A 265,127-nucleotide genomic window follows, 5' to 3' on the forward strand; every position below is an offset into this window, starting at 1 on the left:
AAACTGATGGAATAATCTTTCCTCTTCTGTTTTTCAGTCCATTCATGATTCCAACAAAAGACTTGAGAGGGGAGACTTAAGGCTTTTTAACGGTGCCTGACCTCTTATTTTGATCCTGTGTTTGTCTGTATGTCTGTGGGTGAGTGATGCATTCGTCCCACTTTTTGGATTTGTGCATTTATCTTTCGCTCCTCGCTGTCCTGTAAAGCTGTCCAAAAATAGAAATAGACATTCAATCACATTTTGTACAAAAATGCTCACTAACAAACACAGATATAGTGAAATCTACAATATATTTTTTTAAAGCACATTCAATATTTTTAGACTGATTTTAATTTAAGAAATATTTTTCTCAAATAGTGCATTATATTATGTGAGACCTTGTATAATATGTATGCAGATGGCTGTAGAGTGTCTGCTCGAGGCAAGCCGAGAGGTGCTATCAGGGGACAGCAGCCACGTGACCATGGTTGCAGGGATTGGTTTAGTGCAGATGTGACATCAGCGAGCCTCCCACTCCCTCCCTCCTCCCCTCTCTCTCCCAGTCTTTCTCTGCGTCTCTCTACCTCTCTCTCTCTCTCTGAACCGCTCTGCTTTTTTTTCTCCTCTGCCTTTCCTCAGCATCCCCCCTCTCAGAGATGGCGTGTGTCGGTGCTGCTCGGGCGGCCGGGGCCTAACGTGCACACGGAGAGGAGGACCCCCTCCATCCCCCGATTTGCTGCATATTCCTCGGGTGTCTCTTCTCACTGTGTCCTCCACTGCTGCTGCTGCCTTTAAGCTCTTTCCCCCCATCCCACCTCCCTGTGCGGGTGTCTGGGAGTCGGGCCCTTGGGGGTGGAGGGAATCAACATCGTGCTTCGCTGGGGAGCTGTGCAGAATTAGCTATGCCCTGCCCAGGCATCCTTTGACCGGCTGGATTTCTCAGTTTCTGTCCGCCTGCAACATAGGATGAACATCTGCAGTCATGATGCAAGGTGAATGATCTTTATTTCCCATGTTTCCCCCCCTCTGCGTCCTCCTCCTGCCCTCTTGTGTCCTGCTGGGCCATTAAAGCTATAGTGAATCCAAGTGATGTGATCTGTCGTACCGTGAGGACCACTGAGCTGAGCTACATGCATGACCAGTGTGATAATGTCGTTTGTGAGTGTGTGTGACGTTGTTTGTGACAGATTGAGAGGAAATCTATGTGAAAGCTGAGAGGTAAGTGAGGTGTGGATTTGGGAAGGAAGAGCAGTGTAGCTTTGCACTTGCTAATGTCCTGTTGTTTGTGTGTGTTTACACGTGTGTGTGTGTGTGTGTGCATGTCTCTGTGTGCATGGGCACATTATAGATCTGTCTTCAGTAACACACTCACTTGTATCATATAAATATGTATTTCAGGTGTCCAGGAAGCTGCACTCATTCACACCCCTGCTGCTATCAGTGCATACTATAATATCATGCCGATAGGACATGTGATGCTTAATCCATGCATTATTGCATAAAGTGAAGTACAGGATGCTGTAACCAAAGTTAACAGTGGTGGAATGAGGTAATCATAATTTATGATGGAGGAGCTGAATCATAGATCTAACCCTCTATGACAGAGGCTGGGCCTTTACCATCCATTAATGCCAACGTGGTAATGGAAGTTGGCTATTATTAGCAAAAGGCCTGCAGTCAGCCTACCATGATGTTGTACTCTCAGTTCATGAGCTACACAACACAACGCAGATGTCACATGCTCATCATAGCTCTTCCTTAGCTACACGTGCATTGCTAATCACACAGTGTAAGCTGTCAGGTGTAGTTAGTGACATTCAGTACGTGGACTCAAACAGACTGCAGTACATGTGCTGCAATGACAGCCTTTCTGTTTATGTAGCATGTGGGTTTTATCATATCTGTAACAACATTATTTAGTGTAATATCTCCAGAACATGGCTTATAATGCTAGACTACTTACACCAATGGTGCCCAAACCTTTTCTCTTGGAGGGCCACTACTGGAACTTATTGGGAGGCCACAGGCCAAAAGCGAACACCTACTGTGTTGTATTGTTAAGATGCAAAATGGTACAAGTTCCCCTAATTAAATATTCTTTTAGCTTTTACATAGTAAACCCCTTAAAACCCACCTGCTGAATACAACTGGGCTCATTCCAGTGATACCCAATTTATGCAATTCTTAGACAGTTTAGGGACCCCAGCATGCAGAAATATTCAAATACACCATTTTTAGAATAGGCGTAAATAACACATTTATAATGCATTCAAATAAGCCACATGTTTTTGCCCAGAACTGCATGTGATCATCATAAAGTGTGCATGTCTGTAAAGGGGAGACTCGTTTGAACCCATAGAGCCCATTTTCATTCACATCTCTTGAGGTCAGAGGTCAAGGGACCCCTTTGAAAATGGCCATGGCAGTTTTTCCTCGCCAAAATTTAGCCTAACGTTGGAGCGTTTTTTTGCCTCCTTCCCGACAAGCTAACATGACACGTACCAATGGATTCCTTAGGTTTGCTAGTTTCATATGATACCAGTATCTTCACTCTAGCTCTAAAAGAGCTGCAGCCTCCGAAAGACAGTAAAGTTGGTCGGGATCGCCGACGAACCTCGCCTACAATTCGCTAACATCTGGCAGGCCAAATCGAACCTTATGGCGGGCCAACTTTGGCCTGCGGGCCCCACTTTGGGCAGCCCTGACTTAGACAGTGTGAAATAATCATCTTAGTCTTTGAAATTTGTGCAAACGACCCCTTTAAGAACTGTAAATTTATATGACTGTGGATTGACATTGACTCCATACTGGTGTTTTTGCATGTTTCAGTCCCGTAACTACAAATAATACATACTTTACATTAAAGCAACACCATTTACCAGAGCATGGCATACGGTGTTGCATTAATGTCCTTCTTTCCAGTCAGCCTCTTGATGCCGTTAATGGCAGAACTGTATTAAAATCAACTCGTCAACACTTGAAACCTCCCTGAGATAAGCAATGCATTGCAGGGAACACTTAAAAAGACAAAAGGATGCACAATGCATCATCCGACCACATCGTAAAGCCAATTAGAAGGTGGGCTGAGAAGCTAGACATCATAGAAAAGGGTGAAATTACAGTATAATATGAATTATAAGTATGAATCAGCAGGTGGTGGTAATGTGCCATTTTGTTTGTTTGCCAGCTGCCAAAGCTGAGGTTTAGTTGGTAGATGCTTATTATGGGGAGCTAACACACACAATGCTATTCTACAGTTTCAAACTATCAAATTAAAAATAGAATAAAGGTCATATCAACAATACAGAAAATAAAATACTGTACTTACAGGTACCTCTACGGGTAGTTGCACTGGAGTGCATGCAACGTGTATCAGCACTGAGCAAAGCATTGTTCGGAACTAGTTGGTCCCAGCCTTGGTTGCATTGCTTTTGTCTTTCTTCTTTGATTTAAACCACCTCTCTATCGCTGGCAACGGAGGCATGGTGTTGTTAAGCAGGCAGTGTTGCTGTGGCAGAGGTAGGTGTGTAAAGACTTTTCACACCTATGCACAACTGACAACCAGCATGGATAACTGACAGCTTAACTGAGGGACACAGTCTTCTGAAGCAGTGACAGAATGGACTGTTTTAAGACGTCTTCTCGCTGGTTTGTTCAGATATGTGTTCGATGCTACATCATCAGATATTTGAGAGTCTGCTGCTAAAAAAGAGTGATGTTAATGAGCTTTTCAGAAAACCAAACCTAGAGGACAAACAGTCAGAAAGTTGAATTTTAAGGTTCTTTTTGACCTTAGTAATAAAAGTTTAAAAAAAAGGTCCACTTGCAATATTTCTTCTGGAGCTTTCAGTTGCATCTGGTAGCCTTCATCTGCATGTGCTGTTTGCTCAGTTGTAAACTCCATCCACTGATGAAGGCCACCAGATGCCGCTGAAAACTCTGGAAGAAATCTAACATCAGTTACCAGATTTCTTCTGAAGCTTTCTGCTAATTAAGACTACAAGATGCAGCTGAAAGAAATCTACCAAGTGGACCTTGAGTTAAGAATTTTTCTCAAAGTAAGAAAGTTGGATGTCATGAAAAAGTTTGGAGTCAGTGTGCAGGCACAACCTTTTTTTGGGATGGGGATTTAAAAAGTTTCCTGTTCGGTTTCCCAGAAACATTTGAACATTCAGTACAAAAGACTACTTCTTATCTTGGTCGAGTGTTAAGGTGAATTTCATACCACAGTGAAATGGATGGGGACAAATGGCTTTCTAGAAATGTGGGACTCGGTCTAAACAACTGTTTCACCAACATTTTTTTGCATATGTCTGAAAGCCTGAGGATATGCATTTGAAAGTGTAATGATGCTGCTGTAGTAAAGAGCGATGGTACATCACGTTATGCTCTACTGATACTGATGGTCAGCAGTAACGTAAAGTATATGCCATTTGTAGTTAGCAGGGTAACACGCGACATCACCCTATGGTAATGTGTCCAAACATCGTTTCTATTAAAGTGGCAGTAGGCAGTATATTTTTGGCATCATTGGGCAAAAATGCCATAATAACCTTTGACATATTGTAATTCAAGTGTTCTGAAAGATAACTAGACTTCTCCTCATGGCTCTGTCTTCAGTCTTTAAAAAATCTAGCCCGTGACAGGAGACTTTGACCAATGACAGGTCAGGTCATTGACAGAGAGCGTTCCTATTGGCTGTGCACCGATCATGTAAGCGGTACTTGACGTTCCTTCACCAGATTTCACAATGGCGGCGTCACAAACGTTCTCATTTTACAGCTAAACCGTGCACTACAAGATGATTCTGAAGACATTTGAGGTGAGAAATAGGCATTACCGTAACATAATATTGATTCATATTTGATCAGCGTTGCCTAGTTTGACCGTTTGATCGCGAGTGATTGACAGCCGGCTCTCATAGACGGCAGCTGGACAGCAGACCAGACTCAGATCAGCTCTTACTGCTTGTTTTCCTCCGGTCTGTGAAATCTTGCAGATGCCGTTAGGAGCACCGGAGGACACAGAGGAACATGATTTTTTTGTATGTACTACTGTCACGATATAGCAACCGTTTTATAAGAATATATATACATTTGCTCCAATCTCGCCTACTACAGCTTGAACTATTTTACAGCTTATATCATTAATTACACCGTTTAATGAGTGTTGCACTGCAGGGCTCTCCTCAGGCAAACTTTGTAAATGGGTTACAAAAGCAGCAATCTGACCGGTCTGCTTGTGCTCCCTCACTATGTATCAGATTGTTCAGCAAGTTTGTCACGTAGTAATAACAGAACAGGATTGAGTCTCTATTTTTTCTCCTTATCACACAAGACACGTGCAGGTTAGGAGTGGACAGAGGGCTCGCTGTTCAGAGCTGTCTGCACTGATAAAGAGCTGTGATGCAGGAATAATCTGTGCTATTGAGCAGCCCAGCTAGCTGCTAATACATCACAGGCCCTGACATGCCCTTCACTACCCAGGAGAGCTTCGCCCCAACTGAGCACCAGTCCAGCGTCCTTCACATTTATAGTATTCATCAGTCTTATTATCAGGATTTCAATGTGAGCGTGATGATTCACTAAATCAATGAGTCGATATTTATTTTTATTACGAAGTCAGTTTGATTTACTTTTCCTCTCAACAGACTCTCAAAACACAACAGGACGCTGTATTGAAATATATGAGCCATCAACAATGCAAAATGTCTGCAGGGCATGTTCAGCGTGTTCGTGTATTTAAACACAGCCCACAAATTACAGAAAGAGATGATGAATAATGAAGAACACAAACTGAGCTGCCTCTGAAGAGCACAAAATGTTCATCCACCCAACTGTCCATCACGTGATCCCTGTTGCTCTCGCATGGATGTGAGAATTAACTGTGCTCTCTCGTCTTCTATAACACTGTTATGCAAACCCAATACTCGTCTCTTTTGAAAAAAGCAAAACAAAAAAGATGTTTTACATCTAAAATTCAACTTTAGTGATTTAGCTGTTGGTTATTTTATCGCAGTATCTTGTGTTCTACGAATCTGTTCTTTCTTCTATCACTTTAAGCTGAAGGAACCAGGAGGATTGTCAATGTCAATTAACTCATTAAGCTTCATTAAGTCTCCAAAAAGTTCATCATTTTCTGTTGTTAGCTACGCTAGCGGCATGAGTCAATGGTTGGAAATGTTCGTCTGTCTGTGGTCAGTTGATCTGTCGGCCCAACACTTTGGTCCAGACTGAAATATCTCAACGATTATTGGAAAGATTGACATTAAATTTTGTACCGACATTCACAATCTCCAGAGGATGAAGACTTCCGACTTCGGTGGTCTTTTGACTTTTCATCTAGCGACACGAGCTGGACGAATTTTGTATCCAAAGAAATGTCTCTAAACTAATAGTGCCTTCAAATGGGTTTGTGTTCACCGCGTTCACGAGTTGAGCCCATATGAACCCCGCCCTCATGTCGTATTCACGACCTCGTAAGTTGTGGTACAACTTGAACGTCAAGCATATCGTGTACACGACTTCTCATGTTGTAAACAAGAGTTCACGAGTTTCATTTGAAGGCACCATAATACCACAACCATACATGGTAAACATCAGTACTTTAGCATACTAACACGCTAAACTAATAGATAGCCAAAGTAATTATGTCACATCCGTGCTAGCCTTTGTTCCACTAGTTTCTGCTACTCATCAATGCAATCTCTTATTCAGCATTTCTCTCATTAGTCTTTCTGACTTAAAAGACTAAATCAGCATCCACTACAGCAACCGCTATCAGAAATTAATTTTAATATAAAAAAAGCTTAAAGAATGTACCACCAGATGAAATACAGAAAATCAAGCAAATATGTGGGAGGCCATAAACAGCTTTGGGATTTTTACTTTAAAAATGACTTAAACAATCAGTAAAAATAAATATGTATTCATGTATCTTTGTAAGCATTGAACGATGTCCTTTTTGTCTGTCGTCCCAGTCGTCCTGATTCGAGCCCTGCACGGTGCCAACCGTCAGTGCTGCAGGGGTCTTGGCACCCGGTCTGGCTGACGCTTTGCTGCCGTATAGTAGATCTCTCCCCGCTCTCCCTTGAATCTCACTAATGAAGTGGACACATTGATCAACCTTTGCTCGTGTTTTCTCTCCATTTTATACAGTCAGGGAGGGGACACTTAAGGGGATTGCGTCTGTGCTGCTTCATTTCATGTGGAGGCTTTCTCCAGATGGCAGCAGGATGTTTTTGTCCCCAATCAATACGTTAATTGATATCAACTGATTGGGGCTCACTGTATTTCCTGTGAATCCACTCGGACAGGTTCATCCTCAAGTCACTGTCCATCAGCCTGTTACTCTTTTGTGTTATTTGCTTTTAAGTGCATTTTAATGACAAGACAGTTAACTTTATATTAGCCTCTAAAGCATTGAATTAATTCTTCATGATGTTGTTCTCCCTCTCTCTCTCTCTCTCTCTCTCTCTCTCTCTCTCTCTGCTCTAGGACTGAAAAAACGAACCAGGAGAGCCCTGGGCTTAGGAAAGAGAGACAAGGAAACAGATGCAGCGTGAGTTTGCTCAGACGCGTAACACAATTAACATGTAGAGTTTTGCAAACCACCCAACTCTGAAAACAGCCTGAAAAGGCATCAGTTTGATAATGTGAATTGTGTCTCTTGCATTGAGTATCAAAAACTGTAAAATGTTGAATGTTTGGTCAGATATGTAATCTGTTTTGACTCTTTCTCTGATGAGAATTTTGCTTATTTTAGACTATTTTATTGAGGGGAAGGATCTTGTACTGCTGTTTGTGTTTTGACAGCATTTCACATTTGAGTGTTTTGACATATTTTGTTAAATGAAAGAAAGGGTTATTGTAGAAAATAACGTTTATATTTGTCAAAGTAAGATTGAATCAGTACCAAACCTCAGATATTGTATTGGCATCAGTCTCATGATATAATTATTTTTTTCTTCCTTGTTGCTTCAAACAGGAGTTCACCTGACAAAGAAGGAGCTGGAAGCGGAAAGAAAGGAAATGTATGTACATTTAAAATTTGCAGTGAAGATGTGTGAAGTTTCCTCTCTGTTCTCTCTCTTCTGCTCAGAATGTGTAAAGATAAAGTGCTGTTTAACGAATGAAATCATTCTTTACTTTGGACATTGTTACGTACTACCGCCATATTCCGCTATGATAACTTTGTACTCACCGCAGTAATTGCTCAGATCTGGAAACGCGGCAACGTCACGACAACAAAGTCTGACGAGGCAAGAAACACAAGAAGTCAGACAATCTGACAACATTTGATCTAAATCACTTTATTTGGAGGCAAAACCTAAAGTGAGTCCGTCTGAAATATCGGTAATAATCCCTCATTGCACACAACTACGTCATCTATGATAGGTCAACCGATTTATCGGTCACGCGATTCAATAACAATGTTTGGGTAGCACATTAAAGGCCGGGTTGACGATGTTCTCCAGTATACACTATTTGTTATATTGGTTGAAATGGTCTTTACACCCCGACAGCGATCCATTACTGATGAGCTCTGAAAAAGGACCGGAAAAGAGCCGTCATCTGTAGCTGCTGTAATCCTGTAAAAACGTCTACCAATCACTGCCTTGCGGTCCGCTTGGAAAGAACCAATCAGATGCCTCCCTGCCTCCCTCCGCGTAATCTAGCCTTGGCGTGCACCAGCCAGAACTCAAAGCGGTTTAGATGGAGCTCCTGAGGCAATGCTACTTTCAAATTATGCTAGCTTTCCAACTTTGTCGACCCTATCTTTAATATTGTTATCTTGAAGTTTTTGCCAGTAGTGTATTTCTCAGCACACTGGGGCTTGAAGCTTCAAAAGAAACTACCAACAACATCAACTCTATGTAATACAACGCAGACGACAAGCCCATTAACTTACTTGCAAAATACAGCTGGTGTCAATAAATGTAACAGCCACCTCACTAAAACTTATAACTATAAACTAGCTTAAAAATCACCAACATAAGCCACCATGTTCTGAACAGACACATTACATTACAAAAGCAACATTTTCATTTTGGAACATAAAACTGCAAATTTAAACTACTCAGTCCAGCACTCTGGACTAAGCAGGCACGATGGGAAATGTGGGCCTTGCCTCTCGGTACAATACTCCGCTGGCAGAGTGCATCTCAGCTGAGCAGACAGTGGGTGAGGAGTCTTCACGGCTTAGGCCCACCGTGTGTCTTGCTAATGCCCTGACTGTGCACAGATCGCTGACGCACATTATGACCCGATATAGTATTGATATCTGAGTTTTTTTACTCCCTGATATCGGAATCGGCATCGGCCCCAAAAATCCTGTATCGGTCGGGCTCTGTAATGGATGATTACAACCGACAGTTTGGGTACTGATTTTACTGTTTGGATTTTCTTCCAAATATGTTAGAATAACATGGGCTTTTAAGCAAAACTGTCACTTAGTTCGAATGCTCATATTTCTTGCCCTGTCCTACATATTTTTAGCAATTTTACCACAATTCACTTTTACCGATACGAATAATGACCAAAACTACAACATTAAAACCCAAGTTGTAACAAACCAGACTCTCCTTTAAGAAAATTCTGTTATTTGTTCCTCATTTATTTATACAAATTGATAATGACCTTTTAATACTGACTTTACTTGTCGTAGGCTTTATGATGTTCTCCTTTCATTATTCTGTCTTTTCTCCCTTTCGTTGCTAGAAAAAGGCCAATGGAGCCCCGAATGGTTTCTATGGGGAGATTGACTGGGACAGATATGTAAGTATGCGCAGCCTACTCCATCTTTTACTCACTACTACTCCTTCTTCCTCCATGTTTCTAACCAAGCAGCGACTTTGCAGCTTTGCCGTGATGAAATACTTGCACTGTGCTGTGTGCAATCAACGCTATAAGTTTAAAATTACTGAGTAAATGGTGCGAATAGAGTGATGGCTGCAATATTCTGTGAGTCAGCAGAAGAGCTTCTGGCCAGGAAGCTGACCGTCTCTGGCAAGACATCTGTGAAATCTGATCCACATTTATATGCAGAGTTGTTCACGGGGAAGAGTTGTGGCGATGTTACTGTACAGTGTGACTGTCACCTTTACTCCTCTCTCTCTTTTCCAGGCCACTCCTGACGTGGACGAGGAGGGCTTCAGCCTCCGGCCCGGCGAGGAGGGCGATGATATCCTTTCAGTGAAGAGAGGAAGCCGTCGTGGGACTCTTATCCTGCAAAACTATTGACCTGTTTGGCTGAGTGACTGATTGGACGAGAGCTTCTCTGCATTAAATAGGCCAAATCAATAGTCTCTCCCTCTCTTGCCTCATCACATGTGTATGTCCCTGCAGGAAGGAGCAGGAGGGCAGCCGGACAGACACATTACATTCAGATTGGCTTTCCAGTTGTCACTGAGCCACAGTTCTCATTAACAGCTGACCCCCAGCTCACTGGTATTTTGAGTTTTTGCTCCCGCAGGTGTCAGCGGCTATAGGTTTGAAATGAATTCATAGAGAGACTTCCCCTGAGCCGGATGATTTAGCCAGAGACGGAGCAGGAGTGTCAGTTACAGCAGGTGTAATGCAGTTAACTGGGACACAGCAGACAGAGATTTAAAAAGAATATGTTATGTTTAAATGCTGTAGAAGATTGAATTAGCCTCCATGTTTCACATTATTCCACTTTGTCCTTGACAAGCATTCACCAGCTTCCAAAGCAAAGCACTTTTTCTCCTCCAGCGACTCCGAGGACGACGAGGACAGCAAGAAGAAATTCAAAATCAAGATCAAGCCGCTGGTGGCGGACAGTGCCAAGTGTGTCCCTCCATCTATGGACGAGCTGAAAGCCTCAGTGGGCGGCCTGGCACTCTCTCCATCTCTGGTGAGCGCTCTGCTGATCACCACTCTTGTTCTGTTACACAGTACTAAAGGCAACAACACACGCTGCTAGTTTATATATATTGTAACAGCCGTTGAACTCTGTCTTACACCCTCTTTGTGTTTGTGTTTCTTCTCACTTATCTGCTGTCATCTCGTAGAAGAGAAGTCCGGTAAGTCTGTCATTCATTTTCACATCTGTATCACCACCAACACGGATCGCATGGCATGAATTCACTTGGAAATGCTTGAGAAAGTTTCCCTCTCTGTGATAGTTCACCTTTAAATTGCCTTCATGGCTGCATGCAGTTTCTGTCTCACCCTCAGCGTCCTTTCTGTCCTTTCTAGGCCGTAAAAAAAACTCACTTCTTTTTGTTGACTTTTTTGTTTAGCTACATCTTTACTTGAACCTGTATGGCAAAGTGTTACATAATGCACAGTAAACATAACACACTCACAAATCTATTGATTTGGTCTCAGTGGAGAACTTAACATGCCAAAGCGACCTGCTTCATTAAACGTGTTGGTCGTAGGTGATGCTGGTATTGTCCTCATGAGGTGTTATGGCTCATGTTGCATTATGAAGGCTTTGTGGTGCAAGTAAAGAGGTGCAATGTGTGCTGTTTTAGTTGGTGTCCATTTGACTGATTTGTGTCACTCACTCTCTGACCCAGGTCTGTTCTCTCTTCCTTTTTGCTGGTCTCAGAGACGCAGCCCGGTGAGTTTCTTACACCATCTGCTGGCTGTTTCAACAGCCGGCAGCCTGAAAACACAACTTCCTAATCTCTGCTGTCTGATCTGTTATTTAAGAAAAATGCAGTGCAGAAAGTAAAATGATACACAGCATAATAAGAATAATCCATCGAAGGCAATCCTGATGTAGTTTGAACTCTCAAAATTAAGATAAGTTAAAAATATGATACTGTATGATACTGTAAAATGTATGCATTTCAATTTGTTTACATGTATATATATTCTTGACATGACAAAAGTGATCTTTTCTAAGATATTATATTAGTGCCTCAGAAGTTAAAACATCCATTTTTAAAAAAAGAAACATCTCAAAATTGAATGGAACAATGATTTAAGACGGTGTACACTTTCACAAGATGTTGTCTGTATCCTCATTTTATATTTTGTTTTGGATTCTATCTTTTACAGGGGCTGATAAAAAGGAATTTGTCCTGTAAGTACACCTATTGCTAACAAGTTTTGCTCACAAAAAAATGCCAACATGTTTACAATGACAATGCATTGTCATTGTAAACATGTTAGCATTGTTGCAATGAAAAAAAAAATACAATGACAATGCAAACATATTAATGCTTAGCATGTAAAATGTATATCGTGTTCACCATTTTAGTTTAGCGTGTTAGCATGCTATCTTTTGCCAAATAGCACTATTTAGATAGCACCAACAAACACAACATTCGGTACAATCAGCTGTTCGTTCGTGTCCCGTTTTCACAACGTTCAGTCATTTTCACTGTACAAATGCAGTAGTTTTAAGTCCAACCATGTAGTTCTTTCCTAAACCTAACTATAGTGGTTTAATGACAAAAATAAAGTGATGCCAAGTGGCGTGCAAAGCGGCAGTATGTTTTTTTGGAAGAGAACGTGTTAGATATTTCAGTCTGGACCAACTGACACACCACGCCACTAGATATATATAAATATTATATATTATAAATAAGCTTTTTGTGATAGTATAAATAAATACAAGTGCAATAGAGCAACAGTTGAGTTTGTGTCATGTTTTTCTCGTAGGTGAAGAGATTGCCAGACCGAGACGCTCCACCCCCACACCAAGTCCTGCCCCTGATACGCCAAGGTCTGTCATACTTTTAGCAATAATGACCACTGACTGACCTGAACACCCCTCTTATTCAGTCTGTATGTTAATGCTGCTTCTACAGATGTTCCTTGAATAACCTTGTTTTTGATTGTTTGTCTCTTCTTGCAGTGACAGGCTGTCGCAGAACGTTCCTGCCTTTTTTGGGCTGCCTTCAGAGACCAAATACGCCAGATATGATGGTCTGTCCCCTATTCATGTTACATCACATGAATCGATACTGAGCACGTCATGTAGAAAGTGCAGTTTACAGAGGTGACGTTTAACGTTTCTTTGTCGTTATCCAATCACAGTGGTCCCTGCTGATGTGTGGGGAGACTCGAGACCACGCTCAGAATCACCGCTGAGCAGAAGTTTCCCAACAGGAGGTGGGTGAGCTGGCATGAATGAACCTCAGTGACATATTTGAAATGTTGTGCTGAACTGGCCTGAACTGTCACCCTTGTTGTTGCAGCTCCTCCTCCACTTCCTCCAAAAAACATTCCATCAAGAAGTCATTACGGCTATTCTTCAGACTCTGGAGGTAAGTTTAAATATTTCAGGAGAGACTCGTATGAATTGAATGGTAATTTATTACAAAGTGCACAAATTTATGAATAGTAACAGTCTTTGGCGATTTAGACCCAATGTGACATAGTAAGGGGGAAGTGATGCCGTAGTTGGATTAGGATTATTCCCCCGGGTCTAGACACTGGTGATGGTGGTAGTGAAAAGATTGATGCAGATCCGAATCTGAAGGTGATGGGGTGGTGGAGGGTCGCATCAGTTTGTGCTGATGAGGAGAACAGTTTTAAACTTTTGACAGCAACGATGTGATTGGTTTAGGGAGATATGGCAAGATCTGATTGGTCACTGAAAAGAGAGACGCCCATAATCATAAGACATAGTAATAGCCCATGAGAGAGAAACCCAGAATGAATGAGATTGCACCCCTAGTCTTCCTGACAGAATTTACGCATAAGCTTCATAAAAACACTGTTGTACATCAACCACACAGTTAAATCCCACATTGATCTAATGCTACCTCAAACTCTTTGCAGCTGATCTCCCCAATGGAAGGGCAGCTCGCAGGTCTGCCCCCATCTACCTGAACGTCCTGTCCCCCGCCTCCTACCGAGGCTCCCCGACCCCTGACCTGGACGACGTGTTCGGCCCCGCGGATGGCACCCGCGCCAGCGAGGAAACATTGTCTCCCAGATGGGTTACTTTCACCAGCGACAGACCCCCGCCGCCTGATGAGCCCGCTCCCCCTCCGCCACCGGACTCTCCTCCTCCAGACACGCCATCGTCCACGCCCTCCACCCCCTGCCTCTCTCCAGGACCGCCGCCAAACGAGCCCCCGCCTTCGCCTCCGCCGTTTTCTCCCGGGTCTCCTCCTCCTTTCACGCCGCCAGAATCACCCCCTTCCATCGTGCTCGGACCTCCTCCTCCGGACGAACCGGCCCCTCCCCTGCCTCCTAACTTCTCCCCCTCTATTTCGCCGCCTATGTGCTTCGACGACGAGGCCATCGATGAGGAGGTGCTGCAGTTTGCGGCGTACTGTCCGTCCCCTGCCCCCATGAGCCCCGTGCCCCCTCTGCCAGCGGAGCGGAGGTCCCCTCGGGTAGGAGTCACGTCCCCTCGGGTAGGAGTCACGTCTCCCCTGGTCTTGGGGGGCGTGGGGGGAAAGAGGACTCCAGAGGGAGCATACCTGAGAGATGATATCCCAGACTTTGTGGGTTCACCCAGAGAGCTGACCCCGAGCTTCAGGGGCACGCCACCTCCTCTCCCTCCGACCACCTACAGGTCTATCATGTCTTCCCCAGGGCCCTGCCCAGGCAGCAGTGAGTACTCTGCTCTCTGTCCCTCTAAATGTTTACATGCTGCATGAACACAAAGTATGATTGGAATATTGTGTTTAAACTTTGGAGCGTCCTTTAGCTTGAAGAAGTGAGAATGACGCTGCCATCAGTTCCACCAAAAGATCACACAGAGATGCTTGAAATGCAGGTCGTCTTGCCACTCAGCCATTTGTTTACGTTGTCTTACTGTAGATGTTGGGATGTGATCTGAACCAGCTACAGAGCACTCATCACCATCTCATTAACTGCAGTCACTTTTTATGTTTGCTGTTTGTTTTTCAGTAAACATTATTTATATTTTTATGATTTTGTTTTTGGTATTTTGACTAGCTGACTCATTTTTTATGTAGCAAGCTTTCTTCAAAGCAGTTTCACAAGCAACTAATAGAGTGCTAAAATGAGTTAAATTCTAATATAATATAGCCTGCTACTTCGTCTTGATTCTGAATAGCTTAACAACATTATATTAATACCAGTGAATCACCAGAAATAATGATTTCACAAGTGATGTAACACTTAATTAACTGATAACGTAATAAAAAATGCCAACTACTATTATTGTAACTTATAAGAATGGAAAGAATACCATAATTTCATCATCAAATCATGGGTATTGTAACACCTCTTTTGAGGTAAGAGTTGCTGGTTAATGTAACTGTTCAGAGTACTTTATTACATTACAAAATTATAATTATCTTCCATTTTAAGATAAACTTTTATTATTAGTTAGGGCCACACAAGAAAATAAAAGCTCTTATTCTAGAAAGAGTTCTTACAATAACGCTGCCCTAAAAGAAATATACATAATGTTTGCGACGTAATGTAATTAATACTGTTTTGTAAACACGGATCAAAGCTTTATTTGTAATGTAATATAAAAATCACATGACTACGAAAACACTAATTATGATGCTAACACAAGTTGTGTATTTATTTTAAATACAATATTAGGAGTTATAGTTGTATGCTTATTTTAGCTACAATCTAATTTCTTGTACCTGCAGACGGCAACTATGGACGTAAGCACAAACCGTAGAAACCTACTGTTTCCCTCAAAGATGGAGGTGCAGTAAATACTACCATGTAAAGTAACACCTGTCTCCTACAGTTTCACCAAAACACTATAGAAATCCAAAGTAACCCAACCAACAGTTAAGTAAATGGGTTTCTTACTGACATCTAGTGGTATGATTGTAAGGTAACAGCCTCTGTGTTCCTAATCCTTAACAATGTAATTCTGTAAGATCACATACTTCTTTATTATCCGTCCTATAACTTTATTATAGGGACAGATGCAAAATTATATATATATATATATATTTCTGATTTAAGAAACACAGGACATGTTGTTGTTTCTCTTGCATATTACAAGGTGACTACTGACAAAGAAACTCCAGTTATACAAAAAAGATGTACTAACCTACAATTAGTAATTATAGATAGCGGACGTCACATGTTAAACCTTTATTGAATTATAGGACTCTCAGCAGCAGCATTCAGTGACCACCTACGTTAAAGGGTCAAGTGTGTGGCCATGTCAATGGAGTTAGAGTTAGACGTAAGAGGTGAATGTTTTTAATTAATTGTAGGAGTGAATTATGGTAAAATATCACAAACAGCTCTTCAAATTCTTCTTGAATTTTGGTCACAGGTTACGGTCTAAAGCACGATTCCGGTGAGGGCATACAGTACCGGCTCTGTGAAAGAGTGGAAATGTTGGAGCTGATGTTGAATGATAATCTCTCTCGCTGTGATCTGAAGGCAGTGCTAACCACAGACACTGGTATGTGCCGTAGGCCCCTCGTCCCCAGCTCGTCCCGCTACGCCTCAGTCTCGAGGCAGTCCGGTCCCTCCGCCTCCTCCTCCTCGACCGTCCTCGCGACCAAAGCTGCCCCCGGGGAAACCAATCACAGACCTGGTACGTGTGAAGTGTCCTCTGTCTCGGTTCGCCCTCCTCTCCTTTGTTTATTCTGTTGTTTAAATAAAATGTGCTGTCTCCAGAATCGGCCCTTCAGTCCGCCGGTTTCAGGCAGCCCCCCACCTTTCGCTCCCTTGGCCCGAGCAGAGAGCTCTTCCTCCATCTCCTCCATCACCTTACATAGTGCAGCGTCCACTCCAACCTTAGGAAGGGACCTCAACATTTCCACAGGTACACAACCAGCAAGTCATCTTCCTGTTTTTCTTTTAGCCTCACATCTCAGTCTGTGTCCACGTTGTCTGTTGCTCATCATCGTTGTCCTTGCCTCACAGTCTTGTCCCTCTCCATGACTCTCTCCTCCTCATGTCTCTGCTCACTCAGAGGCCTCACAGCCTCTGGTATGGTTTGACCACGGCAGGTTTTATTTAGCTTTTGAAGGTGAGTCGAGCCAGAACGCTGCTGTAGTCCCACCAGTGCATGGGCTGAAAGTGCCTGCCCTCCTTTTACCTGCAGTCCTCTCCACGTTCATGTTCACTGAGCCAGAATATTGCTGCCCATCCCGTCCCATGTCCTGCTCACTAACCTACAATCTGGTCTCTAGATGGATTGTTGTTTTGCTTTCTTTTGCTTTATACTCCTCTATCCTTTGCGTATAACCCAAAGCTGGACATTTGAGCATATAGGGTAGGAGCCAAGATAATAGACATACTCTAAGTGTATTTTGTGTGTGTATGTGTTTTCAACAGGATGCTCCAGAGGACCCAGTCCGCTCACCATGGGACCCCAGGACACTCTGCCAGTGGCCGCTGCCTTCACAGAAACCATCAATGCCTACTTCAAAGGCGCAGACCCCAGCAAGTAGGCCCACATTTTCCTGTTTTGGACACTGTGACCATTACCGATCTAATGACCAATATGCATTGATTGAAATTTTGTTTTGAGCAAGATGAAGGGTCTCTTTGGGCGCTTTCACAAGCCAACATTTAGTCCTTTTTTATCAAACTCTGGTGCGGTTCATTTGGGCAGTTGAGATGAGTTGTGGGCAAAGTAATCGTACTCTGGCACGGATCAAAACAACCGGTCCGAGAACGCTTGTGAGAAGTGGACCATTTCCAAGTGGACCAAAAACGCAGGCTGCCTGTGCGGGCTTGTGTTGAGATGGAAACAGGTAAAGGACAGGTTAACATGAGTTGGAGAGGACTGACCTCGACTTCTATAGAAAGTCCGATGTTTGCATGACATTTGGGCCGAAGAGAACATACAGAATACGCTAAACAAAAATAGTGACGTTTAAAAAGTCATTAGAGATAAACTGAAGGAGAAGGGCTTTGTGCGCAAAGTAGATCAGTGCTGAGTCAAAGTGAAAAAACTTTGACAGCAACTCAAAGTCCGCGATTCCCTGCATAGAAGTGGCAGCTCTCGCGACAAAAAAGATCAATTCGCTCCGTCGTACACGCCCCTCAGCAACTTAATTGTTTAATTTGGTCCGATCGTTAGAAAACAAACCCAAACTATCAATTTCACTCTGATTCACAACCAGCCAAACGGACTATGGCTTGTGAAACCGCCTTTTATGGACTAATAAAGTGAATACATTCCTGGCAGCTACAAACCGACTTTGCACTTCAGTTTTGACACTAAACTGGATTCTTGGAGTGTGTGTTTTTGTTTGGCGTGATCTCTGAGATCTGCATCTTCACTCCCTCTGTCCCAGATGTGTTGTGAAGATCACAGGGGAGATGGTGCTGTCCTTCCCCGCCGGCATAACCAGGCATTTTGCCAGCCACCCAACTCAACCCATCCTCACCTTTTGCATCAGCAACTACAGCCGACTGGAGCAGGTCCTCCCCAACCCACAGCTGTTGTGCTGGTAAGAATAACAGTTTGTTACAGGCAAACACACACACACACACACAATATACTGTAAGTATCTCATTACTATGTACCTCTCATTCCTCAGTGATTCCACACCAGACAGTGCAGACACCAGGGAGTTCTGGGTAAATATGCCAAACTTGATGAGCCATTTAAAAAAAGTGGCTGAACAGAAGCCTCAGGCGACGTACTACAACGTGGACATGATCAAATATCAGGTATCAAACATCCATCTGTCTATGTATCTAGTCGATGTAACTATAGTATCTATCCATCCATATATCTCACCGTCTTGTGTTTCCTGTGTGTCTCAGGTGTCGGCAGACGGGATCCAGTCCACTCCTTTGAACCTGGCGGTGAGCTGGCGAGGCGACGCCATCAACACCGACCTTAGAATAGACTACAAATACAACACAGAGGCCATGGCTGCACCCGTGCCACTGCACAACATCAACTTCCTGGTTCCTGTGGATGGAGGCATGGCCAAACTCCAGGCCATGATCCCCCCCGGCACCTGGTAAGGACTCCTTACATTCAGAACCGGCTCTAGGGGCCTTCTGCCAAAATCATGGGATGTTTAAATGCTATGTTGCAAATTTGAAATGTATGTTTTTCATTTTAAAAAATGCAACAGTGGAGAGATAACTTCATCTGTCTAACCACTATCTTCAAGTTTTTCTGTATTAACGTTGACATGGACTTCATGCATATCAGACAGCAACATGTCCTCTATAATATGGAATTACTTTCTCATAAAGGAACCCAGAGCAGCAGACGATACAGTGGAAAATCCCCAGTCTCTCTCATAGATCTGAAAATGGTGGTGAGTGTTTTTTTGTGTTCATTTATGTTCTTAGATAATCTTCTAGTTAGGGTTACGTCAGTATTTTTCAACCTGGAGCATATTTTCCCATGTTTTTGTGTCTAAGAGGCTAATGGGGACAAAACTTTTTTTAATTGGTCCAGTATTGAGGGATAAGATCTTGTTGTTGCTACTGACAGGCTCAGATTGTTATTATAAGTGTCTGACAACATTATGGAAAGGACCCTACAGAGAAATAGAACACTTTTCTTACCTTTCTCTTGATCCGGTCTGTTTGTTATTGTGTCCAAGTCCCGCTCAAGGAGAAGTATCGCTGTGAAATCTGGACATATCCGTATACTCGGGCTCAAATAAATACGGGCGGCCATCGAATTCAAACACCTCATCCACATTGTTGAAATCATCTAAATATTCAGCCATGACATTGAACATCTTTTAGATAACACTAAGCTACGCTTTCTCTACTCCAACACAACAAACTCTGCCCGGCTGTCGCTCGTGTTTCCACCATGGATGTGTTCCACTATTCCACAGCTGTCTTCTGGCAACACATCACCTCACCAGATTTCAGAACGAGACCTCTCCTTGAGCGAGACTCTTTCCATAAAGTCAGACACTCATAATAGAGCCTGTCATGGCATAAACAAGCACTTTTAGTGGACATAAATGATGGTGCCGGCTTGCCCCAATAGCACCATGTTGCAGCCTGTGAGCAGCGGCTGTCTACAGCGTTCTCCCTCAATACTGTACCAGTTTCAGAAATTGTTGTCGCCATTAGTCATTTAGACACAAATACATGGCAAAATAGGGTCCAGAGGCCTATACTACGAAGCAGGATTTGTGGTTAGCGAGGTAACTTCAGAGTTAACCCTGGGTTTTCCGTCCTACAACGGTGGTTCACTTCTTACCGGGATACATCGCCATGGTAACTTATGCTGAACTCCTAACCTGCTCCGGAGCAGGTCATGTTAACCGTACAGATACAGATCGTATGATAATATTACACAAATACGAAGAAGTTTAAGTCATAATTCAGGCTAAAAGCAACACAGTATAAACTAACAAATACAGGAAGGACAGCTGGCTGTGTAATGTGGGTGCGTAACGCTTTGAATTATGTTTTTATATTTATTCTTTTACTTGCTCCCGAGTCTGTTTCGCACACGCCGGAGTCGGGGACGCAGCTGAAAGAAGGCTGAAATAGTCACACACGCCACATCAATGCCAAAGGTCATAATGAAGTGTAATCCATTCATCAATTCTATTTTGAAAGCTATTTATAATATCACTGCCCCATTTAGACCACTATAAATGACTTTTGAATATTTCCGTTAAATTAATAAATCTGTTAATTTACACACTCACACATCAGCAGTGTTTTCTTTTGCCAGCTGTCCTTCCTGCATTTGGCAGCTTCAACTGTGTTCATTTTAGTCTGGATTATGTGTTTAACTTCTTCATTTGTCTAATATTAGTCTAATAGTTTGCTCTTGGTTTGTAAATCATGCCTCTCTGCCGACAGTAGACTTGTCCATGTTTGTGATTGGTCACATGCTGCAAACACCGCCCCGTTCATGTGAACACGCTCATATCATAGATTTGAGGAACCCTGGGTTGATTTACCGAGTCGATAACCACCGTCGTAGGACCGTTTAGCGGGATCGCGGTTCTTAGGGTTAGTGAAACCAGATAACTACAAGATACCCTGGGTATGTTGAACTTGCTTCGTAGTACAGGCCCCTGGTTGAAAAATACCAAATAGCAAAGAATCAGTCTCATTATATTCCCCTTATGTCACTGGACTGAACTGAAATCTCAGTTACATGTTAGAAGTTTAGTTTTGGATTGATTTATATACTATGTTTCATTCTTTTACTACACCATGTAACATACTATCTCAATAGTGTATCTGTATCCCCCAGGAGTAGGGGCTCTTCTGGGCCGGTTCCAGATGAAAGAAGGTCCCTGTAAACCCTCACAGCTGGCAGTCCAGTTCAGCAGTGAGGGATGCACTCTGTCGGGGTGCGACATCCAGCTGGTTGGGACCGGCTACCGGCTATCGCTCATCAAGAAGAGATTTGCTGCAGGTCAGTTTGAGTACCAGGATTGTGTGTGTGACACTCCGGTCCGAACCTCTCCGCTTCTCTGACATGTTTCGTTTTTGCTTCACAGGGAAATATTTGGCGGATAATTAGTGGACCTGTTTGTGAACGGAACCAAAAGAATCAATGGCTTTTGACTGTGAAGACTATGGATCCATCCCATGTTTAGTGCATTTGAAACTTCATCTTTAGCAACCATCAGAAATAATGGTTGAGGTTTAACAGAATAACAGATGATATCTGACTTCATAACATCATATTCAGTAGACCGACTGCTGCTGAGTTTATGCAAGTAAATACAAACGATTAGTTTTGTGCACTTGGAACACTTATGGGCTTACATGGAGTAAAACATAGGGAAACCCTGATTCTTTGTTCTTGTTGACATAATTGTGGATTCATACGGTGATCCAGCCTTATTCATTGCAGTTCCTTTTGTCTAACTGGTCGTCATTGCAAATGCACTGTAAAAGATAATGTGAATAGATTCTATAATATTAAAACAATCTTAAACAAGGTGGAAAAGGCTGGAAAATGTAAAAAAAAGAAAAGTGTAGTATAGAGTTGCTTTGCAGTTGTATTCCAATAAGTTATAGGTTCCATGGTATTATCTGATTTACACTGCCACCTCAAATCAGATTTCTTTCCCACCATGTGTGACCGATCTTTATCGTTGTCTAAGCAGAATTTATGTTTCTGTGTAGACAGCCGTTGAAATGTCACAGCCCACTCTATCAGTCTTGTGATTGAAGGCGACTGGTCAGTTCACAGTTCAAAAATGACCCGCAGCGCTGGACTAACATCAGCACTCTTAATCTGAAGGTGCTTTTTATATGGAATTATAATTGTGCTTCAATCCGGATGGCATGATGGGGAACTTTGAGCACATTCAAAACTTTTGTTTGCAAGAACATGAATTATTTTTATTAGAGAAAGAATCATAAAGTTTTTAATTTAAATTTAAAATGGCTATAATTCATATTTTGTATTAACACATAATTACTTTTATGTGAACGAGGTTGCTCATAGTGACAAACCTACAGAGAATTATCACCCGAATAGTTTAGTTAATTGTTTTACTCTTTTTTAGACAGCAACTTTACTGTTTCGGTTGACTCTCACTGCTCATAGCATCGCTTTTTTTTGCTGCAACAGGCAGCTGTTTTCAGCAAAATACCTCAGATAAACCCACTGTCAAAGTTAGCAACTAGCTGGCGAATATTGTGGAACATTTAGCAGCTATAAAGCCCGATCTTTCCTTCAGGAGTTGGTAGAAAGGTGAGAGGTGGCCAGAAACAGGACTCCAAATGAATGCTAACATGTTCACCATATCAACTTAAAGGATGATATCGGTGTTGTGTTCACAGCTGGTTTCCGTTGCCAACAAGCGGCCAATAAATATATTATAATAACATAATATATAACATAATTTCATAAAATCGGGTAAATGGACCCAAAATGTTATAAAGTATACTTTATGTGTGGCCGTGGTGTGTCTGCATACCATTCTACTACCTACTTACCTGACAGGTGAGGTTTATTATTCTGCGTTTATTCCGGCTGAACGGTTTTGAAAAAATATCTAATTGCAATTATTTTGACTGATATTGCAATTGCAATATAATTTCTGATATTAGACGGAATGATAATTTTTATTATCACATAATTTTCATTGAACATTCAAATGATTATAGTGTGATTTTTGCGGGGATCTGTACCAAACAAAGATGTTTTCTTAAGTCTGTGGAATATGATGTGCAGACCAGGACAACTCAGCAGCACCACAATATTTAATTTAAAATGGTATTTTGACACACATTTCATCTTTAACAAATATTGCTCCTCCTGCGTTTTGAAAATTGCAGTCGGCAATATTGCGATTTTGATGCAATTTAGATTACTTATGCAGCTCTAGCGCTTATGTGGTTAATAGAAGAATAGATTTTCTTTAGCTCGAATGAAATTACTTTTTCATTGATATATAATATATTGATGCTTTGGCAACATTGTTTTTTGAAACTTTCATGCCAATAAAGCCACTGTGAATTGAATTGATAATTTCTCTACAAAATATCATTCATGCGTTTGCAAAAAAAAAATCATATTTTGTCCCATCTGGCGATCAGGATCGAAGCACATATATGTAATGCTATACTTTTACACATGCAGTCTTTACCACTACTTCGATGGCATTTTTGCCGTCAACGGGTCATGTGAACAGAGTCAGTAAATCAGTTACAGCGGTTTGACTTGCTGAAAAAACAAAAGCATTTCATTTACCACTTTGGGCGCGTGCAATGCTCAGATACATCGACTTTCCCACATCACAGGGCTTTAGTGGTATTTGTGGTTGGTGTGTGAACGGTCAAATTTTGTAACAAAAAAGGTGTGAATAACAGAAGCTGCTACTTTCGCTGGAAGAGTTTGGTTCATTTATTCTGTTAATGTTACAGATATTATTTCTGAAAGGGCCTTAAGACGCATACAGAGCCAGACGCGAGTGCCATACGGTGGTTGAGAAGGAGCTTTAATGAGTTTATAGAGGGGGACCTGGGCTGACTGATTGTAGGAGTTGCCTTTGATGCTGCTTAAAAACTTGGCCAATTCCTTTGACCGTGATCTTTGATAGAGGTCTTGACGAGGATTACTGGGGACATCACGGAGTAATGAAAAGAAATGTCTATCAAGAAGACAGCACTATTCATGTCCCCGTTTTATTTTTCTTCCTTTTCCACCATGTTGAATAAATGTTTTATCATTTTCTAATAGCAATATTTAAGTGTAAAAAGTGTACATAAAAAGCTATGTTTCAAATATTTCTCTGGGCATATGGATGTGTCTGTGGTTGTCTCTTGGTTTATTGATGTCAGCACTCATGATGAATTAGGTCCTATATGTAACGACACCACCGCTCTTCATCTCTTGTTTTACATGTGGGTTTCTTGTACCAAAAAAAAAAAAAGAAGTGTTACTGTTGATGAATATCTCCAAACGGTGCCGCATGAAATCTGCATTTGTCCATTCCAGTCTTATCAATGCAATACCAATTTATCCATCTCAATAAGGTCATGATACGTGTGTTATTGTATAATCGTGCTACGAGAGGAGACTTTTTTGCCTTCACTTAAACCTCCACTCTCTGTTTTGCTGTTGTTGCACCTTCAGAAAACTCATTGTCAATAAATTTGGCATGTATTCATTGATATTCCCATTCCATGCATCTGATATAGGTGTTTGACATTCTCCTGTGTTTGACTTGCACACAAAACACACCTTAAATTTCCATTAATAAAACAATTCATGGGCTCATGTCACATGTTCACATGTCGATATGTGTTTTGAACATCTCATCTTATAGAATGTTTTAATGTGTTGACTCACAGTTTGGGCCTGGGTGTAATATTTCATTTAGTTCTTAGAAGAAGAAAAATCATACGGTCCTTTCAGTTATTTAAGAAGAACAATATTTCTGTTAATTATGCTTATGTTTTTCTTTGCCTTATTTCTGAGCATACACGTAAGTCCTCCGATACGGGAGGGTTTTCTGTGACTTTATTTTTTCTACAACTTGTTTTGGCTGTATTCCTTTCACTGCATTAGACACAGAATATGCAAACATGTCATGTAAATTTCCCATCCAAAGATTTTGAAAGTAAATATATGGAAAAAAATCAATATAATGTAATACCTGTTTTACTTGGTAATAAAGAAGAGGAAATACGAGACATTTATCTCCCTCTCATTTGTTCAAAGACAGAAAAGTATCATTTGGGCCAGATTGTAAAAAAGGATGAATGTTCCTGTAAAAAGTGAATCTCTCAACCTGACTTCCACTGTTAAACTGAGAATATTAGTATTCTTCATGATTTATTTAATGTGGGCCATCAGACAGGAGAGGGTATGGGGACATAATGTTATTAGGCTAGTTGAGAAAACAATGGCACCACAAGGTCCATTTTCTTCAGGGCACTTGCATGTCCATGTTGGCTTAAGGTTCACGGTTCATTCCTGATCTTGGTATAGTAGCACAGGCTTTCTCAAACTTATTTGGACCAGGGACCCCTTAAGGTCATAATCGTAACACAGATTTGTACAATTTGTACTGTTAAATGCCATTGAAACTATTTGTATTCTAAAACTTTACAACCTAAATACTTCAAATCTGTTTCATAATGATAAACAGAAACACATTTCGATTTGAATCATGTTAAGATAAGATGAGAGGATCCTTTAAGAGTCCCACAGTGGGGAAATTTGCAATGTTATTGAATGTTAATACCATTTATTTACCTTTTAAAAAGAGGTTGATTTTATTCAACATGTATTTTGGACTCAACTTGACAGCATTTATGAAGCCTACATTTCAAGTAATTGATCTTAAAAGCTTTCAGAAAATGAACAGTAGCAAGACTGGCATTGTCCTAACAGATCCAGATATTTAAATTTACCATTACCAAGTGCTTCAACTTACAAATAATAAAGTTATTGCTGTGTGTCACAATCTTATCTTAGAGTTTCTATTGGCCCAAAGTTAATGTGGGTGGGAGTAATAGACACAATATGCTTGTTTTATTAACCCAAATGGTCCCCTTCTGTAGATATGGACTTTTTAATGACACAGCACAATTTTATAGTTAATAGCAAATTATTTTGTGCTACAGACCCCTTTGAGAATCACTGCTGAATTACATATAGTATAGTAGTAACAATATGACGAGAAGTGCTCGGAGAAAAAAAAGGAAATGTGAACTTCTATAAATCCATGACAACCGGGCAAACTCCATGTTGATGAATATCATGTGGTGTGATCAAAAGCTCCAGAGCAGCTCCTAAATAGACTGTTTCAAGGTCAAGAATAATCTGAATTTAGGTCCACTGTGAGTAGCTTTTTTTCAGGAGCTTTCAACCACATCTCACAGTCTTCATCAGCAGATGGGGTTATGAATAATGTATCAGTAAAATATTCATTGTAATGTCATTCCAAACAAACAAACAACACTATGCTTTAGAGCAGTTACAGTAGGACCATAGAGGAGGACTCGCGGTCATCTAGACCAGGGGTCAGCAACCTTTACTATCAAAAGAGACATTTTAGGCACAAAAAAAAATAAATCTGTCTGGAGCCGAAAAACATTTGAGCATTGTGATGAAGGTAACACAATTTATAGTCTAAGTATATAATATATAGGTCTAATGCAGTGAGGGCCAAAGTGCAAGTGTACAACGGAGTATTAGAGCCACATTGAAGGAAAAAAAATCTGAGATTTCCAGAATAAAGTCATAATTTTACGAGAAAAAAGACATGACTTTACGAGAAATAAAGTCGTAATATTACGAGAATAAAGTCAAATATTCATTGACTTTATTGTCATAATACGACTTTTTTTCTCGTAAAGATATGAATTTATTCTCATAATATTATGATGTTATTCTCATAATATTATTACTTTATTCTCATAATATTATGACTTCATTCTCATAATATTATGACTTTATTCTCATAATATTATGACTTTATTCTCGAAATCTCCGATTTATTTATTTTCCTCAATGTGGCCCTAATACTCCGTCGTACCGTCGTACCATAGACCTACAACAATGATAAATAAAAATGAAAATATACACAAAAAAACAGTTATTCATTTACACTCATGTTTTTTAATAAAAATCCACAGGGAGCCACTGGAGAGGAGCTAAAGAGCCGCATGTGGCTCCGGAGTTGGGGAAACTCTCGCGAGATGATTAGGGGTTGGACAGCGAGTCTCGCGAGAGTTTTGCAAGTTTGCGGGTTACCTTCTAGAACTCCCTCTCTGCACGGAAGCCCCTCCCACTGACTGATGGTTCACTGTTGCCATGACAACACCAAGCTCCACGGTGCTGACTACTGTTGTTTCTGTTCGGTTCAAGACGTCCTGAAAACGGTAAAAAAAACGTGTTAAATTTACCCTCAGTAATATGGACATAAGACATAATCTGTAAAACTATACTGTAGCCAAAATAATAATAATAATGGGTTTAAAAACGAGCTAACTAACTCCTAACAGTTAAGCCTGGCTGTTTACATCAGAAGCGCATCTCTCTGCTTCTTCTGATCCTCTGCTGTTTACTATCCATCTCTCTCTGTCTGTCTCTCTGTCTGTCTCTCTGTCTGTCTCTCTGTCTGTCTGCCAGGGGCGGGGCCAAAGTGGGGGCCTGGGCTGCCCCCCCCCTCTGAGTGTGATAGGTCCGATAAGACTCAGTGATTAAGACTTAATGATGATCTAAAGAAAGGGTGCCCAAACTTTTCCCTTGGAGGGCCAAAACTGGACCTCAATGATGGGCCACAGGCCAAAATTAAACACCTATTGTATTGTATTATTAAGATGCAAAATGGTACTAGGATCCCAAGTTCCCTTAATTGAATATGTTTTACATAGTTAGCCCCTTAAAACCCACCTGCTGAATACAATTTGGGCTCATTTATGCAATTTATGCATTTCCAAGACTGTTTAGTATGTAGAAATATTAAAATACACTATTTTTAGAATATGCAAAAATGTATACTGTATTCAAAGAACTGCATGTTTTCCCAAAACTGCATAGGATTATTATAAAGTGAGCATGTCTGTAAAGGGGAGACTTGTGGGTACCCATAGAACCCATTTTCAGTCACATATCTTGAGATCAGAGGTCAAGGGACACCTTGACAAATGGCCATGCCAGTTTTTCCCCACCAACATTTAGCCCAACTTTAGAGTGTCAGCCTCCTTCCTGACAAGCTAATATGACATGAAATGGTACTAATGGAGTCCTTAGGTTTTCTAGTTTCATATGATGCCACTATCTTCTAACCATAAACCCAAGCCTGATACGGCCTCCCAAAGACTGTAAAGTCGGTTGGGTCTTTTAATAAAAAAAAATAATGTGCTAACATCGGGCGGGCCAAATCAAACCTGATGGCGGGCTAACTTTGGACAGCCCTGATTTAAATAGCTCATATTTTGTTACACTGTGTTTAGCTCTTTTTTTACTGTGTTAGCTGATGCATCTTGTTTTTTGCACTATCCCCTTTGCTGCTGTACACTGCCAATTTCCCCACTGCGGGACTAATAAAGGAATATCTTATCTTATCTTAACTAGGTAATAATTGAGCTAACGTCAATATATTTAGGTTGTCCGGTAAAGCAAAGAGGGAAGCTGTAATGTCTGACCTGCACCTGCTTAAAGACAAATCCCAAAGAAGTGAGAGGAGGACAAGCACGCTCTCAGAGGAAAGCTATGGAGTCAAAGGCATAGAAACAACTGGCAGGACTAGGGAGTGAGTAGATTGTGCAGTTAATATGGGCCAGTATTCACCTTTCATGGAATAGGTCGTGACTGATAATCAGAAAGCATTCCTAATACATGTGTTTGGTTAACAAGTCAACCAGAGTGTGGACATACCCCCATGGCTCTTTTCCTGACAGTTTCTTCAATCTGATCATGTCTTTCAGCTCTATAAGTAGTGACCTGCTTAAAGACAAATCCCAAAGAATTGAGAGGAAGCAAAGCAAGGTGCCCTCAGAGGGAAGCCATGGAGTCAGAGGCATAGAAACAACTGGCAGGACTAGGGAGTGAGTAGATTGTGCAGTTAATACGGGCTAGTATTCACCTTTTATGGCATAGGTCATGACTAATATTCAGAAAGCATTCCTAATACATGTGTTTGGTTGAGAAGTCAACCACAGTGTGGACATACCCCCATGGCTCTTTTCCTGACAGTTTCTTCAATCTGATCATGTCTTTCAGCTCTATAAGTAGTGACCTGCTTAAAGACAAATCCCAAAGAATTGAGAGGAAGCAAAGCAAGGTGCCCTCAGAGGGAAGCCATGGAGTCAGAGGCATAGAAACAACTGGCAGGACTAGGGAGTGAGTAGATTGTGCAGTTAATACGGGCTAGTATTCACCTTTTATGGCATAGGTCATGACTAATATTCAGAAAGCATTCCTAATACATGTGTTTGGTTGAGAAGTCAACCACAGTGTGGACATACCCCCATGGCTCTTTTCCTGACAGTTTCTTCAATCTGATCATGTCTTTCAGCTCTATAAGTAGTGACCTGCTTAAAGACAAATCCCAAAGAATTGAGAGGAAGCAAAGCAAGGTGCCCTCAGAGGGAAGCCATGGAGTCAAAGGCATAGAAACAACTGGCAGGACTAGGGAGTGAGTAGATTGTGCAGTTAATACGGGCTAGTATTCACCTTTTATGGCATAGGTCATGACTAATATTCAGAAAGCATTCCTAATACATGTGTTTGGTTGAGAAGTCAACCACAGTGTGTACATACCCATGGCTCTTTTCCTGACAGTTTCTTCAATCTGATCATGTCTTTCAGCTCTATAAGTAGTGACCTGCTTAAAGACAAATTCCAAAGAAAAGAGAGGAGGTCAAGCAAGATGCCCTCAGACGGAAGCTATGGAGTCAGAGGCAAAGAAACAACTGGCAGGACTAGGGAGTGAGTAGATTGTGCAGTTAATATGGGCCAGTATTCACCTTTTATGGCATAGGTCGTGACTGATATTCAGAAAGCATTCCTAATACATGTGTTTGGTTGAGAAGTCAACCACAGTGTGTACATACCCATGGCTCTTTTCCTGACAGTTTTTATTCAATCTGATCATGTCTTTCAGCTCTGTAAGTACTGGGATGTACATGGATGAACTAGCACACCATGATGACAACGCTCGGATGGCCATAACAATGGAGAACACCTACCAGATGGGTGAGATAATATTCACCTGTATGGCAGACAGACATGCTGCGCCACAGCATCATCACCAACTACAGATGTACTGTAACAGTTTAATACAACAGTGATTTGATTTTAAATTTGATTTGATTAATTCAGTACTTCAGCCTCATCACAACCTTACACCAAGGCACTTAAATAATGATATAAAGATTAAATGATCGACAATCCAGTATCATCGATGCAAAGTGAAAACAATGATCACATGCCATCACCTTATTTTGAGATACACCTTTATGTTGAAATTCCCATGTCACGTCTGTGTCGTAGGATGGCAAACTTTGTGATGTCAGCAAATATCGTACCGATGTCCAAAGTATAATATTGTATTGCGATGAAACTTGTGATTTACACCCATACTAATCAAAGTAAGTGCAACATGAAGTAAAACTTATTTGCCATGGTATTGTTGTCTTTGGTTTTTTTTTACCACAGAACCTTACAAACGCATCCCTGTTCCTGCTGTCACAGACATACTGAAGGATGTACTCACCAATTACCTCCAAGAGGAGAAATATGAAGTAGAATGGTCTCAACAAATGACAAAAACAATATGTGAGGTAAGTAAAACTGAAAAAGCTCATTCATGCAGCACCTTTTGAATAACCTTGAATTTCTTTCTTATCAGTTTATTTTTTTGGATTTCCCCTCCCAGGTGATAAGAGCCCGTGTGAAGGACCTCATGATTCCCCGATATAAGATTGTCGTCCTGGTCCACATCGGCCAGCTCACCGGGCAGAGCATGCAAATCAGCAGCCGCTGTCTGTGGGATGCGTCTAATGACACCTCCGCCACCTACTCCTTCAAGAACAGCTCTCTGTATGGTGTGGCAACCGTCTACGCTGTTTACTTTGAGTGAACCACGAAGACATTGAATAGACTCACACAAGAATCACTTTAGTTCTGCATTTCTCACAGAGTTCTGTATCCATGTTGTATATTTTGCCACGTATGAAATGATAAAACAAGAATTTATAAGCAAAATTCATGGTGTTTTTGTTTTTTTTATTTTTTGTAGCATGGAAAATGAAATCACATTATCTTAACAATGTTCTGAAGCGTTTATTTTAAACGAACGAATGACAGCTGATGATGATGACCCCCTTGGGATGTTCCCCTCTAGCAGAGCATGGAGAGGTCAGTCCTTCGACAGCCTTGTTGACAACACGCTGATATTACTGCCTGGCTCTCGTCCCGCAAATGACGATACGTTGCTGGCACATCTGTCGTCTTCAGTTTTGGCTCCCTGCTACCTGCCAAGAGATATCAGCCTAATTTATTTTACAGTTGTGAAACTAACCCCAAAGCTACAAAGACAAATTCAAGTGACTACTCACCGTCTTGTAAAGTCTCCTCTTCTCCCATCAGTCTTCTCCACCTGGATCCTCCGCAGGTGTACACCACCGCTCGCACAAACGCCCGGCCACACAGCTTCAGTGTGTTATCCTGTGTCTGAACCTGTGCTACACACAACAAGCACAGCAGCATCGCAACCAGGATTAGGGATCTCATGTTGTTTATTCTCAGAAAACATCTGTCCCGACCAACCCCTTTTATGTAGAGTCTCCAGTGATGACACACACAAGTCTTCTTCAGGTCATAACTGTATTATCTCTTGTAACCATCATGTGCTTTTAACAACGGATGTTATTCGGGATATGTGTGGGAATCTAAGTCACCGTGATGACCACTGATTGACTACATTTTCGTAAATGTTAAAGAGAAATAATTGCTCTTTTATGTCTGAGCTGCAGGGTTTTTATTGCCATGGATTTAACAAAGTGTTGCCTAATGGATCGCTTGAGATATCCATCCTACAACAAACTGAGGTGATGGCTCTCTACATAGCAACGTAGTGGAGTGTGTGCCCACTATCATGGACATAAATCAGTGATTATGAGAAGAGACAGTTGCATTAACCGGTTCACTTGTTGTCAAATTGAACAGTGTCATGGAATAGAGTTGAAATAGTCATTACCAGATCATTTTTAGATATCAATGTTGGGGTGGGAGGAGGGCTAACCATTATCAAAATCAAAATATAGTTTGTATTATAAATGTATTTTGAATTAACCTTTTCAGTGCAGCTGCTTTTATTAAAGCACAAATAGACCTTTTTAATAGCAGGGATGGAGTTTAATTTGTCATTGCAGGAAATCCATAGGTGCAGTCAACAACATTAATTATATAATTGTCAAGGCCAGTTCAAAAGTTTCATAATATGTTAGATGTTTGAATTGTTTTACATGATGTTATATGTTCATACTAGGGCTGTCAATCGATTAAAATATTTAATTACGATTAACTGCATGACTGTCCACAGTTAATTGCGATTAATCACACATCTTTTGTCTGTCCAAAATGTACCTTAAAGGGAGATTTGTCAAGTATTCAATACACTTATTAACATGGTAGTGGGCAAATGTGCTGCTTTATGCAAATGCATGTATATATTTATTATTGGAAATCAATTAACAACACAAAACAATGTCAAATATTGTCCAGAAACCCTCACAGGTACTGCATTTAGCATAAAAATATGCTCCAATCATAACATGGCAAACTGCAGCTCAACAGAAAACAACAGCTGTCAGTTTGCTGACTTGACTATGACCTGCCCCAAACTGAGACAAATCATGTAACTGCTTTCAGAACTAAATACATCATTCCTGATGACTATGAATATCATAGTAAAAAAACAATAGTTAAACAATATTTGATTTACCTTTCCTCTTTCCATGACATGTGCTATCACCTATGACGTCCATATTAGATGACAAGAAAGAGGAAGTTCCCTACGTCCCAGCCTATCACATGACACATCACTGTAAAGCCAAGGATGTCCTTTTTACAATACACCAGGGGTCTGATAGAGATGCTTGTGGAAAAAAATGTCCACTAAAGAGGACACAAGTCAATGGGCTGGGTGGGTCTCAGGAGGATACATCTATTCCTTACTGATGTTTTTTCATTTTAGAGCATATATCAGTACATTGCATTTAAATTACAGCTTTATTTTATTTTAATTTTTTTCCAGAGCAAAATATTCTGTTTTATAAGAATGTTATTTAAATAACAGACCTTTCCATAAGATTAAACATGGCAGTAGGTACACAATCATTTGACTTCAGTGACAAAATACACTCAGTTACCAACATTGCAAGGTAATTTGATAAACAAAAATAAAATTCCTTCAGTGTAACACAACATCCCTGCAATAAATCCTACCACCATGAAGATTAGACTTTTTTTTTGTTTTTGTTAAGAAGTGTTTTAAAGAGGTGTTGAATCAACTTTATGGCCATTTTAGTTTAGATGACATTAAGAGAAGAGGGAAATGAAATCACTGCTGTATAAAGTCAAGGATTAGACTTGTTATGGTCCTTAAAGAGAGTAAAGATAAATGAGTTCAGGTGATCAGGTGACATCATTGCCAACACAAATTTTGATTTGAAATTACAGCTTTATTAACACAGTGTAAACAATTTAGACCTATAAGTATATGTTTGCTAATTGTTTGCCCCCTGGCATCTGTTATTTTGTCTTGTTCCTTTTACAGTTTTGCACATGTCTTTGTCATTAAACCTGTATGACCGGTTTGTGAAATAAAGGCAATAAAAAAAAAAAAAAGGGTAGCTCAAAAGAGTAAAAGGGGATGCATGCACTAAAGAGGACACAAGTCAATGGCATGGGTCTCAGGAGGATAAATCTATTCCTTACTAATGATTTTCTCATTTTAGAGCATATATCAGTACATTGCATTTAAATTACAGCTTTATTAACACAGTGTAAACAATTTAGACCTATACGTATATGTTTGCTAATTGTTTGTCCCCTGGCATCTGTTATTTTGTCTTGTTCCTTTTACAGTTTTGCACACGTCTTTTTGTAATTAAACCTGTATGACCGGTTTGTGAAATAAAGGCAATAAAAAAAAATAAAAATAAAAAAAAAGAGTAGCTCAAAAGAGTAAAAGGGGATGCATGCACTAAAGAGGACACAAGTCAATGGCATGGGTCTCAGGAGGATAAATCTATTCCTTACTAATGATTTTCTCATTTTAGAGCATATATCAGTACATTGCATTTAAATTACAGCTTTATTAACACAGTGTAAACAATTTAGACCTATATGTATGCTAATTGTTGTTATGAATATAAACCATTACATAATGAACATAATAACACATTAGGTCACTGCATCATCATCATCATCATCATCATCATCATCCATGCTTCATGTTCTTCATATACTGCAGGTGGGCGGGGCTTTACATCCGGGGAACAGCCGCAACCCCTGACGTCACGTGACCCCTGCAAGGATTGCAAACATGGCGGAGGTAAGAAAGTGAAATAAATATTCTGGGAAAGATAAATGTCTCTCCTGCTTAATAAGTCAGCCCAGCTGAACTCATACGTCGCTTGTGTGTTGTAGCTTTAATTCACGGAATTAAGAATCAAGTGTTTGTGCTGCTAGATCACAGTTATTTCATGACAACAGGCTTGTTTGAGTAAACTTCGGGGGTTTAGCTAACGTTAGCTTGAAGCTAGCTCAGTTAGCTGCTCAGTTAGCTTCTCAGTTAGCTTCTCAGTTAGCGACGCTACTTATTACAGAATACTCAACTACACGTTTCATTAGATACGCAGCGGTGGTTTCATGGTTTACAGCAGGGCTCAGCAACCTTTACTAGCAAAAGAGATGTTTTAGATCTGTCTGGAGATGCAAAACATTATATCATTGTGATGAAGGTAACAGTTTATAGTCTAAGTATATAGAATATAAGTCTAATGCAGTGAGGCCAAAGAGACAATGTGTGATGCAGTATTAGGGCCACATTGAGGGGACAGAGATGAGATTTACAGAATAAAGTCATTATATTATTAGAAAAAAAGTCGTAATATTAGCAGAATAAAGTCAGAACTTTATGAGAAAAAATGAAAATAACATAAAATTACTACTATTTATAATGTTATGACTTTATTATCATAATATTACAACTTTTTTTTCTCGTAAACTTCTGACTTTATTCTCGTAATATAAAAACTATTTTCTCATAAACTTCTGACTTTATTATCATAACATTACGACTTTTTCTCGTAAACCTATGACTTTATTCTCGTAGTGTTACAACTTTTTTGTTGTAAACCTATGACTTTATTATTGTAATATTACGACTTTTTTTTCTCATAAACTTCTGACTTTATTTTCATAATATTACGACTTTTTTCTCGTAAACCTATGACTTTATTCTCTTAATAATATGACTTTATTCTCTTAATAATATGACTTTATTCTCTTAATAATATGACTTTATTCTCTTAATAATATGACTTTATTCTCTTAATAATGACTTTATTCTCGTAATCTCAGATTATTTTTTTTCCCATCAATGTGGCCCTAATACTCCATCGTACCGTCATACCATAGACCTACAACAATGATAAAACGGTTATTCATTTCCATTTTTATAAATCCACAGTTCCTGTTCACAGGTTGCTGACCCCTGGTTTAGAGCTATGTTGTTTTTAGGTTATTATTCGCAGGCAGTTTGATACCAACTTGCATTAGCTAACATATATAAAGGTAGATTTAGCTTTGTGTTTGTGTGTAAGTTAGCTCAGTTGAGTAGCTTAAATCAACCAGTTAACTGTGGTTGAATGCAGGCGGTAAAGTCTTTCCTACCAGTGGCCCTCAGACTTTATAACTCCTCCCCCTTCTGCAGGAAGGACACTGAGTACAAATACAATATCAATATCATGTGCAACACTACTTTTTACATTCTCATGTGCAATATCACTGTTCATTGTGTGCAATGTTAATGTCCAACATGTGAAATATTACTTTTTTTTTTAGCTTACTTTACCTTTTTTATTTACTTATTGTGGTGAAAATTGACCAAATAAGGGAGACCAACAAAGACAAAATTTATCTTTGTATATTTATTAAGCTTTTGCGCAAAAGGACCGAAACCTCTAAAGTGACAGTCAGCGACCGCCGAGGAATCGATGCCGAGTGCATCCTCACCAGGGTTTTTATATGCATAAGAACAAAGAGTCAATGGTTACTTTGGTTGCATTTGATTTGATGACATACTATAAATGAAGGCACACTTTCAAGCAGGGAATTTCCATAAATGAAGGCACACTTTGTCTCAGACATGAAAGAGAAGAGTTAATGTGCAGGCTAGACTATATTTCATCCTTACATCATTTATACAGATCAGGCATTGTATAGAAAAGGACAGTTCATTTACAGTATCAGGGGTTCGAGTATAGTTCAGCGGAAAGGGAGCCAGTCATGAACAGTATAAAACAGAGAATACAAAGCTTATACACTAAATGATAATTTTTTCCCTCTATACTTATCTTATTTACTCATTTTACTAAATGTATCTTACTTAATTGTTATTCTATTAGGCCCTGGTGCTAGAAATAGTCCTTTTTTTTATACACTTGAACTTGTTGTATTTTTGAGCAATCTCTGGCACAAGAATTTCCTTCGGGATTAATAAAGTTCTATATTAACTTATCTTTTCTTAAACAGTGAACACCACTGTAAGCTCTATGGTTGCTGTATTGAGAGGCTACTGAACATTTTCCCCCACAGGAAGTGGTGTCAGTCTTCTTTGTTTCTTTTCTTATTGAACTGCAGTTAGGAGGACCACAGGGTCGAGCGCGCTTTTTTCCCCCTCACCTCTCACCTCTCATCTCTGCCCCCTCAGCCAGTTGCATTATGTCAAGTTAACATACAACAGTTTCTAATTGTGTACATCTAAAATTAGATATTTGCATATTTCTGCAGCTTCTGTGCTTTAACTTTATTTATGTTTTGCAGCCCTCCGTCGGGAATTCGAGCCCAGGTACTTAAAGTTGGAGCCTCTGTTTTGTTGTTGTTGTTGTTGTTTGGGTGCATGCTATAGGTTTCTAATCCACTTACATTTAATAATTCAATTTGATGCTTAAAGGAATAATTGAAATCAAATCATAACCATTATCAAAATAAAAAAATATAGTTTATATTATAAATGTATCTTAATTAAATTAATAAACCATTGTGGGAAATGCTGTAAATCAATGAATATGATTACTTTATGGAAATGTTAGTTTTAAAAGAATTTTGCATCCGTATGATGAAGTACTTTATTATTGCTTTTATTCATTATTATTGGTAATAATTATATAAATATTATTGGTAATCAGCTCCCTGACATTCCTATCTGGATATTTCATCTGTAAGATGTTGGATTTATCAGCTCTGAAGCATTAGGCTACTGAAGTAAATAACCAAACAAGGTTTAATTGGATTTTGATAAATCTTTATATATATAATAGAGCTTCAATGATTAATCGATTAGTTGTCAACTATTAAATTAATCGCCAAATATTTTGATAATTGTTTAATCGGTTTGAGTAATTTTTTATGAAAAAAAGTCTAAATTCTCTGATTCCAGCTTCTTAAATGTGAATATTTTCTGGTTTCTTTACTCCTCTGTGACAGTAAACTGAATATCTTTGAGTTGCGGACAAAACAAGACATTTGAGGACGTCATCTTGGGCTTTGGGAAACACTGATCAACGTTTTTCACCATTTTCTGAAATTTTATAGACAAAACAACTAATCGATTAATTAAGAAAATAATCAACAGATTAATCGTCAGTGAAAATAGTCTTTAGTTGCCGCCTTATATTGATATTGCAGATATAAAATTACATATTTCGGGATAGAAGATTTGATCAATATTGCCCACCCCTATGCCTGAATGTGTCTGCAGTCTACATATATATATTCAAACAAAAATACTGGTTGGACCTTTGTTGGATTTGTTCATAATTTCCATAAGTAAATGTTTCAGTCAAATTTTATATCGTCGCTTTAATTGTTCGTTACTTTTCCAGGAGGTTCAGCAGCTGCCGATGACCATGATTTCGACCCATCAGCAGACATGCTTGTTCATGACTTTGATGACGAACGCACCCTGGAGGAAGAAGAAATGTTGGAGGCATCAGATGAGACCAACGCCAACGAGATTGAAGATCTTGCACGGGTGAGTTTCAGGCTTAGTTTATATTTGCTTTTGTCTGTTGAAAAAAAAATGCTGTGTAGCTCAACATTTAGACAATCAATTTGGGAATAATGGCGGGCAGCGCTTGAAACCTGGGACACAAAGGTACAGTGTCTGGGACAGTAGAGAAACTTATCATTACAAATGAAATGATTTCTATTATTTATGCGTCATGGTTATTAGTTTACTAACATTAGAGAGTGAAGCCACGGGCTAGTCAGAAGAAAAACCCAGAGGAAAAAGCCATGTGAAAGTTGTTCAAGTTAAAAAAAAAGAAAAAGATTAAAAGTTGTAAAGGCTTCCGGAGAGTAATAATGTCCATTACTTTGGTGGATGCAAAGTTTTACCAACGGGTAACGGACATATAGCAACCTGCAGAAGATAAATATGTGGTAAATGTGAATTTGTTTTGTACTGCTTCATCAAGATGTAGTGTGTTAAAGTCAGGAAACAACAAGCAGAACTTCCATGGCGGACCAGAGTGAGTCATGGAAGTGATGCTAGTTGGTATAGTTTCTAATAAATAGTATATAACAAAACTTTATTTATTGTGTAGAATGGAAAAAGAACTTCAATTTGGGACACTGGTTGTTAAATCTGGAACAATTGAAATTAAAACTTGGGACAGTTGCGGAACAAAAAAAAAGTAAATTTCGAGCCCTGTTGGCGAGTCCTAATCCTGAGTTTTGAATCTACATTTAGACCAAACTGAGGCAGGAAACTGTTGTAAGTTTATTTTATTTTACGGTTTAGAAAATAATGTCGCTTTTCTTTCAACAGGAGGGAGAGATGCCCATTCATGAGCTGCTGAGTCTGTACGGTTATGGGGGCAATTCACCAGCAGATGAAGATGAAGAGGAGGAGGAGGAAGAACCAGAGGAAGAAGAAGATGATGAGGAAGAGGACGAGGAAGAGGACCTAGACAATGACGAAAGCAGTAGAAGCACTGAGGAGTTAAAAAGAAATGAGGTAGATCTGCGTCTCTTGAGTCTCTTGACAGTGATATGGTTTCCATGAACTTAATATATTTTGTTGTGTCAACTGTTCTGTGTAATTTCATCGTTGTTTGTGTGTTTTCAGGTTGAGGGTGTTAAGATCTCACCAGGACAGGAGGATGAGGCCCAGGTAACCTCTGAGGTCCGCACACGCTCAGTCAGGTCGCTCGGCACAGTAGAACTCATTCGCCCTCAGAAACTCAAGTACTTTGAAAGTATGCACCATCTTACCTCATTTTCTTCCTTTTGTTGTTCCTTCTTGTTGCAACTAAATGCAGATTTCTTTTGGGAGATTTAGCCGGTTAAATGGATATCATATTGTTCCTCAGGTAATAATGATGCAGAGGAGGAGTCAGATGAAGATGAGGACTATGTTCCATCTGAAGACTGGAAAAAGGTGTGTAAGAACTTTATTTATCAGAGTGTCACTTGTACTGCCAGATTACATATTGATTAATAATACACTGCCAAAAAACATTTGTCAGAACCAAAACGGCATGGTTTCTTTTGAATGAACACATTGTTCAGATGAATTTGCATACAGACTACCTCTTATTTATGTCAGGGATTTGCAACATGTGCAGTGTCACTTCACATTTATCCAATCCTTTTGACTTTTAGAAATACACAGCTATCTACGTTGGCTGTCACAATGATGGATTAATGTTATTTTAATAAAAAACATACACTGAGCCCACTGCAGAAATAATATACTGAACTTCTCAAACAGAGGAAGCTTTTCTCAAGGGAACAATCAGAAATATTTACCAGTGGAAGAATATATTCACAAAAACCTAACCGTGTGCTGAAAAGTTGGGAAGAAATGACTTCCTGTGAAAGGAAAAGAGTCAAAATTGCAAGCAGGTTTCATATTTGTAATAAATTATGAAGTAATTGTCTAAAACTGTGTTTATTCCCAACAGGAAATCATGGTGGGTTCAATGTATCAGGCAGAAACTCCTGTCGGCCTGTGTAAATATAAAGACAACGAAAAAGGTGAGCTGGCTGTTTCGTTGTCTCACTGTCAACATCTGCAGATTATAAGGTGTAACTCTGTGGCTCCTTTCTGGGTCCAAAAGAGCTAAAGTTGATTCAGTAGACTAAAGGTTTGACATCGCATTGCCTGTTTTCTCTGAATTTGTCCTTTAGTTTATGAAAATGATGACCAGTTGTTGTGGAACCCCGAGTGTCTTCCTGAAGGCAAAGTGGTGGAGTTCTTGACGGAGGCATCGAGGCGGACGGGAGAGGAGAAGGGAGTGGATGCAATCCCAGAGGGATCCCATATCAAAGACAACGAACAGGTGACAGCAACATACAACCCTGAAGAAGGCTATGTTTTATCTTACTGTGAACAAATCCCATGAAAAACGGTACATATTTTAGTGTACTGTTGAGCTGTAAAATAAGAAAGTTTGTGACTCGCCGGCCGCAACCATGTTGAAAACAGTCAAAGCCAGAACCAGCCACCACCCACCGGCTGGAGCAAACTGGACCGCTTTGGGATCCGTCACATTTTTCCGCCTGTTGCCCGGACTAGGTGTATCTCCACCATTACACGTTGTCTGTCATTTCATGGGTTTGTTGACAATAAGAAAAATGTTGAATAACGCCAGCATTATGCTTTAAATCAAATGAGTTGTGATCATACTGCATTACATGTTAATAGCTTTTCACTATTGAACTTGTTTGATCTTTTTGTTTCCCTGTAGGCGTTGTATGAACTAGTGAAGTGTGACTTTGACACAGAGGAAGCTTTAAGAAGACTTAAGTTTAATGTAAAAGCAGCGAGAGGTGAGTAGACAATCAAGCACATATTGACCTTCAGTTGTCTGTGATGCAGCATGTTTGGAGGGTGATATGGCGTCCTGTACTTGGATCATCTTAAGAAGATTAACACTTATTTTTCTCTAACAGAGGAGCTTTCTGTCTGGACTGAAGAGGAATGTAGAAATTTTGAACAAGGACTAAAAGCTTATGGGAAAGACTTTCATTTAATACAGGCCAACAAGGTAAGAGAAGTGTTTTAAAAGCCACCATTTCTGATTAATGTGTCATGACCATATGTTGATTAAAATCATTTTGGATAACATTAATTTGATGTTGATGGGTTTTGCTGTGCCTGCGTTGATGCTCAGGGTTGGAATCAACCTTGTTGCATTTTGAGACAAATCAAATTTCTTTTTCTTTTCTGTAGATCACATTGACCTTTGTCAGAGTCCCAAAACAAAAAATTTGATTTGTCTCTTATTTGACATTGTACTGAATCTATCTCTTCAGACGACGGTAATAATGGTTATTTCATGTCTGCTGAATTAAATCTTTCAGGTGAGAACTAGGTCTGTAGGAGAATGTGTGGCCTTTTATTACATGTGGAAGAAGTCTGAGCGTTATGATTTCTTTGCACAGCAAACCAGACTTGGGAAAAGGAAATACAACCTTCACCCCGGCGTCACGTAAGTTTATAAAAAATATATATAGTTGTGTGTACAATTATTAAAAGAAGAAATGTACTCCTGTTTCACGTTGATGTGTTTGGTAATTTTGTCTCTCGCTACAATTTCTGGGTGTAATATAACATAAATGCACTGCCGGGGTCGAACAGTAAAGAAAAGACCTTCTGTTATTACAGCCAAAGGAATGTAACCGCAGTGAAGCCAGAATTAAATAAAAAAGACTATTCTAGTCAGTGAATTCATTAAATGAGCTTGGCTTAACTGATACCACATGCACTTGTATTTTAGTGGGGGTCGGTTGAGTGTAACTGGTTGTGTGCTGTTGTGTTTCATCAGGGACTACATGGACAGATTACTGGACGAGACGGAGAGCGCGACGTCCAGCAGGGCTGCGTCGCCTCCTCCCACCACCTCCAGCAGCAGCGCCAGCCACTCGGAGAGGGAAGATGGCAGCAGTCAGAACGGTGAGCTGATGAATATACACGGTACTGAGCACACATACAAGCAGTTGATGTTTATAATTTTTAATATATCTCTTACCATAAACGGTCCTCGTTGTGTGGATATCCCATGTTGTCATCTCCTTCAATGGGAGCTATTTCTTAGGTATAAAGGGCCTTAGTCCCGCCCCTTCCGGTGGACCCCATGGTACCTTATTTCGGAAAAAATCTAAACAGTAGTCAACGGAAAGAGATAAATATTTTTTGGATCCTGTTTGAATTGCTACATGAATCACACAATAACTAGCTGGCTAGTGTTGGTGACGTATATTGTGCGAGATGAGAGAAGTAGTTCACTGTAGACACAAAACTTTATGATACTACGACGACAAATTCAGACTTTCTTGACTTGAAAAATTATGTTTTAAATTGACAAACATCATATGTGTGATTCGCGCCGCAGTTCAAACGGGATCAAAAAAATATTTGTCTCCGAAATAAAGTAGAAAACTGTGAGCAGCACAGATGAAATCCCATTCACCTCTTTTGTATTCAGATGAAGGCAGAAATCTGAGACACTAATATCTCAGAAGCTGGTGATACTACTATAGTGTTTTGTAATTTGGGTGATTCAACATTTTAATTGTCTCAAACCACACTCATTCATTCTCTCACATTCTCTCATTGTCAGGAATCGCAAGCCACATTTCAAGCCATCCAGCAGATGGCGCTCAGCTGCTTCCAGTAAATCAAGTCAAACCTGAGCCCGTTCAGTCTGTTCAGTCCAACGGGCCTTCCCATCCGCTAGTGGAAGCTCCTCCTCCTCCTCCTCCTCCTCCCATTTCAGACAACAACTCCAACGGCTGCAGCCAACCCGGTGCGCCCAGCCACGACCAAAACGGTTCTCTGGAGCCTCCGCTGGACCACCGAGACGCGGCGACGGCACATGAGAGGCCTGCCAAGAGATGCAGGACGGAGGCAGAGCCGATGGGCCAAAGTGAGGTGGAACCATCCAGAACACAGGAGAACTGAAGGACACAGTGATGTAGACTAATAGACGCTGAATTTAGGAGGGGGGGGTTATCCCTACTTCCCTATTTATGGGCAGAGGTAAGGGGGTGAAGAGGATGAGGAACGATGAGCCCCGCGTGGCCCACAAGCGCAGTATCTCCTGAGAGCAAAGACTCTTTGATAAGGTCAAAGGTCACTGAAAATCACACCTTGATGAACACAGCCAACCGAACTGCAGCTGTCCTCCAGGAGGGGGACGCCACGGCCGCCTCCGTCTCCACGTCCCTCCGAACCCATCCGTGTACTGACTGCCTGCAGAGCTCATCCCAAAGTACCACAGCGCTCCTTCATCTCCAACAAAACCATCTTCTAACCATCGTCTTTATTCCCTTTTTGGAGACTTGACTGACAAAATTTTGCCAAGAATTTCCATTTTTTTCCTATTTGTACTCAAAGAAAACAAAATCACCTGTGATATTTTTTTACACAAGATATATTTATATTTTTTAACAAAAAGAAAACTATGATAGGTAACTGCTGTTCAAGCTGTTAGAACATTTGATGAAAACACGGGACACGTTTTAAATGATTTACATGCTCAAGTTGTCAAAAAAAGAGGCAAAAACACAAGACGAGTAAGTGCCGGCGCTGCCGCTGGCTCTCTTTAGTTGCACTTTGATTGTATGTTCCTCATCTTTACGGACGAGGAGTGGCGTCGAAACCCAGCAGAATAACATTTTCACTCCTCTTCTGAACCCGCTCCGGCCTCTTATCAACGGCTGTTTGTTTGATTCTGATAAATAAACCGACGGGTTGGTCCCCCCGCAGGTTTGTTTGTGTAAAGCAGCTGACATCAGTGATGTCCTGTATTATAATTCATCATGTAGAAGATCGCTGTATTTTTGGATTTTCATAGTCAGTGCTTTGCTCAACGCTTTGTTTTTACTAGACAGAATGTCCGTGATTTTTAATGTAAAGTTTGTATAGATTTCTTACCTTGAGCAGTTGGTACATTTTTTTATAACTGTCTGTTCATCTCCGTCTGTTCTGGTCTTCCTCGTAGGCTGCTGTGCTTTTTTGTTGAGAAATCTTTTCGCCCGTGTTGCTCTGAGATGGATGTAATAAATAAAAAAAAGTAGCCATTCCTCTTTCCCTCTCTGTTTCACTTTACACTTCGCATTCCCGTGTGACCTTGCACAATCTAAAATGTTTGTTGCATATTTTGTGCATAGAAAAAGCCCCACCTTGTGGTTGAGCGTGCCGCTTGCCTTTGGTTTAAAACCTCTTGCTTAAAGTGCTTAGTTTCAACCGATATCCTCCCCGTCTTTCTACAGAGCAGTGGATTTCCAGCAGTGAAACAGACCAGGTTAATTTGTTTTGGTACATTAGCTGTTCAGCTTGACGTGTTTTACTTTGTACTCCAGCTTTTGAACTTACATTCACAAATTAAGATAAGTTTGTCTCGAATAATGTTGATCCATGTAGTCTTTTCTTTCCCTTTGTTGACAATGATGTCTTCGTTTTGTTTTTGTTTTTTTTCTCTGTAAATGACGACATGAATAAAAATGAAGTGTATTCCAAGACTGGCTATGAATGGAATAACATTGGCTATATTTAATAAATGTATTAATGAGTCTGAGTTGTGTTGTGAGTTTTCAAACTGTTCACACTTGTACACTGTAAGAAATGGAGGACAAAATCTACAGTCCAAGTTCAACTGAAGCCGATATGAGACTTAAGCAGTTCTGTATTTTTTAAGGAACATTTCAGGGGATCTGTTAGCAGAAATGGAATATACTATTCATAACTATGTTTTCATCAGTGTATAATCACCTGAAACTCAGAATTGTTTGTTACCACGGTTTTGCACACGACGGCTCACGTTACTGCAGTCTTGGACAGAGAGGAGTAAGCTGAGGGGTACTCGGTTGTATTCTGAACTTGGGAATGTACAGTATGTTCGTAATCAGCGAGGATCAATTAAAAGCCAGCATGGAGAAAACAGAATGATTGGAGTGGCCAATAACTCAACATGGCATGTGAGGATTGTATTAAAATAGAATTACAAAAATTCAAATCTATCTTAATTTTATTGATTTGTCAAATATAAAAAAATAATCATGACTTTGTATTTAATCAGTGAAATATAATTATAAAAAAATAGTGAAGGCACTTTGTCTTAATTAAAAGATATAAAATGTGATTATAGTGTCTTTTAAAATTACTTTCCATGATTGCAGCAAAAATGTGTGCTTACAAAATACAGAAAATACATAATAAATGTTTTGACAGTACACAGACAACATGAAATGTGTCCTGGACGGACGCAGATCTTCAGTGTCGGGTCGGGACTCCGTGGTTTACGCCTTTTCTGTCAAATTTGATGCAATTACAATAAATTTCAGAAACGTGCAGCATGTTCAAATTGTAAATACAGCTAAATATAGCTTTTTAAAGAGGACCTATTATGCCTTTTGCCTTTCTTTTATTGTGTTACATAGTATTAATGTGCAAAGTTACAAAGTCCACGCCAAAGGACAAAGAAACACTGCTCCTGAACTGCCTGAAACGCCTTGATTGAAGTCCTGCCTTTTCTTCCGTAACGTGGTGATGTCACCAAGTAACACATTTGGATAATACTTGCCTAGTGGCTAGTTTGGCTCGCCCTCAAAAAAAGCTAGTTAGAGCGGAGCTTGAGGTTGGTTCGGTTGACTGATCACAACAGACTAGGGCTTTTTTTAAAACATTAAAGTATGTTAACATGTTCTAGTAGAAACCCAAAATACAAGTATGCACCTGAAAATAAGCGTAATAGGTCCTCTTTAAATGTAGGGAGGTTTTGATGCACATTATTTGAACAGTTCTTACTTGCTTGCTCCTGTGTGAAGGTGATATAGGAGTACACCAGGCTGCCAGCGATGCTGTGAGAAACAAAGATAAAAAAAATCTGTCCCCAGACTGAAAACAGCGGCACAGTTTAAATTGTGTGTGTGTCTTACCTAATGTTTAGACCCATGAAGTTAGTCCAGGAGAATATGTAGTCTCCTCCAAACACCATCCCGAGGTAGGTCACGAGGATATTCTGCAGGAGTCAAAGACAGAGTCACCGCACACATCTGCATTCATGCATCTAATCGGCCCGCAGAGGGCAGCGGCAGCGTGACATGACGTACCTTAATACAGCCCACGATGGAGGTAGTGAGTGCTGAGTTGTACTGCGTGCTCAGCATGATGGAGTACATTAAAATGAAGCTGTGCAACACAACGTAGAGGAATTAGACAAGAGCAGCAATGTGGGATATTCTCTGTTAACAAACGATGGATCTGTAGAGTTTACCCCATGACACATGAGAGCACAAACTGCAGAACAAACAGCTGATCAGACCATCCATCATAGTCCAGCGCCTGTATGCAAACACACACAGACAGACAGGGGAGAGTCTCAACTCCAGTTGTCAGACACTAAATTATAAACACAGATTACCTGTCTCATGCACTACTGTCAGGATATAGTGACCGTTTTCATCATATTAGCTTAAAGTTACCGACTGCAGCTTTAACATACACATATAATATAAGCATGAATATATTTGTGTTAAAAAAAAGGCATTCCTTACCACTTGCAGGTCCCCTGTGTAGTAGGCGTATGCCGTAGTGGGGAAAATCATGATTAAAGCGTTGTAGTAGAGAAGCCCATATTTGCCCAGCTCCTATGGGAACAGCAGCATACAGTACAATCCTTTATTAAGAAACGATGCAGCGAGGAAGCATCACACACACACAGTGAGGTAGTACGATCAAGCAGCTCCGCTCACCTTGGAATCAAGTTTCTGCTTCACAAACGCCCCGCTGGCCGCCGTCAGAACATTGTTCAGCATTATGAAGACGTATCCTTCAAAGTCGAAGGCTAAATCGGTGCTACAAAACATGTCATATGAGTGTACTTGTATGTGGTCGTTTTACCCATAGACTGTATATAAAGATGGACAACATAACAGCTCCCCAAAAGTGAAGCCAAAACATCTCTATCACCCCCTGGTGGCTGGCTGCAGTATAGGTCATAAGGCCCGCCCCCTCCATGTTAGTGGATGGGGCATGGGTCAAACTAAAAAGTCAAATGTACACGTCAAATAAATTTTTCCCAAAGATGGTTTTTGTCATCTTAGGTAGTTCTTATTACGATGATGTACGTTCAAGTGTTAATTTTTTGATTAAGTTTGGTTTTAATGATGCTATAAAAAAGGGGTGCGACGTCATGATTGACAGCTGTGAGTCTCTCTTGCTGACAAGCTGCGGCCGTGCTCGGCTCGCGATCACCTCGGGCGGGTGACCGCGATGCTGCGACTCCACCGCCTGATCACTACCGCTCAGACTCTGGCTCCAAATGACGTCAAAATCTCAAGATGTCAGCGCCCGTATCCGTGATATTTTGGCTTCACTTCTGCACAGTGGGAGGAAGTGGAGACGAGTCGTCCATCTATATATACAGTCTGTATACGGTCTCACCTGGCAGCAATAAAAGCACCAAAGATCATGGTGAACACTGTGATCTTAACCGACGTAGAGTAAGTCTTCCTGTGAGGAGAGGAATGAAAAGCGATTAAAATCTTTAAATTCATCTGCAGGTGCAAGAACATTCTTGTTAAATAGTGCTGAGGAGGAAACTTACTTCAGCAAGAGTCCCTCAAACACCATGGTGAGAACAATAGTGAACCTCCTCAAAACTGTAAACATGGGCAAACTAGGAAAAAAAAAACATGGTAAGCTATACAGTATTTTTGCGGTTTCATATTAAAGAGGACCTATTATGCTTATTTTCAGGTGCATACTTGTATTTTGGGTTTCCACTAGAACAAACCAAACTTTACGACTCCATTCTAACTCGCTTTGTTTGAGGGTGTGCCAAACTAGCTGCTAGGCAGGTATTATGCAAAAGTGTTACTTGGTGACATCACCACGTTACGGAAGAAAAGGCGGAAGTTTCAGGCAGTTCAGGAGTAGTGTTTCTGTGGGGGAGAGTAACTCCCTTTGGGCTTTGTAACTTTACAGACCTTTTACATGCACAAAAACTATATAACACACTAAAGGAAAAAAGCACAAAAACATAATAGGTCCTCTTTAAAAGAAGTTGTGTTTCATATCATATAATAATATGCCAAGTAATAGAAGATCTAACTTGAGTCGCTGTGTCCCAAACAGCCCTGATATTTGATTCCCGACATACAGAAGAGGCAGTGGAAACATCTGGAAAGAACACATTAAATGTTAAAAGCAGTATTTTGGATCATTAATATGAGGCTCTTCTTATTATCTTGTATTACAGTCTCACCTTGCCCGGTATACTCAAATCCATGTCTGGAAACGAGATCACACCCAACAGCTTCCCGGTCCTCAGAACTACAACTGTAGCCAACATCTGCACAGAGGACACACACAGTGTATCAGGCTCTGTTTAGGTAGAAACGAGGCTTATTGAAAGAGGCTGGGACGCGCGGTCTTGAGCTACGGGGGTATGACACATGCGCAGTGTAACTGGAGCTACGTTGCTATTGGCTCAATTTCGGCAACTGCAGACCAGATTTTACCCCCGATGATAATTCACCCTCCTTGGGTAGGAACAGGAAGTATCTGTGACTCAACTTAATGCAAACTTACCTGGCCAATTCCGACACATGTCGACGATGGAAATCTGTAAAACATGTAGAGAATGGTGTGAATGAGGAAAATCACAAAAAAATGAAAATATGGCTGTTTTTAGGCAAAAAAAAATATAAAGTAGAACCAGTGATGGAAAGTAAATTATTTAAAGGTCCCATATCGTGCTCATTTTCAGGTACATACTTGTATTTTGTGTTTCTACTAGAACATGTTTACATGATTTAATGTTAAAAAAAACCTTAATTTTCCTCATACTGTCCGCCTGAATATACCTGTATTTACCCTCTGTCTGAAACACTCCGTTTTAGTGCATTTCAACGGAATTGCAACAGAATTGCGTTGCTGGGCAACAGCTTGGGTCCATGTTTACTTCCTGTCAGCTGATGTTATTTACATACACTGCAACAGGAAATAAACTGGGACACGTTTAGAATGTTTATGTTCAAAACCGTGTAATGGTCTAAAATATTGTATATTTGTGACATCACAAATGGACAGAAATCCTGACAGCTTGTTTCAAACGCACAATTTCTAAATACCGGCTGTGTATATTTCTCCATTTATTGAGCGTTTTGATAGTTTAACAGTATTTATAAAGCACTTAAACCGGCTGTATAATATAAAAGACATGAAAATCGCACTTTTTACAATATGGGACCTTTAAATTCCTGGCTCTGTTCTCAGAGGGATCAAAGTTTTCTGCCCACAACAGATTAAGGAAGACAATTTTCTATCTAAAAACTGCCCAGTTTGTCTCCTCCATGCTTCATGCTTCATATCCTCATCACTCCTCCTGCTGTCACTGCTCACAAACAGCTGGTCAAGTGTCCGAAGAGAAGCTTCCTGTAACAGTCGCGTGTACTTTGCACCTTGTTACCTTGTTACCTGTAGCTGCTGAGGACGCTTTTGTTGACAACAACGATGAGGAACGAGCTGACTCCGTAAAACCCCGCAGCCAACAGTTTCACATGAACCGTGGACCCGTCACCGGATGAGGAGGATGCTCCGTCGGGTGACAGTTTTCTGTCGCCGAGCTCACGTCGACGTTTGTGGAGCTCTGCCATCGTTATAGATGAAGTTCAGACGGAAGACTGCGAGTTCTACTGCGCATGCGTAGAACGATCTCGGCGATGACGGAAACGGAAAGAAGTGAATCATCTTGACTCAAATTATATACTTTGAGCATTCAGGACAGGAGTCAGCATCCTGCGGCTCAGGAGCCTCATGAGGCTCTTCAGCTCCTCTCCAGGGGCTCCTTGTGGGTTTATAAACATGGAAATGAATAACTGTTTTTTGTTTACATTTTCATTTATCATTGTTGTAGGTCGACGGTAAGACGGAGTATTAGGGCCACATTGAGGAATAAAAATAAATCAGAGATTTCAACATTAAAGTCATAATATTACGAGAATAAAGTCAAAAGTTCATGAGAAAAAAGTTGTGATATGAGAATAAAGTCAAAGGTTCATGAGAAAAAAAGTTGTGATATGAGAATAAAGTCACAAGTTTATGAGAAAAAAGTCAATATTATAAAGTAGTAATTTTACGAGTTATTTTTCCTGTTTTCTCGTAAAATTATGACTTTATTCTCGTAATAGTACGACTTTTTTCTCGTAAAGTTATGACTTTATTCTTGTAATATTACAATTTCTTTTCTCGTAAAGTTATGACTATTCTCTTAATATTACGACTTTTTTCCTGTAAAGTTATGACTTTATTCTCGTAATATTCCGACTTTTTTTCTCGTAATATTTTGACTTTACTCTGGAAATCTCAGATGTTTTTCCCCTCAAAGTGGCCCTAATACTCCGTCGCACATTTGCACTTTGGCCCTCACTGCATTAGACTTATATACTATATACTTAGACTATAAACTGTGTTACCTTCATCACAATGCTCAAATGTTTTGCGGCTCCAGACAGTTTTTTTTTTATTATTTTGCCTAAAATAGCTCTTTTGATAGTGAAGGTTGCCGACCCCTGATTCAGGAGTATTTCGCTAACAAGTTAACGTTAATTTCATAAACTACGGCTGACATCTCGAAATACACATAACGTGTATTTTAAATTGTACTTTACATAAAAAAACAATTAATGGAGCACTACTTCTGAGTTATTTTACTATGTTTGCTGTTCGAAAAGTTCTTAACTCAGCAGTCCGGACAAATTATTTGTTGCACATTATCAGGTTAAGCTAGGTAGCTACTAAAAAAGCTAAAGACTGACCAAACATAGTGAAACATAAGAACATAAAACTGTACACAAAATTGTGTTATTTTTTTTTACAGATAATACACATTATACACGAATGACTTGACAGTTGGTTTAAGACTCAAAATTGCAACTTTATTATGTACAGCTAGCTAAAACTAGTGATTCTAAAAGCCGTGTAGTAACATAAATACCACCTTCATGAAGTTTATTATGTTGTAAGAGAGGGGTTGACTCAACTTTAGAGTAATTTAGGAGGCTATAATTTGTGGTGCTGTTGAGTTCAAGTCATATCCAACCAATTTAAATATAGACCATTTCACAGTTGTGAATGTAAACATTCCTAATGTGTCCCACTTTACTTCCTGTTGCAAGCTAACAGGAAGTAAACATGGACCCAAGCTGTTGCCTAGCAACTCCTTTAATGAGGGTAGCCTAAATATTATAAACATCTTCTCAGTACAATTTGAACTGCATTAATCTTAGTTACTAGTACAACTAAGTGTAAATCAAACCCTTCTGGACTGTTTACGTCCCTCTCGAGTTTATAATTCACTGACATGACACCACCACAGCTTCATTACGCTTCAAGCAATGATGAGTCCACAGCACGTTTGTTTACACTTCGAACAAAATCGCAAGTACTGATTTTAAACAACCCAACAGCCATTGGCAGAATACATGTAACACCTCTAAAGCAATTTATTAGAACAGGGATGTTTGCAGAGAAAGTTTCACCGTCATGTGGCTCAAACAGTCCTACAGGAAAACCGCTCCAGCCGTCTGTATCAGTGCATCGCCAGCAAGTCTTTGCAGAACAACAGCATGTAAAGCTTTAAATTCACTCCATCATGTTTCATAACCCCCGCCCACCCTCTACCCTCCCCACCCCAAACCCCAATGTGAAATATACCCGCTTCAATAAAAGAAAAAAAAAACGCTCACTGGAAATGCTGACACAGGTGGCTAAAAGCACCGATCGCTTACGTTACATTCTGTAGCTCAAAGATTGTTGACAATGACAGCCGACATTTCTTTCAGACAAATTATGCATTGGTGCTGCTGCACTGATAAAATGGAAATAAAACAACAGCAAATATGGTTTACAGAAGAGGGATGGGGGGGTGGGGAAACAATCTTCAGAGGATTGGTGCCGATAAAACCAAGTGCTTTGAAATCTAAAAGACATTAGAGATACTCTTAAGAGCAAAGATATGTCCACGGTCTATGCCTCATTCTCACCGAGATTTCAACAATCACTTCTCAAAAGACAGTATGCACTACTTCAGGTGAGAACTTGCAGTCTACTGTTTTTTAGAGTGGCGAGTTCAGAGCAATTAGAGGAATACTTAAATTCTAAGTAACTAGCTGTCAAATCCACACATTCAGTCTCAACGCTCGCACACACACACACACACACACACACATACGCACACGCACACATTTCCTTAACAAAAAAATACAATATTTGCTTAGTGGTCCTGAAGTAACAAGAAACACAGTCTGTATGACCTACGAGGACCAGCCTAAAGATATACACATTGGGCCCTGGGACACCCTGAAAACACAGGTAGCACATCTGGATCAGGGGATACAAAGCATCACTAACCACTGGTCCACCAAAAAAAAAGGCAAGCTATCCCAAAAAAAAAAAAAAAAAAAAAAAGGAATAGAGGCATTTACTTTCACTGCACAACAAGCAGAAAAATACCAAGCTTTAGTAGGAAGTCACTTTGCCTGGTTACCCATCCGGAATTTGTGCCTCGCAAAAGGATGGGTAGTCAGGATCAGAGTAATTACACTTTAAATACATGTTAAGCCATACTTCAGATATCTAGTACAAGTATCCTATGTAGTGTAGTGCTACCACATCAGTGTGTGTTACTGGGAGGAAAGTTCCAGTAGAAAGTATTTTCTAAGATGACCTCATAATACTGAGCTGAAGTCATGAGGGGGAAAGAAAGCACAAAAGCTTCAGGGGGAGAGATACACACACTTCAACCTAATCGCAGAAATGCATTAATTCAAGCAGCACAAACAAAAAAAATATCAATGAAGTATGCATAATCTCTGAAAAAAAAGTATGAAAACATCCCTGCTTTCATGTTTCCTAAATACAAAACTTCAGTGTAACAAGAGGTCCTTTTCTCGCCGTTTTTTTTTTTTGTCTTTTGTTCTCCTTTTAAAACAGGTAAAATTTTTAGTCCTCTGGTGGTGTGAGTGGGAATGGGATGACAGTCTTTTTTTGTCATTTAAAATCTTTTTTTTTTTTCTCTGTTTTCTTATATACTTGAAGATGTGGTAAGCATGCAAGCCTCGTAGAGGAGGGGCCCCGGAAGGGCTGATGGGGGTGGGCTGGTGGTGGAAAAGGAGCCTTTAGGCCAGGGCTGGGAAGGCCTCAGGATCGTCCACGTTGGGGACTGACACTCCACTAGCCTGGGGGAACAAAACACACACAAACCAGGACAAGGTTAAGAGGGCTAGAATCAATAACTTTATATTGACAACGCATCACATTACTACTTGTATATGAAAGGTGACACTCGGTGACAAACCCACAGATAATAATCAGTCAACCTACAGTCCCTCTAAGCTCTACTAGAGCTGGGTATTGTTTAAAATAAACGCTTGCGGTGATTGGCTGCGAGCAAATCAGCCATCTTTTTCTGGAGCTTGGCACAAAAAGGATCGATTGCAAGTATCCTTTGACTGTAGAAGTTCTGATACTACTTGGTACTGGTTTATTCCTGTCAATAACTTAAAGGTCCCATATTATAAAAAGTGAGATTTCCATGTCTTTTGTATTATAAAGCAGGTTTAAGTGCTTTATAAATACTGTTAAACTATCAAAACGCTCAATACACGGAGAAATACACACAGCCCGTATTCAGAAATTGTGCGTTTGAAACAAGCTGTCAGGATTTCTCTCCCTTTGTGATGTCACAAATATACAATATTTAGACCATTACACGGTTTTAAACATAAACATTCTAAATGTGTCCCAGTTTATTTTCCGTTGAAGTGTATGTTAATGACATCAGCTGACAGGAAGTAAACATGGACCCAAACTGTTGCATAGCAACGCAATTCCGTTGAAATGCACTAAAACGGAGCGTTTCAGACAGAGGGTGAATACAGGTATATTCAGGCAGTATGAGGAAAATAAAGTTTTTTTTTTACCTTACAGCATGTAAACATGTTCTAGTAGAAACATAAAATACAAGTATGAACCTGAAAATGAGCACGATATGGGACCTTTAAAAGGTTTAGAGTACCGTTACCCAGCCCTAAGCTCTGCGAAGTGCTTTCGCATCTTTCAGCTCACTTTATACGCTCTCGTTGCGTCAATTTCAGTGAAAATCTCTGAAAACCCATAATCTGGCACAAGTTAGCAACTAGTTAGTGAACGTTCTTTATACTAATGCTTATATGGTACCTAGATTTATTTCTTATAATACTTAGATTATTTATATTCTCATTAACTGATTACTTACTTTCCGGAATATAAACATGCTTTCCTACTAAGTCCTTTTTTAATGTAGTGTCAAAACAGAAAAGGTGCCTAAATAAAACAATAGAACAAATTCTTATTTAAATCAGTAAATATAGTATAGCTGAGATTATAACTTGATTAATGTAATTACAGAAATTTGATGGTTCCAGCTTCCCAAATGTGAATTTCATCTAATAAACCACATACTTAAATCGATTAATTCAGAAAATAACTGTCATATTAATTGATAATGAATATAATTGTTAGTTGCAGCCCTAGATTAAAAAATATTAAAAAGGAGTATGAATTTGATGCCAGCTTTTGGTAACTGCCAGTTAAATACTATAAATTAAACTCAGCACTATTACTACACCAATCCACCTGACCACTGACATGAGGTCAGTCATCGTGGGCATGCGGTCACTGGTCTGTTATTTCAGGGCCTTAGTGGTTCCACAGCACGTTTTCCAAGTCAGTGGTTTTACAGCCTGTTCACAGTCAGTGAGCTAAATCCTTTGTGAGGGACACTAAACCTTTGTCGTTGCCAGCGACAACAGCTTTTATTGTTACCTTTTCGGACCGTCCTCCTCCTCCTCCTCCTCCACCTCCACCTCCTCCTCCTCCTCCTCCTCCTGCTCCTGCTCCTCCTCCTCCTCCTCCTCCTCCACCTCCTCCTCCTCCTCCTCCCCCACGTGCCGTCCTGCTGCCTCCCCCGCCGCCTCCGCCGCGGCCTCCCCTGCCGCCGCGAGCTCCCCCGCGCCCGCGGCCGGGGCGGCCCAGGTCTCCAAAGTTGATCTCCAGCTGAGATGTGATGTCGTTGGCTGGTTTGCGGAAGTGGTGGTCGCTGGAGTCGTCAGGGGCGCCTGCCTGCTGCTGCTAAAAACAGACGATGAAAGCACGTTAGACATTAACTCTGCTGAGAGGTTTGTTTTTAAACCAGTAATGAAGTGAGTGAACACGTGTGTTCATTTAGTGTTGCTTAGCTGCAGAGCACCAACACCGTCTTTAGATTCTCAAAAATAAAAACGATAAACCATTTTCAAAATTTGAAGGTATATTAAACTAAGCGGTTTTATACGGACTGTTAACACTGAATGTCTTCATGGACTGTGTGGATGAAAGAGCAGTGTGAGAGCTGCAGGCACCTTGGTGAACACAGGGTTCGGCTCTGCTTCCGTCTCTGCGGCGTCAATCAAAGCACCAACAGGCCTCTGAAAGACAAAGACAACAGAAGGGGTTTTCATTAATATCATATCAGATGAGCTGGTGAGACTCACGATGAGCATCTGGAACCAAGTTTGTGCATGCTACACAGAAGTCCATGTACTAAATACATCAATCAGCAGAGCAAGGTACCCAGGCTGTCAGCTTTGTAATAGTGTCAGACGGCAGTACTTAGGCAACAGTGTCCAGTTTTAGTTTCTCGTAAGGCCCCGACACACCAGGCTGACGGTCGGCCTTCAGCCAATTTTGGGCCATCGTTGAGCATCTTGTCGCCCTAGTTTGTGTGTGTCCCACTTGTGTGTGTCCCGCTACGTTGGCTCTAATCTGCCCGTGTTGGCTGCTTTTTGGCAGCTTCAGCATGTTGAATCTCATCCGATCATTCTAATACACGGATATTTTCACAACGACATGGCCATCAAGAATGAAGCTGAGCGGTGAGTGAGAGTGGTGTGAAAATGGTCAGCAAACGCTGCTTTAATTCATGTATGTATCATTACAACGGCTTGTATATCCGCCTTCCGGTTTCCCTTTTTTCAATAACGAATACAGACTACCGCCGCCTGCTGGTGTGGAGTTATTTAATCTCACGCCAAGCAGAACGCACGTGCTAGTTGGCCATTGGCTGTTGGCTTTGTGGTGTGTTCGAGCGCAACTTTTTGGCCAAGACACAGGCGACGTGAGACAACGCAACAGTCGGTCTTCGTTGCTTCTAGTTCTTTGATGTCGGTTTGGTGTGTCTGAGCTTTTTACACTCAAAAGCGTCTAACTGAGTTAGCAGCCTCAAAATACACAATTTAAAAAAGAATCAATCAATGACTCAATTGACAGAAAATTAATCTATAACTACTTTGATATTATTGAGTTTTAGACTTTAAAACAATTAATGGAGAAAATAATCAGCACACTAATCAATAATAAAATGGTTTGTTGCAGCCTTAAACCTTTTAAGTTTCTTATGTTTTCTAATTCTATATTTCCTGTTGTCTTTTTGCTCTGTGTTAGAATATTGAAAAACACAAATGAATTCATTTTTAACCTGTCAAATCATTATGCTTACAATTTATTATTTTGTACTGGTTAAAATGTTACACACCAAAAAACAAAGATCCCTTTCAGAACAAAAGGACGTCTGAGGTCACTGTGACGTGTGTGTGACGGAGCTGAAACAGGAGCCTGATCAGAGCTGCTGTTAACGGCTGCAGGGGTGAAAAGGTTCCAAAAAATCCTCACACTTACATCTTCACTCTTGGACTTGTGCAGCACGTATCCTTTCTTCCACTGGCTGTCGGCTCCTTCGTTGGGCTTACGGATGTTGAACTCCACCTTGGTGCGCTCCTTGTCCTGCATGGCCTTCCACTCGTCAAGGGTCATCTCTTTGGGGCCTTCGTTTTTAACTTCTTCCACCTCGTTCTCCCTGGAAAGCCAGCGCACAACAATGTAGGACCTTAAACCTCAAACTGCCAATCCTCTTAGCTCTATACATGCACTCTAATCCCGGAGCCAAAAGGTCAGAGACAATGTTTATCCCATTTGCGCGAAAGCTTTGTGATGAAAACGCACATGCAGGGATACTGTTTGTGACGCAGAACTTCCGGATGCCGAAGGAAAATGTCACAACGTGATGACGTATGCAACTCTGTCGCTTCAAAACGACTTATTGTTAAACAGAAGAGGTCCGTTAACTGAGCATCCCGACACCAACCTGAAACCTGAACATCTGACAGGAAATGGATACTCACTTGTTCTCAGAGCCGGCAGGTGCGTTTTCCTCTCCCTCTGGGGTCGTCTCTGGAGCAGCGGTCTGTTCAGCCTCACTGGGAACAAAGACACACGACCAGCCTGTCAATACTGATCTATCGCCTCCAGCTGAAACATTATCTCTTAGTGCTACCTTTCCAAGCCAGCTCACATATACACTCTATACAGTGTGCTGCATCCATTTGATTCAATGTTATTACACACTTACTAGAATAATAAAAAGCTTAAACTGATTGTAAACAACCTGTTTAAATCAATCTAAAGTAAAAACCATAATAGCTAGAGCAATAATTCTTTTTGCAGCAGAAAGCTAAGGCTTCCGTCTTTTGCGTCATTGATCTCTTGTAAGGATGACATTACATTACGTGCAGTACAAAACGTTGTGACAACATGCTGTGGCGCCAGAGTATTGCCTCGTAAGGTCCGCGGGAGATTGTCGTTAACATGATCCCGTTTAAATTGATCTAAAATAAAAACAATACTATAGCTAGAGCATTCATTCAGAAAGCTAAGGCGTCTGTCTTTCACGTCATCACATTTAAGTTTGTGATGACATCATTATGTTACATTACGTGCTAACGCAACAATCAAAATGCTTATGTGTATAGTTCAAATTACTTATGGAGCATTAAAAAATGTTGTTTCATGTTTCTACATTTAGAAATCTCCTGGACCAATATGTTATGTGTTTATTTAGTAACATTTATGAAAAAGATTTTTGTATTTTTTATTTTATTTTATTTCATTTTATTTTAATTTATTTTTAATTTATGACAATCTCAATACTTTTATCAATTATTATAGTTTACTGACTGACATAACCTTGTAGCTTAGGTTGTACAGATTTTAGGGATGTGAAGCATTTGAAGATACTCCAAGAAATGACATCACAATAAGCTAAAAAATACAAATGTGTAGACACCGGCGGAGCATTTCTATTGCAGAGTTCTGAGGGTTAAACACAAAAATAGAACCACCTCATATATAGACCACACGCGGTAAGCAAAGTCTGTACAGCTATCAGATGTGCATCATTATCCTGCAGACAGTAACGCTCAGATAAACAGGCCATGTGTCTGTTCTTGAGAAACTCACCTCGCTTCATCCTTCACGGTGCCCCAGTTGTGTGAGCCGCTGCCGCTGCGCTTCTCCTCGCTTTTCTGATTGCTGGAGCAAACAGAAACAACGCACACTGATGCATGCAGCCTAAAAGATTACTTACATGCCGGCAACAAATGAACAACAACCCCTTGACCTCAAATCTGTTGATAAAATTAGCTTAACTGAGATGCCGTTTGAGTCGGACTGTTATTCAATGTAAAGTTTAACTGCCAAAAACTTTTTTAGGTCGGTATAGTTTGAAATAAACACAAACATTAACAGAGCCAACTGGTCCTGACAACCTTTGGCAGTTAAAGAGCTTGATAAAGGTTCAAGAACGGGATGCTTTGGCAAAGTAGTCATTTCTATTTATACATCCACTGGTCAGCCAAGGTCTCAGTCGAGGACTGACTCACGATTTGTCATTGCCGCTGTGTCTGTCGAAGTCTCGTTTCCCACGGGAGTCGAAGCCCTCTCCTCCTCTGCCCATGCCCCGTCCTCTTCCACCACGCCCACCCCGTCCGCCACCACGCCCTCTCGGGGGCCTGTCTCCAGAAGGCCTGATGGGACACAAACACACACTCAATTTTAGGACTGTCCAGGGGGCTTCGAAGCTTCGGCCCAGCAGGCTGACATGTTCTTCTAACTGTCTGTCTCCATCTCCCCGTTTCAGTGCCATTGCTGCACTACTGTACACACATGCACCTCTACCTCTAATAATAATTAATGTTTAATATGAATAATTCATGATATTGTTGGATTATTCCTTATTTCATGGGCTACTTTGGGATTTATACATTATTATTACATACTTATATAATAAAATAAAACAAAAAAGAAGCATTTGAATACTGGTTTGCAGGTCGATTACCATGGCAACAGTCAAAGCTTCGAAGCATTCGGGTCAGCCCTACTAAATTTAAATAAACATGACTTTATCAGAGGAGTGATCAGCACTAATCTTTAAATCTAACACACATGGATCTGCTCTTAATGTCAGTGGCAGTAGAAGGCTTCAAAAAGTGAGCTCAGATTATATCAAAACACTTCATCTATGCACACACCCCCACACCGGTGCTGTGATCACCAGACAGCCTTGAGCTTATCAGCATGTTTTAAATATGCTCTTCGTCACTCATCGCAGCTACCCACTTGTCTACGGAGAAATCTCCACCTCCCTCAGGCTTGTCCTCGGCCGGCTTCTCGAAGCGGCGCTCGCGGGGAGGTCTCCGGTCCGGCCTCTTGTCTCCAGGTCGCCCTTCGCCCTGCCCACCCTGGTTCTGGGAACCGGGCTGGCCCTGCTGGTCTGGTCTTCGGCCAACTCGCCTGATACCTGACAATCACAGGAGCATATGAATATATCAGACCTCGCAGAAGGCAGTCATTTCTATTAATGTAATACCTCCTTAAAGTGGCAGTAGGCAGTATATTTTTGTCATCATTGGGGAAAACTTCCTTAATACCCTTTCAGCATATTGTAATTCAAGTGTTCTGAGAGAAAACTAGACTTCTGCACCTCCTCATGGCTCTGTTTTCAGGTTTTAAAAAATCTAGCCCGTGACGGGAGACTTTGACCAATCACAGGTCATTTCAGAGAGAGAGAGCGTTCCTATTGGCTGTACTCCAGCCGGTGGGCGGTGCTTGGTATTTCCTCAACAGATCTCAGCATGGCTGCCGCGTCTCAAACTTTCTCATTTTACATCTAAACAGTAGTAGGGATGCTCATTTTGAAAAATGTTCTTAACCGATAACCGACCCTCGTTAACCGATGATTAACCGTTAACCGACAAGATTTGTGCCTCGTACCAGCCGCAGGAGCACAACAGATATTCGTTGACGGGAGTCCCCAGTTCAAACGTCCGGGAGCGTTAACTTAGCAGCTACGATGCTGCGTGTAGTGTTGCGGATATTTCCCAGTAAAAGTCTCCACCGCACATTTAGTTTAGTTTAGCAGGTTGTCAGCTGTGTGTCTGCCCGGCATAACTTTAGCGAATGGCCAACAGTGTGTGTGTTTGTGCTACGTTAGCAGCTCTAGCATTGCCGGAGGCTTTGTGCTCGCCGCTGCACACGTAGTCTGCGTAACTTTAACGAGATTCCAACAGACCGTGTGTGTGTCTTGGCGGTGAGTGTGAGGTTGTTGGTGGTGTTCTAGCTGTGATCGTAGGTGTAGCAGTGTGTGAACAGTTTATTTGTCGGTGAATAAATGCTACAAAACTACAACTCCTCCGCTCCGCTCGAGCGAGCCAGAGACCGGAGCCGACTTCCTGTATCCTGCAACTCCGGCTCTGCCTCTTAAGGTGGGCTGTTAAGGTGGACAAGCTTTTCTATTTAAAGAGACAAGCCACTCCTCTGAGCCGCTCAGCTTTTGAGTTCATTATTAACATTTCTTTTAACCGTTTTTAACCGATAGCGTTAATCGGTTAAAATGCTTAATGTCGGTTAACGGTTAATTATGGACATCCCTAAACAGTACACTACAAGATGTTCCTGAAAACATTTGAGACGAGAAATAGGCATTACAGTAACAAACTATTGATTCATATTTAATCAGCGCTGCCTAGTTTGACCGTTTGATCGGAGTTTGCGGGTGATTGACAGCTGCTAAGAGACGGCAGGCTCCAGCTCGGCTCTGATTGGTTGTTGTCCTCCACACTGTCAAATCTCCATAAGCACCGGAGGACACAGAAGGCACATGATTTTTTTTATTTCTGTCTCATGCATTACTGTCAGGATATAGTGACCATTTTATAAAAATAAACTTTTTTTTAAAATCATATTTTCTCCATTTCTACCCACTGCTGCTTTAAAGCTGAAGAAGGCGAGATTGGAGCAAATATGATTAAAGAAAGTTATTTTTATAAAACGGTCACTATATCGTGACAGTAGTACATGAAACAGGTAACCTGAAAAAAAAAAAAAATCATGTGCCTCTGTGTCGTCCGGTGCTCATAACGGCATCTGCAAGATTTCACAGACCGGAGTCACAATTAAAATCATATCTGCTCCATTTCTACCCACTGCTTCTTTAAATGTAAAAAAAATAAAATAAAAACATTTATATACATACACAAGAACAAGAATTTAAATTGCTGATAAGATATCTAGATAACTTTTAATGCACTCATTTGGGATATTTCAATCAAAAGGATGTGACTTACAGAGTAATATAGATTCATATTATCCAGGTGCAATGTAAGAATTTTAACTTGTTAGAAGTTGATACTGCATATCATCATATCATATATGATTGCGTACACATCATTGTGTACTTTATGATCTGGTCTCCTGGTCTTCATTAAGCTTAAGGAGACAGCAGCATGGGTATATTTTTTATTTACAAAGCCATACTGGGCAAACTCCCTTCATATCTGTGTAATCTCCTCTCACTCACAAACAGCTATTATAACTTTCGCTCCACTAGATGGCTGATCTACCGGGTATCGAGGATTTGCTCGGCTTGGTAGAGCAGCTTTCTCCTATTTTGCGCCCTGGTCATGGAATAACCTTCAGAGCACACTACAGCTTCATGATTTTGCCTCCCTGGGAGAGTTCAATGCTCTGATAAAAAACTGTAACTGAAGAGTGCAATTGTTATTCCTAAACTGGATTTTGTATTATGTATCTGTTGTCTTTTGTCTGTTTTAACATGCTCCACTGTATAATTGTTGTAACTTTGTAATGGTGTGCCATCTTGGCCAGGTCTCCCTCGAAAAAGAGATTTTAATCTCGAGGGACCTCCTGGTTAAATAAAGGTTAAAGGTCCCATATCATGCTCATTTTCAGGTTCATACTTGTATTTTGTGTTTCTACTAGAACATGTTGTAATGATAAAAAAACACACGTTATTTTGCTCATACTGTCTGCTTCAATATACCTATATTTACCCTCTGTCTGAAATGCTCCGTTTTAGTGCATTTCAATGGAATTGCAACAGAATTGCGTTGCCTGGCAACAGTTTGGGTCCATGTTTACTTCCTGTCAGCTGATGTCATTAACATACACTGCAACCAGGAATAAACTGGTACACATTTAGAATGTTTACGTTTAAAACCGCGTAATGGTCTAAATATTGTATATTTGTGACATCACAAATGGACAGAAATCCTAACGGCTTGTTTCAAACGCACAATTTCTGAATACGGGGCCGTGTGTGTTTCTCCGTGGATTGAGCGTTTCGGTAGTTTCACAGTATTTATAAAGCACTTAAACCTGCTTTATAATATAAAAGACATGAAAATCTTACTTTTTTACAATATGGGACCTTTAAAATAAAAAATAAATATATCATATTTGCTCCATTTCTACCCACTGCTGCTTTAATGTCTGTCTGACAGTCAACACTTAACTGTTTTAAACCATTTGAGTGCAGCAGAACTGTTATGCAAAGCTGCTGCTGATCTCTCTCTCTCCCTCGCGCTCTCTCTCGCGCTCTCTCTCCTGTCAGCAGCTTAACAACAGCACTTCACTGTTTCACTGCACACTATTATTAACAACACAGTGAGGGCCTCTCTTCGTCTTCATTAGCTCCGTGCTGTTGTGTTTGTGCATTTTTTAGACGACTAGAAAGTATTCCCTCACACATCACCACCAATGCAAACAAAGAGTCCACCAGTGTGCGCAGGTGAATATCTATCTGTGCGCATTTTGCTTCAGCTATAACGGAGCTGCGTAGCCAGCCAAGTGCACGAAGCATCCTCCTCCTCTTCCTCCAGCAGACACACAGACAGTAACCCAACACTACAGCCTCTCTGCAGGATGCTGCTGCTGGAAACCATGGCTGCGACACACAGCTCTCTTTACACAGGTGGAGAGCTTCTTTATATATTACAGCCATGTCTTGTTGCTAAGCTACCTATCCTCCGTGTGTCAGTTGACCTCCCGCTGTGTTCAGCTACCAGGAGAAGATGCAACATGACATTTGGTACCCAAAAAAAAAAGATGGAAAATCAACATAAAACAGCGAAATAAAAAGCCAGAGAGCAAGGTTGAATATCTCACCTTCTTTCTTCAGAGGAACAGGAGCCTGGGACTCCTCCTTCTTGTTGTCCAGCAGCGGGTTCTTCCTGTCCTTCTGGGACTCCTTCTTCGGCTGCTTGGCTGCCTGCGCCGCCGCGGAGGAGGAGGACGACTTGTTGGATCCGCCAGAAGCAGCAGCAGCGGCGGCCGCCTCCTTCTTCTTGTTCTCGGCCGCTTTCAGGATCTCGAACGGGTCGGACTCGTCGTCCAATAACTGGTCGAACCGGTTGGTCACGACGCAGCCGAAGCCTTCTTGCAGGTGTCCGGGCATGATGGCGCCCCTTCGACCGGGATTCACCTCCGATTCTACGAGGCTTGCGATGCGAAAAACACAATTCGCTTGTGTGCTTGTGTGTGATGTGATGCTGCCCACAAGATGGCTGGGAGAGCTGCTCCTTCTCTTCCGGTGCGAGCACCATCCGGGTTACATCGAGCAGCAGAGGACACCGAGCACCAATCTGAGCAGCGCACGGTGGCTGCAATGTTGTTATTTACATTATGTAACGACGTGCTCTCTCTCATGTATGTGTCTGTATTCTCTGTCATGTCCTGCTGGAATAATCCGGCTTTTAATTTCTGAGAGGAAGTCAACATGTTAGTGAAGCTTTAATAGTCTCACATCAGGCTGCTAATATGTGGATACAGTGAACCAGGATCTGCTGCGTAAAAACCACATGATGCATGGATGCATGCAGCATGCATGGATGGATGGATGGATGAATGGATGGATGGATAGATGGCTGCATGGATGGATGGATAGATGGATGCATGGATGGATGATGGGTGGATGGATGGATAGATGGATGGATGGATGAATGGGTGGATGGATGGATGGATGGATATTTAGATTGATGGATGCATGATGCATGGATGGATGGATGCATGAATGGGTGGATGGATGGATGGATACATAGATGCATGGATAGATGGATGCATGGATAGATGGATGGATGATGGATAGATGGATGGATACATAAATACATGGATGAATGCATGGATGGATGGATACATAGATGCATGGATAGATGGATGGATGGATGGATAGATGGATGGCATGATGGCGCCCCTTCGACCGGGATTCATCTCCGATTCTACAAGGCTTGCGATGCGAAAAACAAAATTTGCTTGTGTGCTTGTGTGTGATGTGATGCTGCCCACAAGATGGCTGGGAGAGCTGCTCCTTCTCTTCCGGTGCGAGCACCATCCGGGTTACATCCAGCAGCAGCGGCCAACGAGCACCAATCTGAGCAGCGCACGGTGGCTGCAATGTTGTTATTTACATTATGTAACGACGTGCTCTCTCTCATAGAGAGACATATATACAGTATATATGCTCTCTCTGTCATGTCCTCATGGAATAATCCGGCTTTTAATTTCCGAGAGGAAGTCAACATGTTAGTGAAGCTTTAATAGTCTCACATCAGGCTGCTAATATGTGGATATAGTGAACCAGGATCTGCTGTGTAAAAAGCTGGATGGATAGATGGATAGAAGGATGCATGGATGGATGGATACATGGATGCATGGATGGATAGATGGATGGATGGATAGATGCATGGATTGATGCATGGATGGATGGATGCATGGATGATGGATACATAGATGGATGGATGGATGCAGTATGGATGCATGCATAGATGGATGGATGGATGCATAAATACATGGATGGATAGATGGATACATGGATGTATGTATGGATAGATAGATAGATAGATAGATAGATAGATAGATAGATAGATAGATAGATAGATAGACTGATGTACTTTATTGATTCCAAATTGGGAAACTCTTGTGTTACAGCAGCAGGTTATCCAGATAATGCACAGGAACAATGCATATACATATCAACACTAGAGATAATATCTATAGTATACACAATATAAATGATATAATATAATACACTATAAAAAATACCAGCTTACTACAACTAGCTCAGAAACTCTAAAATATGAACATAGAATAACAATAACATACTGTACTATATACAATAGCAAAGTGGGCAATGATATTCTATATACTTGAAAAGTGTGCAAATTACAATTTTTCTTTAAAATAAAAATGAAATGAGGTAGTGAACCAATGTGCAAGATTATTACAGGACTAAAACAGACGCTGTCTGTCCAGTAGGTGGTGGAGAGGGTGGTCAGGATACTACACAGTTATTGCTATTAAAACTCAGTGTATGTGCAGCTGTGAGTCTGTGCTGATACAGACACATATCATGAGATTAAGTGGGATTTGTCGGTTTATAAAAAGCAGCAAATGCTGTGGTGAGGGCCGGCCGGGGCATGCTAAGCAACAGCTGGTGGTAACATATCTGACAAAGTCTGCGCTCTGAACAGGCAGCTCTCTGCACACTGAGGAAGCTGTCACACTGGATGGATTCAGGCACTTTTCCATGTGATTTAAAGCTGGTCTTTCCAGTCATGGATGCCATTGATTTAAAAAAAAAAAAGAATGAAACCCTATCCAGGCCCAGGGCACGCGTGGATGTTTATGACCGCAGCTCATTTATTTTCACTGCAAGATCCAATGCTAAGGTGCAATTAAACCATTTAATAAAAAATGCCAAGCTTGGGTAGATTTCCCTGATTTCCGTTCAGTTATTTGGCTGTATTATTTTCCTTATAAAGGGCTTCGGATGCATACTTCTTTCCCTTTTCTTTAATAATACAATAACAGATGTTTCTAATTTTTCAGATAAGGAAATGCAGGAGTCAACCTCATACAGAGGAGGCAAAAAGGCAAATATCTTGCAAATCAGAGAGTGGCAGCAGCAGAGCATGTCTGTCAGGAACAGCTAAAGCCACACACAACTCATGCAATAAGCAGTTTAGCCAGCAAAAGCCTTTTGCTATGCCAAAGTAAAATTTCAGTGAGAGGATATCAGTAAAACAAAGCTTGTGCATGAGAGATTGTGAGAGGACGAGTTGTATTACACTATGCCGTTTCAAAAATTTGATTTATTCATACATTTTGTCTATTATAGGGCTGCAAGTCATGATTATTTTCACTGTCAATTTAATATGTAATTATTTTCTCGATTGATCGATTAGTTGTTTGGTCTATAAAATGTCAGAAAATGGTGAAAAATGTCGATCAAAGCTCAAGATGACGTCCTCAAATGTCTTGTTTTGTCCACAACTCAAATTTATTCAGTTTACTGTCATATAGGAGTAAAGAAACCAGGAAATATTCACATTTAAGAAGCTGGAATCAGAGAATTTTTAGTTTCTTTTCTTAAAAAACGACTCAAACCGATTATCGAAGCAGTGGGCGATTAATTTAATAGTTGACAATTAGTCGATTAATCGTTGCAACTCTAGTTTAATACAGACCTCAGCAGTAAAGCACGTCGTTCTTCTCGGCTAACTGTGCATCATAATTTATGATTTTGTGGTAAAAGAAGCCTCTGATGACGGCTGATGGTAGTGTTGTTGGTGGTCGGTTGATGGCCTCAGTAAACCAGACCATACATACATACATACATAAACAGCTAATTAAAGTTTGTAAGGTAAGACGCCTGTTGTAGAAGAAACATGATACAGATATCAGGTGAAGATGCCGCCGGCGGTAGTTTCTACATTACAACTAAGAAAGCAGCAGCAACAGATGAGCTGGTTTTTGATCTCACATGATGCAAATGCACAAAATAAAAAAATATATATTTTGAGGTACATTTGTGAATGACCAAACTTTCAAGAGATAACACATATTTCTGATATTAATATATAAAAATATGAAAAAGGCCCATTAAAGGTGAGGAAGAACAGTGTGTAGCATTTAGGGGTGGTCTATTGACAGGAATGGAATAAAATATTAAGTATGTTTTCTTCTAATCACCTGAAAATAAGAATTGTGTTTTTGTTACCTTAGAACAAGCCATTTATATCTACATACGGAGTGGATCCTCTTCACAAAGACGGCTGTCATGTTTCTACAGTAGCCCAGAACGGACAAACCAATGGCGATTTGCATTTTTGCGTCGGCCACCGTAGTTCTCCCACACGCTTAGCACACGGGAGAATTTTCAGTTGGTTGCAATCTGCAACCACAGCACTATATGCCATCAAATCCTACACACTGCACCTTTAAAGGTCCCATATCATGCTCATTTTCAGGTTCAGACTTGTATATTGTGTTTCTGCTAGAACATGTTTACATGCTGTAATGTTAAAAAAAAACTTTATTTTCCTCATACTGACTGTCTGAATATACCTGTATTTACTCTCTGTTTGAAACACACTGTTTTGGTGCATTTCAATGGAATTGCGTTGCTAGGCTACAGCTTGGGTCCATGTTTATTTCCTGTCAGCTGATGTTATTTACATAGACTGCAGCAGGAAATAAACTGGGACATATTTAGAATGTTTAGGTTTAAAACCATGTAATGGTCTAAATATTGTATATTTGTGACATCACAAATGGACAGAAATCCTAACGGCTTGTTTCAAAAGCTCAGTTTCTGAATACGGGCTGTGTGTATTTCTCTGTGGATTAATACACAGAAACATAGTTAACAGTATTTATACAGCACTTAAACCTACTTTATGATATAAAAGACATGAAAATCTCACTTTTTACAATATAGGACCTTTTAAGTCACGTGCATAGTTATGTAGAAAAGACACAATGGTACAACTAGCAAGAATGAAAAGAATAAGAGCACTTTTATTGTTCTTTGTCACAAATTGTACATGGTCCACTTCCCCCAAGAGCAAAACGCTCACTGCTACTCTATCTCACCGAGGCACCGTCCATGAGCCTCCTCGTCTGCACCTCCCTCACTCTGTTTCCTTCTGACTTCTTTCTCAAGTTCCACAAGTTTTGAATAGAGGACCTCAGACATTTCTTCGTCGATGTCCATCTGAAACGAGAACAAAAACACGCAGGAAATCTGAATTCATTACATGTTACGCAGATCACATTAATCACATTTTCCAGTTCAAAGATTTCCTGCTCAGTATTCTATAAAAAGTCTCAACTGATCCCCGGTCTCTCTCATGAATGTTTTAATAGCTGCTATACCAAGATTCAGGTTATCAGAGGTTCACATAGAGCAGACTTGAGCAGTGTAATGTCTCTCTGGTTACTCACCTGTCGAGGTTGAGTGTAGTTTGTTCCGAGTCCTGATGTTAAACTGTGATACTTTGCTCTTGGATCCAGAGACTCAGGGGTTTGAATAAATAACCAGTACTGTGAAAAAAAGCCAGAGCAGGATTTTACGTGTTTATAGGGCGTTCATTGAAGAGATGTGAAGTATTTTCAGCAACAGGACAGGTCGACCACATACCAGCGCCTCTGCTCCGTTGTATGGGGTGAGCGTGAATGTGTTGGTGAAGATCCTGATCTGTTCAACAACAATATGAGACAATTCATATGCAGCTCTAATCGTGTTTAACAGAGAGGAGTAGAATATAAACGTCACTCACCAGCCACATGATGGGCATGATGAGGGTCCAGAAGAAGGAGGGGAGGATACCGTAGGTCAGATTAGTCATCACCAGTCCTGGACAGATTACAGAGGAGAACAGCCCCTGTCACAAACAGAGAAGGAAAATATTTATTTCACATAACTGATGAATGCTTAAGTTCCTCCTGATGTACGGTATATTTTACTTTCTGAAAAACTAAATCAAATTAAATAGATAATACTGTAGGAGTGGCGTGAGTTTGTAGAGATGTTGTTATGATTTTCTCACGCTGTGAAAATTGGTTGACAACTGACTAATAACCTATCCTTAAAAGCACTTTAGTTTGGATCAAAATTGTACCTACAGTTCCACAACAATTATGCAAGTCTTATTTACTCTTCTCCCCAATACAGTCTTCTATGACCAATTTAAAAACATCAACTGCATACTGACTAAATACCAAACATCATTTTAGACTCTTTTTAGGGGTGCTCAAGCACACGTATATTACATCTCAGCACCCCTAAAAAAAGTTATCAAACCTCCTGAGACATGTGGGATTTCCTGCGATCACAGCCGTGCAGCAGTGCTGTAGCAGGCTCACTCTTAAAGCTAGTGATCATATTGGCATTTTATGAAACTAGAAAACGTCAGGAATCTCTAGGTATCAATGTCATGTTATTTTAGTTTGTTGCGAAGGAGGCTAAATAATGTTCCAAACTTAGGCTAAATTTTGGCGAGGAAACACTGGCATGGTGATTATCAAAAGGGGTCCCTTGACCTCTGACCTCAAGATATGTGAATGAAAATGGGTTCTATGGGTACCCACGAGTCTCCCCTTCACAGACATGCCCACTTTATGATAATCACATGCAGTTTGGGGCAAAAACCAGGCAGTGTTTTTCATGCGGTATAAATGTTATTTCCGCCTATTCTAAAAATGGTGTATTTGAATATTTCTACATACTGGGGTCCCTAAACAGTGTTGGAATTACATAAATCAGGTATCACTGTATGCTGAGACTCTTGTGGATCCAATGAATTGAATGGTCACTTGCCGCCTGAATTTTGTGTTTTCCGTTACATAAATAAAGACATTTCCACCATATCTTGATGCAGAAAAGGCAGAAATTGGATCCCCCACTGAAGACACGGTTGTGGAGGATCCTCTACACTGAGAGGAATGAAGTACTGATGAGCAGGCTCAGTAAAATACATGGTATAATCAAGTTTTTCCTTTTTGATTTGCTTCTGATTAAGCTCTTGTGACCTGGCAGACGAGTGTATCTCTTCTACTATGGATGATTACTCGTCATTGTCGCTGTTCATTATGTGTTTTATATACGCAGTCACACAGTTACTATGTTCACTAATGTGCTGCGTATATTATCATTAGATTGTCTGCACTGATGTGTAATTTTATATGATGGATCTATCCAATATGTATTCATCCAATATATTGTATGTATTCAATCCAAGGGAGCCAATTAGGAGATGAAAGTGAGTCTCTGTATTATATTCTTTGTCTGAAGAAGAGCTTGATGCTCTAAACGTCTCTTGGTGGTAATTAAATAAATGTTCACGGGAGAATCATCTAGTGTGCAGACTCTATTCTTTCCATCTTTATGTTCTTCTGTCCAGCACCTAGTGTTTATCGTCTGGATGTGCATGCTTTTGTAAACCTTTTTTTTTTTTACCTCTGCTAAATATTCTGTGATCTTGAATTGTTGAATGTAGGTAGATGTCAACAGTCTCTCCTGTACTGTAATCTGTAGATTTTGTGACTGACTCACCTGGCTGTTCTTGTGTCTGTTGAGTGCCAGGCTGAGCGTGTCCGACGCATACTTGGAGGAGCTGTAGGACTCCGTCCCATTTCTGTGCTGCATGTCCTCGATGCTGAAGGCAGAGCGACGGGCGTTACTCGAGGAGGTCCACACTATCCTAGACGTTTGATCCAACGAACACAGCAGAGGCTCCAGTTCCCGGATCTACACCACAGACACGAGGACATCAGGTTCATGAGGTTTGTATCAATGTCATTTGTTTAGTTTACTTATTTTATCAAAGTATTTCCATAACATATACTATACCACAATATTTCTTTCTTTCACAATACAACATTACATAAACAGTGATAGCAGATTTTATCCACATCATCCATCCCAACAGTTTTATTTTTAACAAATCTATCTACTTGCAGAGGTGCATGTCATATGCACAAACTAAATCCATCTGCAATGCCATACTACATGCATATACTATACACTATAACACTGAGGACTATATATATATTATGTCAAATTTAGGGATTTATTATCATCTTTTTAATGTCATGTGTGTGTGCAGTCTTTGGTGTACCAGGAGAAAATGGCCGAAGAGGTTGGTGGCGAAAACTTCCTGCAGACCGTCCGAGTTGAGGCGGTCCTGTTGAGTCAAGATACCCTCCGCTGTCGCAAACATGTTGACGACATTCCTGCAAGGAGACGGTACGCTATTCCATAACAACACTGTGGTGGAATATAGACAGGTTGCACTGATACAGCCATCAAGCTTTAAACCAATATGAGGAATTGTCTTTGGGATCTTACCTGGAGAACAGACCCCTGAAAAAAGCTCCGACATCAATTTGTGGATTCGGCATAATCCCTGCATTTAGATACATAAAGTCAATTCTGTTGTACCTGTGGAAAAACACAAATATGCATCAATAAATTATAGTGAGGACAGTTGTGTCAACAGCGTCATGATGTCACTGTATCTTGGTATCTTACCTGGCCTTGACCTCCTGAGCGGCGGTGAGCACTGACCGCACAGAGCCCACATCGAGGTGCAGCAGGTCGACGTGTGCGTCGGTGTGAGAGGTCAGGAGGGCGGAGCGGGCGGCCTCGGCTCGCTGCATGTTCCTGCAGGCCAGACACAGCCGGAGCCGGCTGTCCTCAGTCAGCAGCCTTTCACACAGGGCCAGGCCGATGCCGCTGGATAAAGTGACAGGTGGCAGACGACAAACACAGGCATGTGAACAGACTTCCCTGAGGAACTGTGTGATCACACAGATTTACTGAGTAAATCAGCCGGTAAACATAGAAGTAACAAGTGAAGAAGAAATAATAAAGGCAGATTAGAAACATTTGTTTGCAGTATCAACTGCAGAAAGTTTGTGACCCGGCAGCCATGTTGAGATCAGTTGAGGAAATACCAAGCACCAGGCACCAGCCGGAGCTAACTTTCTCATTTTACAGCTAAACAGTACACTACAAGATGTTTCTGAAAACATTTGAGGTGAGAAATAGTCATTACAGTAAAAGAATATTGATTAAAATTTGATCAGCGCTGCCTGGTTTGACCGTTTGATCGGAGTTCGAGAGTGATTGACAGCTGCCTCCGTTGAATAAACAGCCAATAGGAACGCTCTCTCTCTCTGAAATGACCTGTGATTGGCCAAAGTCTCCCGTCACTGGCTAGATTTTTTAAAGGTCCCATATTGTAAAAAGTGACATTTTCATGGCTTTTATATTATAAAGCAGGTTTAAGTTCTATATAAATACTGTGAAAGTATTGAAACACTTAATCCATGGAGAAATACACACAGCCCGTATTCAGAAACTGAACTTTTGAAACAAGCCGTTAGGATTTCTGTCCATTTGTGATATCACAAATCTACAATATTTAGACCATTTCAAAGTTTTAAACGTAAACATTATAAATGTGTCCCAGCTTATTTCCTGGTTGCAGTGTATGTTAATGACATCAGCTGACAGGAAGTAAACATGGACCCAAGCTGTTGCCTAACAACACAATTCTGTTGCAATTCCATTGAAATGTACTAAAACGGAGCATTTCAGACAGAGGGTGAATACGAGGTATATTCAAGCAGAAAGCATGAGAAAAATAAAGTTGTTTTTAAACATTAAAGTATGTAAACATGTTCTAGTAGAAGCACAAAATACAAGTATGAACCTGAAAATGAGCACAATATGGGACCTTTAAAGCCTGAAAACAAGAGCCATAAGGAGGTGCAGAAGTCTCTCAGAACACTTGAATTACAATATGCTGAAAAGGTTATTATAGAAGTTTTGCCAAATGATGCCAAAATATTCTGCTTACTGCAGGTTTAATAGACCTATTTTTTTGTTCTATGTGTTGCTTTTGGCTTTCCTGTAATGTCTAATGTGTGTGTTTTGTTTTCTTGTGTGTATGTCTGATGCACAATTGAATGGTTTATTAGGCTGCAGAACATCCAGCTGCTGGTCAGCATTATTACAGCTCGGACGCATTACAGAGTTTGAAGCAGTTAATCTCTCAACAGGAGGGATGCTCTCCTCCCTCACTGACGCTTCAATGTGTCTGTAGCTCATGAGGAGTGTCACTTTTGTAACAACGTGACAAACCCGAGTTCATCGTTATAATAACACAGTTTTAATTGACCTACCTGTTGGCGCCGGTTACCAGAACAACTCTCTCCATCATGTGAACCAGCAGCGTCTGTCTGTCTGTCGGTGTAAACCAGAACTATAAGTCTGTAAACCAGTTATGAGTACTATCTAACCTGGAGCAGCCTCTCGTCCGATCCAGCTGAAACACAGCAGCCTATGTAAACGAGCAGAGACGTGGTGTGATTGGATGTCAACAAACAACCGACCAATCAGCGCTCAGTACGGAGAGCCGAGAGGACCAACACGGTCAAAACGCGCAACGACTGAAAGGGTTTAGTGCTTAGTGGTTCTCAAACTTCCTGCTTGGAAAAACGTCATATAAACCGACACAGATCTGAATTTGCTAAGTCATTCCCCCGTTTAATAAAAGATACAAATATTAAAAAAAAAAAAAACATTTTAATGCAGTCTCTGAAACATGTAAATAATAAGAAAAGTGTGTGTACTATACATCATTAGAACCAATTATTTGGGGATTTGTGTAGTATATCATTTTAAAATGCTGTTTATTTTTCTCTCTCTAATGTTTATTTTAGTCTGTCTTTTGTTTTTTCTTGACAATACCTTAAGTCTAGGAAATCTATGGAAGCCCATTTCCGCCATGGTGAAAAAACAAACAGATCCTGTAAGTCATTATAATGAGATACTATATCAAAATATTGAGATAGCAGGTCAAAATATTGAGATAGCAGGTCAAAATACTGATAGTAAGTCAAAATACTTAGAAAGTAAGTCAAAATACTTAGAAAGTAAGTCAAAATACTGAGATAGGAAGTAAAACTTTTTTATATATACAGTATATATAATATATTTTTCTTAATAATCTAAAGCTGCATGGTAAACAGTAACTTAAGCGATCAAATAAATGTAGCGTAGTAGATGTAGTCTAAAAATAAAGTGGAATTACTCAAGTAAAGTATAAGTACCTCAAAATTGTACTTAAGTACAATAGTAATCAAGTAGTAACTTGTAATTTCCACCACTGCTAATAACTCCAGTCCATGAAGAAAACAACAAGGAAAGTGTGACAAACAGTAGTGAATATTTATTTTTCTTTATTTACAGGAATCTTTGGTTTGTTCTATTCAACAATATACACTTAATTTATTTCTTCAAAAGATCATGAGCATGTTTTATAAAACGGAGTAAAAACATCTGTCTCATTTAGACGAGCTTAAAATAAAATTAAAAAGCAAAAATATAAAACATTCATAAAAAAAAGGTCACACAACTGTATTGACATCCTCTAATAAATGTGCAATAGAATTAGATGCATGTATGGAAAAGAATTAAAAAAAATATTCACAATTGTGTTTCCAAACCTAAGATTACTATAAAGTACTCTATAAATAGACATAGCATAGGAAATAAAAAGAAAATTAATAAATACACAGAGGAGTGTGAATAGTGCTAATTCTGTATGATATCTACAATATAAGGCTCTGTTCAAGTGTATACCTTCTTCTCTTATATCCTGTTATTTACAGCACCGTTGTGGAAAGACAGCTAAAAACAAACAGAAAACATTTGATGTGTTAATTCTAAATAAATCCAGACTGAAGGCAGTGAAGTGCATGGCGGAGAGAAACGATCCGTTCCATCTGCTACGCCAGGCTCTCCATCAGCTGAGTGTGTATCTCCTGAAAGCTCGGCCTCTGCTTGGCGTTCCTCCTCCAGCAGCTCAGCATGAGGTCGTTGTAGACGCCATCAGGGCAACACAGAGGCTTTGGCAGGTACACCTGGGAGCACCAGACAATATATTAATGTAGGGTTAAAATTGAAAAGGGCTGTGAGTAGTATATTTTTATTTGAAAACATAGCACTGTGAGAAACAGATGCAGTAAAAATATGGGATACTTTGTATGTTTGCCACAAGCAAAACCTGTGTGAAGCTCACCTGCTTGCCCTGGTCCCTGAAGAACTCGCCTGTGTTTTCGATGACCTGCTCGTCGGAGAGCAGCGAGTACGGCTGCTTCTTACACAGAGTCAGAATCTCCCACAGAGTCACACCGAAGGCCCACACGTCACTGGCCATGGTGAACTTACCCTGAGAGAACAGACTACTTCAATCCAAACACACAATCATAGCATAGACTTCATGTGGATAGACTTAATGAGCCAGTGTGTAACATTTCGGGGGATCTATTATCAGAAAAGGAATATAATATTCATAACTATGTTTTCATTAGTGTATTATCACCTGAAACTGTTTAAAATCGTTGTGTTTTCGTTAGCTTAGAATGAGCCATTCATATCTACATAGGGATCGGGTCCTCTTCACGGAGTCCACCATGTTGCTCCGCCATGTTTCTACAGTAGCCCAGAACGGACAAACCAAACACTGGCTCTAGAGAGAGCCTTTCAGAGATTGTGAAACTGTGGTAACGTGAGCCACAGAGTGTAAAACAGTGGTACCGCCTGCCGCCGTCTAACATCTGTTCCTCCTAAAGTAGTGTTATTATGGTAAGGACGGCCTCTGAGCGAGACGAATGGTGTTACCACGGTTTTGCACTCAGCGGCTAACGTTTTCACAGTTTTGGAAAGGGAGGAGGGAGTGGACGGGTACTCAGTTGGTTGTAATCTGCAACCACACCACTAGATGTTGCCAAATCCTACACACTCTACCTTTAAGTGGATGATGGTTTGCACACACGGAATAATTATCACAGCTGTAATATTATTAGCTGTCAAATCATGTGGACTTGTACACACTATTCCTCAGGGAAGCCTTACTGACCTTTTGTTGTCTTTATATTTCTGAATCCTTTGAGTAAAAAGTCCCAATATTACAGTTAAGATCTACTTTCATTTCCCTACAAAACTTTTATTGAACTCTTTTATTTTATATGGCGTCTGGATTATGAATACAAATCAGGCAAAATAACCTATAATTAATTGAATGCAGTCCAGTATAAGATTTATATAGTACACAGCCAGTTCCTTAAAGGTGCAGTGTGTAGGATTTGGCAACATCTAGTGGTGTGGTTGCAAATTGCAACCAACTGAGTACCCGTCCGCTCACTCCTCCCTTTACAAGACTGCGGTAACGTGAGCTGCTTAGTGCAAAACTGTCGTAATGCTGTTAGGAGCAACGGAAGTCAGACGGCGGCTGGCGGGACCACGGTTTTGCACTCTGCAGCTCACGTTACAAGCGTGTCAGAAAACTATGGTGGCCTTCAGGAAACGTAAAAACGTGAAAGTCTCTCTCTAGAGTCGGTGTTTGGTTTGTCCGTTCTAGTCTACTGTAGAAACATGGTAGACTGTGAAGAAGATCCATTCCCTATATATGAAGGCCTCATTCTAAGCTAACGAAAACACAATGATTCTTAGTTTCAGGTGATAAGAAACACTAATGAAAACACAGTTATGAATATTATATTCCATTTTTTGCTAATAGATCCTCTGAAATGTTACACACTGTTCCTTTTTAAAATGAAAACAATAAGACTTAAAATCACAGCTGGACTAACGGGCTACTTGTGTTGTCTTCCAGCACTCACCAGCAGGATGCTCTCCCAGGACATCCAGCGAATGGGCAGCACGGCCCGGCCCTGGATCCTGTAGTAGTCCCCTCTGTACAGGTTCCGACTCATGCCGAAATCAGCGATCTTTATGGTGTAGTTCTTACCCACCAGGCAGTTGCGGGTGGCCAGATCCCGGTGGACAAAGTTGAGAGAGGACAAGTACTTCATACCAGATGCAATCTGCACAGCCATGCCAATGAGTTTACTGTAGCTGAAGAGACCATAAAGTAAAGAGAATACAAGTCATAAATTGGCTATATATAATGATCCAAGATAATCATTCCAATGTAATGTCAACATATGAGCCTACCTGACCATACTCTCCCCCTCTTTTCCCTCCTGCTCTGTCTTGTCCTCATCAGCGGCCTCTTTCAGTCTGAGATCACAGAGGAACTGGTTCAGGTCTCCATTCTCCATGTACTCCGTGATCATGCACAACGGGTCCGTGTCCACACACACCGCCAGCAGACGGACGATGTTGGGGTCCCTCAGGCGAGACATGATCCGGATCTCCTTCAGGAAGTCGTTTCTGCAGCACACCCACAGCAGGAACAAAGAATTTGTAATTTACCGCTTGATTGACGCCCGGCTGAATAATAACAACCAGCTGGAGGACGATGCACTAAAAAAAGTAACCACCTGAAAAAAAATTGTTTTACCTTGCATTCTTGTTGGCGTCTTCCCGCAGTGTTTTCACAGCAACCAGCAGAGGTGACTCATTGTTCCCCTCTATAGACAAATCCTCATCCAAAAAGTCCTGCATGCCCTCTGCCTCGCACAAGTGCACCTGTTTTAAAAGAGCACTTTGTTACTCCATCATCCACTTGGCACCACTTGAAACCATCCGTTTAACTCTGTTTAATACCACTAAGTGTTGCCTACTTGTCAGCATGTACTGTATGGCCATTGCATTTCACACTCGTGCTTTTACCCCACAGCAATAACTATCACTCAGTGTTAAAATGAGAGCTATAAAGATACAGCAGCATCATTTTGGTAAAGAGGCAGAGAGCAGCCTGATGACTCTAATAGATTTAAAATACCAAATCAATGCCAACAAACATTAGAGCTATACGTATATACTATACTTCTCCAAACTGGCCCTCTCCCAGCTTCTCCTTGAAGGTGAGCTTGTGTCTGGGGAACTCTCTCATGGATGAGTCGGTGCCAGCGAACAGATTCATGTTGACAGCAGTGATGGAGTAGCTGTCTGAAGACTCCTGGAGGCTGATGATGTCTGCCTCCGCGTAGTGGGGGGCCCCGTCTAAACCGCTGGTTGCCAGGGCTCTAGAGGAGGTGCTCGGTCCTGATGGTGGTGCACACACAAATACACACACACTACAGCAGCTATGGAGCTTTATCTGCAGTGTTTATTGCGTTCATTGCATCTTACCGAGGTGTTCGGTGGACTGAGCGAACTCGGGTAGTTTCCGGATGAGGCGGGAAGGCTCCTGGTAGTCAGCACAGAGGGGGAAGATTCTCTCGTAGGTGGAGTTGGAGGTTGAGCCGCTCTCGCTGGACAGAGAGGAGTGGTGGGAGGAGAAGGCCTGGGTCTGGACCGCCAGACGGGCTGTGAGTTCATCATCCAGCAGGCGACGGGATGCCTACGGAGATAAATGTGTGAGAGTTGAGATCTGTTTGTTGTTTACATCAAATGATCTGCGTGAATTTTCCTCTTGCATGGTTGTTATAGGAGATGGATGTCAGATTTGTCAAATAGAAAGAAGACACACTTGGATACAAGCAGTGATAATTTGTAGAGCTGCAACGATTAATCAATTAGTTGTCAACTAATAAATTAATCGCCAACTATTTTGATAATCGATTTATCGGTTTGAGTCATTTTTAAAGAAAAAAATTCAAAATTCTTTGATTCCAGCTTCTTAAATGTGAATATTTTCTGGTTTCTTTACTCCTCTATGACAGTAAACTGAATATCTTTGAGTTGTGGACAAAACAAGACATTTGAGGACGTCATCTTGGGCTTTGGGAAACACTGATTGACATTTTTCACCATTTTTTTTTTACATTTTATAGGATTATTCAACAATGGAAATAATTGTTTTTTGCAGCCCTAATAATTTATGACTGAGGAAAAGGAAATGTGCAACTCCCAGGTGAACATAAAGCAGGCTGTACACACAGACAAAAACATAACAGCTGCACCTACGATTAGGAGATCACATGATGTGCACATAAAAAAACAATGTCGTACAGGGTTTTATGACGAATCCCTCGTTTAAACCATGGGGTGATTAATGCATAAACCCAAAATGTGTCATGTTTTTTCTCTCCAGATCACCACCTGAGACTTTTATTGTTGTTGTTTTTTAATTCCAATAGGTTGCTGATTGCATTGGCAATGGACTGCCATGGGACTGCAGTCCATCTCAGCTCATAAAGCTGTCTAATAAACACAATAAGAAACAAAACCTAGACCCACTTACTGATTTGTTTTGTCTCATTCAAACCGAGTGAATAAAATATTCTCTTCTCACCTTCTCCAGCATCTTTTGCCACACCTGCCTCCACAGGATGATGACAATGATGGCCAATAGGATGGCGATGATAGCCACCAAGCAGCCAATCAGGATCCTGGTGTTGCTGTCGTCCACTTTGTGAGTGGGATCCTCTCCTATAAGGAACCAGATGAGAGTTGTGAGTTGAGGCGGATTTGACTTAATCCATCACAGCTCAAGCTGCTATTACAGTATATCCCATAATAATTATAGTCTCATTGCATAATCCCCCTCATGTCTCCTTACAACTACAGTGACATTTATTTCAATGATCGGTCATTTCTGATGCTGACAGCAGGGGGCACTGTGTCACCACAAAACATTTACCTTTGAAGCTGAGCAATTACCTACTTACCTTTTAGACTGAAATGAATCACTATACCTCATAGTAAGATGTATGACACCAATCCAGGCTTGATTAAAAAAAATCATAAATGACTGATCTTCTAAATATAAATAGTTTTTTATTTGCTGTTGACTGAATATTATACTCAGCCTGTGTTTTGTTTACCACCACATCGCTTCCCAGCAGCCGTATATCAAACCAGCCTGCTCTCCCTCTTGCCAGCATTTTTCTCCACTGCCCGACGGTCACTTCACTAAAATTACAACCAATACTTAAACTCATAAAGGGTTTAGCTACTGACCTGGCAGCGTGTTTGTAGGGTGTCCGTGTTTGCGAGGAGTCAGAGATGTGTTGTACACTGCTGAGCCTGTGAGAGAAAGAAAAAGACAAAGCTGAAGGATATAAGGCCAGAGAGGAGGAAGCTTTGATGTTAGTAGTTAAAGAGGACCTATTATGCTTTTTTTTGGTGCATACTTGTATTTTGGGTTTCTACGAGAACATGATTACATGCTTTCATGTTCAAAAAAATCTTTACTTTTCTCATACCGGCTGTGCTGCAGCACCTCTTTTCACCCTCTGTCTGAAACGCTCTGTTTGAGCTCCTCCCAGTCTACTCTGATTGGTCAGCTGACCCACTCTGTTAAGATTGGTCAACCGAACCAAACTCTTCGAACTCCGCTCCAGCTCCGCTCTAACTAGCTTTGTTCGAGGGTGTGCCAAACTAGCCGCTAGGTAGGTATTATGCAAATGTGTTACTTGGTGACATCACCACGTTACAGAAGAAAAGGCGGGCCTTCAAGCGAGGCGTTTCAGGCAGTTCAGAAGCAGTGTTTCTGTTGGGGTAGAGTAACTCCCTTTGGCGTGAGCTTTGGGCTTTGTAACTTTGCAGACCTTTTACATGCACAAAAAACTATATAACACACTAAAGGAAAGAGAAAAAGCACAAAAGCATAATAGGTCCTCTTTAAAGAGTCAACATTTACATTGTATGGTGGACAAATCAAATGGGATAAATATTCAAACTGATGTCTCTATCAAGGCACTGACTGGAACCATCTTACCTGACTGGAAGGCCACCTCGCTGAACAGCATCCAGGTGTCACTGAAGTGGAAACGGCATTTGATGGCGCTGGCTGTGCGGTCGCCGAGGGACACGGTGACGAAACGGGCGCTTTGGCTCACGCGGTCGACGGTGGGCCTGAAAGTCACCGGGTCGGCCTCCCAGTCTGATCCCGACCGGAAGTAACAGGTGGCCTGTCTGAACATCCTCACCCCTCGGTTAAACATGTTGTTACAGTGAACCTGTGGAGGAGGAGGAGGAGGAGGAGGAGGAGGAGGAGGAGGTGGGATATATGTAACTAAAAACTGCATCTCTCAAATAGTTATCCTGATAATATCTACAAGGGAATATGCGTTTCTTCCTCTACCTATGACCATGATGACTAAACGGGTGCAGAACTGCTCCAAACAGTCAGAATCGAAGGGAAAAATGACGGAGGAGCAGGTGCAGCGATGACTAATCTGTCTTGCTGTGCTGTAGCTGAAAAAAACATTATCGCTGATCTCCGGCCGCATCACGTACCAGTGACAAATATGCTAATTATACAGAGAAAGTGATTTTCACACTGAGAGGCTATTTTGCATCATTCTATGCATTTTACGTCTTAATAAAGGCGATAGAAGATGGGAACTGGCACGGTGTAGTTCAGCGTAGTGTTGGCTCAGCAGTTTTAAATATATTCCACTTTTCCACTATTAAGCTGTTCAGGGAAGTTCTCCCCCCCCCGTACTGCACCGACTCCTCACCTTCATGGAGGTGAAGTTTCGGACGTGGTCGAACTCAAAGATCATCTCCACGTAACCTTTAGGGAGGGTCTTGTTGTTCCAGCCCACATAGTCGTACCCGGGCCACATGCCGTATATGTGGCTGTGGAGGAAATCGTCCAGACCCCAAGTGCCATCTGTCAGCTGGCCGAGGCCCTTCGTCAGTCTGGTGGAGGGATGGATGGAAGAAGAAGAGTTTTTTTTAACTGCTATTTCAGCTATAAAAACACACATCTTAAATCTGTTTTGTAAAAAACACACAGGGTAAGCAAAATTATGCTAAAGATGGAAATAAAATCCAGACCTTTCAGCTGATGCTCCATCATACACAGAGTCATTAAAGTAGACATCCAGGCCTCTGTAGATCATTTGGTGCCCATCTGGAATGCTATAAGACATCAGGCCATCTACAGGGGGGCAGGTCAAAGGTCACAGATCATGATTGATTTACTCACTGTGCATGCTTATAGGATATTATGATAATAAAGTCATAATGGAACTGGTAAAAATGAGTACAGGCTTTGGTAATTATTTAAGAAAAGGTTAGGCTAGACGTTGCACTCTGTATAATGGAAAGCAATGACTGACCCAGCCACTCGCAGCCGTAGAGCTCCACTCTCATGCACACGATCATGGAGTGGTCCGTCACGGGCATGAAGCGGACAAAACGAGCTATGATGGGAGGCTCCAGATCCTTCAGCACCACATCGTACGCATTCCTGTTCCCCTCAATGACCTGGCAGAGGAGAGGAATAAGACGTGTCAGCAGCATAATACTGTGTGCGATTGTGAAATCATTCGCGAAATCTTGACAAATCTGTAAAAGAAGTGGTTCCCTTTCATCTCATGCCAGCGCTGCTACTAGTTCTGCTGTTTCTTAGTTTCCCACGAACTCTGCTGCTGAAGATGTTCTCTTCTTGACATCTCTCACCAGCGGCGGAGGAAGTATTCAGATTAGATCCTTTATTTCAGTAAAAGTAGCAGTACTTTGATATAAAAATACTAATTTACAAGTAAATGCCCTGCACTGAAAATGGTGCTTGAGTAAAATTATGTAAGGCTTAATAGCAAAATATACTTAAAGTGTTATTCTGTCATATTTCAGAAAAAAATATCCCTGTGAGTGTTATACTATTGATTTTTTTAGCTTGTTTTGTTTTTGTATTGTAAGTAGTATTTTACTGCTGTAGCTGGTGGAGCTGGGGCTAATTTGAAATATTTCATATATTGTTGGGTTTAATCTATAATTTTGCATCAAATGTGATAAGATCATATGTCTCATATGTTAAATTTAAGTAACTAATGAGTAAAGTTGTTAAATAAATATAGTGGAGTAAACAATAAACAATAGTATAGTAATATAATAATAGTAATTAATAGTAAATAGTAAACAATATTTCCCTCTGAAATGTAGTAGTAAGTCACAGAAAATGATATACTCAATTAAAGTACAGTATTTGAGCAAATGTACTTAGTTACATTCCACCACTACCTTTCACTTTGTTGTAATTGCTGTGACACAATCTGTAAAGTATTATGAATGAATTATGCTCATAGTTTTGTCTAATTTAAATTCACAGATCCAAAGTAACTTCCTGTTTCCTGTCATAAACAATACTGTGATGTACAAAGTCAACTAGTCTCTAAGGCCTTCCTGTCATGGCGCCTGCACCTGCTGCAATTAAGATGTCCTGATAATGTGCATGCCTAAATTGAATTATACATGGAATGAGAAGCGCTGACACACAGTCATATCTAGAGACACGCTCACCTGCCTTCCCTTCCTATCGTGCCATCCCACCCAGTTGCTGCCGTCGCGGCTGTACTTGATCCTGTATCTCTGGGCGAACTCATTACCCATGCCGTCGGCGTGGCGACCTTGGGTGCCCACCAGTGTGATGAAGTGCAGCGAACGCAGGTCCACCTGGAGGTACTCTTTGAGGCCGTCCGGCTCTGACATGATGTCAGGACACCAGGCCCCGTCACCGTCTCCGTTGTCCAAGTCAAGTCTGAAGAGGAGGAAGAAATAAAAGAAGAGACAGTGAAGGAAAGGGGGGCGAAGACGAGTTCAGGTGGAGACGAGAGGAGCATGACAATGAAGAGGAAGAGATAAAAAGGGGAGAGAAATGTTTCATGACATGCATAAAGGAAGAAGAAGAAAATTGAGAGTGAGTTATCTACTATGCATAATTCATATTTGCATGAGAACATCTTTGACTGCACTATATTGCGGCTGGACAACAGCTGGTAAATCAGCAAGATAATTATTCAACATGGAGCCACTTCATGAAACTTTCACATATGCTGAGCTAGAAACTACAGTCTTGACCTCGGAGACAGCAAACAATCTCACCTCAAGGTCACTTTAGTGGCTGTTTCTGAAAAAAAATCCATCTGCTGATGAAGATCACGTGATTTGATGAAAAGCTTCAGAACAACTACTACATGGTCCTTGAGATAAAATTGTTTTTTTGTCAATTTTCACACATGCTGTTTGCAACATCAAGTCCAAGGCAGTTTGAAATAATAATAATATTGGAACTAAAGTTGAGTTAAAGGGATAGTTTGGGTGTTTTGAAGTGGAGTTGTATGAGGTACTAATCCATAGTAGGTGTTTTACTTATAGTAGATGACGTGCCCCCAGCTTGGAGAAACAGGCACCGGAGCAAAGCAATGTACTGCTATGGACGGGGACGGCAGAAAAACTTATTTTAGCCACCTAAAAGAAAGGCTCACCTAAAAAAATCAATATCAGTTTAAGTGTACGCTATATTTCACCGCTTTATCTTGCCATCAGACAGTCCTTTCCTTCTCCTTTCCGACGGGGAACTGAACTGACAGTGAAACATATCTATGCTCTCTCCAAAGCCAGCAGGCTCAGATGACAAAAACAGTATAGATACGTTTCACTTTCAGTACAGTTCACAGTCGGGAAACATTCTAAATATGGCGTACACTTAAACAGATATTGATTTTTTTTAGTTGAGCCTTTCTTTTAAGTGGCTAAAATATGTTTTTCTGCTGTACACAGCACTGTACTGCTTTGCTCTGGTGCCGGTGCTCTTGTCTGTTTCTCGTTGCTGGGGGCATGGCCGACCGTCATCTACTGTAAGTTATACATCTACTATGGACCTCATACAACCTCACTTCAAAACACCCAAACTCTCCCTTTAACAACCTGCATGCTGTCTAACTTACTTATAACACATTTTAAATATGTAGCCCAAAGCAAATGAAATTAAGATATAGGAAAAGAAATGTATCATCAAACGTGCCTTCCGAATCTTGCAGCCGTCGACTCGGACCACTTGCTGGAGGCAGAGATGTCCTCGTCCTGAATCTGTCCACCGGTCATACCAAGAGGATACCGACACATCTCTACAAAGACATGAAGCATCACTGATACACATGCTGCTCACAATATGAATATTCTTTCACATACAGTTTTTATCTTTTTTGTGTATTTTTACAGGTTGTTGAGTGTAAAGCAATCAGGTTGGTCCCTTCCTCCCTCCCAAGTCCCCTTCCTGCAGCCCTGCAAGGCCTGTAAAGCCACACAGAGGCATCACTGTGTAGGTGCCAGTCTAAGCAAAATGAGTCGGGAGTGGCCTCTGAGCCGCCTGCTCTTCATTTTTCATCCTTTTTTCATAATCTACACCAGAGCCACGTGAGAGACATTTTTGACTTTTTAAAAGCCCCTGACATCTGGCGTCAACCCTTATGTAATAAAAATAAGTTTGGCAGCAACAGATGCTACATTGTCGTGTTAATATGATTCAGTGACCGTACTGTAAGGCTACATCTGCTTGCTGCATCTACCAGAGTGTCCCTGTTTATTCTCACCATCTCTACCTGGTAATTAAGGGGGCGTCTGTGTTTTATTCACCTTCCCACTGCACCCAACGCCTGACATGTGGGAGAGCAGCAGAACAAATAAGCCTTTTACTGTGAAAATATTCTCAAATGAGTGCATGTGTGAGAGTGTGTGTGTACGTATGTGTGTTACCTACAAATTTTCGAACTTTTTTTTTTCCACGAATGCCCCCTGCTTGTGAAAGGTCTGCCTGTTCTGAGGATATTTGCTGTCTGACCATTAGGTAAACCACACACACACACACACACACACACACACACACACACACACACACACACACACACACACACGCACACACATTCTTGTGTTCTAAGCCCACCCACCGAAAATTGCTTCCCTTCTCCATCTTGTCAACATGCGTCTCCCTCAGGAATATAAGGAGGTTATTTTGAGCTTATATGTGACATTATCCACAATGACTGGCTCATGCTTCACTAACACAGTAAAAACTAAACCCAAGAAAAATTCATTTAAATAAATTAATTAATCAAAATAATTATTATCATTATATCGTTGATTGTCTGACTGGGTCATGCATTTAAACATTGAGGTGTGATCCCTGCACCAAAGTGTCCTTCATCAAGATATCTAACCTCCTACCTGCTCTGAGAAAGAACGACTTGGAGGAAAAATACAAATATCTACTATATACCTGGGTTGACTTGAGATTGTACAGCGGCAGCCAGCAGGATAAAGAAGACATGGTGTGAGATCTGTTGAACCTTCATGACCTTCATCTCTTCTCAAGAAGCTGCACGCCTACAAGGCTGTAGATCAGTGGATGAGAGAATAGAAGCACAATTTAAGAACATCAGGCTAATCCAATGTAAGATATTATTTAGGTTTCCATGCATCATGTCACAGCAAATCTTACACTTTATATTATATTTTGGATGACTTGAAGGTTTTATTAGATTAGATTAGAATAGATTAGATTAAACTTTAATGTACAAGTACAACGAAATGCAGTTTTGCATCTAACCAGAGTGCAAGCTAGTAAAGTGCTGATTAAGACAATAATACAAATGAGGATATATGTGGTGTATGTACATAGGCATATCCTGTATACAGGTTGTAGTTAAAGTGCAAGGGATTGACGTGTTATATTCTGATGAATAAGAGCTTAACTATAAGTTGCTTACTGATGAGATATTGTATAAAAAAATTGTATTGTAAATAATAAATGGCATATACAGGTGGAGTTGCCACATACACAAACACTGACATGCAGGGTGGCATGCTCTTAAATCAGTGCTAAAAGACTATATGCAGTAAATAATACAAATTAGATTAATAGAGCAAAAATGGGATAAAGATAAAACATTGAAAATATATGTAATAGGCTATAACAGTTACATTTCAGGAGAGTAGGATGTTACTGTAGAGTTGAACGGCGCTAAAAGCCACAGTGGTAAATGCACACACAGTCCTCCTTGTATCCCTGAGGCTTGCTCTCTCTCCCAACACACTACCTGCATTTTATTTACCTTGTAAAAAGGTCTCAGTGACTTATGCCTCTAACACACTCTGCTGTATAACTTAGCCCACAAACTGCACTTATACAGTCACGTTCACGTGGTGGGTTCACCAAAGATCTGGAAGCACAATGTCGTCCTGTGTCAGTGTGATGTGTAGAGAATGTCGTTTTTACTGTAGTATGGTGCTTTATAAGTGAAAACCCATGTTTGTAATGTATTATTCAGAAGAGTTTCCATTTCTGGAGTGCTGACATGAGGATCGCTGACTAACTTTCTAGTGGAATAAACTTTTTCCTGTATATTTTTGAGGTAAAATAATACAAATAAAGCACAAATATTGTGCCTTTCTTCACTTAAATGTTGCAGATAGATCCTTTTCTTGTCATTAAGGCTATTTTAAACCTGTATAATGTATTTTCCTGTGTGAGGTCACTCTCTATACTGAGCTGAACTGACTTCCCTCCCAAGTCAACGTGGACGCTGGGGTTAATAACTACATATGAGGAAAAATATGGATTTGACTTACTTTTGCAAGTTCTTCTCTTGTTATTATGAAACCATCTGTCTTGGAATATTCCACATCTACTGTGACTTGATGCGTTCAGCAGTGCAAGTCGCTGACCTCTTCTTCCTCGGAAGGACTTTCTGGGAATGGAAAAGAGAGAGAGAGAGAGAGAGAGGGAGAGAGAGAGAGAGGAAACGTAGGCTGATGTAACAGTCTCTCTGTCTGGAGGAAAGAAACAGAGAAAATAACACGCTTTGGGATTTTGAGGTGAAGCCAAAAATCCCAGAATTCCACCTGATCCACAAATGGTTTCAATTATGGCCCACAGAGGCAGCTGAGAGCAGCTTCCACACAGAGCTACTGACAAAAACAGACTGGAGTTCATTTTCCTGCAGAGGAGAACCTGCTAATTAGTGAAGGAGAACACACAATGTTCTAGAAAAAAAAAAATAACTCTGCATACAAACAAGATGAGTCACAGCACGGATTGAAATGGTAAGTAAAATGGACACAGCAGCTACTGAATAGCAGAAAGGAGGCAGAAGCTTGTTCTGATTAACATAAATCAATATGTGATTCAGTGTGGTGCGGTAGATGTTTCCTAACATTTCCTTTCTCATACAACACTCACAATACAAAGAGTTTTACAGACACTTGGAGGTCATGTTAATGTTTTTTGTGCAAGTAAATATAGTATTATGTGTAGTGTTTGTGAACGCAGCCACAGACCTGACTCCTCCACCAATCAATTTCCTAATCAGGGCCAGATTATATAAAGCCGCCTGTTGGACTATGATCACTCTTTTGGCCTTGGTCCTATGTTGTTGGTGTTACAGGTATGTAGTTAAAGTGATCACTTAGCATGCACAAATCAGCCTTTTCACACTACTAGTTCACTCCTTTTGTTCCAGCTGATCTGATTGGCTGAGCACATTGTGTGTTGAACCCCATTATTTTCCTGCCTACCTTTCTGAGTGATCCCTATGTGTTAATGCCCCAAACCAGAGGTGGTGAGGAGGCACTATCAGTTTAGTATGCAGCATGGTGAGCCCTGTTAATCCCTGTTTTCCCTTTGTAGGTTCACCTGGGTGGCTGTAGCTCCGTGGGTTGAGCAAGTCGTCCTTTAAAGGTCCCATATTGTAAAAAGTGAGATTTTCAGGTCTTTTATATTATAAAGCAGGTTTAAGTGCTTCATAAATACTGTTAAACTATCAAAACGCTCAATATACGGAGAAATACACACAGCCCGTATTCAGAAATTGTGTGTTTGAAACAAGCCGTTTGGATTTCTGTCCATTTATGATGTCACAAATATACAATATTTAGACCATTACACGGTTTTAAACATAAACATTTTAAATGTGTCCCAGTTTATTTCCTGTTGCAGTGTAGGTAAATAACATCAGCTGACAGGAAGTAAACATGGATCCAAGCTGTTGCCTAGCAACACAATTCCATTGAAATTCACTAAAACGGAGCATTTTAGACAGAGGGTAAATACAGGTATATTCAGGCAGACTGTATGAGGAAAATAAAGTTTTTTTTTAACATTAAAGCATGTAAACATGTTCTAGTGCAACATAAAAAACAAGTATGAACCTGAAAATGAGCAGGATATGGGACCTTTAAGGTTGGTGGTTTGATCCCCGGCTCCACCTGTCCGCACGTCGAAGTGACCTTGAGCAAGACCCTGAAACCCAACTTGCTCCCCGGACGCTTTACAGCAGCCCACTGCTCCTAGAATGCTTAGGATGGGTTAAATGTAGAGGTCAAATTTCATGTATGTATATGATGATTATAATAAAGTTTAAGTTTTGCTCCTCATTGTTTAACTGGGTTGTTTGTTTTATGCTTTTTGCATTAGTTTCCTTTCTTTCAGTGAAGCAGAGCCATATTGTTAGGCGCTGGTGAGGTCTCTACACTTTAATGCATGCAAGTAAAAGCACTGGGACATGAATGAAGACTGCACTATTTTTGCTGTGAGGATTGCTGTGTTGCACCTGAGGTGAGTAAGCGGTAGCACCCTTGAGTCTGCCTCTCCACCAGTGACCTCTGCTCAGTTTCCCCAGTTTTGCTTAGTCAGTTTTAGATGAAGGGTTGTCTTATGGGTTTAGATTTTGTATCGAGGCCTTTTTAAGCAAAAATTGTTAAAGCTTTATTCCCTTTATTCATTTGATTATTAATATAATTTCCTCCCAGCAGCTCCACTCCCTGCCTATTTGAATATTTTGACTATTTCAATAGGACATGGTCCATTCTGAAAACGTGTCTTTGTCTGTGTGCCTTATCAATATTCATAACACTATTTAAGGTTCTTGAGATGGTATTTCCTGTGGTGCAATTCCCCAGGTGGTGGTTTGTTGTTTTTCCTTCCATTCTCCCCTCATTGCCCTTGTGACATTCTCAATACTTTAAGTAGGCCTAACCAAAACTGGCATGAAGTGCTGAATATTTTATTTTCTCATCATCATGAAACTGGTGCAGCAGCACAAGAAAAGAAAATAATCCTTTAGTAGGATGTTGTGTGAAAACAAAACAATGTGACCTAAATATAATGGCAACAGAAAAGAAAAGACTAACTATATCCAAAGCAACACATTTCCTTTTTCAACACACATGCTCTTATTTATCTTGAAACCATGATGCTTAAACAGTTCAGTACATCTGATCTCTGGTTGCTGGCTCCACCTACAAATGTCATGACAAATTACTGTCTCGCTATTAACGTTGACCATGATTGACTAGCAGAGTAGACTATTTAAACTATTCTTCAGGAAGTGAGTGAGAAGATTCACAAGTTATAACGTATCTGTATGTTGCTGCCTGCCTCAGATTCATGGATATGTGACATAGAAACTGTCTCCCAGATTTGCTCTCATCTGTAGGAGTTTGATTGGAATAATGACTTAATATAATGATGCACTGGGAAAGCAGCTGGATTAATTTAGCTAATTGTTGACAAGAGTGAAGCCGTGCCTGGGCACAGTGGTGCTTTGAGCTAAATGTCAACATGCTCCCATTGACAATGCTGATGTTTAGCAGGTATACTGTACTATGGTAACAGCCTTAGTTTTGTGTGTCAGCTTGCTATCATTAGCTAATTAGGATTAAACAAAGTTCAGCTGAGGCTGATGGGGATGTCATTAGTGTTGCAGGTATCTGGTCATAAACCAAAGTATTGGACAAAATGAACATTTTGACCTACAGTAATGATGGTGCTACAGGGAAAGTCAGAGCCTCACCAAAGCTATCACAATTCATCCTGAGGGGAACATGACTGTCAGTACAGTCGTAAAGTCCCAATAGTTGCTGAGAAATTTTACTCAAAACCACAAATGTCACCTCATGCTGGCGCTAGAGGGGAAAAATGGGGATCACCAAAGTCATTAGGATTCGTCATCTGGGAACCATGAATGTCTGTGTTCCAATTCATTCTTCATATGTTTTATATTATACTATATTAGTGAAAATGTTGACCACACACACTTTAATGGGCTACTCTATCAAAAAGTAAGCACAACTACAAGCCAAGTATACCTTTCTGTAGGCCTATAAGCCAAGTATACTTAGACTTTTCTGTATACTTGTGGGTGTAAGTCAAGTATACTTAGATTTTACTGTATACTTATGGGTGTAAGCCAAGTATATTAAGCCTTTTCTGTATACTTGTCGGTGTAAGCCAAGTATACTTAGACTTTTCTGTATACTCGTCAGTATGAGCCAAGTATACTTATGTATACTTTTGTTAAGTATATCTTTGAAAAGTACATAAAAAGGAAATTGAAAGTATACTCTTTTATTTTAAGTTTAAAAGAACTATACTACTAGCACACTTGAATAAACTTCTTATTGGTAAGGGATGACAAACCATCCAACAGTAGTTGAGATATTTCAATCTGGATCGACTGACATTGCCATCCCTAGAGCCACGGTGCTAGTCTGCTAACAAGACCCAACCAAGGGATAAACCTTACACTGCATGTACACTTAAACGATGTGTTTTGAATTCACTTTACCTGAAGAATACAAGAGGGGGCGAGTAGAATGACACTACAGACCATTTTTCATTCTAATCAAGCAAACGAAAGTACAGGCCACGTCCTGGAGGCCGCCCACTATCTGTGTCAGCAGCAGCGGCAGCACTAGTGGAGCTGCAGGGTGTCGTGGCTGGATGTGGGTGGGTAATGGCTGATATTCTTCATATTTTCCAGCTTATATCTGCAGCATTACATCAAGCCGCCGCTGCTGTCTGCGCACACAGTGAGCCTAATGAGAGATGTCCCCGTTTCACCACCACAGCTGGTGTATCTCTAACAATAACAGAGAGAGAGAGCCATCATCCTCACAAAAGACCTTCCGCGTGCCCACGTCTCATTTTCTCAACCGGTTATAAATACTAATGAGAAAAACAGTTTGAAAAGGTCAGACCAGGAGCTGGTGCTGTTCATCATTATGTTAGAGACATATGTCTGGTTATATCACCTGTGAATGTATTTCAGCAATTAGTAACTCACACCAAATGCACTGAACACACCGTGACACCGTTTGAGAAAGGGCATGAAATTCCACATGGAGAAACATCGATATAAGTGCACTTTAATTTTTAGTACACTTCATGTGAACAGACATAACCTTGGAGAGGAATGGCAGGGATCAACGGAGACGTATGGATACAGCAGACAGATTGTGAGAGCGGGGAAGAGGTGATGAGCTTCAGGAAAAAGAGGGAGAGAGGAGGGCCAGGAAAAGATTAATCGATTTTGGAAAGAGCTCAAAGACATGTCCCCCAATACAATGATTCAGAGATCTGGCTCTCAGTCAGCGAGGTGGAGCTGGTGCGACAGCTGGCCAGAACAATATGAAGGTAGTCCAGGAGTCGCGTACGCCTCCATCTTTCTCTGAAATACTTCAGGACTTTCCGAGCAATTCCTCTGAAGGGTGGAGCAACAGTGACCGAGCAGTTTACGGTTGCCGCAGTACGGCATTAACAAATAATACCTAGGGGACAAGGTTGTAGCAGCACCTGCACACAGTGACATGTTTCCATCTGAGACACAGCGTTACCCAATCAGAAAGTGTTCTTCAGTAATATAAAACAGGATGAATAAAATCATGCTATGTGTTTTATGCATATGCAAATTATATACAATGTATTGAAAAGAGAAATCAGACTATGAGAGAAACATGCTCATTTTTAAACCCATGTGTAATTAATTACAGATTACGTGTCATAGCAAGCACAGTAATTTTCACACTCCAAAAAATGTGTTAGCATAACCAGACAGACTTGACAAAGGGGTCTTTTCTTCACAGATCTTCATCAGAAAAACAGCAAAAAATGACCACCACGTCAATGTCGGATGCGTCACAACTCCATAAACACAGAAAAGACCACAGTGTGACAAGCCCAGCAGCGAGTCAGGGGACCAAACGGATGTAAGGTACGACAATCATCATCATCATCATGTAACGCACATACTAACAGACAGCAGAGATGTTCAGAGAGACGGAGCCTGAAACACAATCTGACAGTCCAAGGTTTGAATGAAGCTGCACTGTGCCAAACTCCTATCTAGAAGTACACCGTTTTTGTTTTGGAGCTGCAATGGAGTGAACTTAGACATTAGGATCAAATTAATCAGTTCAATTATACTTAATATCCCACCACTCATACATAGTGGTATATTTTCTCAGTGCACAGGAAATCAAAACAGAACAGTGTTGCATGAGAGCTGCAGTTTACTGATGTCACAATACATGATTTCTGTGTAATGAAGTCCTTCAGATTCTGAATTTCAGCTGTTTCCCATCAGTTTGGTGCATAAGTGCAATGTTGCCTTGTGCAGCTTTAAGAGCACCACTACACAGCCATCTCATCCCCCAAGCTGTCCGAAAGACTCTCTGCGTTCAGCACGTTTAAGAGTCGAGCGGCACCGTCAGCCCCCACCACTCCCTCTCCGTGACCCCAGCTGTCCCGGTCGTCGCTCTCATCCGTATTCGATTCGTACTCGGACCCGATCCCCGACTCCCTGAACCGGAGCAGCTCAAGGGCTCCCAGGACCTGCTCCCCCAGCAGCGAGCTTTCATCGCTGGGAGTCTCCCCCGTGTCGTGGCCCTGCTCCTGGCTGTCCGCCGGCCCGCGGGACGAGAAGCGGAAACACTCGAGGCGAACCCCGCTGCCGCTGAGCCCCAGGGGGCTGACGTCGGCGCCCACGGTGCCTGGAGAGCAGGGCCCGGGGAGGGCGGAGACCCAGGGATTGTCGCTAATCTGGACCTGGGATTGAGCTGCAAAATGGCCTGTAGATGAAGAAAAGCTGGGGGGCTTGGCGCGGAAAGTAATCTCCAGAAGACTGTCCTGGGAGCCCACTGAGGACACAGAGAAAAAATATCAAAAGATGTGTAAGCACAGGGAGAATTGTTAGTTATCACATGTATACAGAGATACAAGACATGAGAGGAGAGGTTTGAGCAAAACCGAAGAGATTATATGGAGAGGTCTCTGCTGACAGGATTGGATAATTCATGACTACACGGTAGCATATTGCCACTGGCTAAATGCAGGGAGGGTAGAGCAGGGAGCACTACTGAATCCTCTGAGCGGGCTGCCACGGGATAATTAATTGTGTGCCAGAAGTGGATGAGAAAAGGAGCCTTAACGACAGGAAGGGGAAAAGAGAGGAAGGGAGAAGAGGATGATTTTATGACAGAAATTAGTTGAGGATAAAACACAGAAATAGAGGAGAGGCAACCAGACAAACAAAATAAAATATATACTGTGAATGAAAAATACAGCGGGGGATTTCCACTCACTGGATGTTAAGTGGCCAGCAGCTTTGAGCTCCAACTCCTGGATCTGTTTAACCAGCAGGGAAATGTGCTGCAGCAGGTCGGTGTTCTGCTGCAGCAGCCTCTGCACTCTGGACTGGGTCTCAGTCCGCGCACACACCTCCACTGACAGCTGCTCCTGGAGTACATGGACCTGGAGACCAACACACACACATCATTAAGAGGCAACCTACTAATTCAATTCCACAGTGGTTCCTAAATTTGGAGTTTGCTCGGGCAAAAGTTTCACTCTTTAGACAGCGCTGACTTTAAAGAGAGTCTTTCGTTTCTGAAGAGGCCGATCCAACACATCAGCACTTATGGATCAACTTCTGTCGATGAGATTGGTCAATGAAAGCTGTAAACTCTAAAACTTGCTTCACATCTTCAAAGGCCTTGAAAACCACGGCTCGGGCATATTTAATGTGATGCTGAAACTTTTCAGAAGTCTATGTAGTGTTTTTAGAATGGAAGAGGTGAGAATTTAATAAGCCAAAATGCCTCGCCACATCCCATTTAACACAGCACTGATTGAAAATGGAAACAGCGCATCACTCTATTATGTGCTCGGTACGTTTTGTGTCAAGCATCACAAAGTTTTCCAGTAATCTTAATTAAAGGATTTTGATGTGCATCTTAATACCGCCGAAGTTATAATTGTTCCTTTGGTTATCAGGCGCTCATCAAACAAACGTGCTCTAAAATTCTGTCAATTTAAAATTGAGTCTGGCTCTACGGATGGCAATGTAGGTCTGACGGTCGTGGGTTGGTCCACCACTTTGGTCCAGACTGAAATATCTCAGCATCTACTGGATGGATTGCCATGAAATTATGTACAGAGATGTATGATTCCCAGAGGATAAATACCTCTGACTTTGGCGATCCCCTGACTTTTCCTCTACCATCAACAGCAGGTTAACTCTGGTAGTTTTTGGTGAAATGTTTCAACAACTGTCGGATGGATTGCCATGAAATTTCATACAAAAATAAGAACTTTGGTGATCCCTGACTTTTCATGTAGCGCCATCATGAAGTCAAAATTTCACTTTGTTCAATAATGAACGTGCCTGACTTTTTGCTGCTGACGGCAGCAATTAATGATGGCTCAACTTTTTCATTATGGCAACCACAGAAACGATACAGGAGTTGATTTTATTGGTTTCTAACATGCCTGAATTTTACTCCTCTTCACCAGCAGGGAACAGGCAGATCAATGAGGAGAAACAGTCTGTGACCATCAGCTTCAAAGTTTGATTATCCAGTCTAGTCTAGGACAATAAACAACGTTGGCAGGTGGCAGCCGCTCGCTGCCTGAAAGCACCTTTAGTCTTGTTGATGTATATTAGGTGTACATTATGATCTATGCAGATATATTTGTGGTCTATTTAGGACGTGTGACTTGTGTTGTAGTCTTTTAATTTTGATACAAGGCTTTGAACTTCAATAACACTGTATGCCATCAGGAGTTTCATCAAGAACAACAACAAAATAGAAGAATATGTGTCCTAGATGTGGTTCCAACAGGAAACAATAATCATAATCAGTACCTGCTCTGAAGCTGCCAGTGCCTGTTGTTCCTGCTGCTGCAGTTGCTTCTGGAGGAGCTGGACCTGGTGCTCTGGAGCCTCTTCTGCTGACTGACCCGACACAGAGGCTCCGATGATAGGGGAGCTCAGCAGCAGAGATGGGTCGCCAGATTCCTACAACAGAGATGACAGTAAATTGCTCTACTACTTATATAACTGTGATATTTTCATTCTTTGAAATATGTGTGTTTTGCTGGAGGGATCATAACCAACATGAACAACACATAGAAACATAAGCACCACCCACAGGTATTCAACTCATACAACAATATATCACAGCAAGAGTACATAATATGGCTGTGGAAGGGCTGTACAGTAGATGGGGGGAAAAAAGGAAATTTAAGTATAGGGTAGGTTAGCCAACAATCCTAAATAATGGAGTAACAGTGGAAAGTCAAACATCACATGAAAGTGTGTGTGTAGTAACACATCTAAAGAAGTGGTTTGAAAGAGGACAGTCTCGCTCTGCCAGTCTGAGCTCCTCGGGGAGGGGGAAGAGTTGGTGAGGATCCGCTGCACCGGCAGCAGCTAGACTGTCTCCTTTCATTATGATGGAAAAATCCACAGATGGACCAAGAAGATATCATCATTACTGCTTGGGGCCTTCCAGGAGGCATTTTGTGATAAAGCTTTAAAACCTGCCTAGTCCCAGCTACTTCAGTTAGTGATTTGATTTTCTAACATTTTCCAAAAATAACTTCCAACAACACTTAAAACACACAACACTTTCTTTGTGCTGTATGTGCTTCAGAGAGAGATGGGGAGAGATCAATGCTATATATCTACCTTGTCAAGTTGTATAAATAAAGAATAAATAAAGAGGGAGTTGTATTTCACACCAAAGGACGATCAATAAAGACACTTCTCTATTGAGGCAGCTGTTGATGGAGGATTTTGTGTTGCTGTCTGCTTCGGTGATGGATTTCTACTTGAATAACAGGTGAGGAAGAAGAGCTTGGTCTTCACATAGGGGTTTAAAAAGTATAGGATTACATTTACTACTTGTACTTTTTTGAGTAGGCTTATTTTAAAATATTGCCAGTAGGCTAGTATTACTTTTAGCATACTAGTAGTAGGATACTTTCTTTCTTAAGTAGGCTATTTCACTTTGCTACATTTGAAGTACAGAGTAAAAACAAAAGTCCCATGAAAGAAATCTTGATAAACATGTGAAAATAGAAGGAGGATAATTTTTTTTTAACATTTTTTGTTTTATTGAAGATAATTAATTTACAAACATTAAAGCATTGTAATCTAAACTCAATACCTTCTAACATACAAGGAACAATTGGATATGAAAGATAACTTAAATTATAAAAAATAACATAATAACAAAAATATAAAAGAGGGTAGAAAATAATTAAAGGAACAAAAAAAAAAGAAATGCATAAATAAATAAATAATAATAAGACTGCCCTCTTCCATAGTAGCTCTAATGCATGGATGGATGGATAAGGGATAAACTGTAATTTACGACGTCACTTCCTGAGAGCCTCCTTGAGTCTCCTTGGAGACGTGTAACCATGGTAACCCGTGAAAACGTCATGTGACGGAAAACGTAGTGTCTAGCGTTGCGTAGTGGAATTTAGCATGCAATTCGCGTATTATTGGTTTCATACTAAGGTTTCGGACACACTAAATATCTCATATACTGTTTTAGCTTACTAAATAGCATGTTAGTATGGAATTTCGGACGTAATTACTCTGGAAAAGATATGTTTTATATGTTACCTCCACCGGCTGGGTGTCATGGGGGTGTGGTCGCACCGGGACCGTTGGCCAGTTTGTGAACAGTAGGCTACCAAAATGTAATATAATACATCATTACTATGGGTTACGGTTATGACTATTGTACCTTGGCACAGGTAAAAAGGCTGGTCTTAATTGGTGATGTGATGCTCGCGAACGAGCCGGTTCATTGAGCTGGCTCTTTTATGTGAACGTTAATAGCCGGCTCGCGTCCGAGAGCCGTTTTTCTTTTTTCTTTAATTAATACAAGGCAGAATGATAGGATGATGCACTGACTGTGACTGAATGTTGTGTTAAAGACGTCCGTGCGACCAATCAGGTGATGACAGACAAGCATCATACCATCAAGCAGGGCGGGGCGGAGGTGCGTGGCGCGCTGACGGTCTACAGGTACAGAGCAGGAGGGAGAGGAGGAGAGAAAGAGAGAGGAGTGCGGTGCGTTGCGCTGAGGTGTGGTGCGCGAATAGCAGACGAGATGAGTGACAGTCGGAAACGAAGCAGCATGTAAGATTATCATATTTTGGAAATTATAAGGTTTAGTATAATTATATTAAATAATTTAAGTGATATATTTGCACATACTAATCATAGGTCAAACAGCTCTAAATTTGGCTGAATTATAAAAGGCAGAAGTGGTAAAATGAAGAGCCGTTTGAGGAGCCGAAAGAGCCGGCTCTTCTTCTTGGTGAGCTGAGCCAAATGATATGGCTCACTAAAAAGAGCCGGAAATCCCATCATTACAATTAATCATCGGCACCAACTGACCAGCCCGCTAAGTGGTCCAAATCAAACACACCCAACAGAACAGGCATGCTGGGTCTGGCTAACATGCTAAGATGCTAAAATGCTTGCAGTGGATTCTCCAGCGAGCAACTTTTACCTTCCTGTGTGAGGACTTATCTGTCTACCCCATTCAGCTCAACGTGTTTGAGGACTTTTGGACGCGCAGTGGGACAGAGAGGACGAGTGGACTGGTTATACTGGGACACTGGACAGAGAAGACGAGCTGTTATATTATGGATTGAGAATGAACGAGCAGAGAAGTTAAACCTGAGGACTTCAAGTTCAGACAGGTGAGTACAACCAACTCCCATATTTATATGGTTGTAACTTAGGAGAAAGTCAACGTTGCTATGGTAACGTAGCGTTCTGTGTGCTCTATGCAGTGTGTACAATCTGTGCAATCTCTCCATTGCTTTCACATGTGTGTGTGTGTGTGGTTTTATCTGTAGCCTAGGTTGGTCTGATGCTCTATTCTGCTGTTGATTCAAATAGGAAGTGTCAGGCTATTTAATTTATGTTAGTGGCTAATGAATACTGCTTTTTGCACCTGGGTTTCTACTAGAACATGTTTACATACTTTAATGTTTTAAAAAAAAACTTTATTTTCCCTCTGTCTGAAACGCTCCATTTTATTACATTTCAATGGAATTGCAACGGAATGGCAACAGAATTGCGTTGATAGGCAACAGCTTGGGTCCATGTTTACTTCCTGTCAGCTGATGTCATTCACATACACTGCATCACGAAATAAACTGTGACACATTTAGAATGTTTACGTGTAAAACTTTGAAATGCTCTAAATATTGTAGATTTGTGACATCACAAATGGACAGAAATCCTGACAGCTTGTTTCAAACGCACAGTTTCTGAATACGGGCTGTGTGTATTTCTCTGTGGATTGAGCGTTTCGATACTTTCAAAGTATTGATATAGGACTTAAGCCTGCTTTATAATATAAAAGCCATGAAAATGTCACTTATTACAATATGGGACCTTTAATTGTTCAAAAGAGTTTTGTCTCTTTTCCGGTTAAGACTCTGAGGAAGGTGGTTGTATGATTGATAATCAGTTGTGTGCACAGGCTGCAAGTGTCTAATATAGACTATAGAAACAGAATATATATTGTTGGTTTCGAGGTAAAGATTATGGTGTGATGTGGTTGAAATGTCAATTAATATGTACATCATATTACATAGCTACAGTAGCCTATATTCTTACCCCCCATTACCTTTTAAAATGTAATGCACTAATGTTAACTCAGAGTACATTTTAACTCACCTACTTTTTTTATTTTTATCTGAGCACATTTTCACACAAGTAATTTTAATTTTACTCGAGTAAAATGTCCTCTTAAAGGCCCAGATACACCAAGCCGACATCAAAGTACTAGTGGCGATGAAGGCCGACTGTTGTGCCGCCATTGACTTGGCCAAAAAGTTGCACTTGAACACACTGCAAAGACTACAACCGAAGGCCAACTACCACGCATGTTCTGCGCTTGCGCGAGGAAATTACTCTCCACACCAGCAGGCGTGTATCCGTCATTCAAAAAGGGAATGATTCGCTTAAGCTGAACATCCAATCAGTGTGATTTCTCTCACTGACGAGCTCCACCGCCGATTCAACATGCTGAATCACCCGAAAAAACTCTGACACGGACAGACTAGAGCAGACGGTGCGGGACACACTAAAAAAACTAGGCTGACAGACGCTCACCAACGACCCCAAACTGTACAACGGACGACCATCGGCTTGGTGTGTCAGGGCCTTTTAAGGAACGTTACTTTAACTTGATTATTCTGGCAGCCTTCTCTTTCCATCCCTGCTGACACAAAGCATGACATTTACTTTTGTTTCTGACCTATAAATCATTTCCTTGCACAAGCTGCAAGTATCAGTCAGGAATGCCAACAGCCACAGTAGGGCTACATGGGGGCAGTGGAGACGAGCTGTAAACAAAACTAACATATTATCACACTTTTTAAGTTGATATGCCTAACGTGTTAACTAACCATTGCCTTATTTCATGTTTGAGGCAATCTGTTGTAATATAAATCCAAAATTATAATATTTACTTACTATTTATTTACTCCTTTTCACTCTGTTTTGGTCTCTCCAACTTCTCAGGATAAAAATAACTGTCTCTTTAGCTGCTAAATGCTCCACTATGTTCACCAGCTACTCGCTAACAATGTCTGTCTGCTGTTTGGTGCTGATTGCGTTTTTTTGTTGTTGCTGGAAAACAACATCCTGCCAAAAACTATGCTATAAGAGTGGTGAGAGTGAACCAAAACAATAAAATTTGGGCCCATAAAACCAAAACAATGAGCTTCGTGGCACCAAGAGGAACCGCAGAGGGTCGGTATGGCTTTGTCATTACTAGCGACTCCTTTCACATGTCGTCGTCACATGTTGATATTGACTATAGCAGCTTTAAGTTGAGAGTTACATTTCATTTAAAGAGGTGGACACTTTGATTGAGGAGCCACAACACAAGCATGACAAATCAGTCACACTGAACATTTTACTCTAAACATCTCTGGTCTAAAATACAGAGTAGCATCTTTTAATCTAATTGTGAAGTTAGCGTTTTAATGGGGATTGAATCTATAAATAGATCTACAGATTGACTGGTTGGGCTGCTGTCCATACAGGAATTATGACTCACACAATTATGTTAGAGTGCTGCTGTGAGAGGAGCGGCCCTGAAGGACACGACTTATAGGCTATGTGTTATATCTGAGATGAGAGATCAATACGGTGGACTTTCTTGTCAGTAATGCTCGACCGTGAAGGACACTTGACCTTCAGATTACACACAGGAGAGGGAGAAATTGCTTGTGAGATCTGGACATATGAAATACTGCTGTTTGATTGTGGCAGAATTGTATGAAATAATGAAATAATAAAACTCATTTTCTTCTCAGGTAACAATTTAATTAGAGGTAATATCCATTCAATTCAATTAACTCCTCGGCAGCACAACACTGTGAAGCTCACAGTGCCACAGAGACTTGGGTTGGAAAATGAGCTGACAAATATCAGAGAGCAGATAGCCGCTTACTTGACATCTCAGGATTAGCGGAGCGACGCTGGAAAGCCTTGCTATGTTTTAATTAATAAACCATCTCTCATCAATATTGAAGAGCTTCATGGAGCGTTTCTCCACAAACAAGCCTTAAAGACGCCGTTGCTCGCTGTACATCCCTTCGTGACATTTTCTGATCTTCATACGGCTCCTTTTGAGGCCAGATTTCATCATGACTTTTTAGATCAGATATATGCTCTGCCAAAATACACCCTGATTCTCCTCAGATGTTTCTTCTGAAGGAATGAATGTATGTAAAAGAGACAGATTTAATAGCTTGTTTGTGTCATATCTGGGTGCAAGGGGGGACTTAAATAAAACAGTTCAGTAGCATGACTTATGGGCATTAGAGCTGAAACGATTAGTCGATTAATTAATTTGTCGATCCACAGAAATGTTATTGATTAATTGTTTAAAAGGAGACTCCAGTGATTTTACACATATATATATATATATATATATATATATATATATATATATATATATATATATATTTACAAAATAAGGTGCTAACAAAGGAAACTGTATATACGGAATACATATATGGAAATAAAATTGATTATATTATGTTCACCAGAAATATAAAACATTGCATGTACCTTATAAATTAAAAAGAAAATACCACTAATTTGTGAGGGATATGTCTTTATTCTGTCATTTTTGGGTTGCTGGAAAAAAATGTAATAAATAATTCCTGACAATGACTGATATATTTGACTTTAGGACATCTCTGACTACATACATGCTGAAAATCAAACATTTTAATGTATTCATTTAGATAATTTTCAAATTAAAAGTCCCTAGAAGTGTATGATTCAACTTTTAATCAAAAGCAATAAATAATATTATCACTCGGCTTTGTTGAATACTCGATTCTGATTGGTCAATCATGGCGTTCTACGGTCTGTTTTTTCTTTTCGGTCTTTTCAGTCTGTTATGCCGTTGCGGCATCGCCTTGTCGGGGTTTATTTCACAATAATGACTGGCTCGCTGTACATTATCCCTTACATATCAAATCGGGCTGTGATAGCATCAAATTGGGAGATAGGTGTATCTTCCCAGCCCTAAAGTAAATAGAAGATTTTTGTCCTTTGGTCCGTTGGTCACACAAAACAAGTGATTTAAAAAGGTTAAGATTTCTTTCCACAATTTTTAGACTGAACGATTAAATGATTCATTGACATAATAAATGGCAGATAATTAGTAATGAAAATGTGTTAGTTGCAGCCCTGCATTTTAGCAGCTGTGGAGCCATAAAGCATCAATAAATCACACACTGCAGGGCTGTTTTCATCTCTGCAAGGTTTACGAAACCTCCTGAGTGAGAAAATAGCAGTTCTTTTTGTATGAGCGACACTGAAATGATTTGAAGGACTTCTGTACTCTTACCTTCTCATTGTTATCGGGGGCCTCGTCCTTTTTACTCTTCTCCAGGTCTGACGAGGAGACGCACTCAATGCTCTCCTCTGTAGTGGCTTCAAGGTCGGTCTCCTCTGACAATGCAAACCTCTTCTTTGCTGCAGAGAGACCAGATGCACATAAAGGGGGGACTCTTGCATGCAGCTTTTACTCTGAGCTTTATAGTTTGCAACATATCTAGAGGCAGTGACAGCAGTGACGGCAGCAGCAGCAGCCCACACACAAGCAAGGCCTTTGATCAATGGTTCGCCCGACTCACCAAAACACATCTGCAGCCGGGCAAGCTGCTGAAAAAAATACACCTATCGACAGTGGTGTATAATGACAGATTTTCTAAGAGTGTTGTGCCACTCTGTGTTTCTGCAGGCGCTCAGGGCTTTTGTTTGTGAGAGAGAGAGAAAGCAAGTTTGTGAGTGTTGCTGTGTGAGGAGAAGAAAAGAGATTGTGTGTGAGACAGAATGAGAGCGGGAAGGAAGGAGAGAGACGGCGATTTGTGGATGGAATTTTGTGAGTCACCTGGCACTGCCTCCGATTCCTCCGCCTTCCCCTCCTCGTCCTCCTGGTCATCGCTTTTCTGCTGCAGGGTCAGCTGGTGACACACATCGAACGCCTGACCCACCGTCCGCACGATCCTCATGGCCTGAGACTGCAAGGGAGGACACAGAGGAAAAAGTGTGTGTGTGTGTGTGTTGGGCTGTTTAGATCATGGGTGGGGGAAGCAGCAGCAGGAGCACAGTAAAGGAGGATGTAAAAATGAAGGGCCACAGTAGGGGAGAAAATGAGGTGCCAGAAGAGTTGCGCGTGGAAGTGGATAGATGAACATGTGTGTGTGTGTGTGTGTGTGTGTTTGTGTTTGTGCACAGCGTACAGTGACAGAAGATGAAAAATAGCAGCAGGAAGAAAATGGGGAATGTGGGGGCAGAACGGGAGTTGAAAAATGAAGACGGAGGGAAACAGGAGGAGAGATCAAATTAAAGTCAGGAGATATTACGAGCACAGAGACCTGCTTGTCCTTGTCTATCTGCTCTGCATACATTCTGCTGTCGTAGTGATGGATCGGTCTATTTCAGGGGCGACTAACTTTGAATGCAGAGGGAGTGAAGATAAAGTTTGTTGTTATTGCAGGTGGCTCAATAGGTGTGTCAGCATCATCAGGTCATCGATAGGTGACTTGAAATAACTAAAAAATTAGCACACTATTCCTTTCAAATTACACAAAAGCCACATTTTCCCACCAAACTGTATTGCTCACTTAAACTGTATCTTTGTCTGTCTAGGTATGGCTTTCTTATAAGTTATTGTGTTTTGATGATTGATTAATTGTGTCATTTTTCAAGCTTACTGTATACCAAACATACAGCTTCTCAATTGTGAATATTTGCTGCTTTTCTTTGTAGTAAACTGAATGTCTCTGGGCTGTTGGACAGAACAAGTGATTTGAAGACGTCACCACTAATTTGTTAGTTACAGCCATAGACTGTATATAAAAAGTGGACGTAGTCACCATGATGTTTGTGCACTGCGGTTTTGAAGCTTCGACTTTGGCATTTTGGCCGTCGTGATATTGTTTTTTGCAACCAGAAGTGACACGAGAGGGTGGAGCTAAGTACAACCGAACGCTGAATAAGACAGTTGTCAGCAACCAAAATGTTACAATTAACTTTTATGAACTGAAAACACATTGCGAAAGGGTTAAAGCTATAAGACAAAAGCACGGACAACTACCAGACTGAAAAACGCCGTGGTAGCGACCTGTCAATCACAAGGTAGCCACGCCTTAAAGCATACCCTTCTTTATGGTCTATTTGACTCTAAATGGGACCATAATTTACTAAATGAACATCATGCTGTATTGAAGAAGACTTGAAACTAGCAATTGAGACCATAAACTCATGTTTACAATGTTTACTCAGGTAATAAATCAAGAGAGAAGTGGGGTAATTTTCTCATACACTTCTAAACAATCAGACTTCTTTTTGCAACCAAAGGAGTCGCCCCTAACGTGTTTAAAAGTTTCTATTTTCTATCGAGGCTTTTAAAAGTTCTGCACAAATCAGATCATCAATATTGTTATTACATCGAATTCTTCTTATTTTTTGTTGTACTGGCTTAAATGAGGTTATCAGTGTGCTGAACACACAGGCGAGAAAACTGAATGTGTCCTTTGAGACAGCAGCACTTCTAAAGCCCTAATATGCAGTCCAACGGCAGCATCCTAAACCCACTGGAATCAATCTTTATCCACCACGTCCTTCCTCAATCTCACTAAAGGTGAGTTTTTGTGTTTTCTATATTGAATAGTGCCAGAAGCGAGAGGTTGAAATAAATGTATTGTCATCTGCCTCTGGAGGATGATCCTGCCTCGAGGCATTCAGTCAATACCTCAAGGTAACTCAAGCCTGAAAGCAGTTCAATCAAGTGAAATAGCAAAACAAGAATAAAGTCATGAAATTGATTATTTTTGCTCCATTGATACATTTAATTTTGTTTTAAAATTGTCAGGTCAAACTACCAGCCCTCCCAAGGCCAAACACAATAGGCTCTGCTGGTGCACTGAGCAGACATCTAAGCCCTGTTGGGCCGCAACGAGCCGTGATGAGAGTAAATCAAATCTCCTCTTATCTGCTCGTCCATCTCCTCCTACTCAGCACACATGCTTGGTCTGCAACACCCAGATAAGGCTCTGCGGCCCCGGGGAGGTAGTCAGGCACCACTCGCCGTGTCTGGGTGGGTGTTGGTTCGGCAGTGGTGAAAATGTCTTTGAGCGCTGAGTGAAAAAAGCCCCTCTTCTTTTCTCTTCCCACCAGCATGATTAGTATTCAGCTTCACTAAGTCACTGTCAGTCTGGTATCCATGGTGAAGGGATGGGAGTCAACCTCATGCTCCGTCTTTGTCATGGAGGAAGTAAAAAATGTCTCTGCTTCATATGCAGATATGTGGAGATTCATAAGCATTTAAGCACACGAGGGGTCTGACTCTCAGATTAATTGGCCATATGTGAGGTCCATCAGGACAATACATCACCCAGACAACGGGCGTGATATCATCATTAAAGGCTATGTGAAGAGCATGGAGCTGTAAACAAAATGCAATGATTGACTTGCTGTGATTACTGGAAGGATAATGCTGGAGATATTCTGCACTTTTGTTAATGTCTACAAAATCCATGACAATACCGAAACCAACTCTTATTGGTTTGTAACTTCCCCAAGCACATTCATTCCCACTGAAGACTATAGGGCTGCACAATTAATCTAAATTTTATCGCAACATGGCTCTCTGCAATTTTCAAATCACAGGATGAGGAGGAAATCGCAATATGTACTGCTGAGTTGTCCTGGCCTACACATCATATTTTACAAACTTAAGAAAACATCTCCCCGCAAAAATCACACCATAATCCATTCAATGTGTTTTTCAATGAAAATGAGAATAAGGATGTAAAAATGATTATACCCTCTAATATCGCAGATCATATCGCAATTGCATTATCAGTCAAAATAATCGCAATTAGATATTTTTTCAAAATCGTGCAGCCCTATTGAAGACGTACATTTTTATAGGTATAGTTTGACATTTTGGGAAACATGCTTGTGATTTCTTGCCGAAAGTTAGATGACAAGATCGTGTCTCTACTGTAAATATAAAGCAACTGTCAGCAGCTGGTTAGCTTAGCTTAGCACTATGGAAACAGTGGGAAACGGCTAGCCTGTCCAAAAGGTCCTCCTACAAGCACGTCTAAGGGGCCGTTCACATGTTGCGTCTAAAAACGCCTGGAAAACGCCAGCCATGCCGCTTTTATCCTTTTTATCCAAAGTGCAGGGAGGTGACGATGAAGTTGCGGTAATTTAGCAGTAAGCCTCACTGACTAAACTAAATAAAGTCAAAACAAAGATAAATGTATTTCCAGCATCAAAAATCCCTCACAGTAATTTAACTGCTTGATTTGTTTGTCAGTCTGTCTGACCTTTCAACCGGATTTTGTGACGTCCTCGGACGTAAATGGAGAACCTAGTAAAATATCCGTGTGACAGATCGTGAAGCTCTGGGTAGCCCTACACTTAATTGATTAACTTCTCCTCTACATATTTACCGTAGACTGATATTTACGGAAGAAAGAAAAGATATATCTCCCGGCTGTGATTGGTTGTTCCTTGTCAGATGACATGTGGTGCGTGCTGCAGCATTCCAAAATTTGAACTATTTTTATCTCGGGGTGCAGCCGTTGTGACCTGAAAAATAGGCGCATGGGAGCGCTTGTGCACCACGACGGCATCGTTCTCGTTTTAAAGCGCACCTTCCGCGCGTCTACATTGAAAATAATGAATTTGAAGGCGCAAAAAACGGCCCCTAAAAGCTCGCTAATTATAATTTTGATATAATTTCCTAAAACTGCTGGGCACTGTAGTTTTAAGAAGACATTACTCAAACAATAAAGGACTATAGTGGTGGATTTGGTGCTTTAGTGAGTCGTGAGTCTTGGTGCTGCTGGGATTGATTCACAATAGACTACAGCACCCATATTTATCATAATGACAGAACATGTCACCCAGTGCATCACTGTGGCTCATTGATGTGTGTTTAAAAGATTTTGGACAACAATGGAGCTGTATGGCACAGAGGAGCAAGATATATCAGGCTTTAGCTACACAGGCACATGCTTATTAGTAGCATCATTTCATTGTTGGTTTTGGTCTTTTCATTTGTTGACAATAAGAGAACTATAGAATATCATCAGACTTATCGTTTAAGCATTACGCAATTAAACCTACTTTCCTCTTCGACTTGAACACGTTGCAGCGGAAGACGTTGCTCTGTCCATCTCTCGCTATGTAACTGAAGATCTTCAGGTCTTGGGCGTCATGTGAGACGTAGAAGATCCTGTTAAAAGGAAGACAATACACGATATTTCATCCGAGTTGGTTACAAGCTGCCTGGTTATTTGGTTTTGTTGTTGTTGTTTTGGATTTACCTGTAGATGGGATCCTGTGTCACCATGATGGTATTGTCATCCCATGACCACCCTTTTCTCTGTTTCAACACAAAAAAACACACATGGGTTGACGGTGACAAATTGAAAAGATAAAAAGATATGATTCAATTAAAGTCACATTTTACAGGACTGACCTTCCTCTTTTTGCGCAAAAGCACTTTGACAAAATCGGTGGATACGACAATGTTGACCTTCTTTTTCTTTATATTCTTCAGTTTGAATTCATACTGTGAAGGAAAAAAATTATATTTAAATGAACGTTAAAGGTTGGCAAAAAAAAATCCAAATCCAAATTGATGATTATGCTATGAGGTGTGACTAGCATTAAATATCACTGGAGCCCGCTGAGAAGGAGCTCTTTACACAAGATAAATGACATATTGGAACAGAGGGAATGGATCAAACAGACAGGAGGATATTTTTGACAATCTTCCTCTTAGGGGTAAATGTGAGATTGAGTAAACACTGTCAGTTTCTGTTTCTCGGAGCTGTTTAAGCTTTCAAAGGCAGACTTCCCAGAGGGAGGCAGACATGTGTGGGACACTTTCATCCCTCTCCGTGATTAATGCCGGAGCCCGTACCCTCTGCCTCCACTGCAGACTCCGACTCCAAATATCAGGGCCCCGAGATCTAAGAACAACCAGGATTTATGTGAAATAACGTGCCTCGCTTTGAAAAAACAACATCCAACATCAGATGATTAATTGATCAGACGGAGTTCTGTGAAATCGTCTTATGCGAACGAACCCGCTCTGCGTAACAGACTCGGATATTCTCAGTCATCTTTTCTTTGGTTTGTGCAAAAATAACAACCTGACAGCGTCTTTTTTTAATTTCAGAACTGTCTTCTCACTCTGTATATTGACATTTCAGAATAAACGAAATCTCACAGGAAGTAAAGTAAAGGGCTCGTTGTTACTGACATGGCAAGTTGTATTTGGTGGTTTTAGCCCTGATGAATCTGGAGCAGTAAGCCTGCGTGACCTGTGTCACATCCAGCAGAAAAGCACCTCATTAGAAGATTCAGTGGGCCCTTATTCCTCGTCATACGCTCTTATCTAGTTCATCCATGTCATTGTTGTGTGGGAGGCTTCCTCCGTTGATGCTCAGGTGAAGGGCACAACTCTCACAATATGTATGTGTTATCCAGGCTAATGCAACCACATGTAAACTGGGACAAGAAGAGGACCATCCATCTCCACACACACACACACACACACACACACACACACACACACCGCTATCAGAGGGCGATGAAGTGGAACACAGGTTCATGCTACATTTTCATGCACATTAGCCGCCGCCCCCGAGCACTACTACTATAACCCTCTACAGGTTGTGTCAACTCACCTCTCTCCTTATCTCTAATAAGCCACTGTGAGTGCTTTAAGGACAAGTCAGCTCTTGAATATTCAGCGTCCGTCTCCTCAGAAGCCGAGGCTTTTAATTACCGCGCCATCACAGCACTCACAGAGCCCACCGACTCTTTTACACACTTGCTTTCATGCTATCGACTGTAATCTCGCCCACGTTTTAATATCACACTGTTTATTCGCATTTATTCCTCTCTTAATGCATTTTCTTTTCTTCTATTTCTTTTTTTTTCTTTTTTTTTTTAAAATCTCCTTTTATTATTTTTGCTTCGACGCCCTGCAGAAAAGCAATTTCAAAACTCTGCTTTTAGATAAGAGCTATAAAAGACATTTAATTAAAATTTGTTTCAAGACACATTTAAAAAAAAGGTACATTACATAGATTTGGACATCAAGGTCTTCAACAGCCCTTGGACTACCTTGTGCATTGTGTGTGAAATATATTTTTTCCATTTGAGCTGCTGTATGAAAAGCTTTTTATGATGCGTTATGAGAAAAAATGTAAAAAAATTTAATCTTTGAGATTCCCGAATGATGAAACTCAAACTCAACACTAAATCTTTGCCAGTATCAAATGGTCATTATATTGCGCCGTGCTTGAGGGATCAGGATTAAGTGCTTCCTGGGTGTAACTGGGGATGTGGCCGACCTCCGACTGACTCAACAACTTGGTTGTTAGATTAGATCCAACAGCTGACAAGCAGCTAAATCCTCTCCTCCCTGTGCTCCTCTAACACTGCATTGATGTGTAATGACAAGACATCACAGTGTTCCCAGTGGCCTTGTCTGGTCTAAAGGGGGCCTGTTGGTCTTTCGGATGGTGTCACATATAAACCTGCGCGCCGTACCTCTACTCAGCCATAAAATCCGAGCTGCCTTATGAATCCTGCAGTGATTTAAAGCGCTCCTGACAGCCCACTGAATCTGCCGTGTAGTTATACGCAGACTAGTGATTTGTGTGTAAAGAGGATGTTGAGGGATCCGCTGAGCACAAGGTGAGAGAGAGACTCAATGTGTATGCACCAGCATCGATCGCTGGGTCATTATTAATGCATTCAGACTGCTGTTGTCAAAAGGGTCAAGTTCAGCGGTCGGGTTCAGGGATGTCACATATTTTAAGTCTCTTACTCTGATTCTCCTCATCGCCGCGACTATCTCCATCCGGCTGCCGGGGCGACCCACCTCCAGACTGCCAATGTACTGAAAAAATGTAAGAGAAAGGTTTAAAGATTGGCAGCTCGAGGGAATGAATGCCACTGATTACTTGGAGAGCGCTGGGCCGGCAGATTGTTGATTGCCATTGTAGTTTTGACAGCTTTTTTCAGAAATATGGAAATATTCCTCCTTTTGTGAGGAAATCATTACACGCTAGAGCTGCAAGGATTAGTCAATCAGACGATCCTAGGAACGCACCGATCCCACTTTTTCAGTCCCGATAACGATACCTGGGCTTTTGGTATCGGCCGATACCGAGTACCGATCTGATACCAGTGTTGAATTAATAAACTGTATGCCTCAATGTGTGGAAGTGACTGGGTTCATTCTTTTATGTGCAAGGCAACATCAGGCTGGACTCAAACATTGCTTTGTTAAACATAAAAATACATAGATATAAATTTACTGAATTGTTATTTATTATTAGAATAATAAATTGTGCACCAGCAACTTGGTAAGAAATCTTCAAAATTAACATGAATTACAATACAAGTGTAAACCTTTTTAATGCAGCAACAAATTGGTCAAAACTTAAACAGGAATTCAAATTCCAGTATATAATGTATATAGTATATACATATAGAATTGAATTGAATGGATCGGCCCCTTTGTCACCGATACACAAACCAGCTAATTTGAGTCAGCATCGGCCCGATGTCTGATATCGATATCGATGCATCCCTAGTCGAACCACAGAAAATGAATTGATCAATTTTCAATGGCCCCTCAAAAGTATCAAATATGTGATGGTTCCAGTATCTCAAATTTGAGAATTTGCTGCTTTTCCTTGTCTTGCATTATAGTGAATTGAGTTTTGGACTGTCGGTCGGACAAAACGAGACATTTGATGCCATCATTTTGGGCTTGAGCAAATTGTGATAGGCATTTTTCACAGTATTCTCATGTTTTTATAGACCAAATGATTTCTATTAATTAAATGATTAGGGCTGCAACTAACGATTATTTTCATTATTGATTGATCTGAATTTTCTAGATTAATCGATTAATCGACTGGTCTATAAAATGTCAGAAAACAGTGAAAAATGTACATCCCAGTTTCTCAAAGTCCAAAGTGATGTCTTTAAATATTGTGTTTTGTCAGTACAAAACCCAAAGATATTCAGTTTAATATTATATAAACCAGAGAAGAGCAGGAAATCTCCACATTTGAGAGACTGAAATCAGCATTTTCTGCCATTTTTGCATGAAAAATTACTTCAGAGATGAATCGACTATCAAAACAGTTAGCTATTACTTTTCTGCTGATTAGTCGACTAATCTTTGCAGCTCTAAAAATGATCAATAATGAAAATAATGCACACACACATTACCTATTACTACACAGAAGACAAAACATGTAAAAACTGCCCTATAGGATTCTTCTGCACTTATCAAAGGGTTGTCAAAATGCATATAAGGGAAATAAATGATGTCAGCATTCATCAAGTTAAAGCAACACTTCTCCCTGCATGTATGAGATCTACACATGATTCAATCACAAACATTTCAAAGTCAAAGTGGGCAAAAAAATCTATTAGTAAAGTATTATATAAGGTCAATAAAACACCATCAACATCACATAAACGCCCATGGATGAATATGGTTGTTATTATTCCAGTATAGCAGTGACATGAATAGCCCTCACTGTTAACAATTGCTGTTAATTTACAGCAGGATTTCAACAGTATTAACCTGTTATTGCTAAAAACAGTGCTTTACTGTTAATACAAAAGAAAACCTGTTAAATTACGCTCATAGGCTGTTTTTTAACTGAACTATAATGCATTCTTAAAAAACAGCACTTTACTGCTGACCAACTGTCTAAAGTATCATCAGTAACAGTTTCATGCAGTATTTTTTTTAATTCTGGGACCTGATCTGCACATGTGAGGCTTGTACATTGTACATGATTAGAAAATCAGTGAATTAGCTTTATTGTTCTTCACTCACATGTTGTTATGGTTTGCATTCTGTGCTTGTAGCCAGCTAGAGACACACATTTTGGGAAGTGTATTATAGCCTTTTTCCTAACAAGTTCCTTTAATTGTATTTAGTGTGACTATTCCTATGTCTGTAACCTGCTAAGTCTATTCATCTAGGCAAAAAATAATGTTTATTATAATGTATGTAAAAAATACAACCTAAATAGTGCATTAAAACAAATCAGTAAGATAATGTAAAAGAAAGGTGAAAAACAGCTATATAATGTATCTTTAAACAGTAAATGAACTGTAAAATACTGTGAAATTAATAAAGTTCAAACTGTGTTTTTCATTAACAGTACAAAGCTGTACATTTCAGTGACAGTTTAATAATGTTAATTTTACAGTAACATAAAGGCAACCCTGCTGCCAGGGGAAATTCTTAACAGTGCTCATTTCAATGATTGTCACATCCAGTGTATAATGAAAGTATATCTGTTGCAGACAGACAGACAGACTGGAGGGTCCTTTCTTACCTTTGCCTCGAAGCAGACCCCATGCTTAAACACCTCGTCGTTGTGCATGGGGATCCTCAGATCGTGCGCGTCATCCACTAGATTGTACTTGGTTACCCCTGGCATCGCTTTAACGATAGCTGTGACTCCGGACTCCCGTTTTTAAGACAGCGCTAGAGTACCTGCAGATAATGCGCATCTCCTCCTCCTCCCGTCACTCCGGAGGTCATCCGGGTTCAGGAGGCGCTCCTGCCAATCAATCCGCTAATCAATGAACTGCTGCTGATCGGTGATCGCTGATCGGTGTGTGTGTGTGCACTGACTGACCCTCTCACTCCGGTCTGAGACTCGACGGAGAAGCAGCAGCAGTACACACCACCACCTCCACACACCACCACCAGCCGGGGTCCCGATGACGCACAGATCTCAGCACATGATTGTTTTCTCCTCTGAGCACCGCGGCATCAATAAGCACTAATACACCAGAGTGAGCGATCAATATTCATGAGGCGGTGGCCGCTTATTAGCCCATTAAACTGGGTGTAACATGTAACAGAGGGGGATGGACTCTGCCAGTAAAGACTCTATCAGCAGCAGCAGCAGCAGCTACAGCTGGTGTTTGCTTGTAGGACATCTAGTGGCATCACAGGGAACAAACAATTCCCCAAATCACAGACTCCCAGTGGATTCCTGGAGCCCCCATAGGGGTCCCTGAAGGGCTCCGGGTTCATCCTGCAATATGAGGATTAAAGCTGAAGTATAGGTGAGATTGGAGCAAATATGATCTAAAAAAAAGTTATTTTTATAAAACCGCCGCTCTGCTTCCTTTATGCTTCAGCTGCTGCAGTGACTCACAGGTAAAACTTTAAACTTTCTGTTTGTTAAAAAAGGGATCCGTTATCAAACTGACTAAAATAATGGAAAAAAGACATATCCCAGATGCCAAAAAAATGACTCAACACAGATTAAAGGACGCCAGCTAAACAGTTAACGTGTGAAAAATGCACACACCTATTCCATGATACATACACTAGTGTAACCAGCACTTTAACCCTTAAAGCTGAAGTAGGCGAGATTGGAGCAAATATGATAAAAAAAAGTTATTTTTTATAAAACGGTTGCTATATCGTGACAGTAGTACATGAAACGGGTAACCTGACAAAAATCGTGTGCCTCTGTGTCCTCCGGTGCTCCTAACGGCATCTGCAAGATTTCACAGACCGGAGGAAAACAAGCAGTAAGAGCTGATCTGAGGTCCGCTGTCCAGCCGCCGTCTATGAGAGCCGGCTGTCAATCACTCGCAAACTCCGACCAAACAGTCAAATATGAATCAATATTATGTTACATTAATGCCTATTTCTTTCCTCAAATGTTTTCAGAATCATCTTGTAGTGCACGGTTTAGCTGTAAAATGAGAAAGTTTGTGACGCGGCCGCCATTGTAAAATCTGGTGAAGGAACACCAAGTTCTGGTCACATGACCGGAGCCACAGCCAATAGGAACGCTCTCTCAATGAAATGACCTGTCATTGGTCAAAGTCTCCCGTCACGGGCTAGATTTTTTAAAGACTGTAAATAGAGCCATGAGGAGGTGCAGAAGTCTAGTTTTCTCTCAGAACACTTGAATTACAATATACTGAAAGGTTATTATGGAATTTTTGCCCAATGATGCCATAGATATTCTGCCTACTGCCACTTTAATGTTGACATTAATTTAAGAGAAACTTGGCAGATGTTTCTCAAACTAAATAAATAATGAAAGGACCATCAATGCTTCTGTAATTATCTGGTTAAAACATGCTTTTAACCCGGTGAACCGTCACCATATAAAGACACTCTGAGGTGTTAGATTCTTCTCTAAGTGCTGACAGTTTTGACCTTTATTATTCTTCTGGTTGCCACGTGCAGTTTGCTTCTGTAGATCTATTATTAAGGGCTGAAATGATAAAGACAATGCAGCAGCTTCTTTCAGGTTAAATGATGTGAAAACTGCCCCAAGGTAGCTTTGCAATATAGATAAAGATAAGATCAAATTTGCTGAATGGGCATAGATTTGGGGGAAGGATGAATTTTTGAACCCCTGATTTTTATACCTCTATTTTCACTTGCTCTGCACTTTTAGAGGCAGATGCAGGTTTGGTGTTATTGCTGTCTTTTACTGGATTTGGTGCCTGGCTTTTGTCGCAGGAAAACGCAGCCCTTTCTCTGTTGGATTTCTTCTGTCTGTCTGTGTGCTTTTAAAGGCATTTTGATAAGTGAGATAAGATTTTAATCAATGTTTGAATTTAAATTGAGTCACATGGAGGCAGCGGGAATAAGCTCTAAACACGACACTGACATGTTATCACGTTTTAAAGCAACCATAGGCATTATTAATGTTTTTCTAATAAACTTATCAAAAGACAATATCCCCGTTCACACAGCCTGTTCAAAGCACGGTTGCTGATATTGATTTTTTTTTTAGGTGAACCTTTCTTTTATGTGGCTAAAATGCGTTTTGCTGCTGGGGTTAAAATCCATCCCGTCCACAGCCGTATATTGCTTTGCGTCCGTGCAATAACTCCTGTCTGTTTCTCCAAGCTGGGGGCGTGCTGACCGTCATCTACTGTAGGCAGGGCCGGCTCTAACCCTTTTGGTGGCCTCGGTGAAATTTGGATTTGGAGCCTCTCGCGCGGCTGGTGGCGGTGACTTTCTAGGGTTAGGGTTAACCCCCATAGAACCCTAACCCTAGCCCCGTAAACCGCATCACACATCAGACATCACAATGGTTTTAAGACAAAAATTAAAATTAAAATTTTCTTAAATAACTGTATTTATTGTAATATAAATAAACAATTGGTCCCTGATATTGTTGGTTTAAAAGAGTTTATTCAGTTTCACTACAACGAGAGTTACAGGGGTGAAAAGTTTCTTTCTTTCTTTCTTTCTTTCTTTCTTTCTTTATTTGTTACCTCAATACAGAAAATGAGGAAGGGCGCCCACCAGCATTTTTTCCCCCTTTTTTTCTAAAGGGCGACCGGCAGCCCCCAGAAGGTGGCGCCCTAGGCGACAGCCTATATGGCCTATGCCTTAAGTCGACCCTGACTGTAGGTAATACACTAACTACTGTCCCTCATACAACCCCACTTCAAAATACCCCAACTATCCCTTTAAATGTACAGTTTTGGTTCACTCTCACTGCTTTCATAGTGTTATTTTCAGGCACAGCAGGCAGTTGTTTTCAGTGAAAACAACCTAAAAACCCAGTGTGCACGACCTGCTCAGCACCAAACAGCAGACAGACACAGGTAGAGACTCACATAGTGGAGCATTTAGCAGCTAAGGAGCCACATATTTCCCTCAGGAGTTTCCGCTGCCCCCAAGTGGCCAAAAAAAAAGAAAAGAAAGAAAAATCAGTTACTGCAGGGTTTAAATCGACATGGTGAACTATTTAACAAACAGTTGCCTGCCCTATTAACACATCTAACGATAATGGAACAACATTGGCATTCATTTGAAGTCGTGCACCTTAGGGCTGTCCCGATTACCATGTTTTTTGGGCTTCCAAGCTTCATGAGTAATATTCAAAGGTATTCAAAGCGCGGCACAGTGCAGCAGACTGACATGTTCTTCTGTCTGTCTATCTCCATCTACCCTGTTTCAGTGCCCGGGACAGCGCCACTGATGCTCTACTGTACTCAGACGCACCTCTACACACAACAAACAGCAATATCCATCTGAGAATAACTAATAATTAATGTTGAATATGAATAATGAATAATGTTTAGGGGTTATTCATTATGCTACTTTGGGATTTATACATTATTATTACATACTTATATAAAAACAAAACAACAACAAAATACCCCCAAAGCATTCGAATACTGATATGGAGGTTGAATACCATGGCAACGGTCGAAGCTTCGAATCATTTGGGTCAGCCCTAATGCACCTGATGAATGTAAGTCCAATATTCACTCTCCTTGCAGCTCTTAGTCAAATCCTGAGGGAAATATCTGTCTCTTTCGCTGCTAAATGTTCCACTATATTCACCAGCTAGTCTCTAACTTTGTTTGTCTGCTGCTGAGCAGGCAGTGAACTGTGAGGTTTGAGGTCGTTTTTGGTGAACACAGCTGCTTGCTGTGGTTAGAAACAGAGCTGATGAGAGCAGTGAGGCTGGACCAGAACAGTAAAACTGAAGTGAAAGATGCTAAAAAGCCCCGTAGAGCTGAGGGGAACCGCAGAGATTTGGGTGATGACGATCCATGGGTTTGTCACTATGAGCGACGCGACACTCTTCACATTCAGTCATTTGATCCAGTGTTGTTGTTATGAACATTTTGATTATAGCAGTCTAACAAAGTCTTACACATTTACACCAGTATTTTCTTTAATAAACATATACTTGGCATGTACATTTCATTCTAGTCTCCCTGCTGAGGTAAATAAAGGAAAATAGGTGATATAAATATGTGGCTCAATGTATTTCACCCACATACTGTAGAACATCAGTTTTGTTTGTGAAGCCTACACCTCTGTTCCCCTCCCACCTGTCAGGATAATGACACATTTTGTTGAGTTTTCTGATCAATCTTGAGTCATGCCTCATCTCTCCAGCAGGTGGCGACAAAGCTCTTTGCATTTTACAGGAAGTAACTCTCGCAGCAGCAGCAAAGAGACAAAGAGACTCCTTTTTTGATTCTCTGAGTCCCTCTTTATCGTTTTGAGCAGCGTGTCTTTCGTTGACCTATGTCAGGAACCACTCAGCGTGATTGTTGCGCTCTCCGCCTCAGTGTAAAGCACAGAGAGACTCACTTCAGAAAATCACCTCATCACTTTTTATTTTTTGGGATACAAGCGTCTGGTTGCTTTTCTTTCTTCGGGACAAAGTGTACTCTTGAGTTCACACGTGGACAGAACAGAAATACTGTGCTCGGTGCTCAAGACCTTTTTTTCTGTAAATGGTGTCCTTTCAAGTAGTTGACGTCTGGCTCGGTGCATCCAGTTCCTGCAGCCTGGATGACGTTCTTTCTTGTACAAGCCCCGCTACAATAGCTGGTGACACGGCCATCACGTGTTGACACTTTATTGGTTCGCTTCCACCGACAAGAATCGAAGCTTCCTGTATCTAAGTGAGTTTTATTAGTTGATGAGTAGGAACTGACGCATGTGCTTCTGATGCTGCAGTTATTTTAACACTCGGCATCCGATAAATCGCTCATTTAGCTGGTTGTGAGCGCGCAATGAGGGTCAAGTGTGGCTGCAGGGCATCTTCTTATCTCTCTCAGAGCTTCCCACTCACCACGTGAGGAAAGAGCTGTGTGTTTTTCTTTTAAATCGTTGATGCTGTTTTTATAATTACAGTAGATACACAGTGGGTTTGCATTCATGCTGTCCTTTACTCCATGCTTAATTATAGTTTCTGAAGTGAACAAATCATAATTTTTTCCGCTTTCAGTTTCTATTAGGGCTGTCAAAGTTATTGCGATAATAACGCGTTAAAGAAATTAGTGGCGTTAAAACAAATTTGCCTTAACGCAATCAGTCTTTCAGAGGTTGGGCTCAGTTTTAAAGCTAGAGAGTGAAGATACTGGCATCATATGAAACTAGAAAACCTAAAGAATCCATTGGTACGATCTCATACTAGCTTATTGGGAAGGAGGTTAAATAACGCTCCGAACTTATGCTAAATTTTGGTGAGGAAAAACTGGCATGGCCATTTTCAAAGGGTTCCCTTGACCTCTGACCTCCAGATATGTGAATGTAAATGGGTTCTATGGGTACCCACGAGTCTCCCCTTTACAGACATGCCCACTTTATGATAATAACGTGCAGTTTTGGGGCAAGTCATAGTCAAGTCAGCACACTGACACACTGACAGCTTGAGTTATGATTGGAGCATATTTTTTATGCTAAATGCAGTACCTGTGAGGGTTTCTGGACAATATTTGTCATTGTTTTGTGTTGTTAATAGATTTCCAATATTAGATGTATACATACTTTTGCATAAAGCAAGCATATTTGCCCACTCCCATGATGATAAGAGTATTAAATACTTGACAAATCTTCATTTAGGGTACATTTTTTACAGATAAAAAAATGTGTGATTAATGTGGGATTAATCTCAATTAACTCTGGACAATTATGCGATTAAGTAATTGTGATTAAATATCTAAATCGATTGACAGCTCTATTGTTTACTGAATTAGCTCAGTTTAAAATTTGTTGATTTTATTTTAGAGACTTTTAAAGGACTTTTAAAAAGAGTCTACAGCAACACTACTGACTCTATGAGGCTGTAGTTCTTCAACTCTGGAGAGTTATCATGGCGACTGAGTAGAAATAGAGAGTAGAAATACGCCCTTAATGTTACAAAGTAATCTACCAGGAGTGTGTGCTTGCATGTACAGTATTTGATTGGCCATCACAGCACCTTGCTGGATGACATTGTGTTGCAGCAAAAAATTTAACCAGACTCAACTTTTGCTGGACAACAACGCAAAATACTTTTAGTGAAATACTCTGAATGAATTTGCTCCTGTAAACAATTACGCAGTGTATATATCTAGGGCTTTTATTGTGAAAGGTAAGAACGGACGGAGTGGATCTGGTCTGCGCTTCCTTTGTCAAGGTTGAAAGGAGTAATAAAGTTTGCTGTCTTGGTTCGGTCTATAGAGCCTTTGTGTTGTTGGGTTAGAGTTAGGCACTAGTACACTATTGTACGTTTTGAATATGTTCGTTCCGCACAACATGATTGGTTGATGCGTTTATTTGTGGTGCAAAAGCTCAGAAAAATCTACCTTGTTCCAAAAAAATTATTCCACTTTTTTGCCGTGTAATATTTGCATTCTGTGTAACAGCACTCATAACTTAAGTTATTGTTTACCCTCTTCACTATCTTAGTTTAGCGTGTTGGGATCTAACATTTGCTTACTAGCACTAAACAAAGTACAACTGAGGCTGAAGGGAATGTCATTCGTTTTGTAGGTACAGCAGAAAACAAAGTGTTTTTTTACCTGATGATGGCACTAGATGAAAAATCAGACGATCACCAGAGTTATTACAATTCATCCAGAGGGGAACATGAATTTGCGTACCAAATCTCATGTCAGTCCATCTAATAGTTGTTGAGATATTTCAGTCTGGACCAAAGTGGTGCACCAACTGACCGACGTTGCCAATCATAGAATCTGACATAGCAAACAGGAGTCAGGTGTTGTTTTGATATCTACATACTGGAACATGACCGTCGGCAGACCGGCACGAGATCGGCTGCTCTGCTCCTCATAGGTCAGTGAACATGCTGTCTTTGTCACTGCGGCCGAGTACAAAGCTGACCTTCCCTCAAACCCAATTACCTTGTCAATGTGGAAGCCGCACAGTTATTGTCTCACACACTCCCCATTATTTCTCACTTAGACATTTGGATGCGTTAAACCTACGTCACACTACTTTCTGTGTCTTCTTTGTGCTTCACATAGAAAACGGACTTGAAGGAAGGTTATATGCATCAATTAACCTCATAACTGCCAGTTGAGTTTATGAAAAGCTGCACCAATCGGTGTAGCATTGAAGTAAAAAAATGCTGGTGGAGCACCCATGGCTCATCACTGCTCTTCCCAGAATTCTTCACGGTGAACTTTGACCTCAAAAACTTCGTTAATAGTATATGTGTCTGCTGTATTGGGAGAGAAATCCACTCTTGTAAAAAAAAAAAAAAAGAGATCAGTGACGGGGAGAGGGCGTTAGGTGACATTGGAGATATTTCCATCCTAAACTGACAACTGTCACTGGTTGTGACATTTCCAAGGCTTCCCACTCACCTGGATTCTCTGCTTGGTGCCGGCTTCTGTACGGATCAAACAAATTAGAAAAAAATATGTTAATTATTGAACTGTACAGGTGCTGGTAGGTGGATTTTGTTACCTTTGGACAGAGCCAGGCTAGCCGTTTCCCCCTGTTTCCAGTCTTTATGCTAAGCTAAGTAGGGCTGCCCCCTGAAAGATGATGGGTCGAATCATACATCAGTGAGCCCTTATAGTCGACTTTAAGAAGCTAGATCTATGAAGAACTTTGTGGCAGAGGGCGCAGCGAGCACTAAGTCTACGGCTCCAGGAAGCGGCGAGGTTCGGGCGAAGGGTGCTGTAAAGCTCACTAACGGAGCCGCGAGCCACCTTCAACCCGGGCCTTTCCAAGCCGATCTAGAGCCGGTCGCGGTGCACCACCACAGGGGGAATGAGCCCAGTGAGGGCCAGCCAGCAACTGGTTAAGAAGTGTAAAAATATTTTCAGTTCAATATGAAACTGTGGCGGGCTGCATTTGACTATGTCGAAATCATCACTGAAACTCATGCCAATGGATTCTAGGATTGCCAGATATAATATATAATAAGTCTATATAAAAAAAAGAAAAACAAGGAACAAATAGTCAAATCTTTGTATTAACCAGCCAAATTTGATTTGAATAAAAAAAAATTGATTCGGGCACAGCCCTAAAGCCAAAACCATACAGACATGAGTGGTATTTTTCTTCTCCTGTAACTCTTGACAACAAAGGGAATAAGCGTATTTCCCAAAACATCATCATGTTGGCCTCAGTTTGACCGTGCGCATATTTACTTGGTGGCCGTTCTCAACTCTTCGGACCTTTTTTATGTTCCCACTTAAATAATCTGTTTAGGATCCTAATGTTATTAGCTGTATCGCTCAATTAGCGTTTGATCAATGTCCAACATGATGCTATATGACTGTAAAGCTTTTAAGGGTTCACAATATTCCCTCAAGTCAAATCCCATCAGGGGAATGCATCCGACAAATAAGTAGAATAAGTAGAGAAATAGTAAACAAAACAGACAAATGCATAATGGGAAGTGCTTTCGTGCATTAAACTGTCATATTAGTGGAAGATTTACTCACCTTGTAGCATGCATGTTAATGTGGGAAAAGGGGACAGTCCAAAAGTGTGTGGTCTTGTGTCTTGAAACGTGTTGTTAGCGGAGAAGCAGACAATTGGCTAGTTTCCCTGCGGAAGGTGGAGCTTTAACATAGTCACGAGGAAACCTCCAGCAGCAGGATATTCTCAAATAAATTAGAAAGAAGGAACATCTGACAGGATCACGGTAAACAGAGGGAGTCTCTCATGAGACACACTCTCACAAAGACACACTTTATCTCATACTGCCTTTATAACCTTTAAATGAAGCAGCGTTTCCTGTCTATTCCAGCCTAGTGTAAGAGAAGGAAACACCCTGGAAAGGCCTAAACATACAGACAACCACATTACATTCACACTTTTGGTCAGTTTAGGGTGTCTGTTCCATCTGATTTACATGTCTTTGAGCTGTTTCCAGAGGGCACCAATACAGGAACTCCACTGAGAAGAAACAAACTCTTTAGGCTCTACATCATTTTCCCTGTAAATGTAAACTAACAGCAAACATATGTGGCTTTACCTCACAGAGGTGAGTCATCATTATTCGCTGTACATGGCTCGACTCCTTTCTGTCTTCATATGGCATCACGTAATGAAATAATACAGACCAGATGTTGTTATGCGCTCATATTTCACGCCAGTGTTTTAATACCATCTATATATAATCAGATGAAGTGTTTATGAAGCCTGACAAGATGCTATTTTCAACAAGTGGACACAAAGGAGTTTATTTCTGGTAGCAGCCTATTTTTTATTCATTTTACAATCCAAATGAAATGAAAATGAGTTTAAGCTCTTGTAGTATAATTGAGTATTTTAAATTGGACCACTCGCCTGTGCGGGGTTTGTTCCCTTGGTAACCCGGTAACCATGGCTGCAGCTCTTTGTTTTTACACCCGCTCTCCCAAGTTCAAGCACCGTTGGTGACGCTATTAATCACCACTCGCACCGCAAATATGTATTTAAATGAGCACGCTGACTCATTCCTGCCAGTGAAGTGCAGTAGGTGCCCAGATCCAGTCGTTTAACAGAGCTCCACCTCTTCTGTTGCACATTATGTTTCCACCTTCTTGACATTCAAAGACTGATCCATGCTTTAGAAACACTCATGTAAAAACACACACACACACACACACACACACACACACACACACACACACACACACACACACACACACAGGGTTCAGCCTCTCCCATGCCAGCTTATCCAGGTGTGGGACCTGTCTGTGTTTACAGTATATAGACTGTACAACTTAATGAGCCTGAATGTTTACAACAGGTGTATTGAAGTAAAACCTGATCTTCTTGATCTTGATGTATGGTGTAAACACATTGTGGTTATATCTGGCTACAGCCAGCATGGAATAACTTTTCAAAACTTGAAAATGGAGATTATATCTCTGACTTCAAACGAATAAAAAAGGACATCATAATAAAACCCAGTCTGTCACAGTAATTGGTTGCTCTTGTCTTGTCTTGCTCCTGGGTTATTGTATTTATTCAGATCTTTTTTACATTAGTATAATGAGTTGGATAGAGGCAACGCTAAATCATCGTATCTGTATTTGCTTTTAGGATTTTTCACGGGGTCATTTTGACCTTTATTTTGGTAGTGGATATTGAAGAGATGACAGGAAATCAAAGGAGAAAGAAAGAGAGGAGGAATGATATGCAACAAAGCTCCGTTCCTGGCCTCGATTTGGGGATTTACGCTTATTGAAGTGGGAAGGAAAGATTTATATTTTCAGTTTTGGGTTTTGTAAAGATTCAGGAAATTATGCAGCCGTACAGCATAATAGAATTATGAGAATTTAGAAAAAACATTCACGTAGACAACTAAGCATATTTCTTATGTTACAGACACATTTTAATCATCATCATCAGTTTCCATTATAACACTGAGCTCTCTGTGGTTATCAAAAGCCTCCAGTGGCTCCTCTGTTTTATAGTTTGGCTTAGTAGACGGTTTCTTGCTCTTTTTCCAGAAGAAACTCCAGCAGTTAAAAATAGGCCAGTAAAGTTGAACTCCAGTCATGTAGATTTCCAGGATGTTCATTTACCTTTAAAGGCCGTTTAATTTGTCTTTGAGTAATTCTCTGTTAAATATGACTGAAGAGATTTACTGTAAGTCGACAGCGGAAATCACCAACGTTTGTTTGACTAATGAAGAACGGAAGTGGACACTTACGTAAGTTACAGCACACAGTACTTGGAAGTCAGTTCAGTCACTGAGGTCTCCCACTTCATTATCCACACTTTATCAGTTTAGCATAATAGCAGAACATTCCCTTTATGGGACTGTTTTTCCCAGAATGAGTTACTAACCTTTGTCTTTGTTCACATCTTGATAATGTCTTAGACATTAGCATCTTTTCCTCATGTTTGTTAATAGTGTTTGGACTAATATTCAATGTTATTACCTAGTTATCATCCATAATAACAATATAATGGCACCTCCAAAACCTCAATAACTCCTAAATTAATAATAATGATGATGATGAAGATAATAATAATAAATGACAGACTAAATACACACTTTGGCTCCTAGAACTAGTATTACTTTTTACTCCACTACATTTATTTGACAGCTATAGTTACAAGTTACTTTGCAGATTTCGATTATTAATACAAAATGCAGAAAATGGTGTATATAAAGCATTTGAAATTAGCTCTACCTTTACCAACGGAAACAAATAGTGATGCTTTATTTTATTAATACATTACTAATTATAATCCATTAATATATATATATATACATACAGACGTAGGCAAAGTTGTTGGTAACGTTCCGTTAAAGAGAAAAACCCACAATGGTCACTGAAATAACTTGAAACTGACAAAAGTAATAATAAATAAAAATTTACTGAAAATTAACTAATGAAAATCAGCTGTTGCTTTTGAATTGTGGTTCAACAGAATCATTAAAAAAAACAAACTGATGAAACTGGCCTAGACAAAAATGATGGTAGCCCTAGAAAAGATGTAAAATAATGTGACCATAGGGACGTGTTAAACTAAGGTGTGTCCTGTAAATAGCATCACAGGTGTCTTCAAACTTGTAATCAGTCAGTCTGCCTATTTAAAGGGTGAAAAGTAGTCACTGTGCTGTTTGGTATCATGGTGTGTACCACACTGAACATGGACCACAGAAAGCTAAGGAGAGAGTTGTCTCAGGAGATCAGAAAGAACATTATAGACCTTCATGTTAAAGGTAAAGGCTATAAGACCATCTCCAAGCAGCTTGACGTTCCTGTGACTACAGCTGCACATATTATTCAGAAGTTTAAGGTCCATGGGACTGTAGCCTACCTCCCTGGACGTGGCCGCAAGAGGAAAATTGATGACATATTGAAGAGACGGATAATACGAATGGTAACCAAAGAGCCCAGAACAACTTCCAAAGAGATTAGAGGTGAACTCCAAGGTCAAGGTACATCAGTGTCAGATCGCACCATCCGTCACTGTTTGAGCCAAAGTGGACTTAATGGAAGACAACCGAGGAGGACACCAAATCATAAAAAAGCGAGACTGGAATTTGCCAAAATGCATATTGACAAGCCACAAAGCTTCTGGGAGAATGTCCTTTGGACAGATGAGACAAAACTGGAGCTTTTTGGCAAGTCACATCAGCTCTATGTTCACAGACGAAGAGATGAAGCATCCAAAGAAAAGAACACTGTACCTAATGTGAAACATGGAGGAGGCTCGGTTATGTTATGGGGCTGCTTTGTTGCATCTGGCACAGGGTGTCTTGAATCTGTGCAGGGTGCAATGAAATCTCAAGACTATCAAGGCATTCTGGAGCGAAATGTGCTGCCCAGTGTCAGAAAGCTTGGTCTCAGTTGCAGGTCATGGGTCCTCAAACAGGATAATGACCCAAAACACAGTTAAACACACCCAAGAATGGCTAAGAACAAAACATTGGACTATTCTGAAGTGGCCTTCTATGAGCCCGGATCTAAAGCCTATTGAACATCTGTGGAAGGAGCTGAAACATGCAGTCTGGAGAAGGCACCCTTCAAACCTGAGACAGCTGGAGCAGTTTGCTCACGAGGAGTGGGCCAACATACCTGTCGACAGGTGCAGAAGTCTCATTGAGAGTTACAGAAATCACTTGATTGCAGTGATTGCCTCAAAAGGTTGTGCAACAAAATATTAAGTTAATGTTACCATCATTTTTGTCTAGGCCAGTTTCATTAGTTTGTTTTTTTAAATGATTCTGCTGAACCATAATTCAAAAACAATATCTGATTTTCATTAGTTAATTTTCAGTGAATTTTTATTTATTATTACTTTTGTCAGTTTCAAGTTATTTCAGTGACCATTGTGGGTTTTTCCTCTCTTTAACGGAACGTTACCAACAACTTTGCCTACGTCTGTATATATATGAGTACTTTAACATTTGGTACTATACGTATATTCTATGCTAATACTTTTCTACTTTTACTTAAAGCTAAAAGATCGGTAATGTTTAGAAACTAGCTAGAGTACGCTAGATTTAAAAAAATATCCAACTGAAAACCCTGCACATTCGAGCTGAATGAAATGATTAGACTGGCTTATCACAGTCCTGCAACAGCAACAGATAGTGGATTTTTTTCTTATTTTTCGTCAGAGCATTTTATTTACTGATTGCTGTCGGGATGTAATTTAGAATTTCAAAAAAATATATAACAAAAAACGTTTTTGAAGGACACTACCAAATAGCTTTAAATACAGTTTTGAATGCAGGACTTTTACTTGTTATAGAGTATTTTTACACTGTAGTAGTGCTACTTTTACTGAAGAAAAGAGCTGAATATTTCTTCCACCACTGACTGCGTGTGTAGTGGGGTTTCTTCAGGGTAAAATAAATCAGCTGTTTGAGGACTGAAGATGATGGATATCTAATATTTAGATGGCACTCTTTTCAAATATTTGATAAACGGATAAAAATATCTCCTATAGTGTCTCATAGCTGAAAAAAGTAATGAAAAACAGCAACAGAGTAACAGGAAATGAGTTAAAAGTCCAGTCACGCTCTGACTGGCATTAAATTCAATATGATTCACCTGTAATTTATTTATTTCACAGTTCTTTTGTCCACCCATCTGTATGCAGTTACACACATCGCACAGAAATGCACCGCTTGGCTTCACAATGGACTCATTTTCTTCTCCCTACACGATCAGAGTAGAAACCTTCAGCCAGAAGCTGTTACTTTAATCTTTTAAAATGTTGTGTACTTTTTTTTATGTTGATCCAAGGTTGTTGTTGCCGCAGTAAACCTATTTTACCTCCAGGCATGAGAACAAATCTCAATCTTTTCTCTCTGTTGCTCTGTGATTATTTTTGTTTTCATTTATCTCAACGGTTCAAAAAGTTCCAGACTACACCCTCGTGATAACTATATCAAGTTACGTAAAAACAAAATGTACCAACAAGCTCTGTCCACCCACATGCTGCCGCGCCTGATCAGGTCTCTACATGCTTCTTTTATTCTTGACATTTGATAGCTTAAATTAGACATGAATCATGAACATCTGCCCAAACAGACTGCTGTAGTCGACGTGAAAAGCATACTGCTTTATATGTGTGTAACATCAGCTGGTACAGCAAAAGAGTAAGTGACAATTAAAAGTCAAGTCCATCTGTTCTCTGAGGTAAAGATATTTCAGTTTGCTGAGCAAAAAAAAACAAATCAGGGTTTCTTCAGTGAATCTCAATTACTGCAGAGGCCTCATTACACATCACTGCTGGGCCAAAGTGACAGAGACAAAGAGGGACGGAGTGGAAAAATAACCTCTGTCATTTTTCCAAGAGTGTGAGAGCGGTGTTAATGACTTCACCCTCGCCCTCTTGAGGGGTTAAGTGTTTGAACAGGAGTCAGCCGTTGCAGGAAGGAGAGCGTAGGAGGCGTGAGAGTGGCGAGGAGAGTGGTGAGGAGAGTGGCGATGAGGTGGCGGTGATGGACGGCAGGAGAATGGATTGAAGGGGGACTGATTTACAAACAGGAGAGGAGGCTGATGTGACTCACAGCAGGCTGTGAAAGGCGGCAAAGGTAGTAAACAAACCTGGAGGTGCTCAGTAGGTGGCTGCTGTCTCCATGGCAACCAATCACACTCCGATGCTTCCCGGCAAAAAATATCTTGTTTTTTTTGTGGACTTGCGTAAACACACAGAAACAGTGTTTCACAGCCTTGCACTTCTACATTAACTTAAAGGAGTAGTTTGGAAATTTTTGGAAGTTTGCTTTCCTGCCGAGAGTTAGATGAGAAGATCGATACCACTCTCATGTTTGTGGGTAAATATGTAGCTACGTTCAGCTGGTTAGCTTAGCACAAAGACTGGAAACAGGGGGAAACAGCTAGCCTTAGATGTGTTGGTAGGCAGATTTATCCAGGCTAGCTGTTTCCCTCTGTTTCCAGTCTTTGTGCTAAGCTAAGCTAACCAGCTGCTGGCTGTAGCGTCATATTAACCGTATAGATATGAAAGTGGTATCAATCTTATCGTCTAACCTTCGGCAAGAAAGTGTATTCCCCAAAATCCCAAAACATTATAAACTATTCTTGTATTTATATTGTTTTTTATTATTTATTTAGGTTTTGTGTTATTACTTGTGTTAGTTGTTGTCTTTTAGGGATGGGACGATATACTGTAGGATTTTATCTCGGATTGGGATAAAAAAACACAGTCATGGTGAATTTCCATTATCGGGATAATCGTGAATATCCTCATATGAAAAAGTTAAAAAATCAAGCCTAATTTAAAAAATAAAAGAATCATCATGTAAGAAAAAACACTCACAAATTTGCTATTTAAAAAAAAAATCCTTTTGATCATTATTTAAAATGTTTGTTTTTTTCACTAAAAAAAGACGTGTGTCCTATCGGTGATGCTATAAACATATTAGTTTCTTAACAAAATGTGAGGTAAAGTGATTCAAGTATGTTTTAGTGCCATATTTAGAGTTTTAAGCATATTTTGATGATTAAAGGGATAATATCGTGAATCGCAATTATTTTGGCCAGGATAATTGTGACATGAAATTTTCATATTGTCTGATGCCTATTGTCTTATTTATGTTGTCTATTGTGACCTGTCTGACTAGTGTTTCCTGTTTGTTACTGTGCATGGGTGACAAAATTAGTTTCCCCTCTGCTGATCAATTAATATCTATTTATTAAAGAAGCTGTCTGTCTAGGGCTGCTATTAACGATTATTTTCATTGTCGATTAATATGCTGATTATTCTCTCAATTAATCGACTAGTTTTTTGGTCTATTAAATATCAGAAAATGGTGAAAATGTCGATCAGTGACGTCCTCAAATGTCTTCTTTTGTCCACAACTCAAAGATATTCAGTTTACTGCCATAGAGGAATAAAAAAAAAAACCCAGAAAATATTCACATTTAAGAAGAGAATTTTGACTTTTTTTTCTTAAAGAATGGCTCAAACCGATTAATAGATTATCAAAATAATTGACGATTAATTGAATAGTTGACAACTATTCATTTAATCGATTAATCGTTGTAGCCTTACTAAATTCAATACCTTCTATAATCCATGTAGACTTGAGCACCGGCCAATATGACCTCTCTCCATCATAACATCATATCATATTCTTATATTGATAAAAGAAGTGACACACATTGACACACTCCCTTCATATCTTCCATTCAGTGTAACGCCAGAGAAAAGGAGTCATCCAGTCACCCACGTGTGAAGTGGAACCGCTGAGGCCACAGATGAGTGAGCAGCTACAACAGCACACATGAGCAACTCTTCTTCTTCCTTTCTCTGACCTCACTAACCACATCCACCTTCTGTGTATGTCAAGTGAATTTTCCATGGTACAAAACAGTAACCTTTTGTCTCTGGAAATTGGTCATATTTTATTCAATGCATTTATTTTTTTTACATACAGTACTTCAGATAAAAAACACATGGAATACAGATCAGTTTTCACCACATAATAAAAAATACTTTAAATAAATAAGAAATAAATAAGCATTAATGCTGTTGGAGTCTCTCCTAGTGGTAGATTTGTTGTATGAAAGCAACTCATTTCTGCATTTTCTAATTGATGCCACTGTTGCTGCCGTGCATGCAGCCCTGTATGTACAGTACAGGTGACTCTTTCAGAGGCAGTCTGTGTCGTCACAGCTTCACGTGTCCTTCAGCTTCCAGCTCGGACGTCGATCCGTACGCAACCTCTGGTCTCCCAAAATAACTCCACAGCCTGGCGTGAAACTCCTCGGACTGAGGTGTTTGTTCCGTGTGAACCTTTCCAGTCTCTGCTGTGCGTCAGTTAGCTTATGTCACTTTACGTCTCCTGCTGCTTGCAGGATGGTTTATTCAGTTACCCGGACTTGGCCTTTCTGCTGAGCTCCAGGTACATGGGGGACTTGAGGAAGCGAGGGTAGCAGTCTTTCTCCATCAGGGTGTAGATTTTGGCTTTGGCCAGGTTGAAACAGGACGTGTTGGGATGCTCCATGTTCTCCTTTGTGAGGGCTTTGGTCACATGGTCAAGATTTACCTGAAAGGGGAGCAGAAGAGAGGTGATTATCAGCACTTCACAGTGAGATAAGTGAAGCCAGCAGAGTGACAGATAATCCTAGATGGTCTATTTAGGCTTTTTAATATATTTACCTCTCGTGGTGCGTCAGAGCCGATGAACTGGTCGTAAATCTTCTTGGCTTTGGCGGCCAGTTTTGAGGGTTTCGTTGCCTGGTAGTCCTCGCAAGCCAAGTAGAAGGCGATGTTTTCCTCGCTGAACTCTGAGTCCAGGAACGCTCTGAACAGGCACAGTCCATCTGGAAACAGGAGAGAGTGATAGATTAACATCTGGTAGTCATCTCAAAACATCTGGAATTATTGAAATATCAAGTGTGATGTGGAGGATTGCTCTTACTTTGACTGGACAGCATTTTCTCGAACGACTCCTTCCATTTCAAAGGCTCGTCGACGTTAAACCTGCTGCAATAGAAAAAAAACATCATTAGGAAAAGTTCTTAAAATTACAGAGATCCATTTTTAATTTCACTGGTACGCTCAGAGAGAGAATTTGAATGTGTGTCTTACCTCAGTTTGTCATTTTTCTTTGCCTGGCCTGTGTTGCCGTGATCCTTTTGTAGTAAACTTCCAAACAAAGCTTTCAGCTCCTTTGCCCTGCAAAGATAAAGAAAGAGAAAATGTTATAAAAAGTTATTAAATCCACCTGTCTTATCCTACAAGTACAGGAATAATTAATTTAGCAAAAGCAAAATGTATATCTTACCTCTCCAGGCAGGTGGTAGGCAGTGATTCTAGTGCTCTGCACATGATGGGATGTTTCTTTCCTGCTCGCTGGTGGATATTTCCAAAAGGTTTTAACAGTTGCTTGCAAAGTATGTAGTGTCTGTCTTCCTCCCTGTGAGTGAGTGAGCTCTCAGCTGGTCTGCCGTCTGTGTGGGAGAGTGACTTTTTTATAGGGTAGTCAGCTCTGTGACATCACGCCCCTCAGCCAATGAAAGGAGCCGTGTGGGAGGATGAGGAGACTCCTCGACACCGATTTTCCTCCAGACTGCTTCCTCACCTACTGAATGTGTGTGATAGTTACTGAGTTACTTCATAACTCTTAAATGCCTTTGTGCTCAGTCAGGGTGTGTGTGTGTGCGTGTGTGTGTGTGTGTGTGGTTTTGGGGAGTGTTTGTGTGTGTTCTTATTTTTCAGTAGTTGTGAGGAGAACTAGACGTTCTCACAAAGACAGAAAAATCCCCTCAAGTGAGGACGTTTTGCCTTTTAATACAAAATAGGTTTAGTCTCTCGACTCGGGGGCAACAAGCACTCGTATCTAAATTATTAAACAGTTAGATTGTCGGTGAATTAAGGTTAATTAAATTCCACGGGAAATTAAATCAGGTTTATTGCAGAGTAGATTTAGGAATTTGTGCTGGTGTTGTGGTGCGTATCGGCCAAAATATACAAAATAAGTGAAAAGAGCTGAACAGTGTTTACAATGATGAAATGATGGTGGAAAAATATCACATATTTTCTTGCACCAATCCTTAACCTTAATTTTAATATGAAGTTCTGAATTTCAACTTTAATTGTTGCTTATTTAGTCCTGACTACTTGGTGTTAATACTGAAATACTTACGATTTTATTATTTATTTTTAAAAGGGTCTTTACTTGAGTTTTCAAAGTGCTATACAAGACAAAACGGTAGAAAATAAGAACACCATAAAAAAAAAAAAAAACGGCATTAAAAATGAAAAGCACAGAAGGAAACCGTAACAGTAATACAAAACACAAAAAAAACACAAGCTATTCATTAGATTTCCCCAAACAGCTCACACACACAATATAATAATAACTGTTATTGCCAAACCATTATTCTGTGGGCCCAAAAGTCCCATTTTTACTTCTTAATTAATCTCATTATATCTTATGTGAAGGTCCTCACGGGTGTGTCAAAAGGAAGAGCTTGCATTCTTGCCTGTCTTTTTCTTTCCAGGCATGACCAAGTAAAGGTAATTGTGCCTATATATAGCCTTGGAGTCAAGAAAACAATTGTTTTATTGAATAAGAACATTTATATTTAAACTGGACAGAGAGCCAGCCAACAGTAAACTCTGCTGATGAGTTATTTCTCAATGAGTTCACAGGAAAACTCTCAGGAAAGTGTCTGAGCCGGCTTCCTCTGCCGGCTGCCCCGAACAATACTCCCGCTCTAACTGGCTGCTTTGTCCGACACACCGCTCTCTCTCTGGGTGTCAACGCCAGGTCACTTGAGCCTGAAATAATGAGCTGCTTCCCTGCTTCCGGTATTGACCCTTATGGGCCCTACAGGGAGAAAGAAATGATGCAACCAGCAGTCTGAGTTATGAGACAAAGAAGAGCCAGTAATCCACCAGTTTTGGGAAGTGTCATTGATTTTGGCTTCAAGTGTGGCGGTAAGAAAGGATTAAAAGTTTTAGAGCTCTCCTCACACTACAGGACCTTAAGTGTTGATTTAAGGAAATATATGGAAAAAAATACAACCTAACACTGCCATTATGGAGAAAGCAACTATATCCACAGTACTACAAGAACACACCAATTAAGTACTTTTTAAAAACTGAATATGATTTTTGAGCATGGATACAATAAGAAAGAGGACAAGAGTTACATTATTTTACAATGGCTTTGCCTCAATTTTCACAGCAGAGTTTCAATTTACAAAACTCTTAAGCATAAAATGTCCACATCTATATTCAATTAGGTACTCTAATACGCCACACAGTGCATGTTGAATTTCAAAATGAAATGATCAAATAATGATCTCAAACATTCTCCAAAAATGTTGCAATTTATGCAGAAGTCAGTATTTGTAATTATGTGGAAAAAGAATTACTTTAATTTTTTGTTGTATCACTGTAAATATGGATCACTTAGTCTACAGTCTTAACTTCACAGTAAAACCTACACTACAAGGCAAAATGATGATTGTGACTGTACTCTATCAACACCAAACATTATTATATTATATTAGATATTTAAAAGCCTTGCAGGTTTAATCATCTACAGTAAGTTAAATGCTGGATGGTGCGTTGTATGAAATGGGGACATACACATTATACCCGTGTATGTGTGTATGGTATGTACCGGATGTGATTATACCGTAAAGATGTCTATGCGAATTATTATGATTTTTTTTTTTAACAGAATATCTGCAGCTGTATGGAATTATGGAATTTATTTGGGTGGATTTTCCACCAGCCAAAGGGATATTTCTCTGTTTCTTTTTACTGGTTTTAGTTAAGTTAAAGATGCAGACTTAATGAAGGATCTGCTGAGATGATGTACAAATCTATTGAGGAAAGATTTTCCTGACTTGTGATGGGACTATAATATAGTTTCGTCTGAACTTTGGTGACCAGAAATTACATTTCAACCAGTGGAAAACTCTGAGGGTGAAGTTGGAGTATGAATTTTTCTGTAGGGTTTTTGATTGTAACTTTATTTTGAAAGGGACCAATATGTAATTTAAAGGGATAGTTTGCGTGTTATGAAGTGGGGTTGTATGAGGTTTTTATCTATAGTCAGTGTATTACAGTACCTACAGTAGATGACGGCCGCCACGCCCCCAGTTTGGAGAAGCAGATAGGAGTTACCGCACGGAAGCAAAGCAATGTACTGCTGAGGACGGGGCTGGCAGCAAAACATATTTTAGCCACCTACTGTTAAAGAAAGGCCCACCTAAAGAAATCAGTTTAAGTGTACACTATATTTAGAATATTTTCACCAGTTTACCTTGCCATGAAACAGCTATACAGTCTATGTTTCCGACGGGGAACTGAAGCCGTTATCTATGCTCTCGCCAAAACTACCAGATTCCATTGGAAAAAAAGGTATTTTTATGTGCTCATTTTTATATTGGTTCACAGCCTATCCACATTTGTTTGTTGTAAAAAGTATTTTACGTCATATGGCTCAATGCAAGGGTTAGCACTGTTGCCTCACAGCAAGACGATCGCAGGTTCAAAGCCGGCTTGGGGCCCTTCTGCGTGGAGTTGGCATGTTCTCCTCGTGTTAGCGTGGGTTTTCTCCGGGTTCTCCGGCTTCCTCCCGCAATCCAAAGACATGCAGGTTAGGTTAATTGTTGACTCTAAATTGCCCGTAGGTGTGAATGGTTGTCTGTCTCTCTATGTGTCAGCCCTGTGATAGTCTGGCGACCTGTCCAGGGTGTATGGATGTGAGCTGGGATCGGCTCCAGCCCTATTTTCACTCTTGGGTCCGTGTTTTTCTGGACACCGTGGCCTCGAACATGTTCCACTCCTCACCCAGAGGAGCCTTCCGTTCGTCACGAGTTTCGTACATGACACAAAACATGATCCAGACGTGTTTCTTGCAACCAAAATGCGTTATTCAATCAATCATTATCTCTCCATTTACGGATGCAGTGTTTCCGGCTGAAATCTGGGTTAGTCAACAAAGGTATGAGTAAGAAAGATACAAGACTACACACTCTCACAGTCAATATTCTTAGGCTCATAGAAGATGGCACAAAGAAGCCCTAACAGCCCACAATGGGATAACGCTGTTCACATTATTAACATTTAGGTCATAAACTGTTTGTCCAAAAACTGGGTCATTTGAACAACATGGAGCTGACATTTAATTTCCGGGCCTCGCTTTGCTCCGCCTCACCATTCATCTCTTACAACTCTGACCCAGAAAAATCTATTTCTTGAAGAAAAGTGTATATAATTGAATATAATTCGGTATATTTTTCAAGGCTTTTCTGCCTCTGACAAACAGAATGATGCAGGATATTTTAGTGAAGTCGAGATGAGGAAAACAGGGTCTCAGCGTGACATGCTGCAGTTTAGAGGCAGACTCAAAATAACAAGCTGCAGTGGTTTTCAAATTGTATTCTAAATTCAACATCTTTTTGATTTAATTCTCAGCTGAATACATTTTAAATAGGGCTGTTAATCGATCAAAATATTTAATCGCGATTAATCGCATGATTGTCCATGATTAATCACTATTAATCGCACATTTTTTATCTGTTCAAATCTACCTTAAAGGGAGATTTGTGAAGTATTAAATACTCTTATCAATAATATATGGGAGTGGGCAAATATTCTTGCTTTATGCAAAGTTTGTGTATATTTATTATTGGAAATCAATTTACAACACAAAACAATGTCAAATATTGTCCAGAAACCCTCACAGGTACTGCATTTAGCATAAAAATATGCTCAAATCTTAACATGGCAAACTCAAACCCAACAGGACTGTCAGTGTGCTGACTTGACTATGACTTGCCCCAAACTGCATGTGATTATCATAAAGTGGGCATCTCTGTAAAGGGGAGACTCGTGGGTACCCAGAGAACCCATTTTCATTCACATATCTTGAGGTCAGAGGTCAAGGGACCCCTTTGAAAATGACCATGACAGTTTTTCCTCGCCAAAATTTAGAGCAAGTTTGGAGCGTTATTTAGCCTACTTTGTGACAAGCTAACCTGACATGTACTAATGGATTCCTTAGATTTTCTAGTTTCACATGATGCCAGTAACTTCACTATAGTATTAAAACTGAGTCTGCTACAACCTCCGAAATATCAAATAGCGGGCCAAACGGCGGCCTATCAGATTTTTAAGAGGTTAATTAAAAATCGCAAGTTGTGTTAATGCGTTAAAGAAATTAGTGGCGTTGAAACGAATTTGCGTTAACTCGTTATTATTGTGCTTTTGTGTGTCTTGAGGTCAGAGGTTAACTGTGTTGAAGCAGCTTTAATACACCCAGAAGTAGCCCTTTGATTCATAGTGAGTGTGAAAATAAAATCTTACTACTGTACAGGTACTTTCCAGAGAGTCATTTTCAAGCTGTTTTTGCAGAGATGCAGTTTGAAGCTTCAGCACAAAGAGGAGTATGTTTACTGACTTGTGCAGGAAAACATCAGCTGGGAACTTTCAGAGGACAAATCTGTCTCCATCATTAAGGAGTGTCTCATATCCATCTACTTGATCCGGCCTAAATATGTCAAATCTATCTTGATTCAGTCAGTTTAAGAACTACAAAACTTAATTAAATCAAGATGTCCACTAATGATTGTTTTTGAAAGTGATGCTTGGAAAACCTAAACTAAGCTTACTCATATCTTGACTCAGTGGGAATTGACACCGCTTCCTGTCCCGCTCTGGCTGTAATGAATTTCATCCACAGATGCAGAGCTCTGCTCTCTGGAAGGGTCTTTCGTATGCGGGAAGTACACAGCAGCATGGAATTCCCAGTTAGTCTGTCCATTTCCCAGCCGACGTGACCCCGGCCTCTGTCTGGAAGTCTTCCAAAAACAAGACTGTTTCCTCCTTTTTGAGCCCTTTTTCCTCTTCCCGCTCCACCTCCCCTGAAGCTCACATGTTTAGATTTTATCTTTTGGAGCCTAATCCAAAGCCATAAAAAAGAACAACATAAACACCGGGCACTTATTGGATCATGTCTTGCTTTGGACAGCATCTTTCATGCAGTATTCAGGCTGCAGATACAGTTCGAGTGGCACCATCTGCCAGCAGACAGAGAAGCCACGATCTGCATATTCACTCCGCTACCTATCTGACGGAGCAGGTGGAGGCTTACCTAATGCATCCCAACAAAGAAGCCTCGCCAGTGGTGCACACGATCCTATCTATGTATTATCAAACGCCAACTGGCCATCGAACATCTGGAGACGCGGCAGCCAGGACTATAAATCAATGTTAACTAGCCTCAGCTTCAGTGGAATATCAATGACTGCACATGAAAAAGAAGATGCAGTACTACACCCACCTGTCTCAGTAGCGTTCTCTACCTGCCAGCCACTAAAGCTGAATGTATTTTTAATTCTGACACACTGGCTTTTATAAATACATGCACGAGTTGTTTTTCACCCATCTGCTATCAAGCTGCACAGGTTTGCTTTTGTAATCCGGAGGAGAAAAAAACATCATTGCATGTTGACAGATTCATACTAGAATCGGATACTTTTTAGCTCAATTATATCTGCATCCTCCTCCACGCATCCTTTCTCTTTCTTCTGAGAATAATTACAGAGGGCAGCCAGGGAAAAAAAGCGGTTTAATTTTTCCAAGGAATACTTTGCAGGAGGCTAATAAGTTTGCACTCGCTAGCCCCGAAACAAATGTGCCCGCAGCAAGGCCAGCGAGGCACCAGCAGGACGTTGGTAGACACGCGGCTAATTGGGTACATTGCCAGAAATCCAGCAGCAGGCAAGAAAAAAAAATCAGTTTTATGGGAAATAATCAGGGACACCACACACCACGCATGTGTCTCCTCTTATTCTGTAATGTGTTTTATTGTGAGACAATAGGGCGCGTGGGAACAGAAGGTTAATGAGGTGCCAGTAAACAAGACAGAAATGTCACATCGGTGTGATGAGGGCACCGGTGTCTTTTCCATATTTAATATATCATTTATTAAATTCAGTCACACTAGCCAACGGGTCTGTCATCATGTTCTTTTCAAGGAACAAAGCCCAGTGACAGATAATGCAATGAGATGCTTTACTTGAAAAGGGAAAAAGCGCACACAAGAACCATCAATAACATCATCATGTCAGTTTCAACCAACAGCTTGTGTTTTTTCTTTCTCTTTCCATTATAACGACGTAAGTAAATGTTTGTCAGCTTTTCGGCTCTGTGGCTTTTTGGGGGAAAGGTGAGGAATATTCTGGGACATGCCTGTTGAAAGTATCTGGGCAGGCACATCTGTTGAGAGCCCTGCCTGCTTGGCAACACTCGAGTGGGGAAGTCTTGGTTGAGCTCTTCTCAGAAAACAAACTGTGAATGAGGATCATTAGAACAAGACGGAGAGTCGTCAGCCACGCAAGCAGCTCTGTGAAGCTCAACTGAAGCACAGCGGTGCTGTGAGCTGGATGCTAACATCTGCATGCTCATAATGATAATACTAACATGCTGATGTTTAGCAGGTTTAAACATTCAGCAACTTATTTTTGCATGTTAGTATGCTAAAATTGGTTACTTAGAACTAAACACAAAGTACAGCTGAGGCTTATGGGTAAGGGGGGGAATCACCCCACGATATGACATTATCATGACATTTAAGTCGCAATACAATCTTATTGTGGTTTTAAACATTTTGCGATATGCTGAGTATTGCGATAAGATAAATTGTGATTTATTACCTTTTTTCAACTGCAAGCTATGCAATTTGTCACCGTACCGTTTTCACTGTGTTCATCTCAGAGTTTTCATTCACATATCTTGAGGTCAGAGGTCAAGGGAACCCTTTGAAAATGACCATGCCAGTTTTTCCTCACCAAAATTAACTTTGGGGCGTTATTTAGTTTCTTCCCAACAAGCTAACATCACATGGTACCAATAGATTCCTTAGGTTTTCTAGTTTCATATGATACCAGTAAATTCACTCTAGCTGTATTATTATGTATCTAATATTTAGCCATAAAACTAAATATTGGACAGATTGAAATGTTGACCTTACGATGACGCTAGATGAATAATTATCCAAGTTCCTGTGTGGAACATGAATGTTTGTATCAAATTTAATGCTAATCCATCCAATAGTTTTTGAGACATTTCACTCAAAACAACAAATATTAATGCTAATAGCAGAAAAGTCATGATGTCAAGTCATCATCACGCCGTTAGGATTCATCGTCTGGGAACCTTGAATGTTTATACAAAATTTCATGACGATCCATCCAATGGTTGTTGAGATGATTCAGTCTGGATCAAAGTGGTGGCCTGACTGACATTGTCATCCCTAGTGTTGCTGCTAGTGTGACCAAAAATCAGAGTTGGGAACCGAAGGCCTTTTTTCAGGAGGAAGCAGGGCCTGTAATGTGTGTTTCATCCACCTTCTGTCCATAATCTTATTTTTCAGCACAGTACAGTCGGTTATAGCTCCAAGCTCCACTATAGCCGGGGAATGTTTATACAGCAGGGAGAAGTGAAGGTTAATCAACTATGTTTAGTCCATTCAGATTGTTGAGCAAGCATTTCATTTCCAGGAGTTAAATAAGTAAATATAATTAACATTACCACACTGAGCTGTGGATTATGTAGAAATGTTGGGTTCATTACTGATGAAGGTTTTAATATTGAAAACATTCTGTGTAATCACAGGGCTTCTGTCTATAATCCTGATGTCGATCCATCATCATCATCGGCGTTCATTGGAGGCAAACGTGACTATCCTCCCTGTTGGGTCCTCTACTTGATCCACGTACTCTGGTGCTGTGTCAACAGGGCTAAGTGCTAGTTGAGCCTTTTTCTCTCTCTCTTTGTCGCTTTGTTTCTGCGGCACGGCGGAGTTCTGTTTCATGACGTGCAACTCCTTCCTGCACCGGTTTTCTTCCAGGAGCGCCTGACCAGTGCAATGTGCTCCCAGTTGCTTGATGTGATGTGGAATTTCTTCAGGCTGGTCTTGATATTATCCTGTTTCTTTTGCCTTGCCGGGGGCTCGCTGACCTCCCTTCCGCTGGGGCTTTTCTGCACAAGTGATCCCTGCATGCAACTCACTTCTTTGGCTGTTTGGCAGACTGTGTATGTCGGAGCTTCTCAGTCAGACTTCATCTGCAACAGCTTGCTTCTGGCGTGCGGGGAGTCCAAGGGGAGTTCAGAGAGAATTAATGTGCAGGATGATTGTTTCTTTTCACAAAGCTGTGAGCGTGGCTGGTAGCAGAGACAAGAGCTCAAAGGGCGCAAGGCGTGTGAGACCCTTCTCATTGCTACAGTATACAGCACAACAAGCTGGAAAACAAGCTGGTATCTTATTAGAATTACACCTAACTGGAGAAATATTGTGGAATAAACAGGGAAGAAGGTTGCCTCCAGTGCTTCTTCTAGCGTGAATTTCAAGGTCTGTTTTTCGCATCGTCAATCAGTGACACAGCTTATATTGTGTTACACATGAATACCTCCGTAGGGTGCTTTGTGCAAAACACAGAGAGTAAATAAAACATGAAAATAAATTAAAAAGAAGCTCCCGACACCTCCTGCTGTATGCGATTGGACTTTATCAGTATTTTGTGGCGGAATATCCAAGAAAATTCAAGCTGAGCAGACAGCAAAGGTAATAAAATGTGACCTTCCGATGCTCCTTCCTGCTCTGGCTGCAGATTAAAGTTGAAGTCAACACATTTCACTGTCTGCCTGGCTGATCTGTGGGTTTTTCTAAGAGACCTCAGTGGATCTGTTGACTGTAATCAGGTGTGTCACTTGCCACAAGCAAAGTAATAAAGGGAGCATGCACACCAAGGTTATAAATGAAGAAGTAGTATTCTCTGCAATGTACTGTAGTAGTAGAACTCTAACTCATCAATCCATGTTTCCTGTTTCCATGAAGGATACTGTAGACATTGTGAGATTTCTTTTCATGCCACAGTCTACTTCTACTCCACCTCATTTCAGAGGGAAATATTGTATTTTTTACTCCACTACAATTATTTGACAGCTTCTTTTATAGTGTGTAAAGTAACTAGTAACTTAAACTAACATATTAAGTAAAGGTGCTTCAGGTGGCAATTTTGGTCTTGGTTTAATCATGAGTGAGTGAATAGCAGTACATCTATAATATTAATATCATAGGCTACAAATAATATCTTGCGCTGCGTCTGAAATCGCATACTATGCACTACATACTCAATATGTGTACTATCGTTCAGTATACTTGTGTGAATAAACAGCAGTATGTATGTTTTCGGACGCACTGAGCTGCAATTTACGTCACTTCCTGAGAGCCTCCTTGCCGGTTGGAGACCTGTAACCATGGTAACCTCATGTTACCAAACGGTGATTTGTGATAATCAAAGTCTGAACTAATTTAAAAACTATATTAGGCAAAGTGAAATCTTATACTTGCATTTAAATTGAAGCGTTATTGATGTTATAGAGCTGCCCGCCAACGTCTGTTATGAAAGTTGTCGTTATTACCGCATTGCATTGTGGGATATTTATGCCGTCGTAGTGTCCAGTGTTTGCATACTATAATATTTCACCAGAAATAGCATGCAATTCACATACGAAAAAATGCAAGTCCATACTATTGGTTTCATACTAAGGATTCGGACATACTAAAATATCTCACATACTGTTTTAGCGTACTAAATGTAAATAGCACGTTACTACGGAATTTCGGACGCGACCTTGCACTTATGAACCACTATTGGATTCTGACCAATGTCATTATCCAGTAATAATTTTCAGTGACAAGTATTTACAGAGAATATGAGGTACTTTAAAGATGTATTTCTGAGAGAATATCATGAATATGCGCCTTAAATGACATTATATTTTATTGTCTCCCACAGTGTGTGCATCTGCGATTGTTGACAAATTGTTGATCAATATCAACGATTACTTTCCCAGCTTATGATATCAAAATTGGAGGACATGAAGTGCTCGCCAAGGCAGTTAAAGTCTCGACCTGTACACATTGTCACCTGCTTCGTCCTGGAGCTCTGCAGGCCTGTCTGAAGCATGTATAAGCAGTGATGTCACATTGTAACCTATCTGGCTCTCCGCTCGACCTTCCTGTTACATCTCTACTGACAGAATGTAGGGCAGCACAGGAGCAGAGGGGGCTTACGTAGGAAGAGACAGTTACAAAGATTGATAAAGGTTATGGATTACTTAACGCTCCTTTTAATTATCACTGACTCTCAATTTACATACGCGAGTAATTAAAATGATAAATGCACCCGATCTCTCCTCTATCTTTTTTGGATTGTCTCTGGAATCCTCCCACTTGTGTTGGAAGGTTTAACCTAATGTAATCCTTTCATGGCTGCGCTCACGGAAAAGCCCCCTCCAAATCTTGGAAGCAAGACAAAGTGTTTCACATTAAGAGTGGAGGTGGTGGAAAAAGGTATCTTACTAAGTGAGCATAATGACGGCGTCACAGTACGCCATCTTCCATCTGAGGTGTAGGAAGCCACGGGACGTACTTTTACAACAATCGGTTTAAATGGTTTAAAACTCGCTCATGGCCATTGAATGCCAGCGTGAAATGTCCGCCCACATAGCAACCGTCGCTCTGATTCCTTTATGAGGCTCAGTACTGCCGGCTGCTGCAGTGACTCACAGGTAAAACTTTAAACTTTCTGTTTGTTAAAAAAGTGCTCCGTGATCAAACTGACTAAAATAATGGAAAAAAGACATATTCCAGATGCCAAAAAAATGACTCAACACAGATTAGAGGACGCCGGCTAAACAGTTACTGTGTGAAAGATGCACGCACCTATTCCATGATACATACACTAGTGTAACCAGCAATTTAACCCTTAAAGCTGAAGTAGGCGAGATTGGAGCAAATATGATTTGAAAAAAGGTATTTTTATAAAACGGTTGCTATATCGTGACAGTAGTTCATGAAACAGGTAACCTGAGAAAAATCATATGCCTCTGTGTCCTCCGGTGCTCCTAACGACATCTGCAAGATTTCACAGACCGGAGGAAAACAAGCAGTAAGAGCTGATCTGAGGTCGGCTGTCCATCTGCTGTCTATGAGAGCCGGCTGTCAATCACTCGCGAACTCCGACCAAACGGTCAAACTAGACAGCGGTGGTGCAGAAGTCTAGTTATCTCTCAGAACACTTGAATTACAATATGCTGAAAGGTTATTATGGAATTTTTGCCCAATGATGCCAAAAATATACTGCCTACTGCCACTTTAAATGGTCTTCTCAGCAGTTTGGTTGAACATATTTTGCATTGTTAAATCTTTTTTTAAGTTGTCCTTGAAGGTGCTAAATTCGACGTCCAGAGCCTTAATATAGCAGCAAACAACTATTTTTGTTGTAAGAAGAAAGAGAGAGCATTAAAGGGTTCATGTGGTTCTGAATTTGAACTTGGATTTCTCAGAACACCAATGATGGAACACGTAAACACACATTTATTCTTTTTCATACGTGATGGTCTTTATGGTAGTTATAAATTTCATATTATATGTAGTGAAGCTTTTAGAGAGTGACAGTATTGCTGTTTGGGTGCTTTTCATCACGTAACTGAGAGAAAATATGACGACGATGATCAACAAACTTCCCATGTTGCCACATTCAAGGCTCGGTGGATCCCCTGGGGACCGACCGCAAGCCACATTAGTCATGTGTGGGAATTTTGTGCTCCCCGCGAGAGGAATACCATGCATCATTTGATGCATGGTGCTTGAGACGCAACATTTGTCACATGAGTGGTAATATTTTTTTAATCTAAATGATAAAGAATTGAGGAAATCACATCCGGCTTTTATCAACAGCGAACCCCCCGAACTCTGATTTCCCTTCTGACGAGAGCATTCTTGGCTACATTCCTGCTGAAACCACCGTGGGTTTATTCTCATCTACAAAAATGTGTTATGAATGAGCAAATAACATAATAGTGGAACTGAATCAAAAGTCAACATCAACATTAATTACAAAGTGAAGATGCAACAAAGACGATTGAGTGAGATAAGGTTTGCCTCATCTTCCCAAATGTCATCCTGGTTTGTAACACACCTCTTGTCCTCAGCAGGTGACACCTCTGGTTGTCCTTTTTGCTATCTTTTGCTATAAAGCATCAAAGACTGCCTGGGCTGACAGACATGAGACCATTTTAAAAAAAATCAACAATATCTTCTTAGATGATTCCTAGGTTTTGTGCTCAGTAAAAGTCAAACACGTGCCTCTCTCACCCCACTATCTTTGGGATCATCATTTAAGTGATTAATCTAATGCAGTCTCTCCTTTAGTGAGGGGTGGGGGGGGGCATTGGAGGCCACACGTGTCATTTCTCACACCAGACAGGGTCTCTGGGTGTTACAGATACTCTCCCAGCAGTGACGACAAAAAAGGGCCGAGTGACGAAAGCCAGTCTGGTCTCACTGCTCTCTCTTGTGTTCACCCTGGAGACCGCTGACTAACCAGCATCATGTGACCTAAATAGCTTTCACAAGAAAACGGTTGCTTCATGTGGGAGTTTTGAAAGCGAATGCTCTCAATTGAATTATCTATCTATCTAGGGACGTATTTATCAATTTTCTTATTGAAGAATGCTCTGAAATGCCAATTTACATTTACATCACATAAATGATCCAGGAAGAACCAATCAGTGACAAGTATTTACCCCACATCTACACCACTGTTGCTTTTTAAATCTGCAAAAATAAAAAAGTTATTTGAATTTCTATATCATCCTTATCTCCTCCTCCTATCTCAGCAACAACTGTGAAATAACAATCTATTATATTATATTATATTGTACTACTATTATTATTATTATTATTATTATAACATCTTAATATACTTTATTTAATCAGGGAGTCATATTGAGATTGAGATTGCATTTACAAGTGAGACCTGAGTACAGAAAAAAATTTAATAAAAATAAATAATAATGGTAATGACTTAAAAATATAATAAAATAGCAAGATTTAAATATACATACATATAGACAACGGCATGAGAAGTTATAAATAAATGCTTTCTAAGACATCTTTGGCATAAGTAGAAACAATAGATGAAAACACAAGCACATTATGTAAAACAGTCGCACCTAAAAATCAAACAACTTATAAATACTGTATTAACATAGGAATGACTTAATGGAAAAGTAGCTGTAATGGAAACAAAAAGAAAAACAATAGAGTATTTAGCTTAGTTTAGTAGTTTAGTTGTATATTTGCTGTTTGAACCCAATAGATTAAAAAAAGAAAAGAAAAACAATTTTTCAATTAAAATGCAAATAATAGCCTAAAACAATACTATTCTGAATTGTATAATATTACTTAATAGTATTACTTCAGCTAACATAATGACATTGTGTAAATCACTTTATTTTGAATGACTTAGCACATAAAGTATTAAACTGGTGACAAGAAGCCACATGTAAACAGTACTTCGTCTAAAGGGGACTGAAGCCAAAAAGTTTGGGAACTTCTGATCCAGGATCTGTTCTCAACCAACCTGAATAAAAGACTGTTGCAGCGCTCTTGAGTTTAAGAGTGTGTCACTTTTAGGAGTCACTTTTAGCGGTCAGATAAATATGGGTCCACGGCAGCTGTGTGCTTCTGTGTTGGTCCAGCAGATGGCAGCAGAGTCACATCTCGGCGTTGTCGCCTGGAATCAGTGTCACATCCGGACGATCCTGCTGCAGCTCTCATTAAGGCACCTCTACTCACTTTTCCATTTACATAACGACACTCTGTAGGCTGCATTCAGTGTTTCATGGTTCAGGAAAGAATGAAAAAGGACTGCTGAAGAAAGCTCAAATTTTTTTGTCGAGCCTAACTTCTGCCATTTATGTGAAGCCTTTTAAAGGCACATTTCTTTTGCTTTGAACTACGGGGACATTGGGCACAGAGCACCGATGAACCATTAAAATCAAGTCCTCAGATGCACTTAGAGCGCTTTGTGTCATATATAATAGGATTGTGGGAGTGCGTATGATGCCTGCAAGCTGCTGAATGTCTTAAACGCTGTGAATGGAAGTTGTGCATGATTTTAATACACAAACCATTTCCTGCAGATATGAGACATGAATAGAAGCAGGCGAGAGAATGCCGTATTTGTTTTCCTGATCAATTTCCTTACCCTGCAGAAAGCCCTGGATGCTTTGTATTGCGTTTGTCTTGCATCTCCCCCCAAAGGGCCACATTATCTCGCATGTTTCCATAGCAGACAATAGAAAACATGTTTCGAACGCTTTCATCTGTTGTCCACCGGGTGCAGATATGCATGTGTAAGCATATCTTTATTATGTATGCCAAGTGTTTAGCTTTATATAAACCCAATCATTTCAACTGTGTCTTTTCTCTCTGAATATATATGAACAAAAAGCCAAGGTGGATACTACAGTACAGCGCCATGAGCGATTTCCTTGCATGAATACATTTCAGCGAGGCAAGTTTAATACATCGTTACTATAAGGTAGCCTTCTTCTAGACCTATTTTGTCTACTGGGATCAGTGGGTGTGATTGAAGCCTAATGGGAATGGATGATGGCCATAAGAGCACCTGTCTGAGGATGATAGCTTGAATCAGTATTCTCTCTTGCAATGAGAAGTGGAAATAGGGGCTGCAGTTAAGGCAATAGTGATGTCTATCCCCTGGCCTGTGAAATGGCTCAATCTCCCCGGCCGCTCCACTGTTTGATTGTTATAAATCTTTTGGAATCACATTATCTTGGCACACCAATTACCGCCGATTGTGATTCTGAGGCAGTGACAGCAGGGTAACCTCTGAGGTAATACTTTACATTCAGTTTCTACTGTTAAAAAAAAGGTCAGTGTTACTTTTTTTGCCAGTCCTTTGTGGACCTTTATACTATCGGGACCTGGTGTTTTATGGACACCGTTTGGAGTGAAGGTTACGTTACCAAGATTAAAGAGTCTACAGACATGCTCGCCGCTCTGTGAGGCTGTAGGCCTACAGCAGTGCTTTGAGCTAAATGCTAAATGGTGAGACCAAGTCATTTGTCACAAGTAAGTGTTTGCACTCAAGTCCAAAGTCAAGACTGACAAGAGCCTAGTCAAGACAGGCAAGTCCTGAGTCAAGTCCCAAGAGTCAGCAAGTGTAATGCCATTTGCATCTCCGTCTGTAATTTACGACCTGCATGTTTTGCATACTGCAATTCATTATTTTTTTTTTGACGGCTGCATAGTTTTCCTACCTGAACCAAATTATCTTTGGTATAATTTTTTCCAACTGGCGTGCAGTAATGTCACATTAGTTCTTCATGGTTCTCTCCTGCAATTTGGATGCTGTCGGATTAGTTCAAACAAAGTGGATTTGGGGAATTAAGTTTTGCTGGGAATGAATAGCGTTAAAGTTAGTTGATTCAGGAAATTATTGATTTGTGACACACTATTTAAATAACATACTTTTTAATCTTTGGGCTTGGGGGAAAGTATCAAGTATTTTCAAGTCAAAAGGCTCAAGTCCAATTGAAGCCATGTGTCACTGGTGTTAAAGTCCAAGTCGAGTTGCAAGTCTTTTTTTATTTTAAGTCGAGTCTAAAGTCATCAAATTTGTGACTAGAGTCGGACTTGAGTCCAAGTCATGTGACTCAAGTCAACATCAGCATGCTAATATACTCACAAAGCTCACATGCTGATATTTAGCAGGTATCATTTTTACAATGTACACCATCTTGTTCATTAGCACTGAAAACAAAGTTATACAGCTGAGGCTGACGGGAATGTCATTAGTTTTGCAGATAATTAGTCATGAATGTATTGGACGAATTAAAATGTTTAGTCTACCTGATGATTGCACCAGAGGAAAAGTCATATAACCAAACAACACATCCTCATACACGGGTCATTTCCATTTTCTGCAGTCTTTTCAAAATAAATTTCTGTCTTCACAGGAAACAACTTGGTTAGATTTTGGCAACAAAACTGCTTAGTCGACTTGGTTAGGTTAATGCAAAAAAACTACTGAGTTAGGTTTAGGAAAAGGTTGACTTGGTTAGGATTAGGCCACAAAACTACTTAGTTAGGTTTAGGAAAAGATCGTGGTTTGGGTTAAAATGTAAATTAAGTACGGAAGTTACGTGACGGCTAAATCAACGTTGACTTCTGGTTTCACACGGGGTACGAACACCGGTCCCCTGGGCGAGAGTCTGGTGTATTTTGACCCACACATCCACCCCATCGTCCTCCCTGTGTGGCGTCTGTTGCTCTTTATACTCACTAGTTCACAATTACGTTGATTACATACAAAATGATTTTGTGTGATATAAACGACTTACAGTGCATTACTTTTCGTAGGTATAGCTATGAACGGTGTATAAGAACAGCCGGAACCAAAGAATTCTGCTACCAACGTCAGCAGGCTTTTTCGTCTGGGCACCATGAATGTCTGTACACAATTTAATGGAGATTGATCCAATAGTTGTTGTAATATTTCAGTCTGGACCAAAGCGCTACTCTGACCAAGTGACATAGCCGTCCCCACGCTGCTGGGTGACAGAAAAATCTGTAAAATATGAAAATACAAATTTAAGTGCCATTTTGGTGGTTGTCCAATACTTTAATAATAATGTCAATCGGTGAGACAAAGGCCGTTATATGAGCATACAGTTCTTTCTATTCTATTCTCTGCAGTGCGACTGCTCGCCCTCCAAGTTTACAATGTACTCACAGTACTGTACATAATATGAACTATTTTAAACTCCCATTCAAGGCACATGTCCAAGTACTTTTCTGCACATGTTATAAGAGAATTACAGTCGCACGGGGGAAGGAAGAAAGGGGAAAAATACATCTTCAGTATGTTCAGTTTTGAGCGAATTCATTAGAGCACTTAAGCTAAAAGGGTAATTTCATAAATGGAGATGAAAGCCATTGAAGTGATTTGTCTACCTCCCAAAGATGTTTTGATAGCCTTTTCAGTAAGAGGGAGCTACGTGGAGCACTGTGCTCTTGTAGGACCATTAGCTATAACAAATAAGTCTTTTTCAGCAGGCCAGACTAAGAATATCACTAATCTTATCATATTTACGTTGCAATAATGAATGAATTCATGCCAGCAAGTGCGGCACTAAAGGTAACAAAAGGGGTTATAGATGTTTTCATGAGAGATATATCTGTTTGTTAAAAAATCCAACATGACTAAAAAGGCTTTTATCTATTTATTGCGCACATAAAAGTAATGCAAGCCAGATGCAGCAATGCTTGCAGGTGTAATATTTACGACCAAGATATTGTTCTGGGAGCTTTGTTTCCAGTGGACCATTTTAATTAGAAACATTGAATATTTTAAGAAACATGGAAACGTTTTTTCAATATTAAATCCTTCCCACTGTCTCAGGCTGTCAGTCAGGAGCGCTGCTGGGAATTTCAGTCCGTAGTAAAACATGTGACATGTGGTACGTGATTTCATCTTCATGATGAATTTAAAATATTGAGCTCTATACAGACAGAGGGCTGCTAAATTATTTGTCTCCCTCCACCCATCTTGCTACACCCGTGCCTGGAGTTCTTAGACTTTGATCATTATAAAATGTTTTATCATTGTTGAGGATCATTAAGCATCTGCCACACCAGTAATAAAACTTACATATAGTTCACCCCCTTAAGTAATTCACCAAGCCTTCAGTTGCCAAATTTGCATATGGTAACGGTCCTCTTGGAGGCCCAACCCAATGTGAGCCGGTTAATTGCAACGCAGCTTAAAATGTCAGTTTCTGAGGCTGGAGTGAGATGAAAACTCCGGAGAGCTTTAATGGCCACATCGGTGATATAAATGCATGTTCCTTCAACTCACTGGGGCGTCTCAGACTGCTAAGGACAGACTGCTGAGGACGAACAAGGGCGGTAGGAGCGAAGCGGAGCTTAAAGCTAATCGTAATCCCCCCACACTGCATGTTCGCTCTCACTTTACCCAGGAGAACTCTTATGGCTTATCAAGACAGAAATGAAGACTTAGCCTGTACTGATCATGTTTAATTAAGAATCGCTAGTGAATTCCTTCTATGGGTGTAACGTCTCGCTAATAGAGGATAACACGTCTTAAGAGACGAGGGTCATTTTGGAAATACCTCTCGTGTCCGTGGTACGTAGATAAGAGCCGTACCCTGATGTGGTGTGTAAAAGATGATATGCAGGTTAATCATAATAGCCAGTCAGTCAGTCATTGCCTTCGATTAAACTAGTATGCATTAGTGAACATTCAGTTCTCAAGGATGTGCACTTCCATAAAGACTTACTGGAAAAGGTAGGAAAGGTCACAGTGGTTATATGTCAGGATGTTTGCTAATTTAAATAGCCTATAAGAGAGCCTATAAGAGATCTACCAAATCAGAGTTCAGTAACAAGAGCCTGCAGCCGTGCCACTAGCTCGGTGAGGTTGTATTGAGGTACAGTGGTGCATTGAGCTACATGCTAACCGAAATCTCCTCACAGTCCACCACGGCTCCTGGGGCATTAGAGGAAAAGTCAGGGGGTCAACAAAGTCAGTGGGATTCGTCCTGTGGGGACCACAAATGTCTCTACAAAATGTAGTGGCAATCAATCATTTAGGTTTGGATGGATGAAGGGATAAATTAAAGAAACATTACAAAGAATATATTAAATTTCAGAGCACTAGGATTAAACAAGGGATTGAATTACTTGAAGTAAAACAGGCTATCATTATTTTCGCTTACATCAATGAATGCATCCATGAACTTGGTATTGAGGCTCATCTTCTGCCCTTACTAACCATAAATGCAATACATAACAATCCGCTTAACACTCAAAGAAATTCAAGAAATATTCAATAAGATTTTAAGGTTGAAATGTCCTTATTTTACCGCCCATCTCTGTTCAGCTCTCAGTTATGTTTTGAAGAGAAAAACTGACGGGCCTACAGGGAGGAGTATATATAACTTCCTGGGAGTGTCTCAGAGCTCTACTGGTGGTCTACAGTATGTAGGGAGTTGGGTGTGGTGGAGACTTGTGATTTAACAAGTATGCTGACAAATTCCTTTGTTCTTTTGTTTATGGCTTTCGGAGAGAAGTGTAATGTTATTAATCATTTTATACAGTCCTTGTTTTTGTATTTTACACATTTTTGTGGCTCCAAAAAGAAACATTCTCCACTTGAACTATTTTGTCAGCCTGGATTGCTACCCACTTTTCCATTTCTGAGGTGATACAAAAACAGGTACAAATGTGTCCAAATTCGGGCTGTCGACAATAGTAATGCTTTAATGCAAATTAATTTTAACGCCACTAATTTCTTTAACGCAAATTGCAATTTTCAATTAACCTCCCAAAAATAGGATGGGCTGCCGTTTGGCCCGACTGCTATGCGATATTTCGGAGGTTGTAGCGGGATCAGTTTTAATCCTATAGTGAAGGTACTGGCATCATGTGAAACTACAAAACCTAAGGAATCCATTGGTACCAACCATGTCATACTACCTTGTAGTAAAAGAGGCTAAATAACGCTCCAAACTTGCGCTAAATTTTGCCGAGCAAAAACTGTCATGGTCATTTTCATAGGGGTCCCTTGACCTCTGACCTCAAGATATGTGAATGAAAATGGCAAAAAGCTAAATACATACTTACCAATTACATTTGATGCTATATGCCATATAACTTTCCATACACAAGTTCTGTGAGATTCATTCTCGACAGTCACACCCAGTCCATCACTCCTCTAAACACATTATTTCCTTGACTTTCATTTGCCTCATCCAAAACTTCAAGTGGGACGTACGGGCCACATAATTTAGGATATTATTCCTAAATCACTCCATCATCTGCTGGAGGATTTATGAGGACGGTGTCTCTGGTCAGACCCGTCGCTGTCACCCTGCGTGTCTTTGATGCTTTACGATCCGTGAAATAGACGCTGCAGATGTTGGTATTTTGAGAGCCGGCACTGCCTTCGCTCCGCCTCTGTTTTTCTCTCCTCTTCTCTCTTCTTCTCTCCTTTCCTGTCAGCAGACGAGTGGGCCACATGAGGAGGATGGCTAGTGACAGATAGAGAAAAGACGAGGTTATCAACTCTGTCAGACAGTCAATCAGGATGGCTAACGGTGTAACAACGTTAGGTTACGCTATCAGGTAGACTCTCATTCCCGAGCCTTGTTCCCTGTAATTTGTTTTTCGCTATCTGTCATATCGTCACAATGGCACGACATGCGCTACAGACAAAGAACGAAGTAAATACTTCATCACTTTCACTCTCTATCTCTGCCGTCACCATCCTTCAACACCTGCGTGGGGAAACTTCTTTAAAAAGGCCTTTTCTCTCTCTGCGCAAGACAACCGAGAAGTTAAATATTGTATATTCAACACAATTACAAAGAATATGAGCCGCAAACCACTCAGCTAGTTTTGACGTTTGTTGGAAGTCAGATTTATTTATACAGTGTAGCCCTTCATCACAAAAGCCTGTCTGAAAGAAAACCTACAGAGACGAGCCAACCTAGATCTGATGAGCCGTGAGGCAGAACATGTAATGATGGAATTCAGCGAAAAAAAACCAAACAAGGACACAAAACAAAGCACAGAGAGAAATAGCACGACATGCAGCATGACCCGTCTAACCTCGCCCAATTTACCCAGCATGACCATCGGTGATGTCAAGCAGGAAAAAAACCACATTTTTTTTACCCTGTTTCCTGCAGGTGTGAAATAAACCGAACAGATGTGACCTTCAGTTTGTTAGTGTGAAAATGTGTTTTGCAAAGCATTCATTTGCCTGAATGTTGACAATGAAATTGGCTACGAGGATATCAGTTAGTGCGAGGCGGCGCAATACAACCATCTCTGTGAAATTCAACCAATTTGTCTCAATTTCACCCATCAGAGTCCTTTGAGCATCTTTGTGATCCTATTAGTGGACATCTCTGGGTGAAGATGACTTCACTGAGCCATGGCGAGTGGGATCTGACAGCGGAGTCTTGGGGGGGGCTTGAATAGCGACTGGGGTGCGATGGTGAGGACGGAAAGGTGCAAGGAAGGTGTAGTGGAGGAGAGGAGTGTGTAAAAGACACCTGAATTGAGAGTAATGAATCCAGAGAGGAGCACAGACATCTCTTTCATCTCCAAGCAGACTTGGAAGCGCTCTTTCATCATCATCATCTGAAAAATGTGCATGCTCATAGCAGACACATTTACCTGCGGGGAGGAAAGACACATTTCACTTTCAAAGAACATACTCTCCCACTTTCCCTCTTGTCTGCAGCGCTTGGAAGCATGAGTGAGGAGTCATTAAAGACACGACACCCACTGCGAGGGACATGGGCAGGTGACAATTATTTACTCTGAAATTAGCCTTGTTATTGTGCCTGATGAATGCGTGTGGAAATTAGGAGTGAAGGCTTCGAATGGCAGGCTTACAATGCAGCATAACAAGGGCATGGGGGTGTTTGAAGAATCGCTCTACGGGGTGACAGAAAGCAACGCGAGGAGCTACAGCTTCTTGTACGTTTTGAAAGCTGAAATAATTTGAGGAGACGGAAGTTTCATTTCTAGGATTTCTTTTGGTCTGTTTGTTGGAGTTCAAGTCAAGGCACATCAAGTCAGGTGTATTTTTATTAATCACGCTAGTGGCTTGGCTCTAGGGATGGAAATATCGGTCTGTGGTCCAGACTGAAATATCTACTACTATTTGATGGATTGACATGAAACTGTACACAAAATTCATTTTCCCCAGAATATGAATCCTACTGACTTTGGTTATCCCCTGGCTTTTTTATCTAATGCAACCTCTCAAGTGAAATATCTCAACATCTTCGACATGGATTGAATATTTTTACAGACCTTAATGGTTCATCAGCCCAGTCACACGAAAAGGCGTGTGAATGACACGATAATGGGCAAGGCAAAAGCATGTAATAAGAGCTCCGTTCTTGCTTCGGGTGTGTTGTTTTCACACCACGCAGTCTGTACTGACTGCAATGTAAATGCATCCATGTGAGTATGTTACGCTCAGAGGTAGTGACGTTGAATAAAAAGGGAGAAAGGCCCCTTATGGCGGGCAGGAGGGGAGGTGGATGTGTCCAACAAACCCAGGACTTTAAACCCGGAGACCGGTGATCAGGACCGGTGTTTTGTTTTGTATGTTACATTAGTGATGTTTGTCACATGTTTTGTAGTGGCGTTTGTGACGTATTTTCACCGCTTTAGCTTGCCGTCAGACAGCCCTTTCATTCTCCTGTCCAACGAGGAACTGAACTGAAAGTGAAACTTATCTACGCTTTTCTGTCGTCCCCGTCCACTGCACTGGATTGTTTTGCTCCTGTCTGGGGACACGCCGACCTTCATCTACTATAAGTAATGCATCTACTATGGATAAGAACCTCATACAACCCCACTTCAAAACACCCGAACTATCCCTTTAAGATAGTGAACATGGAAAATAAACATCGCTGGCATTAGCATATCGCTCAAAGCAAGTAAGCACAGCAGCACACCAGAGCAGCTGGCATGGCTGTAGATGGCTGTAGACTCTTGTTTTTGTATCTTTTTAATTGAACGCAAAAGCAGGATATTAAAAGAGAATAAAAGCCTGGTGCTCTCATCTCTCTGTCCTTCCTCAGGTGATCTCAACCTGGTGCGTCACTGTGTGTGTGTGAGTGTCTTTGAGTGTGTGACTCAGTGTGCGCCGCTGAACTAAAGCTTAGTGGCCTTCCTCGGTCCACAAGCAAAAGACGCAATGTGACCATCCGACTGGATTAGCTGAGTCCTTGGCTACACACACACTGGCTTTGCTTTGCTTTACTGAATTCCTTCTTAATTGAAGAGACAGCTTAGCCAAGGAAGACACAACAACTTCAAAAGACATTTAGCTAGGTAGTTTATTTTCACTTGAGGTGAGCTTAGTCACTGGCTTAGTCATCAGAAACGTGACTTCCTCCCGCTCCCCGAGCACACTGAGCCTCGGACCGGGATTACTACAACAGTCATTACTACAGCGGCAGACATATAAAATCTAATCTAACCGATCGACAGCCTACATCTTCATCTGTTTATTTATTCCGCTGGTGAATGGCGTTGGGAGAGATGAACTGCTTGTGATTTCGAGACATACAGTAATTACTACATCCAGCTGAGGTTTTCAGAGCTGTCCTCGGCTACGCCAGCTTCCTCTCAATAATTGGCCGCAGGACTCCCGGCTGTGAGATTGCTGTTTGTCCAGTTATGGCAGCTTCTGCTTTCCAACACCCCCCCACAGGCCGAAAGTGCTGATTCCGAGTGCTTTTATCAGAGAACTTATTCTCTCTTAATCGCAAAACGGTCTCCAGATGCTTTTTTTTTTTTGTGCGAGTCAGCCCCAGTTTGATTAATGTGATCGGGGAGCGCTGAAAGTGCTGCCAGGCTCAGAGGTGTCACCCAACACTGCTGAATAAATGAACACAACTAATTGTTTGTTTATGATTTGAAATATTAATAACATTGAATGTATGAGGCCGTCAGTTGAAATCACCATTTGGGACAAATATGCGCTGCGGTTGGTGTAGCTTGGTATAACCATTAACAGTAACAGCATCGGCTGCCCTGGCATTTTTCATACATGAGGCCACATTAGTCGATGTAATTATATTATTCCCTTAAGATAGAGAAACTGTGTCTATTTATAATTAAAGTAGCTTGCGTTAAGTTTTTGGGAAGTTTTGGGGGGTAAACATTTGAAAGGGGAAAACTGCTGGAGATGGCGGCGAAGATAGTGGCTTCTGCTAATGAGATGATGAAATATTCTCCAACAGCTTACCGCGCGTTGCACATCCTCACTTTACCGCGTGTCATTCACAGAGATAAACAAAGAGACAGTTACAGTTGCACCGCCATAGGCACCTTGAATGCAACTGAAAGTGGCCTTGACGATTATCATTAAGTATGATTGCACTTCAAGGATCCTCAAGTTCCAAGCTGACAAGTGTTCCCGAGTCACAGATTAATGGACTATTATACAGTATGTTCTGCTCTAGAGCCACTTAGAGGACGCGTCAGGGTTTCCACAGGCAGTGGGATAATGAGTACAGAGACCGTGCGGTGCTTGTGTACGAGCCCTGGAAATCCAAACCAAGTGATTTTTGTTCAAATGTTGCAGTTTGGAGCCTCTGCTCTCTGCCTCCCTAATGCTGCGAGTTTAAAGAGGATAACGCTGAATCTGGAGACTAAATCCCCGTCTCCCTCGCGGTGCAAACCTCAGGCAAAGTTTTGTTTACGCCGTGCTTTATCAGTGATCTGGGAAGCATTGTAAATCCTTTGCATCTCCTCTTTCATCTCCACACAGCACCTTGATCCTCACTGCGTCATTAGTGCTGCGGCAATAATGAGAGAGTGCAGGGTGAAGAATTGCAACCTTCTGGTTGCATTGCTTTTGTACGGTGTTTGTGTGTGTGTGTGTGTGTGTGTGTGTGCGTGTGTTGAGGGTGCAGCGGCGCTTCTCATTATAAAAAGACTATGTAAATCCAAAAGCCTCTGTTGTTGTTAATCTTGGTGAGGAAGCGACCCCCAACATTTTATTGTGCAGCACACAGCTCTCAAAATGAAATAAGATGATTATGATGTTGATTGTGGCTGATAGTGGGGAGCAAATAGCCAGGTCTGAATTATTCTGAAGGATCTAATCAGTAAATTAATTTTGTTTTATCGCATAATGTTCAATCTTCTGCGCAGCAAAACAAACTAATATATTGGTTTGCGGATGTATAGAGTGAATACTTACCATTTTCATATATTTTATAACAGCCATTCTCGTCATGCTTTTTCACTTTACAGTTTCTAAATCCTGAAAATTATTTAGGTAATGTCACTTATGATTTTTGTCATGAGTTCCTCACTTAAATACTTAATGTATATCAGAGTTTCCCCTGACATCGAATGCCTTGCTGACTGATTTCATCATTCCATCAGTCTCGGGTTATTTTGTGCTATTTTTAGTGTCAAAAGGAGGTCTACAGTTCATGCTGATTGAGAGGATTTTCCACCCTGTCAAAAGTAAAAATCCTGAGAGAAACACTACCACTTTTGACATGAAAATACCCACATTTTATAGACGCATTACTGACAATGTGACGCAAGTGTCGAAATGTCAGTATTGCGTTGAAAAGCCGTCAGTCAGACTCTGCGACAAAGCTGATCTTAAGCGATCATAAGGTTCAGTTTGGGTATCTATTTTATATTCAAACAAGCGGCATGTCAGATCTCATTTGATTTGCAAGTGTCGTATTACACTGCTGGACTGGCGTCACATTACTTGATGTCTTATCATTATTCCAGTCTACATTAGACCCCCTATTACTGCTGACAGAACATAGCCCAACTCTTAATTTTCTAAATTAACATGTCCTTATGCTAATTGAATGGGGTTTTAATAGCTCTCGGAAGACAGCAGTAGAAAGCTGTATGAATGCCCCCATCGCCCACCCTCATCTCCTGCAGGCAAAAGGTTTTCTTATTAAGTGCCGATGGCACCTGTGGACATCCAATTGGGACGCAAAGCAAACAAACACAGACTCTTAAGAGTGTTTGCGAATGTAAAGCCGAAAAAAAAGTGATTTATTTTTGTGATTATGTGAAACATATGCAGTGATCAATAATCTGTTTCCTGCTCCTTTGTGTGTTTCTGTTTATGGTAACAAGGAGGCCTAGAGAGAAGCGATGCTCTTCAGTTCGTACCAAGGAAGTTCTCCCTCGTGGCCTTTAAAGCAAGCTGTCTGGGCTGCTCTGACGTACCGTCAGCTATTATTCCTGATGCCTCCCATGGGGTCGTCCTCTCCATAAACTCTTCCCCTTCGCTGAGCCCCTGCCTCCCATCACCAGCATGCTTGTTAAACAGACACACACATTAGTCTAACTCATGTTTCCTCCGAGGCCCACAAGCCTGCCAACCCAAAGCTCCTGCTTATCACTCAGCCTCTGCCCCGTGTGTGTGTGTGTAAGTTAATGTGTGTCTGTGCATAGCTGCTTGCACACATTTATGCTCCTGCTTTGCCCTCAGATAAAACCTCTCGAAGTATGCATACTTTTTCTTTGTCCCAGCATCCTACCTGTTTATCGCCGAGTGTGTTTGACTTGAACTGTGGAAGATTTGACCTAGAATCCATTAGCAGAGGAGCACATATGCAAATGTTATAATTATAAAGAAGGAATCTTGTAAAAGATATTCTGATATATGGTTTAACATATCATCGAAACACTGTATACTCAGAGTCTTCGGCGCCAAGAGGAACGCCGTCTTCGATGCATAAATCTCTGCGGAGTTTGAAGGCGTCATCTGCATATAAGTTCCTCAAAAGCGTTGAGGTCAAGCACATCAAAACGATTCTAAAGTATCAAATAGAGAAACTTACCTCAGGGTAAGCTGAGCAACTTTAAGCAAAACCAAATCAAAACATCAGTGAGATGAACGAAACAAACATCCGGATGTGTTGCAGCGTCCAGGCCTGTGCGGTGGAGCATCCTGTTTCCGAGGACTGTAAAGAGACATCAATTCAGCTCCTGCGTGAGCACAGATAGCATGCTCCTGGTAAACACCAGAAGCAGGCCATTACACAGCTATTAGCGAGGAAATAAACAGAGCAAGACCCTCATTGTTCCAATCAAATCTTTTCGTAATTTAACCTAAGGATTTTCTCATTATCGTCTCAGTTGTTTTCTAGTTGTTACGGCGGGTTCACATTCTGGCCGTTATTTAAAAATCAACTCTTGTTAGTTGTTTTGTCGGCCGGTCACCGCTCCTTTTAGGAATAGTCCCCTGGGTATGTTTTCTTATTAATGAGTTCCTGACTTCACAAAGAGGGTTTTCAAAAGTGCATGCTGTGAAAAGTCACATTTGTTTTTTAAAGAGAGTGGTGAAATGTGGTGGTCATGCAGTTTGTCTAAGCTTAAAAAAAAAGGAAACTTGAATGCCTACTTCATCTAAGAACAAAACAAAAGGAGAAAAGAAATATATGTATAAAGCTTAGCAGGCATCAGGGGCTCAGTTCGGCATGAATAAAGGTGGGCAGGTAAGATAAACAAGCACAATATATATAGGCTATATAAAAAATATACAAAAATCATTAAACTATGCTATTTCCTTATTAGCAAACCCTCATGTGATGTAGGCCTGCATCTATTTCAAGGTAGTGATTTAAGACATAAAAGACCAATCTCCGCTTTAAAGGGGAACTACGCCCATTTGGGAGAGAGTTGTTCATGTTTACTAATATTTTTTGGACTGTCTTAGATCATAGGAATAACATGTATGAATTTTGAAAATGGGTGTAGTTGCCCTTTAAAGGAATACTAGAGCGTTGGATAAGGAGATTGATAAGCTACCACTTGTATCTGTTTGCTAAATATAAAGCTATTGCTAGCAGCCTGTTAGTTTAGTTTAGCATAAAGACTGGAAACGGGGAAAAGGCAAGCCTGACTGTGTCCAAATGTAACAAAATCTACCTTTCAGCAACTCTAAAGCTTACATATAACATATTACCTCATATTTGTTTAATTGCTGTAAAAAAACGAATGTTAAAATGACACGTTAGCTTAGTCTTTGTGCTAGAAAACACTAAGCTAATCGCCTCCTATCTGTAGATTCATATTTATACTACATGAGAGTAGTATAATATCTATATATAACTCTTTTATATCTAACTTTTGGCATCCCAAAATGTTGAGCTATTGCTTTAAGGTGGTAAAGTTTATTCTTTATCCTTCGTAACTTTTTTCTTTGTACACTTAATCCTTGAGGTTGTAGTGAAAGTTTGTTCGGATGTTGTTTCGGGCCCTAATTAATGGTAACCCTAAAACTTTAGTTTATGTAATTGCTTTCTGTTAGAATACGCAGATGTAGCTTCCGTTCTTTATCCATTCAATCAAAAAAGAAAAAAAAAACACAACCTCTCTTAAAGTGCTCAGTCCATTAACGATGCCTTCTTTATAAAAAAAACGTTTTCAAACTGATCTTGAGGAGGTTGTGTATGCCAAACCAAAACCTTGTCTTCTGAACCAGAGCCGCTCACAACAACAAACTCTTTCTTTTCGCCGTGTCTTACCCCAGAGGTGCTGGACAGCTTCCAATAACACTGCACCACATTTTTACACCCAGATGCAGAATATTTGCCTGTTAAAAAGATTTTAAAATCACACCAGATGCTCACTGTTTAACCACGGGAATTAACCCTTTACTGGGACGTGATCCAGATTCAATATCTTCCTCACACACAACCTTTCCCCCTGCAGTCAATTAAAACACACAGTACAGGTTGGGAGATATTGGCATGTTAAATATTACTACAGCAACTACTTCCAGTGCATAAAACTGCTATAAAGTGAAAGAACTTTTAAAATGAGAGCATCGGAAAAAAAGGAAAAGGCAAAGTGTTGTAAAAAGGGAACTTTAAAGGGTGATTCTAACATGATAACTTGCCAATGCTATGCTCCTGGGATGTTTGATAGCTCAGTAAAAGACTTGTGTTACAGCCTAGGGACAACGCAGCCGTGTCTTAAAATTGGTCAATAACATTGTAAAATCAATTCTTAAAGGGCCAATGTGTAGCATTTCGGGGGATATATTAGCAGAATATAATATCCAATACTGTTTTCATTAGTGTATAATCACCTCAAACTAAGAGTCGTTTTCGTTAGCTTAGAATGAGTCCTTCATGTCTACATAGGGAGTGGGTCCTCTTCACAGAGTCCGCCATGTTGTAACACCATGTTTCTACAGTAGCTCAGAACGGACAAACCAAACACTGGCTCTAGAGAGAGGCTTTTGCTTTTTACCTTTTTACCTGAAGACCACCGTAGTTCTCCGACACGCTTGTGAAACTGTGGTAACGTGAGCTGCAGAATGCAAAACCGTGGTAATGCCAGCCGCTGTCTGACTTCCGTTGCTCCCATAGACTGTATAGAAGAAGTGGACGTAGTCACCGTGACATCACCCATTGGTTTGTGCACTGACGTTTCGAAGCCTCGTGTTCGGCATTTTGGCCGTTTCCGTGTTGGTTTTTGGTCATTGCCATCTTGCTTTTTTTGCAACCAGATGTGACACGAGAGGGTGGAGCTAAGTACAACCGAATGCTATAATGTGTTACACTAGGTTTTGCACTTGGCGGCTCACGTTACCGCAGTCTTGGAAAGGGAGGAGGTATTCAGTCGGTTGCAATCTGCAACCACACCACTAGATACACCAAATCCTACACACTGTCCCTTTAAGTTCAACGGTAGTCTAGATGTTTGTCATGAAAGTAATGTCACAATTTCAATCTTTGCCTATCTGCTCTGTGCCACATAAGCAGATTGCATAATGCATCATACAGTAATCTGAATGACAGTAGGGGCGGTGGTGGTAGTAGTAGTAGTATGCTCAGCACCTCATCTCACAATCAAAACTGCATCAACAACCTCATCACATTCATTCTGTATGATAGCATCAGAGCAAATTGTGTCTGGCTTTAATCTCGGGAGAAACATGTCAGGTGAATCTTGATGAAGCTACGTCTTTGCTACCAGCTCTTTAGATGCTAGTCTAATCAAAGCCACGCCATGCTGCTAGCCTGCGGCTCGGCTGTCGACAGCCCTTCGGGGATTAAAGCTGATTTCCCTTTTGGTCCAAGTCACTCTTTTGAGTGTCCAACTCGCTCCGGCACTGGGCGAGAATACTATCCTTGTCACTGATACCTAGCTTACTGTTGTTTGATGCTGGGCATGTCTCTGCGGCGCCTCGGCTCATCTATCACACTAACTGTGAATGGCGGACGGGGACGGCGGAGGAACAGAGGCAGGCTGCTCCGACCCTCCCTTCTCTCACTATATACTTAGTAATCTGTGCCGAGGCTATTCCCTCAATGGAGAATGGAGACCTTGTGTTCTGAGGCTCCAGATGGGCAAAAACAACACAGCACATACCACTACGACTCTCCAGTGAGATGGCTAAGAAGGCTGTGAGGATGTTGGGATGCTGCCGTTTTTGTGTAAAAATGATTAAAATGTAACGTGTTGATAATAAGTTATTTTCTCATTCATCCTCTTGCTGTATGAGCTATGGGCTCGTACATGAACACAATATTTTCTGGAACAGTTTTAGTTATTTCACACGAGAGATTTGTGGATTTGTCATTGTTTTTCACACTGGTTTGATGTTGACGAGTTTGGAAAAGGTGAGGAGGTCATGCATAAATGCACCAATCGGAGCAACATTTGGATCAAAACATGATGACAGTTGTCAGGTTGTTTGCGTATGTTGTCAGGCCGCTGTCAATCAAATCACACCCACACCGTCCTGATGATTCACATTATCAAACATGGAATATTAAAGAGGACCTATTATGCTTTTGTGCTTTTCCCCTTTCCTTTAGTGTTATATAGTTTTTTTTGCATGTAAAACGTCTCAAAATTTACAAAGTTCAAAGTCCACGCCAAAGGGAGTTACTCTCCCCCACAGAAACACTGCTCCTGAACTGCCTGAAATGCCTTGCTTGAAGTCCCGCCTTTTCTTCTGTGATGTCACCAACTAACACATTTGCATATTACCTGCCTAGCAGCTAGTTTGGCACGCCTTCAAACAAAGCGAGTGGAGCGGAGTCTGAAGAGTTTAGTTCGGTTGACCAATCACAACAGAGTGGGCCAGCTGGAGCTCAAACGGAGTGTTTCAGACAGAGGGTGAAAAGAGCTGCTGCAGCACAACCGGCATGAGAAAAATAAAGCATCTTTTGAACATTTAAGTATGTAAACATGTTCTAGTAGAAACATGCTGTACCTGATAATAAGCATAATAAGTCCTCTTTAATAAATTATACTTATGATACCTATTTGATTCTCTGATTTTTGCTTATTCTGTGTTTCATATTATGGTGAAATACTTAAGATTTGAAACCAAGTTTTCAAGGGCTTTAATCCATAAAACTACACTGAAATTATGAAAACATCAAATTTAATTGCACATAGTGTTTGTACAACAAAGCCTTGAACAACATACCACACACTTGACACAAATGGATCCAGCTGACAAAGGATACAGGCCTGTCTGTGGCAAGGAGATAGTACAAAACATCAAATAGAGGCAATTAACTACACAGTTTATTCGCCTCGTACTCCGCGTAGTTTGGCTGTCTGGCACTGAAAGCTTGCAGGGCAGTGAGTATCCTGGTCACGTCTGCGCTGGACAGTTTGAGTCTGTGGCGGAGCAGACAGGCGAACAGATCCACGTGTGGGGCCCCTGGAGGCGAGAGGCGGTTAACCCTGTAGCGCAGCTCCACCAGCTGCAGCAGGGCCGAGTCCTGCGATCCCTGAGTGTACGGGTAGTCTATCTGCAGGATCAGGTCCTGGATCGCCTCGGGGTCAAAATGCACGCTGTATCCGAACAGCTGCATGCTGTTCACTTTCATGTAGCCGATGTTGTTGGACGGCTCTGTCGGCTCCAGAGGCTCGTAGTACAACGTCGTGTTCTTGTTGCCTCCTGTCACTCCCACGGGTTCCCTGATACGACTCCTCAGGTAGAAATGAACCGTCTCAAAAAAGCTCTTCCATCTGTTTCCTAGAGTTAAAGTCCAATTATAGCAGTCCAAGGGGATATCCAGCCTGGTGCGCTCCCAGTCAGGGTATCCGTGCTGACCTATAGGCATGGTCCAGCTCTCTGAATGGCTGCCCCCGAACGGATTCACAAACAGAGACAACGCCGGCTCCAGAGTGCTGTTTCTGGTGAGGCAAAACTGGAGGGCGAGTCCGAGGAGCATGTGGACGCGGTTGGACTTCACCCGGTTGCTCTTGAGGGTCAGCAGCATCCTCTTCCTCCAGGACGGGTCAAACCAAGTGTTAACACGCACGTCATTGCTCACGAACACGGCATGCAGAGCGATGCGGGGGTCGCGCCGCTGGAGCAGGTAACGCATCTCCAGATCCTGCAGGTCTCGGTCACTCTCCAAGCCCAGGTAGGGGTCAGTGGGGTCGGGCACAGCGGGCCGGCAGGCTCCCTGGGTCAGGGTGAAGCCGAGGTTACAGCTGGAGCATCGTGTCCTGTTCTCTGTGGAACAGGAGGCACAGCGGGCACCGTCGCCCACAGAGCAGGGAATGAGGCCCTGGCAAGGCGGGCGGTTGTAGGGGCAGGAGCAGCTGCGGCTCTCGTCGCTGTAAACACCGACCTGGTTGTTCTCGCTGCAGTATAAAATGGAGAGGGCGTAGCTCAACCAGAAGTGCAGGGGCCTGAAGAAGAGACAACAGTTGTGTTAAACAATTCAGGTTTAGAGATGCAGCACTGCTGTACAGAATATCTCGTTCATGTTTGTTCTTGAGTCTTTTTCATGTTTTTGTGATGCAATGAAGGATATGTTTTTGATTTAATGTGCAGCGAAAACTCAGCTGGAGTTCCAGAAGCAGAATCAGATCAAAATGAATATGTTAATCTATTGAATACCCTCCTGTGGTGCAGATGGGTGGTGGTGACGCACACATACAAACAGATGCACATACAGTACCCATATGTACAAAGATATAGGGCTGCAACTAAAGAATATTTTCATTGTGGATTAATCTGTCGATTATTTTCTCGATTAATTGATCAGTTGTTTGGTCTATTAAAAAATTATAAAGTGAAAAATGTTGGTCCAAAGCCCAAGATGACATCCTCAAATGTCTTGTTTTGTCCACAACTCAAAGATATTCAGTTTACTGTTATAAAATGTGTAAAGACACCAGAAAATATTCACATTTAGAAGCTGGAATCAGAGAATTTTGACTTATTTCTTACAAAAATGACTCAATCGATTATCAAAATAGTCTGCGATTCATTTAATATTTGACAACTAATCGATTAATCATTGCATTTCTACATACATACTGTGTTGTCTTTGTTTCAAGTTTTTACTACTTTTACAGTAGATCCAGCATTATAACAGTGATATTGAAGGAGAATTACAATGTGAAAAATCAAATACATAAAAAACTAATATTCTGTTCCAAACGGACACAAAAAACGGATCAACCCTGTGACTCTAAACCACTATTGGATTTTTTTTTTTTACAAGCAGAAGGGGTGTGATAAAGACGTGTAATTGGATTGTGGACTGAGGAGGCAGTGCCTCTATTTGACTCGTGAGCTGATGGATTGCGTCATTTAGTTAATTTCTCTGCCAGAAATAGCCATCAACATAGAGTGTGCATGAGAGAGGCATAAATCTGTGTGAAGTTATGGCCCCAGCGGTCTCTGATAGCTTGCTGAAATAGATTATCCAGGTGGGAGTGCTGCTGAAACAGCAGCTGTAACAATAAGAAAATACAGTAGTAAATATAATCAAAGTTGTCGTGTGTTACTGGCAACGGCAGGTTAAACTCCTGGATGTGATTCCGTTAAAACAAATGGATTATTATATGAGGAAATTTAAGATGCTGGATTGATTGTAATGCAGTCTGTTTGGTCAAACATGATCCCGTTTGTCTTTCTCCTCCCCGCTGGAGCTTTGCTCCTGTCAGCACTTTTCACCTCACTCCACTACTTCTTCTCCTCAAGTGCCTTCTAATAAGTACCGTCCCGCTCCGCTGCTTTCTCCCAGCGCCTGGCGCATAAATCATTTTCATAATTATAAGTTTTGGGGAGCACCTTGGGTTAACAGGCTGCCGTATAAATATTCCCCCTCTCTTGTTCCCGTCTCGCCTCTTACCTCGTCCTCTGCAGGACTATTTTGGGCTGTTTTCGGCACCTCTTGCTGAGGCTGAAGAGCTTGTTAACGGTGCGGCGAGCTTTGGCGAGGAGCTGGTTGCTACTGGTCTCCAGCTGCCTGTAGCGCTGGAGCAAGCTGGCATCCGTCCTCCACATGTGTTCCACGACAGATGTGTTTACAGCGTAATGGGTTGGCAGTTTCCCAACAAAGCTTTGGAACTCCTCTGGTGAGGAGAAAAAGAACATGAATAAGTAAACTCTGCCTGTGGCTATGAGCCGCAGGGTAACAACAATATCCCCCCGAAAAAAAACTGTCTACTCTTCATTGTTTGTCCCAGAAAAGCAAACAGAGGAGAAATAACAGCTGCGACATGCCAAGAAAGCATGTACTGTTGTTTTGATTTTCTTCGGAGGGAGGAATTGCTGATCTCACAAGCATGTGAGAGAACAAACTCCTTTCATATTTTGTTCCTGTGGAAAGGATATATGTTAATCACCACCTGTTGCCACTAGCACAGAGCACTGTACACCTTCAAAGCAACTAGTCTCTAATTAGCCGTGAGTGACACTGAAGGCAAAATTGCCGTTCCTGCCTTTCGACAATGCGAAAGTAAGGCGGGTTGCCACGGTAACTTAAATCACGTGTCAAACACAACACAAAAAATGATGCAAGTCTGAAAAGTTCCTTGACATTTTTTTGATGCGGGAGGAAACTTTTTCAACTGTGACACATCTGTCACATCTGTCAAACATCAATAATAGTGCAGTCATATAAACTTGGCTTCTAACAGCGGGGTCCTCACTCCTGATTTAAGGCCACAAAACAATCTGTCAGAGTGGCAGCAAATATCTGCGTAAATTGCTGTGTTAAATGCCAGGCGAGGCTACTAATCTTCTGGTATAGTGTGTTTATGGTAATTATAGCACTGTCTCAGAATTAATGCAATAATACATTATTAGGAGCTTGAATGCAGGCCAGGCTTTGTGTGACTGTTGGTTCATTATGTGTGTAGACGCCTCATACAATTAATGGAAGAGCTCCACAATGGTACATTCACCAACCATGACGACAACTCTCAGTGGTGCTCTGACTGGGGAGGACTAGTACATTTAATACAAATGCAATACAAGTGGTTAGCTCAACAAAGGGAGGACTAGTACATTTAATACAATAATACAACATTATGATTTCATATCCTTAATTTTTTTTGGTATATTGGTTCACCTTTTTAGTTGGATATAATTTACTGAATGCAGAGGTGGCCTTCTCCATTATGAAAGCTTTAAATTATTGATATTACTTAAAATTACCGACATTGCCTTAAAGTTATAGTTTGACATTTCGGGAAATAATGCCCTTTCTTGCCGAGAGTTATGATGAAAAGATTGAATTTGTGGAAAAAGTGGAAAGTTTCTGAAAGCTGTGAGTTTGCGAGTTATGACGTGTTTGTTGACCTTGTCAGAGATGGCGGAGGCCATGGAGGTTAATTTTTCGGTGCATAACAAGTGAATATATTGTAATTTTAGTCGTATATTGTAATCCCTCGTAATTTTATAATATGTCTGAGGAAAATGTTGATATTCCCAATGGCCACATCTTTTTCTTCTGTCATTATGCCTTTGCATTTCCTGCATTATTTTACCCGCTTGCTAGCTTGCTAAATAGTTAGCCTCTGTGGCTTCTAGATGCCGACAGTAACGTTAATTTTGCTGTTGCTTAGCAGCGGTGTTCTCACGACTTAACCACTTTAAACGCCAAGCATATCGTGTACACGACTTCCCATGTTGTAAACACAAGCTCACGAGTTTCATTTGAAGGCACCTTTACACTCACTATTTTGAGTGCATAAGTGCGTTCACACTGAGAAGTATGGCAAAATGCAGTGCACTCGAAGTACCCGGATGTTGTACTCAAAACGGTCAAAACATTGAGTGTGGAACGCTGGACACTTCTCACCCTCAACGGTCAGCATCTTTGCTACGTAGCGGAAGGGGAGGGGCCACCAACCTATTTAAAAAAAATGGCGGACGAGGAAGCTGCAGAGGTTGCGATTGAAACAGCGAACACTAAGTACCACTATAGTGTAGTCGGATAGAAGCTGTTATTGGGATCATTTATCCGTCTGAACTGAATTACTGCCGACACGGTTTGATGTCCGTGGCTGACTATCACCAGCGGATCTACCGAGCTTCCGGTGAGTGCACAACACTTTGAGACAACACTACTCGAAATTCACACACTATGCAAGTGAGTACATAGTGTGCACAGTGTACTACATGGAAGTGTACTAACGGAAGTATCCGATTTGAGAAACAGCAACCAGAGCCTCTAAAGCTCACTAATTAAAATGTTATAGCTCGTGTTACAACAAGTTTTGGGTTTAATTGGAGTTATATGGTGGACTATTTTTACACTTTGCTTTTTGTACGGAATAAACAAACAAATATATCATGTCTTTGATATTTACAGTAGGTATGAGAGTGGTATTAATCTTCTCATATAACTCATGAAGTAAACAATCCTTGTCAAACTATGCCTTTAACTACACTTTTTTTTATGTGCTTCTTCACAGCACTGTGGTGAGAACAGACTTTTTAAAAAGATCTGTGTATTTTCACACACTGCAGCCCTGAGCACCTAAAGAGCACCAGAAGCATCATTTGATTTGACACAATGACTGACAGGTCTCTTGATTCAGCGTCTGGCAGCTGCCAGTGTTTGACAGCCAAGAATGCATTTAGAACAAAAACAAGACACGTTTTTTTTGTTCATGTCGGCTCTTATTTCCACTTTTAAATGTATTATATTTTTCGTGAGAAATAACCTTTATCCCAAAGTCCAGCATTCTGAGACTTTTAAAAGCCGATGTTCCACCCGGTGGGTTGTTGAAAGCACCATTCAAGCTGACATTTTCAGGTCCCGTTTCGGTGTGTCATAGTGAATTAAAGTGCCTGACTCACCGGATTCCTCAAACTCCTGGTTGGTCCGCCTCCAGGTGTCTTTGATTCTCAACAAGTTGCTTTCCAGAGTGTCCAGGTCAGAGAGAGGACAGTTGCACTGAGGGAAGTCCGCGCTGCAATCGCACCAGCAGTCACTGCTCTGGCACACAAAGTCGCCCTCAGATTTACAGCCGATGTAGTTGAGAGCCGCCTGAATGAAGCGGCTCTGCAAGTAGCCTGGTAGGATGACCTGCAGCCCTGTGGAAGGTATAACACTGGATGAAGGTGGACTTGAAAAATACATTATGTGAAATTGTTTTGCTTGTTTTATACATATTAAAGGATAAAGTTGGTTATATTCTATATTTTATTATCAGCAAAGTCCAGGAAAAGACCAAAACCAACAATGAATTGATCTTATACTAACAAGTACTGTCTGTGTAGACAAAGCCTATTTTATTTTTGACTCAATCCCACATACACTCCCGTAAATACTCACTAATGCACCAACTGTTTTATAATCCACGGCTGAAAATAGTCCCCAACAAATAAACTATTTGCTCCTGTTTGAGCAATGTTTACTAAAAACCACAGTGCCCAGCTGTTTTAGTAATTTCTTAGCGTTTTCTAAAAAAAAAAAAAAAAAGGAACTTCTATTTATGACCCGTTTTAAAATATTCATGTCTTTAGCAGTAAACAGTGGGCTTGAAGCTGAGTGCCTCGGGTTAGGGATATTGAAGTGAATTGAGAAAAGGGCTGTTTTATGGGATGAATAAGAAAAATATAGAATAATGCCAGATGTATCCTTTAAAGCAGTGGTTTGACATTGTGGGAAACACGCCTGTTTATTCTCTTGAGAGAGAAGATCGATATAATTTTCAGTAAATATAAGGGCAGTAATGATGTCAGCATTATGATTTAGGGAGCAGATTTCACCTTGTAGTTGAACCTTGTTTTCTGGACTATGAACCAGTACGGAGCTGACTGTGTCCAGATTGTCATAGTTGCTGCATCCGAGCGGCCCAGTTCTGGTTTCCGTCACCTGCAAGGAAATCAAAAGAATCTTTTGTATCGTGATTGTATGCCCCCCCCCAAACCCCACTAAAATACAGAGAGCAAGACAGCAGATAATCTTCTTCTTAGTTTAGTCAGCGGGACAATCATTGGTCACGTCACTTTGACAGGAGCTGTATGTATTGACTCATTTTACTTGTATATTTTCAAATAAAGAACATAAAAAGCCTCATCAAAGGCATTTTACGCCTCAAATGCATTTTGATTGCAATGAGTCACTGATATTGAAAAGGTCTTCAGTTAGAAAGCTTCCTCAAACAGAATAATTTTGTTCTGATCAGAGAGAAGAAATCAACTTCCCTCTGACTGAAAAACTTTAAAGATATATGTTACATTTTTCGGTTGCTGTTTGTAAACACACAGCATTCAAAGTTGACTCCTCTTCCACGGCTCAACGAGGTGAGAGAGAGAGCAGCAATGGTGGTGGAACGAGCTATAGAGTGAATGAAGAGAGGGAGCGGCGTTAGTGAGAATAAAGCTGTGAATCAAGAAATAAAACGTTATTTTCTGAGTGTTTCACGGCTGTTACGTTCTAAAGCACAAATAACACACCCACACCTCCGCACAACTCTGCGGGAAGGTGCCGTGTTGCTGGACTTTGAATAAATGTAGCCGAAGGGCAGGCACCGATAGCAGCACACAGCAGAGGAGAGAGAGACGGGAAGGGGGAAAACTGAAGCACATAAAAACACACAGCGATGCTACAAGCCGATTACATCCATCAAATATGGCCACTTTGTATTTAACAGAGCTAAAGGGGGACTTGTGCCTCAGTATCAGACGCAGAAGGGAGTGACAAGGGGGCGGTATTTGACCTGGGAATGAGAATGGGCTGCACACAAGCCCCAGGAAGAGCGCCGGAATTTGATGCAAATCTTCATAGTGGCCAAACAGCGGTACTACAACTTCTGTGTCCGTCACGTGATGCCATTGGGCCCAAAAATACTTTTTCCCATTGACTTACATCGGGAAATAAAACTTCTGTAACTAATGGCACTAATGGCTGAATCCAGAGTTATTTCCCTTCCTCCGTTCATGTGAATGAGACCCAGACCGAGGCTGGACTGAGGGCTGGGAGACGGAGTTAAAGAAAACGCTTCTGCGCCTGCTCTATGGGCCGAATGGATGCGGAAGATCGCCGTATGATCCTGGTACTTTATCTCTCGGCAGTCGAGCCATTTTGGCTTCATGCACCACTGAGCAACTCTCATAGGAATGAACGGGAGCTCGCCTCCAACGCTGTATCCAGTTTTCTTTATACACCCATTGCTGCACATCCTGCTTAATGGCTGGAGTTTACACCCCCACGTTGGGCTTCTTGATGACACCCAGAAATGTCCTGAACACAGCAAAATAATAAGAAAAGATAAAATACAAGCAGAGGGCTGCAGGGTCTCTGTAGATACAGACACCACCACACACTTCTAGTGGGTCAGAAATGCTGATTAAGAGGGATTATTTTTGTACGAGTCTATACATAGTTTATTAGGAAAACGTTGCATATTATACCTTTTAAACTGATTCTCTTCTCTGCATATTTCTAACAGTAATTAATCTTGATGAACTTCGAAATTCTGACACGCTGAAACACAAAAACGCATAACTTAATGCGCATTAGCATAAGTTTATGCTCAGGATCCGTCCTGTTTCCCACCGAACCCTCAATACCGTGTGTGATTTTAATGAATGGCCATGTATTGCAGGTGCTGCTTTACATCCCTCGTAAAATGTAGTATTCATCTCCCCTCTCTCGCTCTCTTTTCTCTCGCTCTGGCCTTCAATCTGCCTGAACTCCACACACACACTGCAAAGTGGCAAATGAATGGAAATCAGCCTGGCTGGAAATTAATGGAATGATATTTCTAATCCATCAAGCTGATGCATAACCATAGGAACATGTTCTCAGTTCGGAGGGGTGGGGGCACTTGTCTTCATCAGTGGCTACTCACTTTAGCATCTCTGTTTGCCCCTCAGGCTGATTAATGCGTACACTCTAATGGCCACTTCAGATGATAAAATGGATGATTGGTGTTTTATGGTACAGGACCCACTACTGCTGCTCCGCTCTGCTTCTTCACTCTCCTCTTTAAAGCTTGAAACCGGCGAGGCGATGGCTTAAGACCTTGTATCTTGTAATATTGTTTTCTACTGCTTTAAAACAGTCCGTCAATTAGTCTTTAATGGGCGATTAGCAAAGACACGTTCGACCATCTTCCTATAAAAGTTCAACAAATTAATTTCTGATACAAATCAAATCATCGCAGTGGCTTCTGCACACATGACTTTTATGCGACAATAAAGTTCACGGCGGAGAGAGAAAAACAGGAGAGATATATTTGCTACACCCCTGCAGCTACAACAGGTGAAGTTACTGGTGTCAGGCCAATTCTGTAAATAAGCATTTGTTCTTAATCCTACCCGATTAAATAAGTTATGGAAGTAAATTCCCTAAAGTGGAATTAAAGGATTTGTAAGTGCATGTTATCTTCAAGTTGAGCTAGCAAAGTGTCCTGAATTTAAACCGCTACAAGTGACTGAATCTCAGTAAGTGGTGGAAAGATGCAAAGTTCTGAACTTAAATACAATTTTGAGGTACTTCTACTTTACCTAAGTATTTCAATTTTATGCTATGTTATACTTTTACACTTCTTCCCTCTTTCTGAGAGAAATCTTGTATGTTTGCTCCTCTACAGTTATTTTAAAGGTACAGTTACTTTTCAGATTAAGATTTATAGATGATATAGATGAATCCTTGTTGCAGATGAAACTACCAAGCAGTATAAAAGCTCCTTAAATTAGCTTCACCTCAACGAATTACCATGTCAATGCATAAACTATAGATCCAATAATATAATAACACAACGTTGCCAGGGGTCAGTCTGCATGAGTACTTTTGATCGTTTAAACAGTAACTCAACGCCACACTAAAACACTGTTTTAATTTATTGCCCTCTCTGGTTGAAACTCCGAGTCTGTTGTACCTGTAACCTCACCCAGCAGTGATGTCACAGTGTGATAACTTCTGCATCACTTGAGTAGGGTGAGAAGTTAAACCACAAAGGCCAGCAAAAAAAAAAAAACGATTTTAGCAGGTGATACATTTTTTAGTAGTACATTGTTGTTGCAAAAACATCATCAAACATTTACTCACAGTACGTAACATGTTGAATGCAAGACTTGAACTTGTAAGTGATTTTTATAGTGTGGTATTGCTATGTTTACTTAAAATGGGGGTAGGCATCATGATTTTCGGCATCATTGGGCAAAAATTCCATAATAACCTTTCAGCATATTGTAAGTGTTCTGAGAGAAAACTAGACTTCTGCACCTCCTCATGGCTCTGTTTGGGAGACTTTGGCCAATCACAGGTCATTTCAGAGAGAGCGTTCCTATTGGCTGTTCACTCAACGGAGGCAGCTGTCAATCACTCGCGAACTCCGCGAGAAATAGGCATTACAGTAACAGAATATTGATTAATATTTGATCAGAGCTGCCTAATTTGATCGCTTGATCGAAGTTCGCGAGTGATTGACAGCTGCTCAGAGACGGACGGCAGGCTCCAGCTCGGCTCTGATTGGTGGTTTTCCTCCAGTCAGTGAAATCTTGCAGATGCCATTAGGAGCACCGGAGGACACAGAGGAACATAATTTTTTTCAGATTACCTGTCTCATGCACTACTGTCAGGATATACTGACTGTTTTATAAAATAACTTTTTTTGATTATATTTGCTCCATTTCTACCCACTGCTGCTTTAAGTAAATGACCTAAATACTCCACTGATGTTAAGTTCACAGCAAAAAATAATAAAAAATGTTGCATATCTCTAAAGTTATGTAGGCATGTATGTACATATACTTAAAGGTTCTCTATACGATATCCAGAGCATTAAAATAGCAGCAAAAAAAGATTTGCTACATAAAGATATGGAGGAGTAATGTCTACCTGAGCAGAGAATGAAGTCACTCTCCCTCTGTGTGTGTTGCAATCTGAGCTTTGTTGACACAGACAGGCCGTTTCATGCCTTTTAGTGCATGTGAGCGTGCCCCACTGGCTAGCTCACAGCCGCCGCTCTGCACTGCTCTCATACGGCGGTTTTAGCTGATAACGTTGTCACTGTTAGCTCTGTCAGCGTTGTTACTCATGTTTTCACTGTTAGTGCTGTTAGCACTGTCATGTTGAGAGCCATGCGGATGCAATAGAAATGCTCCCAATTTTGCAATTAGCACCTTTAAAATAACCCAGTATTTCGTTTGTGCTATATTGAGTCATATTGGGTCAGCTCTAACTTAGTGATGTGTGTGTAATGCATTTTATTTATTGATCAAGACTGAAATAATCTTCCTCCCATGATGACTGAATATGTAATTCAAACATATTTAGTAATGTCAGCTGAACCCAAAACCAAACCAGTCCACCTCCGTGCTTTATATCTTGCTGTTCCCACGTGTAAATGCTGGCGGCTAACAAACCTCAAGCCAGGGAAACAGCACAGCTGCCTGTGGGCAGTGACTGCATGGTATTTTATCTACCAACATTATTTTACAGTTTTAATGACTTCCACATACCCGTATGGCGGTGGATGCGATCTGGAGGTGGTGCAGCCTGCGCAGCGTGCTCTCTCTGTCGGTGAAGTAGGAAGCAGCCAGCTGGTGGAGGGCCTCCAGGGTCACCGTCCCCGTACTGTTAGAGTTCCTGTTGCTGCTGCGGCTGCCATTGGACCCCGCGGGCGAAGACTCCTGGCTGAGCTTCCTTTTGTCCACAAATATTGTCAGAGACTCCTCCCCTGGTGACAGTCAGAGCAGAGGGAAGGAGAGCTCCATTAGCTCTGACAGAGCAGCACTAATCACCTTTCATTAGTATCTTTTCAGATCGGATAGAAAAGAGCAGTAGTGATTAAGTGCTGTGGGGGGAACTGATGGTTTGGATGATTGGAGGAAAAGGCACAGACAAGGTCTCTGCATCTATTAAACTCCTCAGGAACAGAGAGCTTATCCAAGAGCATTGATCAACTTCCCCTAATTGTTCTAATGATCTTAATTACATTATTAAAAAGTATGTTAAAAACAAAACAGATCTCCGGTCTTCTCTGGGAAACATCTCTAACAATTACAGTTATTACAGACATACTGTATAAAAAATAGACTCATTAAGTCTTATCACACTAATATACATTTGTTTAAGGTAAACTGTTAAAGGAAATGCAGCTGCCAGATGTATAAAGAATATGTACGCACAAAAAAACACAGTTTTCAAGCGATAGCTATGTGATAAGCTGGACATGAAATATTAGGTGAGAGGTTTTGTTTTTTTGCCAATTTTTGTGTTACATCCAAGCCATTATTTCCCCGGTAATGATCTTTTAATTTTTATCCTGAATTGTAAAGCACTTTGTAAAGTCTGTTTCAATATGAGCTCTATAAATGAATCACTGATCATCTTTCTGACGTTAAATAATGATGATTGAGAGGGTTTGAATTAGCGGTACGGGCGGCCGCTATAAATAGCTGCAGCTGTGCGTAATGGCTGTGCGTAATGACAGCTGCTGTTGAGCTGTTGGAGAACTTCACCGATGCGAAAAAATGTCTGCAATATACCGGTATATGAGCTTATATGAGTGGGCCCCATGCAGGACTTTTTTTGAGATGAAGTGATGTAATTTACTTTATCTTGGTGTTGTTGCCAACATTCTTTCTCATACTGCCTCATCTACAATGCTTCTATTGCAATAGATTGATTTCCCCACATTTCTCAGTATAACTTTCAATTTGTGCCCCAGAGAAATTGTTTGAAATTGCTACATTCAGCTGAGGGGTTATTACATTTCATTGCAGGTAAAAGCAATAGCACGGTGTCCACTCTGCGACCTACATAACTAACAGGTCATTAATACTGTAAGCCCAATTATTTTTGTTGTATAAAAGGCTGAGTTTTCCAGAGAAATACAGCCAGTGTCTCGGATTTCAGTCAAAAGAGTGTTGAGTGCAGTTTGGATTACAGAGTGGGATCGCAGTGGGTGCTCTTTAACATTAATCCGTTCTTAACTCTAACAACGTCAGCATGTCGAGACCGTTTTGTCAATACAAGTTTCAATGGCTCTTTTCCCAAAATGGGCCCTCGCCGCACTAACAAAGCGTCACTCCATATACTGTATAGAGGAGAAGGATATACGGTACTTAAACAGGTAAACAGTAATGCCCTCCTCCAGACATGTTCCAGTCAAATGAGCTTATGCCTTGAAAGCGCCCTATTGATCGTACTCATCCAAAGCTTCCCAGTTTGACCACAAGAATAAATATATAAGGAATTTTCCAGATGGTGTGCCGTTATGAAAGGAGCACGAGTTCTCCAAACTCAATGATCCAATTGTGTGAGTGAGTGCTTTCTGATCTATCTATCGGTCGTCAGTGCCTTTTAAAACTGTTACATATGACGGTTACAGAAATTACTTTTCTGATCTGCCACTGCTATGGTGAACGTTTGCTTTGATTTAGTCACCAAATCTGCATGCAGTGAAAAAATCATATCATGTTTAAAAGAAAACAACGTTGACTTTTGGTAAGACATATGTGTGACTTGGACAGAGGACAGTGCTTTTTGTTTCCTGTTTCCTGTTTCCTACCAACAAACAACATTGTTTTTTTTCAAATCATGACCACCATCGTTTCCTACCTTAGTTTTGGAGCCTAAAAGCCGTTTCACACCAAGCAGGGATTTTTCGTCCGAAAAATTTGCGCGGAAATTTATGAAAAAGTATTTTGTGGGTTCTTACGAATGCTTGCACACCCTTGCAGAACATTTGTGCCGGAGAAAAAATATTCGGATGAACCTCGATTTCAGCCTGCGGAAATATATGTTTGACCAATGAAATCCTTTGTTCCAACTGATTGCCGTCATTCTGCATGATAAGTAGTCATGTGCTCCTGTTCGTTGCAGGCAGAGTGTGTATTTTCAGGGCCTTTGAAACAATGGCCGTTTGTTTTCGGGGTAAAGGACTGTTGGATAAATGGGCTTTTTTCAGTCCAATAGCACATTTTTCAGACTAGTGGTGTTTTGGAATGACAATGGGCCGTCTCCTTCTCAACACCCAATAATGTACGACAAACACTAACTACCTCAACAACCAAATAAAGGACAATAAATGGCTTGATATACGTTGAAGATGGTAATGTAGCTGATATGCATTTGCTAATATTATATGTTGGTCACGAAACGGGGCTAGCCACAAAAGCTAGCACATTTAAAGTCTGATTAGTTTATGTATGTTTGTTTAGTTAAAGTTAGCCTCTTAGACATTCTCTATTAGGATCGGTTTTTGTTGTGTGGAGTGAACACGGGCACTATTTAGGAAGAAACTCATCACAGCAACGTGTGTAATTTCCACTGGAACCAGTGTGCATACAGTAGTTGTCAATGCGGAAAATTCGAATGTGGATTTTCCGTATTCCCGCACCACATTTTCTCATCGCACTGATGAGAAACGGCTTTTAACCAAACCTCTATTATAGTGGTGGCAGATCAGAAAATAGTCACATGAGGAGTCATCCTGATCTAATGCCCCTATCGATAGGATGACATTGTTTGTGCGTGGAAACCAGATGAGAACAGCGGTCTCCCCGTGTCCAAGTTGCGCGCTTTGTTGATGTATTCATCCACCTCGCTTTTGCTTGCAGTAGACATCTACTTCAGTTGGATCAAGTTTTACCACCTACAATAGCAGCTACGTCAATCAGTGTCTGACTGTCTAGTATCAAGAGTTGTTCAAGGTGAAAAATAAGAGTTTCACTCTCTTATTAAACATTTCTGTGTTGCATTGCGGTTCGCTGAGTCCACTGTCAGAGGAGCAGATTGTATCGTTGTCTTTTCTATCATGGATTTCTGCCTGAGAGATTTTTGAACACTGGTATGAAATGTTTAAACTATAAAGAATTGATTAGCTTTCAGTTCTGAGGTACTAACGGCCAAACCTTATGTCTACTGTTGGTTTTTGGCCAGTTACTGTATTTGTGGGAAAAACACAAAAGTGCGCTGAACATCAAAATAAGCCTGGATTTCAAGGTACATCGCCAAAAGCTGTTTTCAACAAAATTAGAATTTGGATAGTTTCTTCAAATCCGTGATATTTTCTTAAAGAAGAAACACTTTTCAAACCCGAACTCCTTCTAATAAAGTGTAATTTTGGATATTGATTTATAAAGAAAGAAAAGATATGTCAATGTCATACAAATGACAGCGTTGTACAAAAGAGATGAAGCTCCGTTTAGGGAAATGTGCTATCGGCCCAACAAAAATATTAAATCTGCCTTTCACTGCTGTCTCCAATTTATTTTTGTACACTCAACCAGACCGATTTGATGTTTTTTGTGAGCCAAAGAACACTGATCCAGAAAAATTATTATATGCTTTGTTGTTTAGAAAGCAACAGACGGTAAAATCAGTGCCCCATGTGCTGTAAAACAAAATCACATTGGAAGCTGTGTGAATCAGGCTCGCTTTGAAGCTCTGCGTACTCCACTGTACCTCCCAGAGTGGCAGAGAGGAGGAGGTGGGTGCCATATTTCTTGATTAGACTCTCCGTAATCGTCTGGAGGGTTGGCCGCCTCCCCAGCTGGCGGATGGTGTGCATGAAGTCGGGGTCGAGGGGCAGAGCCAGGCCGCCGCTGCCACCAAAACCGTCTCGCTTCTCCACCGCCAGGCTGTTGACCTTCCATCGACCAAACTCCCTGGAGACACAACGGCACACACAAACGCACAAAAGACATTTGCTCACTTGGTTCAGGCCGTCAGTGGTGTACAGTATAAGGCCCCAGGCCGCTGTTTAACAAGCTGTGTAGAAGGCAAAGGATTAGGTGAATGTGTGTTGCATACATTGAGAGACTGTATATAATACTCTACAGGACTGACCACACACACACACATGCACATACTTCATTAACATGAAGTGATGCTGTAATGGATTCCCTGGGGAGCTCTAATTACATGCCTCTGATGATGAAGAAAACCACTTCTAACTACCTGCTTGTACAAGATTAGTGTGGGCTTTAAGTCAATCAGGTTGTGGTGAGTTATTTATCCATTGTTAGATTTTTACTTACACTCTTCCCCTGGGATCACATAATGTTTGTTAGGCCAGTGATGTGTTCATTTGAATTGGATGTTATGTAAAGTGGCAGTCGGCAGAATTTTTTTGGCATCTTTGGGCAAGAATTCCATAATAACCTTTCAGCATATTGTAATTTAAGTGTTCTGAGAGACTTCTGCACCTCCTCATGGCTCTGTTTTCAGGCTTTAAAAAATCTTCACTTTGGCCAATGGCAGGTCATTTCAGAGAGAAAGCGTTCCTATTGGCTGTTCATTCAACGGAGGCAGCTGTCAATCACTCGCAAACTCCGGTCAAACTAGGCAGCGCTGATCAAATATGAATCAATATTCTGTTACTGTAATGACTATTTCTCGCCTCAAATGTTGTCAGAAACATCTTGTAGAGTACTGTTTAGCTGTAAAATGAGAACGTTTGCTCCAGCTGGTGGGCGGTGCTTGGTATTTCCTCAACTGATCTCAACATGGCCCGGTGGGTCACAAACTTTCTCATTTTACAGCTAAACAGTACACTACAAGATGTTTCTGAATAATATATTTTTTTACAGCATTACAGTAACAGAATATTGATTTATATTTGATCAGTGCTGCCTAGTTTGACCGTTTGATCAGAGTTTACGAGTGATTGACAGCTGCTCAGAGATGGCAGGCTCCAGCTCGGCTCTGATTGGTTGTTTCCCTCCGGTTTGTGAAATCTTGCAGATGCCATTAGGAGCACCAGAGGACACAGAGGAACATGATTTTTTTTCATATTACCTGTCTCATGCACTACTGTCAAGATATAGTGATCGTTTTATAAAAATAACTTTTTTGAAATCATATTTGCTCCATTTCTACCTGCTGCTGCTTTAACATTATAAATGATGAAGTATAAAAGTGGATTGTTGATGTTAAGGCTTGATGTAATTTTCATTATCAGTGGGTTCAATCAAGTTTGCCTTTATACTACTACCACCACTCGGAGCAGAAGCTCCACATTTCAACAATTTATTAACCACTTTATCTTTCCATTTCAAATTGTCTGCTCACTTGCTCACTAGTTTTGATGTTGCACTCTTAATAGTAGGGCTGTAGCTACTATTGAGGACACTGACTGAGGTCATGTCCCCGCTATTCTGTCTGAAGATTTTGGGTTTCTATAGCAACCTGGAGGGGGTTTTACGTTCTACATTTAAAAACCTTCTGCTGATTACAGTATTTTTCTACCAGGATGCAGTATTCTACCAGTTGTTTTTCTGGCAGCATAGACGCTTTAAAACGGCATTTAGATGTTGGGAAATAAAACAGTTGAGTTTATAAGCAGTTGTTGATTTTCAGAGGAACTTCCTTAAAGGAATTGTTTGGAGTTTTGGGAAACAATGATTTGCGGCAGAGAGTCACCTGAGTAGATTGATACCACACACAGACTGTATATATAGATTGACGACGCGTCTCCACTTCCTCCCGTTGTACAGAAGTGAAGCCAAAATATCCCAGATACGGGAGCTGGCATCTTGAGATTTTTACGTCATTTGGAGCCAGAGTCTGTGCAATAGTGATCCGAGGTCCAGCCCACACCCCCCGCCCGAGCCAATCACGAGCCGAGCACGGCTGCAGCTTGTTAGCGTGAGCTACCTAGCTGCTACGTTAGCACCACGTTAGCTGTTTGGCTAGAAAGACACAGCAACTAACCGTAATATCTCTATAACTACATTTATGATCAAATTGACACATATTTTTTTACACAGACTCGTGGCGGTAATGGAAAGTTAAAGTTATATTTCCTCTCTCGTACAATTCCCGAGCCTCCGGCTGCGACTACTTCACCCAGAGCAGCTGTCAATCACAGCTTTCAATCGTGATGTCTCACCCGCTTTTTATAGCATCAAATAACTAATTAAAACCAAACATATCAGAAAAATGAACATACATCAGCGTGAGAAAAAATTATTTGACGTACTTTGACCTTTTATTTTGACCCATGACCCAACATGGAGGAGGCGGGATTTATGACCTTTACTGCAGCCAGCCACCAGGGGGCGATCGAGAGGTTTCGGCTTCACTTTTGGGGAGCTGTCATGTTGTCCATCTTTATATACAATTAATTAGTAATAAGTGATTTTATTAGCTTTGGACAGAGTCAAGCTACTGTAGCTCTTTCGCCCTGTTTGTAAATCCTTGTGCTACCGTTAACGTTAACCTTTAAGCGAACTGGTTGTAGCTTCATATTTAGAGCTCTAATATGAGAGGTATCAATCTTCTCATCTAACTAGAAACATAATGAGCGCATTTCCCAAAATGTCAAACTGTTTTTTTAAAGACCTGCTATATTTAAATAAGACTAATGGTGCTCAGGTGCTTCAGGTTGGTTGGAAACACGTCCTGTGCAGTCCGCCTGTCATAGCTAGAAGGTTATTTAATAATTGGGACAGCAAATATAACCTACTAAAGATAAGCATCACACCAATTTCAGTCATATTTGTGTGCTCATTTTCCACCTTAATAAGACAAATATGTGGATCAAATATATTTTTCAATCAAATCATAATTTCTACTTTTTCAATTTAGGTGAGCTACTCCACAATATTTCCACGTAGCCACCTGGTTGTGAATCTCTGTTATCTGTCACTGTTGTCTGAACAAGCTTGTCACAGCTTTAAATAACTCCTGCCCGGATAAAACAGAACTTATTGACATGCAGCGCTGCAACCCCCTCAGCAACAGAAAGACGTAAAACCAAAAATAAAGCCCCACATTATCAGCTGCCATCATTTGTTATCTGGTGCCCTTTGGACACAAGTCTCACTGAACTCTAGCTATTCACAAACCGTCTGGGAGATAGTGGCTGCTGCTCTCTCGCTCTCCGTCCCTCCCTCCGCAGCATCAGTTAATGTCTACCTCTCCCACCGTGCTGCCTGCTGCTTTGTGTACCTCCCTCTCCTTCTGGGAGGCAATCAAATCACTGCCACCAGAAAAATGATCGGCAGCGAAATAATTGGGGAACCGGGACAGTGTGGAGTGTGTCATTACAGCCAATCATCATAACGAGGGGGACCGAGAGGCTGAGAGTCCGTCGTCCCCGGTGGACAGATGGGCGTTGTGGTTCCAGCCCAGGGTTTAGCCTAAAGCTATTCCATCAGCATGCACATATGGCAAACAGAGAGGGGTGTTTGCTGTAGAAGCTGCTATCCAAACAGGAAGGCCTACTGTATGTAACGCAAGCAATCAGTAGTGATGAAAACAAGTCCTTGGAGGGAATAGAAGGAGCTGTGAGGAGCAAATCGACATCTTAAATGCTGCTGCATGACTGACAGCCATGTGATGCTCTGGTTCAGTCATTACAGAGGTCAGAGGTGCACAATAGCAATTCAGCCTCCAGGCGATTTGGAAGCACATAGAATAATACCGAGCATCTGCAACTCTGTGGGGACTGGGAAATGAAGTTATGTCACATTTCTAAGAATAAATGCCGTCTGTGTTTCCGCAATTTATTCTTTTCCTGATATCATCGCTGCGAGGACAAAACAGGCAAATTAACTGGTTTGAAATCGACTCTCCTGTCACTTATCATCTTGTTATAGCAGGGTTTTTTTTTTTTCAATCAAAGTTGGGTCTCATTTTGTAGTCTTCTTTAAAATCTTTAATCCCTAATCCTTGAAACAGCCTTTGGGGTTAGAAATGCGAGCAGGCAGTTTACAGGTTGCAGGATCGAACGCTCCGGGGTAAAAAGACCCTCGAGCTGTGAGGCGTCAGCCAGCTGATGCAGATGGTGGCCGGTCACTTTAAATGATTTTCACTAACTATGGAAGAGGTTTGGAAAAAGAAGAAGCCTAACTTGTGCAGCAAGTCTATTGAAAAAAAAATGCAGCTGTCTATAAGAGATAAACACCAGAGCCTAAAAGATTCCTGAGAGGAGATAACACACCATTGATTCATGCACCTACAGATGCACACCATGAAGTATCTTTTTCAGACGTAGAAAACTTGGGCCTTGATGCATTGATAAGTCACCTAAATACCATGAAATCTACACCAATAAACACAAAAACAGACTTCACAGGAATGTCTTCTTCTCAGCGAGATAAAAAAACCTGATGAATGCAACATATTGGACACCGGCAGCTGCAACAAAAGCAAGAATACAGTACATCTGAGCATGTGAGGAATATCTTAGACAAAGGCAGCAGCGGTGAAGTGCGTCTCAGGGACACTGTAGGAAGTCACTGAAAGGATGACACACACACACTGGGGATTAACTCCTGCTGCATAATCAAATGTCAAACCCCGAAGCAAAGAAACCCAAGAAAGGAATATTTGGTGCTATTCACATGACTGATCAGTTTTTCAGGAGCAAAAGGGCACCGAGCTCTGCATCGCTACAGTGCTTCTTCAGAATTGCTCATCAGCTTGCAACTAATTCAGTGCAGGTGTGTGTGATACCTGTGAGGGCAATCCTGAGTGTGTGTGCAGGTTTTTCATCCCAAACACTACAGCAGCTGCTTTCGCTGATTAGTTCCTCCCTGGCTCAAAGTGCTCATCAGTGAAATTATCCAGTGGCATGTTGGGTGAAATGAAAAAAAAAAAAAAAATCCTTAAAGAAAAACATCCAATCAATACACACACAGAGCTTTTTGCACCTGCTCTCACCTGTAGATCTTGTATCTGGTGCTGAAGCCCTGCTGGTACCTCTCTGCAGCCTCCGTGAACTCCAGGGACTGGTGGAAGGGCCCTTTATCGGACAGCAGCCAGCCCAGGGAGCCGTCGCCTTGTCCGGCTGCTCCAGAGGTTCCAGCTGCTCCGGAGGTCCAGCAGCAGCAGCAGCAGCAGATCCAGAGGCTGAGAGCTGCCCCCTCCCATAGCAGAGACAACAGCCGCTTATGACTGATTCTCTGACAGCTCATGCTTCACCCAGCGACACCTCATTCTCTCCGGACTATAGTAGGAGAGAGAGAGAGGAGGACAGATAGTTTCACTTTATAGGGATGGAAAAAGTAGTGCGTCGCGCAGAATATTTCCTTTTGAGAGTTAAATGTTTTTATTATAGTGAGAAGACGCTCACCTTGATTTTGCAAACAATGCGCTCTCAAGTGACGAATAAAAACCCTCAGTTATCCGGCCACATGCATTAAATGGTGATGGGTCCTTTTCTGTCAAACTTGATTCCTGCACTCCAACTTTTATTTGTGGAGACGATCCTCCAGCATCCGCGCATCACAGCCGCTCCTCGGTGACAAGTTGCAGCAGCAGCAGCATCACTGGAGGCGCCACTACGGAGGAGTTCATTCCGAGGATGTCCGCGGTATCTCCAGAGGTTGAATGCAAAAGATAGATCTCTCCATCCTGAGCTGAATCCCTTTTAACGCGCCATATGATCCTTTTAGAGTCGCTGTTCTTCTTCTAAATGTCTTGCGTGTGAGCTGTTATCTCTCCTCCTCTCCTCCTCCTCCTCTTCTGCAGAGCGAGCTGCTGGATGAATGAGCTCCTGCTTCAACACAGAGAGCTTTTTCTTCCCCTCTTTTTTTTTTTTTTTTTTTTACAAGTGAGATAGCAAGAGGGCGAGCAAGTGCATCATAATGAGGGTGAAATATACAGTCTGAGTGTGTTCAAGTTTTCAGGACAGCAGGGTGATGGTGATGATGATGATGATGGCACATCAGGGCCCGCTTCCATCATTCACCATTACCTCCACATAATTCATCCTCATTATTTGCCATCACAGCGTGTTCTCTCCATGAAACGTGGCACATTAAAAGTGTTAAAAGGAGCTTGATAATAGGCTAATTATCTCCCTGTGTTGTTTTTTTTTTCTTCTCCTTTTTTTTTATTGTCCTGTGCCACAGCTTCAGAGCCCCTGCAGCAAATGGTTCACATCAACCTATATGGTGACACGCACAATTGCTGGATTTTTACCAGTGAGAATAATTGCAGGGCCATTATCAGGGAACAGGTTTCCTGGATGATGTGATTCAAGTTCAGGAGTGCATCTTTGTTTTTGCCACCTCCAGAGCATTGCAATTTGCATAAAAAACTGTTTCTCTGTGTAAAAAAAAGGACACTTAAATTCATAATTATGCAAAAAGAAAACGTTCGAGCAGTAACTCGCAAATAATAAACTTTGAACGTTTTAGTGGGAATTCACATAACGAATGGCGTTTCTCAGACAGTGATGGGCGAGACAGGTGTGGGAACAGATGCTGATGTGGATTATTTTTTCTCCCCCCCCCACCTGCCTTCCTCGCAGCGACATCACAACTACTTGACGCACAGTCGACAAATCTTTCAGACATGAGAAAGCTGAATGACGTTAGTGGAAAGTTAGCTGCCACAAGCCTTCAAATGATGGTGGAGGTGTGTGTGTGTGTTTGGGGACGGGGGTCGACAGGTACAGCAGATGAATCTCTAATTAGGCTCCAGTGTCTGCTCTTCGGGGACTACAACAATGAAAAAAAAAAAGCTAAATTTCTGGAGCCAGAAGTTGTTTGACGCTGGGGCAATTATACTTTATGTTTTGGAAGGAAGAGTCCTTTGTCTTGCTCTTTCAAGTCATCTTGTCATTATGATTTTCATTCACACCGAAAAACCGGATTGACAAAGGCCTCCCTGTGTTAAATGGGCTGCGAGGAGAGTGTCTGTTATCCATGATGGGGTTGAATCAATACCCTGCTTCCATTGATTCCCCTTTTGCTTTAATGTTATTTGGCAAGCGCCCCTCAGGATGCCAGGGGACGTCTTTTTCTTTTTTTTCCAAGTCAAATTAAGTCAGTTCAATAACATCTTCAAAGCCTAAATAGCTGTAGTCACCGTCGGTGCTGCTGACCGTCTCAATCAACTGCAAACACTTTGAAATTTAAAGCGGGGGCAGTTTTTCTTGTAATCTTCCAACAGGAGGAACCGCCTCCCCAGGTAGCTGATCTTGGCATTCGGGACGTCTGTAATGATAGAGAGGCCCGCGTTTGCTTGTGCAACAAAAGGAACACATTAAATATTCCGACTTGTAATTTGCGTAGTGAAAAGGATAGGAGAAATGAAGGAGGCTAAATGAGCTTTTCCCTCTGGGCTGCAGACTGTTATAGTCTCTTGAAATCTGGGTCTTTGTTGTCTGTGTGTGCTGTAATTGAAAAGTTCCAGCCCCCCGTTTCTCTCTTCCTTCCTTTTGCTTTTCCTCTCGCTCTCCCTAGTTCCCCAGCCTGACAATCCCCTACTTCCCTTCCACCAGCAGCCTCTCCTTTTCTTTCAGCGTCTCTGCTTCTTCTGTCTATTTGAGTTCTCTGTCATCTCTCGTTTGACTCATTCCCTCCTCCCTCCTCCCTCCTCCTTCCTCCCTCCTCGGCCGCCTGCTGAGCTTTAGGACGAATGCAGACGATTTTGATCATTTGCGCCTCAACCATCCATCCCGCTGAATCAACCTCTGCTAGCAGGATGGGAAAAGGGCGGAGAAACTCCGTATTGTCCAGGAAGATGATGTGAAAGAGCTTGACGTGGCGGCGGTGTCAATATGCCTGAACACAAACGCCTCTAGCCCGGTAGCATGCAATGTGCCAAAGTAATCACAAGTCAAAGAATGACATTGTGATTTCCTCCCACACTGGGAAGTCAGGGGAAAGAGGTTCAGCTGCACCTCCTGACATGAAGGCTTTGGCATGAAACAGGACTGTGTGTCTGTCTGCGACTGCTTGGCGTCGTCTCTGTTGACATGACATCTAAAATGGCTAATTTTTCTCAAGAGCTCTGGCATCTCCCAAAGAGGTCTGCACACGTTGTTTCTGTTTCAACTGATAACACGCTGTAGCCTCCCCCCTGACTGCAAATGTGCTTTTACTGAGTAATTACCTCTGCTGCACCTTTTTATTGTGAAACAATGAATTGCAGTTGATGAACACAGTATGAAACAGATCATGGACACACTGTGTGCGCCTTGTGCCCATTGTTCTTTGAAAATCTCTCCAAAATGGAAAGGCGATGTAACTTGGCAGGTGGTGAATGTGAAAGTGCGAACAAAATGGAACGGATGATGATGAGGTCCCGGCTTTGCTAATTCCATTTAAGCCCGGAGTGGAGACAGCGTTTGGACCTCTCTGGTGTGAGTAATTGGACAAGCATTGCAGAAAAGATGTTTGGAAACCAAACAGCAAATATGCCCCAGCGCTTTCATGTGAGCGTGGGAGGGGGGCCGAGGCGCATTAGCGATCGTTTCAGCACATTAAACATGATCTCAACGCTGAGATTTATTAAAATAAACAAACTCGGGTTTGATTAGCTTTCCTCTACACTCTTTGAGTGAACAAAACAGTGTGTCAGCTCTGCTATCGCTCTTACTGTAAGTTGGGAGAGCAAACAACAAAGGAAGAGTGCCGATGGATGTGAAAGAAAAATAGTGTTATTTTCCGAACGCGGTCCGGGGCCTACCTGGTTGAGTGCTCCGCAGCTCTCTTGGTTATTCAGGTCAGGGAACACACATGTCCGAGGCTTTGTCAAAGCTTTGGCTTCTGTGGCCCAGCTGCTATTTTTGCTTCTTCCCTGTACATGCCCTTTCATTCTTGAGTCACACTGGAGCATTGGAGGGCTGACCTAGAATACTGAAAGCCTGTCACACAACAGGACGGGAACATCTGTGCCCAGAAAAGGTAACTAACCAGTAACAGGAAATTAAACAGATTTTCTATCCATTAAATAGCCTCATAATATGCTATAATAAATGCACTTGAAGATGATTTCCGTCTTTGAATGTCGTCGCACATGTGTGCTAAAATGCACTTCACAGCCTCGCTGGGTAATTATCGAGTGCTAGAGTTCAATCTATAAGGACTCTAATAAAGTGGTGGCTCTTTTCATAAACTCATTATATGATTTTTCAGCTTATGTTTCTGCGGTAATGTGGCAAACGAACCCACTACAATCTGCATATGCAAATCCGTTTACTTCAGAGGCAACATGTTTATTTACACACTCCTGTTGTTACTGCTGAATAAACTAGAGTCTCTTTGCCACTGTGAGGTTGTGGTACATAACCCACATAAAATGTATTTTGAAACCCAAACAAACAAGACAGAACGTGTTATTTAGTGAGGTTTAGAGGTGTTGGGGGGTGGATTTTTGTTATATTTGGGTAGAGCCAGGCTAGCTGTTTCTCCCAGATTCCAACTTTAAACTGTGCAAAACTATAGCTGCTTGCGTACATATTTAACGTAATATATTCAGCATCTGGCAGTCTGTATGTGATAGAGCCCAAACTACTGTAAGCAATTTTATTGAGTTTCTTTGTATCGAAATGCTCTGAGTGAATTTTCCTCTTACACCGTGTATATATCTAGGGCTTTTATTGTGAAAAGTAACAACAGAAGGAGTGGATCTGGTCTGTGCTGCCTTTGGACGAAAGGAGTAATAACGTTTGCCATCTTGGTTCGGACCAGTGGGCTACCTACGGGGTCTGAAAAGTGAAGCCAATGCGGAAGTGTCCTAACCTTGCATTCTTTCTTATAGCCAGCAGGGGGCGACTCCTCTGGTTGCAAAAAGAAGTCTGATTGTATAGAAGTCTATGAGAAAATGAGCCTACTTCTCACTTGATTTATTACCTCAGTAAACATTATAAACATGAGTTTATGGTCTCAATCGCTAGTTTCAAGTCTTCTTCAACACAGCATGAAGTTCATTTAGTAAATAATGATCCCATTTAGAGTCAGATAGACCATAAAGCAGGGGATGCTTTAGGGCGTGGCTACCTTGTGATTGACGGGTCGCTACCACGGCGTAATCCGGTCTGGGAGTTGTCCGTGTTTTTGTCGTAGAACTTTAACCCTTTCATAATGTGTTTTCAGTTCATGAAAGTTAATTGTAACATTTTGGTCGACTAAAAATGTCTTATTCAGCGTTCGGTTGTACTTAGCTCCACCCTCTTGTGTCACTTCTGTTTGCAAATAACCAAGATGGTATCGGCCAAAATGCAGAATTAAATGCTTCAAAACGGCAGTCAACAAAACCAATGGGTGTCGTCACGGTGACTACGGCCACTTCTTATATACAGTCTATGGTTCGGACTACGGAGCCTGCGTGTTGAAAAAACATTAAAGTGCAAATTGATCGCACAAAAAACAAACGGCCTTAACTTTCTGCAACACAGCGAATTTCCCAAATGTCAAACTATTCCTTCGACATCCTTTTATCATCTCACCATTTTGTATGTTGGTTTACCTTTTTGTTTGGAGGAGTATTCATATTTTATGCTGAGGTAACCTTTTCTAATGTGCGAGCTTTGAATTACTGGCTGACTGAACTTTTGAGTACAAATTCACTTACTGTATGGGAAAGTTACAGTGAGAGTTACTGTTCACTGAAAGAAATAATTTAATGCTATAAGAGCTTTACGTTTGGCAGGAAAACGAATAACTGAACTTCTTACTTTGCCATTATGTAAATTCATCTCTCACTGGGACGTCCATGCAGTCACCAGAGTTCGAGAGAGGACAATGTAGTGACTTTGAGTCACTTTTGTGTTCACAGGAGTGTTTTTTTTTCTGTTCCTTATACCTCTTTTAATGTGATCATTACTGGTAAATTGGTTGGTAATTTCACTGCATTTAAAGAATAATGAAAAGATCTTAAAAAGCCATTTAATTAATCCTTTCCTGTTTCGTTATATAACCGTAACTAACCTTGGGCAGAATGAATATAAGGTAATTTGCATGTTTTCTAAAAAAAATATGATCATGTCATAATGTCATATTTTTCCGAAGATAAACACAAAACAGTCAGATCGTCGTGAGCAACCTATTGGCATATTTTATTATGTTCCCGCAATGCTTCCAAATGGCACCAGTTTAAAAGCATAAATTAAAGCTCTTTTCTCATTAGAAGTCGAGCAGTCACCTTAGAATCATGTTAAGGTTGATTGTTTTATTGTTCCCTCTATAAAAGAAATTCAGCTCTTGTAATTTTCAGTCTTGAGTTACAAAGCAAAACATAACTATTCATCTATTTCTTCTCAGGCAGAGATCATTCCTGTTTGACACCGGGGCACCGAAGGGAATCAGCAATTGACGATGTTAATCAGTTAACACAAATTCTGCTCTTTTCACTCCCGAGTAGAAAAAGTAGTGCATAATAATAACAACCATAACTGTGCATAATAAGTCCGCTATCGTTGGTACGATCAGGTACAAACGTCTGTCCTTTGCTGTGTCACTTCTCATGCGTACACACACTTAACGGAAATGGCTGTTTTTGCATGTTTTAGCTTTTATAATCATTTTTTTTTTTTAGCTTAGATATTATAGGGTCAGGGATGGTTGAGTTTATTATATGCTAAATATCTTCACTTAAAGCAGCAGTAGGCCGTATATTTTTGGCATCATTGGGCAAAAATTCCATAATAACCTTTCAGCATATTGTAATTGAAGTGTTCTGAGAGAAAACTAGACTTCTGCACCTCATCATGGCCCGGTTTTCAGGCTTTAAAAAAATCTTTGACCAATCACAGGTCATTTCATTGAGAGAGCGTTCCTATTGGCTGTGCTCCGGTCATGTGTCCAGAACTTGGCGTTCCTTCACCAGATTTCACAATGGCGGCGGCGTCACAAATTTTCTCATTTTACTGCTAAACCGTGCACTACAAGATGATTCTGAGAACATTTGAGGCGAGAAATAGGCATTAACGTATCATAATGTTGATTCATGTTTGATCAGCGCTGCCTAGTTTGACCGTTTGGTCGGAGTTCGCGAGTGATTGACAGCTGGCTCTCATAGACGGCAGCTGGACAGCAGACCTCAGATCAGCTCTTATACTGCTCGTTTTCCTCCGGTCTGTGAAATCTTGCAGATGCCATTAGGAGCACCGAAGGACACCAGAGGCACATGATTTTTTTCAGGTTATCTCTTTCATGTACTACTGTCACGATAAAGCGATTGTTTTATAAAAATAACTTTTTTTAATCATATTTGCTCCAATCTCGCCTACTTCAGCTTTAATTCATATTTTGTGTTTTTCTGTTTTTTTTTCTGATTATCTAATTGTTTTTTTGTATGTTATGTAATTGAAAGACTTTTTTGATTTTGTCTAATTGTATTCTCAAACAAAAACAGACGTTTTGGACCAGAATGGAAATTTCAAAGGAGAACATACCGGCTGTAGCATTGTTGTCGGAGAAGCCAGTATTTCAATTTAGCGCGTTGCCTTAATCTCTGATGACATATCATGGTAATTTTTATGATTTATTACAGTAAGTATATTACATATTGGTCCTTAATAAAAAAAAAAAGATTCATACTATAGCTGCTTTAAGAAAATGTTGCGCTTATTTATACAGACTTGTATCTTGATTACAAAGGACATTAAGGCTGGAAGGAAATACCCCCACCTCATTCAAACAATGGACACTTACTTAACTCGCGCACCTTACAGACTGTGTTTCTGTTTTAAACCACCACACCCCCCCTTAATCTCCGGGACTACGTTTATCTCTGTCATACAGAGTCTTACTGCAGTCCATTGTTTTGTGCAATAATTCATAGTGAATCAGTTCCTGGTGCAATAATTCATAGTGTGTATTTATTTACATATAGTGCATATTTTGTTTTTTATGCTGCTCCTTTAACAGCTTTTTTTTCTATAAAGCTGACTCCAAGAGATACGTGCAAGATTTCCAATGTACCTGTCAGATCAGATCAGTGGAACCCAGTTAATGTTTAACTCTTCATATTGAAGTTGAAATGTATCCCACAGTAAGCCATGTTTTTCCTATTACCCAGTATCTTTTTCTGCATATCTACTGTTAGTACTGGGGAGGTTTACCTCAGAACATTTTATAGGTATACTGTTGCTGAATTAAATGATTTAAGAAGAGGGGCTTATCAAATATTTCTATGAATTGTTTTTATTCAGTTGATTATCTACTGTATTTCATACAGATGATTTCTTACAGTACATCCGGTTGCCCCAGAAGCTATTAATACGATGTTGTCATGCTTTCCACTTTGAGCAGTGAAGAAGACACTCTGTTGCAGAAATGTCATCTTATTGAATAAAGTCTACGCGCTGCGTACCGTTATTCATTTTAAGTGCTCCTCCAGCATTCTTTTCAAGTTGTTTTCTTCTTAAATTTCAACAAGCTTGAGATCAATAAGCCATGACAGAGAACATCATGTGGGCTTTTTGTCTCAGTTGCATTATCATCATGAGATAATGCAGTTGTTAATGTAGCTTGATTTAAAAGCCCTGCACAGCATTACGACGTTGACTTAACCTTGACAAAGACGAAAGCACATAACAGTATAATGTTCACTGTGATGGATTATCTCAAGCAAGTTACACGTCTCTGTGAGTTTTTATGATAAAGTGAAAAGAGTGGAATCAGGTGGCTGTCTGGATGGAGGTAAAAAGCACAAACACCTCCCATTACAACTATTTAAATTTGTTAATGAGCTAAAATCAAGAGACTACCTTCGGTGCTGAGAAATGAAGCCAATGTGGAAGTCCCAAAAACTGCAGTTCTTCGAATGGCCACTTGAGGCTGGCTCCAAAAGCGAGTCAATTCCATAAACTGTATATAAGAAGTGGACGTAGTCACCGTGACATCACCCTCTGGCCTGTGGACTGCCGTTTTCAAGCCTCGAGTTCGGCATTTTGTCTGTCGCCATCTTGGTTTTTTGCAACCAGAAGTGAGACAAGAGGGTGGAGCTAAGTGCAACCGCACGCTGAATAAGATGTTTTTAGATGACCAAAATGTTACAATTAACTCTCATGAACTGAAAACAAACTGTGAAAGTGTTAAAATTGTAAGACGAAAACATGGACAACTCCCAGACCGAACAACGCCGTGGTAGCAACCTGTCAATCACATGGTAGCCACGCCCTAAAGCATACCCTGCTTTATGATCTATTTGACTCTGAATGGGACCATCATTTACTAAATGAACATCATGCTGTATTGAAGAAGACTTGAAACTAGCGATTGAGACCATAAACTCATGTTTACAATGTTTACTGAGGTAAGAAATCAAGTAAGAAGTAGGCTCATGTTCTCATAGACTTCTATACAATCAGCTCCTTGTCAATATAACAGTCAATTTAACTATGCTGATTCTTTTTTTTTTTAAACTTTGAATCATTTCAAGTCATTTCTCAGCTGCAGCTGTGAAACTCTAATGAACTTGCACTTCCCCTGCTGGGCGGCTCCATTGATCGACGCAGTTGACCTCAGAATCGGTGTCGAGCTCTCCGGGTGTTCCAGTCAGACAGCCGGCCGCTCAGAGACACAAAGAGAGCCACAGAGGATTATTTGATGGACTATTCCACATACTATATGGAAGAACAAAGTCATCATTTGATTATTATATAAGATGAATGCTACGAGTGCTCCGTCTGACAGCCTCGCGATGCTCCTCGTGCATCATAATTGCTCATAATGCATTTTTGCGAGCACAGGAACAGCTTTGCAGAGCTTTAGTGAATATGCAACAACGATTCCTCGGTCAGTGGCGCATTAACACGTGGAGAGAAAACATCATGAGCATTTTGCCAGGGCGGTGCCATTTGAATACATCACATCACGTCTAATCCAAACAATTGCTAATATATCACTGTGGGCAAAGCTGTGTACACATTCAACCTGTCGCACCGTTTCCAAATAACCCCCGTTTGCTGGCTCTCCTGAGCACCTCCAAACTTTTCCAAACTGTACAGGTGGCAGTTTTCTGAAACAAAGTGTGACCTTCAGCTCTCATTATATTACATTGTGTTAGTAATTTGCTCGGGATGGGAAATTCAGTTGCCAAAAACTCTTCTGCAGGAGACACCCAGGCTCATTACACCAAAAGAATATATAATGATGTATTCTCGAGGCAAGGTCAGACTTATTGTGTATCCTCTGGACAGAAGAGAGAGACATTTTTTTCTCCTATCATGGTTTCATAACGTCCTCTTAGTGTGATTTTAATGATGTTGTGATGCTTTGGTGATTGTCAGAGTTGTTAATCAGAGTGAAAGGATCGTTTAATGGCGTGGCTCTAAGGATGATGATGTTGAAATATATCAGCAACTACTGGATGGATTGTCAGGAAATTTTGTAGATACATTCATGGTCCCCAGAGGACAAAACCTAATGACTTTGATGATCCGCTTGATGTTTCCACTGGCTCCACCATGAGGTTCACATTTGTGGTTTTCGGTGAAATGCCTCCACAACTTGTCATATAGTGCAAAATTACCAATACTTTATGCTTTATATTTAATTTATTTATTATTTTATTTTAAGTATCTACAAAACTAATTACATTCCCATCAGCCTTACTGCTAATTAACAAATTTAAGCATGATAATATAACAGATGAAATAATGTGATCAGTGGTAAAATAGACCTAATAGATACAAAATTTAACTTTTCAATAATCTGATATAGAATATGTCTTTGTTTTGGTAACGGTTTATATTTATTTGCATGCTTGGGGAATGTGTGTGCATGCTAAGGACATGTTTGTATTTTAATTTGATTTTGTTTTATAAAATAATGCGTTTGTGACGACGTGATTTAGCGAGCTCCCAGTCATCCCCAGGGTAGAGGTACTTTCAGAGTAAAATACCATTGTAGCTTTTGTTAAAATGTGCGAGTTATGCTATGTGTATGTGTACCTGTATGTTGCTGTACTGTAAGGATATACTGAGACAAAACATGTTGAGTATCTTTCCCATATTTCTATTAATTTACAAGTTGCAGTATAAAAGAAAAAGCTGTTCAATATGCGGTTTACTGTTGCAGTGCTACATTTCATATTTGTGCTTCAGTTCTGGTATGTGAAGGAATAATCACTCAGATTAGCAATCTAAATGTCAGTGTTCGGTGCATTTCCATAGAAGCATAGCAGTTTTATTGATGTTTTGCTATTTATAATACAGAGGCTTCAGGTACAGAGAGTTTCGAGAGTTGTAAATATTGAGATATGTGTTTGCATTTATACTTATTTATATGGTTATTTTAATATTTGAGTCATTAGGTGTTAGGACAGTGTATGTCATAATTCCTTATCGCTCTGGTCTTGGTGGATGGATGGGTCAAAAAACACATGATTCACCCAGGAGACCGCTGTTTGTGTCCCGTGTGAAACTTGACTTATTTTAAAAACGTCTAACTTAGCCTTAATTACGTAACAAGCATAGTTATTTTAACTCAAACCATCGGGGACGTTGAAACTATTTCTTGGGAGGGGGTGATGTAAATATGTAAACTTGCTATTAATGAGCTCGGCCCGAGGCTTTCATTTATAATTTGAGAAGTATACAGCTATTAAGGAAACTAGAAAGTACGATTTAGATGTTCACAAAATATCTTTATTATTATGACAATAAAAATGGTTCAAATCCAAGACACACATTCTCATATCACTCATTAAAACTTAATAAAATCCTTAAATATAAAGTTCAAAGTCAAAAGACACCAGGCCAATCATAGGCCCTTGAAGGTACAAATATTTGTTGCCTACTTGAACGAGAGACCACTTCTGAATGAAGGCTGGCTATTCCATACAGTCATACTGTATATCTCAAAAAATAGGTCCCTGCAGTTCGCTCAGCTGGTGCGAGGTATCTTACATATTTGGACACTTTTCAGAACTGTACTTTTACTTTTTACTCAAATATTTTTCAGCCTTTTACTCCGCTACATTTACCATTTATACCTTTGTTACAACAAATCTATTATCTACTATGAATTTTGCCTGCATTGACCAAAATGAGCTGTAATGTTTGCGCGCGGTTTATATACAGTAAATCAAATCCAGCCACTGCCACTGGTGGCCCTGTTGGTAAGCAGTCTGCATTGCGCATTCACAAGTTGGCAGACATACTTTCACTTCCATTGAAGGCATATTAAAGCACATTTCGTCTATGAAGAACAAATGTAGGCTAAGGCTGAGCTTGCTATTAAAGAGGCTGTGTCCCGTGAGAGCTGCAAGCCACAAACAGATGTTTCACTGCTGATTCAACGCACCTCCCCTGCGGATTTTGAATGATTTTTGGGAGTGATCTAATAAATGTATTTTTTAAACAGTAGCCTTATGTTGTTGTTATTTAGCCTTTCTAAGGCTATTACATATTCATCCTGGCGTCGGGTCTGTATTTGTCAGGACTGTGCGCTGCGGGAGAGCTATCTAGGGAGCTATCCAGCACCTCGGAGAGCGCCGCGGAGCCCTGTCCTGACAGTAGCATTGATGTCAAAAGGGGTAAAGCCCTTCTCTGTATTAGGTGGAATGACATTCTTTTGCAGTTTCATGGAAATTTATTGAAATGGTGTCAGGTGAGTCTTATTTTCCATCTTATCTCACATTAATTATGGCACTCTATCTTGTCGCACTCCCCACAACCCTGTCTCTGCAAACCACAATCTTTTCCTAACCCTAGCCAAGTTGTTAACTGTAAACACAGAAGTTTATTTTGAAAAGACGTGTATGCATATAACAAGTGGTGGAAACTGACAAATGCAAAACTGACGTTAGAGGGGTACGTAGAGCGTCATAGTTTGAAGTGCAGCTCCACTGACCAAGCTGCCGTGTTTGACAAGTTGGGAGTGAGAACATGTTGCTAAACATCAACATGTTAGCATTGTCACTGTGCGCATGTTAGCGTGCTGACGTTAGCAAGTGCAGCCTTGCATGGCACGGCTGCAGACTCTCACTGTGCATTCAAATACAGATACTACCATACTATTTAGTAAGCCAAAAAAAATAAGATTTAGTATGTCTTAGGGGCGACCCTTATGCTTCGAAGCTCCAACCGTTGCCATGGTAATCGAACTCCAAATCCCTATTCGAATGCTTTTTTATATATATAAGTATGTTATAATAATGTATAATTCCCTAAATAACTCATGAAATAAGGATTAATCCCAAAATTCATATTCAACATTAATTATTAAGCGTTATTCTCAGACGGTTATCGCTGTTTGTTGTGTGTAGAGGTGTGTGTGTGTGTGTACAGTAGTGCAGCAGCGACACTGAAACGGGGGGAGATGGAGACAGACAGACAGACGCTGCGAAGCGAAGCTTTGCATACCTTCGAATATTACTCATCGAAGCTTCGAAGTTAAAAAAAAATGGTACTCGGGACAGCCTTAGTATGTCCCAATACATAGTATGTCAATGCAGTATGCCAAAATCCCAGGATGTCCTACTACATCCGGTCGTATTTTGCAGTATGCAAGCCAGCATGCCTTTCTGGCTTATTCTGATCCACAATCCTCTGTGCAACAGATATATGAGCAACAGGCTCAAAGTTCAAGGCACAATGTTATGACGAAGTAGTATGTCCCAATTTGTATGCATACTGCATGCAACAGTATGTACTTTGTAAGGGTAGCTGCAGTACGAAAATTAAAAAGAAAAAATATGTGATTTGGAACGCAGCCATAGCCTTGTTTATATTTCATTCCAATAGAGCACCTGTTTCAACTCGATAACATAGTCAATGTCTCAGAACAAAAAGTAGGACACCTTTTCACCACGTTACTTTTCATACTTGGCAATGAGTTGTGTCACGGTGACCCGTGTTATTTACGCGGGGAATTGTTGAGTTTTGTGCTCAAAGACAGGCATGACTTTCACTCTGACTCTGACCCCCTTGCTGTCAGGATAATCTGCTCTGTCAGCTTTCATAAAGAACCGAAGGACACTAAAGAGAGTCCTTTGACTAAAACTAAGCTTCTTACTTGAATTCTAAGTCTTTGCTCTTTTCATGCGCTCTTCCTCTGCCGTTCCCCGTTCCTCTACTGTCTGTCTACTTATCTATTAATCTGCCCCGCAGCCTCTTACACTCAAACCTGTCTGAAACTTGTTTGAGGCAGATTTGTTGTAAACACTCCTGCTTCACTTTCCAGAGGTTAGTTAAAACTCTGAATGCGTCTGTACATGCAGTGTTTTCTTTCACTCAGAGCTCCTCACACCTGTCATTATATGGAAATCCCTCCCCGTCACTGTCACTGTGTAGGAGCCGCTGGTCCTCATTAACCTCTTCAACTGCTATTGTCTGTTTATCATGACAACTCTTGCACGACACAAAGCATACATGACACCCGTGCTTTCATGTACTGAATTCTTAGTGAGTTGGACACAGTGGGTGTGAGATTATGCTGTCCAGTGGATGAAGTGTGTCCAATCCCCCGCCTGGAAAAGAGATCAAGAAAGAGAGAGAGAGTGTGTGTGTGTGTTTCTAGACTAGTTTTGTTTTGCTTGCGAGTGTCATTTTGAGCTTTGGACTTTTGGGGTAAGTGAGGTCATTTTGGCCAGTCCTCGCTTCACCCGGTCCAGTTGGTAGTTGAGGATTACGATTTTGGATTAGGGATTAATTTAGAAATTAGGTTTTGCTCTTAGTAAGAGTTCAAGGCAAGCATGAACTCAGAGTAGTCACATTTAACATCTATTCATGGAGATAGTTTGCAGTAGATGGTTTTGTTAGATTATGTAATTTTATAGAAGAGCAGCCTACATCTTGTTTTTTTGCAACATGCCTGGATTATTCCTTTTTCAATATGTAGTTATACAGAAAGAGAAACATCAATGTCCTCAGTAAATATAACATAAACTATAGAGCCGACTACATTTTTTAAATGAGCTGAAATAATTTGTGATACAAATTTAATCTGTGATCAATCATCCAATATAAACAGAATTCCCCAAAGAGACATCAAGCAGACAGCACAGTCAATCTGGGGAACTTTATTTCTTTTGTAACTTTTGTAAGAGTTTTAGGTTTAAAGGGACAGTGTGTAGGATTTGGTGGCATCTAGCGGTGTGGTTGCAGATTGACCAACTGAGTACCCCTCCGCTCACATCTCCCTTTCTAAGACTGCGGTAACGTGAACCGCCGAGTGCAAAACCGTGGTTACACCGTTCACCTCACTCAGACTCCATCCTTACCATAATAACACTACTTTAGGAGCAACGGAAGTCTGGCGGTACTACAGATCTGCACTCTGCGGCTCACGTTACCACAGTTTCACAAGCGTGTCGCAGAAGTACGGTGACCTTCAGGTAACGTAAAAATGTGAAAGGCTCTTTCTAGAATCAGAGTTTGGTTTGTCCGTTCTGGGCTACTGTAGAAACGTGGCGGAACAACATGGCGGACTCTGTGAAGAGGACCCGCTCCTTATGAAGATATAAACGGCTCATTCTAAGCTAACGAAAACACAACGATTCTTGGTTGCAGGTGATTAGACTAAATGAAAACATAGTTATGAATATTATATGCCATTTCTGCTAATAGACCGCACAAAATGTTACACACTGTTCCTTTAAGCTTGCGTTAAAGCTACTGTTGGTAATGTTTTTACTTGATGTCATATTTGCTCAAACTGTCACTATATCCTGACAGGAGCACATGAGACAGATCATTTGTGAAAAAAATCAGGTTCCTCTGCGTCCTCTTCAGTGCTCCTAATTGCATTTGCAATCCACCCATGGGCGTCACATCTATTAAACCTCTCCACTTTACTCATTGATTTGATAACATTAAAGAAATTAATTTAACAAAAATTGCATTTATGTGAGCAAATGTCTGTCCTTTAAGCTTTTTAATATGTTCAAAGAAAGCTAACTCCGTCCTCTGGATGAAATTACAAAATGTACCCATCATTTTTCTCATGCTAGTATCACCAGATAAAAGATAAAACCACCTGTTAAAAGGCACCAGAATACAGGATATGACATTTACTCAGAACAACAACCCGTCAGAGCCGAGAAGTCTCTAATGCCAGTGTCAACTTAAAAAATTTGTGACCCGGCCGTCATGTTGAAAACAGTAGAGACAAAACCAAGCACCGCTCAGCGGCCGGAACAAACGTTCTCATTTCACAGCTAAACAGAACACTACAAGATTTTTCTGAGAACATTTGAGGTGAAAAATAGACATTACAGTAACAGAATCTTGATTGGTATTTGTTCAGCGCTGCTTAGTTTGATCGTCTGATCGGAGTTCGCGAGTTTCGTGAGCAGTGATTGACAGCTGCGTTAGAGACTCCTCGGCTCTGATTGGTTGTTTTTCTTGGGCACAGAAGAAACTTGGGAGCACTACGAGGAGGCAGAGGAACATTATTTATTCACAGATTATCTGTCTCATGTAGCTACTATTATTCATGTACTGTGACTTTTTTGATATTATCCTTGAGGTTCTTTTAACTGTTATAATTTAAATCATACAAATTTAGTATTTTCCACCAGAATTACAAATAATTAAACAGTTAAGTCGTGAATAAAATATTGTAATAGTCTTTAATAATTTTTACACTTTGGTTGGTGCTGGGGGGAATTTTGGACTCCTTATTTCAGTATTTCTAAAATCTATGCACTTATTAGAGAAAGATTGTGGAATGGGTTATGGATTTGTTTGATGGCTTAGGAAGCACTATGCTACTGTCTCTGCGGGGTGTCAGTGAGAACACTGGAGGCAGGTTCTTCTTTCTCACCTTTATTGCAGGAGTTCTGATGTAAAGGTTACAGTAAGATGCATCATCGCTAGGTGTGATTTTATCTTCAAGGACTCACACCAAAGGAAATAATGCATCTGAATCCACTCTAAGAGCTTATTAAGCTACACGATTCTAGAGAAAGTCCATGCAACTGTCTGTCTTTTGATGTTAAAGAATATACTGGTAACTACTAGGCAAGTTCTTGTGCGCCGCATGATACTATTGGTCTGTGCTAATAATGGAGGGCACCTCTGCCAATCAAGAAGTAGAGGTAATAATACACTAAAATAAGGGAATCGTAGCCTGAAATCTGCACCCTGAGCCCCCTTAATGTTCGAACAAACTGCAGCAAAATTATCCTTTTGGATGCCTTTATGGTAGATACAACATGATAAAGTGCCCACTAGGGTGCCCTTCTAGTGGAGAAAACATGATGAATGCCCACTAGGGTGCCCTTCTAATGGAAAAAAACATGATGAATGCCCACTAGGGTGCCCTTCTAATGGAAAAAACATGATGAATGCCCATTAGGGTGCCCTTCTAGTGGAAAAAACAGGATGAAGTGCCCTCTAGGGTGCCCTTCTAGTGGAGAAAACATAATGAAGTGCCCATTAGGGTGCCCTTCTAGTGGAGAAAACATAATGAATGCCCATTAGGGTGCCCTTCTAGTGGAGAAAACATGATGAATGCCCATTAGGGTGCCCTTCTAGTGGAGAAAACATGATGAATGCCCACTAGGGTGCCCCTTCTAGTGGAGAAAACATGATGAATGCCCACTAGGGTGCCCTTCTAATGGAAAAAACATGATGAATGCCCATTAGGGTGCCCTTCTAGTGGAAAAAACAGGATGAAGTGCCCTCTAGGGTGCCCTTCTAGTGGAGAAAACATAATGAAGTGCCCATTAGGGTGCCCTTCTAGTGGAGAAAACATGATGAATGCCCATTAGGGTGCCCTTCTAGTGGAGAAAACATGATGAATGCCCATTAGGGTGCCCCTTCTAGTGGAGAAAACATGATGCAGTGCCCACTAGGGTGCCCCTTCTAGTGGAGAAAACATGATGCAGTGCCCACTAGGGTGCCCCTTCTAGTGGAGAAAACATGATGCAGTGCCCACTAGGGTGCCCCTTCTAGTGGAGAAAACATGATGAAATGCCCTCTAGGGTGCCCTTCCAGTGGAGAAAATGTGATAAAGTGCCCTCTAGGGTGCCCTTCTAGTGGAGAAAATAGGACGAAGTGCCCTCTGGGTGTCCATCTAGTGGAGAAAACATGATGAAGTGCCCTCTAGGGTGCCCTTCTAGTGGAGAAAACATAATGAAGTGCCCATTAGGGTGCCCTTCTAGTGGAGAAAACATGATGAATGCCCATTAGGGTGCCCTTCTAGTGGAGAAAACATGATGAATGCCCACTAGGGTGCCCCTTCTAGTGGAGAAAACATGATGCAGTGCCCTCCAGGGTGCCCTTCTAGTGGAGAAAACATGATGAAATGCCCTCCAGGGTGCCCTTCCAGTGGAGAAAATGTGATAAAGTGCCCTCTAGGGTGCCCTTCTAGTGGAGAAAATAGGACGAAGTGCCCTCTGGGTGTCCATCCAGTGGAGAAAACATGATGAAGTGCCCTCTAGGGTGCCCTTCTAGTTGAGAAAACATGATGAAATGCCCTCTAGGGTGACCTTCTAGTGGAGAAAACAGGATGTAGTGCCCTCTAGGATGGCCTTAAAATTGAGAAAACATGATGCAGTGCCATATAGGGTGTCCTACATGCAAGAAAACTTTCTGTACGCTGGTGCCCCACCTCATGCAGCTGGTGCCCTTTTTTATTTGTTTGCCCCTGCCCCTCAGACAGCCTGAGTCCGCCAATGCCTAACAACACAGAATGTACACCTCAAGTCCTGCGCTGTATAAGAAAATCAACACAAGGCAGCAATTGAATTAATTACAAAATGCATGTTCCAAATGAAATAATACGTAGTACATAAACATATTTTGTAGCAGAGTTGTAGATTGTGCGACCCGTATCTGGCCCACAGGCCTCTGAGCAGCACACTGTGTTTGGGTTAATGACTCATGATAGTCCAAGCAGCAGTCTGGATCTCCATCAGCTGAACTGCGTGCGCTCTGCAGCCCTCTGCATCTTAATAGACAGGTTCACCGTAGGACAGCGTTTGAAGTACGTGAGCACACAAATACAAATAGTAAAGAGACTCATACCTGTCTATGTTATGATGCACACTGATGAGTGCGTTTAAAGCAGCCAGTGACGCGTTAATTCAGGTTATTAGTCACTTCTTATCAAAAAAGGAGAAACATCTTCTTCTGCCGCTGTGTTGTTAATGGTTGACCTGAGATCACTGATTTCCCAAGGGCATACACATCTTTATACTTCTGAAAGAGTGCAGTCACACAGTATTTTTGATGTATTTACGCTTTCAGGTGTAATGTCGGCCTCACCAAACGTCTCTCCGACTGCTAGTTGTCAGTTATTACTGCTGATGTTTACTGAACGGTGACCAGCATACAGATCAGAGTCCTGGCGTGGAGGTAATGGCGCTGCAGGTGTGACACTGCCGACGTGGCACTTGTGGAAATGAAGATGAGAAACCCGTCCTCACCTATCGTGAGGAATTATGACACATTAGTGATATTTCTCCTCTTGAATTGAATACTTGAATTGAGCACTTGAGGTTTTGGAGAGATTAAAAAGAGATTTTCACATGAAAGAAGACTTTTTAATCATTAACAATAGCATGTGACGGCCTGTTTACAGCAACTCTCTGATCAAAAGGATTCTAATTTTCACAGCTTTAATCATTAAGATTTACAAACTTCATATTAAAATGTAGGATTTAAGTGAGTATATAAATAGAAGGGGATCAAAGTATTGTTTTTTTGTTCTTTGTTTTGAAGTGCTTTCATGAGCCCCTTGGGTTTTTAATATCACCTGCATACGTTTCATTCTATTTCCCCTCCGTGTGTTTTGTTGCCGCTGTATTTTAATCTTGTTTTTCTTCTAACTTCGCCCCTGTTTGCAGTAAAAATGAACTAAACTTGTTAACCTTGGCTGAGCACTCTTCAGCAGCACTGTTGTGACACGACATCCCACACAGCAGAATCCTGATGAAGTTCAGCAGCACTTTAAGGTATACAAACCTTTTGTTTAAGATGGCACTCTTGTAAGCCTAAGTGGATTTTTCGAGGACCTTTCGCGGCATTGAGCGCATAAAGCCGCAGACATTTTTCAGAGCGAGTATCTCATTTCACGGTGGGTTTGTGGAGTGTGTGTGTGTGTTTTTTTTTAATGCCTCTTGGCTGTTGGAGGCTTGGAGGAGAGAGAGGTGGCGGGCACTCGGGGGGCGCAGGTCAGGAGGTGCGGACACCATCATCGATCCCTCTCAACTGGATCCCCGGGAGCTCTGGAGTCTGAGAGTACATCTGAGGGGAGCGTGTATGTCTGTGAGTGTGTGTGTGTGCATCTACAATATGCATGCCTGTCTGTGTGTGAGTATCATGAGGAGTAGGTGGGTGCCGCCTCGCTTGCAGTGCCTCAAAATAGAGTGAAATTCCTTCTGGGGCGTTAGGACAAATATTAGTTCAGAGGGATGTGACACTCAGCACTTATTTTTATGTGTAAGTGAGGCAGCAGTTTAACTTTAGAACAACTGCCCTGAAGGAAAACACAAGTACACTTATCACAGGACTTTATAAGTTATCACACCTAATGACAACAATTCTATCTGCATATCTATATTGGGGAATCTCCAGTCTGAGCTCATTAAGGTTGTCCTACCGGTCTGTGTCAACATATCTCGGTGTCGTGCCTCCGAGCACCGCATCCGTTGTAATAGCAACCCATTTACTGATACCTCATTAAGACAAAGCCAAACAGCGAGTGCTATAACACCAGCAGTGAAGCTCATCTGCATTCCAAATGTGCAATACAAATGGGACTATGAAATGAACACCGGCACAAGGCGTGAGTCCCCATGCTTCACTAAGCTAAATTAAAGAAATATTTTGTGTATATACACACACACACACACACACACACACACACACACACACACACACACACACACACACACACTTGACGCATACACAATTACACCCCCCCTCAAACACAAACGCATACAGATATTGACACACAAATATAAATGCACGCTCGCATTTTGTCTGCAGCTTAAAAAGAAACCCATCAAAATATTTCTTATAGCCGTGGAAGACTCACGATCAATATCGAACGTGGTGGAGCGTAAAACTACGAGAGAATAAAGAAAGAATGCAATTCAGAGGAGGAACGTTTTTTTAATTCTTTTTTTTTTTTTTAACGCTTTTTATTTTTCAGCTCTATTGACAGCTTCGGTGTGGAAGGAATCTGTGTCTCACATCGCAGTATTGATCATAGCTGTAATCATTTGGGGTTCTTCATCTCATTATTTATTTAGTCCACCGGCCAAAAGATACCAGGAAGCAACAGATTTGACTGCAGCCACTGACTTGTACAGTATGAGGGGCCGTTAGGGACTTTATTTAGAATGACCATGCATATACGTGTACTTTTACTCTCACATACACATATGAAACCAAACTCATTCACGTACTATACTGAAAACCACACACACGTACAAGTGAAATGCTTTTACATGACATAAATTACAATCCATTTTTACAACTGAAACACTCACACAAGCAACTGAAAACTCATGAAAACTAATGAAAAGCTTTCACACATACTAGTAAAGTGTGCTCATATACACAGTTAAAATGCTCTCATGTAGTGTTGTGAAAACCTTTTGCATAAGTTATTGAAAATATTTCACACATACTAGTTAAAGCAGCAGTGGGTAGAAATGGAGCAAATATGATTAAAAAATATATATATTTTATGAAACGGTCATTATATCCTGACAGTAGTACATGAGATAGGTAATCTGAAAAAAATCATGTTCCTCTGTGTCCTCCGGTGCTCCTAACGGCATCTGCATGATTTCACAGACTGGAGGAAAGCAACTAATCAGAGCCGAGCTGGAGTTTTGCCGTCTCTGAGCAGCTGTCAATCACTCGCAAACTCTGATCAAACGGTCAAACTAGGCAGCGCTGATCAAATTTGAATCGATATTCTGTTACTGTAATGCATATTTCTCACCTCAAATGTTTTCAGAAACATCTTGTAGTGTACTGTTTAGCTGTAAAATGAGAAAGTTTGCAACTCGGCTCTCTCTGAAATGACCTGTGATTGGCCAAAGTCTCCCATCACGGGCTAGACTTTCTAAAGCCTGTAAACAGAGCCATGAGGAGGTGCAGAGATCTAGTTTTCTCTCTGAACACTTGAATTACAATATGCTGAAAGGTTATTATGGAATTTTTGCCCAATGATGCCAAAAACGTTCTTCCTACTGAAGCTTTAACTGTATCTAAATAATTTCATGTCCAAATACCAACCTGAAAAAGGACGATCTCAATATTTTGATATTAAGGTCCAGGCCGAACTTATTCTATAGCTTAGCTTGGTATATTTATAGAATGGCAATTGTTTCCAATCTTATGTATTGACAGACAGTCACCCATTATCGACCACCTTTTGACAGGGACTGTGAACCGACCTGCCTAACGTTATAAATTATATTTCCCCTCGTTGCCCGCCAAGATATGAAAGAGCAACGGCGAAAAAAGTAGCAGTAGTTTTATAATTGGGTGCTATTTAAAATCTAAAAATCGAAATATGTAGACCTTCTTTTGTTGCAATGTTTGAAAATGCAGTAGATGACAGGAAGTAAGCTTGGACCAAAGCTGTTGCCATAGCAACAGAATGGCAATGGAAAGGTCTATAACATTAGGCAGCAAGAGAGGTCGGTTCTAGGTCCTTGTCAGAGGGGGATTTCACAGAAACAAAGTTGAAATTATTCAAACTGGTGGCCGTATCACACACCTATAGGATCAGTACATTATCCAGGAGTCTCTATGTTAAGTATCATTAAAATATAAATTTGAGACAGGAATACAGATTGGGGGGAAAACACTTCCACCTCGCCCGACTAAAACAGTGAAATGCTACTTACACATTAATATGTCAGTAATAATCTGTGATATACATAATACAACACTCAGAGTGGCCATTAGCCTGATTGAACAATTAATCTTACTTTTGATAAGTAATGCCTCAAGTAGTATTTAGAATGCAGTTCTTTTACTTGTAATAAAGTACTTTTTAATTGCTGTATTGGTACTTTTACTTGCGTGAAGGATCTGAATACCTCCTCCGCTGCCGCTCTTTATTATTCCTGTGAATGACAGCAGGCGGATGAATGTGAATGACCTCGATCTGCATGTAAACATGAGCCATTATTTTCACTGATTAGGCACCATTGTCTTTTGAGTCATATTCAACACTTAAGGCATGATATTCGCATTGTGTGGCAGCTCAGGCAGCATCAAGGTCCACGGGTCTCTCAATAAGTGCATCACGTAAACAAATCTTTAAACCAGTTATCACATGGAGCGAGGCCGCCTAACGCCGGCTCTGCTTCTTTACATTTTGTGACTATTGGTGCCAGCAGTAGGTAGTTATCAGAGCACAAAGCGTCGCTTCAGATAATCTCGTCTCTCGGTCGCTGTTGATTAAACTCAGATTTGTCTGTTGTCTTGCATACAAACGCTTCTGCATACAGTGATTACGAAACAAGCCCTGATGAAAATGCATTCACAATTGAATGGTATATGATTACAAAAAAATAGCCTCCTTTCTTTTTTTTTCAAAATAGAAACTTCTTCGACCCTTTCAAAGAAATACATTTTGGCCTACGCAACTTGTATTTGAATTAATTAAACAGCGACAAATGTCACACATTAACTACATGTTTGGAAGGCTGAATATAATGGCATACATGATTAATACCCGCTGTAAAAAATTGCTTATAGCTTGGTTGCCCGAAGGCCGAAAAAGCTATTTTCACCTTGGAGAAACATTATTTTTTGTGTCTTTTATGAATGTTTATTTGCTGAGCGAATAGACACCTGGACTGTCCTTTGCAATTTATTACGACCACGCCTGCAGGGATGAGAAATAAATAGCTGCAAATAATTCATTTAAACTAAAAGAAAACTCCATCTCAGTTCTGGCTCACTGCTAGCAACAAAGGCAGAGATAACAACCTGATGGCAAGCGATTATACAGCATGTGCAGTAAAAGAGGAGACAAAAGGAGCTCAGCTATAACAAAGACAAAAAAAAATAATAATGCAGAATCCTCTCCTCATATCAGTGTCAAACAATTATCAGTGTCAATCTTACAAATTAGCCATTACAACCCTTGATGTAGTATAATTTACCTGTTTTTAGTACGGGGGTTGCAAAGTGCATCTTGTCACGAAGTAACTATTAAGATAAAGAACACAATTATGTTTGACTCTTGCAATTTGCATTTGTTATTTATAAACAGATCATAAATGCAGCTACCGTACAATTATAATGACTGCAGAAGTCTGTGAATTGTGTTCTGTGGGAAGGGAAAAGCACGCTTTTAATGGGATTGAAGTCAAAGTTTCACCATTAATTAATGTATTGTGATTTTATAGCTGCAGCGTCTTGGCAACACTATAGTTCATAGCACCATATGTTCAGATCTCATGATGACTTCATAGCTCCGAGCGTGCAATAACCTGGAATGATTATTATGCAGTAAATGGTTGGAGTGCCATGGGAATCTACAGTAAAGTATGTGTCACTGGTTTGGTCAGAAAAAAGGCATTTTTCTCCCCTGACAGACAGAATGTTGTTGTTTGAGCGATTACCGAGAGGTCACGAAGCCGTTGACACTAAAATTGAAAAAGTTTGAGTCAACAATTGCTTCAAAGCTGCCGAGATGCAGGGTCCCTGTTAGCTTTTGTGTAGTCTAAATGAAAATAGGCTGCTGCTGCGTTTCTAAAGCAACAAGTCAACATACTGCGTGTGCGTAAATGTGCTTTGTGTGTTTATCAGACACATTATCAGAGACCGAAGAATTGCTGCATTGTATTCACTTCAACTTTAGGACCCTGAAAGCAGCATTTTGAAAAGCTGAAGCATCCTGAAGGAAAAAAAACACTTTTACAAATACATTTCTTTAGAGACGTGGCAGGACGTGAATTCTGTGATTTCTGCCATGTTTTTTCAGACAATGCTAACCAGACTTTTGTTATTACTTTGGCGTAGTTTTATAATTTAAATTCATGATAACAGAAATAGCTCTGAGCTGAATTGTTTTTTCAAAGACAGAGTGTGGAGATGAGTGTGTCTCAGCTTCTCTTCTTTTGCATCAAAGGCATCTCACTTTTGTCTGTATCGAGTTGAAAGAAGTTTAGTCACATTCAGTCATCGATTTGTGCACGAGAATGTATTTTGATCATACAAAATAACATAATCTATAAGTAATATATATATATATATATATAATATGCTGTATTTATTAGTTAATTTTGTACCCTATTCACCTGTAGTGTCTTCAAAATGTATGAATATTTATAGTACAAAGAGTACTCAAAATGAGGTTTTTCTCAGACTCTGAGCCAGAAGTCTCCACTTCAGCAGCACTTACATCCACCAGACTTTACAGTTTCATTCCAATCTATATTCTGAATGTTTTTACATAGGGGTTCATTCATATATCACCCATAGCCTGATTTATTTCATATTTCATTCCAAAAACATGCCGAAAATATTTTTTTTTTATGGCTGTTTGATTTATCGAGTAATAAAAAGAGACATCCAAAATCCCCTCTGTAAAAACCTTTGACTCTAATATGACAACAAAATGAAACAAGAATTTTGAACCTGGCTTTATCCAACTTTCAGATTTATGTTATGGAAATGTATGCAAATTAGCTCATACGATACGATATATTAAGATAATACCTCATTTGCGTATTTAAACATGACATTTCAGACAACTTGTAATACAAAAAATAATGGTCTTGATGTAAGTAATCAACTGGGGAAGTTTCATGGTGATATCCATGTTACACTTTTTACTCCATTTACCTGTAATGTCTCAATAAATTAAAATTGTCTTTTTATTTATTTATTTATTTGGAAACATTTTCAGCAGCAGGCTGTGAATTCAAAATAATTATTCTACTCTGTTATGATCACACACACACACAAACACACACACACACACACACACACACACACACACACACACACACACACACACATACACACACACACACACACACACACACACACACACAGAGACTGACTGTGTGTTATAACTGTACATTCACTGTATTTTTTAGAAGCTTTCTTGCCTTATAGGAACACTTCCATTTGCTCCGTTGTCTCCCCCTGTGCACCGCTAAGTCATTGTTCTTCTGAATACAACTGAATGAAGAAATATTTCTGAATAAAGACTCACTGAGCTGCTCCTTACTTCTTAAACGGTTTTCTTTTCACTGCTTTATGACTTCTGTCTCCTTCTTATTCTTTTTTGTGTTGAACTTTTGATAAGAAACTTTTAAGTTTGCAGGCTTTAATCGACACTGCGTCAAGGCAGACCTCAAGGCTACACAGGGGTCATAATGTTCCTTCTGTGCAGAGTTAGCATATTCTTTCAGGGTGGCTTTTCCTCCATTTGTCTTTCCAGACACATCCACGTGAAGTATTGGGAACACCGTTTCCCTTGAGCAAGGCACTGGCCTTGAGTGCTGCAATGTGGCCAGCTCACTGTTATATTTAGGCTGGGTCAAATGCATTGAATACATTTACAAACATAAAGTAAAGTAAGGTTCAGATATAAATGATTACTGTGAACTTTTTGAATAATGATTTCTTAAAAAATAAACCAGATTAATAAGAAATATTCTGACAGTTTGGGAAATCACTTTCTTACTGAAGGTTAGATGAGAAATTTATACCACCCTCGTGTTAATACAGTAAATATGAAGCTACAGCCTGCAGCTGCTTAGCTTAGTATAAAGACTGGAATCAGGGGGTTTTACACTTTGGTTTTTGGGTTTTGTATGTATTAAAAAAAACAGATAAATCATATTAATTAGTGAGCTTAAAAGGTGGTGGTAGGTGGATTTTGTTACCCTTAGACAGAGCCAGGCGAGCTGTTTCTGAACTTTATTCTCCTGGCCGTATAATTAGCGTACAGATACGAGAGTGTTATTGATCTTCTTATCTAACTCTTGTCAAGTGGGCGAATAAGCATATTTTCCAAAATATCAAACTATTCCTTTAAAATTACTCATTTATTTCATTTTATTATTTATTAGGTACACATCTTTGCATGACTTAAGGCCGTTACACACTGGGGGCGTTTTTGTTTTTTTCCTGCGATTAATTTGCGCGTCAATATATTTTTTTCAACTGTTGTTTATGTCTCAAGTACTTTCACACAAAACACGAATATTACACAGCGAAAAAGCGGCGTAATTTTTTGGGAGCTTTCGCACCGCTAATAAAGGTGTCAAGCAGAATGGAAATATTCAATATGTACACTATAATGCACAACAACACAGAGGCTCCATAGTTTATTACTCCTTTCAAAGGAAGTGCAGACCAGATCCACTCCTTCTGTTCTCACCTTTCACAATAAAAGCCCTAGACTGCATAACTGTTAACAAGAGGCAAATTCCCTCAGAGCATTTTGCTAAAATAAAAATAAAATAGTTCACAGTAGTTTAGGCTGTACAACAGTTTACCTCAGACAGACTGCCAGTCGCTGCTCTGGGTCAATAGGATGCTGGTAGTTGGTCCTCTGCCAGCGTTAATATTCATACCTTTTATTGAGAATGTGTTGCAACTGGCGCAAATTTGCATCGCTGCCAGTATGAATAGTTTTGATGCAAATCTTTTTTTTGGCCTTTAGCCTTCAAACAGAGCAAATATTGCCCTAACAGCAGTGCAGAGGGATGAAAAGAAAAGACCATTATTTATATATTCAAAATAATTACATCCAAACTTCTATTAGAACTGAAACTGATACCAACAAGTCAGTCCCCACACATGGACAGTCTATTAGTAAAATTCAAACATATGGACACAGTAAGAAAAAACATATGCTCTCATTACAGAGAGTGTCCTCTCACTACACTGTGGAAACAGCCTGACCAAAAATCTTCTCTCCAATTCACTTAAAATATGCCAATCTCTGCTCAAACATATGGCACTTTTGTTGTGAAGTTTTACGGTAACCAGGTTATTGCAGTCAGCGCATGTAAATGCGTTTTCTGATTTCTTGCCTCAACCTGATTTCTCTCCCGGCAACATGATTTAATGTGCGCACGTAACTCCAGAGTTAGTTTGCATATCTAAGATGTTGTTGTTTTGGTATTTAAAGCATCTGTGGTATAATTTAAAATTAGCCACAAAAAGGATTATAAAAAAAGCAAAACCATTTATTTTTTTAGCATTATTGTCAAAAAAAAAGGAAAGAGTATGACTTGACAAGATATTTTCCTCTTCCTCATAACAATGTCGAGTTCTCTCACGCATGCATGAACACACACACACACACACAACATTAACATGTAGGCGTGTGAATTTTATTACCATCTGCTACACCATTTCATGGGCGTATAAAAAGTGGCTCATACATATAAACATGTCCTCATCAGGTATTCCTCCGATGCAGGATTATGTGTTAACTTTCTAGACCCCGAGGTAAATTCCACCTTTGCCGTCTCTGCTCGTGGGTTTGCCCATTTAATGTTAATTTAGCTACTGCGCTGACATTAACTCAAGTGCTGGTGTGATTTGTCACGGGGTGGGGAGCTAAAACTAAACTTCAAATGCTCTGATGCAACCCTCCCATATATCATACCAGTCCACTCGCCAACTTCTTCTTTTGACCCACTTTTTCCGATAGTTACTTGATGCCTTTTGAATAATGACATTGAAGTGATGGATGCAGCCATCAGTCACACGCTAACATTCAAGTAGGCCACTGCCCACATAAACCCAGCATTCATCAATCGCCTCATGTTGCCATTTTAGGCCAAACACAGATTGGAAATTGGAATAAAACTGACATAACTTGTGGACAGTGAGGGGAAATGTGTGTGTGTGTGTGTGTGTGTTGGGATCATACTCCAGTCTATTTATCACTTGTTGGATGATGAAGATCAAGTGAGGTGAAGGCCACTTTCTGCAAGCCATGAGTAGTCTAGCTGGAGGTGCGCTGAAGGAGCCGTGATGGATGGACATGGACCTAAAAACAAGGTCTCGTGCCATGTATTCTCAATGACACGGCACAGTGTTACAGCATGTGGTCATGTTGACACAGTGGCAGGTAAAGCCTCTCGCAAATGACAAACGACACTGTGAAGTTGAAGGGCAAAACTGTCATCACTCACTGTGTCAATTTAACAGTTTGACACTGATATCCATCAGCTGCTCATGCACTGAAATATGTGACGTGGGTTACAATAATTCATTCTAATCAGTTTCAGTTAGTACAGCCAGGTTAAACAAGGGAAATGTGAGCATGTGTTGGGTTAAAACATACAGGAGCTCACCCTGGTGGTACATGTTAATGTAAAACTCCCCCTGGTATCAATTATTGGGATAATTTCCCACAGCCATAATGCAGTTGCTCATTTAGGCTTGATTTAAGGATAATTATTAGTGTTTAACTGTAATATAATTGTTTGATTCAACCTCAAATGTGAGTTTGTCTGATAAGGCAGGCTCGTCTCATACACTGCTTTATAGCTTTGGTCAGGGTGGACAGGTGGGTTAGAAAACACCCAGACCGGTGTTTGTACCTCGTGTGACAACAGAGGTTAATGTTGATTTGTTTGTCACGTAACTTCTGTACTTAAGTTACGCCACTACTAAAGTTATTTTAACCCAAACCATAATCTTTTCCTAAACCTAACTAAATACTTTTGCTTCCTAAACCCTACTGAGTAGTTTTGTTTCCTAAACCTAGCCAAGTTGTATCTGTTCCTAAACCTAACTGAGTTGTTTTGTTGACACAACCTAACAAAGTTTTACCTTTACCTAATCCTGACTAAATAGTTTTGTTGCCTAAACCTAATAGTTATGTTGACTAAACCTAACAAAGTTTTATCTTTTCTTAAACCGAAGTAGTTTTGTTGCCTAAACCAAACTAAATTGTTTCCTGTGAAGACAGAAGTTTATTTTGAAAAGACTGTATGCATGTAACGAGCGTAACTTTGACACGTGTTTCTGGACATTCGTAGGAAAACACATGAAAAATTAGGAAATATCTTTTCATAAGATATCATACGAAACGTTGCATGAGAATACGTTGGATAAAGAGAGGTGACTTGAGCTCTTATAAATATCAGTGAGTCCATTTTTCAACAATTTCCATGTAAACTCTAGATTGAACTCTAGCACTGTGGCAACGAGGAACATCACAGACACAACATTCAGTGAAAGTGGAAAAATCCTAAAACTCCAGATTCAGGCAAAACATAATCTATAAATACTACAATATTACAGTATCACAAATATTCATTTCCAGCCACAATCTCGTTTTCAATCACTTAAATAAAGGTTACAGCATGAATATTTGGCTGGGTGATAGTTTTCAGATAAAGCAAGGGCAGACAAGTCAAGCAATAAAATATTTTCATTATGAAAGCTTTCAAATATAATGACAAATTTCCTCCAGCAGTTCCCAAAATCAAGTAATACTCTCAAGCTGTGTATTTAGTTCATCCGGCAGTCTGAAAGAAGAAACTCAAAGACAGTGTTAAATTTACAAAAATATGAACAGAAGAGAAGCATCACATTGGAGAGCTGTAACCAGATACTGTTTTAAATGTACGGCTCCCCGGGGATCCGTTGTTGTGAGTTTGAAAAAATGCTATAATGTAATAATAATGCGTTGCATCATTTCCCACAGCAGTAATGCAATTTCTGTTCCCTTCCCCTCTGCCCGCTAAGTCATTTTTCTTCTGAATACAACTGAATGAAGAAATATTTCTGAATAAAGAAAAGTTCCCATGTTTCTATAATATTAGACTGGCAGCTCCAGAGATGTTATATGTGACAGACAGAATGGAAAAATAAGCAAAAACCCTCCCGTTCAACACAAATTGTAAATTTGGGATTAACAAGCATGTTTGATTTACGCCTGCTGAACCTGTATGCAAGTAATTATACAAAGATTACAGTACATTGAGTGATGGATTGCAGCAGTAAAAGTCTCTTGGTCTCTCCCTCTTTCTTTCTGTCTGAGTCATCTGCGTTAAAAACAGTTATGTCACAGCCACAATGAACTGTTTGATTTATGATTTATACAGTTGTTCTGCCTGTTCTAGAGCCGACGAGTTATGGGCCTGTTAAAAGTGGCATCTGTCAAAGCAGGGATGAAGGCTGAACCCCCGACGCCTTCGCACGGTGAATCAGTCTGGATGTCTGTCTCCCTGCTGCTCACAGACGCTGTTCACACTTGGCAACAACATAGGTGTTCTGATCGCCAGAATTAAACTCCAAACAGACGTTGAGAGTTGTCAGTGTGGGACTGCCAGGTGAACTGTTTTGTAACACTGTTTTAAAGGTGCTATTGAGAACATAACATTCAGGCATTAGATGTCGCATTCCACCTGCCCCGTTCCACTGCATTTACTTCACAACAAGTCGTTGCCAGGCACTCAACCATTTATTCGTTTTTTTCCACACTAACTGACGACACAGAGATTCCATGTGATACCAACGTTGTTATTCTATTGGCTTACAAGACTTGCTATAAGTGAGAGCCAAACATCAAATATCTTCAACAGAGATAAACAAAACATTCATTTTGGACCCGCCAAAATTTTTTAAATGATTAATTCACAATCATAATAATTTTTTTCAGGAAAAGACATACTCTGTGGATGTATTTAAAAAAAAAAAAAAGTATATTCTTCCACATAAAATTTTTATCAATAAGACCTTTAATTGTTTTATAGTGACATTTTAAAGGTGCCTGAGGAGACACAGGAGAGGGCACAAAAACCCAAAACAACACGCAATACAACACGGCACGTAACAGTGCTCTATACAATATCCAGAGCATTAATATAGCAGCAAACAACTATTTGCTATGTAAAGATATAGAGGAGTAATGTCTACCTGAGCAGAGAATGAAGTCACTCTCCCTCTGTGTGTGTTGGAATCAGAGCTGATAACGCCGTCCTGACCGACGGTATCGTGGCTAAGTGTAGTACCCACCCTCCGGTTCCCTCTCAGGTTAACACTGTTAGCTTTGTCGGCACTGTTGCTGTCGTTTTCACCGTTAGCTACAAGCCGCCGGCTGAGCCGTTGCCATGTTGAGAGCCGTGTGGAAGCAATACAAATGCTCCCAATCTCCCATTTAGCACCTTTAATGTCTCATACTGTATATGACATTGCTTTTTATTGTTCTTCCTCTGGTAACTACTTTGTGCACATTTTGGGAAATACACTCATTCACTTCCTTTAGCTGAGTGTATTGAGAAGATTGATACCACTCATATCTGCCTGCTAACATGAATCTAGCTTACAGCGATTAGCTTAGCATAGCATAAAGACTGGAAATGGGGAAACAGTCAGCCCGGCTCTGTCCAAAGGTAACAAAAAAACAGCGAGGACTCCACAAAGTTACAACACCTCAACAATAATTAGCACCACTCATAACCCCCTGTAAAAACACAACATCTGTTTTTTACACTTTGCCTTTCGTGTACAAGCTGTAACAGGTTAATTAGTCAGCTTTAGAGGAGCTTGTTAAGTGGATTGTTAGTTTTGTGAAGAGCCAGACAAGCTGTTTCCTCCTGTTTCCAGTCTTTATGCTAAGCTAAGCTGAACAGCGGCAGGATGTAGTGTCATATTTAAACATATGAGTGGTATCAATCTCATCTAATTCTCTGCAAGAAAGTGAATCAGTGTATTACCCGAAATGTCGACTTATTCCTTTAAATTGTGTGAATTGAAATCATGCTGTAATAAATTCAAAAGAAATCTTTGTTTGATTATGATTTAATTAACTAAATACTAAGCAAACAATGTTTATTACACATTTAAATCTGACAATTCTTGATGTCTTTTGATTCTATTAATTCAGTAATTGTATTTGCGATAGAGAAAATGTCTTTGTTTTAGCAGAACCTTTTAGTTGTTGTCTTCAATTATTCATTGGTGTAATTATAACAAATAAAACAGATGTACTTTCAAATTTAGAAGGATGTAATTTCTTGCTTTATTCTGCAAGATAATATGAAACAATCGTATAGTTGATATCTACAACACAGCTGAGACGAGAGAAAACAATGGACTGTCACAGATAATTTACAGATTCTCGGGACAGATGACATGGTCACAGTTTGTTAAAAATAGGACGGTGTCATCCAGGCAAACAGTTTTAATGAGACACAAACCAAGATGTGGTTGAGAGGTGACTGAATGCTGCCTGTCTGCCGACGTGTAGCAGAAAGGTTCTGGTAACATCTGTGTTCATCTGTGCGTGTATGTGTGTGGTGTGTGTGTGTGTGGTGCTCATGATGCTGGAGTCTTAATTTACAATAAAAACTGCTGCGAGATTCCAATTTTAGGATCCTTTGCTTGCAGATGACCAAAGAAAATCATCCAAAAATGGAATGAAATAATATCAGCGGGTTATTTTGTAATTTGCATCCGCTGTTTTTTCTCAGTTTCACGGAAAAAATGTGGCATCGACGGGAGATACAGTTGCTGCCGATTTGACAAGTGTGACATTTACAAATAAACCCCTGGGGGCTGTGAGAAAGCACGGGCGCATTTGCTTTCCTGACAAACTTTGATGAAAGCCAAGAAGACACAATTGATCTTCTCCGCCTGTGTGTCTCGGTGTCGGCATCTGTTTTCTGTGTCAGTTGCCGTCTTTTCCGTCTCTGTGTCTCGTGCGATGCTCGCCCTCAAGCCGGTGGACTGATCTGTGTCCATGTAAACCCTTTACATCCAGTCTGCCAAAGCAGCTGAGAACAAGGTCTTGATTGCTTGTGCACTTTCCAGACCATGTTTCACCAGATGGCTCCCTCTCCATTATAATAGGGGCTCTGTCATCCCTCTCCCAGAGCCTTTTTCTATCTATTGTAATCACACGGATTAGATGCTGTACAGGGTTTTGTTTTTTTTACATGTTGTTTGCAACCCTATCACTGTATGTTCCACTATTCTGGTATATTTAATCAAAATCATACTTTTCTACTCAGGTAATAAAAAATATGTGCATGCACTACAGCGGGCTATTACTACTGAGAGCGGTTATTTCATTCGACAGTAAATTCATGATTGTCTTGCAAAATGAATGCCATAAACGGGTTATGGGTCGCCATCAATAATAGAAAAATAAAACATTCACACCGAGTATCATTCAGAAGCCAATCTTCTGAAAAAAAATTAAACACTTTAAATGCCTAAGGAGCACCGGAGCCCTCCAGGACTTGTTTCCTGGAGGTGTAGAGACTGTCCTTTTAAAAAAAACACACACACACACACACACTTGCATGGCAGAGTGGTTGCTGTGCTTTCAGGCATGCGTCCACCCCGTAATTTCTTCGAAAAGCTTTTCTTTCCACATGAGTCACACGGCTTCTTGGCTGAGCTCACTGTAATAATGAAAGTGGTGGAGAAATTCTTGAAAAATGTGGAATTATATATATCAGGAGATGCAAAAGAGTATAATATCCACCCAGATCCCTAATAAGCATAACTTACACTGAGCAGAAGTCTCGTTGATATGCCATGATCTAAGCATCTGTGTCCAGTCTAACCTGCAGCAGCACTAATTCAATGCAGAAAAACTTCAAAAATATCATTGTACATGCAAAACGGAAGCTTCTTCTGTATCCCAAACTGACTTTCTATCCAGCAATCTGTCACTGCAGACAGCAGCCGTACTGCCATGTTCCTCGCAGCGTGGACTGTGGAGAAAGACGCGGTCATGTGGCGATGTCCCCTTGCCCACTGCCATCTGGAGACACTGTCAAATACAGACGGACTTCAGAGATTAGAGTTAGATCTGCGGCCAAACAGCCGTCTTCTATTTTTCTTATTGTACTCGCCATAATGTTCGGCCCGATGTTCAGAGTTCATGTCGAGGAGCAACCTTGACCCAATCTGCCACAGTCCCCATGAGCTCAATAACACTTTCACCTTTCCTGCCATGCTGTCAGCTCAGAGTACAAAATATGACAGAACTAGATTAGAGTACATGTTCCAGGTGGCCCTCTGTTTGTTTGAATTGCTGTGTTTTTTTTTGTAGGTGTTCGTTTTTTCGACCTTAATGCCAAAGCGCGCTGACACGAGGCACAACTAATCATCGCTTACCCACAGAAGTCACCAGAGAGTGGGGTAATTATGAAATGCAAGAGAAAAAATACAAACCAGGCAGAGCGGAAAGTAAATGCACTTTTTTTGCGTGTGTGTGCGAAGTGCAGCAGCAGGAAACAGAGGTTAGACACTCATAACCCAATAACACTTTAAAGAATCCCTTTACACCTGGAATTAAAATACGTCTCGTATCCAGATTGTATGTAGACATGATTTAACCTGAATGCATTTACACCTGGTATTAATTGTGTCTCCAGTGTCCACATTGAGATTCGATCCCTCTGTCTGAAAGGGCTGAGAGGAGGGCTGCATACGAGCAGCAGAGCACTGCCGGAGAGCAGTTTAGGGGGAGAGGGCCCGTAAACGTGACTTTGAGGTACGACCACACTCGCACACACACAGTGTGATGAGGAGAGGAGATGCTGAGTGCAGACAGAGTGGTGGTGATCTCCTCCCTGGTCACGGCAGTACAGTGAGCGGTGGAGCGCTGGGAGCGTGCTGCACATACTGCCGTATGTGGAAGCTTTGAATGTTTGCTGTTGATTACTACCGGAGCCCAAAAATGTTACTTGGGACAGCCCTAACATGTATTTCCACCCATGTAGATGTTGTGTGTGAATTGAAAAACGCAATTGCATTTCCACTTGTGTTTATTGTGTCACAATGTGTCCCTGACCACCTCCAGAGGTGCTTTGGCCGATTGGATCACAATCCGTCCTTCACGCGTTTTGGGTGCATTAACACCCATACTTACACGTGGTCAAACACTTTCCGATTGCAATCCGATCACCCAAAACACATATTAATGCCAGTTGTAAAAGGGGGTCATTGAGATCCGATTAAGATCTGACTGAGATCTGATCACTCTGTCCAGCTCAAACAAACCAAACATTGCATTGGTTGCGATATGAATTGCCAAGTTTCCCTTGTATACTTCGGAGCGCGGGCCCCAAGGAAGTGCTGCTTCCAGCAGTGTTGAGAACCACTCATCATTCGTTGACTCCAAGGAAGTGAAGAAGAGTGCGTTTGTAACGTTAGTATATAAGGGCATCCAGCAGCAAAACTGAACTGCAGTCAATGAGCCGCGTTCCGCTCGTTGCGGACGACATGCTGGACAGTCTGCAGAGCCCAGAAGCCTCGCCATCGCTACTGAACAGAGCACTGGTGGCTTGTTTATTCAAAGTTTATTAATATTGAACATGTCCCGTGTTGCACCAAATTCGACAAAGCACTCACTTGGGTCCCCAGCAATATAAACCCATCAAGTGTGAAGTAGATCGGATGAGCGGTTCTCGAAATATGCAAACGACATACAGACAGACAGATTCCTTGCTTTATAGTTCGATGTTGTTTGAAGTATTTTACTGATATATCCTAAATATTTACGCTGTAATTTCTCGGTTGTAATCTAAAGCATTACCCAAAATCTGTTGTTGTGCTCTCTGCTTTGATTAATTTTATTTTCTACTTTCCGCCCCGGGGGTTTCATCATATTTCCAAAAATATCTCAAGGCACTGCACACGAGGTTCTACTCTATATCGGTGTATCCTGGCGTGGCACCGTTGTTGCATAACGTCACTCAGCATGCGGTTTGCCAGCAGCTTCAACAATTCACATCTACAGTGGTGCAAACGGTTGTTTACAATCCAACTGATTTCATACAGGAAAGACAGAAATAAAAGCCTGAAGTAGGTTGTCAGCATTTTATCGTTCCAGCTGTGTTAGCATCATTTAAAATCAGCATGCCGCTGAAGTAAACACGAGCAATGCGTAATGACGATCAGCTCCAGTCGGCAGGAGTTAACAAGGATAAGAATTACAGCTCAGGTGTTCTGCTGTTTGAGAGCGCAGTCGGAGATAATGAGCACGTCTCATATAGTGGAAACAGAGTAGTAACCAACGCGTACTGCAGGTATCATTAGTCCCTCTTGAAGCACCACCAGGGAAATGAAAACATATAAGGTAGAGAGTGGCACCTACTCATGTGAACCTCTGAGAACTATTGAGAGAACCGGAGTCTATAAATAGAGAAAGGTTAAGGTTCAGGTGCACTCAGCTCGGCCTTTCTCTCTGTCGCCGTGCTTTCAGACCTGCGTTCAGCCCCGAGGCTCAGATGTTTTGAGTCTGAATCAGGGCAAATTATGATAAGCCTGGGGCTAATTTTGTACAAGCACATTTTCCTGTCTCATTGTGGCTTTAAAGTGTGATTTTTATAGAATGAGAGAAATTGTGGCGCTGAAGATAGGGAGGATTTGAATTTCTCTCAATAGTTCATTTTTATTATCAGGCAGGACTTAATTTTAGGTGGCCATCTGCACGGCGCTAATTAGTCCTTTCATTTTATCTTGTTGAAGGAAGACACCAATTGAGTCATCTTGGGTCAAAGTGATTTTTTAATGCCTATTTATGCTTATGAATCGGTCCTTTAGGCCCCTTCAAATACGAACATCAGAAAGCTGTTTACCCAACAGACGACAACATTGTTAAGAACAGCATCTATCTACAGAAAAGCCTTCTGTATGTAATTTCCCATGGCATGATTTCCCTCTTCTAGAGCTGCACCATGTCATTTGATAGCTTATCTATCCCGCACAACATAGCAACAATCAAATTGGATTGGGCTTGGTTTTATTGTTTGCACACAGTCCACCTGCTACACAAACAAACTACAGTATGATTTGGCACAGACATATGATCCCTTTCCCAGTTGATTGAGTGAACATCTGAGCCCTTCTATTTGAGCAGCTCCAACTTTTAGGGAAACTTTTAACATGATAAGCCTCAGTGCTCTGGGAAGAACAGTTTCATCTCTGATCTAAAGAAATTTCCTTTAAAAGTAAAAAAAAAAGAAAAATATTGAGCTTACAGTATTCATGTGCTGGGTTTTGTATTAAGATTTACTTGCTATGGCATCATATACAGCAGCTGAAAGAGCTCATCACATCGTTACTTAAAGGGATAGTGTGAAGTGGGGTTGTATGAGGTACTTATCCATAATATGTGTTTTACTTACAATAGATGACAGTACTATGCTCTCTCCAAAGCCAGCAGGCTCAGATGACAAAAAGAGTACAAATACGTTTCACTTTCAGTTCAGTTTGCCATCGGAAAATATTCTTCATTTAGCGTACACTTAAATGGATATAATTTTTTTTAGGTGAGCCTTTCGTTTAGGTGGCTTAAATATGTTTTTCTGAAGTCCACAGCACTGTATTGTTTTGCCCCGGTGCCGATGCTCCTGTCTGTTTCTCGATGCTGGGGGCACGTCGACCGTCATCTACTCTAAGTAATACATCTACTATGGATAAGTACCTCATACAACCCCACTTCAAAACTATCCCTTTAACAAAACACATCCAAATAGATGAAACACAAGCAAATAAAAGAAACATCTTCACCACTTTGGTAACACATCTGGTCATAAAAAAAGCGCACCACAAATACAGAAACAATGCAAATTTGCACAAAACACGACAACAATTCCACGGGGATATTGACCTTAACAAACCAATCCCAACTCGTGCTTGGAAGGCTACTGCTCGGCAATAATGTTGACTACGTTTACATGCACTAAACATTTCTGTTTGCCCTTATTCCGAAAAAGACAATATTCATACTAAGCTGTTTCCATGGCTAATGAAAATGAATATTCCACTAATATTCCCATTTACATGCAGCTGTGCATACTCCGATGAACGTAACCAGTGGCGACCACTTGTTTGACCTTGCAAACATAGCATCCCTCTTTCTTTCCTTCAACCACCTTCTTGAAAAGGTCGGCACTGCGATATTTGTCCAAAAACCTGTTGATATCCAAGTCTTGGCTACCATAAAGCAGGGTATGCTTTAGGGCGTGGCTACCTTGTGATTGACAGGTCGTTAACACGGCGTTCTCCGGTCTGGAAGATGTCAGACGAAAACATCTTACAACTTTAACCCTTTCACAGTGTGTTTTCAGTTCATGGAAGTTAATTATAACATTTTGCTTGACTAAAAATGTCACTTCTGGTTGCAAAAACCAAGATAGCGACGGCCAAAATACCGAACTCGAGGCTTCAAAACAGCGGTCCACAAACCAATGGGTGACATCATGGTTACAACATCCACTTCTTATATACAGTCTATGGTAGTTACCCAGTCCTGGGATCTAGTCTGATGAACAGTAGTTTGAAATTTGAGAAGAGGTATAATATACTGAGGCAGCTTTAGTAGGAGACATATTTATAAAAAGCATGGTATTATTTCCATGATATTATTGGAGATACTGAGTATAAACGCAGCATTAGCCTTCGACTAGTTGCTCGCTTTTTCATTAGTCCCCCTGTTGTGTCGTAAATCAGTTCTGTTGTGTTGTGTTTGACTTGCAGCATGTCTCTAATAGCTTGTGTTTTCCTATTTGCACAGCATTTCTGTTAAATATGTGGCATCAGATTGGTCAAGTGTTTCTTAAAAAACTACATCAACTGATGTTTAGGTCACTTGTGTGCAGCAGAACAAGCTGTAAACACAGAACTGACATATTATTACCTTATAAGATGATATGGAAAAGTTGTTAGCAGTTGCCTATTTGCACATCCAGCAGATACAGAGCCACATTAGCATTCATTTGGAGCTGTGTTTCTGGTTTTTAATTAGCTTGTCTTTTGTTCAGCATTTCCTCTAAATGCAATATATGGGTTATCAAAGTGGTGAAGACTTTTTATGTCATGTACTTGTTTACTGAAGTTGCAGTGCACTAAACTCTCTTGGCCACTGTCCATAACATTTTCGGAATGACAAATACATGTATTCAATTAATGTCCCAGCCACTGTCATCATCACACTGTCAGCCCTGCCGGCACATTACCCCCCGACACCCCTCACCCGCTCACCGTGCATTATATGCTCCCAAACCAGCCCCCTTAAACGGTTGAGATGTTTGTTTCCTGTGAACCCGCCAGGAGCCGCCACCGCTCGCTGCTGCAGTGAGGAGGGAAAATAATGACATGTCATCTGATAATGGCTGCATTGCGGACGAACCGGCCCTTTTAATGGATTTATAATTAATGCTTGTGTGTTGGCCGATGCCACTGATGGCTGCAGAGAGGCAGGATAATGTTCTGGAACTACAAAGTCATTTTAGATCAGTGTGGATCAAGCCGAGGCCACAGAATCAGAGATAAGAGGTGCATTTTTATTCCGTGAGAGGTGCCGGGCTGGCAGCTGCAGCCCAGAGAGCTTTCTCTCCCTCTTCTCTTTCCTCTCAATCTCTTACCCCCCTCTCTCAGTCGGGGCATTAGAGGCCAATGACTCTCCAGGCTGTTCAATACTTACCACTTTAAGGACTCACAGTCATTATTGTTCATGTTTTGGTGTCATTGATTCATACCTGGATAAACACAAACACAGTCATAATTGGCCTGTGCGGATGGGGGAGATTTTTCATTCGATAAACTTATCCATCCAGGCTTGTTACAAGCAGAGTCAGAGAAGGGAGTTTGTGTATTGAGGTCTGAGGTTGTATTTTAGGCTTTCCTCCCTCAAAAGGGTCTTTTTTTTTAATGAGCGGAGATAAAAGGCAGAGGCAATAAAAGAGAGGTTTCTGTGGCCTTCTGGTGTCCCGTGGAATAATATACTGTACAAAGACTGACTCGAGAGGCCAGCAGATTCTTTGATATTTTTTAGATTTATTTCAACCGCCGTTGAGCATATTTAAATCAAGGTTAACCGGAGCAGTGGCTCCCAAAGTGAGTTGCCACGGCACCCTGGGGTGCCTCGAATGACGGACCAAGGCTCCCGCAAGATTTATCATGTCATTGTTCATTTCGGCAACAGGAACGGTGTCCGTCAGAGCAAGTAATGCAAAGATTTGACACCTTAAACAGAGGTAAAAAAAACATCGCAGCCCTCAACACAGTCTCAGACGACTGAATCTGAGCCGACCAACAAAACTAAAATCAGACTGAACACTACTTGGATAACGGGATATCCATCATTGTCCGACAGTGTATTCAACTGTGGTACAGCGTGTTCCCAACATCACATATGTGATCATATTATATGTGTGATCTGGCTCTCTCGTCTCTGGTTCACATGAAAACAAGACAAGAAGCCGTCAGTGGAGTCAGACCTGTGCAAACGGCAGCTGGATTCTCGCGATGTCACGAGATCACGCAAGAATCGCGGTATCACATATCGCACGTTAATCCATCTGCAAGTAATGTGTTTGTGTTTGGCGAGCCAGCTCACGGACCAATCAGCATCCTGTGAGGAGCTGCGGGCGTGGCTTAGGTGTGTGAGCGGACACGGATAGGTTCTAAACAACAATGGCGGTTCCTTAAGAGGTTAGTGTAGATGTTGCAATAGTATCAGTTATATAATATATATAACTGGATAGTATTTCTTTATTAAAAGAAGAGCAAAGAACGGCACCGAAGACAGTGTTGTAATACTCGAGATCGGTCTCAAGACCACTTTTTGAAGGTTTCGGTCTTGTCTCGGAATCGTCCGCATTTTTTCTCGGTCTTGTGTTGGTCTCGGACAAAGAGGACTCGGATTATAATTCAAGAACAATCAAGACCACGGCGGGGATATCACCAAATACCTGTGCATCGTCTGATTTATTTGTTGACATAATTACCAATAACTAATTTCTAATTTGAAATTTGTGTTACTCTAAACAGCTGTCACTCCTCCTCATCCCCATTCGCACCCACTCCAAGAAGTGAAGTCGGGAGACGGGACAAGAAGCTGCGACTATCTGGGAGGAGAAAATTAGGTTACCTAAAAACACACATCAGTATTGGGACTGGGTCTGGTCTTGGTCTTGGTTTTGGGCTTGTCTTGGTCTCGATACACTCTGGTCTTGGTAATTACTTGATCTCGGTTTATGTGATCTTGACTACAACACTAACTGAAGGTGATGTTTTCACTCTTCTCCTGACTGGCTTCGGCAACAGTTTGATTGACAGACGGTTCATCCAATCACCTGCCAAGTATTTTTTGAAAGTGTCTGCCCTTTTCCAAACAGTTTCCAATAACGGCTTCTCAGTTGGTTCTGTTTAACAAACCATCTGGCGGGTCACGTTAACAGGCCCCCATCTCTGCCACTGAATCTCAAATGTTTCCCGCTTCATCTCGTAAACTTATTTTCAGAGCTTTCGGATGCTGCGTCCTCCTTTTGATGCACAACAGCGAGCTCGCTCTTTTTTTATGACTGAGCGAGTGACAGGTGTGCAAATGTTTCCCTCTCTCATCTGTTGAAGGCACATCAGACTGGAACGAGGAGCGCCGGTGTCGACGCCGGTCAGAGAAGATTTAAGACACATTCTCACCCTTTTATCCCGTGTTGTTGAAACAATAATGTCAGCAGAGACCCTCGTCCCCCCCAACCCGACATCTGAGAGAATATGTGTGCTTCATCTACATGACTTGCCACATTTCAGTATACGAGATAGAAGGTTGCATCACTTAACTTCCTCAAAACAGCTCAAAGGCTTCATCAGTTGACTGGCAAGAAGAACGCGCTGCCACGGAGTACAGCAGTGACACGACTCACGAGCCTGTAATAAGAGATGGGATTTTTTAGCAGTGATGGGATGTGTTGTTGATGATCAGTGCTACGAGTTGAGGGTGGAGAGTGGAGGGGAGGGAGAGAGTTACTCCTTCACTTACCATGCCCACATTTTCCCATCCAGTCTGAGGGTTTGAACAGACAACCTTTGAGTCTCTGCGCGGCTTCTCTCACCTTCAGGCAGCCGTCAGTCATCTACGGCGCGTTTTCTATTCATGGTATCACATTCCAGCGCGAGGCGTTCAAGATGCTCCCAGTGGAGATCCTTTCTAGGACGCGCACTCCTTCCTAGATCAAAAAGACTACGGCAACGATTTGGCCCTATAGCAAGCATGGAAAACACTTTTGTTTCAACTTTTCCCTCATGATGAACAAAGGACGAAAAACAAGCGGGGCATAATTCCAAAATTAGCCCTTCAAACATTTCTCACAGAGAAAGTATGCATTTTATATCTGTTGGTTTTATATTAGTTATTATTTGAACTTCTTTTACTCAAGATTTACTACAGTGAACATGTTTTATGTGCACTTTTGTTCTTCTTGGAAGCATAACGATGTCATGTGTCTAACCTTCAGATGAAGGACGATAAAATCTCTGATTAAACTTTGGATGTTTCTTTATTCTTTAAAATCCCTGAGCACCCAGTTTAAATTTTAAAGAGGATCAAACTAAAAGCCCATCAGCCCGATGTGTGTCTAGTTAAGTTATTTTAGTGTTAGTTATACTTATTTTAATTTCATTAATCTTTCATACCGGCTTATTCCCCTTCTGGGGACAGAAAGGTTGACAGAATAAATGCTGCTACCTTTTAACAAGCAAACGCACACAAGCGAACACATACAATACCATTCAACCGGATACTGTTACCCATATCAACATTCATCTCTTGGCCTATTTTTGCTCAGTTGCATTTGAAGTTGCCTTAAGCAATATTTTTATATAAGTTATGGATCAAATGACGTATGTGCAATGTGAAAGGGGATGCATGTAGTAACAAACCGAGAGACTCACCCAAATCTGCGGTTTACGGCAGCTCTACGGAGAATTTTACCGTTTTTCAGCTCATTGTTTTGGTTTTACAGCCCCACAGTTTTACTCTTTTAGTTCACTCTCACCGCTCTCATCAGTTTCCAGGCATAGCAGGCAGAAAAAAAGCCGACTGTACGCCAAACATAAAAATTTAAAACAGCAGACAGACACAGTTAACTAGCTGGTGAACATAGTGGAGCATTTAGCAGCTAAAGAGACAAATATAAATATAGATATAAAAACAGAGCTAGGAGCAAAGAGATGGCCAGAAAACACGAGTCCAAATGAATACTAATGTCGCTCCATGTCTGCTGGATGTGGGTTTGTTAACAAGTTCGCCATTTTAACTCTATATGTAAGTGTTGTGTTTTAAGGGTTGTTGCGCTGCCCCCAAGTGGCCAAATAAGCAGTTAATGTGGCTGTTAATTTTATTTTTATGTATTTATTATGTTATGCTTATCTATTTTTTAGTGCTGTTTAAAGAGGCTATAATCAGTATTTTTTATAATACAGTGGAAGCCGCTTATAGTGATCATGGTTACAGTGATCAACCGCTTATAAGGATCAAAAAGCTTGGGATAGAGTCATTCCTATACAAACGCTGTTTAAATAATTTGCTTATAGTAACCAAGTAGTCCACTTACAGTGTTCATGTTGGGTCTTTTCATACACGACAACATTTGAAAAACATTTTAAAACAACGCATTTTTGTTATATTTTTTTTACTTTACTCCCTTGATACTTTGACCGTCTGCTTTCTGTCTGGATACCTGTACATGCATGCACATTGATATCATGACGGGAAAAAGAGTGAAAAACGAATGCACCTGTGGTTGAAGCCACCCTCGTCAAGTGGATTGATATTGCCTCGTCAGGTAATGCCCCAAAAGTGAAACTTTGCCGACCCTAAACCGGCTCTTTGGCACACATGCAGCCCGTCTCCCTCCATGCTGCTACCGGGTGAGAGAACGAGGAGCCGCCGGCAAAGGGGCACCGTTCATCTGCATGCACGCCCGCGATGCAGAGCCGGCCAAAATACTGGCAGCGAGCCAGTAAATAGCGAAGGGGTCCATTTCATAACTTCTAGTTATAAATATACGATGTCAATTAGATGATAATCTGTATGAGAAATGATGCACGACATCAAAAATTAGGTTATAATAATCATCCGCTTGTAGTTATCAATTTGACCCGAACACTTGTGATCACTATAAGCGGTTTCCACTGTTATAAATGACAATGTGAAAACAATGTGACATTCTCGTTTGCAGAGATGACGCTACAGAGAAATACCAGCTGAATCTGCAGCTCCCCTCGACTTCACAGAGCTTTACAGTGAGTTTCAGCTCATTGTTCAGCTGTCAGGTCCACAACTGATGCAATTTAAACTTAATTTGAAAATGTTGTGGGAAAAATGCCAAAGAGAAGGTTGACTTTAATTGAAAGTAAGTTTTTATAAACTTAACACATCAGCATTGATTGTAATTAAAAAAAAACTGCTTCGTGGCAACTCCAACGTAGCATAATAGTCCTACACTGTAATTAATCAAACTATTTTTAGCTCTTGTATAACACGTCATATATTTTCTCTGTCATATAATGACAGGCCTTGTATTAGAAAAGCTCAATTAATAATTTTCTGACTAATGGAATATATCTTCTGTCCAATAAATCTCCGGATTAATAAAGCTGTGATCACAGATTTGACCTTTCACTTCAAAACAGTTTTGAATGTCCTGTTTTCACTTATGAGTATGACAACAATCCCATATCTCTCTTTTTTTTTAAGTAATCAGTTTTATGATTAGAACTAATTATTTTCAAGTTGCATCCATAATAATTACAGATACCGTTTATCTACAGCACCCACACATTTGTTTTGACAGTCCTTTTGTCGTCCTATCAAAACAGCTTACAGTTTTCACACAAATAGAATAAAAAAGACTTTAGAGGTGCTCGGAGCACAAACATATCTCTCTTCAGGGGAAATAACACTGTAAAATTGAATGTGGAAAATGTTGTTGTTTAGACTCTAAATGAGTTAACTTACAGGCGATCAGTCTCTCCTCGTTATCTACCCCTCGGTTGTCTGTGAGTGGAATCTAAAACAGTCATGTGTGATATAGAAGTCTGGAAAACAGCAGGAAAGATTCATTACAGTTTGTTGACAGCTTAACGAGATATCTAGATTGCTTTAATTTGTATAAGTGTGTGGTCAAAAGCTGACAAGCTCTAAGGATAGCCTTCGGTGTGGGGTGAAAACTTAATTGTTAAATCAGTCTGACTGAGTCAAACGGCCCAGCAAACATTATCGACTGCATGCAAAACGTGTCTTGTTTATCGGTTGTCAGAAAGTCCTGGCTGGAAGAAAAAAAAAAAAAAGCCATCACGCTCTGATTAAAGGTTTAAAGCCGATCTATCGATTGCTCTCCCTTCTTCTGTCAGTGAGTGATATGGCTGCATTTTGAAGATCTCTGCAACTCATCTATTCCTCTTTTAGATAGCAAACACCGGAATTACTTATTCATTACTCAAGTGCTTGACTGACAACACAGTTTGAAGTACTGACTTATTCACTTTGCCAAAAAAATTCTATTGGGCACAAACTGACATTTTCAGGATGAGTGGTCTCTGCAAGTCTTTTGAATTGAAGAGAATGAATATTCGAGGCTGAATGTTTTTCCTGCCTGTTAATTAGTTCTTATAACAGGAATGTGGGAAATGAAGGGTCTCCTCTATCACAGCCAGAGTTAATCCCTCTGAATATTAGGAGGGCGGTGCCTCGACAGGTCCCTCATGGGCTCACATGAATACCAAAGATGGACTTTTTAGAAGTGGAGAAGAATGCCTCACCTATCTAATTTCCTGTTTTTTGTGATAGCGGTTTTCTCCATTGAAAGTAAATCACATCACATGATGAGTCCCCCATTCCACTCTCTCCACACACACAGACAAAGAAACAAAAAGAAAAGAAAGAGGCTGGCAGTCTGATGAACAAGTCGTCGATTCATAAGCGAGCTCTGGCGTGCTTCTGTCCTGCGTCGCCTCAGCTGGCCAGAGTTATACAATTGGTAAACCACCCAGTGTGTTGTTCTTTTACCCTTGACTTAAAACAGAGAAGATTGTGTCCTGAAGACAAATGAGGCCGACTGCTGGCACAGAATGAAAGGTATCGTTTAATCTTGGCCTCAGATACAATCTAAGTGGGTTAATTAGGGCAAAACACCACTCCTTCCACCACGGGGGGAGATGTTGTGATGATACATCTCAGATTTGAAATGCATAGTTATGGGGAGGATTTGCATAGATGCTTTTCAAGTTCAAAACTGAATCTGAAAAATAGAAAGTGGAGGCGTCATACGCCAACATTTTTGTGGTCCACCAGCAGAAATTTGACCTGTTCGATCCAATGTCCAACTTGTCTGAATTTGCTTGGATGGAAGCTGTACAGTAACAAATGACCAGAGACTTGAAAGCAAATTCCATCTCGACATAACCACTTCAGCTGTGAAACAAACTATGTCACTGATTTGCCTTTGAGGATTTACAAAGAATTCAATTGAAATGTGTACGACTATGAGGTCTATGAAGTAAAAAGCTTTGATCTATATCTGCTGTTCAAGGACAAATCATCTAAAATGAACATTGTATGTATTCTGCTATTGAAAGGATGCTTGAAAATATGCACCTGTACCGGTCTTATATCACTCACAGTAGCATGTACCACAGTGAACAAAACAAAATGAAAAGCCTACTGCTAGGGCTAACGGTGCGTTAAACTCAATGCTAATGTCAACATGCTTAGATGGTGATGTCATACGGTGCCTTCAAATAGGGTCATGTTTACCGTGTTCACGAGAAGAGTCTGTATGAACACCCCCTCTTGTGGTATTCACGACCTGGTAAGTGGAAAGTTTCTGAAAGCTCTGAGTTTACGACTTGTGACGTGTTTGTTGACGTTGTCAGAAATGGCGGAGGCCATAGAAGTTAATTTTCCGGTGCATAATAAGTTAATATATTGTAAATTTAGTCATATATTGTTTTTCTTCGTAATTTTATAATATGTCTGAGGAAATTGTCTGTCATTATGTCTTTGCATTTCCTGCATTATGTTACCCGCTTGCTAGCTTGCTAAATTGTTAGCCTCTGTGGCTTCTAGACGCCGACAGTAACGTTAATATTGCTGTTGCTTAGCAGCGGTGTTCTCACGACTTAACCACTTGAACGCCAAGCATATCGTGTACATGACTTCCCATGTTGTAAACACGAGCTCACGGGTTTCATTTGAAGGCACTTTTAGACTTTATATAATGATGGACGACATGATGATGAAAGTGAAGCCAAAACATCTTGATCGCCCCCTGGTGGCTGGCTGCAGTATAGGTCATAAAGCCCGCCCCCTCCATGTTAGTGGATATGGACCAAACAAAAAGTTAAATTATTTTAGGTTTCTGTTATTTTAGGCAGTTTTATCGGACTAATGTATGTTCAAGTGTTCATTTTTTCTGATAAGTTTGGTTTTAATTAGATATTTGATGCTAGGAAAAGTCAGGGGATCACCAAAGACCGGTAGCTTCATCCTCAGGGGACCATACATTTTTGTAAAAAAAATCATTAAAAATAGTCGTTGAGATTATTAATTCTTGACCAAAGTGGTGGGCAAAGTGATCGACGAGTTGTCATTTCCATCCGTACATCTATGCTTCTGTACAATAGTACAATTTGCCAGTGTCCCATAGCCTCCCATGTGTATAGCTATAAATCACTAGGAACAGTATGCTGTTGTTCTCCAATACAGCAACATTTAAATTAATAAATTATGAATAGAGTGACTCCACTAGAGACACAAGGACAAATTATAAGATATACTTCTTTAATTAAACATAATAAACACAGAAAACAATATTTTTTGACATTATAGTGAGACTGGCTAGAATTTTCATTTGTAAGAGGAAGTTAGTCTTTAACTTGCTTGTTTTTACTCTTTTAGTCCTAGAGAAAGTTTAACAAGTGCGCTACATGCTGGGAATAAACAGCTATTCATTTCCTACACTGTCTTCTCCTATACAGGTTTGCGGGGGGCTGCTGGAACCTGTCCCAGCATGCATTGATCTACATCCTGTTCCACCTCCCACTGACAGGTTGCCAGTCTATCACAAGGCTAACACACACAGCACAGAGAAAACTATGTACACTAACTAACATTCACACCTACAGGCAATTTAAAGTCTCCAATTCACCTAACCTGCATGTCTTTCGCATCTGTGAGACATGTGAAACAGGCACCATATGTTAACTTGACACAGAAAGGCTCCAATCAGCCGGTGGATTTCAAGCTCTTCACTGTGAGATGACCGCGTGAGCCACTTAGCCATTGTGGAAATGAAAAACTCTGTGAGATTATTTTAATTTGATACTCAACCAGTAAATTGCACCTAATTCAACTGTATTTTGCGTCTCTTTATGTGTACGCTTATGTTTTGTATCTCGGGCTTTTCAAATGTACAAAGTGTGCAGCGTATTACTGACTGCGTGGCCTGCTACTGAAGGCCGATGCTGCTGCGGATGGTTGGATGAAAAGTGCTCCGCTCAAGGGCACTTTACTTTCAACACTAGGAACACAAGATTCTTATTCATTCGCTCTCCACGCTCATGTCCTCAGCCGATACAGATATCCAAATCATCTCGCCCCCATAAATTATGAGCCTCATTCTCTAACCTCTGGGCTACTGTCGCTGCTAACAGTGTCTATAGCGCCTTCAAAAAGAACGATTCCTTCCATATAGTCAGCTTTGCTGCAGCCATGAAAACATTAGCAGAGTTTTAGTATCAAATGTGGTACACCACCATAATATAGGAACACTATATATTTTAAATGAAGCTGTAAAAAAATGGTAAATACTGTGAAATTTAGAGATAGTGGATATCCAAAAACAGAACTCACATCATTATCTGCTGAACTTTGTTAACTTTTTTTTAGTTTAGCAGCCAGCACTTAATAAATGGACTGAACAGATCTTTACTTTATCTAACATGCATTGCAGTAAATGACAGGGTTGCATATCCAGTGTCTTATTTCCGCAACTTGCTAATTTAAATAAATGCAATGGAATCATAACTAACGGTAATTAGTGTCTGTTTAATTCTCATAATGCAAATTTGGTATATAATGTATTAATACTTGACAAGGCTGCTGATATGCTCACATGGTAGCCATGGTAATTTACCCGTTGGTCGCATTGAAATATCACAATTCATTATGAGCAGTGACACACACACACACACACACTCACAGGGTCAGTACGATGTACTATCTGTCAAATTTCAGTAAAGGAAACTATTATTGTGCGCAGGTATTTACTTTATGGCCGATATAATTACAATAAGAAGCACACTGTAAACAAGCCACATTTCGCTTGATGTTCATTAGATTTCCCAAATCTGCTCCGTGCACATTTGTGGTAATCAGCCAGGATCAGCCTACACTTTGATGGCTGGTGATTGTAATGATGTTCTTAACCATCACAGGTCACTACAGCAGCACATTAAGTCGCTTCTTTATTCATTATGAACACTTTAATGAGACCCAAATGAGATGTGTTAACTAGAGCACAAGCTATTTAGAATAACTAATACGATTAAGTACTGTATATTGGGCTGGAGATGCTGAAAACTGCAGTGTGTAAACATTATGATGCATTCTTTAATGTAATGAGGTTAGCTGTCATTAGCTGCTGTGAGAGGATTTAGGGTCCTGGCACCATCTAAGGTGTCTTTACAGGTGGGACATTAAGGTTTACAAACTCAATATAAATGCTACTAAGGAACCAAAGAGCTTTAAGAGTTCACCACTATGTAACCTACATTAAGGGCAAAGTCCACCCCGAAATGAAAGTTGCACATGTTATTTCTAAAATACTTTATAGTTCAGTTTTGATTTGTTAGTTTGAACCAGTCTCTGCTGAATCAGAGCAGGAGAGATGGACTGTAATGATGATGTTGTCGTCTGGAGGCGATTACTATCTCTACAGTGAACAACTGACCCCTCGCTGAGCCCCAGCTGTAGCCAACTATCTAATTAAGCTAATGTTAGCTCCATCAGTCGGTTGAAAACACTGGTCACATTCCAAATGGCATACTTTTTCTTTTTACTTTTCGTACGTACTGCAGCCGCAATTACAAAGTACGTATGTTGTATGCATACAATTGGGACATACTACTTCGTCATAACGTTGCGCCTTGAACTTTGACCCGCTCATATATCCAGTGGCTTCTGTCATCGAGCTCATCATCAGGCTGTCATCTGTCTGTCCACTCTCGGCAGGTCAGTCAATGTGACGTATCTTCTGCTGTGCAGAGGATTGTGCGTCAAAATAGCCAGGAAAGCATGCTGGCTTGCAAAGCCTACTGCAAAATGCGCCTGGATGCAGTAGAACATACTAGTGTTTTTGGCCTACTGCAATTGACGTACTATGTATTGGGGTATACTAACTGTCTCAGGCTGACTTTCTGATGTTTCCAGATGACTTGTTTTAAAATGAGAAACCTTTAGCACCAATCTTTAATATGTATTTATGGCTACATACATTAAATTATGCTAAAAGAGGCTAAACCTGAATGCCTCAGGCAAAAAGGCAGCATCCTCATGGACATCCTCAAGACATGGAAATAATTCTTGTTTTTAAACGGTATGTTTTCACTTTTACTGTCACAAGAGAAAAGGCTTTCAGGATGAGGACTAACTGCTGTGTTGGACAAATGTAACGCTATCTAGTCTAGTGCAAATTGCTAAACTATCATCGGCCAATCGCGGTTCGTGGGAGGGGTTTAGCAAATGGTCAACGAAACAACTCCTGACACAATGTGATTTCACTGGGATACTGGGACAACCTGAGAACCTTTAATGTAGTCATTGATGTGTGTCTTTCAAAACAGATGTTCACAATTATTAAAACAAATACAATTTTAACTTAATTATTAAATAAATGATTAACTCTAGCTATGAAAAGATTAGGAGCTATCATAAGCATTGACTATTGCAGGCTGTATCCCTAGCTACATCTTAAAGCCTCTGTATAAAAATGTACAGTCTTAAATATGTTAACATGTATTCAGTAATAATAGAACTTAATGATGTTAACAATGTGCTTCACCTCCAACTGAGACGTTCCTCATGTTCGGACAAAACACCCCGCTCCGAATCAAAAGCAGACACCACAGTGTCCCCCCGGTAGGAATCTCTAGTTTGACCGATGGATAGTTTTATCTGTGACCTGGTTTCTTTGCATATTAATCACGCCTCCATCCTCGCACGCTCCCAAGCAGAGGGATTTCACAGATAACAGTCTGTTTATAGTACACTGATAATTGCCGCAATGTGTTTCACAGACCATCAGCCAAATAATTCACTCTAATTAGACTTGCCTCATACAAAGTGAGAGCGGGAGAACGGAACTTTCAGAGATTGTGGGCTACTGGGATGAGAGACGGAGAGGGAGGGGGCGGGGGGTGGAAGCGGCCTCAATGATGAGTCATGAAACATACCAACCTTCACAATAATTCTAAGAAAGAGAGGAAGGACAGAAAACAGGTGGCAGCATTTCATGATTTTACCATAAATAGTTGAAATGAAAATATGAGGCTGTACCATCTGTAATTATAGATACAATAGCATACAGTGGGACGAATGTGACTCACTTTCTCCTACATGGCGAAGAACAGATCAGGAGTCACATGGGAGCTTTCTGCACAGCAATAATGTTCAATTACGACTTGCAGAACAACAACGGACACAACACTGCTTTGGGAATGTGCCAAACCACATTCTCACTCCCAGCTCGTCAAATACTGCGGCTTAGTCAGTACCCCTCGGCATTGGAGACCGACGCACGGGGGAACCCCTCTTGCACTACTTTTGGACGGACCGGGGGACAACGTGTCAAGATATGCTCCTTATTTGCATAGTATCCTTTCAAAATAAGCTTCCGTTTTCACAGGAAGCTAGGTTTTGGCAACAAAACGTGACTAACGTGACAAATAAATACCAACGAGTCACGTGACTAGCGACTAACGTGACAAAATAAGCCAGCGTTACTTTTATTTTCACACGGGACACGAACACCAGTCTCCTGGTTGAAAGTCTTGTGTTTGACTTTCATGCCATTTATACTACTTCACTTGCTCCAACCATTGAAAAACGCTGGAGGGGGGGTTTACATTGGAGTTAGCTGAAAGCTCATGCTAAAGGGTACTCCGTGTGTCGGTTTCCGATGCCGTGGGGCGCTGCCCAATCGGCGGTGTTTGACGAGTTGGGAGTGAGACCCGGTTGGCCGAACATAATATTGGAATTTTATTGAGCTTATGACACTGTAGACCATCTTTTCTGAAATACAAGTTACCAAACTCTATTTAAACCAATGAAAGAATAATAAATTAATGCAAAAACATTGCCAGGGTATATTTAGGAGAAGTGTTCCAGAGGTGACTTTTGAGCAGCAGGGTGGCACACTGAGTGGGGTTACCGACCTTAATACTGGAGGACTCAGCAAGAGACACTTGACCAAAACGTCCTTGAGAGTGACACTAAATCCCCACCAGCTCCAGGACTACTGGCCTGTGGCTGACTCTGACCTCTGACCTCCCTGCAGAGAGGAGGAAGTGAATCAAAAAAAAAAATCTCCCTGCTTTTAGGGATGATACACTATCTACTTTCCCCCTGGCTGCACGGATGAGATAGCAGCACCGGTCAAAACAGATTCAGTGGGAAGAGGCGGGAGCATTCGTATGCAAGAATTTAGAGCATGTAAGGGATTATTAAAAAAAGGCTGAAGTTTTTCTATTCGGGGAGGCTAAATTGACACGCATTAGTATTCATACCTAGAATAATAATGACAGAAAAAAATAATCAAGTCCATTTCCCAAAGTCCATTTCGGGCTGTAATCCGTTCACTTTAGTGTTAAAATTATTACACTAGGCAGGGGATGAATATGTTTTACATAAAAAACAAATATTACCCTGATATGAAATGGGACAGCACAAGAAGACTGCACAAACTGCTGGAAACTGCAGAAAAGGCTCTTCACAATTTGAACACCAATCTGTGTCACAGTACGAGTCTGTTCTCTCATAGTCCGGCAGTCAGACATGTATTACATTTCTCGCTATGGAGGTCGAATGTGAAATATCAAGCGTCTGTCTGCAAAGTTTTAGCAGTCCGGCAGCGTCCGGGCGCGCTCCAACATCTGTCACGGCTGAAATAGGGCGACTTCCTCCTCATCCAACCTGAGGAGCAAAGCGATTTGTTGCTTTCCTCTCTGGCTTAATCAGTGAGGCAAATGCTTTCAGCTAATTGATTAAAATGATCTCTGTATTTTACAGCGACGTCATTAGCATCCTTATAATTTTGGCAGCTGTGGGCGACTGTCTTCCTGCATTTGCTGCTCGATGTCTGACAGTAATAGCAGTCCATCCTTGTAAGAATCCGGGCTGAAATTAAAAACAATACATGCTGATGTGAGAAAACAAGATTTTGTTTATGTGCATCGACAGAAAATATCAAGGCAGTGGTCGTCCCATTTATGCATTTTCTTATGTATCAACAGGGAGTTTGATTTGATTACTAAGACAGGCTCTCAGATGCAGCCTCTCCTCAGGAGTAAATGTTTATTGATCAAGAAAGACTTGGGCATGTAAATTCTGATTTGTATGTGTGTGTTGTCTGAGGCTGAGTAGCTGCAGAGCAGAATCCATCACTATTGGCATGTGGACCTGATTACTGGAGAGACTCTGAAAGTCTCATAGACCTATGATAAAGAACTCTGTCCAGGCCTCTTTACAACCACATCACTCAGGGTGTCTGCACAAGGGAACAGTGCATTGCAACGAAACAAAAAAAACACCTCGCGTTGCAGACCTCGCCTTGGCACAATCGCCTTAACTCGGCTCCATCCCAGCAGAGATTCCGTGTCTGGCCCGCAGGAACGCATCTAAACTCCTCAGAAAGGAATATTTTAAGGAAAAGAAATAAACTTGAATTGGATAAGAACCTAAAGTTAAAAATCACAACAAAACATAAATGTGAAAACCGTGTGCGAAAACAGATGTAATATTCATGGGGCGGCAGAGTGGTGGAATCTGACTTGCATTTGATTCTCATTTGAAATGGAAGTGAGATGCAGTAGCAGAGCCAATTTGTTCACGAGAGTAGGCGGGGGGTGGTCCATTTTGATTTGAAACACCACGCTGGCAAAAGAGAAAAATAAAATGTGAAAAACGATCTTTCCAGCAGCGGGTATGGTAATCAGGACAGAGTTAGCATTTTGCAACTGCAGGCAGAAAAGCCCGGTCTGACTAAGCTCCTGGCTCACGGAGCGAGCACAGACAGTGCATCTTGTATGTGTAACTGTTAGCAGACATAGAAATACATCATCCTGTTTAGAGACTCCACCCAGTCTTCCAACTGAGGAAAATATCTATTCATGTTCCACAGTCGCAAACCCGTGAAAACCGGATTACTCATAAGAACGTGCGACTTAGTTTTACATTTGTCTTGATGATGTTCAGCTTTTGGTTGTATTCTGATTCCTCAACGCATCACAAGGTGGCGGCATTGAGTCTCATTCTCACGCAGGGCTCATATAAAAAAACAAACTGCTGGGCTGTGTGCATTAGGGTTAATCAGTGGGCAACATTAATCATTAGAAATAGATGGCCGCTAATGGATAGCACACATCCATATTAGTGTTGAGATTAGAGCTGCAAGTAATGTGGTGCATTATGTTCATTATTGGTAAATCTGACGACAATTTTCTTGGTTTATCGATTTAATCGTTTTGGCTATAAAATGTCAGACAAAAAAGGTCTGAATGCCCGGGGCAATTTCCTGAAGCCTAAGATGATAAACTTGCTTCTTTATATAAGATATAAAAAATTTTTAAAGGAACAGTTTGTAACTATTTTAGGGATCAATTGGCAGAATTAGAATATAATATTATTAGGTATATTTTCTTTAGTGTATAATCACCTGTTTTCGTTAGCTTAGAATGAGCTGTTTATATCTACATATGAAGTGGACACCATGTTTCTACAGTCGCCTACAACCATAGACTGTATATAAGAAGTGGACGTCGTCACCGTGACGTCACCCACTGGTTTGTGGACTGCTGTTTTTAAGCCTGGAGTTCAGCAATTTGGCCGTCACCATCTTGGTTTTTGTTGTCGTCACCATCTTGGTTATTTGCAACCGGAACTGACACGAGAGGGTGGAGCTAAGTACAAGCGAACGCTGAATAAGACATTTTTAGGCGACCATAAAGTTTATAATTATATATAATAATGAACTGAAAACACACTGTGAAAGGGTTAAAGTCATAAGACAAATGCTGGACAACGTCGTGGTAGCAACCTGTCAGTCACAAGGTAGCCACGCCCTAAAGCATACCCTGCTTTATCATCTATTTGACTCTAAATGGGACCATAATTTACTAAATGAACATCATGCTGTATTGAAGAAGACTTGAAACTAGTGATTGAGACCATAAACTCATGTTTACAATGTTTACTGAGGTAATAAATCAAGTGAGAATTCGGCTCATTTTCTCATAGACTTCTATACAATCAGACTTCTTTTTGCAACCAGAGGAGTCGCCCCCTGCTGGCTATTAGAAAGAATGCAAGTTTAAGACACTTTCATTGGCTTCACTTTTCAAACCCGGAGTTGCCCACTGCCCAGAATGGACAAACCAAACACTGGCTCTAGATGGGGCCATTCCTGTTTTCGCGTTGGCCACCGTAGTTCTTCTACATGCTTCGCACACGGGAGAACTTTCAGGTGGTCGCAATCTGCAACCTCACCACCAGATGTCGCCAGATCCTACATACTGCACCTTTAATCACATAAGACAGTGCTTCCCAACTTTTTTGGCTTGTGAGTGACCTCTTAAGATAAAGCAACTGTCTACTTATGACACGTCATTGCAGGTTTCAGAAGTCCGTAAATTACAAATTTTGACCTCTAAACTTCTTATATTGTCTCATTTTAATACATTATTAAGGTCCAGAGATGTAAACTATCCAATATGTCCCCTATAAAGTAAAGATTGAAGATAATAATTCCAATTTAAAGCCTGTCAAATTTATTCTGTGATATCCATATATATTACTTCTTCCTCTCTGTCGGTTAGTCTAGAACAAATTAACTTTACAGTCAGTTACTGTAAGTGACCAGCTTATCTGACACCATCATGAATGATGCTGTTAAGCACACCTCGTCGGTTCAATCGAATTTTTAAGAAATATTTCTAATTCCTGAGTCGGATGTTGTCGCTTCAGTACAAGTGAACGCACACTGAATATGTGTTGAGTCATTTCCCATATCACAGTCGTTTCACATTAAACCAGAGCAAACACTTGTGTGCTTTCCGGTACATTCCCCGTTCACTTCACGCTGTGAGCTGGCAATTTTCACCGAAATGTGGCGCGCCTTTCATCTGTGTGGAGGGAGCACCTGTGTGACTCAGTGACAGGGAAATGATGTCACCACACTGCAGCCATGTTGTCTGTTGCTTCTCAGACACATCAGCTAAAAGTGGAGCTCATTTCCTGGAAGCTCGCAACCTTCTTGTAAAGTCTAATGAGGGAGATCCCACGCTTGTGAAGCTGTGAACCAGCCAAACCTGTGAAAACCATTTTACACATTCAAGCCAGCTCACTGCATATTCATTTAACCCAACAGATAAGAAGCCAACTAATGCTATCACATAATGTGATTATTATTTCCAGAATGTTGTTCATTTCCTCTTGGTCAGGTCGTATTATTCAGGCTTATTTATGTGACTATAAAAGCTTTTCATCATGTTTTTGGAGGGATCTGTATACTTTCTATTTGTACACAGCTTGTGAGATTGAAAGTATAAGATTCTGGACAGAGTTTATTGCAGGTTATAAAATGATTTTTTGATGTGGACCCCATTGTTTTTTGCCTCTTTTCTCTCTGCATGTGCCTGCTGTTCTGCTCGGCATCACCCTCATTCTCAGCACTTTTTGTGTTTCTGCTGTAAGAACTCGTATTGATTTGATAAGCGGCACATTGACCAGGCCCATTATGGAACTACAGTGTTTCTGATGGAGTATACATTCAACAATCCAGCTGGGTAACTCAGCTCGTCAGCTTTTAGTACATACACTAAGACACTGGAAAGAGTTAGCAGATAGTCCACCCCTATAGATATATGATTTGAAGAAAAATCACCTTTTAATAGTCAAGTTTACTCAAGTAAAGATGCTGTTTTCAGTTAAAAAGGATCTCTAAAATCCGACTTTTTGTCTCCTTCAGATTTACATAAGGTAATACATGCTTTTATTTATTTTGCTTGGACTACTCTAATGCATTTTATGTTGCTATCAGCCAGAGCTCCCTTCACCGACTCCAACTGGTGCCGAGCGCTGTCGCCTGAACCCGGCTTGTGACCAAAGGTGACTGGGTCTTTGCTCTTTAGCATCTGCTTTTGTAGGAAAGCGTTAATGAATATTTAATATGTTGTAATATGAGTTTTATCATCCCTCCCTGACCATTTTATATATTTTTAATAAATATCTTATCATCTGGCGATTTTTATAATTTGTTGTATTTTATTTTATTGTTGTTTTGTGTTTTTATCTGCTTTTTTTCTGAAAAGCACTTTGCAACATTTTTACGAAAAGTGCTATATAAATAGTTTATTATTATTATTATTATGTGAGTTGCGTATGGAGCCAAGGAGAGCTTGTAATTTGTAAATTGTACATTTTTATTATTTTATTCTAACGTTTTTATCTATTCTTTTGTTTTTATCTATTCTTTTGTTATTATACAGTTTGTCTCGCACCAAAAATGCCAAAGAAAATTCCTAGTGTATACCTCTTACACCTGGCAATAAACACCATTCTGATTCTGATTCTGATTCTGATTCAAGTGGCTAGAGTAAGTGGCGAGAGCTCCCACGTGAAACCCAAGGCCTCATATGGACTGCTTACTGTATGTCTCCATTTAATTGGGCTCCTATTTGAGCCAGTAATGCCCATCAGGTTACATATACTATGTTACTTTTTGTTTGGCATTCACTGCACAAGGAACCCAACCACCCAGTAGGAATCATTAGTGCAGCAACACCATCTGCAAAACTGCAAGACCGAAGCTGAAAAACACCACAACTGGGTATTGAGTGTTTGGCAAATGTTGTTCTTCTGCACCGCACAGGCAACAGCCATGATACTAGTCTAAAGTAAGCTGAGTTTCACTTGTGCCAGCAATCAATATTGAAAAACATCTGGGTTAGGAGTGGGAGAGAATTGCAAATTCAATTTTATTTATAATTTAGATTTCCACTCTAGCTGACTGTACGCGACTCATGTACAGCCCACACGGTGACCAAGAGAAATCTCACTGATGGGCCGCTCATTAGTGACCCACATGGGCAGACATGGTGACACACAGACAATATATGGAGTCAATATACAGATTTGTATGTAGAGTTGTTCACATACCAGTATCGGAAATGTCTCTGATACTGCCCAAAATTCGTTATCGGGTATTGGCGAGTACGCCAGTCTATGCACCGATCCGATACCATCATTTATTAAACCAGTAAAAAATCTACTTTTTTTAACCGTAAATCAATTCTTCTTCGCCGCTCCAACAGAGTAGCCTTCACAGTCCTGTCTCCCCGAAAACGACTGTTTTAGAGCAGCGAAGAAGAACTGATTGTAGGTAGTTTGTCACGTGATGCAAACTGACACACTGACAGCTGTTGTTGCCTGTTGGGCTGCAGTTTGCCATGTTATGATTTGAGCATATTTATTATGCTAAATGCAGTACCTGTGAGGGTTTCTGGACAATATTTATCATTGTTTTGTGTTGTTAATTGATTTCCAAAAATGAATATATACATACATTTGCATAAAGCAAGTATATTTGCCCACTCCCATGTTGATAAGAGTATTAAATACTTCACAAATCTCCCTTTAAGGTACATTATGAACAGATAAAAAATGTGTGATTAATTTGCAATTAATCACGATTAATCATGAATTTTGATCGATTTACAGCCCTAATAAATGAAGAACATGTAGCCTACATTTTTGATATTGTATTGTAGGCTAGTAAACAACAAGCTCGGCACGGAGTTGGGAGAGACGATAATAACTTTCTGTCTAGGGGGAAATGTAGACAAAGGGCCAACATGCTGACGTTGGCAACGAGTGTAGCAGGGATCTCGAGTTGACAGCCAGAACTAGCTCAAAGGTTTTGCTTCATTTATGGGCAGAAGTGAAAGTTCCTCTCAGTCCCTTTGATACAGGACTATTCTGCAAATCTAATTTTGTTCAATGCTAAGATTTTTAAAGTCTCATTTTCTACAATATCTGCACATTGCAACCAGGGAAAGATGGTGGTTATGGCAAATATACTGTATATGGTTAGGGTTAGACAACAATACTTGCTTAAGGATAGAGGAACATTGATTGATAGAGGTGAAAACGTTGATCTCAGTTCTGTGATGACCCAAACTGGTCCTCTTTAAGAAAGTCAGGTGTGATACACGCCCATCTACCATAAAGGGCGCACTGTTTCCTGCATTGGCACTGAACATTGACACTGGACGTAAATCACGAGGTGCAGAATTGTCTAATATGAAAATAACTCCTAGGATAGTGGGCTGCAGTCCCTTAACCCCACTAAACGCATACATAGATCATATCCTAATACCTGAAGATTCAACGCTAGGCTTGTCGCGGTGGTCGGTGTTACCGGTGTTATACAGTGGCCGGACATAGGACGATTACGTTACGTGCCCACCGTCGTTTTGCTTTTTTTTTTACAGAAATAAAACCCATTTAATTAATTTTGGCGTATCAGCGGCATGATAAGAATAGATAGTCGGACGACAGATGCTACAAACTGAGCGTGAATGCATCTGCTCCGTACGGAGTCTCAGCTCAGAGTAGCAGGTGTCAGATTTCACACATGGGATGAGAGAGAGTTGACAGACCGAGAGATGGCAGAGGATTTGGTGTCGAAGGGAAAAGCAAACATGCCTATATGGCAATATTTCAGATTTAAACCCAATGCTATAAGAGAACCATAACGTTAATGAGGACGGAGCGGTCACAGACAGTGTGCGCGCCGCAACAGGTAGACCCCTGCGACCCTGCAGCAAAAGCTCTACCGGAGAGGACAGACACACAGACACACGACGTTGAAGATCAAAGAAAGCGCACTACATATATTGAGAAAATGTCCTCAACGCACCCAGCCAGTTTGGTCAACCACACTTCTGCCCGTAATTGCGGTGCAATCCGAAATCATGTACGGATAAATGGTGAATTTTAATTTCCAAGCTGACATGCATTTCCTCAGAAAAAAGCTTTTTCTTTTTTTAATCATTCAATGAATGAATGAATGAATGAATGAATGAATGAGTGAGTGGATAACACCGTTTTGATATCAAAAATGGGATAGAAGCTTATAATAATTCAAAGCTGATGTCATTAAATAGAATGTCTAATGTGGCAAATGATGAACAGAAATAGAAGAAGTTCTTCAGTCGTCTAGTTCGTCCTAGTTTGACATGCTGTGCCCTCCTGGGAAAGATCAAGGCCTTATCGATGCCCAGCCTCTCCTCTCTGCACCCAAATGCTTTTTCTCTTCATCACACTAGCGTCGTCTCATTTTTAGATGAAAGCAATCCCACTGAGGCATATTGTTCATTTGGCATTTGAATGCATGACCGCAAATCGAATATTGCAAAAAAAAAACGATGTACTTTGAAGAACCTTAACTTTGTGTCTATGTTTGTTGTAAGTTTGTTTGTGGTTTTTCTGTGTGTATCTTCCTGGTTCAATTGAGTCTGTAATGTTTTCAATTGAACTTTTTTCTTGTCTGACCTTACTGTGATGTCAATGTGCAGCCAGGCAGACTAGACCTACGTGAACAGATGTTTACAGACAGGAAGTAACAGCACCCCTCCTTCCCTCTTCACCCCGTGTCAGCAGTTTCAATTCCATCACTTCCCCTTTTCACCGAGCAACATCCAAAACACGCTCATAAAGATATATTTACATACGATTGCTACAGATGTACAATTGTGTTCAGTGATGTCATAATACAGGAACACAATGAGGACAGTCGTGCAATGCTGGTTGCACATTTGCAGATAACCAATGAGCATATACCATGTGATTTTCTATTAGTGTCTTACTGTTGTGTTCAGACAATATTTAATGCTTAGTTCAGTGACACTTCAGACAAACTGTTTATCCCTGAGCTAAATTGCTTTTAGACACACCTCTGCAATAAATTCAGAAGCACAGTCTCTGTTTTTCTTTCAGTCTTTGCTAACAATGTATAATCACATTGCATGGAGAAGCAAACACAAGACTTGCTGCTGGTAGTTACATAATTAAAACTGTAAATGGGAATATTATTTCAAAATGATCAAATAACACAATCCTAATCTTTTGTGCCCAGCTGGCAGTAGACCCTCCCTCTCTCTGTGTGTGTATTGATTTTGTTGGTTCTCTCATCTGGTATGTTGACAAGAGGCAAATACATACAGCGAAGCTAATGACTGCTGTTTAATTTGTTTTCAGTGATTCAGCAGTCCGCTGTTTACCTGAAGGGAAAAGGATACTGCCGCTGCAGTTTATCGGGCCACTGGGTTAGCCGCACACATGCCTTTGCAGTGCAGAATTTGTCTCTTTTAATCAATGGGTGTTTTTAATGCGAGGATGAAAGGCATTGATTTAGCCCGCAGTTACAAGGGTGTATGACGAGTAAAGATCATTTTCACCTTGCTGTACTCTGACTTTGACTCCTGGACTGTTTGTGCAGTCTGTGCTGTCTAGGTACAGCTAGGCTGCTAGCTGTGAGTGCTGTGAGTAGTGTTGACCCGCAGGTTTGGGTGAGAAAATATCACAGGTTCGGGCAGCATACTTGCCAACCCTGCCGATTTTCCCGGGAGACTCCCGTTTTTCACTGCCCTCTCCCAGTTTCCTCCCAGGGTCACAATTCTCCCGTATTTCTCCCAATTTATGGCAAAATGTTCACACTTTTTTTCCCTTTTCGTTTTCTTAGCCTGTTTCTGGAACTGAACAGTGTGTATAATCCCTTCTGTTTCCACCCGGACGACAATAGAGCTACACCAACTGTCGTTTCCCGTCAGAAGAGAGTCTATCACACTGTGTTTTCAGTTATTGAAAGTTTTATTTTTGTTTTGTTCGCCTAAACCAAGCCCCCAGGAAGTGCGCCGGTCGTCGATCCCTACTTTTGTAGTCTAGATTTTTTTTTAGGTGAATCAACTTCCCAGGATGAACACTCTAATAGCCCTTATTTAAAAAATTTAGTTTTAAAGTTGTAAAACGCACTAAAAGCCGAATTAAGAGTTATTTCCCTTCCTCCGTTCATGTGAGTGAGACCCAGTCCGAGGCTGGAACGCAAGCCGTGATGACGGCGTGACGTTAGGACCTCATGACCAAGTCATGTGACCGAGCGAACGCTACTCCGCCAATCATCTCGGACGCTACTCCACCAAGATCCGGGTACTTTTTCAGATGGAAGTCGAGCCATTTAGGCTTCATGCGCAGATGAGCAACTCTCATAGGAATGACCGGGGCCCCGCCTCCAACGCTGTATCCAGTTCTTTTAATACATCCATGGCCTAAACATGTCTTATTCTGTGTCTTTTTGTACTTAGCTACACCCTCTCGTCTCACTTCTGGTTGCAAAAAAACAAGATGGCGACAGCCAAAAACCAAGATGGAGACGTCCAAAACGCAGCACTCAAGGCTTCAAAACGGCAGTCCCCAATGGGTGACATCATGGTGACTATGTCCTCTTCTTATCTACAGTCTATGGTAACAATAAGCAAAACCAGATCTTTGAGTGGAGGGGGTCTTTAAGGAACAGGTGCTCTTTAAATTAAGATAAACTATAACTTGTTCATCATGGTACACCTGCTGTTTTTACCCCCATCACTTTACTCATTTGTTGTCAGAACTAAGCACTGTCAAAGCCCTCTACTGTTATCTTTAAAGACAGTTTCAGTCTCTCTCTCTAACAGAGACATCACATTCGTCTCCATCTGCCCCAGAACGCACCTATTCCCTTTTGCTTTCCACTGTGTCACAGTGAGTTTGTCTTTCTCCATTAAGGCTCTGATGTTCTGGAAAGAGCTGAGACCAGACTGTGCGCAGACACATTTTATTATTCATTACATTTCATTCTCTCCATCTCTGCAGTTTCTGTCCTTGCTGGTGGTGCAAGTGGAATAAGAATAATAAACTCTTATAATGCCCGGGATCTCACGCTTAAAGAGGACATTTATCAACAGCAGCATTGAGAGTGCATAAACAGAATCTACTAAAAGTAGGTTGTACAAGGTGGTTTTAGCTACCTAGGTTATTAGGTCAACTATGGCTGTCAAAGTTAATGCAATAACAACAGGTTAATGCAAATTCGTTTTAACACCACTAATTTCTTCAACGCATTAACGCAATTGAGGTTGTAGCTCAGTTTTAAAGCTAGAGTGAAGATACTTGCATCATATGAATCTAGAAAACCTAAAGAAATTTGTCGAGGAAAAACTGGCATGGCCATTTTCAAATGGGTCCCTTGACCTCTGACCTCAAGATATGTGAATGAAAATTGGTTCTATGGGTACCCACGAGTCTCCCCTTTACAGACATGCCCACTTTATGATAATCACATGCAGTTTGGGGCAAGTCATAGTCAAGTCAGCACACTGACACACTGACAGCTGTTGTTGCCATGATACTAGCCTTAAGTAAGCTGAGTTTCACTTGTGCGAGCAATCAATATTGAAAAACATCTGGGTTAGGAGTTGGGGATTCAATTTGATTTACAATTTAGATTTCCACTCTAGCTGGCTGTACGAAACTCATGTTCAGCCCACATGGTAACCAAGAGAAATCTCACTGATGGGCCACTCATTAGCTCATTAGTGACCCACATGGGCCGACATGGTGACACACAGACAATATATGGAGTCAATACACAGATTTTTATGGAGAGTTGTTCACATACCAGTATCGGAAATGTGTCCGATACTGCCCAAAATTCGTTATCGGTTATTGGCGAGTACGCCAGTCTATGCACCGATCCGATACCATATGTTATTAACCCAGAAAAAAAATCAACTTGTTTAACCGTAAATCAACAGTAGCCTTCACAGTGCTGTTGCCCTGGAAACTACTGTTTTAGAGCAGCGAAGAAGAACTGATTGTAGGTAGTTTATCACGTGACGCACACTGACAGCTGTTGTTGCCTGTTGGGCTTGAGTTTGCCATGTTATGATTTGAGCATATTTTTAATGCTAAATGCAGTACCTGTGAGGGTTTCTGGACAATATTTTGTGTTAATTGATTTCCAATAATAAATATATACATACATTTGCATAAAGCAAGCATATTTACCTACTCCCATGTTGATAAGAGTGTTAAATACTTGATAAATCTCCTTTTAATGTACATTATGAACAGATAAAAAAATGTATGATTCATTTACGATTCGATATTTTAATTGAAAGACAGCCCTAGGCATAATTGCTTCAGCACAAGGTGTTATTGTACAATTCTGAGATATCACCTCAAGCAAAAACAAAGAAACAAAAACTAAACAAAAAACATGAATGAGCATAGCCAGCTGTCTTTTTCAAATTTCTAAGTAAACAGTTGACAGGATGTTGAACCCAGGGGGGTTTTCTGTATCACTGATGGAGCTGTTAGCAGTAAGTGGTTACACCATTACAGGAAGTAGAGCTAGAAGGTATGGTAAATTAAATGCGAGCAGGGTTTATAAGAGACGAGGTGGCTCACCGAGTGATGGGTTAAAAAAAAAAAAATTTCAGAGAGCTATTTGTGGCCTGCCGCTTCGCACACCAGCTACAGACAGACAACAGCATGGAGACGCTTCTCTTTCTATTTCCTCAATTCAACTACATGGCCCCGAAGGAGGAAGCGTATTTCAAAATGTTTGGTCCAGAAGACTTGCAGGCACCAAAGATGAAGGACGATACTAGCAGGTTGGTGTGTGAAACTCAGTTGTTTTCAAATGTTTACTTGATTTGAGTCATTTAATATGATCTTTAGTAAATGTTAGAAATGAGTGAGTACAACTTTTATCATGAGTTTAAGCAACGGTTTCTTTCTGTATCAAAGTGACTCAAAAGCAGCATTTAACTGTATAATAGCTATGTGATGTTTCTATATAATACTGTTGAAAGCAATTACAGCTGAGACAATGTAAGTCTGTCCTCCATGATGAGCTTTTCTTTTTGTTAAAAACACGTGTGCAAGCAAGACTTGTCTCGCAATTTGTATTGGACCACAAAGATGTTGTGTAATTTATAGCACGTCTTGTAACCACTTTAGAAATGTGTCTGTGAGGAGTAATTCTCTGATAAGTTGCTGATTTGGTGAACTGTGTTACAGTTTGTAGAACCTGATGTATTTTCTCTTTTTGTTGGCAGACAGGAAGACAAGGAGAGGAAGAGCCGACTAAGCCTTTTTCTCACCAAGTCAGGCTCCCATGAAAACGTCAGTCCCCATAAAAAGACAAATACGACATCCAGCAAGTGAGGCAAAACCCATTAATTTCACACACGCGAAAAGTTGTGTTTGACAAATATTATTCATTTTTAACCTCGCTTTCCAGCACCCTCCATGACTCAGTGCACGCATCATAGAAACTAGACGTGTCACGAGAATCCAGAACATTTCTCGCTGCATCGTTAGGGAAGAGTTGACCTTATCTCTTATATTTCTTTCTTTCTTTTTTGCAGCATCTCACCAGAGGCAGCTTTGCAATGGAGCGACTCCTTTGAAGAACTGCTGAAGCACTCAGGTCAGATTAATGCCCGAAACTTCTCAAGAACGTCAAGTCGAGCCGCCGTCCGAAACTGTTTCTCTTGCTGTCAAACTATTTGCTCCATTTGAATCGTAAACTGTTGAGAAGTGCTAGAGGCGATACATAGTTAATGGAGAGAGCAGTGAGAGTTTCACTACATCTTTTAATGTTTGTTTGTACAGATAGTGGTGCAGAAACTTTGCAACTTCCTCATAAGCACAGAAGTTGCATTTTAGTGCAGCATTGAAACACTGTAAACCACACTATGTGCTCATTTGGGAATGGTTTGAATAATCAGGGCTACATTATGAAAACTTTCTAAATAATGTAAGCTATTAAAGGTTTCTATATTATGTAATTATGAGTCATTTTAGCAACTTTGGGAAGAGGAAGTTATGTAGAGTCTATGCCTCCAATCAGATGTGAGCTTTGTTTACTCAACAGGCTCAGGAAGTACAGATTCTGTTTCTGTCTTTGTATGTGTGTCACTCTAGTAACCAACAGTGTCTCTGTTTCTCTACATCAGATGGGGTGGAAAGCTTCTCTCAGTTCCTCAGGACAGAGTTCAGTGAGGAAAACATTGAGTTCTGGTTGGCCTGTGAAGAATACAAGACCATTGATTCAGAGACGAAGCTGCTGTCCAAAGCCAAATACATTTATACGATTTACATTGAATCGGAGGCCCCTAAAGAGGTACGGCGTGGCATGTTTATTCATCATATACCGCACAGATTAATGCTGCATAATAGGCTGTACAGTGGAGCTCAAACAACGGTTGGAGGTTTGAAATATTGATGTCATTGAATAAAAATAACAGTGGGCGAAATCTTAAGCATTGCATAGTGATGAGCCTGCAGCGTGATTAGCCTGCAGCGTGTTGACCTTTGCGAACAATCCTTAGGAGCTGCAGCTCGCTGAGGTCACGCGTCTGATGCGTGCACCGCTGCAAAGCAGGTCGCGGGGTTATTTCTGTGCAAAACCCTCGCAGATTCAAAGGTTTCCATTCCCCAACGCGGGGATGATGTGACCACCATCTGATATGCTTTCGTGGCCTGCAGCAGATCTGACCGTTAACAGTTTTTGGTGTCTGGTTTTGAGGTTTTGACATTCATTCCTCTGCAGAGCGGGAGAGAGCATCAACCCACACACTTTCAGTCTAAGATGAATGTCTGTGTAAAAAATGGAGCATGCTGCACCGACATGAAAGCGCGCACCAGCTCGAGTGATTCGCAGAGAGATCCAAATGTAAATGAATGTTCAATATTGATGGTGGGAGAGTTGCAGTTTGATACACATGAATATTTTGAGAGCTGTGTTAGCGGTGATTATTTCTATTGCTGTGTGAGACGCTAGTCAGCCAGGGCTGTAAGTTTTTTAAAGAAAAACTCCCAGTTGGAAGACGACTCACAGCCTATAACTCTCAGAACTACCATCGTCCTGATCAGCATTTTTTAAACAAACAACTCATTCACAAAAGCAGGCACCAGATAATTAACATCCATATCTGTGATGATATCCAGGGAGCTCATGTGAGTCCCTGATTGCTTGTATGTGCTTTAAACTCAAATTAGCTTTAGGTCACTTGGTGCCAACAAAACAGAGAATCTCTCTTTATCAAGTCTCAGTCTTATCTATCACCAAAAAGAGCAGATTTTTAGATTCGGTTCACGTGATTCCACCTTTGGAAAAGAAAAAACCAATCAAATCCAAGAATGTCAAGTTGATGCACATGTCCTGGTGGAAATAGATCCTGGGGAGAACTTGTTTCTCAATAGAAAAAGCATTGAAAAGCATCTTGACAGTCTGAAATGAACGAAATATGAAACTTCATGTTTGATGTCAGGTGTGTAATCTTTCAAAGGAACGGTGTGTAACACTTCGGGGGAACGTGAGCCTCAGAGTGCAAAACCGTGGTACCGCCAGCCGCCGTCTGACTTCCTCATTATAGTAAGGATGGCCTCTGAGTGATGCAAATATCGTCACCGCGGTTTCGCACTCGGCGGCTCACGTTACCGCAGTCTTGGAAAGGGAGGGTATGAGCAGAGGGGTACTCAGTTGGTTGCAGTTTGCAACCACACCGCTAGATGTCGCCCTTCAAAACATGCAGATGTTGATTTTCTCCACTGTTTCTCGTGGTTCTACTTTACACTGCCCTCAATGTGTACTTTGGGGTTTCCCCTTTCTATTTGTCACCATCGGATGTACTCTCAACACATCAACTAGGCCAAACCATGTTCTGTTACTCTGTTGCTCTAAACTTTATTCAAATCCTGACACAAAACCCCAAATAATGCAGATGTAGACAAAAGTGTGCATCATTACATATGGCATTCCTTTAGTATAGATGTCATGTATATATCATGTCATTGTTCTGCAGGATTTTTCATCATGTTCTACTTTCCTTCCACTCAGGTCAACATTGACTACAACACCAAGACAGCCATTCAGAAGGTCATAGCGCAGCCCACAAAGAGCTGTTTTGAAGCAGCCCAGATGAAAGTCTACAGCCTGATGAAAAAGGACTCCTACCCCAGGTTCCTCCACTCTGACATTTATCTGCGTCTCACCAGGAGGAAAGGCCCGGGGTCCACCATGTTTCGCAGAAGGTCACGCTCCTGCGTGTTCAACGACCGGGGCGAGGCCACGTCCGAACCGTCGGCCTGGTAGTGGTGACACTGCAGTAGTCGCTCACTCTGTGAAGCGGATTATTATATAGGAGGTAATCCGTGATTAGCAGCACAATTGTTGAACCGTAATGTGCGGTGCGGAGGCTTATCATCCACAGGTTTTGCTTCTGCAGTGTTATTTTTTTCAGTGGATTATCTCACTTACGTAAAACCATGGCAGCTTGCCAACGATTATTAATTTAAAGGAATAGTTCTACATTTTGGGAAATACGCTTATTTGCTTCCTTGCCGAGAGTTAGATGAGACGATTGACAGCCTTCTCCTGCCGTACAGACGCATCAAACCTCTCATCTTCTTCTCATCTCAGCAAGAATGTGCGTATTTCCCAAAAGGCCGAGCTATAAAGTACTATACTACACAGCTGGATACCAGCTGACACCATTAGCCTGTCGGCCACAAGAATAAGTTTAGAAATGTTATGAGGCCACAACGTCAGAGCCATGTGGTTATCTGAACATAATGGACACCCTCTGGCCAATCAGAACTGAGTATTCTCTGGGGCCACGCAGTATAAAACCAGAGTATTCACTCTGCACTTGCAGAACAATCTATTCATCCTCTTTCCCGGAGGCACTGCGCTGCTTGTGAATTGAACCTTTATTGATGATTTTTATTTCCTCAAATCTTGCAAAACTTGAATGACAGCGGGATGGTTTAGAGACAGAAGCTCAGCTGAAGTGCCTCCGTATGCTACTGACAGCATCCAGCCAGCCGTATACTTCAGACACATTACACTCCAACTGCTTTGTCTACCAATCCAGCAGTAGCACCTTATGCAACCTTAACGCAGTTGATAAAAGCTAATTTGACCGTAACTCATTAAAACGGGTTCATGATTTTATCCCTCGCGCTGTCCGACCCCCTTCGAGGCTAACTCGCAGTGAAAGCCTGCAGCCACGTTGGCTGCAACTCACTGTAACTTTTTAATGAGGGATGTATAGCTCTCATCTATGAATCCAAACATGTCCCGTTTTCACACACATGGAAGATGCATATATCTCATTTGAATACTAACATTATATTAATTATGATTGCTTTTTTTGCTACCATCTAATATAATTTATGCTCGTATGTGTTGCCTCGCTGTTGTAAAGTGTACATACTAAACTGAAATAAACACTTTGTTATAAAGCCGTTTTAATGAGGCCCTCTAAGTGTCGTTAATTAGTTTGAATGATAAATGTGACAAATGGAGACATAATGTGTGCATATTACACTAGCGGGAAAATTGTGATCGTGTGTAGCTCCTCATTCCAAATCACTGAAAAATTAATGGACTTTATCAACTCCCACCACTCCAGCACCGAATTATTCATGTTACTGTATATGTATGCACAAGCTATCCTTCTCACAAGACAAATACATATTAATTATAAACCGTCAGTGAGTTTGGCCCCCAAACTTTTGAGTATGCACATACGTGTGCACAGCATGAAGCTGTGTACGCACATGTACGCACAGAGCTGCTTTATCTCATTAACACAGATGTCAGTGTTTTTAAGTATCCTTCAGAGGGATAAAGTCCATCATCATTTTACAGAAAACAGCGTTGGATGCACAGTTCACGTTAATTATGCATCCGTGTAGACGGCATGCGTATACGCTGCAGTTCCTGCTGTCCTCTCGCACACGAACAGTCGGAGAAGAGAAGGGGGAAACGTAATGATGTGTTGACAAAGGTAGGAGCTCAGCTGGCCTGCCAAATTCATCACAGCTTAAAGATTAGTTGCCCGCTAAGAATTCTGCTGGCATATTTCTTGTTTCGTTCCCATTGGTATTTAAATTTGTGGCTCAGTCTGCGCTAAAAGCCTCTGAAATCATCCACAAGTTAAAGATGTATTGTAGAGCCGCTGAAGGGAAACAAAAGAGCATAAAGCAGTTTGCCTGGAGATATGAGGCTTGTAAAACAAGTCGAACACCAGTCTAAGAGGAGTTTAAAACAGAGGTTTACCGTAAGGTGTCTAATGGTGGAGTTTTACACAGATCTTCTCAAACAAATATGTTTCTTTTTTAAGAGATTCCTCAATCTATGCCAGATTCTGTCAGTACTTTTGCACCCTCTGGCAGATCCAAACTTTTACACCACATGTTCCCATTTCAACAACCAGTTTGTCTCATCTCCAAATCTTTTATGGAACTCTACGTGAGACAAATTTAGTAACAGATTTGCTGACTCCCAGGCTCAGATATTGAGCTGTGAAATTACCCCCCTCGCAAATCCGTTTGCACTTGATGCTGTTGGGCCTGCAACGATATTGACAGACCTAAATAAAATTTCAGTGCAACTGCAAGCAGAAGGCCGCGTTCATTTGATGAAAGTCTCAAGGTGAGACATGGTGCCTTCCACGTGATTATATGGGGGGGTGGAGGGGGGGGGGATGCAGTTAGTTGAATGCACAACTTCCCTCGATTCTAAAAGCATGTTCGTCAGCGAATCGCTGCCAGGTTTCTCCTAAGAATCTCTGCAGGCTAAATATCCTTCAAACCAATTATGTGAGGAAGACTATTGGACTGATAAAAACATGCTGAAAACTACGACGGAGTATTAGGGCCACATTGAGGAATTTTTTTTTTTTCTAGGTTTTGAGAATAATGTCATAATATTATGAGAATAAAGTCCAAATTTTATAAAGTAGTAATTTTACGTGTTATTTTAGAGGGGAAATAGAGCAGCGTGTGTGAAAATGAGGAACGTGGAGCATCTTGTGAAGTATACTTTAGTATAGGTTTCACAAATAACCTTGAAAGGATTGTGCAAGAAACTGCATCTATTCCGAAGAAAGAACCACACGGACCGGGGGGGAAATTGCGTCTTTTGTGGAGGAGGAAATTACTTTATTCTCGTAATATTACAAGTTTTTTTTCTTGTAATAGTATGACTTTATTCTCAAAATCTCCGATTGGTTTCCCCTCAGTGTGGCCCTAATACTCTGTCGTTGAAAACAAATATATATGTTTTCCTCATTGAGTTTTTCACTGAGGTTGAGCAGATGCTCGGCCTACAGTTGTTCTATCGTTTATCCGGCTTCATATATTATTTAAGGGCCATCAGATATTGGACAAAATTTACTGCTGAAAGGAGTCGAGAGAAAGAGATGAGACACTTTCTAATTAAATCAAAGGCATGCTTACTGATTTACTTTCAGGGGTTCGAAATCTAATTTAAGTAGATTTTTTCAGTTACATCTGCACTCTGTACCAACCCCCACCCACCCTGCAGAGGAAGGGTTGTAAATGATCAAATGAATGAAGCAAGCAGGACTAGCAGTGAAGAGAAACACAAAGATTCAATGCTGTCAATTGCAGAAGAAAGATGGAAACATGATGCCATTGTAAAATAGAGATAGGAGGCCTGGAGAGGACTAGAGTGCCTCCCGGTGTATGGTGAAAAAATTGCAGTTTTGTATGAAATGCTTTGCTGTTTCACTGGTGAACCTCTGCACATTTCATTGTAGATGTGAGTATGAAAGAAAAATCAATGCTCTTTTACAAAATGAGCCTTTTCAGGGTTGTTCGGAGTCCCTTTTGTCCTTAGATGGTAACGCTGACCGCTCAGAATTATACTTTGGGATTTAAGAACATGAAAGGTTAAATCCCAACAAGACAGAACATGTCAGCAGTGAGCGCACAAAAACGACACTCCCCACTTCGGTCCTCATATCTCTCCTGGCGGTGCCTTTTTTGAAAAACAAATTCCTCGACCCGGAGCGTCCACACTCATGCAAATAGGGGCAGCCTGGGTGTTTTCCATCACCTGTTGTGATTTACATTCTCGGGTTTGTTTGGTCCCATCACATCTCCACCAACAGTGGCCAGAAAGGTCAGGACAGGTTACGTATACTTGTGATGGTATTATGCACTACGATTCACGGTTCACATGCACCCAACAGACCCAAGGGAGCGGAGGACAGTCCTCCACGTATAGCTCATGACTGAGTGATGATATTCTCTGCTGCTGTGAAGTGGCAAATCAGAAATATCTCTCCTGTGTTGATCTATTTCAAATCACAGGAATATGTAATCATACAGAACGTCTATCCTCGTATAAACATTAGGCAAAATGTGCTGAGGGAAAAGTAAAGTCTGCTTTATCTTAGTAAAGACTAAATCATCCAAATCAAACACCCATTGGTGGAAGTTTAAGAAATACACAATCGACCCTGTGAACTGCTGACTCAGTTGAAGCAATCACACTACACTGAGAATATGTGGAGTGAAAGCTTCATTGAATTCTTTACTTGATGTTTTTAGTTGTTATGTTAGTGGCATGACTCTATCAGCTGATTAGACTGTTGTTAGGCTTTTAATTTACATTTCTAACTCTGATATATTACAAATTCAGAATTCTTTACAGTTTGATTTTAATTTGGTCCAAAACTGGTTTCATAACAACACACTTGCATTGAATAAAAAGAAGTCCTTATGGCATGGTGTTTGGTACGCGACATAATCGTTCACATTACTTGGATTTGCATATTCATTTTGTTGATGGGTCACCCCTCGAGAAAGTTGATTCATTAAAATACCTTGGACTTTGGATTGACCATGAACTCTCCTTTAAGCCCCATATTGATTTTATTATAAAACAAACATATGGTACGTGTTGTTTTAGAGGGGAAATAGAGCAGCGTGTGTGAAAATGAGGAACGTGGCGCATCTTGTGAAGTATACTTTAGTATAGGTTTCACAAATAACCTTGAAAGGATTGTGCAAGAAACTGCATCTATTCCGAAGAAAGAACCACACGGACCGGGGGGGAAATTGCGTCTTTTGTGGAGGAGGAAATTACTCTATTCTCGTAATATTACAAGTTTTTTTCCAAATACCTTGGACTTTGGATTGACCATGAACTCTCCTTTAAGCCCCATATTGATTTTATTATAAAACGAACATATGGTTGTCTGAGTTCACTTTATCGCTTAATTAATTGTTTTACTTTTGAAGTCAGAAAAATAATAATTTCACAGTTGATACTACCTATTATTGATTATGCTGATATTGTCTATCAAAACACCTCTGACACTTATCTTAGGCCCCTTAATGTTGTATATAATTCTCTTTGTAGATTTGTCTTGAGGTGTCCTTATAGAACTCACCGTTGTTCCATGTATGAATCATTTAATTGGTTGCAGCTGAAATCTAGAAGGCAATTTCACTGGGTTCCGTTTATTTTCAAATGTGTTTATTTTAATTGTCCTTCCTATTTGAAACAGTTTATGGTTCCATGTAGATCTTCATATTCACTCAGACATATGCAACAGCCCTTTTTCTTTGTCCCAAGAATTTTCAAAGAAGTTGGACGCAGGTCATTCCAATACAAAGCTCCATCAGACTGGAATAATCTTTCTCTTTTTCTGAGATCTATTACCTCTTTCTGTTGCTTCAGGACATCTTTATTTATTTTCTCGTCTTAAAACAACCTGTTCATGTTTTTAATTTGTGTGTACTTATGATCCTCAGTTTATTTGTGATACATATAAACTGAAGACAAACTGTTGCAATTGTTCTTTATGCGGATGTAATTGATTTAAATATGGTCATTGTATCAACTTTTTCTTGTATAATAGCAGAGGGCTGGGGGTCTGGGTGGGAGATGGTGAGCAAGCTGTCTGTATCTATGTATTTGCAGTGTATGTTTTCTATGTAATGCTGTTTTGTCTGTATGCGTTTTTTGTATTTGTGTCTGGGACCCCCTCGAAAATGAGATGCTACATCTCAAGGGGCTATCCTATCCTTTCAATAAATTCAACAAAATAAGTATTATTGGTCGCTATAAGCACCATAAATGTGGGTCAATAGAGGCCTATTACACCCAATAGTAGGTTTTTATCATCTATTCACATGGAAGATCACTGAAAGAATGTATAAAAGACAACAGCGACCGTAGTAGTTATGACAGGAGAAGGAGCGGAAGTGAGGCGCTGTATAATACAAAACCAGGATCGCATCCCGTGTGAAACCACAGACTGTATATATAGATGGACGACGCGTCTTCACTTCCTCCCACTGTACCGAAGTGAAGCCAAAATATCCCGGATACGGGAGCTGCTATCTTGAGATTTGGAGCCAGAGTCTGCACAGTAGTGATCAGGGAGGGGGGGTGGGGGGTGGGACGGGGGCTGGAGACTCTGAGCCAGAAATCTCCAATTCAGCAGCACTTACATCCACCAAACTTTCCATTTCCATTCCTATTTATATTCTGAAGGTCTCTACAGAGGGGTTCATTCATATATCATTCATACCCTGATTTATAGAACATTTTGTTCCTAACAACATGGCGCAAATGGATTCTTTATGGCAGTATTTTCTGATATTTTTAGTGATAAAAAGAGAAACCAAACAACAAAATGAAACAAGAATTTTGAGCCTGGCTTTGTCCAATCCTTCAGATTTTCCGGAAATGTATGCAAATGAACACATATTTAATAAGATAATGCTTCATTTGCATATTTAAACATAACATTTCAGAAAACTGGTAATACAAAACATTATTTTCTTTATGTAAGTAATCAACTGGGGAAGTTTCATGGTGATACCTGTTAAGTTTTTTTTTTACCCTATTCACCTGTAGTGTCTCCCCTCTCCCTCAGATTTGCACCCGAGGTTGACTAATCTACGAACATGCAAAACTTTTGTCCAAATTAAAAACTCTCTGCCAGCGATCAACTGAAGTATAGACACATTGATAAATCAGTGCTTGTTCATGCTTTTGCCACCTCGATGAATAAGGAACACTGCAGATATGCAAACGGCGGGATGACGAGAGTTTTCCTTAATAGTGAATTTGTTTATGGCTATTTGTTTATGGTCAGGATCTTTCCCCCCGGAGCTTCCTGACCATTGCTCATTGCTTTAGTTAAATCTTTATTCTGAATTTGACATTACTCCACCACAGCAGGCAATTATGTTACAATATTCCCGACTATACTCATAAATATATAGTTCCTGCTGATGAATAAAAAGTATTCTGTAATCTAGAATGAACTGGTTTAAATAATCTCAATTCAGTTCATTTATATATAGATTTAATCTCATATTGTCACTATGGCGACCGCTGTTTTGGACAACAGGTGCGGTCAGCTTAAATCACAGCCGAGCTCGAGGTGCGATGGACACGGAAGGATGCCCCGTCTCTCCAAGCAACAACACTTTGCATACCGATTTCCATATATTCCATCCATGTTGGGTCAGGTCAGGGGGGTTCATTCAGATTTGTCCAGTCACTTGACTCCTTCATTTCCAAACAATCACAACCCCATCTTCAGTGTGGCAGGATCTTATCTCTGTCTCCCTACGTAGAGGACGAGGAGATGGCGATAAAGTGAGTTACTGCACATTTGATTATTGGGCCTTTGCCATTTTCAGCAGTCGTCAAGTTTACAGCAGCCATGTGGAAAATACCGAGGAGGTTTTCACTCTCTGTAAGTCTCACTTTGCATTGTACCTTTATTTCTGAAGGGGGCTTGTAGTGATGTGAGTTTGCTGTCAGGTGTAAAAGTCGTCTTAAAAACACAACACATACTGTAAATGCTCAATAACTTGACCTGCCAGCGTGGTTTGCAGGTGCTATGTGCTGTGGAGTCCACAGATAACTGGGCTAGTGATAGATCTCGATGCTCTTTTCAAGGGTAGATTGTGTTGCTTTCCCAAGGATCCACTGGGGGATGTTGAGACTTGGAGCGAGTCTGTGGACAAAGTCCTCAGTTGTAAAGGTGAGAGTCTCTTCTGATATGTGCATATATCTGATTGTATATATTTGCTACCTGCTTAAATGTCATCTGTGATTTCCAGCCGGACAGATAGCTTTCCGGGAGTTCCTGAAGTCTGAGTACAGCGAGGAGAACATACTGTTTTGGCTCGCCTGTGAGGACTATAAAAAAATCAAGACGGTGCCGGAGATGATCTCTTCTGCCAACAGGATCTACTCAGAGTTTGTCCAAACAGAAGCGCCCAGACAGGTAAACCACTGGCCCACATTTTATTAGGAATTCAAATTGCAAAAATGCACCAAGAGGGTCATTGATTATATTCTAAATTTAGCAGACCTATAGTGATATAGAGACTGCTAAAAAGCTGTGTATTTGTGTGTTTTACGGTTGCAAAACTTTACCTTAAAGGGATAGTTCGGGTGTTTTGAAGTGGGGTTGTTTGAGGTACTTATCCATAGTCAGTGTATTACCTACAGTAGATGACGGTCAGCACGCTCCCAGCTTGGAGAAACAGACAGGAGTCACAGAACAGAAGCAAAGCAATGTACTGCTGTGGATGAGGACGTCAGCAAACTGTATTTTTGCCACTTAAAAAAAAAAAATCGGTTTAAGTGTACGCTATATTTAGAATATTTTCACCAGCTTACAGCTATACAGTCTATGTTTCCGACAAGGAACTGAAGCCGTCATCTATGCTCTCGCCAAAGCAACCAGACTCCATGGGCACAAACAGTAATTTTACTTTTTTTTATACACGGGAGTTGCTGGTCTACCGCTGCCTGGATCGGTTAGTTTTTTGTGTGACCTTGGTTAGTTCGGATTCACCAAAATAAAGTAAAGGTAAAATTACAGTTTTTTTCAATGGAGTCTGGTGGCTTTGGCGAGAGCATAGAAGACTTCAGTTCCCCGTTGAAAACGGCTGTCTGGTGACAAGGTAAAGCAGTGAAAATATTCTAAATATAGCGTACACTTAAACTGATATTGATTTTTATAGGTGGGCCTCTCTTTTAGGTGTCTAAAATATGTTTTGCTGACGTCCCCGTCCACAGCAGTACATTGGTTTGGTTCCGTGCGGTAACTCTTGTCTGTTTCTCCAAACTGGGGGCGTCCCGGCCGTCATCTACTGTAGGTAATACACTGACTATGGATAAGTAACTCATACAACCCCACTTCAAAACATCCGAACTGTCCCTTTAAGTGCACACAAGTTGTTTCCCCCCTGAACATGATAGTGAATGATGATGAAAATAGTTGCTGTAAGACGCCCTCTGGGCAATTATGTTGTTTGATTCCAGATCAACATAGATTGCGGTACCAGAGAAAACATAACAAGGAACATCTCCAAGCCTTCCCTGACTTCGTTTGATTCGGCACAGAAGCTCGTCTACAGTCTGATGGCCAGGGATTGCTACCCGCGCTTCCTAAAATCTGACATCTATCAGGGATTCCTGAGGAGAACTGATTCAAGGTGACTGTTTTAAAACTGACAGCCTCTCAGGCGAAGGCTCGCCAAATCCTCTCTCCAACCTGGATCTGCTGTAGCGCTCCTCTTTGATTTCAGCGTAGATAAACGGGTTTATGGCCATACAATCCAGATCCCAAGTCTAGCAGAAATAGCTTTTTCTCAACCTGTGTGATTCAGTAGACAGTTAACAGCTCAAGAGAATTTGTGGCTTGTATTATACTTTATCTCTTTAATCATGTTAAGGTAAAAAAAAAAAAAAAAAAATCTTTAAAGAGATTGTGCACATAATTCTTTTATGATTATCTCTCCTTCGCCCCATGAGGTTCATAATAAAAAATAATTCCTTTTTTGTAAAGTATTATCGACACTTAATTGATTATGCAAATAGAAATCCTAATATGCTCTGAGAAATTCAACTTTCACATGCAAATAAATATGTGAGTGTATTGTTAATGTCTCGGTTTCGTGTTTTCTTATCATATCTTAAAAACGAAATGTATTCAGCTGACATTTGGGTGTGGTCCTTTTTGAATGTAATGCAAATCACCTTCGTTGTTGTCACAGGAGACCTGTCTGTACACGGTAATACAGTCATTGGTTAAAAAATACACCAGGTGGCAACAGAGCAGCATCATCCGGTAAACAAGAAGACACAAAAAAGAAGAAAAGAGGAAACATTTCCTCCCTCTCTTTGTGTGGTGTGTTTCTGCAACAACTCAGCTGCAGTTAAAAGTTTGTACATTGTGAGGAAGGACTGTATGAATCAATCATGTCTTAAGTTAAACCACAGAGGTGGCGTGGGCGGGAGGGCACTTTCGGTGACAATTCAGTTGGAGTTCATTCATCATGAAAAAGTATCTGAGAGGATTCAAATCACAACTTTGGATCTGATGAATTGGGAAAATCCTCTCAAACTAAGCTCATTGTACTTTATGTAAATCTCCCTTTAAAGGATGATTAGTGTACGGTGTGTCATGTAGAGTTTTAGACAGTCGTCGCCATTTTATCAGTTTGGTTTTTTTTGCCTTATGTCTAGCTAGGACATGGTGGACTTTATGATCGTCTATGTAAAAGACATGCAAATACAAAGGAGCACAACAGCGCCGGGTTCCCACATTTAGACGTTCATATCCACAAGAGAGTGAACTCAGGACTTACATTAAAAGAACATGAATTATATAATGCTACAGTTACATTTGTTCCCTTTTGTATGACCTTAACGTCTTTACTGTCTGAAGTTTTTTTTATGTTTGGAAAGTGGAAGTAGGCACAGTGTGGTTTCTCCATGTGACTGATGGTTGTGATGCTGGCATTAAACGTACGTGGGGAGGGGTGGATTTATTTTAAGAGGTGTTTTTGTATATAACACGCTGTAGGTTGTGCAGACAGCCACACCACAACTTCCTCTAGTTTAGACAGCTCTGGCTGCGCCTCTTTGTGGGAGAAGGGTTAAGTTCGTACTGTACAAAAAGATCCCGTTTGACAAACCACATGTTTAATCTGCACTCGTTATTATGAAGCAACGTTTAGCTCAGAAAAAAAAAACTGCAGTAGATATTGCTTGCAGGAAGAGAAGAAGACATAAATGTGACAGAAACTGAGCATAGTTCATAACTCTCAGAGTGACAGCAGTTGACGGAGGAAACTCACAGACGGGTGCTGCAACCGATAAAGAGAGCGTCTGAGATAACAGTTAATGTCACCACAGCAAGCCATCAACAGCTGCCTTCTAACGCGGAACACTTCCTGTCGAGCAAACGAACATCATCATCATAGACAATGTAACAAAACATTGTCCACATATTACCTGTGGTTCAAAAGCAAAGTTTACTTCAACACTTTACTTGGTACATTTTGAGGTTATACTGTATGTCACAACACTTATCAAGCTTGCAGGTTATTAACCCAACAAGCTATAGCTTATAGCTTTACTAAGATGTGTTTCAGAGGTCATAATCATGTATATATATTCTGTATGAATTCATTTCAACGTCAATAATGTCTTTAACGCATTAACGCAACATTACATTTTTAGGTTGTAGCGGGCTCAGTTTTAATACTATAGTGAAGATACTGGCATCATATGAAGTTAAAAAAACCTAAGGAATCTATTGGTATGCGTGTCATACTAGCTTGTTGCGAAGGAGGCTCAATAACGCTCCAAACTTACCCTACATTTTGGTAAGGAAAAACTGGCATGGCCATTTTCAAAGGGGTCCCTTGACCTCTGACCTCAAGATATGTGAATGAAAATGGGTTCTATGGGTACCCACGAGTCTCCCCTTTACAGACATGCCCACTTTATGATAATCACATGCAGTTTGGGGCAAGTCATAGTCAAGTCTGGGGCTTTTATTGTGAAAGGTAAGAACAGAAGGAGTGGATCTGGTGTGCGCTGCCTTTTTCAAGGTTGAAGGGGGTCACACTTCCATTTTATACAAGCGAAGGGAAGACAAAACATTCGCTTCCGGTTGCAAAACAAATTTTCATCTTTGGATACATGTGGAGTTGAACTTTAAGGCGAATATCGCCCTGGCAGGCGATGGTCACTCACCTGCATTCGGACTACGGAGCCTCCGTGTTGTTGTTTCATAACTATAGGTGCAACTTAACCTGTTCCGCACAACGTACAAAATATTTGATCTTAATATTTGCGTTCTATGTGAAAGTACTCATGACAAAATATTGAAATATTTTATAATAATATTGAAAAAAAATATGTGTGTAAAGGCCTTTAAACTACTAATAGATGGTGCCAGTGTTTGTGATGTGTTTGTATCAAGATGTGGACGGATTAGAACTGAAGTTCTCAAATTTCTCGTGAAAGCCATATCTCAGGATCAAGCGTATTTCTTCAAATTTAGATTTTGGTTGCCAGAGGTCAAAGGTCAAGCTCACTGTAACCTCACAAAACATGTGTTTGGCCATAAGAATTCATAAACTAATTATGGCAATTTCACACAAATGTCTAACAGGATAAAATGATGAAGTGAGGACATTTTGGACAGACTATAAACTGCAACTTGACTGGTTGGCGGAGGCATACAACCATGAGGCGGTGATTCTAGTTTTAAACATAAAGTTGTCATAAAAAAACGCATCAATTTCCTCCTAAAAAGTTCTGTCAGGTGTCGTATTGCTGACATCATTGGCACTGACCTATAGAAGAAAGGGTAGGAACTGGAAAATGGGCCGGTCATGTTCTCTTTTAAAAGCTCTCTCAAAATCCAGAGGAATGCCCAGATGAGAGGTGAAAGCTTTGTTTTCTCACAACTTCCTTTCAACATAACAGGAAGTGAATAAAACTGTCTTCAGTGACACACACAGCTCACAACACTTAGGAAGAATGAAAGGTGTTTTCCTCAATGATGTTGACAAACTGGTTCGATCGAGATCTAGCCGGCTGTAAGCCACAGAGATCATATTTTACCAATATGACATATCACACTCTCTGTGTCTAAAATGGAAACGCTAGGGGGGCTTGGTGCATCCCACATAACCACAGTGTCCCTGGTTTGGTTCCGGCGGGCAATTTGTGTTTCGTATCATCCCCCTCTGTGTTTCCCCCCATTATTTCCTGTCTGCCTCCACTGTCAAAGATCAACTAATGGCAAGAAGCTATAAAATGGAACCAAAGACAGTCTTAAAGTTATGTAACAAGTCATTAGCA

At 40.8% G+C, this 265,127-nt stretch overlaps 12 protein-coding genes and 1 long non-coding RNA gene across 28 annotated transcripts; 6 read left to right on the top strand and 7 right to left on the bottom strand.

The window, feature by feature from the left end:
* Positions 1–519: 519 nt before the first annotated feature.
* LOC141776806 (SH3-containing GRB2-like protein 3-interacting protein 1) lies at positions 520–22,943 on the top strand. 3 transcript variants are annotated; one of them, XM_074650617.1, is made up of 23 exons: positions 520–974; positions 7,479–7,542; positions 7,969–8,014; positions 9,702–9,758; positions 10,107–10,164; positions 10,682–10,857; positions 11,015–11,026; positions 11,560–11,571; positions 12,015–12,039; positions 12,621–12,684; positions 12,817–12,887; positions 12,999–13,073; positions 13,160–13,228; positions 13,746–14,528; positions 16,343–16,464; positions 16,548–16,695; positions 17,211–17,322; positions 18,179–18,334; positions 18,425–18,557; positions 18,654–18,856; positions 19,098–19,162; positions 21,085–21,249; positions 21,335–22,943. In XM_074650617.1, the coding sequence occupies exons 1-23, from the start codon at positions 965–967 to the stop codon at positions 21,355–21,357; spliced, it is 2,649 nt and encodes an 882-aa protein (XP_074506718.1). In that variant the 5' UTR covers positions 520–964; the 3' UTR covers positions 21,358–22,943. The 3 variants fall into 3 exon arrangements, with proteins under 3 accessions (XP_074506718.1, XP_074506716.1, XP_074506717.1); XM_074650615.1 differs by lacking the exons at positions 520–974; positions 7,479–7,542; positions 7,969–8,014; ... (1 more) ...; positions 10,107–10,164; positions 10,682–10,857 and having other exon boundaries at positions 11,015–11,571; positions 21,067–21,249; XM_074650616.1 differs by lacking the exons at positions 520–974; positions 7,479–7,542; positions 7,969–8,014; ... (1 more) ...; positions 10,107–10,164; positions 10,682–10,857 and having other exon boundaries at positions 11,016–11,571; positions 19,098–19,159; positions 21,088–21,249.
* A 4,118-nt stretch (positions 22,944–27,061) lies between these two features.
* On the top strand, positions 27,062–31,033 carry dynlt5 (dynein light chain Tctex-type family member 5). 2 transcript variants are annotated; one of them, XM_074650618.1, is made up of 9 exons: positions 27,062–27,185; positions 28,415–28,561; positions 28,737–28,856; positions 29,032–29,151; positions 29,327–29,446; positions 29,620–29,739; positions 29,915–30,006; positions 30,469–30,593; positions 30,689–31,033. In XM_074650618.1, exons 2-9 carry the CDS (start codon positions 28,446–28,448, stop codon positions 30,890–30,892), a joined length of 1,017 nt encoding a protein of 338 aa, XP_074506719.1. In that variant the 5' UTR covers positions 27,062–27,185; positions 28,415–28,445; the 3' UTR covers positions 30,893–31,033. The 2 variants fall into 2 exon arrangements, with proteins under 2 accessions (XP_074506719.1, XP_074506720.1); XM_074650619.1 differs by lacking the exon at positions 29,327–29,446 and having other exon boundaries at positions 27,063–27,185.
* Positions 31,034–34,291: 3,258 nt separating this feature from the next.
* On the top strand, positions 34,292–44,633 carry mier1b (mesoderm induction early response 1b, transcriptional regulator). 4 transcript variants are annotated; one of them, XM_074650639.1, is made up of 13 exons: positions 34,292–34,372; positions 36,868–36,892; positions 37,929–38,077; positions 38,876–39,064; positions 39,176–39,305; positions 39,420–39,487; positions 40,014–40,086; positions 40,240–40,391; positions 40,800–40,881; positions 41,005–41,099; positions 41,416–41,543; positions 41,880–42,028; positions 42,675–44,633. In XM_074650639.1, exons 1-13 carry the CDS (start codon positions 34,364–34,366, stop codon positions 43,013–43,015), a joined length of 1,590 nt encoding a protein of 529 aa, XP_074506740.1. In that variant the 5' UTR covers positions 34,292–34,363; the 3' UTR covers positions 43,016–44,633. The 4 variants fall into 4 exon arrangements, with proteins under 4 accessions (XP_074506740.1, XP_074506741.1, XP_074506742.1 ...); XM_074650640.1 differs by having other exon boundaries at positions 41,880–42,007; XM_074650641.1 differs by having other exon boundaries at positions 41,497–41,543.
* LOC141776829 (nucleotide sugar transporter SLC35D2-like) lies at positions 44,515–49,841 on the bottom strand. The gene is made up of 13 exons (XM_074650649.1): positions 49,538–49,841; positions 48,650–48,683; positions 48,324–48,410; positions 48,171–48,238; positions 47,664–47,735; positions 47,501–47,569; positions 46,810–46,912; positions 46,612–46,704; positions 46,332–46,399; positions 46,168–46,246; positions 45,994–46,076; positions 45,863–45,915; positions 44,515–45,365 (listed from the first exon to the last, which is right to left on the bottom strand). Exons 1-13 carry the CDS (start codon positions 49,714–49,716, stop codon positions 45,355–45,357), a joined length of 999 nt encoding a protein of 332 aa, XP_074506750.1. The 5' UTR covers positions 49,717–49,841; the 3' UTR covers positions 44,515–45,354.
* Positions 49,842–50,975: 1,134 nt separating this feature from the next.
* serbp1b (SERPINE1 mRNA binding protein 1b) lies at positions 50,976–63,896 on the bottom strand. 4 transcript variants are annotated; one of them, XM_074650647.1, is made up of 10 exons: positions 63,437–63,889; positions 59,591–59,771; positions 58,855–58,998; positions 58,433–58,504; positions 57,318–57,393; positions 56,816–57,001; positions 55,501–55,566; positions 55,024–55,231; positions 54,926–54,987; positions 50,976–53,298 (listed from the first exon to the last, which is right to left on the bottom strand). In XM_074650647.1, exons 1-10 carry the CDS (start codon positions 63,723–63,725, stop codon positions 53,239–53,241), a joined length of 1,344 nt encoding a protein of 447 aa, XP_074506748.1. In that variant the 5' UTR covers positions 63,726–63,889; the 3' UTR covers positions 50,976–53,238. The 4 variants fall into 4 exon arrangements, with proteins under 4 accessions (XP_074506748.1, XP_074506745.1, XP_074506744.1 ...); XM_074650644.1 differs by having other exon boundaries at positions 54,926–55,228; positions 63,437–63,896; XM_074650643.1 differs by having other exon boundaries at positions 54,926–55,231; positions 63,437–63,890.
* A 4,204-nt stretch (positions 63,897–68,100) lies between these two features.
* LOC141776809 (3-keto-steroid reductase/17-beta-hydroxysteroid dehydrogenase 7-like) lies at positions 68,101–73,470 on the bottom strand. The gene is made up of 9 exons (XM_074650620.1): positions 73,298–73,470; positions 71,640–71,843; positions 71,457–71,549; positions 71,227–71,341; positions 70,662–70,856; positions 68,887–68,991; positions 68,748–68,804; positions 68,552–68,650; positions 68,101–68,321 (listed from the first exon to the last, which is right to left on the bottom strand). Exons 1-9 carry the CDS (start codon positions 73,333–73,335, stop codon positions 68,187–68,189), a joined length of 1,041 nt encoding a protein of 346 aa, XP_074506721.1. The 5' UTR covers positions 73,336–73,470; the 3' UTR covers positions 68,101–68,186.
* Positions 73,471–74,339: 869 nt separating this feature from the next.
* Positions 74,340–87,617, bottom strand: ddr2b (discoidin domain receptor tyrosine kinase 2b). The gene is made up of 17 exons (XM_074650621.1): positions 87,393–87,617; positions 86,041–86,155; positions 84,790–84,892; positions 83,286–83,523; positions 82,103–82,250; positions 81,819–81,921; positions 81,497–81,680; positions 80,752–80,992; positions 79,992–80,057; positions 79,324–79,460; positions 78,219–78,429; positions 77,914–78,131; positions 77,485–77,612; positions 77,136–77,354; positions 76,802–77,036; positions 75,199–75,348; positions 74,340–75,040 (listed from the first exon to the last, which is right to left on the bottom strand). Exons 2-17 carry the CDS (start codon positions 86,123–86,125, stop codon positions 74,906–74,908), a joined length of 2,601 nt encoding a protein of 866 aa, XP_074506722.1. The 5' UTR covers positions 86,126–86,155; positions 87,393–87,617; the 3' UTR covers positions 74,340–74,905.
* Positions 87,618–91,208: 3,591 nt separating this feature from the next.
* Positions 91,209–113,443, bottom strand: LOC141776816 (carboxyl-terminal PDZ ligand of neuronal nitric oxide synthase protein-like). Its single transcript, XM_074650628.1, has 10 exons — positions 112,861–113,443; positions 110,316–110,387; positions 107,949–108,041; positions 107,794–107,852; positions 107,594–107,702; positions 103,338–103,467; positions 102,792–102,919; positions 95,744–95,896; positions 94,182–94,350; positions 91,209–93,737 (listed from the first exon to the last, which is right to left on the bottom strand). Exons 1-10 carry the CDS (start codon positions 112,963–112,965, stop codon positions 93,232–93,234), a joined length of 1,524 nt encoding a protein of 507 aa, XP_074506729.1. The 5' UTR covers positions 112,966–113,443; the 3' UTR covers positions 91,209–93,231.
* On the top strand, positions 98,405–129,550 carry LOC141776819 (uncharacterized). 3 transcript variants are annotated; one of them, XR_012595811.1, is made up of 3 exons: positions 98,405–98,604; positions 127,600–127,788; positions 129,411–129,550. It is a non-coding gene; the product is annotated as an uncharacterized LOC141776819 (long non-coding RNA). The 3 variants fall into 3 exon arrangements; XR_012595812.1 differs by lacking the exon at positions 98,405–98,604 and adding an exon at positions 126,946–127,206; XR_012595813.1 differs by lacking the exon at positions 98,405–98,604 and adding an exon at positions 127,213–127,350.
* A 68-nt stretch (positions 129,551–129,618) lies between these two features.
* rgs5b (regulator of G protein signaling 5b) lies at positions 129,619–131,178 on the bottom strand. Of its 2 annotated transcripts, none has more exons than XM_074650629.1 (5): positions 131,008–131,178; positions 130,812–130,898; positions 130,642–130,706; positions 130,380–130,543; positions 129,619–130,266 (listed from the first exon to the last, which is right to left on the bottom strand). In XM_074650629.1, the coding sequence occupies exons 1-5, from the start codon at positions 131,049–131,051 to the stop codon at positions 130,090–130,092; spliced, it is 537 nt and encodes a 178-aa protein (XP_074506730.1). In that variant the 5' UTR covers positions 131,052–131,178; the 3' UTR covers positions 129,619–130,089. The 2 variants fall into 2 exon arrangements, with proteins under 2 accessions (XP_074506730.1, XP_074506731.1); XM_074650630.1 differs by having other exon boundaries at positions 130,642–130,709; positions 131,008–131,175.
* Positions 131,179–162,497: 31,319 nt separating this feature from the next.
* LOC141776813 (BMP/retinoic acid-inducible neural-specific protein 3-like) lies at positions 162,498–183,945 on the bottom strand. 2 transcript variants are annotated; one of them, XM_074650625.1, is made up of 8 exons: positions 183,457–183,945; positions 183,045–183,330; positions 177,840–178,042; positions 173,888–174,105; positions 169,184–169,289; positions 168,269–168,505; positions 165,309–165,531; positions 162,499–163,854 (listed from the first exon to the last, which is right to left on the bottom strand). In XM_074650625.1, exons 2-8 carry the CDS (start codon positions 183,296–183,298, stop codon positions 162,720–162,722), a joined length of 2,376 nt encoding a protein of 791 aa, XP_074506726.1. In that variant the 5' UTR covers positions 183,299–183,330; positions 183,457–183,945; the 3' UTR covers positions 162,499–162,719. The 2 variants fall into 2 exon arrangements, with proteins under 2 accessions (XP_074506727.1, XP_074506726.1); XM_074650626.1 differs by having other exon boundaries at positions 162,498–163,854; positions 183,045–183,945.
* A 64,571-nt stretch (positions 183,946–248,516) lies between these two features.
* On the top strand, positions 248,517–253,428 carry rgs18 (regulator of G protein signaling 18). Of its 3 annotated transcripts, none has more exons than XM_074650634.1 (5): positions 248,517–248,776; positions 249,224–249,324; positions 249,532–249,593; positions 250,123–250,289; positions 252,009–253,428. In XM_074650634.1, exons 1-5 carry the CDS (start codon positions 248,651–248,653, stop codon positions 252,261–252,263), a joined length of 711 nt encoding a protein of 236 aa, XP_074506735.1. In that variant the 5' UTR covers positions 248,517–248,650; the 3' UTR covers positions 252,264–253,428. The 3 variants fall into 3 exon arrangements, with proteins under 3 accessions (XP_074506735.1, XP_074506736.1, XP_074506732.1); XM_074650631.1 differs by having other exon boundaries at positions 248,521–248,772; positions 249,220–249,324; XM_074650635.1 differs by lacking the exon at positions 249,224–249,324 and having other exon boundaries at positions 248,520–248,772.
* A 6,165-nt stretch (positions 253,429–259,593) lies between these two features.
* On the top strand, positions 259,594–261,999 carry rgs1 (regulator of G protein signaling 1). The gene is made up of 4 exons (XM_074650896.1): positions 259,594–259,604; positions 259,835–259,995; positions 260,075–260,241; positions 261,288–261,999. The coding sequence occupies exons 1-4, from the start codon at positions 259,594–259,596 to the stop codon at positions 261,462–261,464; spliced, it is 516 nt and encodes a 171-aa protein (XP_074506997.1). The 3' UTR covers positions 261,465–261,999.
* Positions 262,000–265,127: the final 3,128 nt, after the last annotated feature.

Source organism: Sebastes fasciatus, chromosome 11 (genome assembly GCF_043250625.1).
Source record: "Sebastes fasciatus isolate fSebFas1 chromosome 11, fSebFas1.pri, whole genome shotgun sequence".
Taxonomy (NCBI): domain Eukaryota; kingdom Metazoa; phylum Chordata; class Actinopteri; order Perciformes; family Sebastidae; genus Sebastes; species Sebastes fasciatus.

Bases quoted from the DNA above. Each gene is read 5' to 3' on its own strand.
- rgs5b (XM_074650630.1), bottom strand. From the start codon at position 131,051: ATGTGCAGAGCACTAGAATCACTGCCTACCACCTGCCTGGAGAG. The intron at 130,899-131,007 runs GTAAGATATACA...TTATCTTTGCAG, and splicing joins CCTACCACCTGCCTGGAGAG to GGCAAAGGAGCTGAAAGCTT. The intron at 130,267-130,379 runs GTAAATATATTA...CTCCCCTTTCAG, and splicing joins GCTCTGACGCACCACGAGAG to GTAAATCTTGACCATGTGAC.
- LOC141776829 (XM_074650649.1), bottom strand. From the start codon at position 49,716: ATGGCAGAGCTCCACAAACGTCGACGTGAGCTCGGCGACAGAAAACTG. The intron at 47,736-48,170 runs GTTAGATCTTCT...TTTTTTTCCTAG, and splicing joins TTTGGGACACAGCGACTCAA to TTTGCCCATGTTTACAGTTT. The intron at 46,400-46,611 runs GTAAGGAATGCC...GTTTGCATACAG, and splicing joins ACACAGGGGACCTGCAAGTG to GCGCTGGACTATGATGGATG.
- ddr2b (XM_074650621.1), bottom strand. From the start codon at position 86,125: ATGAAGGTCATGAAGGTTCAACAGATCTCACACCATGTCTTCTTTATC. The intron at 83,524-84,789 runs GCACGTTTGATG...CCTCCTCTTCAG, and splicing joins ACGGCTGCAAGATTCGGAAG to ACTTGACTTGGACAACGGAG. The intron at 82,251-83,285 runs GTGAGCGTGTCT...CTCCTCTGCCAG, and splicing joins ACGATAGGAAGGGAAGGCAG to GTCATTGAGGGGAACAGGAA.
- serbp1b (XM_074650643.1), bottom strand. From the start codon at position 63,725: ATGCCCGGACACCTGCAAGAAGGCTTCGGCTGCGTCGTGACCAACCGG. The intron at 58,505-58,854 runs GTGAGTCAGTCC...TGTTTGCTCCAG, and splicing joins CACAGCGGCAATGACAAATC to CAATCAGAAAAGCGAGGAGA. The intron at 57,002-57,317 runs TGAGTATCCATT...GTTGTGCGCTGG, and splicing joins CTGCCGGCTCTGAGAACAAG to CTTTCCAGGGAGAACGAGGT.
- mier1b (XM_074650639.1), top strand. The intron at 40,392-40,799 runs GTGACAGCAACA...GTTTCCCTGTAG, and splicing joins ATATCAAAGACAACGAACAG to GCGTTGTATGAACTAGTGAA. The intron at 40,882-41,004 runs GTGAGTAGACAA...TTTCTCTAACAG, and splicing joins TAATGTAAAAGCAGCGAGAG to AGGAGCTTTCTGTCTGGACT.
- rgs1 (XM_074650896.1), top strand. The intron at 259,996-260,074 runs GTGAGAGTCTCT...TGTGATTTCCAG, and splicing joins CAAAGTCCTCAGTTGTAAAG to CCGGACAGATAGCTTTCCGG. The intron at 260,242-261,287 runs GTAAACCACTGG...GTTTGATTCCAG, and splicing joins AAACAGAAGCGCCCAGACAG to ATCAACATAGATTGCGGTAC.
- LOC141776806 (XM_074650617.1), top strand. The intron at 10,165-10,681 runs ATATCCTTTCAG...ACAAGCATTCAC, and splicing joins GCCCGGCGAGGAGGGCGATG to CAGCTTCCAAAGCAAAGCAC. The intron at 12,040-12,620 runs GTAAGTACACCT...TTTTTCTCGTAG, and splicing joins GATAAAAAGGAATTTGTCCT to GTGAAGAGATTGCCAGACCG.
- LOC141776816 (XM_074650628.1), bottom strand. From the start codon at position 112,965: ATGCCAGGGGTAACCAAGTACAATCTAGTGGATGACGCGCACGATCTG. The intron at 108,042-110,315 runs GTAAGAGACTTA...TTTCCTTCACAG, and splicing joins CGGCGATGAGGAGAATCAGA to TATGAATTCAAACTGAAGAA. The intron at 94,351-95,743 runs GTACTGATTATG...GTTGGTCTCCAG, and splicing joins CACTGGCAGCTTCAGAGCAG to GTCCATGTACTCCAGGAGCA.
- rgs18 (XM_074650634.1), top strand. From the start codon at position 248,651: ATGGAGACGCTTCTCTTTCTATTTCCTCAATTCAACTACATGGCCCCG. The intron at 248,777-249,223 runs GTGTGTGAAACT...GTTGGCAGACAG, and splicing joins AGGACGATACTAGCAGGTTG to GAAGACAAGGAGAGGAAGAG. The intron at 249,325-249,531 runs GTGAGGCAAAAC...TCTTTTTTGCAG, and splicing joins ACAAATACGACATCCAGCAA to CATCTCACCAGAGGCAGCTT.
- dynlt5 (XM_074650618.1), top strand. From the start codon at position 28,446: ATGTCTGACCTGCACCTGCTTAAAGACAAATCCCAAAGAAGTGAGAGG. The intron at 30,007-30,468 runs GTGAGATAATAT...TTTTTACCACAG, and splicing joins GGAGAACACCTACCAGATGG to AACCTTACAAACGCATCCCT. The intron at 30,594-30,688 runs GTAAGTAAAACT...TTCCCCTCCCAG, and splicing joins TGACAAAAACAATATGTGAG to GTGATAAGAGCCCGTGTGAA.
- LOC141776813 (XM_074650626.1), bottom strand. From the start codon at position 183,298: ATGAGCTGTCAGAGAATCAGTCATAAGCGGCTGTTGTCTCTGCTATGG. The intron at 178,043-183,044 runs GTGAGAGCAGGT...TTGTGTCTCCAG, and splicing joins ACCAGATACAAGATCTACAG to GGAGTTTGGTCGATGGAAGG. The intron at 174,106-177,839 runs GTACAGTGGAGT...GACTGTCACCAG, and splicing joins CCTCTCTGCCACTCTGGGAG to GGGAGGAGTCTCTGACAATA.
- LOC141776809 (XM_074650620.1), bottom strand. From the start codon at position 73,335: ATGATGGAGAGAGTTGTTCTGGTAACCGGCGCCAACAG. The intron at 71,844-73,297 runs GTAGGTCAATTA...CACTTTATCCAG, and splicing joins CTGGTAACCGGCGCCAACAG to CGGCATCGGCCTGGCCCTGT. The intron at 71,550-71,639 runs GTAAGATACCAA...GTTTTTCCACAG, and splicing joins GCTCAGGAGGTCAAGGCCAG to GTACAACAGAATTGACTTTA.